Source organism: Vombatus ursinus, unplaced genomic scaffold (genome assembly GCF_900497805.2).
Source record: "Vombatus ursinus unplaced genomic scaffold, bare-nosed wombat genome assembly UNPS02014802.1, whole genome shotgun sequence".
Lineage (NCBI taxonomy): Eukaryota > Metazoa > Chordata > Mammalia > Diprotodontia > Vombatidae > Vombatus > Vombatus ursinus.
This window is the reverse complement of record NW_020954580.1, coordinates 30,895,278-31,124,335: the sequence shown is the minus strand read 5'-3', so window position 1 is coordinate 31,124,335 and position 229,058 is coordinate 30,895,278. Positions and strand designations below refer to the sequence as shown.

Below are 229,058 nucleotides of genomic sequence, written 5' to 3'. Positions count from 1 at the left end.
CATCTCAAGCTAAATGCCCTGTAGGCATCTTAAATGAAACATGTCCACCGGCCCTGGAGTCAGGAGAACATGAGTGCAAATCCGGTCTCAGACCAGATACTTGACACTTACTAGCTGTGTGACCCTGGGCAAGTCACTTAATCCCAAATGCCTTGCAAAAAAAAAAAAAACAACAACAAAGCATGGTAAAGGATAAAAGGATAAAAAATTCCATCTAGTTAAGAGTTGGTTTACACATTTTAAAGGCGGACAAGCTTTATGAAGCGAAATGTGCTGATCCTTCTTGACCTCTCTGCAGCTTTGGAAATTACTGACCACACTCTACTCCTGAACAGGCTCTCTTCTTTGGGAAACAATGTTGCCTGTGAGACGTGACAAAGATCTCTCTTGGTCCTCGTTCCACCCAACCATTTCTTCTCAGTCTTCTCTGTTCTATCATTATCCTTATAACAAAGATTACATGGGTACATTCCCAGGCTCTCTCCTGGACTCATTTCTCTTTATAACTGTCTCACTTGATGATCTCATCAGCTCCAATGGGTTCGATTATCATCTCTATGAAAATGACTCTGAGATCAATATATCTAACCCAAGTCTCTCTCCTGACTCTATTCCTGTAACACCTACTGGTTATCAGACACTTTAAAGTCCAAGTCTAAGAGGCATCTCAAACTCAAAAGATCCAAAACTGAGCTCATTATCTTTCTTCCCCAAGTGTACTCTCTTCTACCATGCTATCTTATATTTCTGTCAAGGATGTCCCCATTCTTCCAGTGAAGTAAGTTTCCCACTTCAATGTCATCTTTGTTTCCTTACTTGCATATATCTAATCAGTTACCAAATTATTTTTTTTCTTTCTCCACAACACCTCTCACATGTACTTCCCATTCTCTTTTCTCACATAGCCATAATCCTGGTTTGGGGACCTCATCATCTCTCTTCCAAAGTACTACAATAAGCCTCCTAATTGGTTTCCCTGGCTCAGGTCTCTGTCTATTCAAATCCATCCTCCAGATGCCTGCTCAAGTGATTCCTCTAAAACATAGATCTAATCACATTATCTCTCTAACTGAATAAAAGATCCCTATTTCCTCTATAAAGAACTCTGGCATTTAAAGCTCTTAAAGATGTAGCCCCAATCTATCCTTCCCGCCTTACTCCTTACTCCCCTCCACACATTTTATGGTCTAGTCATACCTGACTACTTGCAGTTACTCATACACAATACTCCAGAGATCCTGTTTTCCTGCATTTGCATTGGCTGTGTCCCATGCTTAGAATGCTCTCTCTCCTCACCACCTCTTGAAGAACCTGTTTCCCTCAAGACTCAATTCAAACACTTCCCAGTCCCTCCAGCTACTGGTGCCTTCCCCTTGATGGTTACCTTGTATCTCTGTTGTATGTACCTTGTATATACACGCTAACATATATGCATGTTATTTCTTCCATTAGAAGTAAGTTCCTTGCAAGCAGGGACTATTTCATTTCTGTTTTTTAATCCCTAGTGCCAAGCACAGTGCCTAGCACATAGTAAGAGCTTAATAAATGCTTAACTGATTGAAGAGATTGAAGCATAAAAGAACTAGAAGATATTGTTTCAAAGGCAGCAAGATCACCGATAACCAGATTTCTAATGTCTATTATTCCTACAGGAATGAGAAAATGCAATGAGAAAAACAAAGCAGCATAACATATATCTCTGGATACATTTCTAAAAGTGATATCAAGGAAACCTAAATCTCCCCAAAAGTCTCAAAGATAACTGTCAAAATCTCTCTGCATAAGATAATTCCTTCTGAATTATATAATGCTAAAACCAAGTTGTTTCTATACATTCTAAATTGTTGCAATAAAAATAGGGCAGAAAATATGAAGGAATTTTTTTAAACACAGTAGATAATAATATAAATGTGTATTTGATGTAATAAGGTTATATAAAATACATGTGTGATTGGTTACCAAGTTACCGTTTAAGCAATTTATAAAAACATTAGAAAGCCTAATATCATACCATTTGTAACTGATTAAATAAGTGTTCCATAATTCCTGTTAAAAGTTGGATAGAAATAGGCCCTTCCTTAAGCAACTAATTCACTATTATGTCATTGTTTCTATGAGATCGAATATGATTACATTATTTTGATTAATAACACACATTTTTCATAAATAAACTTCTCTTTTTTCAGTTGAGAGTTCTTTCATTCTCTCAAAAAGGTTCATAACCTTGGAGTTATTGTCATCGGCAATCAGTTGCTAACAATAATAATTGCTGAATTTATTGTTTACACAAAAGCTGAAGGAAAATGAGGGTTCTAAGAGACACACGTGGAAGAGAAAGTACATCCCAGCCATGGAAAGATATGCAAGGCAAAGACACTAGAAACAGACTACTAAAGTTAGGGAACTAAAAGTAGGCCAGTTTGGCTGGAATACAAAGTGTGAGGAGAATAGTATGAAATAAATTTGAAAAGACAGGGAGAAGCCAAATTATGTCAAGGCATAACTGCCAATGAAAAGTTCGCATTTTTTAAAAAAATGCAATAGGGAACCACTGAAGGTTCTTGATAAGGCAAGTTGATAAGGCAAGTGTATATTGTTAGACCTGTATTTTAGGAGGACTATTTTTGCAACTATGCAGAAAATGAATTAGAGGACGAAGAATGAATACAGAGAACTCAATTAGGAGACTACTTCAATCATCTATGTCAGAAGTGAGAAGGGTCTGAATTAGGGTAGTAGTTATGTGAGTGGAGAGAATAGTGTCATGGAAACAGAAGGCTGAAATTGTATTTAGAAAAAAGACTAACAGTGTAAAAAGGTGAAGAGAAGTTAAGAAGATTAAGAACTTTGAAAAGATTATTATATTAGCAATTAAGAGATGGCTAGTAACCTTAGATAGCGAAATTTCAACCCCTGGTTCTGGTTAGCTCAGAATCTAGAATGACAGTAAATGAGAAGTGAGGAATTTACAGTAATGAGCCTAGCTACTTTTTTTCTAGGAGTAGAGTTACTGATGAAAGAAGAAATATAGGACAACAGACTAAGGAGATGGCATATAAGATCAAGTGAAGGCTTTTTAAGGATAGAAAAATATCTGGTCATATTTGTAGGCAGCAGAGAAGCCAGCAGATATGAAGACAATGAAGATGAGATAGGTGGAATGAATAAAGTCTTATTTCACACAACTCCACTTAATACACTATATATTGTTAGCCACAATGAATTACTTACTAGCTGTTCTCTGAACCTGACATTCTATCTCACGTCTGCCTGCGCTGACACAAGCTATCTCCCGTGTCTAGAATATACAATTTACAATAATTTTCACTATTCACAATCCCTATTTTCCTTCACAATACATAGGCATAAACCTTCCATATAATCTATAAAACACTGACTTCTCTTGCTTTTTACTCCAGAACTATGTGTTCAAATACATTTTAGCCAGCAGCCCATACACACCTTTGCATTAAAATTATCTAGTATTAAAGTAAGGCTCATTTAATTTAGAAGTTTCTACCAAGTCCTTTGTATAAGCTGTGATTTTGCAAATACTTAATCAAGAGCACAACAATAGGAGATAAATAAGTATTCCATGAAATGATGACACTTACTACCTTTATTTTATATTCTTCAAGGAGTTTAAGTTTCCACTTAGCTGCAACTTTCTTTTGTCTTCTAATTTAATTTGTAGCAAAAATGCTAAGATAGCATGATTTCATTTCCTCCATGCATATACAGTCACTTAGACAAGGATCTCATACTTAACCACATTACCAATTTAACAAAAGGTAAGTTAATGTTCACAGTCTAAAAACTGATTTTTAGTATACTTTTGCTTCCTCTTTCCACCACTCTGCCATCATCACTGCAGCATCAAAGAGGAGTCAGAAAAGACTGATTATTTTGTACTATTCTTCAAAAATCTTTACTAGACCTTATAATCTCCTCAAGATATTGTCTTGTATTTCTCCTCCCCTTCTCAGTCAAACTCCTTGAAAAAAGGTTATCTACTAGGAGAAAGAAATTAAAGGTATAAAGATTATTAAAGAGGTGAAAAACTATCTCTACTTGATGATATGACAGTTTACTTAGAAAAACATGGGGAATTAGCAAAGATACCAACTGAGACAATAGCTTCAGCAAAGTTGTAGGCCACTAACAAATTCTCAAAAATCAACAGCATTTTACATAAGAATAAAATCCAAGTGGCAATAATAGAAAGGAAAATCTCCTTCCAAATAACCACAAAATGCATAAAATATATGGTGATCAATTTACCAAAGCATGTGAAATATACTTCTATCGATTCAATTACAAAGTGTTTCTTAAATACAGAACAATTTAGCATAGCTGGAGGAATATCCGGAGCTCATAGCTGGGCTGTGTCAATATAATAAAAATCACAATACTACTAAGTTAATTTTCAAAAGGATGTTTTGCAGAACTTGAAAAGATAATAATAAAATCCATTTTTAAAAAAAGGTCTAGAACATCAAAGGAAATAATGAAAATAGAGTAACAGCACTTCTACACCTCAAACTATATTATAAAACAGCAGTCATCAAAACCATTTGCTATTGGTTAATAAATAGAGGTAGATCAATGGAACAAACTAGACAAGAGAGAATCAGAAACAAAATAACTCAATAACCCAATGTCCTATAAACTTCAAAACTTAAGGTGTTTAGGAAGAAATTCCTTATTTGATAAAAGCTGCCAGGAAAACTGGAAAGTAGTCTAGCACAAATCAGGTTTAGACTAAATTCCATAACACATGCTAAATCGATGTGACCTTAATATTAAAGATCACACTATAAAAAAATTAGAAGAGACACAGATCATATACCTGTCACAGCTATAGATAGGAGATGTATTCTTAATTGATCAAGGGATAGAAGCAACTACAAAAGGTAACTATGATCACATGAAACAGAAAAACTGCTCAAACAAAATGCAAACATAGTAAGAAGAAAGGCAAGCAAATGGGGAAAATCTTTGTATCAAATTTCTCTGTTAAAATGGTACTTAAGTGAATAAAAAATTAATATATTTATTAATTTAAGACCAGAAGCCATTTCTCAAAAAGATAAGTGGTCAAAGGATATTAACAAACAGTTCTCAAAAGAAGAATTATAAACAATTAACAACTATAGAAAAGAATGCTCCAAATCACTTGATGTTTTACCTCATTCACATTCTACAAAATGGCAAAGTTAACAAAAGATGTGAATAGTAAGTATTGGAGGAGTTGTGGGAAGACAAGAACATTATTAGTGCATTGTTACTGGAGCTGTGAATCTGCATAACCATTTTGGAATTACACAAAGAAAGTGACTAAAATGTCCATATTCCTCCTTCACTGGACCCCAGAGATTTCACTATCAGGCTTATATACCAAAGAAGTCATCAATAAGAAGAAAGTTTCCATATATGACAAATTATTTATAGCAGCACTTTTGTGATAGCACAAAACTGGAAACAAAGTAGATAACTCATGAACTGGGGAACTGTTAAACAAATTGTGGTCTATTACTGTGCTCTAAGAAATAATAAATGAGATGAACACAGAGAAGCATGGAAAGACCTATATAACTGACGAATGAAGTAAGCAGAGTTAAGAAAACAATAGACACAATGACTGTAACAATATAAATGGAAGGAGCTATCAAAAAAAATTTTTTTAAATAAATGCTGCAAAATTTAAAAAAAACAAGCATGTCTCAAAAAAAGAAACATAACATCTCTACCCCACCCTTTTGCAGAGGTCTACAAGTGGTGTACTTTGCACAAACAGGTAAGTCCCAATTAGTCTAAATAATGAATCCTATATGTCACTTTTTTCAAACTCACATTACAAATTTCCCCTTGGCTGGAACCAAGTGCCATATTTTAGATACGCAAATGTGAATTTACATAATCACTTTATGGGATTCATAATTTGTATTAATTCAGACCTAGCTGCTGACCATTTCTCTCCTCCTGAATATTGTCCCCTCTCTGGGTTTTTATGACAATATTCAGGTTTGCCTCCTACTGTCTGGTTTGCTCCTTCTCATTCTCCTTTGCTTGCTCATCATTCACATCATTACCCCTAACTATGGGTGTTCCCCAAGGTTATCCTGGGCTCTGTTCTCCTATTCTCTTTCTTGGTAAGCTGAGCAGCTCCTTGAAGTTTAACTATCATCTCTAAGCGAATGACTCCCAGGTCAATGTATCCAGCCCTAGTATCTTCCCCAAGTTTCAATTCCACATCTAACTGTCTACTGAACAATTCAAAATAGATGTCCCAGAGATATCTTAAACTCAACATGTCTTAAATTGAACTAATTACCTTTTTCCTCAAAGCCTTCTCTCCTTCCAGTGTTCAAGTTCACAAATATTATCCCAAACTCCTTCAACCCACATATCCAATCAGTTGCCAAATCCTGCAGTTTCTTCTACCTTTTCAACATCTCCTGAGTACCAACTTTTCAGTCCTCTCACACAGCTACAATTTAGTACAGGTCCTCACAGCCTCTCATCTAGATTATTACAATAGCCTCCTAATTGGTCTCCTTGCTTCAAGTCTATCACCATTTCAGGTCATCCTACACACTACTGTCAAAAGTAATACTTTTTTTTTTGTGAGGCAATTGGGGTTAAGTGACTTGCCCAGAGTCACACAGCTAGTGAGTGTTATGTGTCTGAGGCCGAATTTGAACTCAGATCCTCCTGACTCCGGGGCCGATGCTCTATCCACTGCTCCACCTAGCTGCCCCCAAAGTAATACTTCTTATGCACAGATTGGACAAGATCCCCCTCCTCTACATTTTGAGTGACAAGCACATAACTTTGTTAAGCACAGTACATTGTAGGCACTTAATGATAAAGAGTAATAAACACCATTTTTACAATTTTAAACTTTTTTGCTTTCTTTAATAATAAAATATTACCTCTTAACTACTACCAAAGGGAGAATGAGACTTTTTTCAACCAGCTGACTTAATCACCTAAGGAAAAAAATCTTACTTCCCATCTAATGGAAATTAAACAGAGTTACCACTAACTCTTCATTTTTATTTCTTTATGGAGCCTAAGAGGAAAGACTTGAAATACCAACAGTGAATAACTTCCTCCAACCCAGGGAAGGTATAAACCGGCTTAAGGTTTTTTTTGTACATTACTCTAAGAAGAAAGCATGTCCAGCTCAAGCACAGAGTAGAAAGTAGAGGAGGTAGGAGAAGCTAAAAAGATTTCATCCTCTTTAGTCAGATGTTCGGAGTAAGGACTGAAGCTTCATTGCAAAGAGCTGTGACCTTTAAGACAAACTAAGAGTCAAATGTATGCTGAAAACAGAACCCAAAATTAACTTAGCCTAAATAAGATGATTCTAACTGTGCTACTCTATCTTACCTCAGACTTAGCAGCATTCTAACATAAGTTTCATTTACATACATTTCAACATTTATCCTCCCCACCCATGCAATTGTAGGCTATTTGAAAATAGGAACCAACTTCATAAACACTGTAAAATGGGGATAATAACAACTGTTAACACTTACCTCAAAGAGTTGGCATGAAGATAAAAACATAATACAATAGATAATATTATTGCTATACTGTCAAAGTTAAAAGACACATCCTTTCTGTTAATCAGTAAACTACAGAAGTGGAAAGTGACATGTGTGAATAATCAAAATCAAGCTATAAGACAATTTTGTTTAACTGTAGAGGAGAGCTGTTTAGAAGTGTTCTCCATTGTGTCAAAATAAAAGGTACCAATGCTTTTTTTTTAAGACAAATTCGCGCGCGCGCGCGCACACACACACACACACACACACACGCCCTACTTGGCAATCCTCCTTTCAGTCTGTCTTTTTACAATTTGCTTTCATATCTCTTCAAAACTTGCTCTCTCAAAGAGTTACAGAGCAAAGTTATCTTAGGGCAACCAAACTTCACCAGGATTATAACCAAATTTAAAGTAATTTCATCACCTCCACTTCCCTCTTAACACCACCATTTTAAGTATCTTAGCTCTCTCTCTTTCCAGAAAGCATTCTGTGATAGCATACCTAAACAACCACAACATCCAACTTAATTAGGGACTTATTCAGACACAGGCATCAACTATAAGAAAGATGCAGCTGCCTGCCTGAATCATGAGCTTAGAACAAGGCTTTGAGCTTCCACAAATCAACCCAGTTATGGTGATACTAATGACACAGACATATCTTGCTTTATGCAGTACACATTTTTGAAACTGCATGTAAATACACTTTTAAAATAAATCTACCCTATGCACTTTTAAACAATCTTAAAAGGAATTCTTTTGTAAAGAATTAAAATCTTCTGTCACTACAATATTAAATGAGACATGTATATTATGTAATAAAAAGTTGGTTATATTATACTGACCCCAATATGCTAAAAAAATCACCAGATCTAACATCTAGCAGATCCCCTTAAAAACTAGAAATAGAGCTACTTTCATTAATAAACACAGTTGCTATTTACTAGTTAATTTGAGAGAATACGTGAGTGTGCCAACAGGTACAGATGCTGAAGAGTCTACTCATACTTTCACTTCCATTCTGAAATCTAGAAGTACATCCTGACCTCCTAGTTTCCTGTCCCAGTGGAAATATGAAGTTGGATATACGAAATAGCGGCAAAAAGGAAATGAATACCAAAGGATAGATAGCTCACTTTCTTTCTTCTCCATGATCCATTCTTTCCTCATATACCTACCTTATATTATATTCTTATTTCTGAATCATACATAAAAAGTTTCTTGTTTTACCTGAACAGTTGAAGTGGAAAATAGTCACAGTATTACCTAAAGCCACTAAAACCTGGGGAACCATACAGACCTAAGAACAAAAACGCCTTTGTAAATCCAAAGTCAAAGCTCCTAGCAACAAGCTGTTTAAACTGCAAGGTACTGACCTGGACTTCAAATTACAGTTAATCTATTCATTAAAACAGCTGTAGGTAACTATCAATTTAAGAAGCTTTTTGAAAGTGAGGAAAAAGGAAAAGACTAAATTTCCATGAATCCCTTTCCATGCCTACACTTCACTTTTGACATTTTGCATATTTGAAAATTCTATGGCTTTAAACCTTAATGATTTTGGCAGAACATTCCTAGAATTATCACCAACCTTATTTCAATCTCCCTCTTTCAAAGGAGAAGTATAGAAATTTATGTTAATTATTTCATATAATCCTATTAAAAACCATTAGTAAACTAGATTTTTCAAATTTAAGTCAAAAGTTAACCCTAAATTTCTAGTTTGGTGGTCATATCCCTATTTTCTTACCTATATGCAAAATATTCAGAAATGAGTACATACTCTAAACATATTTAAATTAACATTTAAAACAAAGTTTCTAATAAGAATTCCCTAACTGACTTTTATGTATAACGATTTCTAACTTATGAATTTATTAAAGATGATGGTAAAGACCTGGGGGGAAGAGCAGAATCACTCCACAGCTAAAAGAAAAATGCAAAAATTCAGTTGTCCAGCCCTAAATTATAGTGCCCTAGAATAAGCAGGTTTCTTATACCACCAAACTAAATGAAATACACAAATTCAACTTTCACTGAGTACTACAAATAAGGAAAAGAAGTGTTATCATTCCTAGTGTTTGGCAAGAAATTAACATACAAGCTCATCAGGGATAGGGAAAATGTATTGTACTTCTTTATACCTCAAGTATAATGCCTTATATACAGTATGTACCTAATAAATGTCTGCTGGTCTGAACTGAAGCTTCCACTCCTTTCAAAATCTCCCCTTCGGGGCATTTAGGTGATGTAGTGGATAAAAGATCAGCCCTGAAGTCAGGAAGACCTGAGTTCAAATCTGGACTCAGACTGAACACTTGCCACTTACTAGTTGTGTGACCCTGGGCAAGTCACTTAGCCCCAATAGCCTAAAACAATCTCCCCTTCATCAAAACAAATTAATGGTCTAAGGTTGGATAACTGAAGGGATGACTACATATTTCTATCTCCAATCACAGAAATTACTGGTAAGAACCTTCATCTCTTCATAATATAAAGCAGTATAGAGGGAGAAAAAAAAATGTGAAATCCTTTAGTCAGGCAACAATGCAAGAACATTTCCATAAAGCAAAGTTACTTTGAAAAAAATTTTGTTAATTCTCTCTTCTATTCAGAGGTAAAATATTTGTTTTTTAAAATTACTATTTCATAGCCCAGTTTATTCTACATTAAAGGCATAATTCTATGATTGTTTTCTTGGAAATTAATAAGAAACCAAATAAAGTCAAGAAAATCAATAAGCAGGAAAAATTATAATGACCAAACTTGATCCCAAGAAGAAATATGAGAGGCCCTCCCATGGCTTCTTTACATGGGTATGGGTATGGTGCAATATATACATGAGATTTTTTTTCAATTCATTGGTAAATTTTGTTGAACTTCTCTCCACCCCCTTTATTTTTTGTTGTAAGGAATTGTTCTCTACCGGGGGGGGGGGGGAGAAGAGATAGGGGTCCAGTGTGAAATGTAGGTGATGCAAAAAGATAATAATAAAATTTATTTTAAAAAATAAAAATGGATTAGTAGGAAGATATTTTTATAATCTGGCATTTAGTAAAGTAACTTAATTTTAGCCTGCCATTAAACAGTAAAATACTTCAATTAAATTGTTTCACTAGCCAAATAATTTTATTAATCTATTTTAGCTTTTCCTGGTTCCCTTACAGAAAATTTTTCATTCAAATCAACCACTGGATAGATATAAAATGAAAGAAAAAAGCAAACTTCATTCAGCCTTGAGGATGAAAGCAAACAGGATTAAAAATATACAGACAAAAAGGAAATGTAGCCTGAAAAAACAAACTCATGAAGTCACATTAATTCATGTCACAAAAAATTGTGAAATTTCATGAAGTCACAAATTTTCACGTAATGTGTTAAGTAAAAATACATTCACCCACCATACTAAGTGTTCAAAAATGCTAATAAGAATACTGTAAGAAAACTATTTTTATGCTTCTTGTAACATAAATTTAATGTGGTTTCACGTACAGAATACAGAGACTCAAACACAGGGTTTTTGAAGAAAGCTTTTACATACAATTTTATATTGCATTTTGGCTCCCCCTGCTGCACATACAGACAAAATTATTTTAGTTAATTTTTAAGTTAGTGCCTATTTGATACCACAATGCATTATGTGAGTGTGACATCATACAGTGGGATCCCTGGATTAGGGATGCTGATCCTTAAGCACATGAAAATTTCATTTCTCAGAACATAAGAGTAATGAAGAAGAACAGAATGCTAAACTAGTTGGTAAAATAGAAGTGTAGCAGAATCTTTGAAAGAAAGTGATTTAATGATGCCATCATTTATAATAGCTAATGCAAGATACTGTCAGACATGTATCATAGCCTTTAAAGAAGCATATTTCAAAAAGTCCAGATGTGGTCCCATGACCTACAACACTAAAAGTGAAGACGGCTAGAAAAATATGCTGAGGAGGCTGAAGAATGAAAACTGATGATATAATCAATAATAGTGCCCTTACAGGAAGAAAAGGTAGAAACATTTAAAGAGACTGATATGGCTTTAGAAGATGGCTCTTGATTAACTTAGATGCAAAAAAGGACAAGTTTAAAAGATGAAAGCAGAGACACATAACCAAAAGAATATGTAAAAGAGTGACATGAACCTAGAAAACTGTATAGGTTAAAACTAGCTTGCAGGAAGTTGAGATTTAGCAGAAAACAAAAGCAATGGCCAACTAAACAAGTCTGACTTTTCATCAACACTGATAGCAAGCTAGGAGTGGCAAGGAGTGACAGATTTTACTTTGAGACCCTTCAAGCCATCATTCAGGAGTTCTAAACCCTGAAGTAGGATTCTCCAAAATAGAAGCACTATGTGCTGTACGAGTAGCACAGCAGCTTGTCCACAGATCGTGACCCTGGCTGTCAAAGATGTACAGACATCTACCAGCAACAATGGCCCAGCTGGACTACTGTGAACAAGACGCCTGGGCCTTGGCCTTCATACTGTCTTTTTCAGTCTCCATCTTCTCTACCCTGTTCCTGACGTTATGCTGTTCTTGCTCCTTCCCTGTAATCTGCTTCATTCCAGCCTACAATCCAAGCACTGGCCTAGCTCCTGTCTAAATCCACCATCACTACTAACCACTCCACTATCACCACACAATCAACTGCCTTCCCCTATATGCATGCCTTAAGGGTAATGGGGAGCCCCTGAAGCTTTCTTGAGCAAAGGAATGAAATGGCTAAACTTACACTTTAGGAATACCAATTTGACAGCGATGTGAGTGAGGGATTTAAAAGGGGAGAGACCAAAGGCAAGAAGAGCAATTATGAGACCTGGAAATAGGCCAGGTTATGACAGCTTGCACTAGGTGGCTGTGGCATGAGCAAAGAGAAGGGAGTAGATTCAAGGAATGTCAAAGAGAAGCAATCAACAAGACCTGACAATTCAATGGCCTTAATGAAGTAAAGGAGAGTTCAGAGTCAAGAATAATTCTTAGATTATGACTGGAAGAATGGTGGTTTCCTCAACAGAAATAAGGAATAGGGGAGTGAGGGAAGAGTGCACGGTTTAGAAGAAATTGGGCAATGCTGCATTTGTGATAACCTGTAAGACATCCAGGTAGATATTTCAAGCAAGTGGCTGGAGCTCTGGGACTGGTACTCAGAAGAGACAGGGTGGGATGTGAAGTATCTGTATAAAGTTGGATAGGATTCACCCATACAAAAAAATCAAAGTGAACTGAGATCAGCAAGAGGGACCAAAAAAAAAAGGGGAAAAGCCTAGTACATAGCCCTGGAGTATACATATACCCAGATAATGAGCACAGATGATGAACTTGAAAAGGGGACTGAAAAGAAAGGATTAAACAGGAAAGAAGAAAACTATGACAAAGCAATGCTGCAAAAACTCAGGAAAGACAAAATATTCAAAAGAATAGGGTCAAATACTGCAGAGATGTAAAGAAGGATGAGAACTGAAGGAAAGCCATTAGATTTAACAAAGTCAACAGCGACCTTGGAAAATGCAGATTCACTTGAGTAGTGGGGAAAGAAGCCAGACTGAAAGGAACTGGAAAGAGAATAGGATAAAAAAAAAAAAAAACCAGAAGTAATGAGTACAGATCTATAGGCAGCAGAGAACAAGGGTGACAAGGAGAGGGTGAGAATTAATGAAAAAAAGTAAGGAGGATAGTACAATAGTACAGAAGGGCTACTATTAATATATAACTGGTGTAATCAGATTCTGTTTCATTTCAGGTCCCATTATGGGCCTGGGGGGTCTTTAGTCAACACAGTGGAGCAGAGAAATAGAAAAGATTGAGTTGTGATGAGTGGAGGCTGTATGATAGCTCTTCATTGACCTGTGTGTCCTTAACCAAGTTTCTTTACATCCGTGCCTGGAACCTCATCAGTTACATGAAGCAGTGAGGTGAGAACATCTCTAAAGTCTCTTCCAACTCTAAATCCTATGATCTTATTTAATGGTTAGGTTACAAAGCTTACATTCCATCCAGTCTGAGGGTAGGTAGCTTTCATTTTTATTTTTCTAATTATCTCACCCCACAATGTCATTTCTGAATTTTCAAACTTTCTTTTCTCCGTCTTTTCCCTTTTAAGTAAACCCTAGACATACACAGCCCTTCTGTAGTCTGGAGTGTGTGACAACAAGAGTAAAAAGGAAGGAAATATGATGGTGGTATCAGCAGGAGAAAGAGAAGTAATAATCAAGGAGTGGGAGCGGATTTAGAGACCAGAAAGATCCAGGCAATGCAGTATCATGAGTTCCGTCATGAGAAAAGTTTAAAATTTATTAAAAGCCATGAGGCCAAAGACAAAATCTCCATGATTGGTTAGAAAGAGAACTGTAGCCCAGGAAAATAAACCAAAATTAACAAGGCCTGTGTCCCAGGATTGGATCTTCACAGAGCGGTGGATTAAGTGAGAAGACAGTAATCAAGCACCCAGGAACTCCAAGTAACTTCTAATTCTAAAATTCTTATAGTCTACTAAGTATCAGCTTAAATTATGTCCCTTACTAGTGAACATTCCTGTTCATGGCTGTCATTTAACATCTACACTCACCTTGCTGAAATCAAAACCCCTAAGAAGGAGGCTCATCCTTAATTCTACAGCATAATCACTTACCCAATGCAATTTAATTATATAACTACATGGTTAAACTCAAATTGACATATGCAGTTTGACATTTTCAAATTACTTTCTGGGGGAAGGCTATGCATCATAACTAACTTTGAATAAAATGTTACTTCAAGTTAACTCCCATAATAGCAATTGTAAACCAAAGACTAATTATGACATAATTTGTGAGGCAAAGAATATTAGCCCGTGTCCATTTTAATAACAGTTAGGAAATGGTCTAATTTTGTACAGTGGGTATCTTTTTCTTACACACAGAAAAAGGTAAATACACTATAATAGTCTCCAAATGCATTTTCTTCTTGTAAATCTAAAGTATGTGGCACTGTCTAAAAAAAAAAAAAATCAATTTGTATTTATTAGGTGTTGAGGACAAAAAAAAGACAGTCCCTGCCCTCAAGAAATTTATAATCCAATAGGACAGACATTTGAACATATAAAATACATGCAAACAAGCTATAAACAAAATAAATAGTAAATAACTAACAGAGGGAAGGCACTAAAGAATTAAGGGGGGTTGAAAAGGGCTCCCTATAAATGACAGAATTTTACTTGGGACTTAAAGGAAGCCAGAGAAATCAGGGGGTAGGGCTGAGGAGGGAGAGCATTCCAAGGCATGGGGGACATCCAGAGAAAATGCCCAGAACCAAAAGATAGAGTGCTTTGTCTATGGAACAACCAGGAGGCCAGTGTCAAAGGAAGAAGGTGGGAAAAGACTGGAGAGTTACGTGTGGTCTAGGTTAGGAAAGGCTTTGAATGCCAGCGTATTTTGTATTTTGACACTGGAGGTAATAGGGAGCTACTGGAGTTTATTGAGTAGGGTTGACATGGTTGAACCTTTGCTATAGGAAAATCACTTTAGTGACTGAATAGAGGATGGACTGGAGTGGGGAAGACCTGAGACTGGCAGACACCACCTCACCCCAGAACACTATAGCAATAATCAAGGCATGAAGAGATGGGGTCCTATACTTGAGTGGTGGCAGTGTCAGAGGAGAAAAGGGGAGATATAGAAGAGGGATGTTGCAAAGGTGAAATCAACAAGCCTTGGCAACTGATTGAATATGGGGCGGGGGGAGAGATAATGAGGAGTTGAAGATGAATCCAAGGTTGTGAGACTGAGGAACCAGGAGGATGGTGTTGCCCTCTACAGTAATAGAGAAGGTAGAAGACGAGGGAGGCTTTGGAGGGAAATATACTGAATTGTTTTAGACATGTTTAATTTGTCTGTTGGATATCCAATAAGAGATGTCTGAAAGGCAGCTGAAGATATGTAAGACTGAAGGTTAGCAAAAAGGCTGGGACAGAATAGGTAGATTTGAGAACCGTCAGCACAAAGGAGGTAATTAAATCCATGGGAGTTTATGAGATTACCAAGTGAAACAGCATAGAGTCAAAAGAGGGCCCAAAACAGAACTCTGAGGATTTGATCTGGATAAGGATCTAGCAAAGGAGACTGAGAAGGAGCAGTCAGGAAAGAGGAGAAGCAGGAGATTCCTGTTTCTAGGTCCTGAAAACCTAGAAAGAAGAGAGAATCAAGAAGAAAATGTTCATAGTTATCAAACGCTGACAAGAGGTCAAGAAGAATAAGGATTAGAAAAAGATTTGACAACTAAGAGATCATCAGTAAGAAAGCAATTTTGTTGGAACGATGAAGTTGGAAGCCAGAATGTAAGGAGTTAAGAAGAGAGTGAGAGGAGATAATGTGGAGGCAACTACTGTAGATGACCTTTTTGAGGAGTTTAGTCATAAAGGGCAGAGAGATATAAGTCAATAGTTAGCAGAGGTAAAAGGATCAAGTGAAAATTTTTTTCAGGATGGGGACAGATAGCAGCATATTTGTAAGGAATAGGAAAGAAGCTATTAACTAGGGAGAAATGGAAAATAAGTGTTAAGAGTGGAGATGACAGAGGGAGCGATCTGTTGGAGTAGATGAATGTGATCATCACTTGATCACATAGAGAGGTTAGCCTTGGTAAGGAGGAAGCTCATTTCATAATGTGAGAAAGGGGTGGAAGAGATAGTGGCAGAATATACCTGATTGATAGGAGATAATGAAGAGGGGGGAAGAAGGAGCTCATGACAAATAGCCTCAATTTTTTCTGCAAAATATGAGGAAAGATGCTCAGCTGAGAGTATGGAATAAAGGGGAAGCCATAGGAGATTTGAGGATGGATGAAAGGTTAGGAAAACTTGGTGTGGAGAGTGAGATAGTGAGTTAAGGCAGGTTTAGAAGGAGAAGCAGTAAGGGCCAAGTTGAGGTTGCGTAACATAAATTTTTTCCCACTTAATAGCATTTTATTTTTTCCAATTACATGTAAAGATAGTTTACAACATCTGCTTTTTTTTTAATTTTTTTTTTAAGGCAATTGGGGTTAAGTGACTTGCCCAGGGTCACACAGCTAGTGAGGCCGGATTTGAACTCAGGTCCTCCTGACTACAGGGCCAGTGCCACTAGCCACTTGGCCACCTAGCTGCCCCTACAACATTCACTTTTATAAGATTTTGAGTTCCAAATTTTTTTCTCCCTCCCTCTTTCCCCTCTAACCCTCTCTCAAGACAGCAAGCAACGTGATATAGGCTATACATGTACAAGCATATTAACCACATTTCCACATTAGCCAGTTGTGAAAGAATCAGAACAAAAGGGATAAACCATTAGAAAGAAAAAATAACAACAAAAAAGAAAATAGTATGTTTCAGTCTGCATTCAGACTCCACAGTTCTTTCTCTGGATGTGGATAGCATTTTCCACCATGAATCTTTTGGAATTGTCTTGAATCGTTGTATTGTTGAGAAGAGCTAAGTCTATCAAAGTTGAACATTGTACAATGTTGCTGTTACTGTGTATAATGTTCTCCTGGTTCTGCTCACTTCACTCAGCATCAGTTCATGTAAGTCTTTCTAGGATTTTCTGAAATCTCCTACTCATCATTTCCTATAGCATAATAGTATTCCATTACATTCATATAACACAACATATTCAGCCATTCTCCAACTGATGGGCATCTCCTCAATTTCCAATTCTTTGCCACCACAAAAAGAGCTGCTATAAATATTTTTGTACATGTGGGTCCTTTTCCAATTTTTTTATCTCTTTGGGATACAGACCTAGTAGTGGTATTGCTGGATCAAAGGGTATGCACAACTTTATAGCCCTTTGGGCATAGTGTGTAACATGAAGGTGTAATGGACCCAGTAAGGATCGTTGCATGATTCATTCCAAAAAGGGGAACCGCTTTCATTCAGCAGCACTTGAGTAGAAGGGAGCCAAGAGTTTTTCTTAAGGGAAGATCAAAGAGGCCATGAAAAGTCAATAAATTATGGTCTGATAAGGGAATTTCACAATTCTTGAACATCGAGGTGGTACCATTTGTGGGTAATGGCAAGATCAAGGGTTATCTTTATATGTGGCTCCCAGGAAGTGAGTAGGTTGAGGAATTGAGTGGTTTGAGGGAGGGTCAGTGAGTTTGTTGAAGTCACCTAGTATGACAGAGGAGTTGAAGAGGAGAGAAAAATTGTTATTCATGTTTTGAACTCACTGAGGAAGAGGAATGACCTGTGTGTCTAGAGACAACAGCTACTATGATTTTGATTGAGCAACAGATAGGAATTAACACAAACCTCAAAGGAGGAGAGGTTACTGAACAATAGAAGTAGGAGGAGAACCTGGAAGTGGCAATGAGGAGCAAGGAGTATTCCAATTCTCTCGTCTTGAGGAGAATGAATGAAGGAATAGTCAGTGCTGGAAAGAGTGGCCAGGGAGGTTGTTTCATAGGTTTCAGTAATAGCTAGTAGATGGAAAGAGAGAGAGCAAAGGATTTAGGATGAAGGCAAGGAGGTTTTTGGTCTATGGAACAGGAAATCCACAGGTCACAGGGAAAAGACTGGGTTGTATTTGGTTTAAACTTTGGGGTAGGAGGATTGAGGAGGATGGGAATAAGGAACTGGGTTACAGTGGGTGGGAATGGTGTTTAGATGAGCTACAGAAGTTCAGAATCACTGGGATGTAAAGGATTTCCAGGTGTGAGAATGTTCATTATTGAGTGGAGGGTACCACTCGTCTTCCTATAAGAGGCTAGAGATCGGGCTAGAGATTGGGCTGGAGGCCAGTAGGGCCTCCTACTTCAGAGGGAGGCCCTGTTCACTACTTCTTTTCCCTCTGAAGGGTAGAGATTAGAAAGGAAAAGGGGACAGCAGAAGATGGAGGTCTACTTCCTTCACAACAGGAGAAAGAAGTCCTGTTACTCAATCACTTTCCTCTTCCTCTTCCCTCAAGGGAAAGGCATAGCAGGTGATGGAAGGCCACTCCTCTTTGCACCAAATGGTCTTTAAATCCCTGATGGAAATGGGGCTAGCAACAGGAGGCAGAAGTAACCTTACACTGGCACAGATAAAAGCCACTGCTTTGGGGCAGATGGAAGATACTCGGCCAGCCCTTTGCCATCCTTCAGGGGACATGCTGTGTCCAGAAGGAGATAAAGGCAAGGAGTGCAGTCAGAGGAACATTTGGCTCCTCTTCTCACCTAAGGAGGCTGGAGATGAGACAGCATCAGAAGGGACAAACTTCCTATACACAGGGAGGAGTTCTTTGGGGCAGAGGGAAGCTGGCCCTGCCCCTTGCCATCTTCCCTCAGAGGGCACAATGAACCCAGAAGGTGATGGAAGGCACATTCCTTGATGCAAAAAACATACATGCGCAGAAAAGGCTTAAAAAACATCAGGGGATCTTAAGCATTTTTGTGTGTCATGGACCTCTTTGGCAGTCTGGTGAATCCTACGGACCCCTTCTCAGAATAACTTTTTTAAATGAATAAAATAAAATGCATAGGATTTCAAAGGAAACCAAAGTTTAGCAAAAATAAAGAAGTAATTTTTTTCCCCATCCAAGTTCATAGCTCCCCTTAAATGAACCCCAAGTTAAATACTGCTGATCTAAATAAATGTTTAGGAATTCATCTGCTTCCTAAAAATCTGATGAACCCGAAAGACTTGTGATTTTAAACAAGATTTTAAACCTAAATAAACCAAAAATATACTAGATCTGAAACATAAAGCCCATATAAAATTCTAGGTAATGAGAGTTTGCTTCATTACATTTGCTTAGTATCCTAATTGCCCTCTCCAACTAAAAACTTGACTCGATTTTTTTTTTATAATTCAAAAAGTCCCTGTACCTATGTGAAAATGGCTCAATTTTTAGGAAAAAAAATGAATGGATATCTCTAGGAATATGTCAAGATATCTTCACCAGGATAGCCAGCAATGTGTTGGTGCAGAGAGTCTCTGATCATACTTAGTAGCTACCGTAACCACATGGCTCTGATCATCTTATTTCTCTGCTCAAAAATCTATAGTGGTCTTTGAGCACTCCCTAAAAAGAAGGTCCCAACTCTATAGCCTACTGTGGCATTTATCACCCTTTATATTCCTGTCCCAACTAGTCCTTTCTTGGAATTTAGAGCTAGAAAGAACTGAGAGATTTAGGCTAGTTTCCTCATTTTACAGGAAACCAGGACCTACCAATGACTAACTCTAGGAAATCACTTCCAACTACTTCCCCTAAAAACTTTAACCAAACTGGATTACAAAGGCTTGAACAAAAGGTTTCCAAAGAAGAAATGCAACCTATCAACAACCATATGAAAAATTATCCAAATCACTAAGTTAACACCTCAAACACAACAAATTATCAATGTTAGAAAGGTAAAGTACACTGCAGGTGTATCTTATATATAATATAAAATAATATATCTTATTTATCATATATATGTATATATGTATTATATGTTTATATTTTATGTGTGTGCATGTGTATATGTGTGTATATATACATATATACATATACATACATACATACATGTATACACACACACATCTTGTTTATCTATATCTTTAGACTGAACAAAAGTTAGGTTTAACTAGCCTGAAATTTCAGAATCACAGAATCTTATAACTGGAAAAGAATTTAGAGATGATCAAATCGAAAGCCCTCATTCTAAAAGCAGAAAAAACTGAAGCCTAAAGAGGTTAAAAAAAAAAAAAGGCAGAGACATCCAAGCTAAATGATAATGAGCTGGATTCAAAACTGGCTGAATCTCCAGACCCAAAAAGTAGCCATTAATGAATTGATATCAACTTGGAAAAATGTCTCCAATGTTGCCCCATTCCCTCTCAGGACTCAGCAGGGGCACTGCCATGACCACAGATGCTGTCATTTAACTCTGCCCTTCCTCAAAAACAGGGAGTCACAAAGAACCAAAAATAGCCCCATATTCTGACTGTCAGGGTTTTACCAACCTTCAATTCAGCACTCCAGCTCCGGCTCTTGGGGATTGTGTTCCTTAAAGGTAAGCATTCACCATACCCAGTCCTAAAACTCCCACACAGATCTATCAGGATGCTTCCTGGACAGTTTCATACCATCATGTCCCCTTGCCGCCCCTTCGGTCTCCAAAACAGCACTCCAGCTTCTACCCTGGTCATCTGTGTTCTTGACTTATGAGACTTTATCATATCTCTAGTTTGACTCAGACCCACCAAACTGCTCTCCCTCCAACTTTATGACACTGCATAGTACACATACCCTCCTTTCACTCCTCCTCACCCTACCTCTCCCTTCCCACACCTCTAGCTATAGGAATAAAATTCAAATCAATACTACCATTTCTGGAAAGGACATGACAATCAATTACCCTATCATTCCACTCACCATTCCTATGACTTTCCAAAACAAAATACCTATCCCAGGCCACCATTTTCCTATATGTGTCATCTTCCCTATTAGACTGTAAGTTCCTTAAGGACAGGGATTGTATTTTTTTTTGTATTTGTATCCCCAGTGTTTAGCATAGTGCATGGCACATAGTAAGCACTTAATAAATGTCTTTTTATTCACTATTGATTCAGTACCCCAGGGATTTGTGCTTAGCCTTGTGCTACTTAACTTTTCTATCAGGATTTTGAGAAAAGTACAAAGGGCATACTTATAAAAAGACGACACAAAACTAAGAAGAAAACCTAACACAATGAATTCAAAGTCAGGACCGAAAAAGATCTTAGCAGCCTAGAGTATTGGGCCAAATCTAATAAGATGAAATTTTACAATGATACCTGTAAAAAGCTTTACCCTAGGCTTGAAAAAAATCACCTTCCTAAATATAAGACAGAAGAGGTATGGTCAGACAGAAATCCACAGGGAAAAGATCTGAGGGTTTTAAAGGACTGAAAGCTCAACATGAATCCATATTATGAAATAGTAGGCAGGAAAATTAATGCACTCAGGCTACATTAGGCAGAGTCCAGGACTAGGGAGGTTAGAGCAAGGTGTGGTGGGGAGAGCAGGACATTTGGAGTCAGTAAGACCAGAGGTTAAATCTCTCCTCAGACATCTACTAGCTGTGTAACTCTGGATAGGACACAACCTCTCCTGTCTCAGATTCCTCATCCATAAAACAGGGATAACAGTATGTATCCCATTTTTGCTCATCCTAACATTATGTTAAAAGCAAGGTATTGACATCATGACCTCCCACAAAACTTTCAGAACCAAGAAGTTTCTCTTAAAGAAACAGAAGTAAAATCTTTCCATTCCTCAGTGGATTCAAATGAAAAATGGCCATAAGAGAAGCTCAAAAAGCTTATCTCAACTCAAAGAGCAGACAGTGGAGATGGACCAGGCTAGGTTTATCAAGAATTTTACATACTTATTCTGTACCAAATTCAAACACCTTGTCATGACACTATACCCTTATAAGTAATTACAACTGTCCTCTCATTGAGAAGCTATCTGAAAATATTTTTTAAATATTATTGTTGAAGAGACTGAGCTATTCACTCCCATTAATTTATCAGACTTTAAAACAGATTTTTAAAGCTAGAAGGGGCTTTACCTATCCTTTTAGTCACTAGGCTCACAGTCTGGTAGAATTCCTCAACTCCTCATTCTCCCTCACCTACCTCTGCAGTGCATCAGCTGCCAAGTATTGTCAAGTCTACCTCCTCAGCAATTCTCTCATCCACCAATCAATATAACAACAGGTAAGAAAGCCAAAACCCTGGTATACATCTTTATCACCTTTTGACTGGGCTATTCCAATAGTCCCCTAATTAGTCTCCATGCCAGGTGTTTCTACCCTCTCCAATCTATTCTCCAGAGAGCTACCGGTGATGTTCATATAGCAAAGATCTAACTATGTCACTATCCTGTTCATAAATAAATTGCAGTGGCTCTCTATTACCCTTAGTATCAAATACAAACCCTTCAGTGTATTGTTTAAAGTCTTTTACAATATGGCTTCAGCCATACCCCACTTCAATCACTCTGCTTTCCAGACAAACTAATCTACTTGGTCTTCCTTGTTCAAATCATTCCATCTCCTACTTTATCCTTTTGCACAGACTGTCCATTATCCTCATAATGCACTTCCTCCTTACCTCTGGCCCTTAAAATCCCTAAATTCCTTCAAAACTTAGTTCAAGCATCACCTCTTACACAAGGCTTTTCTTAATCAGCCTAACTCCCAAGTGCTAGTTCCTCTCCACTCTAAAATTATCTTGTATTTTCTGTGTGTATGTATACATGTACACACACAGAGATACACATGCACACAATTGTGTGCAGATGCATGTGTCTGTATATACACACACATAAATACATATAAAGGTATAGATTTGTATGCACACACAATGTTCCCCTAATACAATGTAAACTGCATGATAGTAGGATTGGTAGCAGAGGATGTTTTATCTTTGTGTTCTTATCCCCAGGGCCCACCTGGCACATAATGGGGGCTTAATAAAGGCTTATTAATGGATCAAGTCCTTCACTTTAAGGAAAGAAAATTGAGGCCAAAGATTTTATGACTTCCCCTGGTTCATAAGGTTAATTTTTAATTAATTTGAGCAAGGACTAGAATTCAGGTCAATTAACTTCCAATACACGCTCTTCCCAGAATATTAGTCTCCATGTTTTGACTGTCATCTGATTTGCACTCTAATTTTGGATGCTGACAATTATTTGAACATGTTTATGCAAAATCTGTATAAGGTAACAAAGAGTCAACTAAAGTAACAGGCAGGGGCATCTAGGTGGTGCAGTGGGTAGACCACCAGCCCTGGAGTCAGAAAGACGTGCGTTCAAATCCAGTCTCAGACATTTACTAGCTGTGTGACCCTACACAAGTCACTCAAAGCCAATTGCCACCCTCACCCTCCTCAAAAAGTAATGTGCATTGAAATTGTAATCTAAATGATTTACTATTCCCTCATTTAATTAAGGCAAAGAAATTTTAAGTTTCAATTATAGTAATTTTTTTAAATAAATAAAATTTGCAAAGCCCTTTACAAAACCTTAAAGTGCTATATAAATGCTATCATCATCACCATCACTATTATTATTAAAAATAAACAGGAATAATGCTGATGTAATGATAGTGTTTTATGACAGGATGACCAATGGTAATAAGATAATACATGAAAACAAGTAGATTTATGTATTCATGGGAAGAGAGCTTTTCAGTGATAGAGGTAACAAATAAAAACCAGACTCCTTAGCTTGACACACATAGACCTCCACAACTGAAACCAAAAGATGTTCCATCCAAAATGAACTACTTACCAATCCAGAAACATGTTCTAATCTTTCCCACCTTCATGTCTTTGCTCATATCATTCCCCACTGGTGCTGCTGCCCTCCCTCACTATCTCTACCTCAGGTTTTCAGGTACCTGGTGATTGGCTGAGTTTCAAAGACCACATAATTCACAAGGCCTTCTGTGATACCCTCAGTCGGAAAAGATCCCTCCCACTTCTGAATTCTCATGGATTTAACTATACCTCTCCAAGACAAAGCTAAATATAAATGTACAGTTTATCTGGGTGCATATCTACTAGATCTTTTGCACATGCCCCCTGAGGGACAGGACTTATTTTCCTCTGTACCACACATAGTACAGTGCTTTACAACAGTGGATATTTGATATTTGTTGAATCCAATTTTCAATCCTTAATTACATTTAATACTTTAGAACTTTAATACATGCACCACAGTTACACAAAAGTCAACAAATGCAATAACAACAATTAAAAATCACATTTTACTTAGTAACAGAGTTTAACCAAAGTTTTTGATACCCAAACTAGGTTATTTCTCAGTTAATGTCTTAAAAAAAAGAATATTAATACTACCTTTTAGAATTAAAACCACTTGAAAATTTGTATGGATAGTTTTATCGTTTTAAATAATTATTATTAGCAATTAACCCTTTCAAAATGCTTTTACCTTTGTCGAAAGTATTTTAAAGGTGCTCTGTTCAGGTACTATAGGATGAATAAGTGAAAGCTTTAAACTATAGTCCTCTCCAGATGGAAGTTTCACCACTGCAGACAACTATTGAATAAAAATATTATTAAACTTTAGTGTAATATTCATATTAAATTTAGCTCTAAGAACGTGACTAGGGATAATATTATTCAAATGAAATATCAGATCTAAGGTAGAAACCTCAAAATATTTCATTTTTCAAGTTAGTATCAGATATATGAATTCAAATGTGAACTATCTGGGGCAGCTAGGTGGCGCAGTGGATAGAGTACCGGCCCTAAAGTCAGGAGGACCCGAGTTCAAATCCAGCCTCAGACCAAACACTTGACACTTACTAGCTGTGTGACCCTGGGCAAGTCACTTAACCCCAACTGCCTTAAAAAAAAAATAGAAAAGCTCATAGACATTACTTTAAAAAAAAAAGTGAACTAGAAAACAAAAAAATAGAAAATATTTCAAAGAAAAAAAAAACTTTTCCACCATACTAACATTCTTCCACTCTAATTTTCCTCCATTACTATGAATAGAAAGGAATGATTAAAAAGTACCTACCTACGTTTCATGTTTGAATCTCAAGAAAACTTATCAAAAACAGATTAATACTCATAATTTCATTTAATTCTGCACCGCACATTATACACCACCAAATTTAGCTAATCTGCAAATAGCCACCAAGTCACCACATATTCACTAAGGATACACTGAGATTTAAAATCTCTATAGATTTCAAAAATAAAAACTAGAACCACTATACATAAACATACTACATAAGAAAATAACACATTTTTCAGCATGATAAATTGGTTCTGTACTAAATTTCAAAGCCAGAAAGAATAAAAAAATTGTTTTTAAAAAGTGTACCTACACCTATGGTATGATTTGTCATGTCATTGAGCCCATGATAATTTTAAACTTAAAAACAATCCTTAATGATCAGTCTAGATTTTTTACATTAGTTCAGGTAAAAAATAGGAGTAATGTGCATATACTATATTTGCAGTCAATACTATTTAAGATGAACAAGCAATTGCAAATAAGGTTCAAAGAAAGTAATCACCTCATTTTCTGAAAACAGCACATTTATGTTATTCTTCTGAACATTCCTGATCATAAGTGTAATGATTACTTGAGATTCTGTTTGGTACCAGTCATACCTTTAAAAGTAAGCACAAAGAATTCCAACCAGATAAGAGACTTAAAAACCAAACTGAACTATAGAAAAGATAAAAGAAATGGAATTAAAGTAATTATAACAACTGTGGAGGAGAGATGAATTGTGTTCATTGTGACAAATAGAAGGAATCATTAGGAACAAGACAGATGCACTTAACTACATGAAAGTCAAAATATATGTGCAATAAAATTCAACTTAACACAAAGAAAAACAAAATAGACTGGAAAATATATTTACAGCAAAAATTCATCTAAAATACATCACAATGTTAAAAAAAAAAAAGGTCACTGATAATTCCAAATCCACGGGAGGTAAATGGCAAAAAAGATATGAACAATTTTTCAAAAAAACATAAATTGTTAATAAGCACTTAAAACCTACCTCATACCCATCAAATTGGCAAAATAACTAAATTCAAAGAAACTTAATCCTATTAGGGTTGTAAGGAAATATGTATACTCATTCATTGACTGGAGAAATGAAAACTTGCATAATCTTTTTAGAGAACAATCTGGTAATACACAGCAAAAGTTATAAAAATAGTCTCATTCTTTTACCCAATAATTCCATGGTTGAATATATACTGTGAAAGGCTTATGAAAAACAAAATAAAGGGTAACATGCTGAAAGATGTTCATAGTAACTTTACATATCATTGCAAAAAACTAGAAACAACCTAAATATACAATAACAGAGGAATAGTTAGATAAATTAAAGGGAATCAAATAAAATAGAATACTTTAACGCAGTTCAGACTAACAAGTATGAGGAAGATAAAGAATCTAGAAAAACTTAGGTAATAATGCAAAGTGAAAAGATCAAATTGGGAGGAATAGAGTACATACTAACTATGAATATATAAGTGAATGAGAATGAAGAGAATCCAAAGGAGTACTGAAAAAAATGCTATGCAACTTTGTACATTGAAATTAAGTTAAATGTAAGTAGATACTAAGTAATTTTAGTTGTGCTGATACTCACTGTTGTTTTTAAGAAAACATTTAAAGTTTTAAAAGGATAAAAGTAAACACAAAAACATAATTCATTCATATAGTCGGAATTCAAAAAAAAATTTATAATATAGAAATAGATGTTACATTTTAGTTCTCTGTCTAACCCCTATCATAAGATCACTTGAAGTATTTGCTTCCAAAACAAGGAAGACCAGTTACCAATTAATTTACACACAAAAATCACTGCTTCTCTTTGTCATTTTATCAAGGGGGGGCGGGGGGGGGGGAGGAAACCTGTCCTCTTAAAAATAGCAAGGGCTCCACCTAGAGGGACAAAACAGCAAAGCAAGTTTCTGGTTATTGTAGGTAATACCAGCAAAGAACGGCACGGATAATCCAAAATACCCTGTCAAGTTGTTGGGGAAATTAATATGATTTTATAAGTGGCACTCCTAATTGTATTTTGCTTAAGCAAATATTAAATGATTTTCTTTTTATTCCCTCAATACATACCAAGTGATGATAGATACAAGTTCAAAGAATGTTAAAATGATAAAAGGAAACCATCCTAGAAACAACTAAGTTATTTACTAATCTATAGATAGAACTGAGTAATTACAAAGCTCACAACTAGGAGGAATGTCACTGAGTGCTTCTTCACTGTTTTCACACCACAGCAGTCAAAGTAGGGTTCTAATTCTGTCTAGTTTTAGCATCAAAGTTGTCAATACTCAGAGATTGTTTTTCTTCTGCATTACTTTATGCTTAAACAGTGTCATGAACATACACATAAATATTCTGTGGTGATTATAGTGCTGGTCAAGCCCAAGGGCCCATGTTTCTATTCTCTTACACTGGCCACCTCATCCCCGATCTTTTCTTTTCTACTAAGAACATGACAAAAGTAGAATACTCTGTTAAAATTTTCAACCTGCTTTACTTATGTTGAAATGAACCTTCATTAAATGGATTATGTGGCAAAAGGAATCCAAATCTTCCCTAAAAAACACAGAAAAGACCTAGAACAGACTTAAGTTATATTTTTTCCAGTTCAAAATATACAGAGTGGCAAATATATTAATAAACTGAAATATTTGGTAGTCTTCCATCATCACCTACCAGTTTTTCACCAGTTTAAATTTTTATTATCAATGCTGCGCCCGTATTTCCTATACTCCTTAATCAACTAACCTGGAAAACAGATACAAGCTTGACCAAACAAAAAAATTTTCATGAAAATCCAAAATTATTGGAAAAGTCGAGTACCTGTAATAACCAAGGTGGTATGTGCTTTCCTATTCCCATCTTCCTTTCTCTTCCAGTGAGAAAAGAATGTATCTAAATAGTTTATCAGCAGAGGCATGGGAAGCATAATTAACCCAGAACAGCAACTACCGAACAGCAACTACTAACTGTCAGGGGGAGGACCAGCTCACAAGCAGTTTATTGCTTATCCTTAAACAACAATTAGTCTTCTGTCTGGGATGGCCCTGAGCAACTGCCACTCTTATTTTGCTAAAAGTGTTTCTAAGAAAATTTCACAGTGAAAAAAAGTAAAATGAGAGTTATAATTTATTAAATTTCCACAGGACTTACCATTGGTTTTCTTACCTTGGCATTACTAATTTGCTTAGCTACTACACTATTAGACTTTATTAGACTTTAAGAGAAGGAAGCTGACTGTTCTAATTTATGGAAAGGTGATGAAGGAACAAATATGAAATTATGTGAAATAACCTCAAGATTAAAATAAATTAAAGACAGGGTTATTTGAGCTAAATTGAAATATTAATACTAATCACCAAACACTCTTGGAATTAATTTTAGCAATCCCATGGTGAAATAAAAAAGCAGAAGGTTATTTTAAAATCATAGAATGAAACCTTCAATAACAACACACTTTACTGAACAACCTAACACTTTTTAGAAATAAAATACTTACTTGATTTTTGATTGCTGGGTTTGCTGTTGTACAATCCAATTGTGGCATGTTGAATTAAAAAAAATTTGCAAGTTAGACTGGCAATTGTACATTAAAATGCATTTACTTTCAAACTTTATATTTAACAGTTTGTTAAACTACATTGATAATGGAAAAGCTAAATGAAAACTTGATTCAAAAATAAAAAGTCTCTATTTTTATTATTATATTACATAGGGAAAATATTATACAGGGAAAAAAACCGTAAACACTAATTGTGTTGCATTTGTTTTGCAAATACCTTGTGTCTATTTATATGCAAACATGTGGAATCCCTCCAGTAATTTTCTTAAAAGTAAGGTTCATCTTGCCTTTATTGCTGTATCCCCAGGGCCTGGCACATAATAAGTTAGTAATAAATGCTTGCTGGTTGACTGGATGAAAAATGGCTAACAAACTGTGGTTTATAAATGTAATGGAATACTACTATGTGATAAGTAATGTGGAAAATAAGGAATTCAGAGAAACAGGAAAGTTTACATGAAATAATAAGGTAAGGAGAATCAAGAGAGAAATACATACCAAAACTACAATAAGGTAAATGAAAGCAACACTAAAAGATATCTCAAGTCAGAGTTAATACAGTGACTAGCCTTGGTTCCAAAAGTCACTAATGATGTATATATGTCCTTCCTCTCAGCAGAGGTGGTAGACTACAAGTGCAGTATATTGCATACACTATAATACGAAACTGCTAGATGGTTCTCATTTAACAGCTTTTCTTTCTTATAAAGTAGGGTTCTAGTGGTAGGGGAAGATTATGAGGAAGTGACAGTAGTACCATAAATCATTTTTTTAAAAGAAAAAATAAAGGAAAACTTTTATAAAAAAAATTAAAAGGAAGGTAGGTATTTTAGGACTTTTAAATTGTGACACTTATTCTTATTTACATAATATGCATCCTTAGATTAAAGGAAACATTACTGTTCTTAAAAAAAAAAAGGAAAGTCTTGACCATTTTCATGACTTTATAAGTATCTTTCAATTTCATAAAAGATTGTTTTTCTTCTGGGCAATAAATTGGGCATGAAAAGAAAGGGAAAAGATACAAAAGAAGCAACAATTAGAAAATGCTAATTCTAAAGAAGATATACTAACTTCCTGAACTGAAACTGAAAAGTCACAATTTACACATATACATATGTGTAACGTTCAAAAGTTTCTGTGAGCCGAAACAGAAATATTTCCATGGTATCCTTTATGATATCTTACTCAACTAAATACTCTCTATCCTATGCATTGAACACTGGTCAGGGAATCGAATATGGTATTCACCAGGCTCCCAAAGACATGCCTGTGAGTCAATGGGATGAAATTAAAGACTAGTTATAATAGGTCCTGGGTCAATGCTAAAACCAAGTAATACTATGGTGTTGTATCAGGTAGGGAAAGGTAGGGGACAAAAAATCCAAGATTAAACTGAGAATATGAATCTGTCCTAAAACCACTGTCCAGAGAATAAATTGAGAAGTATTTGGTAGTTTACAAAATTCAATGGAGATGTTGTACATCTCTGGTGGTGTTGTACATCTCTGGTGGTGTTAAGAGAATATGGGTTGAAATTCAAAAGCACAGGTACTTATAATACTAAATTTTGCTGGGTTTGCAAATCTCCTACAGCTAACAAAAATCTTGTCACTATCCAACCACTATCAGGTGGAAATTAAGAATTAATGCAACTAAAAGGGTATTATGGTTAAACATCAGTTCAGAAAGGACAAAGGATGGACTAATAAGAGGCAATAGCATTAAAAGGATTTTGGTCCTGTTCCCCCCACCCCATGGATGGGGTAGCAAGTGTGGAGGGAGAGAATTTAAATGCTTGTTGAGAAAAATGAAATGTGATTTTTTCTTTAAAGAGTAAAGCTACAAGAGATAAAGAGGGAGCATGTGAAGATGATGGCAAAAATGATAGTCCCAGAAAATAAAAAAAGGCTAAGAATATGCTACAATTTGGGCATCTAGTTCTAATCTCTGCACTATGAATTTTTCATTATATCAAACTGTTTCATTTAGGGCAGAACAAAGAGAGGATTGCATAACAAAATAATTTCAATATAAAGTGAAACAAAAACTATAAAATCTCAATTTTAATGTATTCAATAATAAAAGTATTGCCGAGGCTTTAGAAAACTTGAATATTTACTCTCAAAAGCAACTATAACAATGATTTTTCAGTCATATTTGTATTATTAACTTTTACTGATATAAATAAATGCCAAGACTAAAGTCCAAACTTGGGTTAATAAACATTATTGATAACAATATGTATTTTTCCAAGATAAGCTAACAATAGTAAAAACCAAATATTAATAGAAATATTAGTTTAAATTAATTGAAATATGTGCTGACTTCTTTCATGTTAGCCATAGAATAATAGCCCCACTTGATAAAGCTGGTAGAGACTGAAGATTTTATTCAACTCTAACATTAGCTAAATTCAATAAAGACAACAGAAATCTAAGCCAAAAATTTGGGCATGTCCACTCAATTTCACTGAACACCAATTGAATACCTATTCAAGGTAAGGTGTTAAGCATTAGACACAAATATATTTTAAAATGTGAATTAACCCACTAAGTGCTTCTCAGGAAACAATTTGTTTAAATATCTTACTAATATAAGTGGGGAAAAAAGAGAAAAGAATATATATTTGAAAACATCAAAACATTAAATCAATGTTTTGTGCAAACTAACAGCATTAAAACATTCCAAACTAATTTCCACAAGTGAAAGTTTCTATATAAAAATATCAGCCAAGAACAGAATTTAATTTCAATTTTTAAATAATGAACAGCTAGGGGGCAGCTAGGTGCAGCAGTGGATAGAGCACCAGCCCCGAAGTCAGGAGGACCTGAGTTCAAATCCAGCCTCAGACCAAACACTTGACACGTACAAGCTGTGTGACCTTGGGCAAGTCACTTAACCCAGATTGCCTCACTTAAAAAAAAAAAATGAACAGCTAATATACCATAAGTACTGACCATTTAACTAAGAAACTCTTCATCCTAAATCCTGTCATATACATATTTAACACTTAAAATAAAACTTAAAAAAAGATAATAAAAATAAAAATGCAGGGCTTACCATTCCAGGTTCTGATACTACTTCTAAAAGATAAAATGACACATTTTCAGGCACAATCAACACGCTTAAAATCAACTGTATATACATTTCTTTAATGGGTCAAGATAACAATTACATATCATTCAAATAGTTTATGCCTATCTTCTATGCATTTTCAATTGAGAGAGAAAGTCTTTTAGGTACCAGGGTTATCTTTAGTTCATTGGTATACTCATACCATACCACTCCAATTCAAGTAATTTCCAATCTCCATTCCATTGTCAGTATAATACAATGTACAAATCTGAAACTAGTAAGCCTATTTCCATGAATACCTAAAGGGTACATAAATCTCACTTAATATTTTATATATATTTAATGTTTCCAAAAACTATGTTAGATAAACAATATGAGAGGAAGAATTTAGTCCCACAAAAACATTATAAATGGAATATCAGCCACATAGCATTACAAAATTTCACAACCTTACAGTGGAGTTTACTTATAAAAAATCAATTTTATAGAACTTTTTTTTAAATAAAACATTAGTAATCTTAATACAAAATTATTTTAGTTGGGGCAACTTTGTACATTATAATTAAATCGTTTAAAAAATCAGAGGCCATCAAATTTTTTAAAATATTAAGTTCAAAGGATACAGAAATTATTAAAAATCACTCCAGGGAGACAAAATCAATTAATTACTTTGAGAAATCTAACTAGTTTAATAACTATGAAATGCACAAAGCTATACTTACTATTTTTAGTTTCTTGACATCTTTTAATCCAGATGTTGAAAGTATTATCTGTATCTGAAAAGTAATGACTTCATTTTAATACACTATATCTAACCAACTTAAAAAATACAAGCATCTGCCCTTTAAGCAACTGTTACTTTGGTTATGGCTAAATGGAAAACTCAATTTAATCTCTAGTTATTTGTAAAGAATTTGTTTTAGCAGCATAATTTTTTTTAAACTACAAATTCCCATTATTTCACTAGATAAACAAATATAACCTACAGCTTTTCTCCTGACCACTTACTTTCATAAAAACCTCCTACCATACAATTGGAATACAAATATAATTCTGCTCCCTACATCAGGGTTCTCTGTCATTCATTTGGATTAGCATGGGGACTTGACATCTAGTAGCAGGTTCCTCATTTTCCAACTGGGTCTTAGGGAACTTCTTTGGCCCTAAGTTCTTTATTTTTTAGTGTGCAGCTACTTCCTCTTGTCTCTCCTCTTATAACTCTCCTACTGGTTTTACCTGTCCTTTAAACTGATTTGGCTTTGCCATCACTGCCAACAATGAGAAACAGCTTTGACCACAACCACGTAAAAGAAATGGTGGAAGCAGAGTTGCCCAAGGAGAGGGAAGCAGCAAATATATATTAATATATCTGCATTTGTGCATACAAACAAAAAAAAAGTCATTAAAAAAGAACCCTTCAGAAAACCTAGAACAACGTAATGCATAAGTACCTATAGTGCCTAAAAAGGTAATGTGCCCATAGGAAAGAAGAGTAGACCCTAAAACTGAATAATCCTTCCAATATTTAAAACATTCACACACTTACAACAGACAACACATTTCATTATTAACAGTAGTATCAACACTTTAGTACTATTCCTAAATAATGATTTCCAAAGTTATTTCATATCAGCCTGGTTCAGACCTAAAGACTCAGATATACTTCCCTCATATTCAACAAAAAATAACTGCTTATTAAATTGAATCAAGCCCTTTTGTAAAACGCACAGAAGACAGCACTGGATAAAAGACACTGTTCAAACACTCTAGAATAGGAAATATAATACATATTGTGTAATTTTTGATAATTTATATCATGAGACAAAATAAAAACATGAGTGTGCTAAAAAGTTAGGGCTTCATATTTTAGAATTCTCTACAGACCAATTCAAAAGTAGTAATAGTGTCAGTAATTCAAGGTAAATAATAATAATAATATGTTGTGCTCGTTATGAATATAACCCAAGTTACTATTAAATGCTTTGAATTGGTTTTCTAGTGATGAACACAGCCTTTAAGTGTTATAATTTTGGCTTTTACAAAATCATTTCTATATTTATACCTAAATAGTCAAACCTCTGTAATAAATTCTACACATGCATCTCAACTTAAAAGAGTTGGGATGATTAATGCCATTCTATTCTAATTTATTGGTTCCCCCCCCCCTACTTATCCTTTACCATAATAACTGCCTGAATCCACAATTTACTTCTCTGGAAAAGCCTTTGCTGAAATATTTTCCACCTCACTAAGTCAGAGCAGAAACTGATAATGAATTTATGCTAAACAAAACAAGCACAAGCTAAACCATTCTGACTTATAAATAACACGATCAGTCTGAAACAGGAGAAAACATTTCTTGAGTTTTTATAGCTTTGTTTTCTAAAGTCGGAAAGTTCACACTCTGTTTCAAAAGCTAGAGAAAGACTCTGGCTAATTATTTTTAAAATTAACTCATTTGATAATCACCATGAAATGCCATGAAGAGGAAAAAAAATAAGCCTTACTTTGCAATCAATTTAAAATTGCACTAAATAAATCTAGATGTAAACACTTATAGTCACAACTAATTCAAACATCTGAAATACTGGATGAATTTAGTGTAGTTCTGTTACTTACCATCTAATTTATGTCCTTCTGTGAAACTCTCTAGAGCCTCAGCATAGTTTTTTTCATGGTATTCACCTATCCTGGCATGAGTACATGAAAACAAAACAAATGAAAGACAACAAGTTGTTAGTTGTTAAATGATAAAACTATTTTTTCCAGCAAGCTCATACGAAAAATTCTTTTCCACAACATCTTAGTAAAACCAAAATAAGTAAGACCAGTATCCTGATGACAATTAAAAAACCAAATACCATTTTGGGGGATAAAAAAGGTTTCAAAAATAAGTTTGTAGGGTTTCTCCTTCTATGCTGGGTAATTGAAGTTCAAATCTATCTATATGGCATTTTAACATTTACAAAGTACTTTACCTACAACCTCAGAGGCTGTGTTAAACGTGGAGGGATGGGGAAGATGACACATACAAACAAGCTCCCCTTCCTGACTCAGGTCCAGTTCTCTTTTTACTACATCACATTGCCTAGAGGCAGTAGTTTATGTTTCTGACTTAACAACGTGAGACACCAAAACAAAATGATGTGAGATTTGTGTCTTCAGAGAAGTTTAATGTCAAAGTATACATTTTGGGCATTCGGTGGCACTGCACTGTGTTACATAGCATGGTCACAAAATAACAATGTTCTGGCTAAGCCCCTCAAACCACTAGCCCACTTATGACCAGAATCCTCGTTCTGATTCTTCTCAGCACCACCAACGAACTGAAGATCCTTTTGACACACAGAAGAGGGCTATACGGTGAGCACCTCAGGCAAGAGTTGTTAACTTTCTTTGTGTCTGGGACCCTTTTAGCAGTCTGGGAAAACTTATGAACCCCTAATCAGAATGTTTTACATGCATAAAAAAATAGGTTTACAAAACAAACGAAGTATACTGAATATATAGTTTTCAAAATATTTTTAAATAACACGAGAATAAGGATTACTCAATCCCCCTGGATTATCTTCTCAAAACTGACTCAATATAAGCAAAATGGTATAATCTGACCCCTTTTCAATGAGCCACATTACATGACAGAATCCCAGAAACACACGAAATTAGAAGAGACCTCAGAAGCTTTCAAGTAGGACCTAATCATGAAAGGAACTCCCTGATTACAACACATATTTCATTTCTTTAGCACTTCAAAGTCATCAAAGTGCTTTAGTAAAGCCATATTAATGAGCCCCACAATGACCCTGTGAAGTAGGTATTCAAGTATTACCCTTGTTTGACAGATGAGGAAACTGAGGCTCAGAGACAGATGAAGTGACCCAAAGCCACAAAGGTTAGATTTCAGATTCCTGACGAAGTCTTGCACTGTATCCACTATGCCACGTGCCTCTCCCCAAACACACGTTTTTAAAATTGTTCACGGAAGAAGAGCAGGAGAAACATTTAAGGACAGAGTGAACCAAAGTGGACGGTGACCAAAAAAGGGATAAATTCATTCAACAATACCTAAGTTCATTAATTCTTTAAAAAAAAAACTATTGTAAATAAGTTTGTTATTACCATATTCCTGACTTTAACACAAAACAATTGTAAACTGTATTTGAAATGAAGTTAGTCACCTATCACCTGCAACATTTCACTAAAATTCATTATCATGTCATGAATATTACAGTTTCAGTATAAATCTGTAAAAAAGTATTCCAACACAAGCAAGAAAAATTATTACTATACTATATAATGCATACATACCCTTTCCTCAGCAGAGCTGTGGAATTATTTGGGTTGAGTCCAAGAGACTTCTTTGCATCCAAAATAGCTTCTACAAAAAAAAATGTAGGTAGAAGTTAAACCACCTTATTGTTATGGCACTGTATCAGATGGCCCATTAATCTTTAGACAGACTTAATATCACAGATAATGAGTCAAATCAAATCTATTCTGGCCAGCTTTTGTGTGGGGGGTGGGGGGGGGTGTGGGAGTGTGTGTGTGTGTGTGTGTGTGTGTGTGTGTGTGTGTGTGTGTGTGTGTGTATCCCACAAAAATACATCTCTCTCACCTCAGATTTGGTAGAAATATTAAATGGTTTTAAACTATGACTTCTTAAATTACTTTTTTTCTTCTACATGTTTCATTAGACTTGATAAGTATATTCATAAAAACAGGAAAAAAATAAGCTAAGTTGGGTAAAAGATGAGGGTTATTATATTCATGGTTAAAAAAAAAAAAAGACAAAAGGAATTCCAGAAACATGGAGTAACAGTCAAGAAAGTACTAACAAAGGAACAAGTAGACCTGGAAGATACCAGGTTAGGAAGGGGGGAGAAAACCCATGGTTCTGAAATTCTGATTTTAAACTATGGCTTTTTGTTTTGGAAAACTTCTTTGAAACAACTATTTGAACAAATTTTGCAAATTTCAAAAGTAGATTAAAACTATTTTTTCCTATTAATTAGAAGAAATATCGAAAAACTAGAGATATCCCAAGAAGTAAACCAAGATAACAAGGCAACTCAAAAAAATGGCATGCAAGGATGAAAGAAACCAAAAACAGGCATTTCCAAGAAACTGGTTATCAGTCGAGTGTCATAGAAATAGTTTACCTAGATTTTAGCACAGCATTTGATAAAATAAATAACAGATATAATTGTAGAAAAGATAAGAGAGGCAAGGACCAAGCAATAATACAATCATATAGATTTGAAGGAGATGAATGGCCATCCCAGAGAGTTGTAATTAATAAATCAGTGTCAATGGGGCAGTCTCCAGTGGAGCTGTACCAGATTCCTGTGCTGTTTAACACTTTCATCAGCAACTTCAAAGTTTTCCTTGACATCATTCAAGATTAACTGTGTCTTTACAACTTTAACCCAATGCCCCAATTCCTCTCCCTAGGGCTAACAAGAAAAGTACAATCCCTCTAAAATGTCAAAGCCTTTCAAACTACTATAATGTCTTTAAGTCTTCATTCATCCTGTTTTTTTGTTTTTTTTTTCCAACATATCCTCATATGACTTGGATTCAAGGCCCTTCTCCATTCTATGTGCCCTTTTCTGGACACTCTCAAGCTTCTCAATGTCATTCTGAAGCTCTAGTGTCCAAAACTGAACACAATATCCTAGTTAAGGTCTGATTAGAGAAGCACACAGAAAGGCTATCATGTCTTCCTGGAAGCTTTGTCTCCTAACAATCAGATGTCTCCAACGGTACACATATCCCCAATATAGGTCTTCAAACTGGACAACCACTTGTTAGGTATATTATGGTGGGATTCCTATAGAATATGGCTTGGATGAAATGGACAAATGAGATCTAAATTCTATGATATTTCATTTGGAGAAAAGAGGATTTAGAGAGAATACTATAGCTATCTTCAAATATCTATATATTTTTCATGTAGGAGAGAAATAAACTTATTCCATTTCACTCTATAGGGCAGAATTACCTCTCTTAACTCAGAGTTGATGGAGATGTTATTTGGCATTAAGCTAATATTTCTTTATTTTCTTCCTGCTCCATGTTTTGTTAGCGACATAAAGGATGTATTCACCAAAACAAAACAAAAAAATTATGGCTAGGTCTTGGATAAGCTCACAGTGGGACCCCAGTGCCCTATGATCATCTCAACCTTCATTGGGCCTTAGATCTAAATGGAGATAGTAAGACACTGTGTAAAGGGTATGCTAACAGACAATCACAACTTCATGAAACTTATGTGAAAATTGGGTTTATTACAAGAGGAATTATCATGCATGTGGAACCCAAATAGTTTACAATCCATACAGAAGTTTACATATTTATAACAGTACAACAAAAGGAGGAAGAAACAAAAATCTCCACCTAAAAGGGTGTGACATAGAAGAGGGAAAGGTACAGTAAAGGTGGAAAAAGGACAAAACCCCTACCAAAGGGGAGGAGCAAGTTAATGGCAAAAGCAGCATTCTTTCCCCTTGGGAATTGCTAGAAGATAGGGTGGTCTCCTTATCTACAAGGGTTATCTACAGCGGCACAAGCCGTAGCACAGACTGACTGGCACCTGTCTTGACTACCAAGGACACACAAGAAGTCCAGCCTGAAATGCAAATGCAAACAACAATTTTGTCAAGGAGGAAAAAGAAAGGGAGAGCACTGATCCTTGACATATTCAGGGCCTCCTGCATATTCTGGGTCCAGTGTTTCTGGAAAATATGACAATTCAAAAAGAAAGGTTCATTCCTCAACATTCCTTAACAAGTGCTACATTTAGAACCAAAAGATCTGGGTTTGAATTCCAGCTCTGACATTTACTACCCATGTTACCTTGGGTAAATCATTTAATTTTCCATTTATCTCACTTGTAAAATGAAGAGGTTGGATTAGCTGATTACTAAGGTCCCTTCCAGAATTAAATCAATGATATCAGTGTAACTGAATCATTAGCCACTCTACAGTCTCATGTACTTTGTTATCCAAACCACAGGCCAGGACCGAGTTATATGTCACAACTTTTTATAACCTCCTAATGCAAAATAGCAATCACAGATTTGACCTAATCATCTGTGAGTCCCCAGTTCTCTTGATGAGGCCAATCTGATTCCTGCATAGGCATATTTTCAATTTATGCTCTTGATAGCAGTGATCAAAAACAGCAGTTTTCAAATGTTGTTTTTTGGCACAACAGACATAGTTGCAATAACAGTGAAGAAGCCTCTGTTGGAAAAAAAATTTTTTAAAGACTTCTGCAAGATCTTATTCTATATTTATCTGAAAGCCTTCAATAGAAGGAAAAACTTCCTAATAATTAGCAATGTCTAAAAATTAAACAGACTATTTTGTGAAGCAATGAGTTCCCTGGTCCTAGGAAGTAATCAAGTAGTGGTTGGATGATCATTCGCCAAGGAAATTGAAAGAAGGATTCACGTATCAGGTAGATAAGTAGCTGGGCTAGCTGACCTCTTAGGTCCCTTCCAACTTAAGGTTTTTGGTCTCTCTCTTTCAAAACTTGTCTATGGCATTAACAGCTGCTTCCAATAAAATGTCAAAATGCTAAGGTAAGACAAGAATTCAATTCACATTTTCAACTATTCTATGAGCTATGGAGCCTTGGCTCCAATCATTTGCCTTCTTACTCTCAGAATTTTTTACCTACAGAACAACAATATTTTCTGTAAGAATGGGGCTTGTAAATATTTTCATTTGAAAAATACTATATGACACAAAATTTAAAAAAAAGCATATGTGTTTTCTATATCAGTATATGGAGACTCTATGAAAAGAAACTACATAGCAACCAGCTGTCAACCGCCTCTTGTATCAAAAGTAAGCTTCTAAACCCTTCACAAACTAGCCCCAACTTAACCTTTCCAATATTGTACATTACTCCCCTTTCCATATCCTACAACTCAGCCAAATTGGCCTTCTTGAGTTCCACCTGCCTCCACACCACTGCACTGACTATCCACCATGCCTGAAATGTAGTACTCCCACATCACCTTCTGTTAGAATCTTCTGTTTTCTTCAAAACTGCTCAAGCACCATTTTCTACATGAAGCTTTTCCTGATCTTCACTCCCTCTCCCCCTAGCTATGAGGGGGAACCTCCCCAAAATTCTACCTTGTATTTATGTGACATGTACTAATTTATGAACATACTGTCTCCACCAATAAGTTCCTTGAGAATAGGAAATGGTTCACTTTTGTCTTTCTATCCTCATAGCCTAGCACAATGCCTGATTCATAGTAGGGGAGACTGAAACCCAATAGAGAGAACAGCTGTTCGAGAATATAAATTTAAATAGATTGCATCTCTTTATAAAAGTTTGACAACAAATCATCTGTTACTTTACAAATGAAGAAAAAACATTTTTAATCCTTAAGGATAATCACTAATATTATTTGATTTATGACATGTTATAGAGATCTTATCTTTTATCTAATCACATTATCTTACATAAGGGAGTTACCATAGTAATTCTTCAGAAGAATGTGGGCATAAGCTCTTTGGCAGTAATATTCTGCATCATCCGGTTTCTCTTCCAGTGCTCTTGTCAGTGCCTATAAATTCAAATAAAAATATGAAGAATGCTTCAGTAAACATCTTAAAAACCAAAGACATAGGATTTTTTAAAATACCAAAAAAAAAGCACAAATTTTCTTTAAGAATTTCCACTCTACAGAAAGAACCAATTTATCATGCTTGCACATTTTTCTTGAAAAGAGAAGTCTAATGACACAATCTCTTGTCTCCCCAACAATAAGAAAAGTATTAAAAATAATTTTCCTCACAATTTCCCTCAACTTCCACACTCTTACCCACCTTACTTTCTCTGGCTAATCACTGCTAAAAGCAGGGATTGGAGGGAGAAAAAGTATCTTTAAGAACATTGTCTTAACGACAAAACAGGAAAATGACAAACATTGGAGAAGATGTGGGGAAGACTGGAACATGAATGCATTGTTGTTGGAGCTGAACTGATCCAACTATTCTGCAGAGCAGTTTGGAACTATGCCCAAAGGGCTATAAAACTGTGCATACCCCTTGATTCATCAATACCACTACTAGGTCTGTATCCCAAAGAGATCACAAAAATGGGAAAAAGACTCACATGTACAAAAATATTTATAGCAGCTCTTTTTGTGGTGGCAAAGAATTGGAAATTATGGGGATGCCCATCAATTAGAGAATGGCTGAACAAGTTGTGGTATATGAATGTAACAGAATACTGCTGTTCCCTAAGAAATGATGAACAGGCAGATTTCAGAAAAACCTGGAAAGACTTGCATGAACTGATGCTGAATGAACTGAGCAGAACCAGGAGAACATTGTACACAGTAACAACACTGTTCGATGACCGACCTTGATGGACTTAACTCTTCTCAGCAATGCAATGATCTAAGTCAATTCCAAAAGACTCATGATGGAAAATTCTATCCATATCCAGAGAAAGAACTATGGAGTCTGAATGCAAATCAAAGCGTACTATTTTCTCTTTTTTTTGTTGTTTTTCCCTTCTTGTGGTTTTCTCCTTTTATTCTGATTCTTCTTTCACAACATGATCAATGTGGAAATATGTTTAATATGACTGTACATGTATCATTTATATCATGCCATCCTGAGGAAGGAGGGGGATTTAGAACTCAAAATTTTATAAAAGTGAATGTTGAAAACTAAAAACATAATTTTTTTTTAAAAAGAATATCACTTAGTGACAACAGTCATTGCTGGAGGGGTTCTGGGAAGACAGACACATTAAACACACTGCCTTTAGAGCTGTGAAACAGTAGAACCATTTTGAAAATCAATTTGGAATTATGCAAATAAAGTGACTAAATAAAATACACTTTGATCTAGACTAGAGATTCCATTACTAGGCTTCTACTCCAAGAAGGCACAAGAAAAATCCCCATTATACATCAAAATTTATATTTATATTAGCACTTTGTCGTAGTATGTTAGCATATTAGCACTAATTATATTAGCACTTATATTAGCATTTTTTGTAACAGAAGAAAAATGAAAACAAAGTTGATGCCTATCAATTGGGAAATGGCTAAACAAACTGATACATGAATGTAATGCACTACGGGCTATCAGAAATGATGAATATGATGGATACAGAGAAGCATGGAAAGATCTGCATGAACTAATTCAGAGTAAGGTAAACAGAGCCAAGAAATCATTATAAATAATGACAACAATGTAAAGAAAAAAAAAACAACACACACAAATTGAAGCTGAATATTTCAAAATTACTTTTTAAAAAGTATGGTTTGAAAGAAGAAATATGAGAAGATAATCCCAACCCAAGCCTTTACAGAGGTGGAAAGTCCATAAAAGGTTTACTTTCTGGCCTATATTTTCAGACTTTTTTTTAATATATTGATCAATTATGCTGGGATTTTTTTTTCCTTTTTCTTTGTCTTTAAAAAAATTCCATTTGTTATATGTGATTGCTCTCTGGGAGAGGAATGGAAACTGGGAAAAACTATGGTGATGTTAAAAACAAAATGTATCAATTAAAATTTATTTTAAAGACACTATCATGGGCAAACAAGTTATGACATGTAAATGTGATGGAATACAACTATCATGTAAGAAATAACTTAGGAGATGGTTTCAGAAAAACCTGGGAAGACTTTTTGACCTGATGGAGAGCGAAGTAAATGGAACCAGAAGAATTTATTCAATGATAACAAAATGGTAAAGACAAATATGAAATAAATTAAAACTCCCGATCAGTGAAACAACAATGATCCCAGAGGACTAATGATAAAACATGCTACCACCTCCTCATAGAGAGGGGAAGGTCTCAAAGAGTAAAAAATAAAACAAATAGTTTTTTGGACCTGGCCAACACAGAAATTTGTTTTGCTTGACTAAATATATTTTTGTTCTCAATTGGGGGGGAGAGAAAAAAATAAAGCAGATTTCTGCTGACTGAAAAAAATACTTTTTTTAAAGAATATTGGATCACAGATAGATTGTAGTAAAATGTAAATTCTTTCAGGGCAGGATCTATCTTGTTTGGTACCTCCAAGCACCAGCACACAGGGCTTCACAATGAGTAACTGCTCAATAAATGTTTGTTGCAATAACTAGAGCCAGAGATATAAATACAGTATAGCAATTACTTTCTTAATCTTGTCCGAGTTATATTACTATATTCTGATTTTCCACTAGACAGAATCTATTTGTTAAATCATGACAGGACAAAAATGTGTTTAATTTAATGATACTATATACAGTCTCAAGTAACTTGATACTTCTGGAATATGGAAGAATCTCTAGGAAGGTACCCCTGTATGATATCTTAATATTTTTCCCCCACTTTCCCTGAACTCTCAATTCAAAGCATGGTTGGTTCCAATGCACACCTGACAACACAATATAATATAATAAAAGTTTTGCAATTTTATATTATAATTTAATTATAACTTTTAATGAATAGGACAAGGACCAAGATGACTACAAAGTTATTTCCAACCCCTTTTCAAGGCTTACAAATCACTTTAGGCATATTATTTCATATGATCTTCTCAACAGTTCTGTGAGATTGGTAAGAGTCCTATTTTTATAAATGAAATAATGAGGGTAACAGGAGCAAAGTGACTCGCCCAAAGGCTAATAAACAAAAAAACTAGGATTAAAACACAAATCTTCTGACTCCAAGTACAGTTTCCTTTCTACCATCCACACTCCCTGATACAGTAATACAATATTACAATAATACTACACAGCATGAGTTAAACACCTTTTCATTTCAGTATACAAGCCCACTCAAAGGTATCATGAATACTTCTTAATTACAGCTGATATGTAGAACAATCATTCTTTAAATAAAATGAAGAGAAATTACTGCACATTAACAACCTATTCACAATCTCTTAAGTTTTTAAGAACCCTAAATTTATTTGAAATTAATAAACCTATAGCATGTGGCATAAAATCTCAATAAATCAGAAAGTTCAGGAAATATGGTGTTTTTAGCTCAAGGATGCTAAATCTTTTCAAAATCTTTCCAAAAGTTATAGAATTAGAACCAGAAAGGACATTATTATTCACTTACTCCAACCCCCTTCATTTTATATATTAGGACCTTGGAATGAAACGCAAGCCTCACTATCTCCAGGACTTTCTCCATTACAATATATCTATCCTTGCCTTAGTAAGTAAAATATATGGAACATAATTTAATTTTCTTTGATGATTTGAGTATATTATTAAGTTGTGTACTCTCCAAATGGCCCTTCAGGAAAGTAAATAACTTAATTTTTTAAATAAAAAAAACATTATTAGAATACTTGAACAGATGCTGATTTCATTGTTACCAATGTAGTAATTCAGACTAAGAAATCATGAATCTAATGCAAGCAGTGTAACAAAATTCCAACCAATACAAGTAATTCAGACAAATTCTAGAAGTCTGTCCCAGTGGGATTTTATCGAAAGCAAATGTTCAGAATTTCGATGTTTCAGTGACAGGAGTTGCTATTCCTTACACTATGAACATACACTGAAACACATCTAAGGACAAGAAGTACTTTGGAACCAAAATTTCATTCAACAGAATTAAAGCCTTACAATGGCAGCAATGTATGCAGTTTCCAAATTAACCTGCTTCTTGCAAACTTAAAATTTATAGTGCCACAAATGAATACCTTTCAAAGGCTTTGACAGAAACAAGACGTTGGTTCAACAGATTAATGTTTAATTAACAGATTCAATTAGATCAATGCAGATTACAGGGAATTTCACATATGCTACGATCAATTACTCCTCTAGTTACCATGTAAGAACTCTCTTGGACTTATGGCTCTCTTGGACAATGATCTTAAGATAAAAACTTAAAAATTTTACACCTACTAGCCCATCCCATCTACCTTCCATCCCCTCCAATTTTTAAGACTTCAAAAAATGTTAACACCTGCTATGTTCCACTATAATGCATCTCACTTAGAAACATAATAAAGCTGAGAATGCTACAAAGAAGAAATTCCTGGTAAGCCCGAGAAGCAGAGGTAAAGCCCAAATCAGCAAAAGCTAATAATAATTTTTAAAATAGGAAAAGCCCAAATCAGCAAAAGCTAATAATACTTTTTAAAATTAAGGTCAAATCAGTAACTTTCACTTACACAGCACTTCACTTAATATTTGCAAATCATTTTACGTAACTATTGAATATTTGATTTGCTACAATTTAGTTAAAGGGTCATATACCTTATATAAGACAAACATTAACTACAAAAGGATTTGGAATTGGTTGATGGAATGGACCCAAAGAACAGTAATAGGAGCACTATCAATCTGGAGATAAGTCTCTACTCTACTCAACTTATCTGGAGTTAACTCTCAAGGATCTCTCCTTGATTCTGTCCTGTCCATTATTTTCATCAATGACATAGGTAAAAACATAGGTAGGTTGCTTACCAAATCTTCAGATGACACAAATTTGGTATGCATAAATAACATACAGTATGGCAATGTCAGTACCCAAGAAAAAGGTTAAACACTAGAACAATGAAGAAGTTGTTCTTCAAAGAAGAAATTTTATCGGGAAAAATGTAAAGTCTCACACTTAGGTTCAAATAATTAACTGCTTTAACAAAAAACAGAAGGCATAGCTTATAAAAACTTATGTGTAAAAGCTTACTTTCTGTGGACATTGTCAAATCATTCATTCAACAAAAATGTATTAATCTCCTACTAAGTGCCAGGAACCATGTTAGGAGTCAGTGATATACAGGAAAAAAACTAAACAGTCCATGCTGTCTGGGGGTTTACATTCTATGTGAGTCAACAGTGTGAAATGGCATCCAAACAAATAACAAAACCTTAGGTTCCATTAAATTAGTACAATGTCCTAAACTGTAAATTACATCTTACTGTACCTTCGCCTGGTCAGAGGTACATCTGGAATATTGTGACCAGTTTGCAGTATCACATTTTAAAGACACACCAGAAATATTCCAGGGAAAGACATACCAACTGGTGAAAGGTCCAGAAACTTTGTAATGTAAGGATCAGTTAAAAATGAAATGAAGACTTAGGAGGCCATATTAATAGTTGCATGTCTTTCTCATTGAAGAACATTTAGACTTTTAGACAGTATAGCCCCAAAAGGCAAAAAACAGGAGCAACAAGAGGTTACAAAAAGAGATTTGGCTAGATGTAAGGAAAAGCTTCTTAACATTTAAAGCTGAACAAGAGTAGAATAAGCTGCTTTAGAAGTACATCATGACTGGAGATCTTCAAGTGAAAAAAAATGAATCATCATCATAGGATGAGGTCAAGTGTGTTCAGGTACCAGAGGGACTAGATATCTTCTAAGGTCCTTTCTATCACTGAGATTCTGTGAAAACCTATTCAGATTTGCAGACTATTCTCGGGTAAATACTCATAAGAATTTTACCTCAATCACCAGACATAAAATAAGTAATTATACCTAAAGGAATTTCTACTGTTTGTAATAGTATAAAAGCATACTTCCTATGAAATCTTCCAGGCTTTTTGCAACAAAAATTTAAAACTTACTGGATAAAGAGTTGGTTTCATAAAGTACTTTCAGTTTATTCCACTGAATATCAACCACTGAAAAAATCAAGCACACACACATATCAGGGATTTCAGTGTACAACAATATATATTCACATCTAGTCAATTTTTTTTAAACAGACAAATGTTGAATCTAACATTTAATCAAACTTACTCTATTTTTCTGTAAAACAAAGTAAAACTATTGGAGCAAAAAGCACTTTGAAATAAACCTTAAAGCATTACAAAAATATAATCACAGTAATTACTTCCATCAATAGCAACATGAAGCCTTCATTTATGTACAACTTAATGTTAAAAATAATAACCTATAAAACACTTTTCACATAAAGTCAAATCTAAAAAATTGGAGAAATATTAATTGCTCATGAGTAGGTCAACTGAATAATAAAAATAGCAATCCTACCTTAATTTGCTTATTCAGTGCCATACCAATCAAATTACAAAAAAAATTTATAGAGATAGAAAAAATGACAAAATTCATCTGGAAGAACAAATGCTCAAGAATATCAAGGGAATCAATGGAAAAGTGAAGATGGCCTAGTAGTGGCAGATCTCAAACTAGATTACAAATTAGTAATCATTAAAACATTCTGGCATTGGCTAAGAAATAGTGTACATACCCTTCGACCCAACAATGGCACTACTAGGTATGTATCCCAAAGAGATTCAAAAAAAAAAGGAAAAAGGACCTATATGTACAAAAATACTTAGAGCAGCTCTTTTTGTGTTGACAAAGAATTGGAAATTGAAGGGATGTCCATCAACTGGGGAATGGCCAAACAAGTTGTGATATATGATTGTGATGGAATACTATTGTGCTCTAAGAAATGGGGCGCAGCACAGTTTTGAAAAAACCTAAGACTTTTATGAACTGATGCAGAGTGAAGTGAGAACCAAAAGAACATTGCATAACAACAGCAATACTGTATGATGATCAACTGTGAATGATTTAACTATTCTCAGGAATACAATGTCCCAAGACAATTCCAAAGGACTCATGATGAAAAACGGTATCCACCTCCAGAGAAAGAACCTATGGAATCTGAATGCAGATCAAAGCATATTTTTTTTTCAACTTTATTTTTCTTGGGTTTTTTGGTGTGTTTTCTTTCACAATATGGCTAATACGGAAAAATGTTTTGCATGACTGTACATGTATAATCTATAACAAATTGCCTGCTTTCTCAAGGAATGGAAAGGGGAAGAAGAGAATTTGAAACTCAAATTTTGAAAAACAAATATTAAAAATTGTTTTTACATGAAATTAAAAAAGAACATAAAATTTTCCACTGAAAAAGAAATAACAACCCATGATTCTATATGTACTTCCAGCTTCACAAAGTTCTTTCCTCCCAATTTTCTAAGACATAAGTACAAATTTTACAAAGGAAGAAAATGGCTCAGAAAAGTTAAGTGATTTACATAAGTCCAAACTGCTAGTCAATAGAAGTCTGAACCCAGGTCTCCTGATTCCACGTCTAGATCCTTTCACTACATTATACTGTTTATTTATGTTTTGTATCCCCCTGAGCAACCATAAGCTCCATGGGGTGAAGGGGGGGCCGGGAAATGTGAAACTCTCTCAATCTCCTCAATGGCTTGCAGAGTGCACACTTAATAATAGCGAATGAATTAATATTCTTCTCTCACTCAAAATCACACCAACCCACGATTTACTCACACCAAGACACTTAGAAGAAAACTCTAAGTTATTTTCTCCACAAAAGTAAAAAGTGGCTGTACTGTCAACAAGGGATCTGCTTAACTATTTTTTACCCCCTTAACTAGGAAATTAAGGGAGGAGGGAGTTGTTGAGAAGTGATTCTTTAAAAACGGATGAGGATAAGACAAGGTACAACTGCTGGTTCCAAAGCATAAGGTGGGGTAAGAGAAGTGGCCTCCCCCCTTTAAACCCTGGCGCCTTGCACGTAATACAAGTGATCCAACAGGTTACTGATTAAGCGCCTGCCCTGTGCCAGGGGCTGGGGGCGAGGGGGTGGCCCCCAAGTCCGCGGTGGCTCTTTTTCCCGGTCCGCTGCGGGGAGATGACTTTCTCTTGACACCTGTCAGCGGGGAGGGGGGAGGGGCTGGGAGGGGGCAGGGGACGGCGAGGACACGGTCAGCCTGTCACCCCGGCTTCTCTCACCTCGGCGGCCGCCTGGGGGTCCTCGTCGATCTGCCCGTCCGACAGGGGTGGGAACAACCTGCCGGGGAGACAATCACGTCAGCGACGGTTATCAGAGTGGGAAGCACAGGGGAAAAAGGGCAGAGCCGGGGAAGGGGGCCAGGATGCCCTGGGCCGGGAGCACTCACCCCGACGCCGATGCAGATCCTGCCGCCGCCGCCGCCGCCATACTTCGCGCTGTCTCTGCCGCCGCCCAGGGGGGAAACTTCTGGAGAAACACCCAGCAAGCTTCCGTCCGGAGGAGCCAGTGAGAAGAGCTAGCGTGAGGGGAAGAGGGGACGAGGGGGTGCAGGCGCGAGGGCTGACGGGAACCCGGAGGCCGGCCGGCATCACTGGAGTCCCACCTCCCGCCATGTTACTAAGGTAACCCACTGCGCTACACACGCTCAGCGACGCCGGCCCCGCCTCGCTCTTAGCACCACCCCTCCCCTCCCCCACCTCAGTCTAGCTCCCACCCCACCCCCGCCGCCGAGATTTTCGGAAAGTCCCTCCTTGGACTGTTAGGAATATACCAGAGTTTGGTCTGCTCCTCCCATTGGTCAGAGGTCAAAGGCTATAAACCGTAGCCAGAATAAATCAATAATCATGAAAAATACCCCAAATTATTACTAGTTGGGCGGAAAATTGAAAATTAAAACTCCAAAGTTTCGCCTGACATAAAGAGGACAGTAACCGTAAATATTAGAGAGTTGGGCGGGGGGGGGGGTCGAGAGGGGACCGGGAAGGCGGAACACGCACAGTAATACAGGATCGTTGCTGGCTCCATCGTGATAAGTTATTTGAATTGATGCTTAAATAAGGGCGAAACTACACATATCCTTTGATTCCACTACTCAAGGAAGTCAAACAGGAAAAAATGCACCAAAATATTTGTAGCAGTGCTTTCCATGCTGGCAAAAAAACTGGAAACAAATTCAGTTCCTAATGAATGGGGGAAAGGCTGAATAAATTGTGATGGGATTTTATTGTGCCTGCAAGAACAACGAATGGGATACTGTAAAGAGTGTGGGCTTGGAGACAGGAAGATAAAGGTCCATATCCCACTCTTGACATTTATAGCTGGGTGATTCAGAACAAAACAAATTAATCAGTAGACCTTAAAAGCCTACTATGTGCCAAACTTTGTAGTCGTTGCCTATAAAGACCTTATTATTAGAGGAAATAACATACACGAGTGAATGTAAAATATGCACAAATGAATATTTGGGGGAGAAGAGTGAGTAGACACTTGCAGGGGAGTGATAAATGCCAGTTGACTGGCTACCAGGGTTCAGAAAAGGCCTTTTATGAAAGGGGATTCAAGCTAAGCCTTGAAGGGAGATAATAATTCTAAGAGATAGAGTGTAGAGGATGGCTTCGAGGCTTTGATGACTGCACGTGAAAAGACGAATAATATTTATTTTGTGGCTGCTCTGTGCCAGGTGCTTTACAAATAATATCTCATTAGAGCCTCACAACAAGCCTATAAAGGAGATGCTTTTATGATTCCCATTTTACTGATTCCCATTTTTCAGCTTAAGAAACTAAAGCTGACATGGATTACGAGACATGCCTAGAGTCACACAGCCAGCTAGTAAGGGAAGAAAGTTAGACAGTAAGTTAGAAGGGTAGGCTGGTAGATAGACAGAAGCAGGCTGGCTGGCGTGCTAATATACAGACAGACTGACGCGCAGGGAGCTGGGTTCCCTAGTGAAATACAGCCGTGAGCGCAACACGTGCAACTTCCGACCTCACAGCCACCACCCCTACACGTCCTGGCTCACAGAACGCGCTAGGACACCGCCTGGCGTGTTACGTCACCATTCCACGATCTCGTGTTTTCCCGGGCAACAGGCCCGAGAGCTACTCTACATCCGGGACCTTACGGGGTTGGGGGGAGGGGCAGTGGGAGCTTTGACTTCCGGGTATTGAGCGCGGTATTTCCGATTTCTTCTGCGTCCTTTTCCTCTCAGCTTTGGACCGTGATATGAGGTCCAGCTTCCGTTTCTCACACCGAGCTCGTGCTGTCTCTCACTTTCCAGAGACGTCGGAGCTAATAACCGTTCCCTCGAATTTTAATGGGGGGGGGAAAGGAAAAACAAAAGTAAAGGAGCAGGGGAAAGCGATCCGAACCTTGCGTGGAAAGCCTCCTAGCTTGGAAGGCAGTTTCTTCCCCGGCTTACTTCGGCCTCCTGGGCTTTATCCCTAAAGTTTGGGCAGGGGGACGCTTTACGATCGCTTTTCGGTCAGAGTCGATGTTCCTAAGATGGTCCGGAGTGCCAGAAGGGTGGCGAAGGGTCGAGCTCCGGGGGGCTATTTAAAACTAGGGCCCGCTTCTCTCTCCCTCCCCCCTCCCCCACCATGGGCACACACTCCTTTTGCAGGTAGCTTGGAAGTACAGGGGATCTCCAGAATCTACGTGAGTTTAATCTTTAATTGTGTGAAATTAATAAGGCAATTTGGAATACACCTTATTAAAATTGCCCAGAAACTTTTGTAGACATACTGTGAAAACAAACATCACCAGCTGTTTTTAAGTTTAATGTGGAGCCTTTGAGGTCACCTGAGCCTACCCCTGAATGGCGGGTTCAGAAGGAAAAGTAAACGACGAAGCAAATCAACCTATCATTTTTTCTGTTTTGTCAGTTTTAACTCTGGATTTGGAGTAAGGCGGCTTAGGTTTGAATCCCAGAAGAGATTTTACTTTCTTTAGCCCTGTTTGCCCATCTGGTAAAGGAGCAGAAAGATGATCGCTAATTGCTTTGCTTACAGCACTAGTGCACAAGTTTATCATCCCGATTTTGCTACTGGAAGGCGGCACCGTACAAGTAAAGAGTTATTCTTAAAAGACCTTTATAATTGCTAGCTGGATTTTGACACAGCATGCTCAGGTTGTCTATCAAAGCAGTCAATCCTTTAGTAAATCTCTATTGGTTCTATTAATACTTCAACATGCTTGATTTTTAGTGAAGTGTTAGACAATTCTGACATAAAACCGATCATTAAACAGGAAAAAAAATCAACATTTAACACTAATGCTCAAGATTTGGAATCTGAGAGGGTGTCTAGTTGGGAAATGGCAAAAAAAATTATGAATGTGATGGAATACTATTTTGCTGAATGAAATGATGAAGGAGATGGTTTTGGAGACTGGCAAATAAAGAGATAGCCTTAAAGAGCAGACTACTTAGTGTTAGGTAAAAAGCTATTTTTGCATCATTGTAAAAGACAATTGTATTTCACTATCTAGAATGATTGATTTCAGTACCTACTGTAATCTACTGTATGAGATGTAATCCTTCTTATTTGGGATATTAACAAAATACTGTGCTTAATAGTTTTCTGTGTATAAATTTTATATTGTAAACTGTCTCCAATGTACAATTTTAAAAAATAAGTTTCCTGTCCTAAAAACAAACAAGAATACTTCAACTTTTCATATGATTTATTCAATAATAAACCAATTAAAATACAAAAGATTTAGCAATTTCAAAATTTTTTCATTTGTCTTTAAATACAAATTCACTCTGTAATAATATGAATCCATATAACATTAGGCCTCTAAACAATGATTTTTCATCTATAAAAATCTCTATACTAGGAAATAAATTTGCTGAAAACTTCATTTTTTCTTGTGAAATTAAATGTACAATATTTACAGCTGAAAAAGTATTCTAAAACTACTCCATTTTCAAAAGCCTGGATACGTATGCATTTATGTGTGTATGCATGTGTGTGTGTGTGTGCGTGTGTGTGTGTATATATATATATATGTATACAATTCCCACCCCTACCCCCCATCTCCATTACATAAAGATCAGGAACAGAAAAGTTAAATTTTTATAAGCTATTGACAAGTGAGCCAGATTGGCCGAAGGCCAGAATTTTTCAATAAAATTAAGTAGGCACTTAGGAAAGGTACCCCCCTCTCCTGCTTATTCAGACCACTAGTATATATCATATAGTAAATCATGGCCATCATTTAATAAATGCCACTCAGTAGTCTAAGGTGTTAATGAATCTCCAAAGTATCTAGGTAGAACATATGTATATTTGGCAAAAAAAAAAAAAAAAAATGCTGATCAAGAACTACTACATTGGTTTTTTTCCTCAGGTATAATTTATAATAACTTGATGTTTTAAATGATAATAAAAATGTTTAGTATGAGACTATTGAAATCTGAATATTTTAGAGCTAAAGCTCAACTTGATAAAATGTTAACAGATATAGCAATTTTTTTGTCCTATGGGAGTGTGGAGTTTACATCATGAGAACTGGCCACAGCCTTAAAGATGACCTAATTACCCAGATGAAGAAACAAACACAGAACAATTAATTGATGTGCCCCAGGTCACACAGAGTAAAAGTCCAGACTAAACCACTCCAGCATAGTTCTGGGCTGCCCTTGCAGGTACTACTTGCAAAGCAGCCCAGATTCAAGACTGAGCTTTTTTTTTTTCCTTTCCATTTTACATTTTGCACACCAATCCTTTGTGGCATTCTGTGTTACCAATGGAAAGCAGATGGGCAGCTGAAAGCAATCTTAAAAATATATGTCATGAAACAGGTCACTTGGTATTTGCTAGCGTTAAACTTTATACAAGTGGAATGAACATAGTTTCTATATAAACTCACTGTTGCCTTAAATTTAACTAACATATTTACACAGGAAACAGAAAAGCTATCATAATGTAGAATCAGAAAGAAGATTTAAAAAAAAAAAAAACAACTAGCAATTGAGACAAAGATCTCAAAAGAAAGCCTTCATAATATAAAATGCATGTTCCTTCATGCTTTAATTCTAAAATATGTCTTTGGAGCAGGTGCAGCATTTTTTTTGTTGGTTTTCAACATTTAACAGAAAGCACAACTAAGTTATGACTAATAACTGCCAAAATTATGGGGCTAACATTTGCTTCAGAATCAAATCCTTTATATATAACCAAAAAAATGTTGCAGTAATTTAAAAAATAAATCATCCATAATTCGTTTGGTATATTAATAAGAATGGGGCTCCAACTGTTCACTTTTCACAGCCACCTGGGGTGGGAATCCATTGGAACTTGACACCATCACCACAATGGGCTGTGGCTGCAGCTCAATATTCTGCTCTGCTTGTTCAAGGTCTTCTATCCTGGTATCTTCCACCTCCTGTTTCATCATTTCTTGTATAACAGTTTCTTTTGTGTCCTGTGCTTTGATTACTGAAGTGATCACTGTGCCTGGTGGGTGAGCAACCAGCTGTGAATTCCGAGGGGAAAAGGTCACCACAGGAGTAGTAGCACTAAAAGACGGAGATGAGGTCACACTGACTGTCCCATTGCAAATGGTCTGGACGTTGCTTGTAAGAACTTGTTGTACATGGGCAGGACTGAAAACAATAGATGAAGGAGGAGAGCCTGGCTTTGGGGACTGCAGCATGACATTTTCTTTCAGGACAGTCATAGGCTGTGATGATGGGATGGCTTGTAAAATAAATTTCTGAGATCCAGTTGCTGATGCTGGATCTGTGCTGGCTATGACTGTTGTGAGTGGCACTGTCTGGAGTGTGACTGTATGCAACTGCTGATTCCCAGGAGAAACCACCACAGGAACTTGGGTAGGAGTCTGAAGAGCCCTGTTGAAATTCCAGAACAGAAGCAAGAAAAATGAAAACACATCCAGATATAGTTAATGTCTTTTAAAATGAAAAATTATGCTTACTAGGCAGATTCTTTTTAAATGTCATTCTTTGGCAGGAATAAGTTATATAACCAGTGTGCCCCACACCCCCTTATGAATGCTGAGGGAGACACCCATTAAGACTATAAAATATAGAAAACCTGAGAAAACTTAAGTGATGATTGTTCTCATTAAAAACATTTTTTTTCACCTTATAATTCCTAAATTTCTTTTATGTTATCTTTCTTTCCACTCACATAGCCACCACCCTGATGCAGTTTCCTCATCATCCTACTGAAGCCTTCTTATTGGTCTCTGTGCCTCAAGTCTCTCCCCTCTAGAGTCCACCCTCCACCCAGCTGTCAAGTCACCTCCCCACCCCCACTCCAATTCAGTAAATTCCAATTACCTCTCAGAGCAAATGTAAAAGTGCTCTGTTTGGAATTTGAAGTCCTTCACAGCATGGCCTCTTCCTACCTTTCTAGTCTTCTTACAATTTACTAACCACCATGTACTCTACATGGTGAGTAACACCATACAGTAACACCACCAGCCTCTTTGCTGTTGCTTGCAAAAAATACTCTATCATCTCCATTCTATGGCCTTTTCAATGGCTACTCTCCATTCCCTGGAATGTTCTCTCCTCCCTTGCTCCAATCTCATTTTCTTTTCTTCCCCTCTCCAAGCAACCAGTCACCATAACTTTAAGATCACATTTTGTGGAAGGATTCTTGGATTTGCTTTTCAATTACATTAAACATATTTAATTCTGCTATCCTCACCAGATACTCATACAGTAGATCAAAAAACCTTTACTAACTACCAAATAACCAGTAACAGTATTGTTCACAAGAACATAAACTATAGAGAATCAAAATTTGGCATTTTTAATGTAAGATACAAATGTAGCAGATAAAGCTGAGAATCTGAAACTCAGCTGGGTTCCTCCCAAAGATCATTAAGTTGGATGTAAGGGTAAGTATTCTGTAGAGACAACATGTTATTCTAAATTAGCCACTTATGAAGGTAATATGATTGTTAATTCAACTAGCTAACAGCTAAGCTGTTACAAATAACTATATTACATTGTATCAATAAGATTACAAGTTTTGTGTATGTGGGTATAGGGTAAATTTCAAATTTTCAGAAATTGCAGGTATTAACTACTATATCTGATAGAAGCAGAAAAAGAAGAGGAACATCCATAGGGAATATAGTACTTTGCTACATTGTAACAAATGATTTTAGCAAGTTTCTAATCCCTAGCTGACTTCCCCTTATTACTTCGAAATAACAGTAATAGTTAATTAACAAACATTTATATAGCATTCATTATGTGCCAGGTACTTTGCTAAGGATTTTACAACTATTATCTGATTTGATCCTCACAACAACCCTGGAAGGCAGATGCTATTATGTCTGTCTTACAAATGAGGAAACTGAGAAAACAGAAGGTAAGTAATTTGCCCAAGGTCACACAGCAAAGTGCCAAGGCTGAATTTGAACTCGGGTATGTTACTAACTCCAGGCCTGGCAATTTATCCATTGGGCCACTGGCTGCCTCAATGCCAGTATGTTTCAAGGACACTTTCTCCACTTCTTGGTGTCTTTTTGTCCCCAAGGTACATTGTACTAAATTTCCATATCTGTAATATAAGCCTATGAAGATGAACAAAGAAAATTTGATGTATTGAAAACCGAATAAAATTTTTATTTGATTTGTATTAACAGCAACTCTATGTCCATTATTATGGATAGTTAAAATAGATTTCCTTTACATTATCACGTTAAACATTTTTAAATGGGTTCTATTTATTTTAGTTAAAGTGAAAGTTGTGAACCTGCAATCATATACCAGCTCTGTCACTTACTGGGTGACACTGGGCAAATTAAAATTAGTCTGAGGTCCTCAGCTTCTTCTACTGTTTAAAGTGGGGTTCTTAACTCTTCTGTGTCATGAACACCCCCTTTGGCAGTCAAGTGAAACCTATGACCCTGTTATCAGAATAATTTTTTTATTTAAATCAGATGGAAAGAAATACTAAATTTCAGTTACAGGTTAATGAAAATAGAGATGTAACTCTTTTACCCATCCAAGTTCAAAGGCCCTCTGAAATCTTATCCATGTGCCTCTTTAGAGTGCCTGGACTCAATTCTCTTTGGGGCTTCTCCAGCTCTAAACACGTGATTCTATGACATGGATTTATTTTGGAATGGAGAAAACATACAGAAGAACAAATGCTGGAAGAATGAAGGGGAATGAATGACAAGTTAAAGTAGGAGACAAAAAAGTGTATCTCAAAGTCTCCAGTGGTCTGAAACACTGGTCATCGGAAGGGACTCAAAAAACAACTGCCAAGAGCTATGGGCTTTAAAAAAAAAAAAACTTGGGGAAGTGAAGTTTCTTAGGCAAGGGGAAGGAATAGCCAGAAGTCAGATCCATACCCAGGAGTTGCACCTGTAACTTCCAACAATAAGGCTTCAAAGATGCACCAGAAACATCCAATGCCACCATCTTTGCATTTTATCTGGCATCCCTCAAAGCAGGAGGAAAAAGGAGGGGAAATAAACCAAGAGAAAAGCAAGCAATGTAGGATTCTCAAAGTCACAAAGCCTCATCCTTATACAATGTGGAAAAATTATTTGAATCCAGCAATTTAAGAGAGATACATAAAAAAGAATACTGCTAAACAGGTTATACTAAAACAGACTTAAAGTGACATGATGAAAGAGAGGTAACTTCCACCTAAGCAGCCCCAGCCTCAATTCTCTTCGACAGAGACAGAAAGGACCCACAGAGGCTCATCTAGTCAAACCCCTACCCAAATCATTTATGTCTTCTACAACATCCCTAACAAGTGGTCAACTAGTCTATGCTCAATGACCTCCTGGGACAAGTTACTCCCTTTCCTTACAAAATACTCTATTTTACTTTTATAGAGAGAAATCACCTCTCCGTAACTTCCACCATTAAACCTAGTCCTGACCTCTTGGGCCAAGGACAATAAGCCTAATTTATGACAATGCTTTCATGTATTTGAAAATTACTTCTGCACTGGCTCCTTCTAGACCACAAAAATCTTTACATCTCCTCAATCTTGTAAAAGCATTCCTTTGACTCTCCTATTCCATCAAGCTGCCATGCTATATTTAGGTTCCCTCTTACCAAACTTCTTGCTAAAGTAAACCATAATAAATATTCATAGAAATTCTTTTCATAGTTGCAAAAATTTGCAAGTTTCATGCCTATCCATTAGAGAATGGGGCAGATAGGTGGTACAGTGGATAGAGTGCCAAATCCAGAGTCAGAAAGACTTGTCAAATTCAAATCTGGCCTCACACACTTACTAACTGTATGACCTTGGAAAAGTTACTTAACCCTGTTTGCCTCAGTTTCCTCATCTGTAAAATTAGCTGGAGAAGGAAATGGCAAACTGCATCTCTGCCAAGAAAAACCCCAATGGCTAAGAGTCAGTCAGACAGGACTGAAAAATAACTGAACAACAGTGAGGGAATGGCTAAAAAATTATAGAATATGAACATAAGAAAATATTGTGCCCTGAACAATGGCCAATATGAGGAACTCAGAAATGAGATTTGTATGAACAAACAGAACAAAAAGACAACCTAGGAGAATATACTCACAATAACTAATAATAGTTACAAATAAACGAGGATAAGACTAAACTACAAAACAATTCAGATCAACTACAATAATGTACATTCCAGATAACTAAAGAGAACAATTTTTTTCCTACACTCTGAAAAGTGGTGGTGCACAAAGTAGAGAATTTTGTCCACTTCCTTAACTAGGTCAGGAGTGAGGAGGGGAGAAAAGAGAAAACTACAGGGAATGATTTATTGGAAAGTAGTTATTATAAAAACGCATAAAACATTTTTAAAAGCAATCTATACTCAACTGTTGCTCTTCCTAACCCACCAATATCCATCCTTCTCAAATCTCTTACAGTACGGCTCCCTAACAATGCTTCTACTTGAACTGCCTTCTCAAGTCATTAATTATATCATTATTTCCAAATCTATAGACCTGTTCTCATTCCTCATCCTTCTCAGCTTCTCTGCAGCTTAACCATTACTGACTATCCTCAGCTTCTGGATATATTCACCTCCCCTGTTTTGCACGAGGCCGTTCTCTCTTGATTTTCCTCCTTCATCTTTAACTATTTCCATCCTTTTCTGATTGTCTTTACTTCATAAAAAAAAAAGTGTTGGCCTTTATACAAATGTCTCTAGGTGGAAGGATAAAAAAAATTAGCACATTGCTAACTGTAGAAAGTATACATCATGTAACTGGAATGACTAGTTTTGAACACCCTGTAATATAGTTGTACCCTCAGCAACTGTTATTTATAAGAATATTTGCCCCTAAATTAAGTGGTCCTGATAGCAATAATGACAGTTCTTGGATCTACTTTTCTAAAAATGTTCTGATATTCAAATCTGTGAGCTGTCTGTCACTTTTTGCTACTATTTTATCAGGTTCCTAAAGCTTGAATGACTCTTCTGCAAGAGACACCTCCTCCCTCCTAGTTCACTACACATCTTCTGTGGATTCAAAAGCCAAAACCAATGCTTTTGGAACCGTGTAAAGTATAAAACAAAAACAAAAAGTATAAAATCTCAAAGGACTATACTATAACTAAAATTTATGAGCTTTAATCATAGGTACTTTTTAATTTTTTAATTAAAGAGACTTTCTTTTTCCCTCAATTCAATCAACTTTTAAGCTCCATATATGCAGGAATCTCTCAAGAAGAGCTGGGAGCAAGAAGAAAAATAACAAAAATAACAAAGAAAGAAACAATAAAATAAATTAGAATTTTAGAAAATACTGCTTCATATAAGTAAACAGGAAATTTAGCATTCATTACCCTAAAAAGCTAAAATCAGAAATAATCTCTAAAATAAAATGAGGTAAATTAATGGATGAGAAATCCATAATGAGTTGGAGAAACTGAAATATTTTGGGAACATTCTTCACATTTGGAATTGATATTCTAGAAAGTTTTTGTCAGACCAAGTATGACCCAATATGACAATTATGTTATTTTAACTTTTGGCACAGAATTTTACTATCATAGTAAGTGCAATATTCCACTTCTCTTTGAAAACTAGGATTTATTCTCAAGATCTAAGAAGAAATATTTTTATTATGCTTAAAAGGAGAATTGAAGAAACAGATAAGCAAATGACTAGCCATGGCCACTGTATCCCCAAAAAGCACAAACATTCCCAAAGGTTCAGAATGCCAAGAGGTGAAGAAGAGGGAACAGCACACACTCACTAACCATTCAATCAATTGCCAAGAAAACCAATAACTCCTTTTAAAAAAAAAAAACCTCCAAAAGTAAAAGGAAGAAGGGACAGATGAGTACTCCATAAATAACACAGTTTTCATTCCTGTTCAACTAAAATCGAAAGAATCTGACTTTCCTCTCACTTCTAAGTCAATTAAGTTAGTTTCCCAGCATCCAATGTTTAAAAGTTTATCACTCAAAATGAGGTTGAAATCTTTCAATATTTTAATCATATAGTGCCACTTTTTAATCAGCCAATCAAATAAGCATTTATTAAGTAAGAGTCAGCTAGGTAGCAGGCACCAAGTAAGGTATAAGGGATAAAAGCACAAAAATCAAGCGGTTTATCTTCTATCGTTTAGACAACATATCCTTGCTCAAAAAAATCTTTGTTAAAATGAGCCTAAAAATATGATTCTTGCATAGATACTCTGGCTTAGAATATCACAAAATGAAGTTAAATTTGCACACTAGCTTCAAAGTATTATTCACCCTCAATTCCACAACTGAAATTAGTTTAAATCAAATGTTGATTCTACAGATCTAAAATTTATATACTGAACTGATCTGAAACACACAAGTGTGGGAATCTAAAGAAATCTTTTCATCACCAAAATAGTGTAAAATAATCCACAATTTTTTTTTTCACCAGAAACAGTTATCTTTGGGCTCAAAGACAGTTGAACCATGGAAACAGACAACAGTTTAAGCAAAATAACAAAGCCACACTAAAAGATCCAGTTGTCTTATCTTCTCCCCTTCTTTTCATTCCCCAAATCTACAAGGAAATGTCATGCTGCTTCCCTTATTTATACAAAAGATTAGTCCAAACAGAAATGGACTTTTTGCCACTGTGCTGGTTCACATCTTATCTGGGACAGGGAGGAAAATCTTTCAGATATTTAAAAAAAATTTTTTTCTTTCAACTCCTACTGAATAATTAAAAAATCCTCTGTAAATGAAAGGAATATAATGCAACCCTAGTTACCAACCCCTAATTATATGATCATCTAGTTTACCTGGACCATTTAGCAAAGCTATAATGTTATCTCTCCACCAAAAAAGATCATCTTGGGATTAAATATAAATTGAAAAGGCTCTCAATAAGGGTAATTTATAAGGATATGTTGTTATTAAGTCCTTTTTTGGTCATGCCCAACTCTTCATGACCCTATTTGGGATTTTCTTGGCAAAGATACTGAGGTGATTTGCCATTTCCATCTCCAGCTCATTTTAACAGATGAAGAACTGAGGTAAACAGGGTAAAGTGACTTGCCCAGGGCCATGCAGCTAGTAAATGTCTGAGGCCAATTTGAACTCAGGAAGATGAGTCTTCCTGACTCCAGGCATGAGCATTATTCACTGGACCACCTAGCTGCCCAAAATTAAGCCACTTACCCAGGGTCACACAGCTGCTAAGAGGCTGGATTTGAACTCAAGTCCTTCCTGACTCGAGGCCCAGTGCCCTATCCACTGAGCCACCTAGCCACCTGTAAGGCTATGAATGCCTGTTTTGCTTGATCCTCATCAGTTCTATCTGATGCAAAGGAAACCTTCTAAGCTTTGTATATGGATTTTTATGTATTTGTATCATACCTAGTCTGGTTTAATCCAGGTATGTTAAGTTGTACTAGGAAGGATAGGTAAAACAATAAACTAAAAAATGAAAATCATGTAATTATACCAGATTGATACTTGTGGTAGGTACAATATCCTAAATACCTGCCTAGCCCGCCCCCTTCCCTCTCACCCCCATGCAACTTAGGCTAGCCCTAAAAATGATAAGATTTATGGCCTCTATAATCTGGCTTGAGGTCTACATAATTTCAGACCCCGCCACACATGTACAAATAAGGCCTAATAATCTACTGTTCAATAGTCTATAATTAAGTAACCTATTTATTACCTAATATTTTGAAGAGAAGAATTTAATGTTTCATCTTGCATATTACTGGTTACAGCTCCTTGACCTTCTGGAACAGCTTGTATTGGCTGCATAAGGTGAACAGTCCGAAAGAGCTGGACAGGATGTGGAGCCTGTGATGACTGAACTGTCCTCACAACCTCAGGCGACAGACCAGACAGGTGTGTCTGTGTGGCTTCCCCAGGCTCTTTGGGTTTTGCAGATTTAGAATTCCCTGGTTTCAGAACAGTGGTGGATCCTCCCTTTATCCCTGGACTTGAAGACACTCTGGATTTGCTGGGTTGGTTTCTACTAGAAGTGGTTGTTGAAGATAACAATGATGGATCTGAAGATTCTAAACTGGAACTTGGATCTTCATCATCTATGTAAATAAGGTCTTTTGGCATTTCCTTAAATTGATATACCAAGCGCTGACCTTCCACTTTAGCCAAAATACCCCTTTGGTAATAGTACCTATTTCAATAAAAAGAAAAGTCTGATTGAATAAAAAGTTATTAAAAACATTATTCACAACACAGGAATTCTGGCACATTTTTAAAAAAACTGTTTTCTGGGAAAAATCAGAAGCACTGGTTTTAATTAGGCCACTATGATCATTACAAAGACATTATTTCTACATGCACACAGAAAGGATTACCAACCTAAAATTGATTCCCGATAGAGGCAATGAATCCAGGATATAAATTATATCAGTCTCTAGATTCACACCTCTCCATCTCCTTGTTGCCCTGCCTTTTTGCTATTTCACAGCTTATATTAAGTTCCAAAAGACTGTGGTAACAACAGGATAATCTCAAGAATGTCAACTTGACTATGATTAACAGCTATAACATAAGGATTCATACAGAAAGAAACTGAAGCTAACAACACAAAAAAGAAACATGAGAAATACTGATAAATATGGATTTTCTGGACTTTCCCTTGGTTCTGTTATTAGCAGAATTGCTTAGATTCTATTGTTAGATAAACCTAGAAACCTAGACAACAAATGTTCATTTTTAGGCTTAAAATTCTTTCCTATGTAAATGGCATTAACTCATAAATATATACCTATATAGCAAACAGTGTGATTCATCATGTTTGTCATTAGCTTTATTAAAGGATAATCAAATCCCTTCACATCCAAAAAACCTGTTTCAGAAAAAAAAAAACATGATTTATTTTACTAATTTAACATGCTGTTACTTATAAAATTTATAAAATTCCAGTAGAAGTGATCCAGATGAACTAAATATCTTTAAAAAAAAAGATAACTGTAAGTTTTAATATAGTTTAAAAAGGCTAAAAAATAATATAACCCACTGTCATTTTATCTCCTTCAAATATAGCATCAACACTGAAATTAAAAGCAAGTTTCTACAGTGAGATGATAATTTTGATTAATAATTGTTTGATAGCTAAAATATTAAACTTTGCATCTAACACATTTCTTTGAATACAGTAATATAAATGTTGTATTTAAAAATCAAATTACCCCGTGGTAATCACATCTTACTCTATATGCCATTTCATTTTGCCTTTGTGCTGATACGGCTTAATGGTGCAAGATTTTAGAACACTGTGGTTGATTCATAATTCCTGTGAGGACCACAGCCCAGAATTTTCTGACCCCTATACAAACAAAATGTCAACCACAACTTCTTTGCACAACATTTCCTGTTTTTAAGGAGAAAAGCAGGACTAGGACACAAAACTGATTAAGTGCACCATCTCATAGGACATAAGAGTATTATTATAAAAGCATCACTTCCTTTCCCCAGAAAAAAGATCTTAATATTTCAATTTAAACATATGTTGTTTTCTACAATTAATATTACTTTTAATACTTAAACATATCTTACACTGATACTTTATTATTCTGAAACATATCCATTTTTAGCTTTCAGTAAACAGGTACAACAAATTATTAAAACTTAACATACCTGAGAGCTCTTCCCATAGTTTCGTAATTCATATCAGGTTTGTTTTTGTGTTTCCCCCATAACTTAGACACAGCTTTAGAATCCACTAGTTTAAAAATTCCTTTTTCCCTCTGAGTCCACTTGATGTATTTGGGACAGGTAGTCTTGTCCTGAAGAAGCGCTAATAAGAACTCCCAAAGATAAATTGTATTTCCTGAAACAAAGGTTTGGTTTGGTTTTTTCTGGGTTTTTTTTTTGTTTTTTTTTTTCCCATTTTTCCCCCTAGCATCATCAACAACAACAGCAGCAACAAAAATCTTTCAGAAGAAGACAATGGCATAATTTTTTTTAATTAGACTAGGAAAAGCAGTCTAGGATTCTGGTCCCAGTTTGCTATTTCTTTGGCACTTGACCTGAGTTATGTATGTCACTTCATGGTTTAAAACACAGAACTGGACTAAGAAATTTATAGACCTCATCCAGCTCAAAAAAATCTGTAAGTTTACCAAATTGAACTTGAAAGTAACATCCATATGATGACTTTTCATTAGACTTTCACTAGTAACTCAACAGTTACACTGGTTTAGTATCCAATATAGTTACAGTTGAATTTTAAGATTCTGAGAGATCTTGGGAGTGATGACCTCAGAACAAAGCCTTATTTGCTGGTTTTATTTTTATTTTTAATGGGGAAAAAAGTATCCTAGATAAAGCATAAAAAACAATTGTTGCAAAATTTACATTTAAACTATGGAAGCTACTCTGACAGTTATAACCTGCCTGACCAGCCTTAACACTCTGCCTCATCTTCAATTTGCTACATTAGAAATGAACAGATGGGAAGATATTTGCGAAAGTAGTACCAACACTGTTATTTACGGAAAAGCATCTCTAATTTGAAAATGCAATTCGTTGAACAGTTCTTCCAAGAGCCCCATCAGTAGGCTGAAGAACAGGTTATTCTGATAACAGGGAAAGTCAGACAAAAAAGGGATTTCTTTGGTTTTATTTTCCTTGATAGAAAGTGGCAACTTATCATGAACATGTGGCAGTAGTGAAACTCATTTCAGCGTGTCAGGAAAGCTGTTGGACTTATTCCTTCTGTTATTCCAAAAGCTTTTCAATTCTGAGTGCTGTCTGACAAGTACATATTATAACTAACTTGTAGTACTTACCCTTCCCATCTTTGTTTTTCTTCTTCAAAGATATATTTGGTGTAGTAGCTGGGGAATCTGGTCGAGGTGGTTTAGTTTTTCTCCCTGAAACCAAGCCAATGATATGTAAATCCCTTTTGAAAATTCCAAGAAAAAAGGACAGATCATTTTCATCTCATCTTTTGATATACTGCATAAAATGTCAGGGTCATCAATTTCTTTCTAAATAGTTCATGTGATTCAGAACGCTCACTGTCTTGGGGTGGGGGAAAAGAGAGAGATGGGGAGAAAATGTGGAACTCAAAATCTTGTGGAAGTGAATGTTAAAAACTGAAAATTAATGAAGAAATTTAACAATTCAAAAAAATTGTTCGTATTTTTGTCAAAAAAAATTTACATTCATTTACTATAAAGAAAATCATTTTCACAAAAGTGAACATAAGAATGGATACAGATATAACATTTCAGAGTCAAAACAGCTACTGAACTAGGGAAAGGATCCAATAAAATGATCTTAGACAAAAGTTACTCAAATTTCAGTTTTATCTCCTGCAAAACCTGCAAGACTCACGTTTTTACTTCAGAACACTACTGAAAGTTCTTTACTGTACATGTAGAAGCACATGTGTTTTCTGATACACTGATATTTCTCTCTTTGAGCTTTAAATCAGTTTGGACTCAAAATGAACCAATCCACTTCTGATTTCAATACACCAGTTTATTCTGTCTACTGTTTATGGAAGTTCCTCAGTGGCAGAAAGAGATTTCAGTTTCAATTTTCTCTTTCCTAATAAGTACCTAATACTATCATCTACGTTAATTTAGTAGAAACTCAGAAACTGCTGTGGACTGATTGACACTTCCTAGCACTCCATAAGTATTTAACAATCCACAGCATTTTTTTCCACTCATCTTTCAATTCACTAGGCAACAACTTGTAGTGTATCCTGACAAACAAATTTGTATCACATTAAAAGCAATGTTGTAGCGGCTGATAAACTAGTTCTGTTTCAGATCCCTATTTAAAATCTTGTCTTGCAATATACATACACATAAATACACACACACACACACACACACATTTCCTTGCAATTCCATAAACTATGAGCAAATGTTTAGGGAAATCTGAAGGAATATTCCCTATATAGAGTATGGGAAGACCCACCTAAAGTAAGACTAGGCCTTCAGATATTTTTACCATGGTAGGTTTTTACAAGGGTGAGTGTGGTTCTAATTGGACAAAGGTCATCTAAGTATTCATATCACACAAGTAAGAGAAAAGTGTGGAGGTTATGCCAGAGGGAAGGAGTAGATGGGCTGTAGAAACCAGAATAACAAAAGTTTTTCTGGGATCAGCTAGGTGGGGGGAAGGGTAGATGACGGAAATAAGCAGGACAGAAAATATCTCTGTGGCTCCTTCTGAAGAATCCCAGATCCTTCCTTTTATAAGGTGCTCCAGGAAATGGTATCTCTCAGATTTTTCAGCAAACACTATCTCCCCACCTATCTGTTCTCTGATAGATGCTAGGCTCTGAGAATATTTAAATATTTGGACGATAGCCTCACCATGGGATAAACAAATACTACCTCCTCTTTCAAAAAATGTAGCTCCACCTCAGGTTGTAACCTGCTCTTTTTTTTTTCCTTCTGTTTTGTTTTGTTTCTTCTTTCTTGTGGTTCCTCCTATTGGTTCTAATTCTTCCTTAAAACATGACTAATGTAAAAATATGTTTAACAGAAATGTATATGTAGAGCTTCTATCAGATTGCCCGCCGTCTTGGAGAGGGAGGTGGGGAGAGAGAGGGAGAAAAGTTTAAAACTTAAAAGCATATGGAAGTGATTGTTGAAAACTAAAAATAAATTAACAAAAAAATTAAATTAAATCAATTAAAAAAAACAAAGAAAATACTAGGCAAATGATTAGCAGGCAGAGTTCAGAAAAACCTGGAAAGACTTATATGAACTGATGCTGAGTAAAATAAGCAGAACCAAGAGAACACTGTACACAGTAACTGTTACATTGTACAATCACTAACTGACAGACTTACCTCTTCTCAGCAATGCAAGAATCTAAGATAACTCTAAAAGACTCATGACAGAAAATGCTATCCACATCCAGAGAAAGAACTTCGGAGTCTGAATGCAGATGGAAGCATACTATTTGCTCTCCCTTTCTTTCTTTATTGTGTTTTGTCTCTTCTTTTTCATGGTTCCACCTATTAGTTCTAATTCTTGTTTACATCATGACTAATGTGAAAATGTTTAATATGAATGTATATGCAGAGCCTATATCAGATTGTATGCCGTCTTGGGGAGGGGAGAGAAGAGAGGGTGGAAAAAAATTTAAAACTCCAAATCGTATGGAAGTGAATGTTGAAAACTAATAATAAATAATTTTTTAAAAAAAAGAATACTGAGGGCCTCAGTTCAAATTCTGCCTTAGAGTATTTATTTACTCCAGATGAATCACAAAATTTCACCACATCCTTTATGATCATAGCCGGAAGGTTCAGAGGCCAACTAGGGCAGCTCTTTCACTTTAAGAGTGAGGAACCCAAGGCTGGTATTATACTAAGGGAGGATACATAAAAATAAAATGATTTGTACATTCACTGAGTCATTGCCAATTCTTTCCAATTCTAAATTCTATGGACTATAGATTATGGTAGGGAAGCTAGGTGGCTCAGTGAATAGAGCACTGGGCCTGGCATCAGGAAGATGATTTCCTGAGTTTACATCTGGCCTCAGACACTCAGTAGCTATGGGAACCCTGGGCAAGTCACTTAACCCTGTTCGCCTCAGTTTCCTCATCTGTAAAATGAGCTGGAGAAGGAAATGGCAAACTACTCCAGTATCTCTGCCAAGAAAGCTCAAATGGGGTCACAAAGAGTTGGACATGACTGAAAATGACTTCAACAACAACAAAAACGAGAGTCACGAAGAGTCAGTCCAACACAAGTGAAAAACAACTGAATAACACAAACTACAGTATAAAAATGCAACCACCCAGCAGAGTTTGACTTTGTTTATTTTCTTCTAGGGTTGATGGTGGGAAGTAAGAAAGAAAATAATGATTCAAACACTGGTGTTAATTGAGTTAATCAAATTATAATTAATACCTAGCTGAGAACTTCCCCCAAAAAAGAAAAAGGAATTCCAGGAAGGAGCAGTAATTTTACAGCATGGCATACCAGGCAAGAGTGAGGAGCACCAGGGGGTAGAAGAAGATATATAAAAGGGCAGTGAGAGGACTGTGAAGAACCCATTGCTTCACTGGGCTTTCAATGACGCTATACTCAAACTGTGCAAGGAAATTATGAAAAATCGATTGACTCTCTTTAAAGACAAAAGTATTTCAATAGAATATCAAGTGTAACAACAAAGGAACTCGGACAGACCAAAGTGTCCAAGGCAAGCTGCTCATTCACTAGGTCTAATCTTCCAAGAGAAGGCCTCTGGGAGCAACGATGCCCAGGAGAGGAGCGGGGCAAAACAAGTTCTGTGCTGACTGGAAGACAAAAAAGTAATGAAGGCTGTATGCACTGGAACATAACCAAACAGCTCCTCATTTTTCAATGCCTTTATGATCTGGCAAGAACACAACTGAGAATAACACAGAGAAACTCATTAGTAAAAGCTGAACATGGTCAGGATGTGTGAGCAAAGGATTCAATTCAGGCAGAAAAAGGAAATGCCATAAGGGCCTTTTAATGTCTAAGTGGTAAAACTATCAGGGCTAGGCCAGCCTTTTTAAAGTCTAAGAGCACTGTAGGTGAAAGAAAGTAAAAGTTTCATAAGAATAGGCAGAAAAGCTAAGATTTGGTTACAAGTACGGATTGTTAACAACTGGGTCTAGTGACAGACATACTGTATACTCTTTGGATATTTTATTTCTTTAAATCTTGCTATTCATTTTCTCTTGGGCACTATATTGTAATTATAAGGAACAAATTAAATATTTAGATTTATTTTAATAAAGTATTTTAATAAGAAAGTAGAAATTGAACTATAGACTAAATAAATATTAAGTCTCAACTAGCCACTCCTGAGGAAAAATCTAAATGTCCACATCATGTCAGCTACCCGAATTCCAGACAGCACTCAAGGGGCATTAATTAGCCTTTAGAGGATATTCCTTGAATATACATCGTTAAGTCAGAGTCAAAGATATACCTTACCCACTTCACAATTTTACCTAAAATCACAGAATTCCTAACTGAAAGGGACCTGAGCAATCACCTAGCTCAACCACTACCTGAAGGGCGAGTTCTTTCTACAACACCCCTGAGAAAGGATTCTCCAACTTCTATATGAATACTTCCCATCCTGCCAGAGATCAGAGCAATCTTTTTCAGGGAACCTCAAGAGCTCAGGTGGAAAAAAAACGCCATAGCTCATTTTGCTGCTCCAGGGACCTAGGGTAATCTTGTGAGCCAACTTCTCTAGTTCTGGGGCATAAGCCTCCTGCCTAGTGAGGAATCTGGCTCACTTCCTAGAATAGAGAAGGAAATTAATTGTATGAAATACAGAACAGAGATCACCTTTCCTCCCTAAATCATATACCGGACTCTACCTGAGAAGTTCCTTCTTATCTCTTCACTTTTCCTTAGATGCCCCAGTGAAGTGGTTGCACAGTAAATTGGACAGAAATATGGGCAAAGTTTCACAGCAATGCAACTAAGGATTAACTTAAACATTTAAACATCACTAAGTTAACAAAGCAAAAAAGATATATTAGGTACATATCACTGTGTACACTCATAATTTAAAGAGAACAGCTTAAATATTCCTGAAGGTATTTAAAAAGCTAGATGTGATGTGTGTGTGTGTGTGTGTGTGTGTGTGTGTGTGGGTGTGGGTGTGTTTGTTTCAAGTTTCAAAGACTGTACAAAGACTAATACTTTTATCATTCTAATATTTTCTTTTTTTCCCAGTCTTTTTTTTCTTTCATGTTTTTCCTTTATCACTTTTATTTGTTTTTAAAATCATTTTTTGGCTCGCTTTTTAATCTCCTGTTTTAGCTCTTGAATTAGAATTCTTAATAAACTTTATTAAATCTGCATTTTTCTTTGAGGCTTTACTTACAGATGTTCTGGAGTCATTCTCTTTTTCTGGGTTTGTGTTTTGAGCTTCCTCTACCACCATAGTAACTCTTTATATTCAGGGTTTTTTTGGTTTGTTTGCTCATCCTCCCAGCGCACTTCTTGACTTTGAACTTTATATTTGAGATGGGCTCTGTTTACTTCTGAGGGGGGCAGAGATAGGGGTTGAAGAGGGTTGTCTGATGTAAGTTTCTGCTACTTTCACAACTCAGTCTGAAGGCCTATAGATTTTTGCTCCTTCCAAAGTGGTATGATTCCCAGGAGAGCTCTACAAGGTCCTGACCCAGGTCTAGATTTGCTGGCTATGTATGGTTGAGTTTCAGTAGAAAGTTGCTGGACTCAGTCACTATTAAGCCCGGTGGGAGGTTCTGCAGGATAAGAGTGACTGAACTGCTGGCTCTTCTTTGGTCTCTTGCCCTTGGTTATTCCAGTGCAGGCTTAGTGCTGGGCCAAAAGTTGGAACTGAGTCACTGATCCGCTCCTGGATTCAAAGCCACATAGCTACATTACTGGAACTTGTTTTGTGCTCAGTACTCAGCTAGGGCCCTACAGTCCTCTCTGTGCTGTGATGCAGAAGTAGGTGAGGGGTGCAGATTATACCCATTTACTAGTTCAGGGGTTCCCTGAGATCTCTATCCCAGAGTTTGCTCCTATCTTGCTGTTGTTGTCACCATGGTTGCTGCTACCATACCATACTCTCCTGGCCAACATCCAGCCCAGCAGACCTCTCTATCTTCCTAAGTTGCCCTGAGTAGGAAAAAATGATTACCTGACTTTTTCTTGGCTTTCCTAATCAGAATTCAGTCTGGCACGTTTTCTAAGTTGTTATGGAGGAAGTGTGCTGGGAAAGCTAGGCAAAAATGATGACTATCATTCTGCCATCTTGACTCTACCCCATTGCCTCTATCATTCCAGAGATCATCAATTAGATGTGACAATCATTTGCTAATATTAAAGATAACAGCAATTATTAATGAGGAAAAGAAGGCAACATTTCCTCTGTCACTGTGATAGTTTGAATCAGTTAATTCCAACATTTGTTTCCTGGTAAGCATGATGTAGTTGACTGAGTGCTAGGCTTGGAATCAGGAAGACCTGGGATCACCTCTTGCCTCCAACACTATGGGCTTTTTCAGAGGGAGGTAAAGGAAAAAGAGTGTGCCCAGTGGATCATACCACCATCACTACTTCAACTTCCACCTCCCTTCAGATCCTGGTGGCAGCATCCCAGGACCCAGAACCCAAAATCCCAGGGAATGCAGTCCCACACACCTTCCCCATCATCACCACCAATCTCTGCTTCCAGCCATCATCCAGGGAGTCAAGACTTATGCAGAAGGGGAACACTATTACTCCACCAACAATTATCACCTATGGGCAGATACCCCTAGAAAGAACTCCAAGAGCCCAGGAAGAGTAGTGTCCCCAGACCACCAGTCGTTCTCCCAATATAGCAGCCCTGCAGCCATCATTTGGGGGAGTAAACTGTAGAGAAAAGGTACTTGATCCCCACCACCACCAACTGAAAGCCAATTACCATAAGTGTGACAGACAAGCCAACCTAGCTGAAGCAGCAAAAACATCTTGAATGATCAATGGGAGATGGATTGCATGTTCCAAGAGAATCAAACCAATGCCATCAACTCTACAATCACTTTCCCCTTGGACCCTAAGACGGCTCAGAATTCAGAGTCCAAGAGCCCAGGAAAGTACAAAATCTCCCAGATTACCAGTGTGTTTGAAGCTCAACCATCATCAACCCTTATGGAGAAGGGAACTCACATTTATTAAACTCATATTATTTTTCCTTTGATTTTTATAAAACATGGAGGAGGGGTAGGTATATAAGGGAATTTGGCAGGTATCCCTCCAAACATTGCTTTTTTGTTTTTTTAAGTTGGCTGTTATATTTCAGTTCTAGGAGACTTTAAAACAGCCAACACTAGAGGGATAAAGAAGAAAGACAGGGGTAGGGGTTGAGGGGGGCCATGGGGTGGGGAAGCGAGTTACTGAGCAAGAAAACATTTTGTTCAGAAGTACGTGTGCCACACAGTTGAAAAAAGAGACAAGCAGCAGAATGGACCTAATCTGAGTGGAATATTTTGATGAAAGACTGGTCAAGCTCTAGGATTCTCTTACATGGATGCCAATCAAAGAAAAGGCATCATCTAAGGGAGAGAATGTAATAACGGAATAGTTCGAAAACCACAAGAACTATTTGAAAATAATCTTTGCTAGCATTAAGAAAGGCAAACTTGATAGCATTATCACAGAAAAGGCTAACAATGAACAAGCCTGTCTGCTGCCTTATTACAAAAAGGAGATGTCTCTTATAAGGTATGTTTAAAAAAAAAATATGCACCATACCTCTACCCAATCTTTCAGTTTCTCTTTATGTACATTAAGTAGGCTTATGTTTATACCAGTATGCTTATGGTTCCTGTGTTTTTGGTCATAATTCCAGCCAAAACTAACATACTTTTCTTTTTCTTTTAAAAGATTTGATTGTTTGTCATTCAATTGGTCGGGTACAATTTTTTTTTAATAACTTTTTTTAATGAAGGTAGTCATCTCCACCTCCATAAGATTTTAGTATGACCTAATAAATTATGGGAAAAGCCTACTCAGTAGCTTGGTATGACTTTAACCTGTGGTGTGCTTCGAAAAAAAAAAAAAAACTGCTGTTGACATGCAAAATCTTATTTAACAGCATGCCTCAACTAGCAAAAGGCAAGGGCTGAAGCAGGTCCACTGAGTGAAAAAAATTCTCTAATTTTCCATATGGTAAACAACAGCTTAGTTATAATTCTTCCATTAAAACTCTGATCTAATTTTTTTTTAATTATTGAGAAGGATTTTGTTATAATTTGTCTTTTTAAAATTACGATGCACCATCAGCACAAAGCTTGAAATGATGTGATTATAAGGCTCAATTCAACAATTAGATACTCTTAAGAGTGTAAGAAACCTTAAAAATATTTTATATTAAAATATATTTTAAATAAATATTTTTAAGTAAGCTAGAGTGGCAGAAAATGCATTATCAAGTCTGATAATTGTTCTCCAATGAGAAAAGCTCGAAATTAAGAATGAAAATCATTGGAATCAAAGTTATATAAGGCCATTTCCAAGAAAGAAAGCCAAAGACAATGACTAACTGTCTATAACCTATCTGAGAGGAGACTCCAAAGCCAAGAAGTGATATTGCTGAATTACTGACTCAAATAGGGATTGAGTTACCCTAATATGTTTGTACCAGCACAAGACTAATGAATAAAATAAAAAAAATTCACATTTCTTTTAGTTTCTGGAATCTGACTTCTGAGCTAATGTAAGGAAGAATTTAAAGTTAAGTAATGAAGGATATAATGCCACAACAAAAACAATATCAAAATGATTTAACCTCACCTTTTTTTCTCTTAGGTTGTTCTGGTATTGTAGTTTCTGGGGATTCCACATAGGTATCTTGAATTTGATGTGCTTCCATCACTTCAGGAATCCCATCCAAGGTGACAGAGACATGGGTAATGGGTGCAACAACAATCTCATCCTCAGATGAGGCAAATATATTAGCTAAGGGAAATAAAGTTATGATTACCTCTAGTGAAGATAAAGGCCAATAATTTTTACTTCCATAGGAAAAACTAACTAGGGTGAAAAAAAAACTGTAATTACCAACTTAACTTTCCAAGCTTCACTAACATTCTTGGAGGAATGCCTGAAGTACATAATAAAGCATGGCAAAAAATGATGCACTAAAGTGAAAACAGAATGTTATAAGCAGAATTTGGATATATTCTCATATATGGAATACTACCTATATAATGTTAGCTATTTATACAAATTACTACCAAACCTCCAAGAATTATGTCCATATAAATCTGTATTTTAAAAAAATTCAGCTAAGAAACCTCCATCATTTTTATATTGAAGACTTCATTTCAAAAATTATGATACACCTTTCTGAACAAAAAACCAACACCATACACGCAAAACACTGTCCTAGATAAATTTAATGTATGTTAAGAGGGGTACCACAATTAACACTGTGTTGTTCTAGAAAGTGTCACCAAAGACAGGATATTTAGAGAAGGAAGGGAAGCAGAGATAAGCAATTAACCAAAAAAAAGTGAATATTTCTGCCTTTATTTAGAAATACAACAGATATTTATCAAGCACATGATATGTGTAGGGAAGACATCATGCTAGATGAGACGGATACAGCTAACGCACTCAAGTAACTTCAAATTCTGCTAGAGACAAATACTTTTTACTAAGGATACCCATAAACTCGTATTATACGAGTTATTCTAAAAACTTACACATTCTTTTTTCATCCAGCATTGGGCCTGGGGAGTCCATATTGAGGAGAGCCTCAGCAGCTTCAATCGTTTCAATAGTTTCATCTCCATTATGGCAGGAAGCTTCAACTACAAGACAGATAAGTTAGGTGAAACTGGCTTGAGATCATTCTTACCTTATAAAATTTAAAAGATGCTTATTTCTTATATTTCTTTTTTCCATAAAAGAATATATTTTACTCTTGTTTAACGTAAGCTTCACGTTGGAATTATACATCTACCCCAGTGGTCTCCAAGCTTTTTGGATCACAAATCACAATCATGGAACCCACCCTTCCAAAACCACAAGGTCACAGACATTATGGTCACTCACCTGTAAGAGTGATATCATCATCATCAATAATTTCTTCCTCAGCGACATCCAATGAACTCTCAGTAATCATATCACTATGCTCATCCACACAGGCTAGACCAGCATACCCATTGAGGATATCTGCACCAGGAACATGTTCCACAATAACAGCTGGGAAAATAGCAGGATCACCAAGCTAAAACAGAAAAGAATAATCCTTTTAGAAAAGAAGAATTAACAATGATTAATTCTAATTTTACTGGATAAAAATTGAAAGAACACTTTAAAAGCAAAGATCAATTTAGTGCTGATGTTATCAGCCTACACACTATTCTAACTTTTCTAACAACACTCCCTTCTAGTAAATCAGTCAATAAGCTTTTACTGAGTGCCTACTGTGTGCCAGGCAGCACTGTGCTAAGCATCGGGGATGGGGCTTACAAAGAAAAGCAAGACGGTCCCTGCTCCCAAAGAGCTCACCTAATCTAATAGGAGAGTCAACATCCAAACAACTCCAGACACACTACACACAAGATAAAATGGAAATAATCGACAAAGGGAAGGCACTAGAATTAAGGGAGATCAGAAAAGGTTTCCTATAGAAGGTGAGATGAAGCTGAGACTTTAAGGAAGTCAGGAGGTAGAAATAAGGAGGGAGAACATTCCAGGCGGGTGAAGAGTATTCCAGGCATGGGGACAGGCAGGGAAAATGCCCCTAGATTGAGATATGGAATGTCTTGTTTGAGGAACAAAAAGGAGGCAGGAATCACTGGATCTAAGAGTAAGTGTTGGGGGTGGAAAGGGAAAGAGTAGGGAGGAATGTAAAGTAGAAGAAGACTGGAAGAGGGAAAGGTCAGACTATGAAGGGGTTTGAAACAGAGGATTTTGTATTTGATTCTGGAGGTGATAGGGAACCAATGGAATTTATTGAAGGGAGGGGGTATCAGACCCAAGCTTTAGGAAGATCAGTTTGGCAGCTGAACAGAGAAGCTACGATAGGGAAAGGCTTATGTCTGGGAGACCAAGAGCAGGCTAGTATAACAGTCCAGGCATGAGGTAGTGAGGGCCTATATCAGGGGGATGAGAGTATCAAGAGGCGAGAAGGAAGCTTATGTGAAAAATGTTTGAAAGGTAAAATCAACAAGACTTGACCACAAACCAGATACAGGGGGTGAGAGAAGGTAAGGAGCCACATATGGCAGTTAGGTTGTGAGCCCAGGTGATTGGGAGAATGGCAGTACCCTTGGCCAGTAACAGGGAAGTTTAGAGGAGAAGAAGGTTTGAGGAAAAAGATAATGAATTCCATTTTGGATAGGTTAAGCGCAAGATGTCTGCAAATGATCTAGTTTGAGACATCCAACAGGCATTTGAAGACATCAGGAGAGAAGTTAAGGCTGGACAAATAGATCTTTGAATCATCCACATAGGGATGATAACTGATGACAGCTAATGAGAAGAGAAGAGGGCCCAATATGGAGGTCAAACAATAGACTGTGATAAGATAATAGAATTCCAGAGTTAATGTGAACATGGAAGTGTTGCATTTGTGGGTGATGGCAAGATGAAGGGCAAGACTGTCTGCGTATGGCTGAGGTGGAGTAGAAGGGTAGGGTCATGTGAAATGAGTAAGGTGAGGAACATTTATCAGGGCAGCTAGGTGGCACAGCGCCTGGAGCAGCTAGGTGGCACAGTGGAGCTCCAGCCTTGGAGTCAGGAGGAGTTCAAATCTGGCCTCAGACACTTGACACTTACTAGCTGTGTGACCCTGGGCAAGACACTTAACCCTGACTGCCTCACCAAAAAGCGAAAAAAGAAAAAAGAAAAAAGAATAAAAAGAAGAAATAAGGGTGTTTGAGATAATATCAATATGCATATTTTAAGTCCCTTAGTATAACAGCAGGTATGAAGAAGAAGAAAATGACTGAGCCCAGTACGGGACTCACTGAAGGAAGGAAGGGGAATGTCCTGGAGGAGGGCAAACAATAACTGCCAGAAATCTTGATTGAACAGTAGATACAGATTTAGTGAACCTCAAAGGAGGAAAGATTACTGAGGAATGGTGGTAGTGATGACCTTGGAAGTGGCTATGAGGAGCAAAATTATTTCAACTCCCTCACCCCAAACAATGAATCAGGGAGAATGAATCAAAGTGCAACCAGGGAAGGAAAGGTGCTCAAGAAGGTTCAGGAGTGAGCAATGAGAGAACCAGCACCTTCCAGTTCTAAATCTATGATTCTATGAAAATGTATTCACCTAAAGTTTTGTCAAACAGAAAGGGAGAAGACTGTTCACATGTATCTATCAAGGTAGATACCACATGAAATAATAGAAAGAAGAAAATAGAAAGTATGCTAGAAATTCAAAAGATTCAACATTCAAGAAAGAAGTCAGAAACGAAGCTCATCATCTTGCATGTTTGTAAAAATACGATGGATGAATTAGAAATACTAATGCAAGGAAGCAAATTTGACCTTCCAGGTATCACTGAGACTTCATGGAATGGGATCATTACTTGAATATGGCTCCAGAAGGATATACCTTATTTAAAAGTAGTAAAATACATAAAGGTGGGGTGAGGGAGAATAGCACTGTATATATATATATTTTTTTTTTAATGTGACGATCAGGGTTAAGTGACTTGCCCAGGGTCACATACCTAGTAAGTGTTAAGTCTCTGAGGCTGGATTTGAACTCAGGTCCTCCCGACTCCCAAGGTCAGAGCTCTATTCACTGCGCCCCCTAGGTGCCCCAGCACTGTACATTTTAAAGCAATTTTAATCTACTTTCATTCAAGTAAGGAATTCTAGGAACAGGCACAGAGGAAGATAAGGGGGGGGGGGAGAAAAGAGAAGAATGAGTGAGTGAAAAAGCATGTATTAAACAGTCAAAATGTGTCAAGCATGCACCAAGCACGGCACTTAAGATCTGGGGATGTAAACAGAAAACTGAGATAATCCCTGCTCTTTCAAGAAGTTCACAATCTATTTAGAGTAACAGCACAATATAGGAAGGTTTATCTACAGATCCACAGGAAGGTTCAATAGGGTTCAGACCCAGAGCAAATAGCAAGACCCATGGTCCTTAGCATTTAGTGGCAGGGTAAAGAACCAGTAATCTGGAGGAAACTGTTTGGAGGACACAACAGGAGAGCAGATAGGTAATTCTCAGGAGTGTGGAAAGGACCAGAAAGATGGTAATGCCTGGTGGTCCTTAAAGAGCAATGGTAGCCTGGTAGTCCTCCACAATGCCTGAAGGATTTAGTTGGTTAATTCCCTGTTCATTGAAACGATGTGAGCAGCCATATCTGCCCCATCCAAGTGAGGGCAGAGGTCGCGGACCTGAGGGTTGGAATAGAGCTGACACTCTGGGCTCCTTCCAGCAGATATGGGTATGGGAGATTGGCTTTCTCTTGGAAAATGGAAAAGGGAAGGAGGGGTATATTGGCAAGAAAAGGACATCTGGGTAAGAGCTGGGAAGGTGGCAAGGGTGATGGATAGCTTCTGGGTAAAGATTAACTGAGGTAGAAATATAAACTATGTTGTCATCAAAGGATACTACAAGAGCATCTGAAAAGAATGAGGAAATAGATGAGTTTAGGAAACATGTCACAAGCCTGACACAGGGTCATGATATAGTGGGATATAAAAATGACAGTAATAATAAAAACTACTAATATTTATGGAGCCCTTAAATGTTTGCAAAGCATGTAATATCCCACTTGATCCTCACAACAACCCTGAGAAGTAGATCTTACTGTTAACCACAATAGGAGAAGCAATGATAGAGGGCATCAATTATCCAGACACCTTCTGGAGTTCTCTTCTTATCTAACAAAAGGCGAGCAGCTGGTAATATCTTGGCTTGCCTTAATTAAATTTTCATCCTTCAAAAAATAAAGGAAGCACAGAAGGGAAGTTATATTCTAGAATTGATCCTCACCAATACAGATGAACTGGAAACAATAGGAACCTTGGGAGGAAGAGGAGATAAGCAGGAATGCTAAGTTAGGTGTATCCTAGACATTGGGAGAAGAGATTCCAAAGGCTTCAGAAGACATGAATACAGAAGGGACAGAAGAGCTCAGTAAAGAAACTCTGAAGACACAAAGAAACAGTTCAAAAAAATACTCCAAGAGGAAGCTTGAAGGTCAAGAGACCTATATGAATACATAAGCTATTGACTGGCCAATTTAGATTTTTTTAAAAGATACATGTAAAAGGAGTCAAGGACAGGCAATGCAGAAAGATTACAAAGGTATGGCATAGTGTGGAGAGCTAAAATTAAGAATAAGTTGAGGGTGGAAAGTCATGATAAAGATAACCACAGGGAAGGGGCGTTCCTCCAGACTTGTTACTGAAGTAGTCTAGGGAACTCCCAGTGTGGAAACTCCTTCCACTGATGCAAATCAACAACTCATATATAACCTGGTGAAGATGCCTGGGGCACTGAGGAGTTAAGTGATTTGTCCAAGGTCACAAAGCTAGTGCTAACAATCCACATCTATCAAGGTACCTAATCAGATCACATTTGAAATACTGTGTTCTGCTCTGGATGCCACATCTGAGGAAAGACATTGTTAAAATGGAGGACACTCAAGATGGTAAAGATTGGATTGGAAAAATAGATAAGGCCTTAAATTGGAGGTAGATGGGATGATAATAGATCTAGGAGAGAATGCAAAACTACCCAAATCTTTTTTGCTTTTATTGTTTGTTTGTTTGTTTTTTTGGTGGAGAAGAATAATTCTTTTTCAGAGTAGACCAAGCAAATGCCCCCTTTGGCAGTGAAACTCAAGATAAGTAGGAAGATAAGAGTACTTTGGAAAGTTTAAATCACCAAACTCTGAAGAATATCCCAAGATACTAAAAGAATTACAAGGTGGAATTGCTGAAGTACCATCAGTGATCTTTAAAGACGGTGAAGAATAAAAGAGGTAGCTATCACAAGGTTAGATAATAAACAAGTATCTCTGGGTTTTTTGGTTTTTGTTTTCTAAATGAGAAGAAAGAAGCCTTAAAAAAGGCCGGTGAACATGACCAATTCCTAGAAAGAAATGTTATGACATATAGTCAAAGAAACAAAGAGCCAGTATGACTTCAAAAACAATGAGAAATTTAACCTCATTTCATTTTTTATACAATTGCTAGTCTAGTAAAACAGGAGAATGCTATAATTTACCTGAGTTTTAGCAATACATTTGACCTCAGATGTGTCCTAGAAAGTTTCTTACTAATTTCATGCTATTCTTTCAGACAAGAATAAAAGATTTGGGCTAAATGATAGTACAATTAGGTAAATTGGGACCTAACTGAAGGGACAGAGAACAGATAATAATATTAATGGCTCACTGAATTGAATGGTCATGTAAAATATCCCAAGGAATCTATCCCTGGAATTTTGCTGTTCAGTACTTTTTTAACCATGACTTGGGTAAAGGCAATGATGAACTTGTTACTAAATATGGCAATGACACAATGCTATAAAGAGCACCAGCCCTGAAGTCAGGAGGACCTGAGTTCAAATCCAGCCTTAGACCAGACACTTATCACTTACTAGCTGTGTGACCCTGGGCAAGTCACTTAACCCCAACTGCTTCACTGGGGAAAAAAGAGGAAAAAAAAAAAAAGAAAGAAAAAAAATTACCTAACATAATAAATGATAGCCACAACAAAAGATCTTGATGGGTTAGAACATTGGGCTGAAACATGATGTAAAACTACATTCACATTAAACTTCAAGCCTTAAACCTCAGGAGGCAATTCCTGGATTTAAGTCTTATCTCTGACATTAATGCCCCAGGAAACCATCTGAAACTATAAACTGCAAAAAACAAGAACAAACAAAAAATGTTACAGTTCTGTAACATCAGAGGCAAGGGCAGCTAGGTGGCATAGTGGATAGAGAGGCTGGAGTCAGGAAAACTCTTCTTCCTGAGTTCAAATCCAGCCTCAGATATTTACTAGCTGTGTGACCCTGAGTAAGTCACTTAAAAGGCTAATGCAATCTCAGGTCAAATTAAGATAGGCACGAGCTTCCAGGACAAAAGAAATGACAGTCCAGTTACTAGTATTATTGGAGAGTACCCAGGCCTAATCAGATCACATTTGAAATACTGTGTTCTGCTCTGAGGAAAGACATTGCTGAAATGGAGGACACTCAAGATGGTAAAGAGCCTTGAGATCATGGCACATCAGAAAGGGGATTATCCATTTAAGATGAGTTGGGATTTATTAGCTGTCTTCAAAACTTTAAGGCTTTTCATGTGGAGGATTCAACTTGGCCTGCTTGGCCCAAGAGGGAACAACAGCTGGATGATACAGTCTGAGTTTTGACTTGGCCAAAGAAAAATTTCTTAAATGCACTATGAAAAAATCAAATACCCTGCCTCTGGAGATGGCAGAAGTCTTGAAGCAAAGGCTGGATAGGTAGGCAAAATTAAGTTAGCTAGAATTGTTAGGTATATCATAAAAAGAAATTCTTATTCAGGGTTGATGCAAAAGCCTCCGAAGTCCCTTCCAGCTCTGAGATTGTGCAGTCCTGTGAATTCTACTGAGTTAAAAGTTAAGTTTGAGTGAAGTTTATATTTGGCTGTCATTAACAAGTAGCAAGGAAGAAAAACTAGAGAGGCCGAGTCCTACTCTATGGCATTAATTAACTTCTTTTACTGCACAGAAGAGAATTCAGATCCACAACTCAAACCTAGAAATTATCTGAGTCCAAGGCTCTTTACACTCTATTATAGTGTCACCCTGGCAAAAAGGTAATTTTCTTCTTTAAAAATAAGAAAATAGAAATGCTTTTTAACCTTATAGCATGCATTCAATTATTCATTCTCCTTGTCAGAAAAGCGGTTAAGATGCGAGATAGCTCATCATACCCTCTTCATCATTATTTACAATTCAACAAAATTTAGGTTCTTTAAATTAGCATACATAGTACTGACAAGACCAGATTTTGCACTTAGGTTTGAGGTGAGCTATCATTATAATCTAAGAATATTTATGAAGAAGCTGTCTTGCTATCTCATCTTTTCTGGCCTAGGTGGAAGAGAGAAAAGAATAAATGAGTCTCCTCTTTCTATCCCATCTTTCCCAGGGCTCCTTCTCTTTGAGGATTCTATCATCAGTTTTTGTCCTGGCTATATTACAAGTATTGTAATACAGGTCCATCTAGGGACAGGACAACTAAAACTGCCCTCATTTGAGTCACTCATTCCTTTCCTTTTTCTGCTTGTGCTTCCCCTTCTGAGATTTCAGGGAAGTAAAGATAAGTATTTCAGTATTTGTCCAGCGACCGTGAACCAGGACTGCCGGCAACTATCCAATACCAGAACCTACAGACACAGAGGTGATGACTCTTGCCTAAATTCAGATAATTCCCAAATGTGTGCATACACAATAAACTAGAAAGAAGGCCACTTTCATGTAACAAGATCCCAAAACTAGAATTTAGTATATTTTAACAAATATGTGGAAAGATAAACACTCTAACTACTACTGCTCTGGAGGCCATTTTAAATTCAAACATGCCTGTACCTGAAATGACCAGAAACAGAAAGAAACCTGTAAATCTCATAACTAAAAAGAATTTTTAAAGTATCACACACCACATCATATAAGCAAAGAAAACTAGGCTTAGAGTGGGACACCCGAGTTCAAAATCTGGCTCAACCCCATACCAGTTTCAACTTCCTCATCTACAAAATGGGAATGATAATAATATTTGCCTTACCTATCACAGGGCTATCAAAATAAAAATGCTTTGTAAGTCACACGGTGCAATATCAATGTGATTTTTTTGAGGCATGGAAGGCAGGCCACTTGTGTGACTTATCAGAGCATGGAAAGTCAGTCCCCCTCACTGGAGATTTCCTGGGGCACTAAGAGATTAAGTGATTTGCCCATGGTCTTATGGTAAGGACTTGAACCCAGGTCTTCCTGGTTCCAAGGCCTGCCCTATGCTCATCACACCATGCAGTCTCTTCAAATATTACTATCTTATTTTATAAATTTGAGCGTGGAAAATTTTCTTGTAGAGTTCTCTCACTATAAAATACCCGAAAATGGTAAAAATAACCCTGGACTGAATTTTAGATTGTGAACTCCTTGAGGGCAGGGACTATCTTTTTCTCCCTTTTGTATCCCATTGCTTAGCAGTGTACCTGACACATGATAGGCACTTAATGTTTGCTGACTGACTTGCAGAATTTATTGTAAAGCCTATTAAAAAATGTTTTTTGAAAGTTAAATAGCTCCATGCAAATGCTTTCTTAGGCCTAGAACAACAAAGACATGGACAAGCTCTTTTTTCCTTTAAGTAACAACTTAAATGTTCTATCACCGGTTTTCCTGATCCTCATCACTTCTGCTTTTGCTTACTGTCAAGAAAATAGCTGTCCCATTGATAGCTAATGGCCCTATCTGTTCCCTCAGCTCAGGACAAGTAAGAAGCCTGAAGATAGTGGATCTTCTTGGTTGACACATCAAAGGAACTGTTTTCCACATAAGGACAAGGTCAAGACCTGTGATTTCATTGGTATAGGAAGTTCCCTCTACCAATGCAGGCTGGTACGTTATTTGCTACTCACAGAGTGAGTTAGTATAAATAAAACATGGCTCATAACTTAAAAAAATTTTTTTTTCCACCAACCATAAGATAATTTCCTCACCTGATTCAAAACTGCTTTCTTGAGTGAAGCAAATATTCCTCATTCTCCTTGACTTCGCTGTAGCTTCTGACACTGTTTTTCACCCTTTCTTCCTTAACTCTCTTCTCTCCTGGTTTACCTTCGATCTATCCGCCCATTCTTTTCTCAGGATCTCTTTTGTAGGATCCTCATCTAGATCATGCCTTCTAACCAGAGGTTTCCTCAGAGTCCTATCTTGTGTTCTCTACTTCCTCCATAGAATTTCACTGTGTGATCTCATCAGCTCCCAAGGATTTAATCACCATCTCTATGCCAATGATTCTCAAATCTACCTTTCCTGCCTCCAACTCTCTGCATACCTCCAATATTATATCTCCAACTGTCTTTCAGACATCTCGAACTACGTGTTCAGTAGACATCTTAAACTTAGTATGTCTGAAACTGAACTCATTTTCTTCCACCCCCAAACCCTCCTCCCCTATCTTCCCTATTACTCACCATAGAGGACAACAATGCTCTCAGTTCCTCAGGCTAGCAACATAGGAGTCATCCTCAAATTCTCATTATCTCTCATCTCCCACATCCAAGTTGTAGCCGGAGCCTGTCAATTTCACCTTTTTTACCACCTCTCAAATAACTCCCTTCTCTCCTCTGACCCTGCCTCTATACTCTAGTATAAGCTCAAGCCTAGACTACTGCAGTTGCCTGCTAGTGGGTCTGCCTGCCTCAGGTCACCCTCCATTTAGCTACAAAAGTGATTTTCTTAAAGTACAAGTCTGATCATGTCACCCCCTACTCAGTAAACTCTACTGGCTCCCTACTGCCTCCAAACAAATATACAAATATAATACAAATGCCCTCTTGGCATTCAAAGCCCTCCACAACCTAGTCTCCCACCTTTCCAGGCTTCTTACACCTTACTACTGAACACATACTCTTCAATCCAGTGACACTGGCCTTGTGGCTGTTCCACCAAGACCCTCCATCTCCTGGCTATGGGCATTTTTGCAACTTTCTCCCCTCCTCTGCTCTGACTACTGATCTCCCTGGCTTCCTTTAAGTCTCAACTAAAATCCCACTTTCTACAAGAAGCCTTCCCTAACCCTTCTTAATTCCAGTACCTTCCCTCTGTTATTTCCCATCTATCTTTGCTTTGAAATATGTGTTTGCATGTTGTCTCCTCCATTAGATTGTGAGCTCCTTGAAAGCAAGGACAGTTTTCTGCCTCTTTTTGTGTCCCCAGTACTTAGCATAATACCTAGTACATAGTAGACACTAAATGTTTACTGATTGATTCTTTTTTTACTTTCACTTCCCACAGGGCTGACACACAGTAAAAGCTTCTAAAATTTCTGCTAGGTGTAAATCTAAACATTCATCCCTTCTACATCTCCGAAGTTAGGGGTGCTGGAATATGGAAAATCAAAGTAAAAATTTTTGGCCCTACCTTTATACCATAGAAGAAGTCTGAATTTTTTTTCTTTTTTTCCTTTTCTTTCACAGGGTATTTACCTTACATAAAATTTGGGTTAAGTATTTGGTCAAAGGCTCTGTGTTACCTTCGACTTCTGCAAAACTCCCCAAAAATTCCCATTTAATTTATTACGCCAACAAGCGATAGCCATGATGGGGAAAGTTATGATGTGGAAGGAATAACTGTAATCCTATGATTATCTGTGTTCTCTCTGGACTTAATTTTCCTCATCCATGAAATGAGGTTGGAATTAAATGGAAACTGTAAGGTCCCTTTTCCAGCTTTAAATCCTACGACTTTAAATCCTGATACAGACAAACAACAGATAATGCCAGTTTCTTTGCAATACAATGGAGTGAGGAGGAGGGGTTTTTGGGGGAGGAGAGGTTTTTTGGGGGGGAGGGGAGTTAGGTTCGGTTTTTTTTTTGTTTTGTTTGCAACAATGGCAGAGTTATCCATTATATTTGGCTTAGTCTATTATTACGACTAGCATTCCTGAAACATATACCAGGTAAAAGTAGGAGGAAATAGTCTACAAAGCGTGCCTGCAGAAAAAGCAAAGCCCAGGATTAAAATTTTGCAACAGACAAATTTCAAACAGCACTGAAATACTGTTTATGTTTATTATCTTCAAACTCAAGAGGAAGCCTAAAGGAGTGGAAAAGAAATGGCAGCCCTGGAGTTAAGAAGCCCTGGTCACTGATACTTTCTAGCTATGGGCTAGTCACTTCGCATTTCAGTGCCCTAGACCTGGAAAACTCTGAGAGTTGTATTATTAATCACAGATGAACTGACATCAGAGGCAGCAAACTTTAAGACCACCCCAGTGTAGTCAGATGCAGAATACATGCAATTGGGCATTATTTAACAAAATAATTACTTTGTGGTTTTCTAAGTCAATATGCAGCCATATAGACTGACACCACTGTTCTCCATCATGCAAGTTCCCCATACACAGTTTAAATTACAGGTGCAGGTTTCTAAAATCTCAAAACTTAAAATTTTTTCCCGAACAACTCCTGCCCTTTGAAAATGTTCGACAATACTCACACCTATCATATTGGCTAATGTGACCAAAAAAAAAAGATAAATGTTGGAGGGGATGTGGGAAAACTGAGACACTAATGTATTGTTGATGGAGTTGTGAATTGATCCAAACATTCTGGATCAATTTGGAAATAGGGCTATAAAACTGTGCTATAAAACTTTGATCTAGCAATAGCACTGCTAGGTCTTTATCCGAAAAAGATTTTTTAAGAGAGGAGGGGGTTGGACCGGCTATTTGTACAAAAATGTTTATTGCAGCTCTTTTTGTGGTGGTTAAGAATTGGAAATCGAGGGGCAGGTAGGTGGCACAGTGGATAGAACACCGGCCCTGAAGTCAGGAGGATCTAAGTTCAAATCTGGCCTCAGACACATGATACTCACTAGCCGTGTGACTCTGGGCAAGTCATTTAACCCCAACTGCATAAGAAATAAAAATAAATAAATAAATAAAATTGGAAATCGAGAGGGTACACATCAATTAGGGAATGGCTGAACAAACTAGTATATTATTGAAATGGAATATTCCTGTGCTATAAGAAGTGGCAAAGCAGGATGATTTCAGAAAAACCTGGAAAAACTTACATGGACTGATACAAAATGAAGTGAGAAGAACCAAGAGATCATTATACACAGTAACAGCAATATTGTACCATGCATTCTCAGCAATACAATGATCCAAGTCAATCCCAAAGGACTCATGATGAAAAAACTATCCACCTCCAGAGAAAGAACTGATGTTGTCTGACACAGACTGAAGCATGCTCTTCTCTCTCTGTGTCTCCCCCCCCTTCTCTCTGCCCCTCCCTCCCTCCTTTGAGTCCTCTTGTATGAAATGACTAATAGGAAATGTTTTACATCACTGCACATGTATAATCTATATCAAATTGCTTACTGTCTCAGGGAAGGGAGAGGGGAGGAAGGGAAGACAGAATTTGGAACTCAAAACTTTAAAAAATGTTAAAAATTGTTTTTCATGTAATTATATTTTTAATATGTTTGACATATAGAACTTTATTTGAAATCTTCCTCATTTGCAAAGAAACTAAAAAATACTAAACTAAAAGGTAATTTTTAAGCCTATTGAAAATGAATTTAACAAGAAATCAAGCCATAATCTACAGGATAGATGTTTTACTCAAACTGCACGATAACTAACACTAGTTTCCTCTGTCACATGTAAAAATTAGGAATAACAGTTAATATCTTTTTTTTAAAAAGACAAAATGAAAAATTAGTTAAGCAATAGGAAGTACAGAGTGGTTCTGTTCACTCACTCAATCCAGCATAGGCTCTGAGAGAGTCTTCAAGAAACTATGCGTGACCCTTCCAACTCCACTGAGTAAATAAATTTGTTCCCCAAACATGTGGAAATAAAAATGCTTAAGAGCTGACCAAATAACTTGTTAGGTTTTGCCCAATTTCTCTAGCAACAGAGCTCAATCTGGTATGTGAATGTTGTGTAACATCCTGTCAGTATTCTTTATGAAGCAACTTAAAAGGAAACATCTATTTATCCAAGCTTTCTCTTAAAGTGCCAAGCAGTTAATTACAACTACTTTATAATACAGACCCCCCTCGTTCTCTTTTGAAGACCTTTGTGTTCTCTTCAAATTACAGTATCCACTCCTGATAAAGGCTGTTTACTTTACATACCATAAAACAATTAGAAAATAACGTGTTCTTTCTCTAAACATCAGAAGCTCCTAGGACTTTAACCACAATATTTTAGCTAATTGTAGCAAATACACTAAATGAAAACTGGATATGATACTTTCATTGTTTGATTATCATTGTGGCAACCCAAGCATATAAAACTTAACTTATTCAGTTTCTAATTACTAGAATATTGAACTTACAAGATTTTCCTTATCTTCATCACAGCCAGCATTCATGAGCTGGGATTCCTATGTAATAAAAACAAAAGTCTTTTCAGAGAAATATGATCAAACTATCATATACAGTTTATCAGCTATGCTCATTACTAAATATTGTACAGGTTCTAGCTCCTCTATGACCAGGTTTTGTGGTTTTTTGTTTTGTTATGTTTTCTTTGGGGACAGGGAAGGATGGAAGGGCAAAGTTTCCAGAGGTAAAAAAGAAAAACGGCGTTTTCAAACAGTATCCTTCATGCAGAAAATGACTTTCATAACCACAAACTTCCCAAATCCTTTTAAAGGTCACAATCATTACTTTCTAGCAGGAGTATTACTATCAATTAGCTCAGGTTCCCTGTGAGCATTTTCTATTTTAAGGGGGGAAAAGTTTGGGGGATTTCATAATCCACAGAGTCAACAAAATGCAACATTTCAGTGCCTTGTCTACTAGAATTATAGAATGACAGAGCAGGAAGGAGCCTTAGACCTCCTAATCCAACAACTGTCCCTCCCCCCCTTTACACACAAAGGAAGATGGTCTGAGGTGATAAAACAGAATTCAGATCTCCTCAGTCCCATGTTCTCTCCACCTACAACTGAATCACAGAAACAGAAGGCACTTCAGAAGACCTCTACTGCAATCATACCTCGACAAGGGGCCAATCCCCTCTACAATATATTTGGCATGGGGGCATTCCAGTCTTCACTTTTAGACTTTAAACCCATTCATCTCTGGACAGTCTCAATTGTATTCCCTTATATGAAGCTTAAATTTTGTCTCTTGGCGACTTCTACTCATTGCCCCATAATGCTCTTTCACACAACTCTTCAAATTTTTTAAGACTATCCTGTGCAAGAGGGCAGCCAGGTGGCCCAGTGAATACAGCAACGGCCCTGAAGTCAGGAGGACCTGAGTGCAAATCCGACCTCAGACCAAATACTTGACACTTACTAGCTGTGTGTCCTTGGGCAAGTCACTTAACCCCAATCGCCTTTAAACAACAAAAAAAAAAGACTATCCTGTGCACCAGCCCCATCCATCTCCTCTAACCTAAACATCTCCAGCTCTTTCAATCTGTTTTTGTCAGACAATGGGATCCTATTAAAAGGTTTTAGGCATAAAAGTATGTTGGTAAGATGATTCCAACAGCAGAGTATAGATGGTTAAGAGAAAAAAGAAGAAGAAAAAAAAAAAACAACTAGGGACAAGGAGGGATCCCAGTTGACCCACATTACAGGCAACTGAAGGCAAGTCAAAAACCCCACATAAATCTATTATTTCCACTATTTTTAAAATAAACAAAAACTTATTTAAAATAAAAGCAAAATGGAGTCATTTTTTTCTAAGTCACCATGGATATAGACAGCTGGCCTTGGAGGCAAGAAGGCATGAGTTCAAGTTCTAACTTTTGATACATACTGGTTATGTGACTATATTAACCTTTCAGTGTACCCCAACAGGTTTCTAATGCTAAAGGTCAACAGCAAAGGTACCAAACAGAAGAGAAGTGTCCTCCTCACCTATCACTGAAATCACTGCCCCAAGTCCCTATTTTCTTCTCTCACCATCATTACATAGGAAAAAAGACCTAGGGACAAGTACCACATGCTTGAGAGACTAGGAAAAAACAAAACAAAACAATAGCTTCACAGCAGGGCAAAATGTCGACTGGTTAAAAAGCCAAAGACATTATTCCTTATGATCCAAATGGGTGTTAAAGAGAATTTAGTAAATTTTTTGGATGCTATCAAGCTGGTAGCTCGTTCTTCTTGAGCTCTTTGTAGCACCTGACCCTGCCTCCTCTTACCTGTAGGATGGCTCCTTCTTGGTCACCTTCTCTGGATCATCACCATATCACACCCACCCAACAGTGTTACACTCCAAGGCTCTGAGCTTCCAGGATCCTCAGAATTCTCTCTCCATTCTCTCCCTTGGTGACCTCGGTTGCTCTCTTTGATATAACCTCTATGCAGATGATTCCCAGACTTAATATATCCAAGCCCTAGTCCCTTTCCTGGACTCACCACCTTCCTGCTGGGAATTTCAAACAATGTTCAAAATGGATAGGCACTCGACATGTTTTAAAAAAAAAAAAAGATTTCATTATTCCCACCCAGCAAAACACCTGTCTCTGTATTCATCCCAGTTTTTAACAAGGTTACCACCACCCTTTGGGTCGTCCAGGTTCTTAACCGCTGGAGGCACTCTCCTCTACCCCACTTGCCCAATCAGTTGCCGTATTCACTGGTTCTAGCACAACAGCACCTCTCAAACAGGTACAGGTCCACTTTTCTCCATTCTACTCAACCCTACTTCAAGCCTTCATTATTCCTCCCCCAGACTACTATGGCAGTCTCCGAACCTCATCTCTTTCCTCTCCTATCCACCTTCCACACAGCGGGCAAAGTAATTTTTCAAAAGCATAGATCTGACCATGTCATTACCCTAACTCACTCCAGGGGCTTTTCGACTATCTCTAGGATAAAATATAAACAACTTTTTGTCATTTAAAGCCCTTTATGACCTGCTCCAACCTGTCTTTCCAGCCTTATTATATACACTGCCCTCACTTACACACTACACAGTTCAACCAAACAGGCCTTGCTGTTCCCCATATACTCCGTGCCTTTGCATGGGCTACCTTCCATGCCTGGAATGCAATCTCTCCTCATCTCCATCATTTCAAATCCCTTTCTAAACTCAGCTCAAGTACCACCTTCTACATGATGCCTTTCCTGATCTTCCCCAGTGGGTCTAGTGCCCTCCTTCCACTCTCATCCACTTACTTGATGTTTATTTTCTGTATACTACATATGTACAATTCTTGTCTCCCCTAACAAAATATAAACTTTTCAAGGGCAAAGGCTGATTTTTTGTTTGCCTTTTTCTTCTCAGTGCCTAATACACAGCAGGCACCTAATAAATGATTATTGATAGACTGGTTGACGGCCTTGTAACAAACTGTCTCTAGTAGGACTTTACAAAAGCATTGAAATAACAATCTTTTAGTAACAAACCAAAGCACAGACCCTCATATTAAATTCCACACAAAAACTATTCGTGTTTCGCTGAGGTACTACAGTGTCCAAAACTCAAAACGGAATCAGGGCCACTGAACCATCCCCAGAGACCACATAATGACTTAGAAAGCCACTTACCAACATTCTTTAAATTTTATTGTATTTTTATTTATTCTGTTAAATATTCCCCAATTACATTTTAATCTCATTCAGTTGTACTCAGGAGTACTGTCCAAGCTGGGGACAACTAACATCTCTGATGTAGGTAATCATCCCCAAGACCATCTGGGGAACAATACAATGTAGAGAACGGTCTTGGAATCAGGAGATCCAAAATCTAATCTTGGGTCTGCCCCTTGACAAGCTGTATTGCTCTGCTCAATAAGAATAGTTAGCATTCATGTTTTGCTTTAAGATTTGCAAAGTGCTTCACATATAAACTCAATCCCCCTTCATGCTAATGCCTTGTCTCCAATATTACCTCCAAGTTTAGATAGACCGATAATCTTGTTTGTACACAGTAGTTTGCATGTTGTCTCTCTTCCATTGCACTGCGAGTACCAGAGCAGGGAGCATTTTTGCTTTGTACCTCCAGTGTCTAGCACAGTGCCTAGCATGCACTAAGTTCATTATAAATGCTTGTTCATGTAAATTCACAAAAAAAAAACCTCATGCTTTAGCAAAGAGGCCTATGACAAGAACTTTATCAGTAATTTTAATAAGTAGGAAGTAAAATGAAGCAGGTACTTGAATGAAGCAGTCTAGTTACAGCATGACTCCAGGAAATAAACAACCTCATAACAAATGTTACCTGATAGAAGAAACTCCAACATGTTAAACCAACTAAGCCCAAGCTGATAAGCACTGCAATATTAAAGGGGAGTGCTGCCCTATGACATCTAAGCTGCCTGATTAATTAAAACTAAAACTGACAAGACTATTCAATCCAAGAACCATGTTAACTGTTCTCTGAAGGCCAGACAGAAAATTAAGAAAAGCTGAAGCAAGTAGGGAAAAAAAAAAAAAGGAGGGGAGGGGTTACAGCAGTCTCAATTATTCAGACCATTCTATTCCTAACCGTTCTAGATATATGGATGTTCTAGTTATCAAGGTTCACTAAAACATGGGGAAATTCACATGTTATAGTAGAACAGGCATTATAGCTCATATAATTTGCAAGTTGGAAGGGACCTTAACAACCCTTAATTCGAAGGTCTCATACCCCTCCTAAATAAATATTTAACATCTTACTACTTGACAGAATGAAGAACTCACAACTTGAAGACTAAATACCGGCATGAAACTGATAATTAACAAGTACCATAAGCGAAGGTTGAAAAGGACTTTGAGAGAGTTTTAGAAGGATGCTACATTCTGGACAAATCGTTATTATGATGAGCTAAAAACTACCACCAATTAGTCCTAATTCTCTCTTCTGCAACAACATAGAGCAAGTATCCTCCTTCTACATAACAGCACTATAATGAAGAACACTATCATACACCCTCTCTGCCACTCTCAATCTTTTATCCAGGCTAAACATCACTAATTGCTTCAACCACTAGTATGACATGGTTTCTAGACCAATAAAGTCAGCCACTTCTAGATATACTCCAGTTTCTCAGCATCCCTTTTAAAAATGTAGTGCCCGGGTTGAAAGACAATATTCCTATGTAGTATAATTAGCACAGAGTAAAGCAAAACTACCACTGCAGGAATAGGTGATTACACGTATGGAGCATGTCATATACTGTCAGATACAGTTGATTTGTTTTGCCAAAAAAGTTTTTCTTTATTTCTTTTAAAAAAGAGAGAGATGCCTCACTGGGGAGAGAAGGAGGCTTGTATATTTGGAAATGAAGGCGATGTCAAAACAAGAAACACGGACAAAAAAAATTAATGCAAAAAAAGAGTGTGTCAAAAATGGAAGTGGGGAGGGAAAGGGAAAAGGCATGTAAGCACATATTACCTATTAGGAACTATGCTAAATGCTTTACAGATCTCATTTGGGAAAAAAATATTCCAGATATAATCTGATTAACACATTTAAAAAAGCAAAGAAAAATAATATTCCAGATATGATCAAATTAGCACAGAGTCAAGCAGATTTATAACCTCCATGAAATAGACACTATTGTTCTACTAAGGAAGAGTAAGTTTAGGTTAGGATTTTTAATAACTGCATATTGAGCTTATGGTCAGTTAAAATCATGATGGTCTTCTTTCATATGAACTGCTATTGAGTTATCTTTCTCATCCTATACTGATTTATTTAAAACCTAAATACGTGAACTTGAAATACGACAGGAGTAAGAGTACATGAAATAATGTTGGTATCTGCTTAGCTCTAAAACTCATAGAAATCCTTCTCAATCACGACATTGTCACACAATGTGTTCTCTATTATCTTTTCAATTATGTGTCATCTACAGATTTGATTAGCACACCTTCTAGGTCATAATGTTTGCATATGTGATACATCCCTTTTCTAGCTCCATAAGCTGTAAGTTTTATTAGAGCAGGAACACTTGTATTTAACCAATAATTGTTGAATTGAATTTAATTATCTTTGTATCTCTGCAGCACTTGGCTGTTATACGCACAAAGGAGTACTTAATTAAATCATCCATTCAACACCATTTATCAATAAAAGTATTGAACAGGATAGGGCCAACGGAAGAAGAAACTTGCACCACACTAACAGAGACCACTGACTTTACTTTAAGTACCTATAATAAATGCTTCATGTATGGTTGTTCAACCAAGCTATAGAACTACTCAATTCTAATTACCCAAACCACATTTCTCTATTTCATCCAAAATTATATCATAAAACGCCATGTAAAGTGATTTTGTAAAAGTAGGACACAATACATTTACAATCAATATAATTTGTAACTAATTCCTGAATATAATAGCCTATGAAAAAGTGAATTTATTCGGGATACAAAGAGGAATGAGAATTTTCAAATAATTAGAATAAAATATACAATACTAGAACTATCCTGAATTCACACTAAATTCACACCTTTTTATTATTAAGGGTACTGGAGAATATTGCAATCATCATTACAAGTATCAATTCTCTTTGAACAAAAGTAAGGTGGTAGAGAGTATAAAGAACCTTAACTAATTTTCTGAAATAATGGTTTTCTCCCAAGTAAATCTTTTATACAGAGTTATTTGTCGTCTGTTCCCTCGTAAATGATTACAGAACATGTATTGGGGGAGGGAGTTTCCATAAGCTTTTTAGTTCCTTTTATTCAAGGCACATGCATTTACTCTGATTTTTCTTTGCCCAATATAACAAGTAGGTCAATAAATACTTATTAAACACCTATTATACTCCAGGTGCTGTGCTAAGTGCCAAGGACACAAAAAGAGGCAAAAAACAGTACCAGTGGGGCAGCTGGGTGGCGCAATGGATAGAGCTCCAGCCTTGGAGTCAGAAGGACCTGAGTTGAAATCTGGTCTCAGACAACTGACACTACCTGCGTGACTCTGGGCAAGTCACTTAACCCTGATTGCCTCGCCAAAAAGCAAAACAAAAACAAAGACAAAACAAAAAAAACACCCAGTACCTGCCTTCAAGAAGCTCGCCATCTAATGGATGAGACAAGCACACAAATATGTATAAGCAAGCTATGTACAAGATAAATAGGAAATAATTAAAAGAGGAAAGGCACCAGAATTAAGAAGAGTTCAGACAGACATGCTACACACTATGTATTTCCTTCAAGTAATCTGGGAAAGGGAAGGACCTAGCAACATTACAAAAACTCATTATAAATTTTCAAATTAAGATGCTCACTATTTTCACTTCCCAATAAGAATGAAGATATAGTTAAATGTGGTTTGGTGCACCTGATCTGTTTTTCCAACTGTTCCAGCTGATCCCAAGTTTGAAATAAGTAGCATTCATTACCTGATCTAATGTTAACCATATCCAAAGACTGTTAACAAAATTTTACAAGATTTTCTGCCTCATTAGAGAATGACTTCATCCTTTCTTATATTAACAACACTACTAATACCCAATTGAGATGAGTTAAACAAAACTGCCCAATCTATATCTCAAATGGACTGCAGACTTCAGGATTGAAGTTTGTTTTTGGCATCCTTCTAACCCTCTCTTACGGTTCCTCCAACTCTTAGTCCAGCAGTAACACCATGCTTCTGCACTCAGTCACCTACAGTGTTAACTTAGCAACTCCCTCAAAAGCTGTATGTGATCTCTCATTTCCCTCCCTCAATTTAAAAAAAAAAAACTGTCTCACTGCCTAATTACTCTATTCTCTATGCAATATTGAGTAATAATTAAAAAGTTACCTAATTTATTAAGTGGGATTATTTTGAGAATTTAACCTACTGTTACTTCAGAAAGCCATAAAGGAACAGTCTTAACATAAGGAGAGATTTTAATATAAGAGGGGTCAGCTGCTGCTGCTGCTTCTTCTTCTCCTCCACATTCCTTCTGCCAGATCTTGGTCATAATATTAACTCAATTCTAGTTATCTTTTCCAGGCACCTAAGCCTTCATCTAGGGGAGTGAGACGTGGAACTAAATGACTTCTAAATCCTTTTTGGCTCTAAACCTATGTATGATCTTATAAAGAAGATGGGCCCCACTCACAGGATTCCTCACCCAAGACACTCCTCTGCTCATCACTTTACTAACAACAAGAGAGACTCCAAGTGAGAAGTGAAAAGGGCCTGAACCAAAGCAATGGGAGTATGAGAAAAGAGAAAGAGATCCAGGGACCCTGAGAGCTGATCACCAACTCAGCACCCAGAACTCAGAGCTAGAGCTGATCCTGGACTCAGGCTCAATGCAGGACAGCACAGCACAGTACAGCACAGCACAGCACAGCACAAAAAGCCTCCCACAGAACAAATCACAGACTCAGTGCCTTGCCCTGTACAAAGTATGTGTTGGGAGGAAGGGAGGAAGAGTGCGGGTGGTTACCCAGAGGAACTAGGATTACAATCTCAGCCTCAAAAGAGCTCTCAGCTAGGCCAGTAATGCTGGCTTACCCAAAGCAGACAACTAAAGAATAACTAAACAAAAAAGATAAAGCGCTATCATGAGGCATGCAATGCCCAAGGCACAAACCCATAAAAGAGCTCCAAATGCCTAAAAGTAAAGCCTCAAAGAAAAAATCAAAACACTCTTTCAGATGCACTCTTTATTAACACCCAGTTTCAGGCACTTGGAGTCACTTTACAATGCTTCAGATACAGGTCCAATTTTTCTATACTATTAGATTTTTTTAAATATTTAACATTTTGGTATTTACCCCCATCCTCCACAAATACACAATTAATAAATAAGCTGCTGAAGCTTCATGCAATGGTTGCAAATACCAACAACACATGGCTACCGTTAATGAATAAGCATTTATTACACATCTACTATGTGCCAGGCACTATGCTCAGTGCTAGAGATACAAACACTAAAGTGAAACAGTCCCTGCCCTCAGAGTTTAGATCTAATGGAGAAAACAGCATACAAGGATCCATGCATGTATGTGCATGCATACATATACATATAAACACGTACAAAGCAGATGGGGGGGTGCAACACCACTAGCAGCTGGGGGCCCAGGAAAGATACATTCCAAGCATGGGGCATGTAGTGGCATCTGTGATGAATAGCAAAGCCAGTTAGGCCTATCCAGACAACACTAAGGTAAGTAATGTATAAACAGACTGGAAAGGTAGTTTTGTTATGCAGACTTTTAAATGCCAAACAGAGAAGTTTATACTTTATCGTAGAGGTAACAGGAAGTTTGTGAAGTTGGGGGGAGAGGAGGGGGAGAGGGAGAGAGAGAGAACATTGTTAGATTTTCATTTCAGAAAACTTACTTGTGAGCAGAGTGGAGTGGAGAGCACAGGGACAGAATTGTGGAGTCTGGGGTTATAGTGATGAGCGTATGACGTATGGGTGGTGGCAGTATGAGGATGCACGCAAGAGATATTGTGATCAGCAAGTTTTATCAACTAACTGAATATGTGGGTGGGGTAATGTCTAGGAACAGAGGATGACATAAAGATTAAGAACCTAGGTGAGTGGAAGGATGTTAGTCTCTTGAAGAGAAATAAGGAAGTTTGTAAGATGGGTGAGTTCGGAGGGGAAACAGTAGCATTTGTATAGCACCTAAAATGTTGCAAAGCATTTTCCATGTTACCTCATTTCATCCTCACAACAACTTTGTGAGGTAGGTGCTACTTTCTACAAACACCTGCAATTTTAGAAAACAGAAAATCTCTTCACATCACATTCCCTGAAATAGAAAAAAAGTTCTCCAAGCAATTAAATGAATAGAGATTTTAAAATGAATGTAGATTCATGGTCTTAAAGGGCAATTCTCACATTTTTAAAAAGGTAAACAACCTTAGATTAAGATAGAATAATAATAACATCAAAATCATGAGGCTCAACCCCCAACATTAGATTTCTTCTGTCATGGGTCACAGATGGAACTCTTAACCCTGACCATCTTTTTCTTTTTTTCTTTTAAATATTGGGCAATTTGTCACCTGCAGATGAATCAACACAAATATGTTCAGCACCATTAATCCTACTGATGGCAGGTCAATAGCATCCTATCGCCAAAAAAGCAGGACATCATTATTACCGCCCACTGTCCTACATCAGGGTCAACCAATTGGCAATAAATAAGATGTCATTCAATTGCTGAACACCATGTTTTCATCGAAATGAATTATTAAGAAAGTTAAAGTGAAGACTCTCTGCTACCATGAGCTAACAACAAAGAATGAACACAAATGGAATTAAATGCTGTGATGAAATAAAACAAGAAAATCATTTATTTAATGATATGCTTCATTATTATTTGCTACATGGTAATTACGTAAAAATAAGTAAACAGATCGCATAAAAAGTCATAATCATTACTTTTACATAGTTAAACCAAACTGCTGTTTTCCCCCTTGATCCTCACTCCAGCCAATTTGTAATTTGCCAACTTTTCAGTCTCTATTAACAGCATCGATGTTAATTTTTCTTTATTTTGCTTACATTTTAATCCTTAACACAAATCCGGACAGTCATAAGTTAGAAAACAAATTATTATTCAATAAAAGTGAGCATTCTGTCATCCATGTCTGATGCCTCTTGGGCTGTCTTCAACATTAATACATACCCCTAGTCTCTTCTGGTGTGGTCCTTGAACATCAAAGAAAATCAAAGAAGCCCAGAAATCTAGTCCTAATTTCAAAACTAATATACTTCAATGCAAGATAATACAGCACAAGAAAAAACATCTTTGTCAAATCCTGTGTTCAAATTTTTGGTTCAGAAAATTAAGCTAGACCTGGCCTACACTCGGGCTTCAGAGGAGTAAGCATCAGGAAGATAAGAGTAATGAGAAGAATTACACCTTCTGCTCTCTGCCCTGTTTTTATACCCTGAAGTCACCACAAGGAGAAGCTGTGTAAAGAGTTATCTTACAGCATATATAAAGATGCACATGTGCACCTTAGGAAGGGCAAAACTCTCCACTTCAAACATCTTGGGTAAGCCAAAGGGCCACCTCTCAGATCCAGGACCTACTATGTTATATTATGGCTATAATTCTATGGAAAAAAATTAACTAGATTGTATCAAAATACAATACAATCATATAATTTATCACAGATAAGAAAATTCAGGCTCAGAAAATATTAAGTGATTTTATTAAGGTCACACAGCTACTAAGTGAAGGGCCAAGATTAAAACACAAATCAACTGTCTCTTGATCCAGGGATATTTTTAACTTCATCATGCTTCCCCTCCCATAAGAATGTATTATCTATTCAGAAAGCATTGTTTTATAATTCCATATGAACCCATTATTACATCATCAAAAATTCTTAGAACCAACCTCAAATTCATTGATGAAATGTCTGACTTTATTATATATCTACACAGTACAGTGGATAAAGTGCTGGGCCTGGGGTCAGGAAGACCCGAGTTCAAATTTGACCTCAGCACTTACCAAGTGCTGCACAAGTCACTTAACCCCATTTGCCTCAGTTTCTTCCTCTGTAAAATGAGTTGGAAAAGGAAATGGCAAACCACAATCCAGTACCTTTGCCAGGAAAACCCCAAATGGGGTCATGAAGGTCAAATACAACTGAAATGACTGAACAAAACAAAATACATGTAAACAAAATAATGGAACACCACAAAATCCAACTAACATGGCACCAACAAAGAACTACAACTCTGCCCTGTGTGTGTGTGTGCGCGCGCGTGTGTGTGCATGTGCGCACATGTTTTGTAAAGCACACAATTTTAATAAAGAACTTTTTTGGATATCATCCTAAAAAGGGAAAGCTGTGAAGCAGTAACTTCTCATTAAATCAGTTTTGGCAGTGAACAGTTAGCACCAGTTTTCTGAAGGAAATTGTAAAGTTTAAATTTTCTTCCATAAGACTTCCAATGTTATGTTAATGTAGTTTTTGGCACTTAATTCAACTTAAATCTGTCAAAAATTTTATCTGAGATGATATGTGTACATCTAAGTCATTGGTTTAGATCACAAATCATGTAATATTTGCAAAGTGGTTAGCACAGTGCCTGCTTGTTCCCTTCCCCCATGTGGAAGGAGCCATTAATAGCACTTAGTCCGTCTCCTTCATTCTACAGATTGAGCAACTGAAGGCCAGAAAGTGTAAGGGACTGTCCTAAGTTTGCAAGGGTAGTAAGTGGCAGAAGCAGAATTTGATCATGGGGTCCCCAGTCTCCAAATCCAATGCCTTTCCACAGTACCTAGACTATAAAGTCCAAGTAGGCAGGGACTGACTTATTCAAATTGTCTATCTACTAGCACAGTGGTGTTTACTAAACACCTGCTCTAAGTTTTAAGAGAAGGCTACTATTACCTTTACAACATACTCGGTATTCTCCACTGCCCCTTCCCGATGCACACTTTCAATTTTTTCTAGATTAAAACCTAATCAGTACTCTCAAAAAAAACATTCAATTTGTCCAAGCACAAGAAAAATTAAGCAAAAATGGTACCTCAATGTTACCTAAAAGATTTATTCATAGGTTTAGGTCACAATTGAAACGACCTCTGAATTTCTTTCAGGTTTTACATGTGATAACTAAAAAATACAAAAATAAATCAGGATGATAGTATTAAGTCCTATGAAACCCTTCTATGAAAATAAAAGCCTGATATAACATGGTTCACTTACTCTTGAACATACACTTTATAAGAAGGATAATATAACTATGATCTTGGCATGGATGCCTTGTCCTTCTCATGTGCTCACAGGGCTACCAAGATTTTTGTCAACCAGCTCCCTTTCCTGATCCTGCCACAACTAATTATTCCTTGTTTACTAATGACACCACCAATTCTTCCTAAGTGTGCTTCCTAATCCGTAAAAAGTAGAAGCTGATCTCTAAGCCTCAGAGTTCTATAATTCTATCCCCACTAACTGACTCCCCTTTCTATGAAACTCCTCTAGAATACCACAGCTTTCTGCCAATATACAAAAAACAGTGAATTCAAATTTATTAAGTGTTGACCATATGCAAGGCACTGCATCAGATAATAGAGATAGAAAGAGAAAAATGAAAAATCAGTACCTATCAAAGGTGAGATAAGGGAATGCCAAATTCAGGGAAAAGCAAGTAGACCGAGTGTAAGACCCAAATACAATTTAATTCCTCCAGAAATCAGGGTAAAAAAAAAAAGTACAAAACAAAAGCATATTCAATACATTCGTATTCTGGGGTGGGGGGAAGGGGAAGGAGGTGTGGCTCACAAGTGTAGTTAACTCAGTGCTCAGTGTCCTTTAGAAGTGCCACCAAATTATTTTAGGCACATATTAATTTCTGTATTGCCAATGAAAGTCCCAAAAAAACATATAATCATGTTAGAACCAGAAGGAATCTTTGAAATCAAGCTCAACTCCCTCATTTTGCAAATGAGGAAACTGAGGCACAGAGATTGAATGGCTTATCCAAAGGCATAGAGATTCCTGTTTTAATTATATTATAGGACACTATTTTTAACAGCTTCCTTTTAATCAGTGTTATTCAGAACACATTTATATAAAACATATTTATATTTATAAAGACTGGTTTATATAAGTTACTGTTACTGTATTACTCCCACAGGTCACATGCAATAGAAAAATTCATAAGTTAAAAAAAAAAAAAAAACAACCTTACTGACATGTGTTTTGTAACACTTTATTACCCAACATGTATGCCAAAATTTTCAAATCACCATAAAATGTCAACCAAAACCCTGAAAATGGGTAACTTGAGGCAAGGAATTAATTCACTTGCCCATTGCCCATATTAGAAGAGAATAATAATTTGGAATCCAAATGTTTATAACTTCAGTTCACATTCCCTCAAACTCTTTACTTTCACTTTCGTTGATAAATTAACTTGCTGTTTTCATGTTTTTTAAACCATTATATTTTTAAATTTTCTCTTTTAAAAAATTATAAGATACAAATAGAGAAGACAAAGATACTTAAATATAATTTCCTTTATCTCTCATACCTGCTGTTCATCCTCCATGACGTTACTGGCAAATTCAAAGACCAGATCGTTCTGTTGTACAACAGCAGCCATAATAAAGCATTCCCTTTAATGCTTCATGAGAAAAATTTCAGGTTCAAGTATCAGATGGAAGATTCCAGTACTCAACTTGCTGTACAAATCACTTGCTCTCAAAAACACATAAATTTTCTGGGTTTTCCAGTGTTTTAATTTAAACAAAGGAAACCTTCCATTGACTTATTTTTCTTCATTTATATGTCCTCCCCTGAAAACAAAAACAAGTCACTTGGTTAGCTTCCACTTGTAACACAGCAAGAGCAGGTCATATTAAAAAAAAAAAGTTAAAATTAATTCTAAGGGCACCTAGCAATTAAAAGGATCAGACAGTCTCTGAGGTGCCTTCCAGCTATAAAGCTATGATCAAGTCAATCACATAGTATTTTCTTATTGAAAGCTTGGCTCAACTTTTATTAGTTTGATTTTCATAAACATTTTCCAAAAATTTCATTATATCTGGAATATTTTAATTTTCAAATATTTATGATTAGCAAATACATAATTACTATAAAGGCAACATCATAAACAAAACCAATTTATGCCTCCTACCTCATTTTTACCAACCAGGTCAATTACCTACTTAGAAGTCCTATGAGTATAATATTCATTTTTCCCTTATCAGAACATCCCTGCTCAGCCTGCTCTATAGGTATAATCATTTTTGTACCATGTTTTCTGGTTCCATTCTAGATATTTAAGTCATCTTTACCTTATTTCTGTAAATAAGCAGAACACAATAAGAACTTCAGGCCCTTAAAAAAAAATCTTCTGAGATAAAAATGGTTTAAAACCGAGTTACTGTGTTGTTCTGATCTTCGATGGGTTTGTTTTTTTTTTAAATGTACTGAAATGTACTCTTATCTCCAGCACAGGCTTGCAAGCAACAGGAAGGAAACAGCACTGACCACGTCATGGCAAATTAGAACATGCAAAAAACTGCACATTATAAGAAAAGGGCAGAAAGGCAATTCAAGAACTGAAACAATTCAGAGAAAATAGGTGTATGTCCATAAAACCTACCTGTATTTATAAGGGGGGAAAAAAGATTTTTTAATAAATCCTAAAGTATTGTTGGCCATAAGACATGACATGAAATAAGTAATATGAAATTGGAAATGTACTAACATTTAATGATTTTATATGGTATTTGAGATGTTAGTACTGATATTATAAAAAAGGTTGGGATAGCTATCAGCCAAGGGGATAGAAAGGATGGTCATTAATTCTTTAATTGTTTTTAAAGATGGCAGAGACCTAGAAACACAAGTTGATGTGATGAATCAATTGCCCTCAAAACTTAAAAATAAAAACCTAGCTGAGTTGTGCAAGTCACATACCCTATTTTTTAACTTAAGTAAAGCTCATTTCATTTATTTTCTGGACACCAGAGATCATCAGCACAGATGTGGAATTCCCCAACTGGCAATTAAAACAAAAAAAGAGATGGGAAAGACTTCACTCAAACACTGCTATTTCCTACACTTGGTTGTGACACAGAAGATTTCTGATATTTCTAAGACTCTTAAAAATTTTTTATAAAATTCTAGGCAAGTTAAAAGGGGAGGGCATAACTCTGGGGAATTATTCTTTCAAAATATGCATGTAATTATATTGGATCCACAAGAATAGTATGATATAGAATTTTACATGGCATGCATATATAACACAAAAACTGAACAAGTTATTTTTAAAATTAGGTGATAACCCCGAATGCCTCACCAAAAGGAAAAAGAAAAAGAGTGTTTAAAATCAGGTGATAGACAAGTAAAGCTTTTACAACTTTAAGAAAAATGCATTCAATAAACACCAACTAAAAGTAAAATATGGCTGGGCACTACTAGAGATAGAGATGAAAGATAGAATAGTCCCTATACTAAAGGGCTTACAATGAAGTTAATGGAAAAGCTATGTGCACAGGGGACAAAACTATGTTCATAAAAGCATGTTGTCTTCAGAACAGAGCATAAGTTCCCTGAAGTCATGGGAGACAGCCTGCATAAAATGTAGAGAAGCAAGAGAAGATAGAACAAAATGGAAGAATAGTTTGGTGAAAGTACAGAAGGTAAACAAAGCCTAGTAAAGAATAACTTCAATTTTAAAAACCACAAAATAAATCCACAGAAAAGATTAATATTTCTGTACATAACTAACAAAAACCAGGAGAAAATTTTAGAGAAATTCCACTTGAAATGGCCACCCCGCCCAAAAAAATAAAAAGACTAAACTATCTGGGAGTAAACAAGACCCATTCAGGATTGCATAAATAAAACTACAAAACTGTTTTGTTTTTTGTTTTTTAGAAATGGGTCGCTCTATCTCACCCAGGCTAGAAGGGCAGTGACCACTCACGGGCCCAACATCTAACTACACAAATTGTCATAGGAGCTGACCTGCTCCATTTTTGATCCAGACAAGTTCATCCTTTCTTAGGCAGCCTAGTGGCTCCAACCCTATAGCCTTAGACACCTGCAAATCAGAAATCAGGAACTCAAGTTATGAATGACGTCCTAACTGCCAAATCTGTGGCCTTTTCTCAGTCCTCATTCTTGTTCTCTGCAATTTTTGACAATGTTGACTCTCTGTTCTCCAGGTTTTCAGGATAATGCTCAATCTTGGTTCTCATTCTATCTGGGTGACCACTTACTCTTCAGTCTTCTTTGCTGGCTCATCATCATTATCTCATCCCTTTCTTGTGGGTATATTCACACTTTCTGTCCCACGCCCAATTCTCCTTTCTCTCTCAGCATTACCTTAATTTGGTGCCTTCATCAGCTCATGTATGTTTATCATTTCTATGCTTTCAACCCTCACACTTACATATCCAACCCTCCTACCTTCCAGTTCTGAATGACCAGTTTATTGAACATTTTGCACTGGAGGTATTGCATCTCAATTTCAACATGTCAAAAAGAAAATTCATTATTGTTCTCCAAAACCCACTCCTCTTCCAAACATCACTATTTCTGGTAAGGGCACCTCCATTCTTCCAGTCACACAGGTTTGTAACCTCAGTCACCCTAAACTCCTAATTCTTCCTGAACACATATACTCAATCAGTTGTCAAATGTTGTTGATCCTTCTTCTACAATCTCTCTCAAACACATTCCTTCCCCATCATTCACATTGCCACCACTCACGTCTGGCCTTTGTCACCTCAACTGGACTATTTTTAAAAATTTTTTTTTATTTCATTTTGTACTTAATAAATACCAAATAAGATAAGTACTCCTCTATACAATGCAGAACAAAAAACTATTTCATGAGCAGACACAAATCTGAACTATGTACAGTGTGCTTCTCCTTCCAAGTATGTATCCAATTTAGCATACCAAGTATGTATCAAATTTCAAAGTTGTCTTGCTTGTCTGTGTTTCCCACTGATCTTTTTCCGTTCTCTTCCGGGCATTTTCACCTGGCTATTACAATAGCCTCTTAGGTGGATGGAGCCTAGATGTCTTGAGTAGAGGCAGCAACCCAGGCAGGCTCTTCCAACATTCCCCTCCAAATTTTAAAATAGCACCACAATTCAAATTCTGGAGCAACAAAGCCAACAAAAAGTCAGGATAAGACATTTTCCCAGCCCAAGACAACTTCCAAAGGTTGGAAGGAAAGGTCAGTGACACTGGGGTGGAGGCTGGCCCAGAGTCCACGTGGTGGCAACAGCAGCTGTGGATTTGGAGGTGGAGGGGAGGACAGCAGCAACAGCAGCTTTGGGAATTCTCAGACCAGAGATGGAAAGGGGATGAGACAACTGGTCAGAGTATAGGGATCCCTTGTGCTAGCACTGGGCACAGGACTAGGGGCTATTTACCCTACCCAGTTTAGTGGTTGCAGTTCCAGGGCAGCCTGTGATGGCAAGGGAGCCAGGACTTTTCTTGGGTAAAATCAGAGGGCAGACTAGGAGAGCAGTGACCATTCCTCTTTCCAGATCATACTACCTTAGAAACACTAAAAACTTCCAAAACCCCAGAACCAGCTCTAAAAAAAACTCAGGATCACACAAGATTTAGCAGCTAGTACGATAAAGGAGTAGAGGAATTGGGTTATAATATTCCAGAAGGCAAAGGAGATAGAATTACAACCAAGAATAACTCACCCAGCAAAACTAATTATAATCCTTCAGAGGGGAAGAAAAAACAAAAAGAATATTTCATGAAATAGTGGACTTTCAAGCATTCCTGATGAAAAGACCAGAGATGAACTTGACATTCAAAAACAGCACTCATGAAAAGCAAAAAAAGGGAACTGAGCCAAACTTATAAAAATAAAAGCCATTCCCCAATTGATATATGGTCAAAGGATATGATTAGGCAGTTTTCAGAGACATAAATCAAAACTAACAACACTCATATGAAAAAATGCTCTAAATCACTAATAATCAGAGAAATGTAAATTAAAACAACACTAAGGTACTACCTCACATCTATCAGATTAGCTAACATGACAGAAAAGGAAAATGAGGGAATGTGGGAGGAATGTGGAAAATGCCAGCGGGAATATGGAAAAATAGGGACACTAATGCACTGTTGGTGGAGTTGTGAACTGGTCCAGCCATTCTGGAGAACAATTTGGAACTATACCCAAAAGGCTTTCAAGCTGTGCATATCTTTGACCTATCAATAATACTAAGTCTGTATTCCAAAGAGATAAAAGAAAAAGGAAAAAGACCTATATGTACCAAAATATTTATAGCAGCTTTTTGTAGTACCAAAGAATAGGAAAATGAAGAGATGCCTATCAACTGGGGAATGACTAAACAAGTTGCAGTATAAGATTGTGATGGAATATTACTGTGCTATAAGAAATGATCAGTTTCAGAAAAACCTGGGAAGACTTATATGAACTGATACAAACCAAAGGGAACAGAATCAGGAGAACATTGAAAAACAGTAATAGCAATAGTGTAACAATGATCAATAGTGAAAGACTTAGCTACTCTGATCGATACAGTGGTCCAAAACAATTCCAAGGAGGATGAAAAATGCTATCTACCTCCAGAGATAGTCTGAGCACAGACTGAGGATATTTTTTTTCCTATTTTATTTTTTTAGGGGGGGGGGGGGGGGGGGAGAAACAACATGGCTAATTGGACATATTTTTCATGACTTCATATGTACAATGGGTATCATACTGCTTGCCTCTCAATGCGTAAGGGAGGGGACAAAGGAAGAGAAAGAATTTGGAACTCAGAATTTTAAAAATGAATGTTTAAAATAAATAATTAAAAAACAAACAAACAGTGGCCTCCTAATTGGTCTCAGCTTGAAGTTTTCTAATATGATAATCCAGCTCTCACATTACAATCCAGCTGCCAAAGTGATTCTCCTCACAGGACATGTCCTGCAATGCAAATCTCCTACTCAACAAACTCCAGTGGCTCCCTGTAGGATCAAATATAAACTTTTCTGTTTCATCTCCTGCCTCCATGACTTTGCACTGATTGACTTTCTCCACCCCACAGCCTCCCCCTACCAACATTAACCATGGTCTGTCTTGTGTTATGTTCTGCATAGCGTACACAGGTACAGGTTGTGTCTCCAAATAGACAGTAAAACTCTTCAAAAGCCAGGACGGTTTCACCTTTGTCTTTATATCGCCAGGCCTAACTAGCACAGTTCCTACCCACAGCAGGCAATTCAATGACTCTTGAATGATTGCCAAAGCTCAAAATACATATACCAAAAAAAAAAAAAATCAGGAAAACATTTACTACATAAAACAATGTATACTCACAGTTTACAAGTAACCACTACGCTTCATAAAACTCAAGGGAGAGGAAAGAGAAGGTGAGAGGGTTCTCTTATTAGCCATATACAGCAAACTTTTTTGTATACCTTTATAAAGTCAGGGATAGTGGAGCTAGGGGCTTTCCCATGGCAAGAACAACCTTAAGGCAGCTTGAAGCAAGGACATCTCCTCCCAAACAAAACAAAAATGATTAAGTCACTACTAGGTCACCGTAAAGAATGTGACTAATATCTTAATCTAGTTAGAAATCAGAAATGTGGAGATGGATGACAGTAAGGTGTCATTAGGAACAGCTATGATCACTTCCCCCAGAAAGCTCCCTCATTGCAGTAGCTGGGCCACCATCTCAAGAAAAAGAGATGGGAGTCCAATTCATAGAGGAAGTAATAATCCTGCTTCTGTGGCAGAAGTAAGGCAAATGCGCAACCTGAAACTTAGTACCTAAATGTCACAGACACACCTGGCTCATCAAAAGGGCCCCATTTATTAACCCACAAAGAGGGGGGGCAAACACCAAACACCCAAATAAGTTTTACATTAGAAGGTGCTTGAGCCTTGATCCTCCTACTAAATTTGAGTTACACTTCCCTTTTTTGTTTACTAGTTCAACTATACCACAAGACGCCCTTAATTCTGGCAGAGAGCAGATGGCAGTAACTGCCATGAAATAATGGAGAAGCTGAATTAACCTTTTGAATGACTCAAGATTCAGGACTTCTCCAAGACACTGCTTCCAGAGAACTAAATATTTAAAGGTGTCAGTGACCACAAGTATCAATAGCTTATACACAATTATTCTAATAAAATATAAACTTGACAATTCTTTTTTTTTTTAACATTCTCAGATACATTTCTCAGAAAGTTAAAGTAGAAGAATTTGTTGTTGTTACTGTTCAGTTGTTTTAATCGGGTCTGACTCTTTGCAACCCCATTAGGGTTTTTGGTTTTTTTTTCTAGCAGATATAGGGGAGTGGTGTAACAGTACCTTCTCCAATTCATTTTACAAACAAGGAAACTGAGGCAAACAGGGTTAAATGACTTGCCCAGGGTCACACAGCTAATAAGTGTCTAAGGCCAAATTTGAACTCAGGAAGACAAGTCTTCCTAACTCCAAGATCAGCACTCTATCTATTGTGCCACTTAGCTGCTTAAAAATAGAATAGTATTTCACAGATATCAGCAGAGATATACAAAATCAAAGAAAGAAACAACAATATAAAAAAAAAGTAAAGAAAATTAACTGTAGGAAGATAGAAAGGTTAACACAAATGAAAATTAAATAATAAATGACCTTGCAAACTCCATCAATGTGAATCCTTGTTTTAGATTATGACTTTTCATACAGTAGAGTGCTCTACATATTATGTATTACATTTAATTATTTTTCACTGATGAGTTTTCAGATTCGTAGACTCCAAAAGCACATCTTTTTAACTCCATCATTTCACCAGTGATTCTATACTGCTACAAATCATAGGACAATCTTGGTCAAAAAAAAAAAAATTCTTCCCTGAAGCTAGCATTAAATGTCATGGGGAAACACTAGAAACTTCTCCATTAAATAAGAGGAAAAAAACAAGAAAGCCCCATTTCCCTGCTGTTCTTTGATATAATTCATTGTCCCTATGCCTATTTGACATAGGGATAAAATTGCTAGCAATAGCTTGAGACAAAAGAAATTGAAGGGAATAGCATAAGCAAAGAAGCAAAGAAACAACAAAATTATTGCTTTTGGCAGATGATATGATAGTATACTTAATGCACCCTCAGAGTCAATTAAAAATTAATTGAAACAATTAAGAACTTCAGCAAATTTTCAAGACAAAAAATAAATCCATATAAATTATCAGCATTTTGTATAATGCCAAAAACTCAGCTAGAAGAGATTTTTTTAAAACTCTATTTAAAATAACTACAGAACACACAAAATACTTGGAAAGCTACCTACCGAGATATACATGGGAATTCTATTAATACAATTACAATGCACTCCTTATTGAAAATAAAGATAGTCTATTTGGAGAAATGTTTATTGGTCATGGGTAGCCTGAGCCAATATAATAAAAATGACAACACTAAGTTAATTTATTACTTTGGGAAGATGTCTGGCAGAAATTATGCATAGTAGCTTAAAAGCAGTATAGTACATATCACACTGTATACTAGGATAAGGTCCAAACATATGATTTAGATACAAAAGGTAACATGTGATTTGTTTATTAGGAAAAAAAAAAAGAAATTACTATTCTGATGTATAAATAAGGGATAGAAGGGATCAAAGAAGACAAAATGGACAAATATGAATATATAAAATTTAAAGGTTTTTACATAAATAAAACCTATGCAGCTAAAATTAGGAAGGTAAGAGGCAACTGGAGGGGAAAAATCTTTGTACCATGTTTCACTAATATGGACCTCATTTCCAACCTATATAAGGAACTAATTCAAATATATAAGAATACAAGCCATTTACCAACTGACAAATGGTCAAAAGAAAGGTATTGGTAGTTATATAAGAAATCCAATTTTTCAATAGCCATGTGAAAAAAATGCTCCAAATCACTAATACTTAGAGAAATGCAAATTAAATCTACTCTGAGATTCCACTTCATACCTATGAGGTGTGTACATTTTTTTTTAAAAGAAAGATCATTGGGGCAGCTAGGTGGCACAGTGGATAGTGCACCGGCCTTGAAGTCAGGAGGACCTGAGTTCAAATCCAGCCTCACACCAAACACTTGACACTTACTAGCTGTGTAACCCTGGGCAAGTCACTTAACCTCAATTGCCTAACATAAATAAATAAATGAATGAATGAATGAATGAATGAATGAATGAATGAATGAATGAATGAATAAAAATAAAGAGAAAAAGAAAGATCATTGGTGGATTAAAGTAGGCTGCAGCCTATTATCAAGAATGACTTGTGGCATAAACAATGTCATATAGGAAACAAACACAATAGAAGAGGAGCAGTTCATATAAGGAGAACAAAGGATAACAGCTCCAAATCACACTTTTATTAACAAAATATTTCAAAAACCAGGGAAAAAAACGTCTCCAAAATACACAGTGAACCTCTATGGAGGATGTCAGAAAGATATGGACAAGAATCACCTAGGATGAAAAGCCATAGATTGATTGTAGTCAGCAATGCACCTGTGGAAGGAATAAGCCAATGAGAGAAATCTAAGGTTCCATAATATTTTTACTGACAAGTCAGCATCTCACACATAATTTTGGGAAAAGCCTGAAACCATGGAAATATTTTGTAGCTGACATTTTGAGCTCACTCTTCTCAAGGATCAAGATGGTACAAGAAAGAGTGTGCCCATGCAAAAAAGAATACGTCCAGGTGCACGGGGATGCGTTTGTACCTTATTTTTTGCTACACTTTTTCAGTAAACATCCCTTTGCAAAAGCTAGTTGATTTTAATTGCTTATTAATAATAATTGGGAGGTATCGACTTGTTAAATGACAATGGAGAGATACTGACACTGGCAAATAACATTAGAAGAGTAATCATTGGTTATTGGATATGGGCATAGCGAGAGAACCTCAATAGCAAATGCCTAATGCTGACAGTATTAGAAAAATCCCACAACCCATTAGCCGTACCCCCTAGAAATCTGAAGAAAAGATGTAGCCAGCTGAATTCTGGGGCTCCAACCTAATAATTAAATATGTGATCAGGGAGAGTAAATCCAGTCCTCTTACTAGATAAGGTAAAGGCTCACCAATAGAGTCTCCCAGGGAATAGCAGAGAAGGAGACTAAAACTATGAAGCATCATGACATGGAAATGGTCAGAAAGTAGTGAGTGCAATTAGGAAGGTACTGAAAAGTCCAGGCAAGAGGTGATGAAAGCATTACAGGCCATATGACTAGAAAGGACAGATAAGAGAAATGTGAAGGCAGAACAAGATCTGGAAAGTGACTGGATATGTGGGGTTGGATGAGTGTGAAAAAATAAGAATTGTACCAAAATTGAGAACCTGGGTCACTGGAATAGATACTCTCACAATAGAAATAGGAAGTTTAAAAGTGGATTGTATCTGAGAGAAAGATAGCCATTTCAGTTTTGGACATGTTGAATTTGAGATGTCTATGGGATATTCAGCCCAAAACATCAAGAAGGCAGTTGGTTATATGTGACTAGAGCTCGAGGGAGAGACTAATTAATATTGGGTATAAAGATCTGGGAGTTGTCTGAATAGAGATAAAATTTAAATCAATATAAGGTGATGAGGTCCCTGAAAGAAGAGAGATAAGGAAGAGGACCTACGAGAAAGCCTCAATGTATACCCACATTTATGGAGGCAGGATACAGATGATCATCCAGCAAAGGAGAATGAGAATGAACAGTTAGACAAGCGGAGAGCCAAGAGAAAACTGTGTCATCAAACCCCAGAGAGAGTTTTCATGAGGAAAGGGGAGTCAACAGAGTCAAAGGCTACAGAGAGCACCAAAGTCCATCATAGCTACTTGAACAGGGAGTGAGATGGTCATGGCTGTGCTTTAGGAACCTCAATTGGTAGTGTGGCTATGTGGAGCAATGACTGGATAGAGAAGAGACTCAAGGTAAGGATACCATGAGGGGTCTATTTCAGTAGTGCAGGTAAGATCTGAGGAAAGTCTGAACCAAAGTAGAGGCCATGAGAGAGGAGGAAAAAAAGGAGAGATGTAAGAAAAAGTTGTAGAGAGAATCAATAAGACTTAGCAACTAACTGGACATAGTGGAATGTTTAACAAGCAATGAGTGAAGGATGACACCAAAGAAGCAAACTTGAGTGACTGGATGGCAATGTTCTCAACAATAATAAATAAGTTAGGAAGAGGGCTAAGCTTTAGGAGGAAGATAATGAATTTTGATTTAGATATGCTAAGTCAGAGGTGCATATGAACATTTAAGTGGAGATATACATCAGGCAGTTGATTATGCAGGGCTGGAAGAGCTCAAGCTGCATGGCATGAGCACTGGGTAAGAATTCTAGATTGTCAACTTGCCACCTGTGTGACCTTGGGGAAATTACTTCAGCTTTTTAAGTCTCAATTTCTTCATTCCTAAAATGAGCGGGTTGCACTAAATTACCTAATTTCCCCTTCCAGCTCTAAATTTGTGATTCTAAGAAACTGAACCCATGGGACTTGATAAAATCTCTTAAAGTATAGGAAGAGAAATGAGGGCCCAGGTTGGTGCCCTGGGGCACACCCACACATAGGTAGGATCTGATGCAGCAAAGGAAACTGAGTTTGGGCAGGTAAGGGGGGGAAATTTCCTAGGAAATCTGGGACTTGAAAAGGCAGAAATTACATTTACACCAAAATTTTATACAATGTGTCAAAATAAGCTCTGAGTGGATAAGTGACCTTGACATAAAAGGCCACATTTGTTTAAAATGAACATAGGAGAGCAAAAGAGACTACCTTTTATATCGACAGTAGTTTAGGAGGAGAATCCATAACCAAATAAGGTATGAAATAAATAATAATATACAAAAATAGACAATAAGGGGTTGGGGCTAAACAATATCTGAAGTCTCTTCCATTTCTAAAATGACTGGCTCATGAATCATGACCCAATTTAGAAAATATAAACAATGATACAGAGGAAAACAACTCTAAAGATATCAAAACCCTAAAAATATCAAAACAACCACAAAATTATAAATTTTGACACCAGAAGACTGATGAAGAGACATACTTTTTTCTTCCCCCAGGACAGACATGGTAAAGCCTACTGGTGGGAAAGCAGTAATGTGCTATCAGACACAATCAAAGTGTCAGCTTGTTTTATTTAAATGTACTTCTTTGCTACCAGAGGGTTCTATTAGAAGGGAAGCATTGGAAAATGATATTTTTATAAAGCATCAATAAAACATTTTATAAACATCAGTCTCTACTTACTTACATAGTCAATTGTTTATGGACTAAATATCTCTCTGTAGTCAGAAATTAAATGTATTTGAATCCCAATATTTTCAAAAGGCTGCTCCAACATGTCAATAATCCAAAACTGAACTGCCATCAGAAAAGAGCCTTCCATGGAAAATGAGACTCCAACCCCCATAGAGATAAACAAATCATTTGTGATTTATAATGCTGAACAGCCATGATCCTTTTCACTGGTGCAGATTATGAAGAACTGAAAATCATTAAGTGTTCATGCACATGCTGTGGCTGTGTCAAGACTTTCACAAAATTACCAGTTGTTTTTTTTAAATAGTCAATCTCCATGTGCACTGATATACAGAGATTACTCAATTTCCTAAACTACACATGAAAAAACTAAAGTTTCCAACTTAGAAAGTTCTAAGGTATGTTTATAACACTTCTCATTATAACAGGCTATAAATGGCATTACTTAGCCAATGCACTGTTCTACTGTATGAGTGTTGGTCCAAATACTACAGTAGTTTCTTATATTTCTTGATGAAAATCCCTTTCCATTTGATCCTTTCAACACTAAACCCAATCAACTAAAGCAAACCTCACAACATTCCAGGTGAAGCGAAGTGATTATTTGAGTCAGTCTCTAACTACTCCAAGAACTTGCCCACATTAAGACTTAAGAGAATTAATAGACCTTTCAGGATTAATTATTCCAACACTCTCATTTAACAGATGAGAAAACTCTCAGAGGTCACTGACATCCTCTCATGCAACCAGTATGAATTCTAGTTCACTGCTTCTTTCTAATCACTAAATCTATGTTAATAAATATTCCTAGCAACTTCTTAAGCAATATATTTAGAAAATGCAAATGACAGAAATAGGAAATCTGAGGCAAAACCAAAGAATTCCCTCAAATGAATATACTGACTTAAAAACGAAAGCAGCAGAATAACCCCATAAATTATAGTACTCTTTTGACTCTACTGAGCTCAGAATGCTTTCTCCATTGTTTGCTATGTTAATCCTGACATCCTCCTCATGAGGAAAAAAAAAGCACAGCAAGTCATTTTCAACCATATTTTTGCACAGAGAGACACTAACAAGAAGGATGAAGCTAACTACTCCCAAGGTCACATGACAATTAATTATAAAGTTATAGACTTCCAGATATTATCTTCTTTCACTGTTAGTAATGCTTTTTCCTATTCTCTACCACATTCTCTCCATCTACTTCCATTAACACAAAAAAGGCACTTGAGAAAGCATTTATGTAAAAGCCTAGTGTATAGCTTCATATGTAAATCACTAAAATATTTTTAAAACTTTTTAAATAAGAGCTTAGATTTCCACTTCTTTAGCTACATTACCGTTATGAACGTGGACACTGCTGAAGTAGGAGCTAAAATACTTAATTTAATAAGGACAACCTAAAAGAACATTATCAAAATGAGGTAGGTCACAGAACAGGTTTGCTTGGACTTCCCTGTGATAAGTAACATGCTCAAACAAGGGCAGTTCTAATCCTGCAATTCTCAGAGAGAGGAGAAAGGAGAAAGCACCCTTTAGTGTATGAGCCTCAGCTGGCTAGCTTAAATGAAACCATTCCCCAGATCAACCAGAATAGAAACCCTCTGCAATGTTACTGGTACCAGGGCTTCAAGTTATATATGTGGATCAATGATATCTCAATCCCAAGGACTATGGACCATGCCTCCTCTTCTCTATCCTGCCTTTTGATACCTTCTCACATTCAATTCAAAGAACTGGGAGCGGGGTAGGGGAGGTACTTTGCATCCTTTCACATAACATCACTTGTAATATCCTGCCTACAGGTTCCTTTAAACCAGGACTTAAACTTTCCCATCTCACTCATCAAGAAGGCAAAACAGCTTGAGTTTTTTGAAAATGTAGAATTTAAGTTTTTATATAAGAAAAGCAAATGTTTTTTATATTGAGGGTCTGACTGTCACCTACCCCTCACCAGCTCGACAGACAATGAAGACCACAATTCTTCAAGACTCAAGAGGGCCTGAGAAACGGTAGCAAACTTACCTTTGCTCTGACCACCTTAATTTTTTAAATATCAGTGAGATCCAAGAGAATAAGACGACTCCCCTTCAACATTTTCTCCTTTCACTGACGCCAAGCTGAACAACCCCAGAACTCTTTGGGCAAACTGCAATGACTCATGGTCTGGACCTGAAATTCCAGTTCTTTTGCATTGCTCTCGCTTTCCTTCATCTGACTGCCTGGCCTGCCTCGTATCCAATTACACAGTACCAGCATTTGTAGCACCTTGCAAAACAGCGAAACATATCACATACCTAGATCTGTCTATACCTGTTAGCCTCAGAATTAACCCTTTAAAAGACTCTGTTCTTAAAATGTGAGATTTTAAAAAGAAACTACAAGCAAAAATCTATAATAGGCAAGGTCAGTTATACTTACGTGGTCATTAAGAAACAATGTTAATTCCACAACAGAGAAGCAGTTTTAAAAAAAAAATACAAACTATTTAATAACAATATGAAAGACTGGTCCAAATAATGAATCAGGAGATACATAAACTAAGACTACTCTAAAGTTTGACGAAGAAAGATGAAAACAGTCAATATTAGAGAGGTTTCAGGAAGACAAATGTTCAGCAGTAAATGGGTCCGATCATTCTGGAAAACAATTTGGAATTGCACAAAAAAAGTCATTAATCTATTCATAACTTTTTCTCCATGGCTCCTACTATACAGTACACATATTTCCAGGTCAAAGACAGAGGGAAAGGCCACATGTATCCCAAGACATTCACAACAGTATACAGAGTGAATGCCCCCTTGACATGAGAATGGCTGAACAAACTATGATAGATGAACTAAACAGAAAATCAGAAATGACAGAGACCAGAAATTAAGAAAACCACGAGAAAACATGGAACATAGATTGAGGGCTGGAAGGAACCTCAGAGGACATACATTCCAATTCAGGAGAGAAAACTGAGACCTAAAGACATTAAGGGCTTTGCCAAGGAAGTAGAACTTAGACTTGTATGAACTGATGCATGGTGAAGTAAGCAGAATTAGTGGGGAGGGATGGGAACTAGGCTAGTGATTTCATTTTTACAGGAAACTCTCAGTTGAGGTAACTCCCTGAACTAATACCTGCACTTTTTCTGCAAGTCAATCTCAGAGAGGTTTAAAGTGACTTGCCCAAAACCACCAGAGCTGTCAGAAGTGGAACCTGAAGCCAGGTTTTCCTGGATCTCAGGGCTGATCTCTCTCTACCATGCCATGCTGCCTCACAAAGAGAACTAGGAGAAAAAATATATACAGAACAACAGATGAGAGAATGAACTTCCCTCCTTTCTTTAGTAAGTTGCAAGAAGAGTATGCCATGTTAACATCTACGTAGGTAATCACCATTTCAGTTTTTTTTTTTTTTAGCAATTTTTCTTCTTTATAATGGAGCACATGGAGGGGATGTATATCTGGATATGAAAATGTTAAAACTTAAGGAATAAAAAGCTTATCACATACAAAGGAAAATTTTTTTTTAAAAATAAGAAAAGCAACATGGCCTAAACTTTTTTCTTCAGGATAAAGAATAAAGGCAATAATAATCAAAATTGTATTTAGCATTGCTTTTCTCATGATGATCATGAACCTATCTAGAAAAAACTTTCCTCTCATGGGAATCCAAAACAAACCTCTGACAAGAATGTACACTATTCAGAGAACACATAAACATGTTAAAATGCCCTCCACAGCAAACCCGTTTGGGCAGTCAAAGCAGAAAGATTTTTTTCTCTGAAAACAGGAATTAGCCTGCAAGAAACAGCCCAAGTTTCTTTGTAAGTGGTTTACTTGTTCAGCCATTTATATGTATCAATAGAATCATACTGATAATGTCAAATCTGTAAAAGAACCTTGGCAATCATCTAATAAAATAATTTTCACAGATAAAAAACCTGAGGGTCAGAGAGGGGAAGAGATTTAAATTGTCTAAGGTCACATGGCAAATTAGTGACAAATCAAGTGCTTAATGTTTGTTGAACCAAGCCTAGAGTTTAGGTCCCTTGATCTGGAGTCCAGAACCAACACCGATCTAAACATACACACATGCACCCACAAGAAAGTCCCCCAAAACACAGGCTTTGCCCTAAAGGATCTTACAAATGAACATTAAAGCAGTCATTCACCAACACATAAATACTTACATCCATGCTTTCATTAATGTGGGTTTTCCTCCCACCTATGCAGATGGTAATAATTTCTCTATAACTTTAAATGGCATTAAAAATTCATCATCTTGCCCATCAACTGGGGAATGGCTGAACAACTTGTAGTATGTGAACGTAATGAAATACTACTGTTCTATATGAAATGATGAACAGGCGGACTTCAGAAAAACCTGGACTTACATGAACTGATGCTGAGTGAAGTAAGCAGAACCAGGAAAACATTGTACACAGTAACAGCAACATTGTGCAATGACCCGTTTTGACAGACTTAGCTCTTCTCAGCAGCACAATGATCTAGGCAATTCCGAAAGACTCATGATGGAAAATGCTATCCATATCCAGAGAAAGAACTATGGAGTCTGAATCCAGATCGAAGCATACTATTTTCTTTTTTGTTGTTGTTTTTTCTTCCTCAAGGTTTTTCCCTTTTGTTCCGATTCTTCTTTCACAGTATGACTAACGTGGAAATATGTTTAATATACTTGCACATGTACAGCCTATATCAGATTGTTTGCCATCTTGGGCAAGGAGGAGGAAAAGGAGGGAGAAGGGGAAAAAATTTGGAATTCAAAATCTTACAAAAGTGAAAGTTAAGGGGCAGCTAGATAGTGCAATGGATAGAGCACCTGCCCTAGAGTCAAGAGGATCTGAGTTCAAATCTGGTCTCAGACCAGACATTTGATACTTACTAGCTGTGTGACCCTGGGCAAGTCACTCAACCCCAACTGCCTCACCCCCCCCCCCAAAAAAAGTGAATGTTGAAAGCTACCTTACATGTAATTGGAAAAAAAAATAGAATACTATTAAGTGGGGGAAAAAATCCATCACCCTGCTGCCAGTCTGATGGTGTATCTCTGAACTGAGATAAACTGTCCTCAGGTTAATTCCTAGGCAAAATATTCTGCACACAGTAGGCAGTTATTCTAGGCTTGATGATAACTGATGACTTCTAAGGTCCTTCTCCAGGTCTAGAATCCTATATGTGAACTACTAAATGATACCTCTTCTGTGTGTATTTGAATATCATCAACAACCTTCATCCACTGCCTTCGCTCCTACACACCTCAGACTGAAGAAATGCTATAGTAAATCATGGTGAGTGGATCTACTACAAATTATGTTACATAATCTCATCTGGGCCCTTACTATGTCAAGGCAATCCTTTCATACTTCCTTAATTGCCTCACTATCTCTCTCAACACAGCAGCTTTTCCAAATCTTATCTTTCCTCAAACTTCCCATGGTTCACCCAACCACCAACCCTCTCAGCTGAGAATTTTACCTTATATTTTACTGGAAAAAACTGAGGTCACTCGTCAAGAGCGCCCTCTTTTCTCCTCCTTATCTTTCTGCAATTATCTCCTTCTTTACCCCTGACTCACATGAAGGTGTACATGAAGATGTGGCCCTTCTTCTTGCCACGGCAAACCCCGTCCAGGCAAAAGTGATCCCATTCCTTTTTTCCAGTAGATTGATTGTCCCCTTCATCATCCCAACCTTCTCACCATCTTCAATCTCTCTTTATATACTGGCTGCTTCTTTACCGCCAACAAACATGTGCATTATCTCTCATTCTCAAAAACCTCTCAATCTATCCATCCCCACTAAGCTATCTTCTCACATCTCTCCTCCTTTTTGCAGATAAACTCCTTCAGAAGGTACTGTACAATATGTGCTCCCACTTCTTTTTCTCTCTCTTGGACTCTCTCCAGTCTGGTTTCTGACTTATCATTCAACAAAACTGCTCTCTCCAAAGCTACCAACTATCAAATCTAATGGCCTTTTTCAATCCTCAAACTTCTTGACCTTCCTGCAGTCTTTGACACTGTCAATCACCCTCTTCTCTCTAGGTTGCCATGACCCTACTTTTTCCTCCTTTTCCTCTTACCTGTCTGACCACCCTTTCTCAGTTTCCTTTACTGGAACATTCATTCAGGTTACACTTACTAAAGGCGAGTGTCCTGGGCCCTCTATTCTTCTCTATGTTACCTCACTTGGTGATTTTATCAACTCCTATGAATTCAATTATTATCTCAATGGAGGTGATTCTCAGATCTATTTAGCCAGTCCTATCCTCCAGACCCCCATCTGTGTCTATTAAATACCTCTAACAGCATGTCCCAAAGACATCTTAATTTCAACATGTTCAAAACTGAATTCATTATCTTTCCCCCAACAAATTCTTCCCTCTTCCTAAACGTCCCTATTACTGCTAACATCCTTGCAGTCACCCAGGCTTACAACCTAGGTTCCATCCTCAGCTCCCCTTTCTAATTCCCCATGTCCAATCAGTTGCCAAGTCCTGTTGATTTTACCTTCATAACATTTCTCACATACACCCTATTTTCTCCTCTAACACTACCCTGATAGAGACCTAAACAATTGCAACAGCATGCTAGCTGGCCTCCCTAACATCTCTCCCTTCAACAGTCCATCCTCCTCTCAGTTGTCAAAGTAATCTGGTCACTCTGACAACTAATCTGATCATGCCACCACCACAATCACCATACTCAATAATAAATTTCAGCAGCTCCTTCTCAGCTCTAGAATCAAATATAAAATCCTCTGTTTGGCCTGAAAGCCCTTCATAACCTGCCCCTCCTTGCAGCCTTCTTCTATCTTACACTTCCCAAGAACTCTAACATCCCATGACGCTGACCTCCTTACTACTCCTCACACAGACTCCAGATTCTGAGCATTTTCACTGGTTGTTCCTCATGCCTGGGGTGCTCTCTCTCCTAGATTCTGCCTCTGACTCCCTTCAAGTACCAACTAAAATCCCATCTTCTACAAGAAGCCTGCCCAGATTCTCCCTTAACGTTAATACCTTTTCTAGATTGATTCTTTCCAATTTACCCTGTGTCTATCTTGTCTATACATTGGCATTTGCATGTTGTCTCCCCCATTAGACCATGAGCTCCTGGAGAGCAGGGACTGTTTTTTGTACTCCTTTGTACCCTCAGTACTTAGCACAGTGCTTGGCATACAGTAGGCCTCCACCTAAAAACTACCTACCTGTACTGTATATAATTATTATATGCTTGTTGCATTCCCCAACAGAATATATGGTTCTTGGGAGCAGAGACTGTTTCTTGCTTGTCTTTATAATTCCCAGTACCTAGCACAAAAGAAGATACTTAATAGATTCTTCAAAAATAACTGATATAACTCAAAACTATTAAAGGTGGGAAAAGGTCCATAATCAACAAGGAAAGATAATGTTCTGTGCATAAACTAATCAAGTATTTACTGTTGGTTGGTAAACAATCAGTCCTAAATTGGAAAAGGACTCCCACGTGCAAAAAGATAGCAGCTCTTTTTGTGGTGGCCAAGAATTGGAAATTGAGGGGATGTCCCTCAATTGGTGAATGGCTGAACAAGCTGTGGTATATGAATGTAATGGAATACCATTGTTCCATAAAAAATGATAAGCAGGCAAATTTCAGAAAAGCCTGGAAAGACTTGAATGAACTGATGCTAAGTGCACTGAGAAGAACCAGGAGAACATTGTACACAGCAAGAGCAACACTGTGTAATGACTGACTTTGACAGATCACTGCATTGCTGAGAAGAGCGAAGTCTAAGTCAACTCCACAAAACTCATGATGGAAAATGCTGTGTACATCCACAGAAAGAACGATGAAGTCTGAATGCAGATCAAAGCATACTATTTTTTTTGTTTTTTCTTTCTCATGGTTTTTCCCTTTTGTTCTGATTCTTCTTTCACAATATGACTAATGTAGAAATATGTTTAATATGATTATACATGTACAGCCTACATCAAATTGCATGCCATCTTGAGGAGTGGGAAAGAGAGAGGAGGAAAAAATTTAGAACTCAAAATCTTATAAAGTGAATGTTGAAAACTAAAAATTAACTAATTTTTAAATATTTGAAAGAAAAAAAATGGTCAGTCCTCTCAAGAAACTCCTGGTCTGGGGAAAAATCTAGCAGACAAATCAATTAGCAATTCAAGACAGTACTCTATAATTAAGTTTAATCTGCATGTAGATGCTGTAAGTAATTCAAAGAAGAGGGAGGTGAGCAAGAATAGTCAGGGAAAGCTTGATAAGAGATAGTGTAACCTGCGCTAGGCCATGAAGGATAAGGAAGAATTGGACAGATGAAAAGGGGAAGAAGTGGGCAGGATTTTGGTAGGAAGAAAAATGTAGGCAAAAGGTATGAAGGTGGAAATGACCAAGACATGTTCATGGGACAGTAAGATGACCAGTTTGGTAAGAGTAGAAGGCTTGGTTTGAAGAGGAAGTAACGCTGGGTAAATAGAGTTGGGCCCATAGGATCACACAATTTAAGATTTGGAAGGGGACTTCTATAGATCATCTTAGTCAATCCCTTTCATTTTACAAATGAGAAAAACAGCACACTTTCCAATGTACCATTTGCTTACAGGTTTGTACACAAAAATTTCTTATTCAAATATATGTGAACTTGGAATTTTATATTTTTTCATAAAATCAAGTTGGATACTAAGTGAGAATCCATAAAATAGATTTTAATATTAAAAAAAATGAGAAAAACAAAGCTCAAAGTGAACTGACCATGGTAACACTGGTAAATAGTATGAAAGCTGAGATTTGACCATAGGTCATCTGATTTCACAGCCAGTGGTCTTTTACTACATTACCAATTATGAACTACTTTGAAAGCCAACTGGATGAGATTACATTTGTAGAAAAAACGAAACCATAGAAGGCTGTTTGGTTATGGGGTTGTTTTTTTGTTTTAGTTGGGTCTGATCTTCGGTTTTGTTTCCTAAAGTTTATGTTGTTTATGACTACAAAGGTCAAGACATGCTACATATTTATATTTAGTACATGTGTGATTTATCTCCTTACAAACAACTATTCAATCATTTTTGCTGCAAACCTTATTTCCATCCTCTTCACTTGATAATTTACCTGACAAAATAGGTAAACTATTTGATTGAGCTTTCAAGGGCCAATGTGTATACCACACTTGCCCCTTTAAATTTTTCTTCATTAGGTACTTATCCATTAAAGTCCTATTCTAGTGTCTCATATCAAGGCATAAAGATTATCCTGGGTTTTTCAAATTTAAGTCACAAAAGCCTAAGTTCTCTTTGCTAATATTTTACATTTTTGCATCTCTATTTACTACAGAAATTAGTCCATAATTTTCTTTCTGTTTTGGCTCTTCCTGGTTTAGGTATCAGCACCATATTTGTATCATAGAAAGAATTTCATAGGATTCCTTCTTCACCTATTTTTCCAAATAGTTTATATAGTATTGGCATTAATTGTTAACTTTAAATGTTTGGTAGAATTTCACTTGTGAATACATCTGGCCCTGGAGATTTCTTCTTGCAGAGTTTACTGATGACTTGTTCAATTTCTTATTCTGAAATGGGGTTAAGTATTTTATTTCCTCTTCTGTTAATCTGGGCAATTTATATTTTTGTAAGTATTCAAACACTTCACTAAGAAAGTCAGATTTACTGGCATACAGTTGGGCAAAATAGCTCCTAAGTATTGTTTTAATTTCCTCTTCATCAGTGGTGAATTCAACCTTTTCATTTTTTGATACTGGTAATTTAGTTTTCTTCTTTTTTCAATCAAATTGACCAAAGGTTTATCTATTTTATTGTTTTTGTTTTAAATAAAAGCAGCTCTTAATTTTGTTAGTTTAATAGTTCTCTTAATTTCACTTTTATTAATCTCTCCTTTGATTTTCAGAATTTCTAATTTGGTATTTAATTGGGGATTTTAAATTTGTTCGTTTTCTAAGTTTTTTAGTTACATGCTCAATTCACTGGTCTCCTCTTTCTCTATGTTATTCATATAAGCATTGAGAGATAAAAATTTCCCCTAAGAACTGCTTTGGCTGCATCCCATAAGTTCTGGTATGTTGTCTCATTACTGTCATTCTTTTGGATGAAGTTATTGATTGTTTCTATGATTTGCTGTTTGACCCATTCATTCTTTAGGATCAGAATAATTTATCTTTTCAAGGCCCTTTATTACATGTAATTTTTATTACATCACGATCTCAAAAGGATGCATTTAATATTACAGCAACTTATCATGAGGATAATACACTATAACCAGGTGGGAGTTATACCAGGAATGCAAGAATGGTCCAATATTAAGAAAACTATCAGTATAATTGACCATATCAATAACAAAATTAAAAGAAATCATATAATTATCTGAACAGATGCAGAAAAAGCTCTTGACAAAATACAGCAACCATTCCTGTTAAAAACACCAGATGGGGCAGCTAGGTGGCAGAGTGGATAGAGCACCGGCCTTGGAGTCGGGAGGACCTGAGTTCAAATCTGACCTCAGACACCTGACACTTACTAGCTGTGTGACCCTGGGCAAGTCACTTAAACCCATTGCCTAGCCAAAAAAAAAAAAAACCACACAACACTAGAGAGCATAGGAATAAATGGAGTTTTCCTTAAAATGATAAGTAGCATCTACCTAAAACCATCAGCAAGCATTATATGTCATGGGAACAAGCTAGAAGCATTTCCAGTAAGATCAGGGGTGAAACAAGGATGCCCAATATCACCACTATTATTCAATATTGTACTAGAAATGTTAGCTTTAGCAATAACAGAAGAAAAAGAAATTGAAGGAATTATAATAGGCAATAAAGAAACAAAGCTATCATCACTCTTTGCAGATGATATGATGGTATAATTAGAGAATCCAACAGAATCAACTAAAAAACCACTTGAAATAATTAACTTTAGCAAAGTTGCAGGATATAAAATAAACCCACATAAATCATCAGCATTTCTATATATTACTAATAAAGCTCAGCAGCAAGAGATAGAAAGAGAAATTCCATTTAAAGTAAGTGTAGACAAGAAAGTACAAATTCTAAGCAGTACTACAGGAAAGTCTGATGAACAGACCTGGTAGTGAACTGTATTTCTCCTGTCCAAGAAAGACTCACCTGCAAGTTAGTTGCAGGCAATAAATCTTTCAGCCACAGCAACACTAAGACTGTCTATTAAAATGACACAAAGGTTACTATTTGAATCAGTGAGGGAAATACTCATGGATTCTCTAAGTATTAAGCTACTTAGAGAACTGATTCCCAAGCCAGGGCATTTCATAATTTAAAAAATAAAAACACCGAGAGAATTAGAAATCTGGAATGGTAGGAGGACAATATTACAAACTCCAAATAAAGTATCACATTTCTTCCCTTCTCAATGGGCAGGGGAAAGGGTGCTGGGAGGGAGAAAATTTGGAACTGAAAATAAAAAAATAAACCCTACTGATAGGTTGTCAAAAAATTAGGAATCACTGCTACATGATGTTTCTTCAGCTGTCACTCAACATACAGAAGGTGCTTTGCTTATGTCAAGTAAAGAGTTTTGACACAAGGGAAATTTTAGAAGCTGGTAGACTGGCTATGTTCCAGGACTTCCATGTGTGATCTTGATGTTAAATATTTTGAAACTGTGACAGTGATTGAACTGTTGCAAGAAGCTAAATAAGATTTCTGTGAGAAAGTCAAAGCTCACTGCCTCTTAACGTCTGCTGATCAAGAGATATTTATATTGGTATAGAGAGTAGAACATTCAATCCAGGGAGGGCCATGTTTGTGAAAATTCTATTTGTCCTCAGATCATTCTGTTATTAAAAGAATATAGTTCTATTTTGTGGGTTTCCTTTATCTCTGAAAAGTATAAAATAAACTTGGCTTTAATAATTTAATGATATTAACTAAATTACCTTCAAGTAATTTATGCTAAGGACTTTTGAGGAATTTAGATAGACACAGACAATGTAACAAACATGAGTGCAATTAGATTTCCCTTATATCATTCTTAAAAAAAAAAGTGATACATCATTTCATTTTACATCCTGTAAATTTCCCATTCTATTCTTTTTCCCCTCCCCCTCCACCATGGAGCCATCCCATATTGCAAATTATTTTTAATAGAAAAAAAGAGATAGCAGAATAAAAAACAATGAAAAAGACCAATTAATACATTAAAAAAAATTTTAATATATGCAATGCTCCACAGCCATAGAATTTCTACCTCTGGAAAGGAATCCTGGGAGGATATCTCTTCTTTGGGACCATTCTTGTTTTAATTTTACACTATTCATTTTGTTTCTTTTCCAGTCACCATTCCTTCTATTTACATTACTGTAATCATTGTGTATATTGTTTTCCTAGCTCTGCAAAGAATTTTATTTTATTTTCTGCAAAGAATTTTACAACCACCTTCTCAACAGTACCAATAAAGTTAACTTTGCACACAAGTTTAAAAGGAAAAAAAGGTCATAAGGGAGATGTTTTCAGATGTTACAGGTAAACATATAGAGATTTATCTGATGAGACTAAGAAAAGACAATGTGACCTCTGGGCCACACGGATAGATTGGTAATGTTGAAGATGTAGCTGATTTCTGAAAAATACAGAGGTTTGAGAGCAAATAAGCGTTCAAAGGCAGAACAAGACAATAACCTATGAAAGCCAGGAACAGCTTAACAAAGTGAAGGGCAGGATCCAACATAAGGAGTGATAGGGAATTTAGTACATCATGAGGTTAATCTTCAGAGGGCTGCACAAAGTAAAGTAAAAGGACATGCCCTATCCAGCCACCCCTCCCCCCCCAAAAAAAGAAAAAAACTTTCATCCACTTTGAAATTTTGCCCAGGGCTAATTCCCAGGAAAAAGAGAAAAGCAACTCTTCCTGTACTAGCTCTTCCCTCCAGTAATCCATCAAGTCAACAAGGTTTTATTAAGTACTATGTGCCAGGCTCTGTGCTAAGCACTGGGGATACAAAGAATGATAAAAAGTAGCCTCTGTTCTCAGGAGTTCATGATCTAATAAGAGAGACAATAAATAACCATGTACAAACAAAATATATACATGATAAATTGGAGACAATCTCAAAGGGAAAACATTAAGGTTAAGGAGAATGGAGAAAAGTTTCTTGCAGAAGGTTGGACTTTAGATGGGACTTGAAGGAAGAAGAAATGAGAAAAGAGTGAAAATGTCCAGAGGTAAACAATAAGGCAGGCAGTGTCAATGGATCCCAGCAAGATATAAGAAGACTGGAAAGGCAGGAAGGGGCATTTGATCCAAAATTTATTGAGGAAGGGGGTGACATAGTAGACCTGAGCTTTAGGAAGGTCACTCTGATAGCTGAACAGAGGACGTACTGGCAAGAATGGGAAAAAGCAGGGAAATCAATCAGAAGGGTATTGCAAATAGTTCAGGTGTGAGGTGATAAGAGTCTGCACTAGGGTGATGGCAGTGTCAGAGGAAAGAAGGTGGTATGGACAGGAGAGATGTTAGGAAGTAGAATCAACAGGCCTTGACAATCGATCAGATACAAGAAGAAGGGTCAAGGGTGACTGGGAAATTGATGGCTACTTGATGGTAATGGGGAACTCAGGAAGGGTGGAGGGTTGAGGGAAAAGACAATAAGTTCAGTTTTGGACATGTCAAGTTTAATATGCCAATGAGGCATCAAGTTTGAAATGTCCAATAGCTAATTAGAGATACTGGAAGCTATCTCTAGACCAGAGACTAGAGGTCAAGAAAGGTTAGGGCTGAACAAACAAATCTGGGAATAATCTGCACAGAGATACATGTTGGGTTCAAAACACTTTAGGAGATTATAATAAGCTTTTATATTGTTTCTATAGGGAAATAGCTTCTGAGTAACAAAAAAGTAAACTTCAAACACGGAACATAATCTATTCCTATACTAGGGACCACCTATTTAACACACTCCCAACCCCAGGAGCATGGGGGGAGAGAGACATTCTTTGGGCATAGAGTTGAGAACACTTTTTATCCATGAAAACAAAAAATATTCTAACCGTAATAATGACATAATTCAATTTTATTCCTAAAAAGAACTAAAAATAGCAACACTGTTTGATGATCAACTCTGATAGACTTAACTCTTCTCAGCAACACAATAATCTAAGACAATTCCAAAAGACTAATGATTGGAAAATGCTATCCACATTCCAGAGAAAGAACTATAGAGTCTGAAGGCAGATAAAACATACTATTTTCTCTCTCCTTTTTTTTTTTTGCTTTTTCTGTCTCGTGGTTTTTCCCTTTTGTTCTGATTCTTCTTTCACAACATGACTAATGTGGAAATATGTTTAATATGATTGTACATGTATAGCCTATATATCAGATTGTTTTCCATCTTGGGGAGAGGGGAGGAAGAAGGGAGTAAAGAAAATTTGAAATTCTAAATCTTATAAAAGTGAATGTTGGAAACTATCTTTACATGTAATTGGAAAAAAAATACTATTAAGTGGAGAGAAAAAAAGAAAAAGGAAACTAATTCCTACTATTATCTATCCTGATCTTCAGCTTTTCCGTCCTCCTATAAAATCTTCATCATGTATTTTAGAACTCATTATATACCCTCTTATATTGTTTTTTAATTAAAATATAAGATCCTAGAATGTTTAAAGATCTGGAAAAGGATTTAATGATCATTTAGTACAACCTGGAGGCAAAATAAACAGTGTTCTCCCCAGGACTGTTTCCACTGAGACCCTAAATTACTTTAGAGCAGGAGACAGAATCTCACAATTCTTCTGCATCTCCCATGATGCCTGACATCAACTCATAGCAAGTGCCTAACAACAGCTTTAGAACTGAATTTAAATGTAACTCAAATAAAGATACGACTTTTAAAGAGTATCTTATATTAAATGTCTAGGATAATCAGAAGGTAAAATAACATTTTCCATTTCTTAACATTAAATCTACTCTTTTAAAGTAAGGTTGAAGTGTATTTGGCATAAAATATCAAGTTTTATTCTATAAAACAATTTACCTGTTCAAATTTCCTCATTAAAAGGTTAAATCCTGGTGTTATAAGAATCCTACGTTATAGAGGAGGGCACAAGTGAGTTGGAGATTTGAGAGCTTATATACAGGCAGTATGACAGGCATTAAGGTAGATTTCCTTGACCCATGTGGCACCACTCAAGTTTTTCATGAGACATCCTATACACAACATATAAAGCACAATTTCTGATGCTGAAATACAGAACATTTATGTAGGATCCCACATACCCTTCTATAAGAGCAATGAAATTATTTGATAGAAAACAATCACAGAAGTATATTACACTCTGAAATTGTACCAACTATTCCCATGCAGTATATAAAGAGCAGTATTTAACCAAAGTACAACCAGCAAAAAAAGAACTTTGTCAAACACTGGGTTCTCTTAATGAAGAACCCTAGTAAATATAATCACAAAAAATTCCAAATGGAAATATGATCTAATATAAAAGAACCATACCATAAACAAATTAGAGAAAGAAAGAAAAGGTATTTTTTACAATCAAAGTAAAGGAAGAAATGTTGACCAAACAATGGATAAATATCATTTTAGAAAGGTAACACACTGGCAAGAATGCCAGATTTAGAATCCAATCCAGCCTCAAAAATCACTCAACCTCTGTCTACCTCAGTTTCCTCAAATGTAAAATAGGGACGAAAATAACAGCACCTACCTCCTAGGGCTGTTGTGAGGATCAAATGAGATAATATTTGTAAAGCCCTTAATGTAGTACCTGGCACATTATAGGTGCTAATAAATGCTTTTTTTCCTTCCGTCCTCATAGGATCATAGATTTTAGAGCTGGAAGAGACCTAAGAAGCCAGAGAAAATGGAGAATTTTGAGTACATAAAAACTGCAAAACTTTTGCACAAGTAAAATCAATACAGTCAGAATTAAAAGGGAAAGCCAACCGGGGGGAAAAATCTTTGCAACAAATTTCTCTGATAAAAGTTGGATATTCCAGACATGTAAAGAATTGATTCAATGTAAAACCAAGAACCATTCTCCAATAAATGGTCAAAGGGCACAAAGAGGAGACAGGTTTCCAAAAAGTTATTAATAACTATATTTAAAAAATCAAGGGCCAGCTAGGTGGCGCAGTGGATAGAGCACTGGCTCTGGATTCAGGAGGACCGGAGTTCAAATCTGACCTCAGACACCTAACACTAGCTGTGTGACCCTGGGCAAGTCACTTAACCCCATTGCCTAACCAAAAAAAAAAAAAAAATTCAAGTAAGCAGAGCCAATTAAGTAATGTATATACTATGACTATAACAATGTAAATAGAAAGGCAAAACAACCAAAAGTGAATGCTGTGATGTAATAATAACCAAGAATGGCCGCAAAGAAAAGATATGAGAGGGCCTTCCTCCTTTTTCGCAGTAAGAGTGACTGACGGATTTGGAACACTACACATTCAATGTTAGGCTTTTCAATGTGTTGGTTGTTTATGCTGAACTTCTTTTTCCTTTATTTTTATTCTTTGTTATAATGGACTGCTCTCTGAAGGGAGAAGAGTTAACTGGAAAAGTTAAGTGATATAAAAACAAAACATATCAATATTTCTTTTTAATGCTCCAAGTCGTTAATAAAAGGAATGCAAATTAAAACAATTCTTAGCAAAAATAATAATGGGGTGGTGGTGGTGGTGTGTGTGTGTGTGTGTGTGTGTGTGCAGCAATATAGGAGGATAGGCACACTTATGTACTCTTGATAGAGCTGTCAATTGGCTCAACTACTCTAGAAAGCAATTTGGAACTATATCCCCAAAATTGTATAGCCTTCAGTCCAGTAACACCATTATTAGGCAAGTAGCCCAAATCAGTCAAAGACAGGGAAAAGATTCATGTACAAAATATTTATAACAGCATTCGTAGTTGTGGCAAAAGAACAGAAACATAAGATACCCATCCACGGAGGGAAGGTCTGAAGATTTTATTATATAAGAATAGGGTGTAATATTAAATCATAAGAAATTACATGATAACAACAACAACTAAAGTATAAATTCAGAAGTCTGGTAAAACTTATATGAACAGATGCAGAGGGAAGTGAGCAGAATCAGGAGAAAAATTTATACAATGACTACAAAAATAGTAGCTAAAAATCAAGGAACATTTTTCAGTGCTCAAGCCAACTCCCCAAGGCTATCAAGCTGAAGAGAAACTGCCAACCTACTGTGGTAAAGGGTTTTCTCATCTGAGAATATACATATCTCCTATTATAATGTAAAGGAAAATAACTTTTAAAGATCTGAAAACTCCAATCAATGCAGTTACCATAAGCTCTTGAAGAATGTATTCAGATAATCATAATGGAAAATATGAGTTCTGTTCCACAATTTAACACTGAAGAACACCTTCGTATTTTTATGGGAACTTTGTTTTAATAAAAAGTGTTATTTCCAAAATATTCTTTAATTCCCATGAAGTTTACTAATGATGCCCTACACTCACTGTACACTGATTTATTAGAAGAGCTGGATAACATGTCAAAAGAAAAAAAAAAAGTCAGCAATATCTACAAATGAGGTGGCAACCAAATAGTTTCCCAATGTTTATATATGTCAGAATAGAGAACAGCTTCTCCACATTCTAAGCCACATACTCCTTCTATATAAATCCAACTTTCTTGAATCAGAACGTGATACTTAGCATTTGGGGGAGGGAGGAGAGAGGGAAGGAGACTGGGTCTCCCATGGTCACCCATGCTGGAAGTGCTACCACATGGAACCAATTCCACTGTTGATCAGCAGGGAAGCTTCGGTCCATCTTGGGCCAATTTGCCTGCACCTCCCCCCACTACTCACCATATTAATGCCAGACATATTGCTGCTTTAGCCCTAGTGTGGGTCAGAACTCCAGAGCTCGATGTATCCATCAGCCTTAGCCTTCTCATTAGCAAGGACCATATCAGGATGACACTTAGCATTTAAAGAGCTGGTGTCAAGATTTTTAAATATCTTCAGTCCATTTTATCAGAGTAAGATTTTCATTAATTCAAAAACTTTTCTGTAACCCCCAACATGTGAAATTTTCTGCCTCCCCACTAAAGAAGGCCACCATTTGACACATATTTATAAATATATGTAAAACCACACTATGCACACTTCTATTGATCAGTTCTTTCCCTGGAGGTATAGAGCATCCAACCTATGAAATTTTAAAATTTTTTTTAAAATTTAAAAAAAATAAAAAAATAAAAATTATTTTCTACTCTGGCAATTTAAAGATACTTCACAAAAACAGGCAATAAAAGCAAAACAAAGATTTTTATAAGGTGATACTGAAAAATTAGTCTCCCTTACAGAAATTCAAGAACAACAAGTAGCTTTGTGCATCTGTGCTTCTGTTACCCCAATGGTGGTTTAACTGACAGGAAGCAGAAAGGAAGACAGAGCACACAAATGTCAAGTATTTCCTGCCCTCTCTACTACATCTTTGGATCTACTACATCACAGTCCATCAGTTTATGTGAGAAAGTCAGAAACAAAATATCACCACTTCATTGAATTAAGAAAAAAGTATTTCCCTGTTGGAGACCAAATTCAATATGAAAAAGAAACACTTGGCCTTTATTCCTACATTAACTTTATATCACATGCAGAAAAACTCTAAAAACCACAAGTACAAAATGAAGTTAACTATTCAAACTCTTAAAACTTTGTTAGGTCAATAAATATAGATACTTCTGTAATGTAATGAACCTATAGATCAAAGAACAGCCCTCCCAAACCTCAACCATTTATCAAGAGGTAGCTATCTCAAAGGTCAAAAATGCTCTCTTCAAACTGAGTGCAAATTGAGGATTACCTGGTCTAACTCTTTAGTTCAGGGGCTATTTTTATAATAATTCTCTTTAAATTCACTAGCCAATAAGCATTTCTAATTATCTGTGAGACATCTTCCACTCATGCATGTTGAAGCACCAACTATGCTCAAACGAATTTCACTCAAGAATTTACTCAAATTTAATCCTTATTTAAAATTTAAACCACAAATTAAAATGCCACCTTTCTTTCTGCCTCTCTCTTCCCTATCTCTCTAGTAATCACATGGACCCTAGGAATGTTTTACAACTCATTATGGTCTTTTATTTAGTTGTCGCAAGATATTTTTTTTCCTTCTTTTATCAAACCCTGTCAATCTTCTCCATCCTCAGACAAATTTAATAAGGGCCTTTGCCCTTTTAACACCTATTTACCTACCTCTGAGCATAACATTATGTCCAGTACAGGCTAAAAGATATCATAAATATTAATAATTAAGTGGCCTGAAATAGCTAACCTTTGTCATAAAACATTAACCTATTCAAATGTACAAAAATATTCACAGCAGCTCTCTTTGTGGTGGCAAAGAAGTGGAAATTGAAAGGATGCCCATCAATTGGGGAATGGCTGAACAAGTTGTGGTATATGAATGTAATGGAATACTATTGTGCTATAAGAAATGATGAACAGGCTGACTTCAGAAAAACCTAGAAAGACTTGTATAGTCTGATGCTGAGTGAAGTGAGCAGAACCAAGAAAACGTTGTACACAATAACAGGCATGGTGTGCAATGACTAATATTGATAAACTTAATCCTTCCCAGCAATACAAGGATCTAAAATACCTACAAAGGCCTCATGATGGAAAAAGCTATCCACATCCAAAGAAAGAACTATGGAATCTGAATGCAGATTGAAGCATACTATTTGCTATTTTTTTCTCTCTTCTGTTGAGAGTTTTGTTTCCTCTTTTTGGTAGTTCCTCCTATTGGTTTTAATTTTTACTTACAACCTCACTAATCTGAAAATATGTTTAATAAGAATGTATAAATCTATCCTATATCAGATTGTGCACCGTCTTGAGGAGGGTGGTGGAGAGGAAGGGGGAGAAAAATTTTAAACTCAAAAGCATATGGATTTTATAACCAGTCTCTCTGATAAGGGCCTCATTTCTAAAATATACAGAGAATTAAGTCAAATTTATAAGAATACAAGTCATTCACCAATTGATAAATGGTCAAAGGATATGAACAGGTAGTTCTCAGATGAAGAAATTAAAGCCATCTATAGTCATATGAAAAAATGCTCTAAATCACTATTGATTAGAGAAATGCAAATCAAAACAACTATGAGGTACCACATCACACCTATCAGATTGGCCAACATGACAAAACAGGAAAATGATAAATGTTGGAGAAGATGTGGGAAAATTGGAACACTACTGCATTGTTGGTGGAGTTGTGAAATGATCCAACCATTTTGGAGAGCAATTTGGAACTATGCCCAAAGGGCTATAAAAATGTGCATACCCTTTGACCCAGCAATAGCACTTCTAGGGCTATATCCCAGAGAAACCATACAAATGGAAAAAGGACCCACATATATAAAAATATTCCTAGCAGCTCTTTTTGTGGGGGTAAAGAATTGGAAATTGAGAGGATGCCCATCAACTGGGGAATGGCTGAGCAAGTTGTGGTATATGAATGTAATGGAATACTATTGTACTATAAGAAATGATGAACAGGACTTCAGAAAAACCTGGAAAGACTTGTATGGTCTGATGCTGAGTGAAATGAGCAGAACCAAGAGAACGTTGTACACAATAACAGCCACATTGTGCAATGACTAATATTGATAAACTTAACCCTTTCCAGCAATTCAGGGATCTAAGACATCTACAAAGGCCTCGTGATAGAAAATGCTATCCACATCCAAAGAACTATGGAATCTGAATGCAGATCGAAGCATACTACTTGCTATTTTTTTTCCTCTTCTGTTGAGTTTTGTTTCCTCTTTCTGGTGGTTCCTCCTATTGGTTCTAATTTTTACTTACAACATCACTAATCTGAAAATGTTTAATAAGAATTTGTGTGTGTGTGTGTATATATATATAGCCTACATCAGATTGTGTGCCATCTTGGGAGGGTGGTGGGGAGGAAGGGGGAGAAAAATTTTACACTCAAAAGCATATGGAACTGATTGTTGATAAATCAAAATAAATTTAAAAAAAGATTAACCTATTCAAATGATTCTTAAAAATGTAAATATAAATCTAATATGGAAATAAATCCCATGCTATATTAATTGAAATACATTAGTCGATTCTTCCTTCTATCCAGAGAATTCTATTTGTCTGATTAATTGGTGGGATGTAAGAGTTGGGGAATTTTTTTAGATGATTACCTTCCTCCTATCTCTAACATTTTATACCATCACAATGGTGAGAAAAGTACCAGAGCAGTTATAAAAAACAGTTTATGGACTATCTGAATAATTAGCCAAATGTGGGAACAAAGCAGCATTTGGCTATTATGTTCTAGTAGGAGAGCAGGAGGCATGATGCTTCTTTCCTATCAAACTCAGTTAAACTTCATTCTAATAAAAAGGAATGCAGAGCAATTTTCCATTTATATAAGCTGGATCTTGATACATTGACTGGTTGAGCTAAAATTTTCCCCCTTTCTCTTTACTTCTATATTACAAGTAAGGAGTATTTATCTAACATTTTTTGTGTCACGGGCTGGTGAAGCCTATAGACCCCTTCCTCAAGTCAAGTCAACAAGTACTTATTAAGTGCTTGCTATGTTTCCAGCACGGGGAACCATCTGCCTTGAGGCCACCTGTGGACTTCTAGGTCCTTGGGGGCAGCCTTTTGACTGAGTCCAAGTTTTATAGAACAAATCCTTTTATTAAAGGGATTTGTTCTGTGAAGTCTGGAGTCAGTCAAAGGGCAGAACTTGAGAGCCTCGAGGCTGCAGGGTGGTTCTCCACCCTGGGTTCCAGGCCCTATGATAAGTGCTGGATGCCCCTTCTCAGAGCACAGTTTATAAATGCATAAAATAAAATACATAAAATTAAAAAGGAAACTAATTATATTGAAACAGTTATCAAAATATTTTAAAAGGTTAACCTCTGTCATAAAGTCTGGCTCTCTGGAAAAGAGGAGGGTATGGATACAGGACAAACTGTACGTAATGTAAAAACAAAAGGAAATAATAAAAAAATTTTTTAAGAAACTAAAGTTAGACAAATCTCTCACAAAGTGGTGGCCAAGTCACTAACAGTTTTCTTCATCCTATCTGAACTTCCCTTTCTTCAGCTGCCCATTTCACTAAAGGTCTATAGGTAATCACACCGAAAGAAGCAGTTTCACTTTCTTTGAGAAACAATAACTGAACAAATGCACATGCAATTTCCTAATATAAGAAAGATACCCTTAAATAACTGACTAGGCTACTTGCACATAGAGGTTAACAGAACCTTACCTTACCTCATTAACTTACTTCATACAGCCCTAAAGCAATCAACATCTACATACAGTGATTTTTAATTTTCTATATTCTACTAGTTCAAGCAATCAGAGATTAGAATACGTAATTTGTTTTTCCCCCAATTTAACCAATATTTACTAAGCACCTACTATATACTCTACACACTTCATTATTTCAGCTTTGGCATCTCACTTATCTCTACAATTAAAATATAGCTTTGGTTTTTCAGCTTCCTTTTTAATAGCTAACAATAATTTTCTTGCATTTCTTTAGACTTTGTATAAAGGTCAACCAAACAATTACAATGTCAAGTCATTTTTAAAGTTTTTTAATTAACTTTTAATTTTGACTACTTTGGTTCACAAAACTATTGTTTTTCAGTGCTCAAAATATAATCAATAGAAACCCCTAAGGTCTGCTTTCAATTTACAAGAAAACAGGACAAACTTAATGAATAAGGCAACCAATTAAATCCCTTTACCTTTAAAGATAAATTTTTAGAAATGCACAGAATCAATATATGACCAAGTCAAAACTAATTGATATTCACAGACAAGGCTAATTAGGAATTTCTGATTGAAATCTCATCAAAGGTAGCCTAGAGGTCATGCACATTTCCGAATTCACTGACAAAATCAAAAAGCAAAACATTACTGGAAATCTAACAAAAGGTTATCAATATAAATGTATTTACTGGCTTTCCAATAGTTAACTTCCAAAAGCAGAGAATAAATGGAAAAAAGGCAAACCCAAAATCTCACAATTGTATTTGTACACTAATCAGATCTGGAAAGGATGTCAGAGATTGTGTAGGTTCAGCCTCCTTCACCTGAATAAGCTTGAAACCAAAATGCATGAGGGTGCTTGCCCAAAATCTCACACACACACACACACACACACACACACACACACACACACAAAAGCAGTAACAGAGTTGGGTCTAGACCCTACAGCTTCAACCTCCTAGTTCCCAAAGCTACTGTGATCTCCCTCGTGTAAAGAAGATGATACAAACCCCTATTCCCCAAACCCCACAATTTTCCTATCGTCTGGAACATCAAAATAACTCATATTTATATTGTGCTTCAAAGTTCACAAAAACCTGGTGGGGTAGGTAGTGTGAGTTGTTATTCTGTAAAGCTGAGAAAACTGAGACAAAGAAGCTAAATAACTATCCATGATCACAAAAGCTAATACACGTCTCAAGCAAGATTTGTGCTCAAAGCCCAGCATTCTGCTCATTTACTTGGCCACAGTGATGCTGCCTTTGCTCTCAAGGGGCTTATAATCTAATTAGAGACACCACTAGTGCATGTGCAATAATCATTTGCAACAAAAAGCAAGTGTATATATGATAGTACAACAGGCAATATAAAGTATCAAATTTGAAAATTCTTTTAATAGATTTAAAATAGGAATAATGTCTTAACTGATAAGATGGATATGAGGATATCTATATGCTTCTAAACAAACAGCAGCCCTTTGAAAATTACAATGTACACACACACACACACTCACAGCACTTCCTAATCTTTCATAGTGCCATATAATGCCTTACACACAATAATATTTAACAATAAGTTTAGAAAATTATTTTCCCTACCTAAAAAAAGTGCTAAATGAAAAAGGGCTCAGAATTACGCGTAAACTAAATATAGCAGACATGATGGCACACAAAGAATAAACCTAAGAATACATTGCAATACTCTTTTTGCTGAGTGTCGATAATAAAGTGTCAGCTGGGAAGACTTAAATCCTGTAACTTCACACAAAAACAAAAAAATCCAGCAAAGACTTCCCCCTCCTCTATCTCCTTAACCTGAAGTCTAGATCTGAACACATGAGCATAATTAGACTCATCCAGCTTGACCTTTTCCATATTGTCAGGAAAACTAATTTTAAAAAACAAAAACAAAAAAACCCCACCACTGATTTTGATAACTGAGTGCTTACTACTTAAATGTGAATAGCTCATCTTGAAATATGACTTTATTAGGACTAACCTGAGCAACAGTGAACCAGTAACTCTAAATTGATGAGAGCGTCAGATTTCTAGTCCTATTCAAATTTCAGTATTCCTAGTCTACTAGACCAAACTACCCAGAGATAATCTTGTTTTAAGGAGAGGATGATCAAATTGACTATGTGGCTATATTTAACTTTCATTTGCTAAAAGGTTAGACTAGAATCGTCATTTATTTGTTGGGATATTTTTTAATGCCATGCAAATGCTATGCCCATACCACATTTGCAAAGAATTTCCTGGAGAGACTTCAAGTAAGGGGGAAAAGAGATCACAAAGGAAATGTTTGCCAATTTTAAAGCAAAAATGCCAGGAAAAGTAAATACTATTATGCCCAAATTATATCCTTAACTTTTTTATTATTAATCATTTTTATTAAATGATCAATGTTTTTCAAAACTGTGGTTCATTGTTAAGGGGAAAGGGAAGAACATTTGAGAATTTCTTTTTAGTAATTAATCAAACTAAAAAGTATACTGCTTCTTCCTAACTGAAGCAGATATAAAAGCTACAGCTCCCAAACCAACTACGAGAAAAAAAAATCTAAAATGCACACATCTATTTTAAAACCACTACCACGCTAAGTCGATAACATATCTTGGCAAAAAAGTCTTTTTCTTAAGACTATTGTTAAGATGATGAGTGGACTCCCTTGTCTTCTAATAGGAAAACATGAATAGTGAGTGGTCCCACCGGATCCGTAGGCTTGGATAGGTTAGGCCTAAATTTCTGGAAGGAAATCCAAATGAGATCACGGATACATTTAACTCATATCAAGGCTTTCTAAGTATTTGTTGTTGTTTTTGTTGTTCTGGAGTTTTCTTGGCAGAGATACTAGAATGGTTTGCCATTTCCTTCTCCAGCTTTTTTTACACTGAGGAATTTTACATTTTACAGATGAGGAAACTAAGGCTAAGTTATTTACCCAGGGTTATACAAGTAGTAAGTGCTTGAAGCCAAATTTGAACTAAGGACTTCCTGCCTCCAGCCCCAGTGCTCTATCCACTTTGCCCCCTAGAAGCCTTTTAGAGTGGGTATTCAAAATTCAAGCGGTCTAACAGCCTCGCCAAAAGAACAGAGAACAGGAAGTAGGCTTCCGAAGACCAGTGTTTAGTAAAAAACTTTTTTTTCCACAAGAAGACAACAAAATTATAATAAAAAAAAATATTGGACAAGAAAGTCAGGAGTTCTGGAATTCTAGCTGTTGTGCTGCTACTATGACAGAACTAGTCAATTAACTCCTTAATGCTTCCATTTACTCATCAGTAAATGAAGAGCATGATTTCTCTAAGATCCTTCCAAATTAATTACTTTAAAAAAAAATTTTTTTTTTTTGCCATTAAGCGTCCTACACCCCTTTAGAACAGAATCACTATCTAGAAATAGCAAACACCTTTATCTGTTTCTTAAGGGAGACTTCTAATGGGAAAAAACCCCAATTCAGCTAGTTTGAGTTACTCTAAATAAAATGCTTAAATTTTAATTCAGCCTAATTTATATACTGACTTCCTTACTCAAAGTAGGCCGAATCAACACACTTTAAATCACTTACTTTTTGATCACTAAAATATTAAGCTGAAAACAATACTCCTAAGACCCATGGATCAGAAATATAGAGCCTAGAAGGGACAAAAGGCATCATGCCCAACCCCTTCATTTTGCAGATAAGGAAACTGAGGGTCAGAAATGTTGACATGTCCAAGGCAATACAAGCAATGGCAAGGGATGAGATTTGAACCTAGGTCCTCTGACTACAGTGGTAAAGAGCACAATAGTTTTCTTTTTCCTGTACTGCCTCCCAAGACCTATCACCAAGACCTATCAATCAATCAACAAATATTTATTAACTATTAACTATTATATATTATATTGTTATATTATTATATTATATTATATTAACTATAATATATTATATTATATATTAACTATGTTAATATTTATTAACATGTCCAGAGTACGTCAATATAACCAGAATAAATGAATGTCCCCCATGCTTTGAATGTTCTCAGATCAAATTATACCTTCTGCACGAGGCCTTTGGCTCAAAGTGCCCTCCTCCCACATGTGGTAGCATCTTCGGTGTGCCCATGAGAAACTAAACTTCTGGGCATTGTTTTTACTTTTCTCAGTATCCTTGACCCTTGACCCTTGGTGGAGGGCCAGAAGAGCATAAAGCTTATGAATGGAGGAGCATTTGATGAGTCATTCCCTTCATTAAACAACTATGCAACTGGGGAGAAGGAGGTTTTGCTCTCAAGTAGCTTACAGTCCAATGACTATTGGGGGGGGGGGGGGAATGGAGAGAGACCCAGAAATAATTTAACCCAAGGAACAATAAGGAGACATTTAAGTAGGGTAGTGATTGGTGTGCAAAGGCAGGCTCAGAGATGGCTTCGGGGAGCAAGTGTCAAGAATAGAGGAACTCACTCCGGATAGAGGATGTACACCATCAAAGTAAAAGGAATGGAGAGGAAAGAAGGCAGAACATGAAAGAGTAATTTGGTTCAGAGGCAGAACACAGAAAGTTTAGGCATGCAAGGGGCACCAGCACCCTAACTGATCACCTTGCTTCTCCAACTGACCAACCCTTCATATTATTGCCAGAACAAAGTACCATTTCCAGTCAAAAACCTTGGTTATTCCACTACTGTCTACTTAACTATAAACTCCTGACTGGAAGATACAAGAGTGCTTTGCAGTGTTCACACACATGGAGTTTGGAGACTTTATTTTAAATCAGATGTTTTTAATAGAATACATGTTTCCAAAAAAATTTTACATAAAACCAAAGAAAAAATCAAACTAGTTATTCCCAAACTGCAGAAAACTGCTGTAAATTCAAGAATATATGCTCTGATATACTGGAAAGTTCAGCATTAAACACATACCAAAATATGACCTAATCACAAATTTACAAGTATAGCCAACCATGTAACAAAACTTAGGAATTCCCTAAGATCAGAATTAAAGTAGCATAAATTCCAAAGAAACAGGAACCTCTAAAACTTATATGGACTGAGTGATGAAAAGTGAAGTAAAGAAGAACCAGGAAAATAACACTAAAATTATGCCAAATCTTGTATGGTGGTAATGGCCAATCTTGGCCTGGAGAAGAGAAATATATTTCCCTTCTTTCTTTGGAGAAGTATGGACCTATAGATAAAGAACATTGCATACTGTCAGACCTAGTCATGTCACTTGATTTTACTTAGTTGTTTTTATTTGTTACAAGGGAAACTTCTTGGGATGAGGGATTTATTTGGAAATAATTTGTGAAAACAAATGTCACCAACAAAACCCCTTTTTTAAAAAGAGAAGAAAAAAATAAAAATTAAAGAGAAGAAACAGGATTTCCAATTTTTTTTTTTAAAATAACTTAAGGATCTAGGACAGAGGCAGCTAGATAGCACAGAAGATAGAGTGCCAGACCTGAGTTCAAATCCATTTTCAGACACTGCTGTGTGGCCCTGAAAAGGTCAATTAACCTCTTTGCCTCAGTTTCCTCAGCTGTAAATGGTGAGAATAATCCCTTCTCCAGGACTGCTTCAAGGATCAAATGAGATAATATTTGTAAAAACATTTAGCACAGTTCCTGGCACATCATAGGGGCTACATAAATTCTTATTTCCTTTCCTCACCCTTCCCTCCCTTTCTATGCTCTTGCACCTGTTCCCATTAACAGATGGAATTCACATCTCATCTCCCCCTTCCATGGCATATTACAGCCAAGGGATACAGGATAATCAAGGATAATAAGCCCTAATGAAAAGTCTAAAGATAATCAATTCTAAATTCTAAATTCTAAAAGTCTAAAGATGATAATCAATTCAACAACAGACCCAGGACTACTTTGTATCACTGATATTAAGTTGGGCCTCTATAAATTAAAAAGTAAACATTTCAGATCTTTGTATTATGTGTACATCTCATTTAAGATGGGAGTAATAGCTATATGAAGGATCCATTGGCCCAACTAGCAAAGCATAGAGGAAAAAGTACTAGATGGGGAATCAGGAGACCTGAGTTCTAGGCTCAGCTCTGTTACTAATCGGCTTGTTGTGTGGCCTGGGCCAAGTTATTTCACTACTCTGAGTTTCAATTTCTTCCTATTAGAAACGAGAGGACTGATTAGATAACCTTCAAGGTCTGTTCCAGTTCTAAAATTCAAGAAGTCTAATGCTAGTAAAAATGCAAAAAGATAAAAAATAAGTAAATAGTCACCAGAACATACTTTGAATATACAACTATTATGCCACGGCATGTGTCAGCGATATTAATGGGTCCAGGGCACTCTGGGCAGGAAAGTATCTTTACTGGTCAGCTCAGAAGGCCAATAACAAGTAGACTAGCTATAAAACTTATCCGACAGGTCTTCCAAGACAAACAAAATGAAAAGAGAACAAAGACACCCACAAACAGCAAGTTGTGACCAGCAAATTCTCATAATTTCCAAAAGATTATGTCCAGGAATCATGACCTCAATTCAGAATCTCTTCTCCTTTTCCCCTCCCATTAACAAGACAAGCAGCATAGGTTTCACGGGTTTTTGTTGATGACTAGGAATCTTATCGATTCAAAAAAATCACTGTTGATTTAATGGCCAACACTCAAAATAGATCTGTAACAATCCATTTTTAATGGTCTTTGCTTATATCCATGCCATTAAGGGTAGCGATTACTCTTGTAATAGAAGCCTCCAGATCAACCCCATTTGACTTGGATAATTGAAAAGCAGGAGTGGTTCAGAGACATAGTCCCTCCCTGTGCGGATCAGCCACAGATTCTTGGACAGTCAGGGACTGACTATTCCAATAACACACAACTGACGGAAACAACTGATATTGGCTTTCTAGCAATGCAGTTTGTTGGCTCTCTTCCCATTTCCCATTAAGTAAGGGCACAGTGTTCAGCATGGCTGTGGAAAAGATACAGAACCAGTGAGGCATGCCAGATGTCCCAAACCACAAGGGCCATGGACCAGCATAAAAGCTATACAGATCATATCAGGGCATCAGTTGGGCAAAGAAACTTTCCCTCTCCCATTCACATAACAAAAGGAATACGGCAAAAAAAAAAGGTGTACATTATCTAGACAGCAGTGTTAAGAAGGGTTTCCCCAGCCTCTTAAGGAATGCCTTAAGGCAGAATGGAGATTATTTTGTCTTGCAGAATCTAGTGGCCTAAAAATGAAGTGTTTGGCTAGGTAGCACAGTAAACCAAGAACCTCCCTCCCCCAACACCTGAGTTCAAATGTGGCCTCAGACACTTACTAGCTGTGTGACCCAGGGCAAGTCACTTAACCCTGTTTACCTCAGTTTTCTCATCGGTAAAAACGAGGAGGTTGAACCAGATGGCCTTTGGGGTTGTTTTTTTTTGCAGTTTTGGAGCTCTATGATCCTAAACTGTTCCAGTTACACCCCTAACACTGGTTGGCGAGTTGGTCATCAGGGTGGGCAAAGCGCTTCACTGCTGTCTCTTATCGCCCTTTGAAATGCTAAACTAATTCATTCCTTTTCAACTGTTCTTTATACTTAACTTTCAGAGGCTCAGTTTACCAAAGTGTGGAAATTCTCTGGGCTACAAGGGGCCATAGTGATGAAGCCCAGAGAACCAGTTTCTCTGAGGTTCACTAGCCTCTGATCTCAGGCACATTAGGAAGTCAAGAGCAATACAATTTAAAAAAATTAAACTGGAAGGGGCAGAACAGAGTACCCAAGATTTCAATTTATTTAGTTCTGAAAAGGATGGCCATCATGGCATAGAAGATGGTTAACTGGCTTCAGTCAATCAATCAACTAACATTTATTAAGCTCTAACCTTGTGTAAAACACTGAGTTGGGCACTGGGAATACATAAGCAAAAGGAGTCCTTGCCCTCAAGAAGCTCACATTTACATTCTAAGGGAGGAGACAACATGTACATTAATAGGCACATATAAGATACATACAAAGTATTTGGGAGGTAATTCAGAGGGGAAGGCATTCACAGCTGAGGGGGGCAGCACAAGGCCTTCTGGCAAAAGATAGAATCAGAGTTAAGGCTTGAACAGGGATTCTAGTAAGCTGATAGGAGTTCAGCAAACATTCCAGATATGGGGCACAGTCAATGAATGCAAAGACATTGAGATGGAGATATGGTGCACTCCATTCAGAGTGAAGAGTTGCAAAGTAGGCTAATATGGCTGCCCCCGCTACCCCCAAGAGCCTGGAAAGGTAGGAAAGGATAGACCTTTGAAAGTCCAAGTACACAGTAACAGCCACAATGTGTGATGACTAACTTTGATAGACTCATCTCTTCTTAGCAATGCAAGGATCCAAAACTCATGATGGAAAACGCTATCCATACCCAGAAAAAGAACTATGGAGTCTGAATGCACATCTAATCATATTATTTGCGCTCTCTTTTTCTTTGTTTCTTCTTTCTCATGGTTTCTCTCATTGGCTTCAATTCTTCACTACAACATGACTGATGTGAAAATATGTTTAATGTGAATGTATAAGTAGAGCCTATATCAAATTGTACGCCATTTTGGGGTGAGGGGAGGGGAGGGATGGGGAGAAAATTTGGAACTCAAAATCTTAAAAAAAAAAAAAAGAAATCTTATATAAGTGAATGTTGAAAACTAAAAATAAATAATTTTTCTTAATGGTAAAAAAAAAGTAAAAGAAAGAAGTTGGTACCCTTCATAGTAAGAGAGAAGTTCAGAAGTGGGGTGGGTTTGGAGGGAAATGAATTCTATTTTAGACATGTTGCATTTGAGATGCATGTAGAACATGCGGATCACCCACTTTCAAATGCCAATAGGCAGCTGATGATGCATGATTGAGACTACAGCTAGTGATACAGATCTGGGTATTATCTGGATAAAGATATAAACTGAACTAAACTCATAATGAAATCACCAAGTAAGAGAATAGAGAAAAGAGAAAAATGCCCAGGACAGTGTCTTGAGGACACTCACATTTAGTGGGCATTAAGTGGATGAAGTTCCAGCAAAGGTGACCAAGAAGTGCTCAGGTAGGAGGAAACCCAAAAGAAAGTGGGTCACCAAAACCCAAAAAACAAAGAAGGTACTCAAGAGTGTCAAATTCAATAGAGGTCAAGAAAGATAAAGATTAGGGGGAAAGTACATTAGACTTGGAAATTAAGAGATCAGTCTGATTTCCATATTTATATGTAACATAGCATGTTGTATACTCACATCTAATATATTACATATTCTGTGTTTGTACATAATTATGTTTCCTCCCTCAAAAAAAAAAAAAAAAAACACCCCAATCTGGTTGTTTTTTCCCTGCACATGGCCCCTCACTGACTTTTTTCTCTATAGGCTGGTGGCCCTCAAGCAAAAGAAGAGTTCCCTACCAAGGTACACAGGAGAGAAGAAAGTATTTGCTTACTCAATGGCTGACTATGCTGATAGTGTAAAAAAGGAGAAGGAACAAGCTACTGCTGCTCGCAGGTCAACAACCAAAAGGCAGAGTGAATGACCTTCTCATAAAAATATCACAATACTAAGACCCACTAGAACCAACATTCCTTTCAAACAAGTAAAGAACAATAACTGGATGCATTTGTAGACTCCCTTTCATCTGAAGGGCTCTCAGCACTCAGGAAGTAGGTAAATACTGTCACAATCAAATTTGACTTAGAAAAGTCTTATTACAAATAATTTTTCATTCCCGGTGTAGAATTATAATTAGCTTACTCTAGTTTATATTAGCTTTCTCAAGACTTATCTTTTCAATGAAATTTTTTTTTTAATTTTAGTAAAGATTTCTCAACATCTGAAAATAAGAAGGTCTCCACAATCCACATCACTTATTTTTTTCTTTTCACGCGTGAACACTGGCAAATTTTAATAACGGTTACTACACAGGTGAAAGGCCAACATATTTCACTCTTCCTGGGTAAGGAAAATTGCAGTCTCTAATTAAGAATAAAAGTATAGGATTTGGAATCACAAACACTATCAACATAGAATAAAAGCCAACTAAATAATAAAAATCATCCATTTCCAACAATTAATAACCTAATTTTAACCTTTTTTCCTCTCAATGAAAAATGTCTCTCAAAAAACATCTTCAAAAATTGACCTCACTTAAAGCAGACATGAAAATGCTACCATATTTCTCAGAAAACAATTGCTTGAAAATTAAAACAAATTTTTAAAAAATGGATGTTGTGAATGTATAACGAAAAAATCTCAAGTGTAGCTAAATCTAAAGTATAGTTAAGTCAGCCACATTAGAGACAGATTGATCACTTGTCTCTATACTCCAGACGGTAAAGTTAAATATCAAAAGATACCTGTTGTAAAAATCTATTTATTACTAATTGCATAAGAATACTATGACCTATAATTAAAGATCCACTTGCTTCTGAGGAAAACAGAAAAATTAAGAAATTTACTATATGAAATTTGACTTAGAATGCTTGGTTTTACAACAAAAATAAGCCCCAAAATATTACCTTTTCTTTTAAATTAATAGTTCTTTTCTCAAGTCATATTGACAATGATTTCCATGATATAAAATGTCCAAAGTCCTTTACTAGGAAAGCCTCAAACCTATCAGAAACAGTATTATTCGTTTTTCCCAGATAGTAAGTACAATCAAGCATGTGACTAACTGGATATATTACCAGACAGAGAAAGAGAGAGAGAGAGAGAGAGAGAGAGAGAGAAGGGGGGTGGGAGGTAATGAGCACACTCAGCCATGTTCTTCCACAGGTAAAGCCTCTCTTAGCATAGAATTGAGGCAACAACCACCAAAGGTAAAAACCAAAACACAGTTACCTTAAAAAAGTTTCATCCCTCTTGATTTGATCCCAGGGGCTAGAAGATAAAAGAAATCCAGCAGTTTGGTGCTGTTAAAAATGGCTCCTGTAGATTGGGGAAGTGGTGTCTGTGCCTCAGCTTATGAGTCATACATGAAACTAAGTGTTTCTAAGGGAGGCACGCCCATGTTGCTGTGGGCCCAATTACTTTGCTAGGTCAAACATGCAAATCTGCAGGTAAAAGTTGGGGGAGGGGAGAGAATGAAAGAGATAGGGGCAGGGAAAAAAAGCCACTCTTCAAAAAATGTAGCTAAACACAAAACAAAAATGGTCTAAATGTCTTACGAAAAACTGGAACACAAATTAATCTAAGTGAAAATTAATTATAGTGTTTAAAAACTTTATATTTTTTTCAAACCTCAGTGTTTTTTCCCTTACTCTTCATAAACAACACCATGTAAATGTTAAAGCTTACAAAGTACAATAAGAGGGGAAAATGTTTTCCCTCTAATATAATCAACCAGTAAAACCACCCTGGCTATTGATTAACTCTTGTATGAAAAAGGTATATTGTCGTTTGCTAAACTATCCAGATTGCATAGCATTATCAGCTGCAGATTTGAAAAAGCAGCGTGCAAAGTTCAGTGGGGAAAAAATGATTCTGAATATATTTTAAATGTACTATCACATTTGCAATGGAATACTAGTTTTTATTAAATTAAAGCAGCATTCAGCCAATTTATCATTAGCATAACAGCATATAAACTTACAACTTCTATAAAGAGTAATATAGAATATATCTAGAGACAAACTCAGTGAAGCTTTATCCCTCCCCTTCTTCCAAGTCCCTTAAGAGACCTTTCTAGAAAAGCTGTTATGTTGGCAAATATAAAAATCTCCCCGAACCTCTATTTCCTCCTGTGTAAAATGGAGGAGGCGGCGCCTAGACTAGCTGAGCTCTAAGATACTGTCCCACTGTAAACTGAACGATCAAATGAGCCCACGATCTTTCGTTGTTTAAACACTGCTCTAGCACTTTGTGTGGATTCCTCCTTTGCACCCATTATCATTCTACCTTAAATCTATAAATGCAGACACTGATGTTTACATGCATATCCTTTACAGTAGACTGTAAATGAAGAACATGCTGGTTTTCAACTTTCAGCACTTAGTTGTGCTAAGTCATGGTAAGCACATTTAATTGTCGAGCTAAAAGACACTGAAATCTCAGATGACACCAAGTCCAACCCCCTTTTTTCCAGATGAGGAAACTGAGCTACCACCAGTGAAATGAGAAAGTGTTCTATTTTTTCTTAAATACTGCTTGTTTTTGCTGTGAAATCTATTGTGCTTTTACTTATTCTAATTCAGTATCAGTCAAGAAATAAGCCAGAAAAAATAAGTTCTCTGTTCCAAATGAAAAGCAAAGACAAATTTGTTACTTTTTCATGAACAATTCTTACTTTGGTCTAATTTCAAACTTGAAAGCAAAGACTTGAGAGGTATGCAGCCTGGAATAAGGGAGAGAAAATCTGTCTCCATCTGAGAGAGAAACACCTCAGTCAAAATCCCACTTCACACAAACATTGGCTGTGACCCAGGCAAGTTATTTAGCTTTTCAGTGCTCAAAAGCATTTCTCTAAAATTGTAAATTTGACAATTACAATTACAATTATTAATTACAATTACAGAGCAATTGCAGATCTGCATTTGGAAGTGACCAATACAAATGAAATCAGAGGTTCTAATCAAAAAATACAAGATTTACCCAGAGATCAATTATCTGGCAAGTCTCCACAATCTGGGAGCACAATTACCAATACCTTGAAAATATTTTCTTAAAGTCTCTGAGCAACCAATATAAACGTCAGTCCCTCCACGGAAGTTCTAGTTCATGTATTTTAATAAGATTCCTCCAATATTCAGTCTAGTCACTCTTACTAGTAATAATCCTAAAGAGTGTGATTATCTACTTCCCAGCTCACCACAGGTAAAATGCAACTAATTAGAAAGTAACAAGAGAGATGAACTAACGCTTGGACAAAGGCACTGGAAAAAAAGCGATAAATAACACTAAGCAGTGGGAAGACAGAAAAATCACTGAAACAAGGCAACAAAAAGCACAGTGTATAGGACCATGCATGTAGGGTCAAACAGGTCCATCATTTTAGTAACCCAGAGGCATTCCTAATAATAAAACAGCAACTCCAACTTTTTTTTTAACACTTAATTTTAATTTTTCTTTTTTCCTCAACTAAATGTAAAGAAAAACTCACCTTTCTACAGGGTTTTAAGGCTTTAAAAAGGGCTTTCCTCACAACCATCCTATGAGTAAATAATATAAATATCTCCATTTTATAGAGGGGAAAACTAAGGCTGAAATGTAAAGTACATAGTCAAACAATTATTCAGAGTCATAAGCTTTCTATAAAAAATGGTTAAAATATTTAAGTTCTAGTGCTTAAAAGGAAAAAAAAACCTTAAGTAATCCAAAGAAAATTTCATCATCCAAGTATGTGTTCTTATGATTAGAAATTAATGTTTGTGGATACCAGTCCGCAAGAATAAAATAAGGTGACTTAAGGACTTAAGAACTCATTTGTGAAAGGATATAAATCATTTGTCTGTACAGACACACATAAAAAAATACATAAAATACCTCTATTCTAACATGCTCTCCTTTTGTTCAAACCAGAGGGTACAGGACTACACAATGAAAACCAATTCTCAGAAAAGTAACTAGGAGACACTATATTCCAAAAAAGAAAAGATTCAGTTATGTTCAGTACCTCCTACATACTAAAGCAATAAGCTAGATTAATACATTTTAGAAAGATTTTCACCATACACATTTGGTTGTTACATTATAACCCAATACCTACGAAGGGACTCTTCTGAAAAAAGCAGTGGGTCAAATGTCAGCTAATTAAGTCAACAGAAAATACTATAAAAACAATGATGGTTAACTTTAAAGTCTGATATTGCCAAGTGAAGGTGGGAAACTACAGTGTCAGCCATACCAAGGTGGCAGATGACCTCTTTTTTTGCCTGCTTGCTTGCTTCCTTCCTTTTATTTCTTAAAGATACTCTACATAACGCTTAAGGAATCAGAGGCAGAACTTCAAAAAAAACATTGAAATAATTCATAAAGCAAAAGGCTTGTTTTCAGTGTGGTAAAACTGAACATAGAACTATTATTTCTGGAACATATGTAGATATCTATCATTAGGATCCTCTTCAAATAGGATTTGCTTTGAAGTTTATTTGGTTATTGTATATTAAAAAAATAACCTGGCACTTTCTAAGCAAGATCAGAGTTCCAAGGAATGAGGACCAAATCAACTGTTTGTAACATTAGCAATGAGATCTAAGGTCCTTTTCTAGTTCTACTTCTAAGTTATAAGGCACAATGAATAGGTAAAACTTAATCTGAGATCCTTTTTTGTGAACTTTTAAAATATATTTTGATCATCATTACATTTCATTTTTTTTCCCAATCAGAAAATTTCTACTTTCTTCCACTCACAACAATCCCTCACTCCTAAATTGAGAACTAAAGAAAAATCATCATAAACATGTCTATGTCAAGCAAACCAATTTCTGCATTGGCCATGTTTAAAAAAAAAAGTCTGTCTCATCCTATACTGTAAGTCCTTCCCTTCTCTATGAGGCGGCGAGTTAAAAATCATGACTGATCATTATATCAAAGTCCCTAATTCTTTCAAAGTTGTTTGTCTTTATCATATGGTGTCATAAATTATTCTCCTGATTTTTATCTAGTTAACTTCACATCAGTTCATGAGTCTTCCCATATTTCTCTGAAACCATCCCCATCATCACCTTATAGCACAATCATATTTATATGCCACAAATTGTTTAACCATTCCAGAATTTATGGGCACCTCCAAGATTTCCATTTTTTGCCACCTCAAAAAGATATGTATTTTTTGTACAAGCTATATATGTTTTTGTACAACCTTAGAGTTTAGAGTTTGTTTTGCTTAGAACTAATCCCTTCCTTAATCTACCCGTCCTCTAATTCCCTCATTTCCCTTCTCTTCTCTTCCTATATGAGTGAAATGTATTACTGTACCCAACTATTGTGTGAATTCTTCTTAGACCAGTTCAGATGAGAGGTTCACATGTCAGCCATTCCACCTACCCCCCGCCTCGTTTAAATAGATGTCTATTTGTGCATCCTGCTGATATAATTTCCCCTAACCTTCTTTCCCTTCCCTTCTCCCTCCCTTAATGTACTTCTCTTCCTCCCTTTCCATTCTTAAAGTCATCAAGATATAAAGAGAACCCACTCCCAGGCATTCTATTAGACTCCCTCTATGACCCCTGAAGATAGGGTTCACTGAAAACATATCTCCCCATAGCCCATATTAAAATGTAAGCAATTTATTCTTGTTTAGTCCTTTATGACTGTTCACTCATGTGTGTCTTATGTTTCTCTTAACTCTAGTGTTTCAACTTCAAAGATTCTCCCCCACTCTGGTCTTTTCATCAAGAATACTTGAAAATCCTCTATTTCATTAAAAATCCATTTATTCCCCCTGTTGGATTAATCCATACTCAGTTTTGCTGGGTAACTTATCTTTATCTTTATCCTATATCTTTTATTTTCTGGAAAACTTAAGTCCAAGCTCTCTGCTCCTATAAAGTGGCAGCTGCTAAATCCTGGATGTTCCTCACTGTGGCTACTCAGCACTTCAATTTTTTCTTTCTGGCTACTTGAAGTATTTTTTCTTTGACATGGGAGCTCTGGATTTTGGCTATGATGTTCCTGGGACTTTTCATGTGGGGATTTCTTTCAGATGGTGACTGGTGGATTCTATTGCCACTCTGTCCTCTGGTTCTAAAAAATATGGGCAGTTTTAAGATTTCCTGAAATATGATGTCTAGGTTCTTTTTTTTGTTCATGGCTTTCAGATAGTCCCATGATTATTATTTTTTTTTCTCCTTGATCTAGTTTTCAAGTCAGCTGTTTTTGCTATGAGATCCCTTAATTTTTTTTTCAGTCTTTTGATTTTAATATTTGCTGTTGTCTCATGGAATCATTGCCTTCTATTTAGTTCTATTTTTAGTTCATGCTAAGTTTCAGGGAGTTTTATTGCTTACACAAAGTTCTGCACCTCTTGTACGAAGGTATTAATTCCCTTTCCAAATCTTTCTTCCATTTTTTTTTCCTCTAGAACTCTCATTTCATTATAATAACATTTTCAAACTCATTTTTCTAACTTGCTTTATTCTGTTCTAGGAATTCTAGTTGAATTTATACTCAAGCTGGATCTGTGTCTTGAGCATCCTTGTCAACATAATAGCTTTTTATTGTGAAATTTTTTTTTTTGCTTATTCATTTTTTCCATCCTTGATTTCAGACTTGATGCTAGTGCTCTACACACTGCTGGAGGAAAACTCAGGGATGGTCTTATTGCTGCTGCTCTCAGGAATAGCTCAGGCTAAGGACCTACATACAAGCTTTCAGGACTCCCAAAGTGTTCCGATCCAGGGCAAAGTGAGCTAGCCTGAGCTCTGCAAGTAGAAGCTACTGGACTCAGGCCCTATCAGCCAAGCGGGGGAGCTCTGTGGATGCAATGACATTACTACAGGCTTCTTTTCAGCTGAGATCCCTGCCTGAGGTATTCCTCTGTAGGTTTCAGATTGGCCTAAGAGTTAGAACTGAGCCCCACTCTGTTCTTACATCTGCTCTATATCCAGAATCACAATCCTTGGGTGTAGATCCCCTTCTGAGTCTGTCCTGCCAAAGGCATCCGTCTGTGTACACACACACAACACACAACACACACACACACACACACACACACACATTAAGAAAGAGGTTAAGGGTTGAGAAAGAGCACAAGAAAAGGCAGTGTGGGGTAAAGAAGAGGGCTCCTAAAGTGTTTTACATGAGAATGCCTGGCATTAAATTCCAGTTCCATTACCTACTTGATGATCTAGTACAAGAGATTTAAACCTCTCTGAGCCTCAGTTTCTGAATGTGTAAAAAGGGGGGAGGGGGGCACTGAAATTGATGATCTGAAAGTTCCCTTGTCTCTAAATCTATCCTTTCCTGAACATCCCTTAAATTCAGTTTATCAGTAGAAGATAATGCAACTATAAAGTACTGGTGGGGGTCAGGGGAAGAGACCAGATAGCACAGTGATAGAGCACCGCCCTGAGTCAGGAGAACCTGAGCTCAAATGCAGCCTCAGACAATTACTAGCTGATGTGACCCTGGGTAAATCACTTAATGCGAAATGCCTCAAAAATTAAAAAATAAAATAAAGTCCACTAGGTGTGTGAAATTCAAAGCCTGGTTTAATTCCTAAAAAGAGAGAGCCTGAATTTATAGTCAGGAGGTGTGAATTCCAGTTAGACCTCTACTACTTAAGCCCCAGTTTTCTCTTTTATCAAATGGGGAACCTGACCTAGATCATCTCTTCATGTCCTATCAGTTGTAACACCTTTAACTGTGCTGTGTAATACCTCTGTATTCATCCCCAGAGCAAAAAAAAAAAAAAAAAAGTAACATGATCCAATAGGGCTAGATATTACTCTTTCACACTTTCACACATTACGGAAACTGAATGAATGATTAAATAACAAATTCTCATTTACTTTGCCTCTCTATAGTTTAATTTCTTCATTTTAAAAATTAATCCTCTTAGAATACAGCAAAAATATTTGTATCTAAAAATATTTGTCAGAAATCCACTGTACTTTAAAAAAAAAAATTTTAAACCTCAGTTACCAGTCATCAACACTATCCTTTCTGACAATACTAAAAGGAAAAACTGTTTTAAACTACAGCCTACTCTGCTAACTAGGTCTGTCATCACATTTAATTGACTTTTACCTACACAACAATATTTTGTTTGAGAATTTAGAAATACTGCTCACAACATCTACAAATTAACTATACCATATATTCTGAACAAGGTATTGGACTGATGATGGCTCTTTTAGGCTCCAAATCATATAATACTAAGTCACCTAAAATAGGAATCTAAATTACACAAGGGATTTTTGTTGGGTTTGTTGGGTTTTTTTTTAAAGGACCCCCATGATTCTATGACCTTTCCAAAAACCAGAAACTATTTTCCTTCCTCTAATCACTTATTAGAATAGAGAGAGACCAATAAACCAACATGAATAACTACAGATAGGCTAGAACTAGAGAACAACTTTATTATAAACTTGGACTGTTTCAACAAGGCAATCCAAACTGCGGTCTAAGCAGAGTTGTGCTGGTAAATGCTTAATAATAGGCTCATCCTTTCCCTCCACCATCAACATCCCTTCCCCCCAAAAAGACTCCACAGGACACACTTTTAAGTTTAATCTGAATTATTAACATTTTCTCCATCACTTAAAAGTGTCTAGACAATCAACAAAACAATAAATCCAGTCCTCATTTGTGGTGTACATGCTCCCCTTGAAAATTTAACAATCACTCCCAAAACACTAAGTCTCCAGAATCTCCTAATAATAGCAGAAATCATCAGCTAGCCTCACTCAGCAGCTAAGTAATTGTTTATGATTCAAGATAAAAACAGTAATATGATAGCAATTTTCTAAGATAATTCATATACAAGTTTCAAGTATGGAAGACAATACCAGCCATCACCTTTTTAAGTGTGACCTTCAAAATGTTCTTCTCCATATACCCATGATTCCTTTCAGACAACAAGATGGAACCCTACAGCGGAAAGACCAGTAGAAGTTAGGAGATCTTGACTCTAGTCCTAACTCTTCCATTACTTCACCTTAAATAAGTATCTCCCAAAACACTCTGGGATCAAAATATATTGAATAAACCTATTTCAGGATTCTGAAACAGATCCAAGATCAAGAGTAGAAACAAAAACTTTGGAGTAAAATATAGCAAATTAATATTTTTCACACAAATTATAGTTTTTGGAGGAAAAAAAATTAACATCCAAATTTTTTCATAGGAGTTCTCTTTCTACAACATTAGCTCTGCAGGATAAAATTTAAATGCAATATAAGTGAAAGTTATCATTATTATCCTAATCATTAATACTAGGAAAATCTGTGTAGGCTACTCACAATCCCTCTGGGTTTTAGTTTGTCACATGTCAAATCAGGACAATAGCACTGTATTTCCAAACTATAATCACAAGGGTAACTGTGGGGACTTAAGCATGATGGTGTATGTAACACTGCTTTGAAAGGGCACTATACAAATGAGGTGCTGATGAGTTAACTAAATAGTGAACCTAATACTATGTAGTTCCACTAAGATTGGCAGGGAACAGGGAAGACTTGTTTAGTTGAAGAATCAATCTCTGGATCAAAAACATAAATCAACACACACACACACACACACACACACACACACACACACACACACACGATGTCTGTTTGCTATTCATTTTCGGGTTTCAAGTGGTTCACTGTGAAGGTTTAGTAAAATATTACTGGCCAAAAGTGCCACTAAATGCTTGGTCTCATAGTACTGAAATATGGAAAGGAATGATTTTGCCCATAATGGAACTCTCCAGCTTGGCTCTTCAGAGCCTACAGTGGTGAGGCAAGAAATCTAGCAACTAGTGGAAGGTTCAAGACCCTAAAATCCTACAGTAATTGTGCTTGGACTAGAAGCTGTATCCAGAGTCATAAATCTCTTAAAAAGAAAGACGAAGAGAAGGATGAGGTAGAAACAAGTAAGCCAAGACGGAGCTGCATGGAAAGAGAAGGAATCCTGAGAGGTTTCTGAGCTGCCATCAGCAGAGAAATAGGGTAGAATGAGGTTATAGAATGTAGACAGACTACTTAACAACAGACATCCATGGCCAACAAAGAATGCACTTTGGCTGAGGAAATGACAGGGGATGGCAACTCAGAAGATTCTCTCCATGTGAGCTCTGCTGGCTGAGTCAGAGCCTGGTGTATTTCACCTGAAGGGGCTGCAGATCACCATGCCAGCCAAAGACCACATGCTGGAAAGAGTCAAGGGAAGAAATGACATTGTCATCTCTTTACCCAACTGCAGCAGGCTTTTTCCCCACCACCATATTAAGATTTAGCTGAGAATTACTTTCCCTAACCAGTACTCCCAGAATCATGGGACACTGGACCCACTGCTATCCAGGAGAGCTAGGAATGCCTTTTGATGCCTTGTTATTTCTCTTTGGTTTTGCACAATTATTTAGTCTTTATTGTTTACATTGTTTTATGTCTTAAATGTTTTGTTGTTCGTTTAGGACTCTCGTATGGCTTAAGGGTGTGAAATGATTGTCCCCAATACTACACACAACAAACAAAACAATAAAGTAGTGAGAGTTTTCTGAGCCAGAATTCAAAGGGTGGCTCCATGAGACTTTGTTACAGTGACAATTAATTAACTAAATTACTCTTAACTAGGGATGGAAATGAGCTTAGATAATTATTAATCAAAATGCCATAGAAGCTATTTCAGAAAATACACACCCACTGTCAGAAACAAATTGTTGGGTCAATTGGTTTTGCTCAACTGGTTTGCTTTGTTAAAAGAAACCAAGAGTGTGAAAGCCAAAAATAACTATTAAGTAAAAACAAGAGCTTCAGTAAGACATTTGAAAAGCAAAAGAAAATGCAAAATTTTATGCAATTCATTATTCACCTCCCACCCAGGTGATCTGGTGGATAAGGTACTGGACTTGGTCAAAGAAAAAGCTGAGCTCAAACCCTGACAAGTCACTTCCCCTCTCTCAGCCTACATTTTTTCATAGCTAGGTATAATAATAGCACCTACCTGATAGGACCATTATTAAAACGGTTTACAAAACTTCAAGTCCTACTTTTATTATTATTACTATACGTAAGACATACTACTACATGCTCTAATCACATTTCTGAGAACTCCACCACAAGCAATACACAAAAAGACCAAAAATAAAGTGATTTCAAAGAATGGTAAAGAAAAAAATTATACTTCCTTTAATTCAAAACACATACTTCCTCTACATAAAAATGTTATGTAGAGCATGGATAGATCAAGAACCATAGCTGCTTAGAAATCAACTTAATGAGTATCTTCTTATTATTTGTAGTTTTGATATGAATATGCCCAAGAGAAATATTGTGATCCAGCTATTAAAATAGTCAAATTTATAGTCTGTCACTCAGACTTATGGCTGAAAAAGTTATAGTTTAGCAAAATGGCTTTTTGTACTTTAATAAGAATAATAACTATAGATGGTATTTATTTATCACTTTAAAGTTCCCACAGCTTGTAAGGGTCTGAGCTGGATTTTAACTCAAGTCTTTCTGCCATGAGATCCAGCACTTTATCCACTGATTCACCTACTTACTTTTATAATCACCTGATGCTTAAAAAAAAAATCTGTATTTAAATGAAGCACTTCTTGGAAATTCAGTAGAAAACAGAAAATATATCAATCAGCATTTATTTATTTATTAAGAATCTAAGGGGCAGCTAATTGGCACAGTAGATAGAGCACCGGCCCTGTAGTCAGGAGGACCTGAGTTCAAATCCAACCTCAGACACATAACACTCACCAGCTGTGTGTCTCCAGGCAAGTTACTTAACCCCAATCACCTCACCTCACCCCCCCCCCAAAAAAATGTACGTGCTTCATAGCACATAGCTAAAAGCACTCTCCTGCAAATTATAAAATTAATCCTAACCTCCTACTGTTCTCCATCTTTCCCTCTATACCTTATTCCCCATTCCCACTGAAGCTGTACTTTTTCTTCACTGTATGATACTCCAATCATTCCATCCCAGACCATTTTCTCCCATGCCAGCTTTACCTACCTCCCTTCTGGGTCTCAACTATTTTGTTGACCAGTTTAATTCTATACTATTCTCTATTCTTGAATCCTGGGCCCCCTTACCCTATTGCTGCTCTGGGTTTTAGTTTGTCACAATCTTGGATTAAAGCCACTATCTGCTCCATCCACTCTTATTCAAATGCTACTAAACCCAATTGAAGAAAGTTATGTAACTAAACTAGTTTAATCCACCACAAATTTATATTATCTAATCTTAACTGGACCCTCTTTGTAACAAAATAATCTTTTTGTTCCTTTGATTATCTATCCCACCCACAATCTAAGGTGGCAGTTTCAAACTTTCCCATCTTAAAACCTCAAGAAGGATCCCCTGACTCATCTTCACAGCTGAAGACCTAGCCTCATATGTTACTAAGCGACACGTGCAACATTGCATAGGATTTGGGGTTTTTCCCATGTATTGATCAATTTTGCTGAATGTTTTTTTTTCCCTTCCTCTTTCTCCTTAAAAAAAAAAAAAGATACTCCTTGTTGTATGGATGGCTCTCTGGGATGAGAGGGAAAGGAATATAGGGGAAAATTTAGGTGATATAAAAACAAAAGATAACAATAAAAGTTTATTTTTAACATAACGAATATAAATTCAGAGAAACACATGGAAAATTTTGTATACAATGATAAAGCATAAAGAAGGCAGAACCAGTATAGTGAAATGCACAACAATAATGTAAATGAAAAACAATTTTAAAAAGGAAAAAAAAATCAAGAAATAGAAGGATAGTTCCCACCAACATGGCATGAGCACCAAAGGCAGGCTCCCACATAGTTGCTCCGGCAAAACCCCAAAGTACGCATCTCCCCTCTCATACCACGTCAGTTTGTAACCAAGTCTTGACAATTTTACCATCAAAACATCTCTCTCCCCCTTCTCTTCTCTGACACTACCACCAGGCACTTCATGCCTGACTACTGCAATTGATTTCCCTGCCTCATTTCTCCCCTCTCCAATGCATTCTTCCTACAGCCATCAATTATGTTCCTATTACAATTAATCTATGTTACTCCTTTAATCAATAAACTCCAGTGACTCCCTATTACCTTCAAGATGAAATGTTAATTTCTGCGTGGCATTTAAAGTCCTTCACAACATGGCCCCAGTCTACCTTTCCATTTTCTGGCACATTTACTCCCTCCATTCAAACTGCCACCCAGCCAAACTAGCATCCTGGCACAAAATGCTTCCTCTTCTGCCTGCTTTTTAATATGGCTAGTCTGCTATACTTGGAGCGTTCCCCTCCCCGTCGGCCCCACTGATAAACTGTGGGTTCTGGACAGAAGCATAGCAAAAGATCAACAACCTCCCACTCATTGAAGTTGTAACCACATCTGGAGATTGGCTGTTGTCCCTTCTGAGAAGGGAGGCTAATTCTATAAAGGTCAGCACTGGAGATTTCCCACTTCAGGTTGTTGACTGGTTGGCAATTTCTTGCAAAATGGTAGGTTTACAGTGAGGGACTCTAAGCATGACATGTTTTCATCAAGGTAACTCCACATGTCAGAGAGGGAATTTTTGTTTAAGTAGAGCAGAGGTTCCCAAACTTATTTAGCCTACTGCCCACTTTAAAAAAAAAAAAATTTACTCAGCATCCTTCTGGAAATCTACTTTCTTTAACCCTTTAACTTTTTTTTTAAATAATCTGTCATTTCAAAAAAAATTAATTTTAATGATATACCTTAAATTTAATAATTTATTGTAAAATTTTGATGATGCAATATTGTCATATAATCACACAGTATCATAATGTAAACAAGTCATTACACACCCATATTCCTGCTGATGCATGCTGGACTTCCCTTCCCGACAATGCACAACATGCTTGCCTGCCAACACCTGCTCATTAAGACCTGTTAGGGGACTTCACCATTGATCAGTTATAACTTGCATTTTATGTGTTCATTTGGAAAATAATTTAATCATTATGACTTTAACTCTGTTATACAACAGATGAAACATGTATAAATGGTTTTTCAAATTTTTCTTATCTTTTCTTCTTTCCTTATGATTCCAAAGACCCCTTATTTTTATTCAATGTGCCCCAATTGCACCTGAGGCTACTATGTCCGCCCCGGATCCTTCCAGCACCCCAGGGGGCAGCATAGCCCACTTTGGGAACTTATGAATAGAGGTCAGACCAGCAGCTAGATGACACAGTGGACAGAATGCCAGGCCAGGGCCTACAGCAGGGGTGGGGAACCCTCAAATGTGGCACTTTGAATCTAAACTTCACAAAACAAATCCTGCAAAACTTGGACTCAGTCAAAAGGTGGCACTCAAGGATCTAGAAGGCTACATGTGGCCTCAAGGCTATGTGTTCCACCTATCCCTACCCCCACCTCCAAAGTCAAGAAGACTCATCTTCCCAAGTTCAAATCTGACCTCAGACACTTACCATCTGTGTGACCCTGGGCAAGTCACTTAACTTCATTTGCCTCAGTTTCTTCACCTATAAAATGAGGTAGAAAAGGAAATGGCAAACTACTCTATTATCTTTGCCAAGAAAATCCCAAATAGGACCATAAAGAGTCAGACACAACTGAAAAGACTAAGCAACAATGGAGTTTAGACTAGATGGCTTCTAAGAATCCTTCCACTAAGAATTCTAGTATCATCTAAGAAGAGGGAAAGCTCTAATAGTTAGGGGGAAAGATATAATAGAATATGATACAACCACAGATTTAGAACTAGGAGGAGTTTCCTAGATCATCTAACTCAACCCCTTCTTCTTAAAGGTAAAGGAACAAGGCCCAGAGACATTAAGTAACTTGCCCACGGTCACCCAGGTCGAACCTGAGAATCTAAGATAGAACCAGAAGTGGCAGTCTAGGAATCCTTCCATTATATCACACTACTGCTCTTGGCAGCAAGGCGGTTCAGTTCCTTCAATCTTGAAGAAAAAGGTGGCCTCTAAACAGAAATAGGCTCCAGCATGACTGCAACACAAAATATACAAAAATAAGGCTAGAGGGATAGATTGGGGCAAACCGTGAAAGGCATTAATTACCTGGCTAAAGTTTGTCTTAAAGACGAAAAGAAACAACTGAAGGTTTTTCATAAGGGAATGCATACAGCATTCAGGCAGCTGAAAATGCCAGACTAGAGTTTAAGTGAGATGAAGTCTGCAGATATAGTTGTGGGAGACACCCAAATAGAGATGCTAATTAAACACATGACAAAATATAGTTGTGGGAGACACCCAAATAGAGATGCTAACTAAACACATGACAATAGAAGAAAAAAGAGTATCTATATAGGCAGCGTGGATCTTAACCATATTTTGTGTTATGGACCCCCTCCTGCAGTCTAGCGAAGCCTATGAACTCTTTCTCAGAATGTTTTTAAAGCATAAAACATGAGATTACAATGGAAACTAATTATATTAAAATATAGTTATAAAAATATTTTTAAAAGTTTACAGACCCCAATTTCAGAATCCCTGACATAAAAAAATAAGGCATAAATAGCAAGTATAGTCTTATATTTGCACATAAAAATTCCATCTAGGAAAACTAAATATGAATTTATCATTTCATCTAAAGTTCCTGAAGGCCAAAGAATCTCAACAATACTTAAACTTCCACATTCACATTTCTACCTGCTTCAGTAGGTTATATATCCTTTAATATCTTACAAATAAGTACCATTTACCTCTGATCTTGGTTCTTGAAAGATACATTTAACACGTTTTGCTCAATACTCTAGAGGATCACCTAATGATAATCTTACCTATCAGATGCCCCTTTGAAGAACTTAGCTTATTTTTGACATTTCCATCAATATGAACAAAAACAGAATTTAATACCAATTCAAGATACCAAAGAAATGTTTTTCTTAATTTTCTAATCAGATAAGTATTAGACTCAAAGCATTCTCACTGATTAGGTGAAAGTTAATTATTCTTAAATCTGGATAGTTCTAAGAAGCAATAGCTGTCCATATTTTAAAAGACGCAACACTGTATCGAGCACTCCACTAAAGATTAAATTTGGGGTAGCTAGGTGGTGCAGTGGATAGAACACCGGCCCTGAAGTCAGGAGGACCTGAGTTCAAATCCGACCTCACACCAAACACTTGACACGTACTAGCTGTGTGACCTTGGGCAAGTCACTTAACCCCAATTGCCTTACCCAAAAAAAAAAAAGATTAAATTTAATTTAGTCATTCTTTTCTAAAAGGATGGTAGCAACAAAACACTTTCAGTGAGATGATCCTTTCTCCTAACTTGTTCTGCTGAAAAGTCTTTTACAAAAATTAAGATACAAAAAAAAAATTAAGATACATTTATAAACTAACTTCCTAGCTTTTACAATAAAGGGAAGAACAAGAATAAAGGGTATTTATGCACTTAAGTAAGGAAATGAATAGGTTCTGCAGTGATGTGCCCATCCTGCCATATGGCTGACTGTTAATATCTAATAATCCAATTTTATAGGAACACTCTGTCTACAATAATGACTTTAAGGGCATTGAGGATCTTACCTATAGTTAACCTTAATGCCAACTCTCTTCCCTAACTCTGAGAGTCAATTTGATTGGGTTAAATCCTAGAGATCAAAGTTAAACAGATTATAAGTTCCTTGAGGGTAGGAACCCCATCCTATTAAATTCTCTCTCTCTAATGCTTACAATTCAATATTTATTGACCATTTGATGAACAGGTCAGAGCTTAGTATATATTCACTTCACCATAGTTCCAGAAGAAAAGAGACCTAACTGCAGAGGTCCCACAGCTTAAAAACCGGGTTAAAGATAAGCTAAACTTGGCTATTCTAGGAACTATAGGCCAATAAGACTATTCTCAGTTGCATAGTGTAAGTGGGTTTAAAAAGAACAAAATGCCCCTCCACTCCACTTCCTCATCTGGCCCAAGCTATTAAGTCTATTTCAGGTCCCAAGGCACTAAATGTCAATCAGCAAGCACTGATTAAGTGCCTATTATGTGCCAGGCACTGGAGATACAAGTTTGAAGAATGAAACAATCTGAGTTAACATTCAAATGCGAGACACAAGTGCATATAAAAATGTGGAGTATGAATATGAAGTTAATAATTTTTTAAAAGACAAAATAATTAAATACAAAGTTGTTTGGAAGAGAGGGCACTAGCAGTTGGGAGGATAAAGAAAAGCTTCAAAAAGAAGATGGGTTTTTGACCTGTATTTTAAAAGAAGAAAGGGTCACTATGAAATAGAAGCAAGGAGGGAAAGCATTCCAGGCACAGAGGATAGCCAGGGCAAAGACACCGAGACTGAAGATGTAGCGTTGTCTAATAAACAGAGAAAAGGTCAGACTGGCTGGGCTGCAGAGTGCAGAAGAGGGAGCAGTGTCCAATAAGGTTAGAAAGATCACTTGGGGACATGTTGTGAGTTGGCCAGCTAGATTGGCCCTGGTGGGGATTACTTCTAAATCCAGACTTCAAGTGATGAAAATTACATGCTGAGAATTGCTTTTGGATTCAGTTTGAGACCTTAATGTAATACAGTACTTAAATGTAGCTGGTGTTTACAAATTAGATTTTTTTATTCCTGAAAGGCTAAGACTGATTATCCAAATGCTGTATTGTGCTACATTGTCATTGCCTTTTCTGCCTCTCTTCTACTTTTATTTAATTCACATTATTATTATTAGCACCTGTCCCAGAGAGAAAGGGAAATGAGTTAAAAGTCTAACTAGTAAGCTTTGCAACCTAGTATTATCAGTGGCTCCAATAAACCGTTAAATAAAGAAGGAATCATAGCATATGTAAAGTGGAGGGAACATTGGCTGATATAAACCAATCATTCATTTTTACATACAAGGAAACCCCAAAGAGATGTCCTCATTTGCTCAAGATTAAAAAGCTAGAGTGACAAATCAAGACTAAGACCCAGATCTCTCCTCTGTTCTTTGCACTGCCAGAAATTAAAACTTAAAGGAAGGATAAAGTTAGTGGTCAACACAAAGATTAAATATGTTTATTCTGATCTTTTATATCACACATCAGACTGGTAAAGGTAATTTTAAAATGAAAATAGAATGTGGTAGGGTTTGTAAGAATAGAGGAACATTAATTACTTTTGGTGGAACTGTGAAAAGGTTCAATTCTTCTGGAAAACAATTTGGAACTATATTAGAAAAACCAGTAAACTGTATATACACTTTTACAAAGGTATATTCCCCAATAAGATCAGATACTGAAAGGTCTCATCTACATGAAAATATTGAACAGCATTTTATAATGCATTGTATAACATCAAATAATATAATATGCAATGTGTATATATTTTTATGGTAGCAAAGAAATGGAAGCAAAGTGGATGCCCATCAGTTGAAAAATGGCTAAACAAATCATAAATGTATTAAAATAATTTTGTCTATTTGTTAAGTATCAGATTTAAAACATCCTTATACACTGCACAGAAACAACAAATATTAAAAATTTAGGAAAACTTGGGAAGACTTGCATGAATGGAACCAAGCAGAACCAAGGGAACAATTCATATTACCACAATAATGTAAAAGTAAACAACACACCTGTGATCTACCTGTGATCACTGCGATGACCAACCTCAACTTCAGAAGACAATGAAATATGGCTAAGATGTGATTAATGTGAGTTTGAATAATATAAATTTCATTTTAGAGCAAAGTATAAAATGGGAGCAGGCTGCATTTAATGTAAGCCAAAACTCAATTACTGCAACAAGTGTGAGACAGTTGAGGATTTTAACATACCAATGTCATCAGTCTGCATTTGCCTACCATCCATGTAAATGTGATGTGCTACTGCACAGCATAGTACTAACAGCTGTGTTAATGTCTTTTAAAAGAGCCCTTAACCAAATGAACAAAAGGGAGTATAGTTCAGATGAGAACACTGCCAGTACAAAAGTAAGGGGCTAGTCATTAAATGAGGACAAAAATCTGATGTAATTGAATGGGACGAATATGGGCACATTAAAATAGAACAAGATGTTGGAAGCCTGAATCGACGGTATGGAATATTATTAAGACATGCAGGTGAAATAAAAGAAAAAGTCTCGGTTGCAATAGGTTTTGTGTGGTTGGCAAACAACTACACAGAATTAAAGTGTTAAAATGATGGAAAGAGTACCTTTAACGTATGGATTGTAAATTGCCATACAAAGACCTTCCATTGAACAGAAGTGCCATTCAGACAAAAACTTCAAGTTTAATTAAGGTAGTGAAAGAAAATGGAAATGAAACAGATAGTGAACAAACTTTTATTGCAAGCACTGGCCGGTTTGATTACTTTAAAAATCGAGTTCAACTGCATAATGTTAAAATTACTGGAAAGACACCAGTGCAGACAAGGACAACAGGACTAAATACCCTGATGTTTGGAAGAAGTGAATACAATGATCAACATATTTAAAGTGGATAAAGAAGGCTTATTCTGGAAAAGGATGCATTCCAGAACTTATATTTATAAGAAAGAAATCATTTTTTGGGAGGTAATGTAGATGGGGACTTAAAAGTCACACTTGTTTATCAGTCTTGAAATCCATGCTTGTTTATCAGTATTGAAATCCTCAACGTTGAGAGGCTGCAACCATCAACCATTTCCAGTTTTTTGATGATCAACTAACAAAATCTGGGTGACAAAAGCTGTTTTTGAAGACTGGTTTTCAAGTTATTTTAGTCCAGCTGTTGAAAAGTATGGGAACAACAACACAGCATTATTTAGATAATGTCTTAGGTCATCCAACCAAATTTGCTTCATTGTGTAAGAATATGAGTGTGCAAATTCATAGACATCTGGATAAAGTTGTATTTACCAATGTATGTTCAAAGAGTTAAAGGCAGAAAAAGATAGTACAGTCTATACTGCTAACATATTTAAACAATAACAATATTTTCATCATATTATCACTGTAGGCTTTAGACATAATATTAATAAATTTTTTAAAAATTTTGCTTTCTATAAGTATTCTATTATTTTGTAATAAGCTTCATCAGAAATAGATTTTTCTTATCCTTTGCTGTTATATTACATAAATAAATTATTTTTAAAATTTTTCATCACATATTTCCACGGGGCTGGAGTCAATTACCATATTTTACATACAATAATAACTTTAAATAGTGTGAAATCACTTGCCAGATTCATTATTCACACTTACAGGGACCAGGCTGTATTTCTCCCTTCTCAGTGGTAGTGGACTACAAATGAGGTCTACTTTGTCAGATATGCCCAAAGTGTTGCTTTATTTCCCAGTAAGTATTCATAGGCTCATAGGTGTAAAGCCAGAAGGCAGCTATATAAGGAAGGGGGAAGTATGAGAGGAAGAGTCACTGAGAAGTGACAGCAATGTAAAATTTTAAAAGCATAAATAAGAAAATTTTTGCAAAAACATTTATGTACCTTTGTATCATATTATTAATTTAATGATGAAAAGCGATAAGTAATTCCTGACTTGGTCCCAAGAAGACAGTAACAATAGCATCACAAAGGAAGCTCTACAGCACTTGCCTTGCTTCTAAATATGTTGCCTACCATCTGGCCCTGAAGCATGCACTTCCACCAGTTACCCGGCACTCAGACAGACACCTCTACTTGCATGTTCTATCTTCCCTAAAGTCTAAAAATAAAATTTAACACCTTCCCACACGAAAAAAAAAAAATCTCCTTTTTTATTTCCCCATTTCTGTTTATTTGAATATTTTTATTTTCAAGCCAAAACATAGTAAGTATCTACTATGGCCAAGGCACCTAGTCTACTGTTCCTGGTGCCTGGATTAAAACATAAGCACATACTTGTACTTTAGGAGGATGATTTTGAAAAATCTGTGAAGGATAGACGAGAAAGGGGCAAAACTGGAAAAAGAGAGGGACCATGGGGTAACAGAAGCCCAAATTATGGCAGTAGCATTGTCAGTGATGAACAACCAATACACATGTGAGACATGCTGTAGAGATAGATAAATAGTTACTCATGAGAAGAGAGACAGAGAGGAATCAAAGATTATCTGAGGTTTCAAATTCAGACATGATAAATAGCACTGGTACTATCAACAGAAACGGGGAAATTAGAAGAGGGGCAAGTTTATAGATGTGTAGTAGTATTTGGCTATGCTGAAATGGAATTCAAGGGAGAAATTAAAGTAGGATGTACAATACAGAGTTATATGCATACAGCATACCCATGCGAGAAAATAAAATCATCGTTAAGACAAAGAGTGTAGTGAGATACAGGAAAAAGGGCCTATGAATGAGGTTAGGTGATATCCACCCACAAAGAGCAGGAAATGTGAAAAAACTAGACAGGATCAGAGAGGGAAAATTCTAAAGCTTAAAATCACGGATATTATTCTGATAAACAAGGAGGTAATATCTGGAGAAGCCAATGCCTTGGGAGAGAGTAATCATGTCATCTTAGAATCTATGATAACCAAGGAGGGTATCTACAGAGAAGAATGTTACAATACAGGAAGGTTTCCCAATGAACACAAATTCTAAAAGAATAAATATAAAGGGCAGAAGGTGAGGCACAAACAAAACAAATTCTTCTCCTCTCCACCCCTTCCCCCCCCAAAAAAATTCCAATTCCACAAAAAATTAGAAGACTGCTGTCAAGAAGACTAATAACCAAAATGAGATGAAGCTTGTTTAAAAAAAAAAGAAAAAGAAAAAAAAAAGAAAGAAAAGCAGAGACAGCAAAAATAGCCTTATCAAAAAACAAGAGCAAACAAAATTTAAACAGACACATGTTCACAGCAAGAATAAGAAGAGCTATACCTGTGCCTGGTAAACCTAATAAGGTTATCAGATTAGAGAAGAAAGCAAAACTTCACAAAATGTATGCTACAATTGCAACTTTTCACTAATTCAGAGAACAAAGACTCAATAAGAAGTGTTGATTGCGTTTTTCTATCATAATTTCTCCATCTAAATTGTATGATAGCATGACAGGGCCTCTCACTTCCTCTTTGATTTTCTGAACTCCATTACCAGGAGTGAAGTGTAAAAAAAAAAAAATTTGGAGCAATTAAACAATAATAACAACATTATAAGGACAAACAACTCTGGAAAACTTAAGAACTGCTTAGTACAATGGCCATTATTCCACAGAACCAATTACAAATTATGCTACCCACCTTCTGATAAAATGGGGATGGACTCAATGTAGAATGAGACAGATAATTTTTTGGACACAGCCAACGTGGGATTTGTTTTGATTGATTACACATAGTTGTTACAAGGATTTTTTCTATTGGGGTGTGGGGGTTAGAAGAGAGAAAAGATTTTGGTTAACTGGAAAAAATTTGGCAAAAATACTAAGGCTTCAATTTTCTAAATGGTCTACCTCGATCCTTTAATATTCAGATCATTCACTTCTGAACCATCTAAAAATAAGTGAGAAACTAAAGGACTGATAATGACTCTAATGTTAATTGGGGAGGGATGTTTGAATGGGGTCATTTCACTAATGAAATCTCTTCATTATTCACTTGCTACTACGACCAGCTAAAATGACTTGTCCAGGATCACATGGTTAGGATGTGAGGATGGCGTCAAAGCCTGGTCATCCTGACTCATGTGTAGCACTCTATTTCCTAGGCCATCTAGCCTTTCATAAACTAAAGATAATACACTTTACTCATATGAAAAAAGCCCCTCACTAAATGTCTGTTTACTTTTATTTTAAACACAATTCTAACAAATATAACTGATTTCCCAGTCTACAACAAGACCAAACGAGTAAATTAACTATGAAGGAGAAAAGTTTAAGTTTCAAGTTTTAAGCTAAGGAGGAGGAAAAGTTTACTAGAAAGACTCCCAAGGAGAGGGCGGAGCCAAGATGGCAGAGAGAGGCCTGGAAGTTTCCTGAGCTCTCCCCCAGTTTCCCTCACAAACAACATTAAATTAAGCCTCTAAATGGATTCTGGAGGCACAGAACCCACAAAACGACAAAGTGAAAAAATTTTCTAGCTGAAGATAACTCAGAAGGACTTCAGGAAAGGTCTGCCTCACTTGGGTAAAAGGGGAGCACAGTCCAGAGAAGAAGGTGTCCAGACCAGCCAGTGGGAGGCTCTTATCCAGCACAGATCAGCTACCAAGGCCCCTTGATACTAGCTCAGCAGGCCAGCAGTGAAGCCTCCAGCCCCAGTAAAGAAGGCAAATTGCGAGCCCCAGAGCCCAGGCATAACAGGAATGACTACGCTAGGCCACCCCAGAGCAGTGGGAAAGCCACAAGCACCTGAGGACCCAGCTTGGAAAGCCTGTGACCTGGCCCCTCCGCATAAAAAAGCTTGGGATAGTGACCCCCTGTGCCCCAGGAGCAGAGCTCAACTTTAAAAGTCATGAAATATGCTGAAAAATGAGTAAGAAGCAGACCACCATAGAAAGCTACTGTTGCAACAGGGAAGATCAAAACACAAACTCAGAAGAGGTCAACAATGTCAAAGTACCTACTTGTGAAGCCTCAAAGGCAAATATGAATTGGTCTTGAGCTCAAAAAGTTTTCTTGGAAGATCTCAAAAAGGATCTTAAAAATCAAGTAAGAGAGGTAGAATAAAAAATGGAGAAAGAAATGAGAGTTATGCAGGAGAAATACGAAAAATGAGTCAACAGCTTGGAAAACAAAGGACAAAATTTGAATGAAGAAGACTTCCAAGGAGACCTCAAATTGTATTATATATAAAGAAGTAGTCATCAAAACTTATTATTGGTTTAAAACTACAGAAGGAAGGGGCAGCTAGGTGGCGCAGTGGATAGAGCACTGGCCCTGAAGTCAGGAGGATCTGAGTTCAAATGTGGCCTCAGACACCTGACACTTGCTAGCTGTGTGACCCTGGGCAAGTCACTTAACCCCAACTGCCTAAAAACAAAAAACAAAACAAAACAAAAAAACAATAGAAGGAAGTCAATGGAACAGACTAGATAAGGGAGAAAGAAAAACCTTGGAATTCAAATAACCAGTGTTCTATCAACTTGAAACAGAAATAATGTAGGAAAAAACTCCCTATTTGATAAAAACTGCTGGGAAAACTGGAAGGTACTCTGGCAGACATCAGGCTTAGACCAGCATCTCACACGACACCACAATAAATCAAAAAAGGTACATAAACTTCATATAAAGATCATACCATAATGAAAATTACAAGAGAAGCAGATCACATACCTTTCACAGCTAGGGGTAGGAAATATATTCTTAAGCAAACAAGGGACAGAGGCAATTATAAAAGATACAATCACTTTAAATTACATGAAACTAAAAAGCTTCTGCACAAACAAAATTAATGTAAGGATAAGATAATGATAGATAAGGATAAGATAGGGAAGCAGTCAAATGGTGAAAAAAAATCTTTGTATAGCTAATTAACAACTATATATAAGACCAAAAGCCATTTCCCTACAAATGGGTCAAAGGATATCAATCAACCATTCTCAGAATATCTGCAAACTATTAATGATCATAGGGGAAAAAAAGTTCTAAATTATTAAGAGAAATACAAATCAAAACAACCCTGCATTTCAACTTATACCCTGCAAATTGTAAAGATGACAAAAGATGGGAATGGTCAATGTTAAGAGAGGTTTTTGGGGAGTTGCACATACATCATTGTTGGTAAAGGTATAAATCCAGTGCCACCATTTTGGAAAGCAATTTGGAATTATGCAAATAAAGTGATAAAATCCATATCCACGGAGTTAGAGATTTCACTTCTCAAAGACTTCCCACTACTCAGTGACCTCCTAAGTCATTGATGTAAGCCTAGTTAAGTTCTCATATATACCAAAATATATATATATATATCAGCATTTTTTGTGGTAACAGGGTTTATAATCATCACCTGAGGAATGGCTAAACAATTGTAATATATTAATATAATGGAATATTACTGTGTCATAAGAAATGATGAATGTGATAAATATAGAGAAGCATGGAAAAATCTACATTATCCAATGCACAATGAAATAAGCAGATGCAAGAAAATAACACACAGCCGACTACAAAAGTGTAAATGAAAAAAACACACAAAAAAAATCAACAAGTTACAAATGCAAAGTATCCTAGATAACATAAACCATGAGCAAAAGAAGAATCATTTAAAGAGAACTTTAAAGATATTAACCAGTGCTGCTAATCATTTCAAAAGGATAAGGCAGAGAATGAGGAAAGACGTTTTTAGTCATACCAGGAAAAATCAAGGAGAGAACACAGAAAACAGAAATTCTTAAGGAAGAATGTACAGTTATGATTTATAAACATACAAACGTGAGAATTAGATGCAACAAATCCAATTAAGACTCAATGCTAAAATTTAAAATAGATTTCCCCAAAAAAAACCTTCACAAAGAGCAATATTTTTACACACTCAAAATCAGAAACATCTTTAACATCAGATTCTGAATTCCATGTAGTTCACCACAGAAAAATTTAAGTGTAATAGACTGCATTAAATTAAACTACAAATAAGAACTTATAAGGACAACAAGTAATCTAAGAACTGAGGAGAGGGTGAATTCTCATAACGGTCAAGACAAAATAATTTTTTTTTTAAATCCAGTGACAAAATAAGTGACCAAGTAATACTCTAAAATTCCTGATCATAAAGAGTTCTGCCTTAAGGACATTTGATGATAAAACAACCAAATTTTTTTCCCTGCTGAGAACTCCATTCAAAAATTAAGTTTTAAAAATCAGGCATATTTAAATTTCTACCCATAAAATAAAGTCTTGTGAGGAAAAAATTCATTATTTTTATCAAGAGTCAAATCAAAACTGAAATAACTTTTCAGAAGAACAAAATCTTGTACACTTATGTCTGTGACAAAATAAACAAAACTGTGAAACTCAAAAAACAAAGCTAGCCCCCAAATGCTAGGATTTTATTCAGATTACTATAAAGACATCAAATAACTATGTGCTAATAAACTTACTACAAATTCTCCCAGCCCTTATCTCATCCTATCTGCCCTATCTTACCTCCTCTATACTTCACATCTCTTCCCAAAAAAAAAAAAAAAATTCAAAGAACAAGTTAAATCAAAATTGATTTAAGCAATAATTCGACATTTTTGAGAGATGTATATTAGTAAAACTATTTATGAAAAATAGTTGTAAAATGATACTGATTAAAAAACAGCAAGCTGATCAATGGAAGAGATTGGTAAACAAGATCCAGATGCAAAATACCATAATAGTATAGTGTTCAATAAACCTAAGGACTGTCAGGATAAAGACTGTTATTTTGCAAAAACTATTGGGAAAATTGAAAAGCGATCTGGCAAAAATTAGATTTAGACCCAACATCTTATGCCAGATTTCACAATAAAGGGGCAGCTAGTTGGCACAGTGGATAAAGCACCAGCCCTTAAGTCAGGAGGACCCGAGTTCAAATCTGGTCTCTGATCAAACACTTGATACTTACTAGCTATGTGATCCTGGGCAAGTCACTTAACCCCAACTGCCTATTAAAAAAAAAGTTACAGATTTCACAATAAACTCCAAATAAATATATCATATAACTATAAAGGGTCACAATAACAAATTATAATATCATAGAATCATAAAGTTGTCACATTATAAATATGGATAAAGATAAAGAAAGAAGATATCTTTTACCACTATGACTAAGGGAAGCTAAACCATACAGTGTATGGTTTTTAAAAACCTTCTACACAAGCAAAATAAGCAGAATTAAGAAGCAAAACCGAAAATGAGCATGATCTTTCAGGGGAGGAGATGGATATTCAATGAAACAGGGGACTTCCAAGCCTTCCTGATAAAAAGACCAGAGCTCAACAGAAAATCTGATCTTCAAATACAAGACTCAAGAGAGACATGAAAAGATAAAGAAGACAAAAATATTAATAAGGGCAAACTGTTTACATCCTTACAAGGGAAGATGACTCTTGTAACTCTTGGAACTGTATTGGTATTACACCATGTTAGAGGGGTATACATAAAGGGGGTGGGTATAAATTAACTTTGATGTAATGATTAAAAAAAAAATCTAATCAAGTGGGTTAAATGGACCCAAGTAAGTGGATTAATCTGATCTAACTAAGAAAATGTACTTCGAGAAAAGGAACGGAGGAGGCAGACAAGGGTAAATTACATTACAGGAAAAGGCACAAAAACCTATTACTTAGCAGAGGGAAAGAAGGGAGGGAGATGCGCAGAGTTTGACCCTTACTCTCATCAGATTTGGCTGAAGGGAATAACATAATCAGTTAGGTACTAATATAGATAGACTTAACCCTTCTCAGCAATACAGGGATCTAAGACATCTCCAAAGGCCTCATGATGGAAAATGCTATCTACATCCAAAGAAAGAACAATGGAGTTTGTATGCAGACTGAAGCATACTATTTGCTAGTGATTCCTCTTATTGGTTCTAATTCTTCCTTGCAACATCACTAATGTGAAAATATGTTTAATAGGAATGTATATGCATAGCCTATGTCAGATTGTGCACAATCTTGGGAAGGGAGATGGAGAGGGAGGGGGAGAAAAATTTAAAACTCAAAAGCTTATGGAAGTGATTCTTGATAAATCAAAATAAATTAATTTAAAAAAAAAAAGAAATGATGAGCAGGTGGACTTCAGAAAAACCTGGAAAGACTTGTATGGACTGATGCTGAGTGAAGTGAGCAGAACCAGGAGAACTCTGTAGACAGCAACAGCCACATTGTGCAACGACTAACATTAATAGACTTAGCCCTTCTGAGCAATGCAAGGATCTAAAACATCTCCAAAAGTCTCATGATGGAAAATGCTGTCCACATCTAAAGAAAGAACTATGGAATTTGAATGCAGATCGAAGCATAGTATTTGCTACTTTTTCTTCCGTTTTGTTTTGTTTTCTCTTTCCTGTGGTTCCTCCTATTGATTCCAATTCTTCCTTACAACATCACTAATGTGAAAATGTTTAATAAGAATGTATATGGGGGCAACCAGGTGGCATGACGGATAGAGCACCAGCCCTGGAGTCAGGAGGACCTGAGTTCAAATCTGGCCTCAGACACTTACTGCCTGTTTGACCCGGGGTAAGTCACTTAACCCCAATTGCCTTAAAAAAAAATGTATATGTATAGCCCATATCAGATTGCACCTGTCTTGGGGAAGGAGGCAGGGAAGAAGAGGGATAAAAAGTTAAAACTAGGGGCAGCTAGGTGTCGCAGTGGATAGAGCACCGGCCCTGAAGTCAGGAGGACCTGAGTTCAAATCTGGCCTCAGACCAACTACTTGACACGTACTAGCTGTGTGACCTTAGGCAAGTCACTTGACCCTGACTGCCTCACCAAAAGAAAAAGAAAAAAAAAAAAGAAAAAGTTAAAACTCAGAAGCTTATGGAAGTGATTGTTGATAAATCAAAATAAATTAATAAAAAAAAATTTGTTAATAAATAAATATCCACCACTGTAAAAAAAAAAAAAAATAAGAAGCAAAGCCATTAACTGGGGATAAAAGAATTTATATGAACAGGCAGGTCTCAAAGAAAGGTAAGCCACAGACAAGCACCCAAAAATGCTTGAAATCAATGATGGGATTTGGAACACTGAGGAGTTTTGCAGCACTCCAAGAGTTTGACATCTGTATTCTAAATCACTAATAATAAAAGAATGTAAAATGAAACACCCATCAGATGATAAAAATTACAAAAGAGGAAAAAGGCAATTGTTGAAAAGGGTGCACTAATGCACTGCTGTTTGAGTTATGAATTTAACAAACCATTCTGGAAAACACTTTAGAACCACACCCCCAAAAAATTACCTATTATATATACCCTTTGACCTTGTGATACTAGTATCAGCATGGCTCCCAAGGAGGTCAATCAAGGACAGAAGTAAAGAATCTAAATAAATTAAGAACACTGATAGCTATTTTTCTCGTAGCAAAGAACTGGAAACAAAATGAGTGCCCATCAATTGGGGAATGGAAAATAAATTTTGTTATATGAACGTAACTACAAGTAATATGTAAAGGCATGTAAGAAGTGAAGCAGAGTAAAATGAAGAAAACCAGAAGATCACTTTATGGAATGACCCCAATAATGCCTAGGGAAACAATTCTGAAAAGCTACCAAACTCTGAACAAAATGGCAATCAATCTTGACTCCAAAAGACTGATAATGAAATATCCCACATCTTGGCAGAGAGTTACTGGACAGCAGTACAGGAATGAGACATTCTTCCTCCTCACACCTGGCCAATGTATTTATTTTGCTTGACTATACATATTTACTACAAAAGAGTACTTCTCCTGAGCAGAGATGTGAGGGTAAAGGTGGGTTAATAGGTAGTAAGAAGCATAAGAAAAAAAGTATCAATAAAACATTTTTAAATGCACCAATTTAGAAGAAACAAACTATCATGAAACTTTACATATATATTTCTCTTGGAAAACTATGTAACAGAATTTGTTTTTAATGTAATTTTCTTTCTCTTATTTCATATTTTAAAATGTCTCTGTTGATTATTATGTTCCAAATAAAAAAAGCCAGTTTTTTAAAAAGGCATTTTCAAACAGGAAAAATATTTTTTAAAAGATATCCACATATAGTCACTATGTTGTTTGTTTTTACTTGTTTTTTTCTTTGGCCCAAAGGAGGATTCAGTTTGAATCTGCAGAGGAAAGATAGAAAATGACCATGATAGAAAGACAAATCACTCAACAACAACAAAAATTTTCAAGTATGGGGAAAAAAAGATATGTGTATTTCATATTTAGCAACATTTCTTAATGTACTTTTTTTTGGTTGAGAGTACTTTCAAAGAAATTTGGCAAAATACATCCTGAAAGTTAAATTCACTTAACCTACGAAATGATGATTAAAATTGTAAGATAGCCTTAAAATAATACCTTATGGGTAACAGATAAATATTTGAATTTTCACTAAATCCTTCATTTACTTTCAGCTCTTCAGATATTGAAATTTTTCAATCACACAATCAAGATTGTCATACACTAATTATATTGAATTTATTGAACAGTAAATTCTTCAGTGGTACATTTAGATGTCATTAACAGTGTTAATGACTGTTTTAAAATATAACTTAAATGCTCTTTTGAGACTCTTGGTGTATGCACTTCCTTCTCCACCAATGCAGATCAAACTCTAGAATAGGGCTTCCCAAGACTTCAGCTGAAAAAAGTTAATCCTGTGTGGCAGACTAAATTTATGGTGTACTCTTCCAAGCTCAGGTAACCTGGTGTCTTCTCTACAATCTAACACTTTGTCCCCAGGCAGCTCAGAGCCTTTTCAGGATCATTTGTAGGCTCTGCCAAAGGTTGCAATCAGCAAGCATTGCCTTCAAGAACCCAGAGTCACTTCCATACCTTAATAATAAGGCATCAGTAGGAAGACGTTAGTGGAGGTTTTAAACAAGTATCAAAAATGTGATACCTATGCTATCTTACCTTTACACATCTTAAGTATCTGGTGGTCCAATTAATATTTCATTTGTTCTGCTCTTCACTCTGGCTTCTGTGTCAGGTTCTGAATGAAATTACAATGACTAAATTCTGAATATTCCTCCCATGTATCGGCTCCTCCAGGTCTCTACAGCCTTACTAGCACCTACAGAATAAATTTCAAGGACTAAATATCTCGTTAAAAAGTCTCTACATCTCACTCTTGTTATCACAGAGAATTTAACAGAGCATGTTAGAACATTACAGCTGTTGCGTTACCCAGTGGAGCATGTGTTAAACGCTTTATTTTGCACAGTTAATAACTGAATCATTTCCTCAGTTAGAGAGCAACTATGGCTTTTACTATCACTCTGTTAATTTTGACTCATAGCAAGTTTACCATTAATTTGTTCAAGTAGATTGCCCTTCTAAACTGAGCTATGTTGGCTCAAATAAACGCCATCTGGACTCAGCCTGTTTTACTGATCTGCAGCAATACAGAGGCAACTTAGAATTAATTACATTATAAATCCTAACTCAAAAAAAAAAACTTGAGAGGGGAGGTCACTTGGACTTAGCAAAAAATGTTAATGTTACAATATGTTTAAAGAAATGAAGTTTGGAAGCTATTCAACAGCTAGAAAATTTTTAAAAAAGGTATGTTAACATAATTGACTTGTATGGCATTAGAAAAGATGATAAACAAGATACATGATGAATATGAGAAGTGCAGAATTGTACGAAATAAGGCAAAGTAGAAGTACAACAGTACAAACATTGAATACAATTCTATGAAAAAGAAAATAATGCCACAAGTCTAGATGGTGCTTTAGACAATTTCAGAAAGGGACACAGAGCAAGCTTCTTTTTCTCATTAAGTTTGATTTTACCATCTTATAACATACAGTATTATCCTACCCTAAAAATCCTACTCCAGTGCCTCATTGTGACGTGACTATACCAGCCACCCATAAACTCTAATATATCCCATTAAACTGAAAAGGCTTTACTTCCAGAGATCCAACGTCCAGTCTATCTAAATTCAAAGTCTTATCATCAAAATGTCCAATGCGCAAAGAATTTTTTTTGGCCACAGTAACCCTTACAGACCCTATCTATCATGTCCTATGGGTTGCAAACTACATTCATTATCTACATCATGGATAACTGAAATATTAAAGAAAAATAGCATCATGAGGGCTTTTTTTCTCTCTCACTGATTAATATATAAATGGTTCCAATATAAAGGCTTGGGTTGGAGATTGAACTCTTGTTTCATTTGATTCTTGGCTAAGTAGTGTTATAAATGCTGGGTCTAAAATGGTAATTTTAAAAGAAAAGTACTTTTTATGCTTTCAAGTACCATACATGAAGCAAAGGTGGAATTCATAATGTGAGAAAAAGAAACAAAAAAATTAATTTCTATATATGCCAACCTAACAGTGATATTAGACCCAGAATTGAAGGTAAATATAAAAGAATTTAATTTTTGTATTTGTTTTTAAATTACTGTACTTTGGATGCTTATTTATGTAAACATTTAAGACATAATTTTGACCACTGGGTGGCAGCCTCAACTCTTTACTTCACTGATATAAAATGTGCTCCATTTTTACCACCTAAAAGCAACGCTGGGCTGCACTGGATGAACCAGCAGCACAGGACAATCAGCAAAAGGAACAAGAGAACGGAGACCCAAACTATGTCAGGGAAAGGGGACATCAAGGAAGACCATCAGCATTACAGGCGACTCAAGGCAAAAGACCTGGGCAGACTTAAGCTGTACCCACTCTTCAAAGATTGCTATGCTCTTTCCTCCATTTCCTCTGCCTATCAATCAACGGATGCTGTAATATAATTCATTACCCAAATGTTTCCAATAACCTGAACTTTGCCTCAACCACAGAAATGCCAGGGATTAACCAGAGACAGCTATTAGTACAAATTAAAGAAAAAAGACAAACCTCTGTCTGTATGTTAGAAAATTTTATAAGTGGGGTCTCCCAGTGATTGTGATTGTTCTCCTAACTTTGAGCAGCACAAGAGGGAAGCGTGTGGACCGAAGAGGTCCCCCAGGCTTAAAGTGAGCTAATTATATATATATATATATTTTAATGTTATATATTAGTTGTAATGCACCACCATTCTCCTAGTTGGTCAAGTTTAGAACCACAGTCATCTCTGAATACTTCCTCTCTTCATTCTCTAGTCACTCACCAAGCTCAATTCTATTGTACTCATTATAGGTCTACCACCTCCTTCCTGAAGTATTGCAATAGCTTGAGTTTCTCTGCCTTACTGTCCCCTACTACTAATTCATCCAGCATACCACCTGCCAGAATAATCTTCCCAAAACGTCAATTTAATTAATGTCACTATCTTAATAAAAAGTTTTCCTAGGCTCCTTCTGCTTACTGGATAAAAGTCCCAATTTGTCAATCACAGATCCAAGGTCCTCCAAAATTTGGCCTCACCTATCTTTTTTGCCTTATTTCCCACTATTCTCTCTTACAAACCTTTTACTGTGCTATATCCCCTTGGATATATTGACAGGTGAGATAACTTGAATACAGTAAGGTACAAACAAGATATAGAAAGGATCAGAAATCATTAAAAAGAGGGGGCACTAACATTAGGAGGGATCAAGAAAGACTTCTTGTAGAAGGTGGAATTTTAGCTGGGACTAGAAAGAGAAAGCCAGGAGGTGGAGATGAGAGTAATTTATAAACACAGGGAATGGCTAGAGTAGAGATGCAAAAAGTAGAGAGACAGACTGGTTGTGGTGTCTTGCAAGATCCTACCACCTTCAGTATCCCACCTCATCATTGCTCTTTCTGATTGGAGGGGCCATGAATTCCAACAAAAGCCCCACTTCAGGGGGTAGCTCAGCTCAGAATATCTCCTGGCTGCATTGCAGTAGGGTTTCGCTCATCTTTCCACCATGACCCAGGAAGCTCACTAAAACATCATCCTGCTTTTTGACCCATTCACTACCAGAATGAAGACCACTCTAAGCAACCAAACCATCGACATCCCAGAAAATGTTGACATCTCTCTTAAGGGTCGGACAGTTATTGTGAAGGAGCCCAGAGGAATACTCTGTAGGGATTTCAACCATATCAATGTTAAGCTCAGTCTCCTTGGAAAGAGAAAAAAAAAAGCTCCGGGTGGACAAGTGGTGGGGAAATCCAATAAGAACTTGCAACTGTACGCACAATCTTTAATCATGTACAAAACATGATCAAAGGCATTACCCTGGGTTTTCGTTACAAGATGAGGTCTGTGTATGCTCACTTCCCCATCAATGTCGTTATTCAAGAGAATGGCTCACTTGTGAAATCAGAAATTTCTTGGGTGAAAAATATATCCTAAGAGTGTGCATGAGACAATGTGTTGCTTGTGCTGTTTCTCAAGCCCAAAAAGATGAGTTAATTCTTGAAGGAAATGATATTGAACTTGTATCAAATCCAGCTGCCCTGATTCAACAAGCCACCAGTCAGAAACAAGGATATCAGAAAATTTTTGGATAGTATGTGTTTCTGAGAAAGGCATAGTGCAATAATAATGAATAAGTTGGAAAAGATGCCAAAGACCATGTCCTGAAGAGTTAACACTTATTCAGATGTCAAAATAAAAATACTTTTTGTCAAAAAAAAAGAAATCATCCTGCAAGATCCCATTAAGCCTTGGTACTCCACCTCATCATCACATTCTGTCCTTCTAATTGGAGGTGGAGTCACGTATTCTAAAAACCTCTGTTTAAGGAGAAAGTTCAGGAACATCTCATCTCTCAAGTGGTTACAATGCTTTGAGACTTCTTGGACTTTTTAGCTTCCTTTTGTGTGTTGTTTTCCCCTTTTAGACTGTAAGCTCCTTGAGGGCAGGGACTTTCCTCCTGACTGTGTTCTATCCACTGGGCCACCAAGCTGACCTGGCACTTGGTAGGTGCTTAATAAATGCTTATTGATTGACTGGTTCCACAAACAGCAAAAATGTCACTCATATGGAAATGAATAAGGTGTAAAAAGACTAGCAACATAGGAGGGGGCCAGGTTATAATGGGTTTTGAATGCCTTTGAATGAAAAGAGAACTTTATATTTCATCCCAGGGTAATAGCCTTTGGAGTTTACTGAATGATCAGCATGCTCTTTATGATTAGTTTGATAGCTGAGCAGAGAAGGAGTACAGTGAAGAGACAAAGCAAGGAGACCAACAAAAAGCCTACTGCAATAGTCCAAGTGTGCCATAAAGTTACACTGGCAGGGACACTGGGTTGGTGCACGTGGGATACACGAGAGACAATACAAAGGTAACAATGACAGACTTAAGTGGGGTGGGGGAGGCAGGAAGCAAGGTGTTTAAGAGTCCAGGACGTCTCTATTAGGTTGGGAGCAGGGATGACTGGAAGGATGTTGGTACCATAGATAGTAATAAGAAAGTTCAAAAGGAAGGAAGGTTTGGGGAGAAAAATGAGCTCAGTTTTGGATATTTCTAGTGTCTAGGAGATACCAAGTTTGAAATGTGCAATAGGCAAGACTAGGAGTCAGAAGTTAGGGTGGGAAAAATAGATCTAAGAAACATCAACATGGAGACAATTACTGAATTATGGGAGCTGGTAAGATCACCAAGGGCAGCAGTAGACAGGGAGAAGAGAAGAGATGCCCAGGGCAGAACCCTGAGAGATGCCCACCTTTAATGGCTGTGACCTGGATAAAGATCCAGCAAAGGAGACTTGACCTCCCTGCAGCCTATGACACTGTGGGGCACTCTCTCCTGCTTGGTAGTCTCTTTTCTCTATTTTCTGGACAACACTCTCTCTGGTTTTCCCCCTCTCTAATTGCTCCTTCTGTCTCCTTTGCTGGATTCTCCTCCAGATCACACCCTCAGGGTTCTGTCCTGAACCCTCTTCTCCTCCTAAACAACTTCACCAGCTGATCTCATCAGCTCCCACGGATTTAATTATCTTCTCCATGCTGATAATTCTCAAATCACACTTCTCCAACTGCCTGGCAGACATCTCAAACTGGACGTCCAGTAGATGTCTTAAACTCAACATGTCAAAAACAGAAGAACTCATTATCTTTCCCCCTAAACCCTCCCCACCTCCCACTTTCCCTATTAGTGTCAGTAGACTACTACTACTCCAGTATCAGTGTCAGTAGTAATCAGGATTTGATTTGCCAGGCAGACATGGACTGAATGAACCTCAAAAACGGTGGTTACTTAGAGATGGATGATGAGGGAGAGACTGGAAGTGGCAGTGAGAAACAGTATTCTAAGTCTCCCATCTCAACCAGTGAGTGGGGGGAATAAGTATGAGGGCCACTAGCTCTAGAAAGGGGAGCCAAGGAAAATGGGTCATCCGGAGGAAGTCAGGCATCCATGACATCCAGGAGTGGGAAAGGAAAAGATTTAAGATGAAAGCAAGTATATTCCCTACGGAGCAGGCATTCCAGAAAGAAGCACTGAAGAAGTAGGCAGCCTTAGAGTGGGACATAGAGGGGGGAAGAGTTGGATCGAGGGGAATGAGAATAAGGGAGGAGTGCGCAGTGAGGAAGGGAGAACCAAGGTTTGAATGATGACAAGGAGAAAGAGCTGTGAATCACTGGAATGAGTTCAGACAACCCTACTGTATCAAAAACCCTGGAGTTTGACCTCAGGCAAAGGTGCCAGTATAGGGGAGCTAACAGAATGGCTTTTCTCCCTTTTCCTGAAGGCAGGAGAATAGAATGGCATTTGTTTCTTTCCCCAGAAAGTTAGAAGACTTTACTCAATGGAATGTTCTGTCCACAGAATATACCCATGATTTTTTTTTTTACAACCACATTTGTTCACAACCTCCGTTTCTCCCTCCAACTATTTAAATCCTACGCTTTCCTCTAGGCCCAGCTCAAATCTCACCTGATCGAGGTGACAACTTCCCCCACCAATGACCCCAAAGAGAGATGGATCTCCTTCTAAACTTCTATAGCATCTCATGCCTGTATCATTCAACACATGTACATGAAAAGAACTGACGACACAAGAATGTAAAGTCATCTCCCCAACTAGATTTTTTTCTATTTCTACTTGTGCTCAACAATCAAGTACAGTCCCTTAGAAATTCAATGGAAATATCTGCTGACTGTATTAAACTAAATCTGTAAAATATAATTTAAAATGAGGGGAACCTGACATTTAAAGAAAACAAAAGTATAGACTTCTATAAGTGAATAATTTGAAATTATTTGTTTCACAAACTCAGATTTTTTTTAACATATTTATTCTTAAAGTGGAACATACCTACATTCTAAGTTAAGACACTAAAGTTCTCTCCTTTTTGAAAAATGTGACCTCAGGCTCCCTAATGGCCTAGAAGATGCCTTTCTATAAAAACTAAAGACCAAGACTGCATGAGAAGGCAAGGAAGGCATGTGTTAGAAACCAGTCATCAGACTGGGTCAGAGATACTGGTGATGATCAACCTCCCTATTTCATGCTTTCTTATAGTTCACACTAGTCCATCACCACATCCTACTGGCAAACCAAGCCAGGAAAGCACTATAAATTGGAATGATATCCATGGCTAATCCAAGCAGCACAACCAGCTAACCAGAACAGGAACTAAAACCAAATAGACTCAAAGAAATCTGGGTCAAAAGTCAAGTCAGACCCCTACACTATTTATGACAGCTAATTCTCTTTAATCAAATCCCGCATCATCTTGCATAAAAGAGATACTTTTTTAAAATCAATCCTTCATTTTTATTAATACTTCTTTCTTTCCTTTCATCTTCTTAATTTTTTATATCAGGTATAAACCCTTTCTAATTCATCCCACACACAACTGCCAAAGTGACTTTTTTTTTTTAAAGTACAGGTGTAACCATATCACTCTCCCACTCAGTAAACTCCAGTGGCTCTATTCACTTTAGGATTAAATAGAAACTGGTATTTAAAGCCTTTTACATCCTGGCTCCAATGTACCTTTACACTCCTCAGTCCATCCAAACTAGCCTTGCTAATCTTCACACACATTCCACCGGCTGTCCATCTTTGTGCCTTTGCACAGACTGTCCTTCCCCTCCACGCCTGGAATGCACTCCCTTCTTGCCTCCCACTCTCAAAATCCTTAGTTTCCATTACATTCAACTCAAATACCACCTTTTAGATACAGTCTCTTGCCTCCACATCCATTAACTACCTTCCCACAAAAATTGCTTTGTACATACTTAGATGTATACAAGTCTCTTTCCTATAGAATTTAAGTTCCTGGGAACCAAGGGCTGTTTTATTTATATCTTTACATCACCAGTGCCTATCACAGTGTCTGGTAAATGGTCATTGATGGATCAACTGTATGCAGAACTGACTACTTCTAATATTAATGAGAATTGCTGATTCCATTCATATCATCCATTGAGCATTACTATTTCATGGCCCTGGGTTATACTACTTTCCCCAAATACTCAATCATCTTGTAAATGCCTTTGACAACCATATATGCAAGTATGAATGACTCCTTACAAAATCATCCCCAATACTAGCCAAACTCAAAGGCATATTCCCTGATAAGTCAGTTGCTTTCAAATGATCACTTTAAGCAATAAAAAAAAAAAAAAAAGGGAAGACTGCTAAAGTTTATCACAAGATTTATTCTTTTAAGTTAAATTTATTTATTTTGTTGATGTCCCTCTAGAACTATTTTTAAACTATGTATTGTCATACTAAAAAGGAAAGGCTTTCAAACTTAACAAAAATAAAAAGCTTTTGCAGCACCATTTTGTAAAATTGATTATTACTGTTAAGACAAAACAAACATTGACTCTACGGAAAATTGTTTTCTTGATAGTACCCAGGACCCATTTCTGAATTTAAACAAAGCTAGTCTGCCTTCAATAACTTTGGAAGTATAAGTCTAATAATTTTGGCAACAATGGGTAAAATAACGGGTATGCAGGTGATATGCATTATATTCATTTTTAAGATATTACAACACAGAGAAGATAATTCCCAAAAAAAAACAGACAAGGTAGGAAGTGGGAGTCAAAATATTATCTAATTCAATAGTTATCTCACTTCAGACTAGTATGTTTCAAAACTATTTTTAAATATTATTTTTATTTATGAAAACTTTAAGTAGACTAATTAAATCACTTCGAAATTTAAGTTATTTCATCAGCTTTCGTTCAAAATTTATTTGAAAAACTGTCCTCTCTGCAGAGCAAATACAAACAATTCAGAGATGTTTAGAAACGGAAATGCTGACAAGCAAAACTCCAGCACTTAGCAATGACACTTACCACAAGAAAAGTCACTTTTTTCTTCTGTTCCTTGAGACCTCAGACTAAACATGGTAGCTAACCCCATTTTCTAATTTCAGCTCGAATTTAAGATAACTCTTTTGTTTCATTTGCAGCTCACATGCTGCCACAGCTGCCCCTTCTTTGTAATAAACACAGGGCCTCTATATTTAAAAATACAGTGAAACTTTGTTTTAACATCCCCTCCCCAGTCTTCTGCCAGTTTTTTCCTCTCCAGTACACAGCTCCACCCCCACTCCATGTGTTTTTGGTGTATGTGTTTTTTCAAACATGTGATCCTCAAACTCTCAGGGCCCTTGGAATAGGTTAGAAAGAAGCATCATGATGATTTTCTTGCCCTTCCTCGCTCAGACTATAACAGAACACTCCTAATTTTCATTAGCCTCTTCCCTCCAAGCAACAAGTTCAGTATGTACTTTTCTTGGGTCTGACACACTTCTCCCGGGCACTAAGTAGCAAGGTCAAGTTCAACTAGGGAACCAAAGTTACAAAAGTTTGGGGGGTTTTGCTTTTTTTGTTTGTTTCTGTGGCCGAGCCGAAGCAGGACCCCAGCGCAGGCCAGGACGTGATAAACATCATCAGGCCCCTCTGCAGCCAATCTGGGATTGACATGTAGATGAATTTACAGGAAAGCTGCCCCGAGGGGATGTCCCAACTCCGGCCAAATCCAAACACCCTTTCTGGTCAGGGAAAAGTCCTGGGAAACTCCGCAGCCCAAACCCCTGGGAGGCGACTCACTCCCACGGCCTCGGGGGAGAGCAGCGAGCTTTTTTCATACTTTTTTGTTGGTTGGATTTAAGGGGGGAAAAAAAAGGAGGGAGGAAGACAAACTTCTGAAACTCTCCTCCCGAAAAAAGGCTCGGGACGGGTGAGCTGCGAGGGGTGGGGATGAAAACACGCCCAGCGTCACTTGTGAAACACTTGGCCGGGAGAGGAGTTAATAATCACCTCCCAAAGCCGTGGAAAACTACAGCCCAGAGGGCCCAAGGGAGGGGACGTTCCCGGCAAATGAAACTAACCAAGCGAAACTGACTGACTACCCTCCCCCTAGCTGGGCTCCAGGGAAGCCAGGCACGCCAGGGACGCAGCACCACCATCCCCCTGCGCGCACTCCCGGCTCCGAATGCGAGAGTGCACACGGGGTCTCTGAAACTAGAAAAAGAGGGGGGAAACGCTGGCTTTAGGGCACGAAAGGAAGGGTTAAAAAAACATTTCTGGATAGTTTTTAAAAAGAATCGGCTTTTCCCATACCGGGAGTCGAACCCGGGCCGCCTGGGTGAAAACCAGGAATCCTAACCGCTAGACCATATGGGAAGCTACACTCTCAAGCGCTCCCCAGACCCACCTGACAAGCGTAAGCGCCGCCGTTACCCTCAGTCGCCGCTACCTCCACTGCCGCGCTGCAGCCAACGCCGCCGACGAGCCGCTGCTGCGTCCGCCCGTAGCTCAGGCCACCGCCCACACGCTCTGGAGCGCGAGGACTCGATGGGCAAGACCACGCGGAGGGCGGGGGGGAGTGAGGCGAGGGAGGGCGGGGCTAGTCTTCCCCTCCCTCCTCCCCCTCACCCCGCCCGAGGGCCAGAGCTCCCCCCTTCCTTAGAACCCCGCGGTTCTTCTCTAGTCGTGGGGGTGAGGACTTGGGTCACCTGGCTGCCCACCTTAGCCAGGGGCGCCGCCCCTCCAGCCCCCGCCCTCCCCCTCACGGAAGGCTCTGGGCTGAAGGGAGAGCGGCGATGTCTCTGAGAACCGCGGTATGCGTGAGGGGCAGAGGCGGCGCTCAGGCTGCTCGCCCACGGGGTTGCGGGGCCCAAGATCCCGCCCCTCACTCCAGCTCCTGCCGGGAGCGAGCCCTAGCTCCCTTTGACCTCTGCCCCTTTATAATCTCCCTCAAGCCCCTTTATAATCCGCCCCCCCTCCCCCACCAGAGTACCGGCCTAGCTCGCGGGACGGAAGGAGGGGGAAGGAGGAGTGTTAAACGCGGCTTGAGCACTCTCGGTATCCGTAGCTCGGGACCGTGGGATGCCGGTCCCGAGTGTGGCTGCTACTCTGGGGCTGCCTTGGGCCTGAAGGCGCTGACCACCCCGCGCGCCTGAGGGCGGAGCCGGAGCCGCTGCAGCCGCCATGTGAGTGTCGCAGGCTCCCTCCCCTCCCTAAGCCTCGACCCCGAACAGCGCCCTCAGGTTTCGGGGCGGTGTGCACCCGCACACACGCTGCACGGGAGCCAGGGGCCGGCACCCTGCGGTGGGAGGGACCAAGGCAGCCGGGGGTATTTCTCCGAGGTCCCCGCTTTCGCCAGGGCTGGGCGGTGCACGCGGATAAGCTGCTCTAGACCCCGCGGCGCTGTTAAGGGAGGGTTCCCCGACCCCTTTTTAAGGAGCATTGCCCCCTTCCCGACGACCCCCTGTTCTGACTGTGCCTCTAGGAGGCCTTCCTTCCCTCGTACCACGCTCCGAATGTGCCAGGACGTCTTGGATCCGGGGGCATTAAAGGGTTTATTCCTGGCCTGCACTTTCTCCCCGCCCAGAAAAAGCTTCCCTCCCGAGATAAAGTCATGGCCCGCCTCCTTACGAACTTTTTTCTGTGTTCCTTGCCTGCCTCGGGAAAGAAAAAGCAAAAATATGCTGTAACTAATAAATCGTATGGCTCTTAAAACACTTTGGTCAGAGGACCTTTTTTCCTCCTTCAAGGGAAGTAACTTGGTTTGGGTAACAGTTGTTAGTTCCCGCTGGCCTCTAGTCCAAGTACATCCTAGCAAACTCCAGAAGTAAATACTTGTTGAAACTACGTGATCCATCTTAGCAGTTGCCCTATGTGCAGAAAGGGAAGTTGAAATCGAAGTTTTGTGTTTTTCTAAGTCATGCCATTGGTATATGAGGGAACCTAGAGATTCGAAGGTAACTTAACTATAATCCACCCATGCAGTCTATTCACATAAAACTTTGCAGTGCAATATTAGTGTATTATATTGGTATTATGACTAATTATGTTAGCATTAGTATGTTATTAGTATAACTAAGTGCTGAATAATGTAGCTGATCAGAGTTCAATAGCAGAAACTTAAAGTTCGAAATTATAAGAATGTGTGAAGTGTGCACAACTTTTCTGTATTAATGCTATTCTTACCTTTGACTCCCCTCCCCCTTTCTTTTTCAGGGCCGACTACTGGAAATCACAACCTAAGAAATTCTGTGATTATTGCAAGTGCTGGATAGCAGACAATAGGCCTGTATGATCTCCACTATTGCTTCCAAAATATGAAAACTTGAATCATATGTTTTTTAAAAATATGCTATTCAATATCAGTTCCTGTTGTAAAGCATTCAATTTTTATTTAGAACAAAATCACCTAAGATGAGAAGCTAATTCTTGAGCTGAAGCCAGCTCAGCAAATTAAGTACTTACTTATCAGATACTTTGCCAGGTGTGAGTATACAATTTAGAGGACTAATAGGATAAATAGAATACAAATATACAAATAGTAGTTACTTTCAAGTATGTAGCACTTTAAGGTTTGCAACGTAAAAATAGGTATGATACCGTGCGATAAGGACAAAAGAGAGATTTGAACAAAATGTTTCAGAATAGTTTGAAGAAGTAGATATTACTTTCAGCTTTGGGGGAGTCTTGGAAGACTGAAGGAGAAGGTAGCATTTGAAACTAGTCTTGAATGAAGAGACAACTGTAGTTTTCAACAGGTAGGGTGGAATGAGTTCATTCAGGGATTCTGGAATGGGGGATGAGATGGGGAATTGCCACCAGAAAATAGAAAAAATTTAGAGAAGTACCGTACAGTAAGATTATCAAACAAAGAAGGTTAGAGGCAGATTATAGCAGGCCTTAAAATCCAAGATTGTTTCTTTAGTGTTTTATTATTTCTGGTACAAGAGTTTTTCTGATGTATATTTTTCATTAGCAATGTTAATTTTTGTTTTAATAAACTGTATTTTATGTAGATGGATGCCCATTTCATTTTTTTTAAAAATAGATTGTTGAGTAGTCAGTCTCATTAGTGTTCTTTGGACATTCCCATTGCAGTAGTGTACCATGTTGGGTTCTAAGATATAGGAAGTTAACATAAATTTAAAGGGATTTTATAATTTAGAGCAGCTTTTCCATATGTTCCTTGCTGTATGAAAAGATAAAACAGTTTTTCCACAGCTCTTTATCTTCCATCAATAGATGTTCAAATTTGAGAATTATCAATATAACCTCCCTGTGTTGGAATGTAGCAGCTGTCTTAAGAAAATAGTAACAGGGGCAGCTAGGTGGCGCAATGGATAGAACACCAGCCCTGAAGTCAGGAGGACCTGAGTTAAATTCTGGCCTCAGACCAAACACTTGACATTCCCTATCTGTGTGACTCTGGGCAAGTCACTTGACCCCAATTGCCTTAAAAAAAAAAAAAAGAAAAAGAAAACAGTAACAGTATTTATTGTTCTAGATTGAACTGCTAAGACCTAAAGTACCCAATATTACCTTTTCATTTTTTCCTGAATCCTCATGCACATTTCATAGACGTTCTTTTGGAAATAAATGTGACCTCAAAAATCAGTTTTTATGATTAGTGATTTGTAAATTTTGTTATAACTTAAGTTACAATATCCATGTATAATATCTGTTAAATTAAAATATCCATGTATGGCTTAGATTTTTTTAGACATCTTCCTTCTCCAAAAAAAGTTACACATATATACTCTATTACCCATTTTTGATCTGTCTATTTGGTACTGAGACTCTTGGTACTTCTTTACTAATGACCTCAAGCAAGGGTGTTTGTTCCTTCTTCTTTCTCTGGACTCACAGTTAATAATGCATTCTAATGCATATTGGCAAAATTCATTTAATCAGTCCTATGAATAGTGTATGTAAGTAAATTTTGTGCCACATATTGGAAACTATTATTTGCCTGCCCTTTTAATCAGTTATCTTGGAATCCCTAAGACAAGATTTAAAAGTTGAAGTATTGACAAGCCTAGACCCATTTTTAGGACTTCTTTAGATTTTTGTCTTTTGTTACTGTGCTTAAGAAACTTGTTTCAAAGTTTAGTTTACTGTAAAATTTCTTTACGTCAACTGCAGGTGAATCTACCATTTGAAATTTTATAGTAGTTTGTTACAAGGGAGGGCTTTATGGTGGTGAAAAATAAATGTAAGGAGTGTAAAAAAATTTTTTTAACCATTTTTAAAAAAGATTATAGCCATTATTATTTCCCTGAAAATTTTGAATAATGGAACTATTAAAAGAACTTTATATTATTATCTGCTAAGTCAGCCTAAAAATGAACTGTATTTTACCTCTATTCTGGAAAATATGTAAAAATTATCTTTCTCTTAAAACTTTCAGTTCAAAGTCATCCTTTTCTAAAGTCCTTTACTGCCTGTCCTATTTTGTTTTGATTAAGGCATCCTTACAAACATGTACCAATGGTTTTCCAGTCCACAAAATTTATTGATATGATTTCCTTCTAGAAGATAACCCAGATAGCAATGTGTATTTTATCAGTATCCTATTTAACTTACTCAGAACAAATTATCTTTTAGCTTGGGTTAGGTGACTGTTTGCAAAATGAGACCAAATGTAATAAAATAGTAAGGCAGATACTGTACATAGTAAATAAATGCTTCTCAAAGTAACCACCCAAAGTATGATATACTTTTTTAACCTTCAATGGAAGGTACAATTTTTCTAGAGAAATTACATTTAGTTATTTTAGTTTGTCGTAGTTTTTGTATACAGGCATATTCTATTTTAAAGAAACCTTTTTAAACTAATAAAATATGATTATTTGCTTTAGAGTACTATACCTTTAAAAATAACTAGAATTGTTTTAATAGTGATTTTACATAATCTGTCAAATTATGATGTATTTGTAGACTTTCAACAATATCAATAACATTAAAAAAAGGGGGGGAGAACAGGGCATTTTATAATTCTCTTTGTTTCTGCCAACTTTGAGAAATAAACTTAGAATGTGATTTATTCCTTATTTCTCCCACAAAGGATTCTTTATGAATTTGAAGGGAGGAGGGAAAACCTGTATACACTTGTTACTTGTGGTATATCTTACAGTATTTGGGCAGGTTCTTAATATGAACAAGAGTTTTCTCACTTAACCTCCAGCTTCTTTCTTTTTTATTCTACAGAAGTTTATTTTAATTAATATCTTTTTCTTTAACAGAATCATCACAAATCTAATATACATTTTTAAGAATCCAAGTAAACTATGATGTTGATGTTAAAAGATATAATTAAAACATTACTACTCACTGGCATTATTTTGTAAGAAGGGCCAATCTTCATTAAAGGTGTTCCATTTTTAGCTTTTTTTCCTTCTTTCAAGAAATTGTTTAAATTTCAAGAGTTAGATTCTCTTCCCTCTTGAATCCTACTGCTTCATTGCAAGAATTATAACTTGTGATTTGTTTCTTTGCTTTTCCCTCTATCTCCAACATTTTTCAAGAGTGTTGAATTTCATGAACGGGGAAAGAACCACAAGGAAAATGTGGCCAAAAGAATCAGTGAGGTAATTTAGATTTTTTTGTAAATTTTTCATGTTAATTTTGGTCCTTTTACTTTGTTTTAACCTTTCCATATCTTCTGTAGATTAAACAGAAAAGCCTAGAAAAGGCAAAAGAAGAAGAAAAAGCATCAAAGGAGTTTGCGGCAATGGAGGCAGCTGCCCTTAAAGCATACCAAGAGGATTTGAAAAGACTTGGAATCAGTTCAGGTAGAAAAGCTTGCCAACATGCTTTAAAAGTAACATCAGAGAGAATATTGAGTAAACTTTTATTGTTTCCATGGGTGAGGTTCCCTAATGGAACTCATACACTAAAGAGACATCTGTACTCTTTTTATTGGCAGCCTTTCTCTTAAATGAGGACGTAGAACTTTGTACCCTAGCATTTTACCTCTCCTCTTTTAAGCCTCAATTCAATCTGAGCAGTAATACTTTCTAAATCTACCTATGGCCAGAAACTTACTTTTAGGCCATTTAAGTTGCTTATTTGGCTCTATTATTGAGGTAAAGGATGTTTATTCATTAATAAATGTGAACAGCCTTCAACTTCTAATGATAATTCACTTTTGCAATAATTCATTATGTTTTGACCAAATTCTTTTTATAGTAGAGACTGTGCTGTATTTATCTTTGTATTCCCCCCACCAACCCAGGACTTATCATATTCTGCCTTGCATATAATAGATGTTTAGCTAACGTTTATTAATGAATAGGTGCTGATGGTGTGGTTGAACTGGAATCTAGTTTGGAGCTGGAGAATCTGTACGTGCCTTTTACTAGATGTGACCTTAGGCCAAAACTTTATCTTCTCTCATCTTATAGATCGGTTTCTTCTTCTATAAAATGAGGAGATTGGCCTGGATTGAGTACAGTTTGACAGTTTCTTGAACAAAGTACTGGACTGTGTGTTGGGGATGTGGAACAAAAATGAAATGGTCTGCAAGGACCTTATATTCAACTGGATGACCTCTTCCAGCTATAAATCCTTTGAGCTTGTGAATATTGACTTATGTGGGAAATAGTAAGTCACTAGGTGGGGATTTATTCAGGAATGAGAGAATGACTCCCTCTCCTACGACAGATATTGTTCATGTAGTATAGAACAACCCCCTTGTTTCTTTTAGTTATTATTTGGAGATTTCTCTGTCCAGAAATCCATCCTCACACTGGATTATATCTTAATTATTTGTATTTCTGTTGGGCTTGAATAATCATATTCTCTATTAATTTACTCTCTAAATCTAGTGAAAACGGAAGACAAGTTCTAGTCATTGTTTTAAGAATGCTCCACTGGTCAGGGCAGCTAGGTGGTGCAGTAGATAGAGCACCAGCCATGAAGTCAGGAGGACCTGAGTTCAAATCTGCCCTCAGACCAAACACTAGCTGTGTGACCCTGGGCAAGTCACTTAACCCCAATTGCCTAAAAAAAAAAAAAAAAAAACCACGAAAGAATGCTCAACTGGATAAGTCATCTTTCTTCCACCTTCTCTACAGATGTTACAGAATCTAGCACACCACAAGTAACTAACACTGCCCCACCTATCTCATTATCAAATCAGAAGAAGGAAAAGAAAAAGAGGAAAAAAGACCTTTCCAATATAGATGCAGTAGGAGCTTCCAAATGGGTAGAAGGCATGTCTTCAGAGGGTTACCATTACTATTATAATACCATCACAGGAGGTAAGTAGTTAGGTGCAAATATAGTGTAATACAATGTCTAATACAGAGAATTTGTAGGTTTTTATTTTGTTTTGGGTTTTTTGTTTTTTGTTTTTTAATTTTTATGATTTTTTTTCCTAGTAAAGCCTTGCTGTGATGCTTCATCATGGCATAGAGGTATCTGGGGGTTCTCAAAGTCAGTGTCAATGGAACACAAATTCTAGCAAGTCCTATCAATCTGGAAAAGTTCCAAGTATAAGTCTGTCATTGGACTGTATGTCTCTGATCTAAGGACCCTCCTATTTCAACTTAGAGAAGCTTATCACCAGGATGGCCACTAAGCAATGAATTTTCTGGGTTTCAGCATCTTTAAAGGGCTATCCACAAAAGAGTGGAAGGGATGTAATGTGTACTGTGAAGAGAAAATGTTCAGTGATAAAACCATTTATTCTTGAAGAACTGATGTATTAGAAAACCATAACATTGAAAGGGAACACGCTTTCAAATTTTTCTAACCAACCCAAAATGCTCGAAAGTATATTTGAGCCTACTGGGTGGAAAAAAAGAACCCCAGAAATCTGCACTTTGAGTGTTTTACTTAGAGCCTTAATAATGAACCCAGTAAAACCCTTGGCTTAACTTTCTTTTATAAGCTTTGTAAAAGTATGAACAACCAGTTTAATGGGAAAATAAAAAGAATTTCATACCCACTTCTTCAAATTGAAGGTTTCTATAGTGAGAGATTCTTTAGAATAAGTTTTCTGTCTGAGAACCATAAACCAAATCATTTTTGTGTCTGTACCTAGCATACTTTCATTGGTGTACATTGGCATTTTGTGCTTTCAATTCTGTTGATACAGACAATGATATTTTTCAGTTGATCTTTTGATTCACTTGAGAAGCTTCGTGGTGTAGTAAAAAAAAAGTTCATCTGGAACTGAGGAGAGACCTACATTGGAATCCCACAGCTGATGATTTCTAGTCTTGTGACCATGAGCAGTCTCACCAAGCTTCAGTTTTTGTTTGTTTCATCTGTAAAATGGGGATGATGATGCTACCTATAGTGTCTGCCTCACAGGACTGTTGTTCCAATGAGAGAGTATATATATAACACAACTTGCTAATCTTAAAGCCCTATAGAAGTGTCATAGTTCTATGTATCGTCTGTGTTCTCAGAAAGATAGCTCCTTGGATCACTGGGCAAAAAAAAGAACCCCAGAAATCTGCACTTTGAATGTACAAATAATTAACAGGGCATTATAGATAGTATTTTATATAACTCCCCAGTTTTTAATTAAGTACCAGAATACTCTCCATTAAATATCAGAATCCTCCCTAGGCCCTGAGTGAAGTAGCCATTGCACCGTAGCAGTGAGATAGGCTTACCCTTGATCCATCTAAGTATTGTGAGCGGGTCTTTATACCGCCTGGACAGTTCAGCAATAACAGATCTGACTTCTCTCATAGGTTAGTCTTAAACTGCTTTTTACTCATAATTTATCTTAGGCTTTATAGTTTTTTGTAGTTATACAAGATATGGATTCTACACCTTGGCTTACTCTCTGTGCTCCAGAGAAACCTAGTTTTCTTCCCATACTTCATCCTGTTTTGTATCCCATCTTCATCACAGCAAATACTTTTCTCCAAAATTGATGAAATTTTAATTCCATGAAAATTTGATTCTTTTTATGACTAACCTTTATAATCATTATAATTGTTGTAATAATTTCCTCATTTAAAAAATTCAACTTTCTTGTTTTTGTCAAACTTACTTGTATCTCTATACAGCTATAGTCTATTATGTATTCTGTATTGGCCTGAATGTAGTATATACAGTCTTTCTGCCCCCCCCCCAAAAAAAAGTAGTCTGAATAAAACCTGGAGGCAGCTTATAATTGCTGTTACTTTTCAGTATATACTTGTATTTTTTTTCTCCTTTCAGAGAGTATTTTAGTGTTGGGGCCTGTATTCAGGAGGAACCTATATTTAGAACAATATGGTATATTTAATAGTTGTTAAAGTATTTGTTGGTCTTCCTTCCCCATTAAATTATAAGACCCTTGAGGAAAGAGATTTTTCTTTTGTAATTCTCCACAGAATCATGTGAACACATTAGATATTCCTAATGTATTGGTGACCTTCATGGATTATAGGAACAATTCAAGAGGTCTAGAAATGTTTTTAGAAAGCAGAAAAACTGTAACTACAATATGATCTTACTTTTAGAATCTCAGTGGGAGAAACCTGAAGGATTTCAAGGAAAATTTAGTAAGGTAATTGAACTCATTTCTTTTCAGTAAAATTCTTAATCTGTTGATGGGTAAAGAGTATTTCTAAACATCGTTTTATACTACCAAATAACAAGTTGCAATTTTTGTCCTTTCTATTTCAAAACTCCTCCAAGAGTTCATAAAACAGTTAAAAGAATTCCTTAGGTCAAAGTCAGTAAACTGTGGCATAGAGAGAACTCTTCATCTGCTCATAAGCCATTTTGGACCCAAATATCCACTTTATCTCCTGCTTGACAAGAGCTGCTATCTAAGTCAAGAATTGGTAGCTGATGTGAATTATCTCCCGAGAAATTTGGTCTGTCAATTCCCTTTTCTTTTCCCAATCTCCCTTTTTCAGTGTTTCAAGTTCTCATTCCCAGTCACCAGTTCTTAACACTTTATGCCAAGAGAATATGTATCTTGACAGAGACTTTTAAAAAAGTCTGCTGATCCTTTTATATTTGTGTCAGGCTGGTTTTTTGTTATTGTCATTGTTGTTAAATATGATCATTTTTAGCATATTTTATATGTTTGTTTTTGTTAGAAAGCAGCAATGCCTCTTTGGGTAGAAGGTTTAAGTGAAGATGGTTATACCTATTATTATAATACAGAAACAGGTGGTAAGTAATACCTGCTATTGTTTACGTTCTTTTCGCTAAGTACTAGAAAGGATTTATTTGCATGCTATGAATAGCTAAAGTTAAGGTTACTTGTTTCTTCTGTTATGAACTTAGCCATTAATAAACACATATGAACAAACAAAATAACATAAAACCCTAAATTTAAGTTACTAACATTTTTAATGTAACTTTTTAAAAAGTAGTAATTGAATTATTTTACTTTCTTTTCCCTCTCTGAACTTTTTTTCTTTTCTGTTTTTTTCCCCTGAGTTTTGTTGATATTTATATCATTGTAGAAAGTATGTGTATTCTTTTGGTTCTGTTTTCTTCACTTCTACTTCATATGAAAAATTAAAAAGAAGATTTATATTTTTTATGTATTATGGCATAATAACATTCCATTATAATCATATACTACAATTTGTTCAACCATTCCTTAATAGAACATCAGTCATTTCCATCCTTTTTGCTAAAACAAACATTATTACTAAGAAAATGTGTGTGTGGTTTTGTTTCGTTTTTACAGACAAGCATATCTTTAGCTTATTAGGTTAGGACTGGGTCCAGCTTACTAGGTCAGAGGATGGATAATTTTGTAGTTCTAACTATGTAATTCCATACTGTTTTCCTAAAAGATTGTGTCCACTTACAATAATGTACCCTTTTTCCCACAGCCCTTCTGGCATTGAATTTTAACATTTTTACCTAATATCTTTACCAGTGTAATAGGCATAAGGGGTCATCTCCGAATTGTTTTAATTTCTATTTCTCTGATAATTAGATTTTGAATGCTATTCCTTGTGGAAGTTAATTTGTGATTCTTCTGAAAATCGCCTATTCATATAATTTGGCCACATATTGTGAGTGAACAGATCCTGTAAGATTCATGTTAATAAGTTATAGGTCATGGATATTAAACTTTTTATCAAAAATTTTATAGCAGTGATTTATTCCTATGTGTAGGGTCACTGCTTTTGCCTGATGCCACTTATTTTCACCAAGTGTCAGACTCAAAACAGAATGGGGAAAGGGAAAATCACTTAAACCCTTGTCTTTATTGCCTTTATATCAGAATGGTTATAAAAAATAGAACATTAGAGCTGGAAGGGACTTAAAGATTAATCTAGTTCAGCCTCTTTATTTTACAGTTGATAATCCTGTAAATTAAATTATTTTAATTCTATAGGTTAAGTTCTTTTAACTTATAGATTTATTTTTCAGGTAAAAATTATAATCCATGAATCTTTTGTGTAAATATTTTCTGAACATACAACCAGTAATTAAGGAATACAGGTTGTAGTCTGTGTATATTTATTAATATAAAGTTTTTGGTTGTATTTCCTTCTATCAGAATAGAGGTCTCGTCGTGAGGAACCCCCTCCACCAATGTAGACAAGTATGGTCTTAGGGACTTGAACTGGCCCTCTATCTACCACACCTTGCTTTCTCTAATATTAGGTAGTCAATACAAAAATAGAGAGTGGAATGATTTTGATTTATTTGTTTACAATGTATATTTTTTGGAACACCTCAGATGCTCACCAGTTTAAATCTTTTTTATAAACTGGAAAATCAGCAGTGTTTTACTTTTTAGGAAAAAAAAACCCTTAATTTCATAAAAATGATTTAGTAATTAATTATATTTCCATAATAGTACTTGTGCTTCTTTTGAATTAGTTTGGCAGAATTATTCTAATTGTTACCAAAATAGTATAACTTAATTTTTAAAAATTGTTCTTTAAGTTCTCTGTGAGCACTAGGAATTTTTTTTTGAGGAGGGTGTGTGTTATTTTATAGAATTATAGAGTAGCAAAAGAGACAAAGTGGCAGAGTAGATAAAGGACTGGTCCTGGAATCGGGAAGACCAGGGTTAAGATTCTGCATCTGACCATATTGACTCTGTGACTGTGGGCAAGTCATTTAACCCCTCTCAGTGCCTGAGAACAAGGGTCTGGTTAGCAAACTATGGCCTGAGGGTCAGATTTGGCCCACAGACTATAGTTTGATGACTCTTACCCTAAAAAATTCTTTTTAAGACTCTAAATTACAAAGATCTAAGACAACTCCAAAAGACTAATGATGGAAAATGCTATCCACATCCAGAAAAAGAACCATGGTGTCTGAATGCAGATGTAAGCATACTATTTGCTCTCTTTTTTGTTGTTGTTGTTTCTTCTTGCTCGTGGTTCTTCCCATTGGTTCTAATTCTTCTTTATAACATGACTCGTGAAAATATGTTTAATATGTATTTTTATGTAGAGACTGCATCAGATTGTATGTTGTATTGGGGTGGGAGGGGGAGAAAATTTGGAGTTCAGAATCTTATGGAAGTGAATGCTGAAAACTAAAAATTAAAAAAAAACCCATAAATTGCAGAAAAGGTACATTGATAAAAGGGAGTTTCCTCATTCAGGAGTTCCCTAGACCAATGAAATCATAGTTCCAGTCAATATAGAGTTTGAAGAGACATGTGTGATCAACTAGTTCAAACCCTACCTAAAACATGAACAAAATTATTTCTAATCTCCCTTCTAGTTCTTAATATGTGGCCCTGTCATCTCAGCCTCTGAAAAAGATTTCCAGTTTCAAAGGATTCATTATCTCTCAAGACATTTTATTTTTTTGATAGTTCTGATTGTTAGGAATTTTTTTAAGACAAGCAAGCATATCCCATATCCTGCCTTGCTCTGCCCCTACCTGCAAAGTCTTCCCCAAAATAAACATCTCCAGTTGCCAGGTGTTTCAACTGAGTCATGCCCTGACTTCCTTCACCATCTTTGTTGATCTTCCCTGGAAACACTGCAACCCTAAGTGCCCTTCCTAACAGGCCCCACATTTGGGTCCATAGTGGTCACATCTGAACATATTATGCCATATGTAATTTGGCTCTAGTAAGCAGAATTCAGAACTCTTAGCTTCCTCATTCTGAACAGTATGCCTCTGCTAATGCAGCCCAAATCCAACCCTGAATTATTTTTTCTTTTGGCTCCCATGTCACATGTGTCTCCTTAAGATTGCAGTTCACCAGAACCCTCAGACAGGTTTTACATGAACTATTTTCTGTGGATGTTTCTCCTATTTGTGTAATTTTTTAAACCCAAATGTAGAGTTTTCCACTTGGCCCATTTTTCTACCTTTGAGACCCTTTGAAACCCTGATTCTGACATCCACATCAGTTTCCCCTCTAGCCTAATGTCACCTGCAAATAAAAAAACTGGTCGTATATATGTTTATCTAAGAGTCATTTATAACATCATTTAAAAAAATAAGGCCAAAGAATGTTTTCTAGTAGAGATGACATTTTTGAGGTCTTTTAATTCAATTATCCAGATCCCTCTTTTAGTCCTATCTCCCATTCTAAGCCCAAATCTCACAGTCTCATAATATCCTTTATATCAACCAACAAGCATTTATTAAATGCCTGTGGTGTGCCAGGTGCTGGGTTAGGAAAATAAAAATGAAACAGTTCTACTCTTGAGGAGCTTACGTTCTCTATTGAAGGAAAACATCACATATATATTTAAGTGTAAACGAGATATGCAAGATAATTTCAGATCTGAAGGCATTAGCAGCTAGGGAGATCAGGAAAGGCAGAAAGTAAGTAGTGGTACTTTAACTGGATTTGGAAGGAAACTAGGAATCCTAAGAGGCGGAAGTAAAAAGGGAGGTCTGAACAAAGGTATGGAGGCTGGAAATGGAATGAGTAAGAAGGCTAGCTTGACTAGATTATAGAACAAATGAGGAGAGTGAGGTATGGAACTAAAAGGATGGAAGGTAACCAGGTAATAAAGGGCTTTAAATTCCAAACAAAGGAGTGGTCCTAGAAGCAAAAGAGCCCCTGAGACTTGTGCAGGGAAATAACCTCAAACCTGTACTTGAGGAATTAAACACTTTGGCAGCTGTGTGGAGGGTAAGTTAGAGATGGGAGAGACTTGAGGCAGGGAGGCCAGTTAGAACTGGTTTTTTAAATACTCCGCAGGACAGCTTTGTGTCCCAGTCGGTAGAGTGCCAGCCCTGGAGTCAAGAAGACATCTCCCCGAGTACAAATCCGACCTCAGACACTTAACTAGCTGTGTGACTCTGGGCAAGGCACTTAACCCTGTTTGCCTCAGTTTCCTCATCTTTAAATTGAGCTGGAGAAGAAAATGGCAAACCACTCCATTATCTTTGCCATAAAAACACCAAATGAGGTCACAAAGAGTCAGACATGACTGAACAACAGCAACAACAAAATTGAGATATTCCAGCTGAGAGATGAGAAGGGCCTGAACTAGGGTGAGTAGAGAGGGAACTTAATGCTCTTTACTTCTGGTAAAGAGGTAGAATTGATAAGATTTAACAACTGATTACATTTGTAGACTAGGCTTGGTTCCAATATCTTTCTGGCTTCTGAGTGTGCTATGACCACTGTATTTATCTGATCTGCCTAATTTAGATAAAGAAATCTGGGTTTACCTGTTAAGACTTATGCTGAATGAATTTATACTGACTTATTATAATTACCACATACCTTCATAAATGCTTATAAAGCACAAAAATCACATAATTTGGGAGTTGAAAGAGTCCTTAGCAGCCATCTGGTCCAACCCAAAGGAATCCCCAGTATAGCCTGTGAAGTTATCCACTGTCTGCTTGAATACTTCCAAGGGAGAACCCCAGTACCTCTTGAGGCAGCCCATCCAGTTTTGGAAAGGCTAAAATTGTTAACAAGTTTTTCCTGACATCAAGACTAAATTTGCTTCTTTGCAATTTCCATCTCTTGTTCCTTTTTCTGCTTTTTGAGGCCAAACAGAACAGCAAGTCTGATTCCTCCTCCACATGACAGCCCTTCAGATACTTGAAACAACTATTATAGTTCCTCCTTTCGCATTTCCATTCAGCTAAATATGTCCAGTTCCTTTAATTATTTGTTCCCATATTTTACCAGCAGTTGAAATCAGACTGTGACAGTAGTTTGCAGGATTGACCTTGGTTCAGCTTTGAAAATTAGTCCTAGTGAAAATCAGTACCCAGCTCCAATCCTGTTAACTCCTTTCTAGTTCTGTAGTTTTAAAAGATCATGACAGCAGTTCAACAATCATACTGGCAAGTTCTGCAAGTTTGAAATATCCTTCATCACATTCAGGGATTATTTGAACTTCGTGAGTTCAGCTTAGGAGCTCACTTATCTTCTCACTTAGCTTGACATTCAGTTCCTTCTTAATTCTTTGTTAAATTCTCTTTAGTCTTAGGATCATTTGCCTTAATAGAGAAGACCAAAGTAAAAGAAGAGTTGAATAATTTTACTTTATCATCTTTTGCTATAGACCTAGTTGTCAAACAGCAGGTCAGTGATCTTCTTGTCTTCAACATGACTTTAAAAAGCCCTTTCTGCTGTCATTAACACTTTACTTCTCCAGGAATGATTTAGTTACTTTTCCTAATATTAGTCCTATAGGATAACATCACTCTTCCATATTTGTCCTCTGTGTCTCCTCATTTCCATCTTTCAAACATGACTTTTAAAAATTCGATCTCATTGGAGAGTTCTTGCTGTTGTTCAGTCATTTTCAATCATGTCTGACTCTTTTTGACCCCATTTGGAGTTTTCTTGGCAAAGATACTGGAGTACTTTGCCATTTCCTTTTCCATTTCATTTTTCAGATGAGGAAACTGAGGCAAACAGAGTTAAGTGGCTTGCCCAGAGTCACACAACTAGTTTGTGTCTGAGGCCAGATTTGAACTCATGAAATCTTCCCTACTCTAGGCCCAGCACTCTTTCTACTGTGCTATCTAGCGGCTCAGGCTGCATTTACTTGTGCTGGACATTTAATTTCTAGTACATGGATATATCACATCTTCATGGGTTACATAAAGCCCACTCTCATTGATTCTGCACTTAGTTTAATGAAGCAAGGAGGCAATTCCTGGGATCCTCATTGGGCTGCTCCTAAGGTAAGGAATCTTTGGGGTTTTCTTGGCAAAGACACTGTAGTGGTTTGCCATTTCCATCTCCAGCTCATTTTATAGATAAGGAATTGAGACAAACAGATTAAGTGACTTGCCCAGGGTTACACAGCTGGTAAGTGTCTCAGGCCATATTTGAACTCAGGAAAATTAATCTTCCCTACTCCAGACCCCATATACTATCTACTTTGCCACGTAGCTGCCCCAGAACTTTTACTACACAGCTACATTTGATTTTTTGGTTTTTATTCCTCTCCTTTTTTCCTTACAATTGTTTGAGTCTGCATCAGAATTTCTTTGAGAGTCTTATGTCCCCATTGAAGTTACTTGACTTTTAGAATATCAAACCACTTAATTGTATATAAACTTTATAAATGGCTGGTGTTTATTATGACATCATTATTGTCATCAGCTTATGATCATTTTCCATCATTTTAATAAAATTGACATTTTAAGTTTTTCTTAGCAGAAGGTTCTTTGTTAACTCATTTTTGGTGTGGAAGAGCAAAAATTATATATAAAATTTTCTAGCATCATCCCTGTAGGCATAGAATATGCACCATACTAACAGATCAGAAGATAAGCAAGAGGAAAGAAATGCCAATTACAAATGTATGCTAAATGCCAGAAGGACCAGTAGGTGTCAGTGTAGATCAACTAACTAAAATTAATGCATTTCTAAAAATGGCAGAAGTTAAACTTGACACATTTTTTAATGTGAAAGATAAAGAACTAGTTCATATTTTTATTCTTATAATCCTTATTGTCTAATGTAAACCAGTATATTTTGCAACAGTTGCAAGTCCATGTCAGGGTCAGAATTGAGGCACTAATTCAACTGCTCAGCAAACTGAGCTACTGTTACTCTAAATGAAGTTACTAAACTCATTGGATAGGTTTAGGTTCTGTTTCTGTATTTCAAATATAAATTTCAACTCTGTATCCCCTACTTGAATCTTTCATGAAATAAAATATGCCCCTTAGACAGTTTATAACAGTTATTTAAAAATTAACCTCAAACACAGTGTAAAATGTTTTTATTTCATTTTTTCAAAAGAGAGCTCTAATTTCATATCCACATGCCTTGTTTTTTCCCAATAAAGTTATCAGCCTGGTAGGTCAAAAGAATGTACTGACATAAAATGGCTGGATTTCAGCAAAACATTTCCCAAAATCTCTCTCTTTCTGAAGCCCTTTGTTTCAATGGATCCATAATCTCATTGGTGCATATTGAAACTCAGTCATGTGATAAAGTTCTGCTGGGAGTTTTAGTTAACTTCAAATTCAGTATATGTAATAATGATAATAAGGCATAGAAACAAAAAACATATTTGATTTGGGCTACACTAACAGCGTCCAGAATAAGGGAGGTGACAATCCTACTGTGATCTAACCTAGTCCAACTTTTTTCACTTCCTGGCCTCACATTTTAGGAAGGACAGGTTAGATCACTTCCCAAGAAAGACAACCAGGAGGGTAAAAGAATTATAGACCATGCCATACAGGGATGGGATGTTCTGAAAATATTCTGAAAATATTTTACATAGAAAAGGGATTTAGAAGGAACATGATAGCTATCTTTAAACATCTGATATGCACAGTTAGACGAAAAAAATATTGGACTCGTTTTGATTGTCCCCAGATGGCGTAACTAGAAGCACTGGGTGGAAGTTGCAGAGAGATAGATTATAGCTCAAAGTAAGGAGAACTTCCTAACAAAGCATGCCTAACGTGGAATTAACAGCTTTGGGAGATGATAGATTCCTCATAACTAGAGGTCTTCCAAGCAGAGGTGGGATGGTCACCTGCTGGGGGATTTGTAGAAGGGCTTATTGTTCATACCCAAATTAGACTAAATCAGCAGTTATCAAACTTTTTAGTCTCAGAACCCATTTAGACTCTTAAAAATGATTGAAGTGATCCCAAAGAGCTTTTGTTTATGTGGGTTATATCTGGTAATGTTTAGTATTAGAAATGAAAACATCTTAGTATTATTGTGAAAATAGTTTTTTGACCTCACAGACCCCTTGAAAGGAGCTTGGGGACCTCCAGGGATCCCCAAACCACACTTTGGGAACTGCTGAAATATATCATTGCAGGGGGTTCCCACACTGAAGAAATCACAGGCCCTTCAAGCAATAGATTATAAATTCCTTGAAGGTAGGGACTGTTGTTTTGCATATTTGCCTTGCTCATAGTAGGTGTTTAATAAGTGTGTATGTTTGAATTAAGTGGAAGTAAGGTCCTGGTTTTTGTGGGATCTTGAATTACTCTATTTAATTTCCAGGCCCCTTGATTTCTAATTTCCAAAAGGTATAAGTACAAGACCCCCAAATAGGGAGCAGTGGAGCCTGCAACCTGGCTAATGTTAATCAACGCTACATCTTTAGAAACTAGTTGCTTATCTGCTAGATGGAGAATTAGTATCTAGTAAGGAGTGAAACAATTTTCATCTTGTTGCCATAGTGTTGCATAAATATAACTCAGCCATTTAAAAAGAACATTTGTAGTGATAACTTTATGATCTCAAATGTTATTCTGGGAATTATGAAGAAAATTAGTGATTTCAATATTGTTTGTGTTGTTGGTATGAAACAACCTAAAAGTCTAACTGTGGGTGGGTGAATAGCTCAACAGTGTGCTATATCATTGTAATCACAACACAGTCATGCAATTGAGAAAGAATGAGATATAAGGAATATAAAAAATATGGAAAGGTTTAATAGAGAAATAATAAGATTAAGAAAACAAACCTAAATATCAGTATATACATAAACTATAAGTATACAAAAAGAAAACAGGATGAATGGACAAAGACAATGAAAAGAAACACAAAGGGAAGGAGTTAACTTAAACACATTTTTATAGATTAAGTTTAAATAGTTTAAAATTTTCATAGTAAGTTAATTTTTTAAAATGCTATATCAAATGTTTTGGAACAGAATCCAAATGGGAGAAGCCTGAGGATTTTGTTCCACAAGTTGGAGAGCCCATTTCTAGTAATAGTACTGAAACACTTGATGCCCCAGCTGAATCAAAGTCATCTGATTCTGATAGTGATTCCAGTGAAATACAAGAAACAGAGGAAGAAGAGGAGGAAAAATCAGAGACCTCTACAGAAGTACAAAAGCCAAAAATAAAGTTTAGGGTAAGTCTTTGTGCTCAGTTTTCTCAAATATATTGAAAAATTTTATGAAGTTTCACAAAGTTAGTTCCACCTTATAGTAAAAGAGAAAATCAAAGTGTAGCAAGAATAAGTAACTCGTATAAATCTACTCTAAGTCACTCATAGACTTCCAGTTAAGTGCTTTCTTTACTAGACAACAGGAATAGAAACAATTTTTACAGAATAATTTTTCTGTAAATCTCACTTCCTAATAATTGCAAACCTTTCTTCTTCTACTTATCCACTGAAGTAAGTACTCCCTTTACCAGTGCAGATAACAACGCATCTATGCCTTCTCCTCCTGCATAATTCTCATCCATGACCTTCTAGAAATCCCCCATGGAATTATTTTCTGCTTTCTTATACTTCCAAACTCTGGAGACCTTCTTCTGGGTTTTTTGATATTTAACATCTTAGTGCAACACTTGGGTTGCCTGCTTCTTATCTTTTGTTTATAACTATAAATGGCCTACCTCCTTTTCTGATTATACATATATATGCTGTATTTTATACCTATGAAATGTTGAATTGAATTACTGGGAAGATTTGCCAGCAAAAGTGAAGAGCATTCTGTGTCTTCTGTTTCCTCAAGTTTATTTTATTTGGCATTCTCACTAATGGACTATTTCCTTTTCTGTTCATGAGGGTACCTAAGGTTTTATGAATAGGGTTTATCCCTGGGTGTATTTTTCCATATTCAGGATATTCCAAAGGATCAGTAAATCTACATACTCATTTTCTCATCCTGAACTTAGCTTTTGATTTATTTTTCTTCAGGCCACCTCTTACGTTATGAAAGGTCTAGATTAGCAGACTAGATTATAATATAAATATGAACAACTCTTGGGTATGCAGAATTGTTTGTGATCACAATCACTATTCAGCTTTCAGTAAATTACTCTTCTCACCAATTATTTGTATATCTTAAATGTATTACTGTTTGGCTAAGACAATCCTAATGGAAATCCATTTACTTTTGTAAAAATTGAATTGTAGAAGCTAAAAAGAGAGAAATCCTAGCACAGGAAGCACAGTCATGTTAAGAAATCCTTGAAAGGGAGAGAAAGAGAAACAGAATAGCAGCTATGAACCCTGACCCTTACTGGCAGGACATGGGGAAGAGGCGTATTCGAGAAGTTCTGGTCCTGAAATGAAGAGAGTGGGCATCCAGATGTTCTTGATCAGGGATTTGCATCTGGAGTTCAACCGGTTAGGACTTGATGTTCCCTTGGAAATAACCCAGCTGGTAAAGCAGGTTAGAATGGAAAGAGAGTTGGATTTAGAAGACCACAGTTTGAATCCCAGCTCTCCTACTTCATTGCTGTGTAACCACAGGCAATTCACTTAGGCTCTTTGAACCCTAGTGCTTCATCTGCAGAATGAGGATAATAATACTTACATGGCACTACATTACAGGGTTGTTGTGAGGAAAGCTGTTTGGTAAACCTTAAAGGAATATGTAAATGAATTATTTGTTAAGCAGTATTAAGTTAGAATCTGATTAAAACTGGGTACCTATAAATTGCTTTGCCTGTACACTGAAAGTTTTTCCGTTAGTAAAGTAGATCTTGTAATCCAGATAACTGAGAGTGCTGTGATTTAGTTCCGAGGTGTCAAACATGTGACCTACAGTACTCTCAACTACAGCCCAAACAAGATTAAAATGTAACTGGGAAATATTTAATAAAAATACAGTAAAACATAGATACTATTAATGTGTGGTTTCCTAAGTCTGCAGCCCAACTTTATATATGGTTTAGAGGCCCCCATTTCTATGAGTTTGATACCACTGATTTAAATAATTCATCTAACAATGTACATGCAGAAGAAGACAAAGGAAGGAGCTAAGCCATGGCCCCTTGACTCTGGCAATAAAATGGATCAGAAGTGAATTCACAGAACCTTCTATTTGAGAGTGCCTTAGAGTGGTGGTGTCAGACTCAAATGGAAATGTAGGAGCCACAAAACCGTGAGTAAGAATCCCTTTGAGTTAGTAGGCCACATGGGGCACAGGCCATGTGTTTGACTCCTCTGCTTTAGGGTACTTTGGGTGGTTTTTAACCATGATAACTACTAGAACGTCTTGACGCTACTTACATGGGGTATGAGTTTCCCAGTCTAGACCTTCCAGGTCCCTTGGGAACAAGATACATAATGAACCTTCAGGTGCCTTTTGAAAGACATTCTTTATGCTCCCCTCTTCCTATCATGAAGGTAGAGATTCATGATTTTCTGAAAAGGAAAAATTCCCTGCACCTTACACTTAGTACCCAGAACTTATTATGTTCTTTAGTATCCAGTGTGTAACTTCTCTTGAATTGTATGGCCAAAAGAAGTTAAGGTCTGGAGATTTACTGCTTCTGTCATAATACTGCATTGTTTCCTTGAGGTCCAGGATGTAACTGAGATTTTCCTAACGCAGAAGAACCTAAGTCCTCTCAGTCCCTTCAGTATTCATGATAAGGGCAGACTTGTCCATAAGTCATAACCATGGCTCTGACAAATTTCTGTTCCTGAAAGTTCAGGAGTTTATACGCTTCTTCCATAGAAGTTCAGGATAGCTTTCGTCCTACCAAGTGAACTGCATTCTCAAATGCTAGGCCTAAACTGTAAATTCTATGTAAAAATGAAGTACATTGACTCATTTTGCAGGGAACTCTGATTTGTCCCTAATATTCAGAGAATTTTAGTGCTAGAACCTTCATTTTACGGATGAGGAAACTAAGGTCCAGAAGCTTGAAGTGATCCTCCCTAAGGGGCACACAGTAAGTCACAGAATTTTAGAGAAAGGGATGTCATTGGCCATCTTGTCCCACCCTTGCTCAAAAAAAATCTCTTCTCTGATACACCCACATGGTTATTCAACCCCTGTTTGAAGCAATCACATACTTAAGTAAAATTAGAACCTTTTTTAAAGGTTGTTTTAATGTTGTCATCAGTCATCTTCTTTTCTCTCCTTCAGAAAAGAACTAAAAATGATCATGCTGAAGAAACTGAAACTGAATCAAAGAAGGAAAAAAGTGATGGCAAGAAGGAACAAGACTCACCAGGTCCATTAGAAAAAAAACCTAGGTCTCCTAAAAAGCCAAACCCTTATGGGGAATGGAAAGAAATTAAGCAAGAGGATAATCCCTAGTAAGTAACAGAAACTTATTTATACACAGTTAATCCGAGAAGATAGCATCCTGGTTTTCCATCTACCTTTCTGGCCATTTCTTGTCTGTCTCTTCTTACCACCCCTAAATCTTAGCCATCACTCAAGGTAGCCTTGTGCGTTCTACTAAGGTCTAGATCCCCATTTCAACCTGCCCCTTGGGTCTTCCTACTTAGATAAGATCCCACATACGCCTTCCAATTCCAAATATGACATCATTATCTTTTTCAAATCTGTCCCTCTTTCTTACCTGCCTGGTTTTTTTTTAGTTTTCAACATTCACTTCCATAAAATTTTGAGTTTTTAATTTTCTCCCTCTTCCCTCCCCAAGATGACATGCAACCTGATATTGGCTCTACATACACATTCATATTAAACATTTTCACATTAGTCATGTTGTAAAGAAGAATTAGAACCAATGGGAGGAACCACGAGAAAGAAGAAACAAAACAACAAAAAAAGCTTTCTCCCATCCTGTTTTCCCTCCCGTTTATGCTTTTTTCTCTCCTTTCTCCCTTTCCCTCTTCAGTAGAGTTTTGCTTTGGACCACCACCTCCCCCAGTCTGCCCTCCCTTTTCTTCCCCTTTACCCTTACTACTTCTTCCCTCCCTTCTATCAAGCTCCTCCCTTTTTTTTCCTTTTTCCCTCCTATTTCCTATAGGGTAAGTTAGATTTCTATACCTAACTGAATGTGTTATTCCCACTTTGAGCCAAATCTGAGAGTAAGGTTCAAACAATGCTCATCTCCCTCCCCTCTTTTCCTCTACTATAATAAGTCTTTGTGCCTCTTCATGTAATGTAATTTACCTTTTTCTGCCTCCTCCTTTCCTCTTCTCCCAGTATAATCCCTTTTCACCACTTAACTGGATTTTTTTTATCATCACATCAAAGTCAACTTATACCCATGCCCTCTGTCTATGTATACCCCTTCTAAATGTCCTAATAAAGATACAGTTCTCAAGAGTTATAAGTAGGAGCAGCTAGGTGGCGCAGTGGATAGAGCACCAGCCCTGGATTCAGGAGGACCTGAGTTCAAATGCGGCATCAGACACATAACACTTATTAGCTGTATGACCTTGATCAAGTCACTTAACCCCATTGCCTAGTCAAAAAAACAAAACAAAACCAAAAAAAAGTTATAAGTATCATCTTCTCATGTAGGGATGTAAACAGTTTGCCCTTATTGAATGACATGTTTTTTTTCTTTCCTGTTTACCTTTTTATGCCTCTCTTGAGTCTTGTATTTGATGATCAAATTTTCTCTTGAGGTCTTTTCAACAGGAAGGTTTGAAAGTCCCTTATTTCAGTGAATGTCCCATCTCCTCCCCTGAAAGATTATGCTCAATTTTGCTAGGTAGTTGATCCTTGGTTGTAATCCAAGCTCCTTTGCTTTATGGAATATCATATCCCAAGCCCTTTGGGCATAGTTCCAAATTGCTCTCCAAAATAGTTGGATCATTTCTCAACTCCACCAATTACCATTAGGGCAATGGAACACCATTAGTGTTCCAGTTTTCCCACATCTTCTCCAGCATTTATCATTTTCCTGTTTTGTCATGTTGGCCAATCTGATAGGTGTGATGTGGTACCTCAGAGTTAATCCTCCAAGCTTCCTAGGCTACAAGACTGCTGCACCCTGTCTTTGTGTTTGCTCAGCTCTTTCAAGGTTTTTCGTGGGGCAATATTTTCTTGGCTTTTAGAGGTCAATAAGGGAGAGCGAGAGCGATTTACTTCTTACTCTGCCATCTTGGTTCCCAGAAATCTCACCCCTATTTTTGTTGATGACATTCCTAGTTACTTACACTTGAAACATTAATATCATCATCCATTTCTCCCTCTATACTCACACTCCTATCTAGTCAGTTACCACCAAGCCCTATCAGTTGTTTCTTAGAAATAACTCTTCCCTCGGGGCAGCTAGGTGGCACGGTGGGTAGAGCTGCAGCCTTGGAGTCAGGAAGACCTGAGTTCAAATCTGGCCTCAGACACTTGACACTTACCAGCTGTGTGACCCTGGGCAAGTCACTTAACCCCATTGCCTAGCCAAAAAAAAAAAAGAAAGAAATAGCTCTCCCATCTCTTCCCTATCCATCTCACTGCTGCACATGCCCTGTGTACCTCACCACCCCCACCACCACCACCACCACCACCACCACCACCACCACCACCACCACCTCCACCACCTCCCCACCCAGTTCAGACCCTTCATGCCTCTAGACTGGACTATGAAAGTAGCCTCTTAATCAACCTCTCCAATTTCCATTTTCTTCGTCACCCCCAAGTTTATCCTAAACATAGCCGCCAGATTAATCTTCCTAGTACATGGTTCTCATCACTGATCAAAAACTTTAAACACCTTATTACTGAAATGTATTCAGTTGACAAATCCTCTAGCTTGGCATTCCAAACCTTAACCACTCTGGCACCAGTACATTTTCCCTAGCCTTTTTCTCACATTATTTTAACCAAATCAGACTCCCTTCCCAACTTTTCACCCTACCCAATATCACATCATTCCCTCCATCTCAAATATGTTTTTTTCTTAATCCTGTCATCTCAAGTGCCCCCAATTTTATGAAGTCCTCACTGAACTGCTCAGAAGATATGGTACCTCTCATCTGAATTTATATTGCCCATACTTATTCACTTTATCATATTATGATCTTTATAATTATTTTGTGTGAATATTTTATCACCCCAACTAAATTGTAAACATATTAAGAACAAGGGTCCTATTTACCCTTGTACATACCTAATGGCTAACATAATGCATTATACATAATCATTAATAAACTTGGTTTTGCTTGAAATAAGCGTGGACATTGACACTGAACACGTAGTGGAGAGAGGTATTCACTAATGTATACCACAATGCACTGTGGTATAGTGGAAAGTAGTCCTGGGTTTGAAACCAGGAAGCCTATGTTCATGTCCTGGCTTCAACATTTATAAGCTATGTGACCATGTCTTTACCTGTCTGAGCTTCCATTTCCTCATCTATAAAATAGAGATAATGATGCTTAAACTACTTGCCTTACACAGTTGTGAAAAAAGTGCTTTGTAAATCTTAAAACACCATATAAATGTGTTATTTTTTTTCTCATTCTCATAGCTAATAGAGTTCACATAGGAACAATCATAGTCACTAATAAGAAGTCATCTTTAATGTTCAGACTATTGTACAGGCTATAGCTTTTGTACATAAATAAAAGTGTAGGGATATAAATTTCATCTTCTATAGACTCTCTGAAGACATTTTTGGGACAACTTCCAACCTTGAGACAAAAGAGATGATAAATAATTCTGTTTCCATATGGTTTCAACTTCTAGATTTCTATATTTTGAGAGATGTTTCATTACTCATAGTTTAGAAGTTAGAAGCATCCTTTATAGATCCCATATGGATTATTAAAAATACTGTTCTCAAATGTTTATGGTTAGCTGTTTTATCTGGGCAATCATAGGCAATAATTTTGTCTTTGATGAGGTTCCATTTTCAGAACAATTTGTTAAATTCTCAAGAATTGGGGTGGGGAGGTAGTATGGGGCTCCTTGCCTCTTTACAAAGTGTATTGAGCTTCTGTTTTTATAATTCTAGAATCCTGTCTTTTTTGGTATTTAGTAGTGGTAAATTTTCATCTAGACTTCTTAAGGATAACCTTTTAGTAATCTCTATTAACAATGATCTGGTCTTGCTATAATAAATCCCTCATTTCTGTAAACAGAAGCTCATTACTCAGTCATTTGTTTTCTCCTTGGTTGACGTTTTCTTGGTTGTTGCCCCTGGGGAGGGCCTTTTCTGTTTCATAGGCTTCATTCAGAGGTAAACCAGTATTGGTTACATTTGATAATTGCAATGACCATGTACCTGTTTATCATGATTTTTGAAACCATCTGTCAGTTCTCTTCCTCCTTTTTGATGAGAAGCATTATTCTTTCTATAGCTGCCTTAGAATGATGATCCCTGGGTCTTTGCATGAATCCTTTAAAAAAAATTCTGTTATCTGTTTTCTGTTTGGAAGATAAAATCTGTTCCATAAATGTATGTTAAGATTGATTTTGCTGTTATGGAGTCTATCCACTTGAAGTAACTATTAATTTAAATTAACTGGCAAAATCAACCTTTATGGTAAAAAACATTCTTAACAAACTCTCTATATGTCTATAGTAGACATAAATATTTCTGGGCTTGATTTGAAGGCATGCATTATTTGAAAAAGTTTCCGTCTTACTTTGATTGTTACATAATAGTTTTTGTTTTACTTTCTACTCTAGTGAGAAGATAGATTTGGAACTTCCGAGTACAGAGGATGAATACATAGGAGCTCCAGTTGCTGATATGAGTGGGGACCCAAAAGTGACATTTAAAGAAAAGACAGTCACCTCTCTTGGAGATGTGGCAGAAGGAGTAGCTCCAGTCTTCAAAAAGAGAAGATTTGATAATGGAAAATCTAGAAATTTAAGGCAAAGAGGAGGTGATCAGTAATTTTAATTTAATAACAAAAAGCAGTCTGTGCCCTCTTTTGGACCTGTTTGGACAAGAAGAGCCTCTAACTTTGTCAGCTATTTTTTGTTTGTTTTTTAATGGTTTAGATACTAAGAATGTAGACTTCTAAGTTGTACTAGATGTGAATTATAATAAATCTATTTTTTATTTTTATGTGAATCCTATTTTTGTTCTTAAAATGGGAGTCTTCTATGTTGCATTGTTTATGCAGTGTGTTTATTATCTTAAATTCTTAATTATGTCATCATAATTCAAGATGCTATGTATCTGATATTTATTATACCTGAAAAGCAAATCAGCTACTCCGTTCTAATATACATGAGTATACCTATTACTTTGTCTGAAAATTCTTCTTTCCTGCACACTGACAATTGACTTTTAACTAAGAAATAGTACCAATTCTATGGTATAAGAGCTTCAGGTCCCAGGGGAAATTATTCTGAAGATGCTGTCAGCAGGCTGATATGAAATAATAGTTATGTCGCTGGACTTAACTGAATATAAAGGCCAAGAGCTAAGTTTGCATCTGACTCCCAGGCACTTCTGGAATGCTTCCTTAGTTGGATTGAAGGTCAAAAGATGAAATGAAAAATCTGTCCTTTGCAACCATTCCTTTCTTGGTGTCTAATAATGTTCTGATGAATTTTCTAGATACTGATCTTGTGTGAACCGGGAAAAAAAATAGAAAGGGCACCTTTTAAAGGCATTAACCCCCAATACAGAGTCTTAGTGTAGTTTTAAGTTTCAGTAGCTTGATGTTGATAGCTATCTGTAGCTTAGAAGCTATTAAAGCTGTAAACCACACTAAGATTTTGGGGGCAACCTCTGTTTTCATACAGTGATTTTAAATAAGACATTTTAGAAGGTAAGCATTGGCTTTCAGGAACAATGCTCAGTATTGGCTTAGGCAAATTGGAAATTTCTTTTTTTCTGGTTAATTTTTGTAACTAGTGAAATTTTCCTATTTAATGCTTTGTGGAGTATGTTCTCTTCACCCCCCAAAAAACCCTTTAAAGTTATATTTTCAATTAATTCTACAGTATTTAATTTCCTATTATGAATTTTTTCTTTCAGATTGACAGTATGTATGTGAATTAAACACTAGCTTGTTTTAAAAACTTCGTAAAAGCACACATAAAGTACTAATTTTATCTTCTTTTTATGCAGGTCTTATTCTAGGGTTTGGGAAGTTTCCCATTTGGTTGACATTTTTATGGTTTCCATTGTGGTATTTTGCAAACATCAAGAAGCATCTTAGAGCTTTACGTAGCCTGCCTGCCTCTCACGGCAAAAGTAACCCATTTTGATCTTCGCCTCTTCACCCAATTGGACCAATAACAGACTCGGACTACAGTAGCATTCTATTTATATTGTTTGGTGACATCTGGGTAGATGTCTAAAAGGTCTTCATCAGTTACTGTCCACATGATAGTTGTTGCAACTGCAAGAAATCATATGCAGGCCACTTCCCTGTACTTAAGTCGTTAAAAAAAATTTTTTTAATTTAAGGTCTTTAGTTTCTGAAGTCCATAACTTTTTAAAATTGTAAGATGCATTTCAAAAGTATATAAGCTATGCCTTTTAAAAAAAATTCTAAAAGTTAATGTGGCAAAGCTCCTTACCATAACGAAAACTTAACTTTAAGACACACTCAGGCATAACTTTCTCAGAGTATTAAACATTGCTGTAGTCAATCAAGTCTTCCAAATTATCTGTTGGTATTAAAAGAGAAGTGCTACATAGCTCCAATTTGTATTTATCTTTTTTGGGGGTATTTTAAATGTATATCAGCAGTAGATAATTCATCATACCAAATGGTTACCAATGTAAAGAAAGTGAGGTCTCACTTCTTTTTTGTTTTCAAAGTTACGTATTTTGTCATTTATCTGCTCTTAGTGTTGCCTTTTGAGGGAAGGTAGGTGGCACAGTGGATGCATTACTGGACTTGGAGTCAGAAAGACTTGAGGTTGAGTCCTTCCTCAGACATGAGCTAGCTGTATGCTGGACAAGCTACTAAACTTATGATGGCTTCCATCTCCTCATCTATAAAGTGAGGAGGAGCACCTACCTCACAGGGTTGTTGTGAGGCTCAAGTAAGATAATATATGTAAAGGGCTTTACAAATCTTAAAATACTATGTGAATGTTAGCTTTTTTTTCCTTAATAATTTTAAAAATTCCATCAAATCTAAATCCATGATAACTACTAACTCCTTTACCTGTGATTTGAAATGTCTTCATTACAAAAAAAATACCAATTAGTTGTGTTAAAGCATCTGTGTACCACTTTATTTTATAATTAAAGAATATTCTATTCTGTAATCGTTTTAGATTGAAATTGTCTGAAGGAAATCCCATTTATATAGCTAAAATTTGTGTATTATCAGCTTCATTGGTAGAGAAAAAATGAGTGATAAAAAAAACATGATAGGGAATGTATTTATTTCTGTCACCTCATTCTTCCTTTCTGTTTTCACAATTTCACCACCCTAGTCCAGACTCTTGTCACTTCTCCACCGAATTGCCATAATATAGCACCCAACTGTTCTCAAATATAGCCTCCACAAAATCACTAAAACAATCATCCTCGGACATCTGTCACATTCCCCAAGAGCTCCTAGGGTATCAAATCAAAATTACTGCCTAGCATTTAGGACCTCTGTCATCTGCCAGAGCCACACACCTCTACTGCTTCATCCCCTTCCTCAGAAAATCTTTTCGCTGTTGACAGCTGATACTCTTCCCATTTCATTTTTACTCAAAGGGTTCTCTCCCTTTTTAGAATGCCCTCTCATCTATCCTCCATTAATTTTTTAACTTTCCTTCAGGACCTGACATAAAACTCGCCCCTTTAAAGAAGCTACATTTTTCAGTAGTTTACATTCTCTGCTGAGAGGTCTGTCCATGTCAGGATCCTTTCCTTTTCAGAATTATAAGCTCTCTGATTGATTTGTGCATATTGCAGACACTCACCAGTCACCATTAGGCCACAGAGATTATCTCGAAGACCATTCTAGTACATTTAGAGGGGCCTCATCAATCAACAAACACTAAGTACCTACCATGTGTCAGGCATATTAGGCACTGGGGGTAAGGAAAAAAATAAAAGTCGCTGCCCTCAAAGAGCTTACATTCTATCAAGAAGAAGCAACATGTATACATACATGAAATATGCACAAAATAAATCTAACAGTGTCGGGAAAATACTGACAGGAGGCGGATCAGGAAAGGCCAATAAGGGAAGTGGCTTGAGCTAAATTTTGAAAAAAGCCGTAGATTCTAAAAACAGAAGTGAAGAGGGAGTGATTTCAAGATCTTGGGGGCAACCAGTACAAAGGTATGAGGATGGCAAATGGAATGATGTGTGAGGAACAGCAGCTACAAGGCCAGCTTGGCTGAACTGAAGAATGCGTGGAATAAGGCTGGAAAGGTAGGTTGGAGGCAGTTTTAATTTTTTTTTTCATTTTAAACTTAAATACAAAAAGGAAAAAAAAAACATTTCTATGTATACAAACAGAACATGAGAGGATTCAATATAAAACAAAATTTCCATTTCGTGAAAACCTGTGTAATAAATCCTGCCCATTGTTTTCAAAGCAGTCCAGCTTTTCTGTGCTTCCTTCTAGGGTTTCTTTTGTTCACTGCTGTGCACTTTTTATTTTATTTTCTCCCGCCCCAGAGAAGGCTGCAATTAAATGCAAATATATACATATATGTACATATCCATAAATATAAATATACATGTGAGACCATACTATGCTTATTTCTATTTGTCAGTTTTTTCTCTGGAGGTGGATAACATCTTCCTTCATAGGTCCAAATCTTCCCTTATTTGTCCTAAATCAACCAGTTTATCATTTCTTATATCACAGCAGGATTCCATCACAATCACGTGCCACAGCTTATTTAGCCATTACCCGATTGAAGAGCACCCGTCATTTTAACTAATCTGATAGGTATGATATCTCAGAATTATTTTGATTTGTATTTCTCTGATCAATAATTATTTAGAGCATTTTCTCATATAATTACAAAGTCTTGATTTCTTCATCGAAAAACTTCCTATTCATATCTTTAGACCATTCATCAACTGGGGTATGACTTGTATTATGAATTTGGCAAAGTTCTCCATATATTTGAGAAATGAGACCCCTATCTGTGAAATTGTCTATGAAAGTTTTTTTCCCCCTATGTTCTGCTTTCCTTCTAATCTTGGCTACATTAGCTTTATTTATGCAAGAATTTTTTAATTTAAAATAATCAGAATTATCCATTTACACCTCAACAGTGCTCACTGTCTCATTTCCTCACATTATCCTTTCCATGAGTCTGATAGGTAATATGTTCTAATTTTCTTGCGATATCTCCCTTTATTATCTAGGTCATGTATCCATTTCGACCTTATCTTGGTATGTGGTTTAATACATTGGTCTATGCCCAATTCCTGCCAGACTGCTTTCCAGTTTCCCAACAATTTTTTACTAAATAATGAAGTAGTATCCCAAAAACATAAATCTTTACATTTGTCAAACACAAAGTTACTATAGTCCTTTACAGTATACTGTGTATTGTATGTATACTCTGTTCACTAATCCACCTCTCCATTTCTTAGCTAGTGCTAGATAGTTGTGCTATCCATTTCTGTTTTATGGGTAAATTCATCCCATTGACATTCCAAGTTATAATTACTTGTTGGGTATTTCCCTCCGTCCTATTTTTTTTTTCACTATCCTCACCCTATTCACCCTGTCTCTCCTCACAAGTCTAATTTACTTCTACCCCCTACTTTGCCCTCCTATTCCTTAACCTATCCACCCCTCTAAGAGTTCCTCCCTTACCCTCTCCCCTCGCCTTCTTATTTCTAAATTTAGAAGGCTTTTATACCCTTCTGGATGTATATGTTGTTCCCTCTTTAACCTATTTCCAATGAGAGTAAGGTTCTAGCATTACCAGCCCTCCACCCACATACACACTTGCTTCTTCTGTGTCAGTTCTTCCTTTCATGCCTCATTTGCATGAGATAATTACTCCTTTTTATTTCTCCCTATGCACTTTTATTTTTTAGAATCACCCCATCATACACAGCCCAAGCCTTTATTTCAAACTACACAAATATTGATGGTGAAGGACTTTAAAGGTCAATCAAAAGAGGGTGGATTTGATCCTAGGGGCAACGAGGAATCACTGGATCTTGAGCAGGGCAGTGACATGGTCAGAACTGTGCTTTAGGAATGTTTCTTTGGCATCTGTGTGAAAGAGGGTTAGAGAGAGAGAAGCTGAAAGCAGGAAGACTAATTAGGAAGCTGTTGCAGAGAACAGGTGAGAAGTAATCAGGGCATTTTTTGTTTAATTAATAGTAACTATCTAAAAATATTCTCAGTGTCACCATTGCTGCTTAAAAAAAAGGTTTCCCCATGCTAGAGTTGTGATGAAAGAGCCTAGATTAAATATTACCATTTTTAATTTTTAACAGGATGAACTTGAGATTTGTTGTAGATACATATTAGCAACCATATCAGCATACACAAAAAGACCTTTTTCACTGAGGCAGGGTGTTGGAACCTAGGCTAAACAGTTCCTGATCTTCTGAATGAAAAATAAACTACTTCAGAGTAAGCATTTAATTTGTATAACAGATTTATCAAATTTATTCTACTAAATCATAATCTAACAGGTTAGTACATAGAACTTATTCAGATCTATATGATCCAAAGGATGAAATATAAAACACGTATATATGGTTGATTTTATTTTAAAATTATTTTTTCAATTAATAAGCATTTATTTTCTCTCCTATTTATCTCCCCCTTCCCACTGGGGGATAAAAGAAAGGAAAACAAAACTCGTAACAAATATGTAAAGGACATTTGGGAAAACATAAAGAAAACAATTTTGAACAAATACTCAAATTGGCCTTGTCCAAAAATGTATGTTTCATTCTTCATATTTAATTCATCGCCTCTCCTGAGAAGTTATTTATTTTAACTTTTTGCCTTAGGAAGTCATCATTTGTTTTTTCATAGATCAGCCCAAAAAAGTATAAATACAATATGTTAGATATGGGAATTCCTTAGAAAAAAATTGCTTTGTAAACACAAGGCAATGTACCAAATAGAATGTTATTGATGTCATGAATAACTTCTATTTCCATAGGCTGTAACCTCAATCTTAAGGACTAGTATTTTCTTTACCGTAAAATAAGATGCAGTATGACATAGTAAATAAAGGATTAGCCACAGAGTTAGGAAGAGCCATCCTCTGGCACACATCAGCCAAATGACCCTAGGCAACTCATGTCACCTCCCAAGATCCCCAGACAATTCTCCAAGCCTACAAATAATTGCTAATTGCTAATTGATATCATTAGAGAAAGTTTCCAGGGCAGCTAGGTGGCACAGTGGATAAAGCTCTGGTCTTGGAAAGAGGAGAACCTGAGTTCAAATCCAACCTCAGACACTTGACACTAACTAGCTATGTGACCCTGGGCAAGTCACTTAACCCCAATCACCTAAGCAAAAAAAGCAAAAAAAAAAAAAAAGAGAGAAAGTTTCCAAGCCAGGATTTCACCACACTGCCAGAAAAAAAATCACTCTAAGTGAGGAAAAAATATCTCCAAATGTGAAATCAGTAAGGAATACTGAGAATATCTATATAGCAAATCCTTGTTGCTTTTAAAACAAAGCTGAGTTTTACCAAAATAGTCTGGTGTTCAAACCAGCTCCTATGCCAACATGAGCATTAGGCCCACTCTTTTTAAAAATAAAAATGTTTGATGCCTTTAAAAAAATATATCACTTTGCAGGGTTCTTTCCTTTTTTTCTTGAGGAATTCTCAAATCTAATATATTCTGGTATTCCAATCCCCTGTGATGAATATAAAGTCTTTTTTTTTTTTTTGCTGTTATTTCTAGAAGATGTTATAGGTCTTCAGAGAACTGATCAGTTTTGGCCTCTTCAGCATTAGTGGTTGGACCATAGACTTGTATTACTGTGATGTTGAATGGTTTACCTTGGATTCAAATAGATATCAATTCAGTCATTTTTGAGATGGTACCACAGTACTGCTTTTCTCACCCTTTTATTGAGTTATGAGGGCTACTCCATTTCTTCTAAGAGATTCTTACCTACAGTAGTACATGTAGTGATCACCTGAATTAAATTCACCTTTCCTGACCATTTAAGTTCACTGACACCCAAGATATCAGTGTTTAATCCTTCAGTCTTTTGTTTGACCACATCCAGTTTACCTTGGTTCACAGATCTTACATTCCAGATTCCTATGCAGTATGGATCTTGATAGCCTGGGACTTTCCTTTCATCACCTCACATATGCAGCGGAGCTTCCTTTTAGCTTTGACCCAGGTGCTTCATTCTTTCTGGAGGTACTTATAGTTGTCCTCCACTCTTCCCCAGTAGCATATTGGATACCTTTGCAACCTGAGGTATTGATATCATCTCCTTTATCATTTTAGTACTGTCCATGGGATTTTCTTGGCAAAATTACTGAAGTGACTTGCCATTTCCTTCTCCAGTGGATCACCTTTTGTCAGAACTCTCCACTATGACCTGTCTGTCTTGGGTAACCCTGCATAGTTTCATTGAGCTACACAAGCCCCTTTGCCATAACAAGGCAGTGATTCAGGAGTGGGCCAATACAATTCAACAAGCATATATTAAGCATCTAATATATGAAAGGATTGGTGCCATGTGCTGGGGATACAAAGACAAAAATGAAAGTCTCTACCCTCAAGGAATCATAGTACCCTTTTATTCTCCAATTTATTTTAACATACTTGGAAATTTAAGTGACTAATTCAAATCAGCAAATAGCTGAATGAAATCATTACTATGTGCAGAGCCCTATGACTGATTTCAAAATACACAGGAGAAAAATTACATCATCCCTACCATCAAAGAACATATAGTCTAATAGTGATCTATAAAGTTATGATCATCTACAAATTGAAAGTGTTAAGCCTTTTCTGGAATTTCGTTTTATACAAATGAATATAAAAATACAAGGTGAAACCAATGATCCATCCCACTCCATACTCCATCTCTGACAGTGATACAAATGTGCTTTTTCTGAGAAAGAGATTATCAATATTACCTTTAATAGAATCAACCTCAAAAGATTAAGATGAAGCCAGAGTATCTCTAGTTTCTGCTGAATATGTTGTTCTGTCATCCATGATAGGTTCTACATATTTATTACAAATGAATTAATTTTTGAATAATTCATTCATTAAGATTAACTCCTCATTATTATTAGATGCATTAGGGTAGCCTTACCTTCCCTATTCCAAGAAACACTTTTCTTACCATTCTAACCGATGATGGAAAGTCAGTAAAAGTGCTGCTTTCTTGAGAACAGGTTCTGGTTGGGAGAAGGTAAAAGGAAAATGTTCAGCAATGTCTATAGAAGGATAGAGCCACTGCTAAGCAAAAAATATACAGAAAGAAGAGACTGGGAACCCCTGAAGAACAATTCTGTTACTAGACTGATTGGAACATTTGTAATAACTATTCATTAGATTCTTCCTTGTGTGGGTACTCCCCCCAATAGTGCAAACTGCCACACACCACACCCCCAGGGCTCTCATCCTGTAAGTACTTCTATCTTCCATAGTAAAAGATACACCTAATGAGCTAGAAGCTTTCCTCTTGTTCCTTTCATATGATGAATTATGATGGAAAAAAAAATCCACTTCTAGACAAAGAACTGATGGAGTCTGAATGCGTATTGGGACATTTATTTTGACTTTATTTTTCTTGCAATTTTTTTGGGGGGGTCTGTTTTCTTTTGTAATATGGCTAATAAAGAAGTATGTTTTGCATGACTGCACATGTATAATCTATATCAAATTGCTTGCCTTCTTGAGGGCAGAATGGAGAGAGGGAGGGAGCGAATTTAGAACTCAGAAGTTTAAAAAATGAATGTTAAAAATTGTTTTTACATGTAATTGAGAAAAAAATAAACTTTAAAAAAGGAAAGATTTCAAAAAAATCAATTAAAAATATTTGAGGGGTAGTGGTGCAAAAAAATGATGTTTTTAATATAGAAAATGATTAGACTGTTCATTTTTAATAACACAAAGAGATGTCAGATTAAGGAACAATTCTAGGCTATGATTTAAAGATATTAAACATGACATTGTTATTTAATATACTATCCTTATTAAAATTTTTGCTGAAGCAATAATAGATTCTAGGGGCTGAAACCGAGGCCTTACAAACTATTAAAACAAAACAAACATTAAAAACAAAATTTATTAAAATACCAATATTACTATTGATGATTTGTCCACATGAAGTAAAATAAAAGCAACATAAGGAGGGCGTGAGTGACTGGAAAAGGAAGAAGGTAGTCCATGTACTGAGACTGAGGGATGACAGTCGGTGGAATGGAGAGCCAAACGGTTGCACTCATATACATAATATTGTTAATGAACCTGAGGAAGCCTTCCAGAAATTTTGGTAGATGCTCTGTGGAGAATCTAAGTAAAAATAGGGGCAAGAATTGCACAGGATGATATGCGCAAATATCTGTATGCAGATACAATCTGCAGTAGTATAGCTCTTACATTCAAGTCAACAAGCATTTTTTTTATCATTTCATTTGTCCTTTATTGCATGATCTTTTATCTTCTATGGATATACTATATCATTTTTTAAAAATTTTAAATAAGACTTTATTTTTTCTAATTACTTGTAAAGACAAATTTTAACATTCATTTAAAAAAATTTTTTTAAGTTCCAAATTTTCTCCCTTTATCTCTCCTTCATCACTTCCCCCCTCCCTAAGATAGTAAGCAATTTGATATAGGTTATATATGCTCAATCATGTAAAACATTTCCATATTAGTCATATTGTAAAAGAAGAAACAAACCATCAGAAGAAAACCACACACACACACACACACACACACACACACAAAATTAAAGTGAAAATAGTATGCTTTGATCTTCATTCAGACTCCATCAGTTCTTTCTCTGGATGTGAAGAGCATTTTTCCTCATGAGTCCTTTGGAATTGTCTTGGGTCACTGTATTGCTGAGAATAACTAAGTCTGTCATAGCTGATCATAACATAATAATGCTGTCACTACCTACAATGTTCTCCTGGCTCTCTTCACTTTTCTTTGCATCAGTTCATGTAAGTCTTTCCAGATTTTTCTGAAATCTGTCTGCTTGTCATTTCTTATAGCACAATAATGCTTCATTACATTCACATACCACAACTTGTGCAGCCATTCCCCAAGTAATGGGCATCTCCTCAATTTCCAATTCTCTGCCACCACAAAAAAGGCTGCTATAAATATGTTTGTACAAGTAGTTCCTTTTCCCTTTCTAAAAAATCTCTGTGATACGGTCCTAGTAGTGGTATTGCTGGATCAGAGGGCATACACAGTTTGATTGGGGCATAGTTCCAAATTACTCTCCAGAATGGTTGGAACAATTCACAATTCCACCAACAGTGCATTAGTGGCACAGTTTTCCCATATCCCCTCCAACATTTATCTTTTCCTTTTCTGTCATAATAGCCAATCTGATAGGTGTGAGGTGGTACTTCAGATCAATAAGCATTTATTAAGCACTTATTATGTGCCAGGTCCTGAACTGTGCATTAGTGATAGAGATTGTGTTTGTCCTTTGTTTTTGAAGAGGACCATGACATCAGGGAGCTAATGATATGACTTGCAATTGACTTTGATTTGAGTGAGGGAGGGCTGGGCAAGGTCACCAGCCTCACTTTCTCCTCCGGAGCCATCTGGGTCCAGTGGCAAGATATAGATCAGGACAACTGGAGATGGCCCCCAGTGATACAAATACAAGCAAAAAGAAAGACAGCCTCTACCATCCAGGAGCTTACATTCTAAGGAGGGTTGAAGAAAGACAACACATAAAAAGGAGATGAAAAGGGGCAGGGTAGAAAGTGGGAGCTTCATGGGTCATGGTGGTATGGTCCAGAGAATGAAGCATAAAGTCTCAAAATGGGAGTTCTGATAGAAACTCACCAATGGGAGAAGAGGGTTGCAGGAATAAAGGAAGAATGCCATTGAGTCATTCTGGGGAGGTCAGGAAAATAAACAATGGGGCCTTTTCTCAAAATGGAGGTTCCAGGAACAATTCAAAATAAGATCGGCAATGATTAAGAATATTGTTTTTCAAAATGATGATTCAGGCTGGGATATTGACGATGGGAGAAAACTATGACCTCTCATTATTTCTAATCACACATATCCTGCCATGCATTCTGTATCCCCACAACTGCACAGATGTAATCTGGGACAAACAAACTACTCATTCCAACAAGGCTATACCCTTACTCACCCACACTCTGACTCTCATCTTAGAGCTTAATTTTAGTCAAGATCCACCATTTTTACAGATGGGTCCTTCAAATCTGTAGCACAGTGGTTCATAACCTTTACATCTCTTAACTCCATGGACCCCTCTGGCAGTCTGGTGAAGTCTATGGACCCCCTTCTCAGAATACTGTTTTTAAATGTATGAAATAAAATACATAATGTTAACCCAAAAAATAAACTCAATTATATTGAAATACAGTATATACATATATACACACATGTATGTATATATATGTGTATGTATTCATGTATGTGTGATATATATGTATGTGTATATTGTATAAATGTGTGTGTGTGTGTGTGTGTGTGTGTGTGTGCCACACAGAGTTTACAGACCTCAGGTTAAGAACTCTGAAACAGAATTTGTATATTGGAATGTGTACATCTATCTCTAACTGCCCTTTTGACAGCTTCTTCATTGTACATAAAGATCACCAGATACTAAAGTTGTTCCTGCTTTTAAAATGCCAAACAAAGCCCAAGAGGTAAGCCAAATTGCAATGAGTAAACTATATAAGAATATATGTTTTGTATACTGTATATGTATATATGTATTTAGATATAGAGATATGTTTTATGAGAAGAGCCTTAAGATTCACATAAAGAAACAATATTTTAGACTGGAAGAACATTTCTAGTGCCTGAGCTGCCTAGGTCCAGTGGGAAAAAGGTATGTATATGAACATTTGTATTTACTGGAAATCTTCTTGAAGAAAAGCAAGAACTGATTTTCTTATTTAATTCATAGGCAACACAGGGCCCTGCAAATAGTAGGTACCTGAAAAATGGTTGTTGAATCAAATAGAACTGAATTGAATCACTTTGCCTAAAAGCAGCATCATGTAATAGTTTGTTCATCAGTTTGTGGTACTCAGTTGCCACCATAGAATAGATTTGGTGGAACAAGCAACAATCTCAATTCAACTGAATTGAGAATTCAATTATCCCTTTCAAACTCCAATTTACTTCTCAGTTATTGTGCTTCTGATGCCGTTCTTGCCTAACTTAGCTTGGAGAGGTACCAGATGGGCACAGAATGATGAATTTTTCTTCCAGAGCAATTTTTGAAGACCTCCCAACTAAGTTAAGGGATAGCAACCTTCTTTGGTGAGTGCAAGAAGTCCATGCACAAAGAAAATAAGAGTTGTTATGTTTAATATGAATGTATATGCATAACCTGTATCGAATTGCACACCGTCTTGGGGAGGGAAGTGGAGAGGAAGGGGGAGAAAAATTTAAAACTCAAAAGTTTATGGAAATGATTGTTGATAAATAAAAATAAATTAATTAATAGAAAATTAGAATTCCTTGAACCATTTTAGTATTTAATCCCCTTACAGGATAGGTTAGTGGCAGAAGCCACCAGATTTGTGCTGGTAAACCACTGACACCCTGGGCTAGCCCCCAAATTACTAAACTATACATACCCTTTGACTTAGCTGTACTACTACTGAGCCTAAGGGGATCAAAGAGGGAAAGGACCCATATGTGCAAAAATATTTATAGCAGCTCTCTTCTTACTATCCAAAAGCTGAAAACTAAGGAAGTGCCCACCTACCTATTGGGGAATGGCTACGCAAATTATGGCATATGAATGGAATGGAATATTATTTTGCCATAAGAAATGATAAAATGGACAGTTGCAGAGGAAACTGTGAAGGCTTGGGGGAAGTAAACAGAATTAGATATACTGTAACAATATTATGAAGAAAAACAATGTGGAAAGATTTAAGAATTATGATCAATGTAGTGATAAACCAGAAGCCCAAAGGACTGAAGATGAAGCACATTTCCAACCTCCAGATAGGTGATGGATTTAAAATGCAGAATGAGACATACATTTTTAGATATGACCAATCTGGAAATTTGTTTTGCTAGACCATATTTATTATGAGTGTTTTATTTTTCTTTCTTTTTTTAAATATTCAATTGAGGGGAGCCATGGGAGGGAGAGATAATAAATGTTTGTGTAAAGGAAGGAAGGAAATAAATAAATAAGAATCTTTTTAAAAACTGACCTACAATATAGGTAAAAGAGAAATAATTTAAAAATCATCAGACTCCCTGAAAACTATGACTAGACAAAAAAAAAAATTAGAATTATATTTTAAGATGTCATAAAGGAAAACTGTCCAGAACCATTTGAGCCATTGGGCAAAGTAAAAATGAAAAGAATCTACCAGTTACGTTCTAAAAGAAACCCCAAACTGAACACACTCATAGCTATCATATCCAAAATTCAGAATTTTCAGGTCAAAGAAAAAATATCCTGCAAACTATTAGAAAGAAAGAGATCAAATATCAAGGATTACAATCAAGATCACACAACATTTAGCAGCAACTCTAATAAAGGAAAGAAATCTTGGAATATGACATACCAAAAGCAAAAGAAAGTTTTGTAACCAAAAATAATTTATCTCATAAAACCGGGTAAAATTCTACAAAGGGAAAAATGGACCTTTAATAGAATTTTCAAGCATTCTTATTAAGAAAACCAGAGCTGGAGGGGCAGCTAGGTGGCACAATGGATAGAGCACTGGCCCTGAAGTCAGGAGGACCTAAGTTCAAATCCAGACTCAGACCAAACACTTGACACTTACTAGCTGTGTGACCCTGGGCAAGTCACTTAACCCCAATTGCCTTAAAAAAAAATCTGCTTTTGGGGCAGCTAGGTGGTGTAGTGGATTGAGCACCGGCCCTGAAGTCAGGAGGACCTGAGTTCATATCCGGCCTCAGACCAAACACTTGACACCTACTAGCTGTGTGACCTTGGGCAAGTCACTTAACCCTGATTGCCTCACCAAAAAAAAAAAAAAGAAAAGAAAAGAAAACCAGAGCTGGGAAGCATCTTTATAATACAAGCATAGCAGACATTCTCAATTTTAGATGTAATCTTATTTTCTGTCTTACTTTCTATATGAAAATTTTCCTTCTTAGGTGTTTTTTAAGTTCAGAAAAAAATAGGTGGGGACAAGCAAGGAAAGTGAAGCACAGAATTTAAGAGGAAGGGTAGATCTGGGGATGAAATAGTGACAGGCAAAACAAATTTCAATTACAAGGGATGGATTATGAAGAGGGAATTAAAAGTAAAGAAATAAATGATAAGACAATAATTTAGATACATGTTGGGTGAAGAGAACAAGGGCAAATGAGTAAGATCAAACAACTTGAAGTAATAAATGCTATAAATGCTTATCGATTAACTGGTAAAGCCAAACAGGAGACACCAAGTAAATGAAGAATATATATATGTCTATGTGTGTGTATATCTATACACATATATGTGCATATATGTATTGTGTGCATACATATGTGTGTGTGTGTGTGTATATATCTGGAACAGACTACCAATGGACAAGTTCTGTCCAGGATTGAACAAGAAGAGGAGAGCAAGATGGCTTGCCTTCAGGAAATCGCAAAACTTTTTTTAATGATCCCAAGTTGCCCATGGAAACAAAGGCCTAACTTTTTAATATCAATATTCTTTGGCTACTGTTGTAGCAGCAAGACGTGAAGTACAATGTCTTCCAAAAAATTAAAAATTAATATCCCATGTAAGGCAATGGGGAGGCACATGATGGATATGAAAAGGCTGAAGCATATAACCAATGAGGAATTTTGAAGAAAAGGCATCAAGAAAATGTACAATTGTAGCCAGCAGAGAGCCCTGCAAATAGTAGATACCAAAAAAAATGCTTGTATAATTGAATAGAACTGAATTGCCTAAAAGCAGCACATCATGCTATAGTTTGTTCATCAGTTTGTGGTAATCAGTTGCCACCTTAGAAAAGATTTGGAGGAACAAGCAACAATCTCAACTCAATTGAGTTGAGAATTTAATTATCCCTTTCAAATCCCAATTTACTCCTTCTGAGTTATTCTGCTTTTGATGTTGTTCTGGGATCTTGCTTAACTTAGATTGGAGAGACACCTGATGCACATAGAATAATGGATTTGGAGTTGGGAAGACCTAGGTTTGAATTCTACTTCAGAGACTTATTGTCTGTGTAACCCTGGGAAAATTATCTCTGTGCCTCAGTTTCCTTAACTATAAAATGAGAGTACTAAACTCAATGGCCTCTAAAATCTCTTTCAGCTTTAAATCTATGATCCTGTGATAGTAAGATAAGATGGACTGGTCACTTTGAGGACAAGAGATGACAGGTCAACATCCAGGGTACTCCAGGTGTACACGCATGATGTTAGGAGAAATCTAGGAAGGCCTCTAGCAAGGAAGGTCACCACCATGTCATGAATCTATGGATGGGCATGGGAAAGAATTGAAGTTGTGATCCATATCATTGGAAGGAACTTTCAAATCACTAAGTTCATAGGCCAATTTCAGCATATTTTTGCTCAATCCAGTACTTTTAAAAACTTCTCTTTAATTTTCAAAGATTCTTTTTTAACATGAACTTCACAAGCCTGAATATCTTATACACAAAGAAAAATAGCAAAAGAGGATTGTATATGAAACTATGAATCTCTATTACGTATAGTTGGGTTTTTAACACACACACACACACACACACACACACACACATATAATTTGACATAGTCATATCCATTTTACCCTGCTTATCTGTGTCCCTTTCAGAACTTCCTTGTTCTCTCTTCTGTGTATTTTTCTTTGTTTTCTTTTTTCTTTTTGGCATCACTATCACAACCTTTCAGGTACTCCCCTGTAATTATCTTCCCACCAGATAATAAAAGCCCTGCCTTGTAACAAATAAGATTAGTCTAGCAAGTCCAGCAAGACCACCTTTGAAAATGCACCTCACTCTGCACCTCTGGTCCATTAATTCTATGCTAAAAATTAGGAAATACTTTTCTATGTCAGTTTTCTGGATTTGTGATTAGCCACTCACTGCATTGTGAGATGTTCTTAAGTCTTTCAGTGTTATGTCTTTCAACCCCTTTTTCCTACAAACTATTAAATCTAGAGAAATGAAAATGTGTAAACAATTTCAATGCACAAGTATCTATAGTACTATCTGTATATGGCAAATATCATTGCAATGAAAGATTTTGTTGTTGTTTTAGTTGCCGGGCAAACAGATTAAATAAATATCCATTCATCTTTCTAGCCATGTATTCATTAAACAAACATTTACTATGTTCTTAGTATGTGCCAGCTATCGTGGGGAATGAAAAAGACAAAATATAGCCCTTTATCTCAAGGAACTTAAAGTTAAGTAGAGGAGATATGACAAGTACAAAAAATAAGAACAAATGAACAAACAAACAAAAAAACATGAAAGAATGTGGTGTCATAAGAAATAAAATGTTATGGGAGTTCAGAGAAGAAATTTTTAAAGGTAGCTTGTTGATATGATTATAGCGAATTCTCTATAACGAATCCTTCAGAATAGTAAATACTTCTTAGTTTTTATATTCTCAATTTAAAAATACCCAATGTGCTGAGATACATCGGCTGTTTCCAAAGTTCTCACTTGCTATTTCAGTATGAAATTTAGCCTGTAGGCAAGGAGGAAAGGAGGAAATGAAAGTTAAGAAGATTCCCCAGGAAGGGACCTTGGAAATCATCTGGTGGTTGAAGAATAGAATGAGAAACTGAATTCCATAGATCTTTCCCCAGTCTTCTTCCTCTTTATCCCTACTCCACAGATTTCCTCTCTTTCTTCGAAATGTAGCTCAACCCTTCCTGGTTTCCCTCTCAAATTACTTTGTATTTCACTACTTTATATTAATTTGTATTCATATAATTCTCTTTAGCAGCTAGGTGGCTCAGTGGATAGAGTGCCATACCTGGAGTCAGGAAAACTCATATTCCTGGGTTCATATCTGACCTCAGACACTTACCAGCTATGTGACTCTGGGCAGGTTTCTTAACTCTGTCTGCCTCGGTTTTCTCATCTAAAATGAGCTGCAGAAGGACGTGGCAAGCCACTCCAGTATCTTTGCCCAGAAAACCCCAGAAAGAGACATGAAGAGCTGGACGTGACTGAAAAAAATGACTAAACAAACCATGAGGCACCAGTCATGGATTTAGGAGAACCTGAGTTCAAATCCGGCCTCAGACACATAACACTTAGTAGCTGTGTGACCCTGGGCAAGTCACTTAACCCCATTGCCTAGCCAAAAACAAACAAACAAAAACAACACACAAAAAAAAAAAAAAAAACAATGGGGAGACCACTGTGGTACAGGGGATGAAAAACTGCCATTCAAGCCACGAAGACTTCAGATCAAATCCTGACTGACATCTACTGGCTAGGTGGCCCTAAGTACAGTATCTCAGTACTGGTCTAGGCAACCTTCTAAGACAAGATATTGCAGAGAAGGTTGCCAGTCTGTTTTGGTAGAGGAAGTTTCCACTTCTGAGAGTTCCCTATATCAGTAAAATCACAGGTTTAGTTCCAGTCCTTATATTTATATGTGCTTGTTTTCTCCCCAGTTAGAATATAAATTCCTCGTGAATAGGGGTTATTTCATTCATTATATTTGTGTACCTAGCACCTGGCACATTCTAGGGAAATTAAATTTTTTTTTATTAATTTACACCATTCTCTTTCTAATACATATGCTACTCTTCATAGCTCTTTTGTTCACATCATTTACTCCTTAATACTTCACTTGGATGGAAAAATCCACTTAAATTCATAAATCCTACCCCAAACCCAGGAAGATCCAATGTTTTGGAGGAAGTATTGAGGGATTGTGTGTGTGTGTGTGTGTGTGTGTGTGTGTGTGTGTGTGTGTGTG

The 229,058-nt window shown here is 36.7% G+C and overlaps 3 protein-coding genes and 1 non-coding gene across 11 annotated transcripts in view; 1 reads left to right on the top strand and 3 right to left on the bottom strand.

The window, feature by feature from the left end:
• SUGT1 (SGT1 homolog, MIS12 kinetochore complex assembly cochaperone) overlaps nt 1–48,760 on the bottom strand; it is a 58,900-nt gene extending 10,140 nt beyond the window's left edge. Inside the window, exons 1-10 of one of the 2 annotated variants that reach the window (XM_027873666.1) lie at nt 48,630–48,760; nt 48,463–48,520; nt 40,225–40,315; nt 36,036–36,105; nt 34,347–34,417; nt 32,450–32,503; nt 31,713–31,735; nt 28,587–28,609; nt 25,575–25,671; nt 24,476–24,583 (exon numbers count right to left, since the gene is read on the bottom strand). In XM_027873666.1, coding sequence (XP_027729467.1) covers nt 24,476–24,583; nt 25,575–25,671; nt 28,587–28,609; nt 31,713–31,735; nt 32,450–32,503; nt 34,347–34,417; nt 36,036–36,105; nt 40,225–40,315; nt 48,463–48,520; nt 48,630–48,670 — 636 coding nt within the window. In that variant the 5' untranslated portion in view covers nt 48,671–48,760. Of the gene's footprint in view, nt 1–24,475; nt 24,584–25,574; nt 25,672–28,586; nt 28,610–31,712; nt 31,736–32,449; nt 32,504–34,346; nt 34,418–36,035; nt 36,106–40,224; nt 40,316–46,292; nt 46,350–48,462; nt 48,521–48,629 lie in introns of those variants that run through there. The other variant, XM_027873667.1, reaches the window with a different exon arrangement.
• A 4,149-nt stretch (nt 48,761–52,909) lies between these two features.
• On the bottom strand, nt 52,910–184,507 carry ELF1 (E74 like ETS transcription factor 1). Of its 6 annotated transcripts, none has more exons than XM_027873656.1 (10): nt 184,468–184,507; nt 100,792–101,056; nt 87,219–87,266; nt 74,216–74,390; nt 73,864–73,971; nt 72,950–73,114; nt 64,461–64,544; nt 63,307–63,499; nt 61,367–61,837; nt 52,910–54,098 (listed from the first exon to the last, which is right to left on the bottom strand). In XM_027873656.1, the coding sequence occupies exons 2-10, from the start codon at nt 100,861–100,863 to the stop codon at nt 53,480–53,482; spliced, it is 1,935 nt and encodes a 644-aa protein (XP_027729457.1). In that variant the 5' UTR covers nt 100,864–101,056; nt 184,468–184,507; the 3' UTR covers nt 52,910–53,479. The 6 variants fall into 6 exon arrangements, with proteins under 6 accessions (XP_027729457.1, XP_027729456.1, XP_027729460.1 ...); XM_027873655.1 differs by lacking the exon at nt 184,468–184,507 and adding an exon at nt 145,644–145,755; XM_027873659.1 differs by lacking the exon at nt 184,468–184,507 and adding an exon at nt 128,237–128,257.
• On the bottom strand, nt 184,365–184,436 carry TRNAE-UUC. Its single transcript has one exon. It is a non-coding gene; the product is annotated as a tRNA-Glu (tRNA).
• A 394-nt stretch (nt 184,508–184,901) lies between the features above and the next one.
• WBP4 (WW domain binding protein 4) lies at nt 184,902–211,121 on the top strand. 2 transcript variants are annotated; one of them, XM_027873807.1, is made up of 10 exons: nt 184,902–185,245; nt 186,276–186,348; nt 189,584–189,646; nt 189,727–189,850; nt 191,135–191,320; nt 193,526–193,572; nt 194,114–194,189; nt 203,078–203,283; nt 206,264–206,436; nt 210,731–211,121. In XM_027873807.1, coding segments are annotated over exons 1-10 (1,161 nt in total). In that variant the 5' UTR covers nt 184,902–185,243; the 3' UTR covers nt 210,942–211,121. The 2 variants fall into 2 exon arrangements, with proteins under 2 accessions (XP_027729608.1, XP_027729609.1); XM_027873808.1 differs by lacking the exons at nt 184,902–185,245; nt 186,276–186,348 and adding an exon at nt 186,583–186,817.
• The last annotated feature ends 17,937 nt before the right edge of the window (nt 211,122–229,058 follow it).

What these genes read in the sequence shown, in the direction of transcription:
- ELF1 (XM_027873656.1), bottom strand. Translation starts at nt 100,863, where the DNA reads ATGGCTGCTGTTGTACAACAGAACGATCTGGTCTTTGAATTTGCCAGT. An exon ending in GCTGGATGAAAAAAGAATGT is followed by an intron (nt 73,115 to 73,863) that starts GTAAGTTTTTAG and finishes TATTTCCCTTAG; the next exon opens with CTAATATATTTGCCTCATCT. An exon ending in GAAAAACAAAGATGGGAAGG is followed by an intron (nt 63,500 to 64,460) that starts GTAAGTACTACA and finishes CCTTTGTTTCAG; the next exon opens with GAAATACAATTTATCTTTGG.
- WBP4 (XM_027873807.1), top strand. An exon ending in TTCAAGGAAAATTTAGTAAG is followed by an intron (nt 193,573 to 194,113) that starts GTAATTGAACTC and finishes TGTTTTTGTTAG; the next exon opens with AAAGCAGCAATGCCTCTTTG. An exon ending in TTATAATACAGAAACAGGTG is followed by an intron (nt 194,190 to 203,077) that starts GTAAGTAATACC and finishes GTTTTGGAACAG; the next exon opens with AATCCAAATGGGAGAAGCCT.